This window comes from Eubalaena glacialis, chromosome 10, assembly GCF_028564815.1.
Source record: "Eubalaena glacialis isolate mEubGla1 chromosome 10, mEubGla1.1.hap2.+ XY, whole genome shotgun sequence".
NCBI classification, from domain to species: domain Eukaryota; kingdom Metazoa; phylum Chordata; class Mammalia; order Artiodactyla; family Balaenidae; genus Eubalaena; species Eubalaena glacialis.
In genome coordinates, this window is record NC_083725.1 from 57,308,442 (window position 1) to 57,596,799 (window position 288,358).

General features: G+C 38.5%; 2 protein-coding genes, 2 long non-coding RNA genes and 1 other non-coding gene across 12 annotated transcripts; 3 read left to right on the forward strand and 2 right to left on the reverse strand.

Moving 5' to 3' along the window:
* The first annotated feature begins 29,270 nt into the window (after nt 1-29,270).
* On the forward strand, nt 29,271-29,343 carry TRNAA-UGC (transfer RNA alanine (anticodon UGC)). Its single transcript has one exon. It is a non-coding gene; the product is annotated as a tRNA-Ala (tRNA).
* Nucleotides 29,344-55,329: 25,986 nt separating this feature from the next.
* Nucleotides 55,330-113,478, reverse strand: LOC133099235 (uncharacterized). Of its 3 annotated transcripts, XR_009702309.1 has the most exons (5): nt 113,357-113,478; nt 111,039-111,138; nt 110,268-110,379; nt 107,155-107,288; nt 106,951-107,042 (listed from the first exon to the last, which is right to left on the reverse strand). It is a non-coding gene; the product is annotated as an uncharacterized LOC133099235 (long non-coding RNA). The 3 variants fall into 3 exon arrangements; XR_009702308.1 differs by lacking the exons at nt 106,951-107,042; nt 107,155-107,288 and adding an exon at nt 55,330-55,499; XR_009702307.1 differs by lacking the exons at nt 106,951-107,042; nt 107,155-107,288 and adding an exon at nt 98,769-99,145.
* A 105-nt stretch (nt 113,479-113,583) lies between these two features.
* On the forward strand, nt 113,584-219,905 carry PICALM (phosphatidylinositol binding clathrin assembly protein). 6 transcript variants are annotated; one of them, XM_061204061.1, is made up of 21 exons: nt 113,584-114,034; nt 146,008-146,150; nt 149,512-149,587; nt 152,777-152,879; nt 168,153-168,246; nt 171,401-171,512; nt 173,094-173,200; nt 175,521-175,562; nt 178,880-178,965; nt 180,841-180,964; nt 181,237-181,373; nt 183,554-183,657; nt 189,037-189,186; nt 197,062-197,169; nt 198,727-198,858; nt 198,951-198,981; nt 199,162-199,261; nt 202,637-202,660; nt 204,046-204,105; nt 205,598-205,702; nt 217,195-217,291. In XM_061204061.1, the coding sequence occupies exons 1-21, from the start codon at nt 113,905-113,907 to the stop codon at nt 217,285-217,287; spliced, it is 2,061 nt and encodes a 686-aa protein (XP_061060044.1). In that variant the 5' UTR covers nt 113,584-113,904; the 3' UTR covers nt 217,288-217,291. The 6 variants fall into 6 exon arrangements, with proteins under 6 accessions (XP_061060044.1, XP_061060043.1, XP_061060039.1 ...); XM_061204060.1 differs by lacking the exons at nt 189,037-189,186; nt 217,195-217,291 and adding an exon at nt 218,560-219,905; XM_061204056.1 differs by lacking the exon at nt 189,037-189,186.
* On the forward strand, nt 115,322-137,945 carry LOC133100126 (uncharacterized). The gene is made up of 3 exons (XR_009702392.1): nt 115,322-115,569; nt 137,427-137,554; nt 137,790-137,945. It is a non-coding gene; the product is annotated as an uncharacterized LOC133100126 (long non-coding RNA).
* Nucleotides 219,906-240,111: 20,206 nt separating the features above from the next.
* CCDC83 (coiled-coil domain containing 83) lies at nt 240,112-281,699 on the reverse strand. The gene is made up of 10 exons (XM_061202764.1): nt 281,605-281,699; nt 275,468-275,552; nt 269,189-269,351; nt 265,644-265,811; nt 257,422-257,513; nt 254,204-254,272; nt 248,704-248,825; nt 245,135-245,214; nt 244,259-244,461; nt 240,112-240,273 (listed from the first exon to the last, which is right to left on the reverse strand). The coding sequence occupies exons 1-10, from the start codon at nt 281,697-281,699 to the stop codon at nt 240,112-240,114; spliced, it is 1,239 nt and encodes a 412-aa protein (XP_061058747.1).
* Nucleotides 281,700-288,358: the final 6,659 nt, after the last annotated feature.

Consider the following 288,358-nt stretch of genomic DNA (forward strand, 5'->3'; position numbering starts at 1 on the left):
GGTGATAGCTAAAGGGTACAGGGTTTTTTTCGAGGTGATAAACGTGTTCTAAAATTGATTGTGTTGATGGCTGCACAACTCTGTGAATATACTAAAAACCATTCAATTGTACATTCTAAGTGGGTGAATTGTATGGTATATGAATTATATCTCAATAAAACTCTTGCAGAAAATTTTTTAAAAATCATTGAACTGTATGTTAATAATGGGTGAATTTTATGAAATATATATATAAGATACTTCAATAAAGCCATTTTTTTTAAAAAAAGCAAAGCACAAACTGGTTGTTTTTTTTTTTTGTATACATCAGTATTTTTGTAAAATAACAAAGGCTGCAAGAGGCTGGAAGTCGGTAGAGATATAACAGAAAGACACCAGATTTGGAAACTGAAGGCCTAGTTTTATTCCTCATCCTACCATTTCTAACCATGTGACCCTGGACACACCATGGAAATTCTCTGAGTCTTACTTCTTCCATTTGTGCAATAGGGATATTAATTCCTACCTCACATGGTTATTCTGAGGCATAAATGTTAAATAGAGTCATTTTTTTGCTTTTTTGATTTGCTTAAGCATGAGGTTAACAAACATGGCAATAAAAAGTGAGACAACATATGTAAAAGGGATTTGGAAGCGAAATCGTCCATAAAAGGAAACGATAGTCTGGATCCTGATTCTATACTTGTAGCTTAGGAGACAGCATCAGCATAGCCTCAGCCTCAGAAACATAGGACCCTCCCTTTGTCTATGTGCCCTGGATAATACTTTATAACTGGCTGTGTGGAAATTAAAATAAGCTTCCCATGTTCTGAAAATGTACGCTGGCTGTAAAGGTAATTTGGGGGCGACACAATGGAGCTCAGGTGTGTCAATGCCAAGTTACCATAGCAATAGTCCCATTCCTGAGCCTGCCCCCAGATGACATGAGGAGCCCAGTGAAGACCGGAACGAAGCCATTCTGCATGAAATTATTTTCTCCGTATGCGGCTGGGGAGGACATTCACACTTCCCTCACAAATAATGTTTGAAGGGAGAAGGCCTCTGAATTTTTACAAAACAACCTTTTCTCCTTTCTTCAGAATCAGAATCAAAATCCAGTAAATTCCTCACAATGCCTGGCATGTGGTAAGTACTCAATATGTAGTTGTGTAGTGAATGAATGATCAGAATTTACCTAGAAGTCCAAGGTTGGAATAGAATAGCATAGTTTATTGGTAAGAAGAGACTAATAAATTGACCACCAGGAATTTCAGAAAGGAGATCTAAATTCATACTCCATATAATTGGGTGTCTGTTCCAAGCCACACAGCATTTTCACATCTGGATATGCCCCCATTTATTAAGCTGCTTCAGCCTGTAGCAAATTCCCCTCAAATACCATGCTTATTATTCGGAAGGGACACAGTGTTACACCACCAGTGTTATTCAACCTGTTAACAGTGCACACATTTTCCAACGCTGTGTGGGAACAGTATGTGAACATGGCTGGGTAATGGATCTGCTGTCGTCCACCCTTCCAAGCTCTGCCTCCTGTTCTTGATAGAGAAGGGAGCCTGACCAGGCCTGCATCTGGGTAAATCGTTTCCTCCTCATAATGGGCAGAGGCAAACATCCTTAGTGCCAGTAGGGCTGTTTTTGAAATCATTCTTGTGGGACTGGAAAACCTTCTTCAACTCCAGGAACCAGGCTTACAGTCCCACCATGAAGTCAAGCTTTGAAAGGGGCTCAGAGCTCACAATAAACTTCATATCCACTCCCTCCTCACCTCAGTTTTCTTACATTTTTGGCACAAAACGTGGGCCCCTTCTCTCCTGGAAGACGTTTCCTCCTTGTGATCTCCTCAGCCACTCTACAAAACCCTTTACGTCAAAGGGAAAGAGCAGAGAGGTATTGTCATCTTCACCAGACTTGCAGAGAATTGCCTCAACCCAGCAATCACAGCACCTACTAACAGCTGAGCCGTGGCAATTTGCCAACATTCCCTCAGTCGACCCCCATAACAGTCCTGAGGGGCAAGTAGTTTTTTTCTTCCAGTTTTATTGAGATATACTTGACATCCAGCACTGTATAAGTTTAAGGTGTACAACACAATGATTTGACTTACATACATCATGGAATGACGACCACAATAAGTTTAGTGAGAAGCCCTCATCTCATAGAGATACAAAACGAAGGAAAAGGAAAAAAAATTTTTTCCCTTGTGATGAGAACACTTAGGATTCACTCTCTGAACAACTTTCAGATATAACATAGAGCAGTGTTAGTTATATTAATCATGTTGTACATTACATCCCCAGTACTTATTTATAACTGAAAGTTTGTACCTTTGGATCACCTTCCTCCAATTCCCCCTCCCTCCTCCTCTCTCCTCTGGTAAACAACAATCTGATTTCTTTTTTCTATGAGTTTGATTGTTTGTTTGTTTGGAAGACAAGTAATTTTGATTCCCATTTTACTTTCCAGGAAGTCGAGGCTTGGAGAGGTCTTATAATTAGTCAGTGGCTGGCCCATTATTTAAACCTGGGTCTGACTGAGTATGCTACATACTGAAACAGCTAAAAACAACAGAAGTAGCAGTAAGCCTGTGCCAATACCATTATGCACTAGAGATTTGGGGGAGAGCAGGGGAAAAAGAACCAGGATCTAACAATACCCTAATAACACTTAGACCTTACTAATACTAATTTTAGACCTTAATCATGGTAGCATATGTGCTGTGGTTGGTGGCAGTGGGAAAGAACTGAGCAGGAAATACCAGGACCAGATTCTGGCTAATCAGGAAGATTAACTCATAGCAGATGTTGCCTTGCCTCTAATGCTCTTTCCTCCTCTCCCCTTCCATCCTTCTAGACCCATCTTCTCTGTGAAAGCTTTCCTGACCAGCCCCATGGCCCCCAGCATTAATCCTTTACTCCATGTTCCCTTTCTACTTTGTTGTATATCAGTTATAGCCTTTTCTTATCACATTTTATTTTAGTATTTTGTTTATCTTTCTTCCCTACCCGGCAGGAGCACCTTGAGGCCAGCACCTGTGTCTTAGTCATCTTTGTACCCAGAGCCTTGAACAGTTCCTGGTAAATAAAAAGTCGCAAGTCACTACTGCTACTCAGTAAATCATGACCTCCTAGTCTTAGTTTTCCAATTTTGAACCAGTGTCCTCACTTACCCCACATCCTGCGTTGGACGGGACTTTTGAGGATTCTAGTTTAGGACATTTGTCAGGGATTATATTTTTTATTGGCTGCCCAGCATCTGAGCCCCCTTCCCATGTCTGGGGGAATTGCCACTGGATGAAACATGGGTCTCATGGGAGGCACAGTGTGTCTTCCCCTTATGGAAGTTGGAAAAGAGGCCAGACATTTGCCCTCCCAGATCCCTGGCAGCTGGGGTGCAAGCATATCACCTAAGTTTGGCCCTGCTGATACTCAGGCGGAGAACTTGAATTTGAAGCAAATGACCCAATAAACAGGGACAGTTTAGAATTTGTGCTGGTGGCAGCACTGGTGTCCACTGCTCAGTGGGATTGGCAGCAGCATCTTGACTGAGATGTTTCTGTGATGTGGTCTTTCTGTCTCCTGAGATGGTCTCCTTTGGTTCATGTCTGTTTTTGAAGCTTGAATCTGTAGTCTTCCTACCAATTCTGTGATCTCCCTGATATCTCTCAAACTCCTTTTCTGATTAAAATAGCCAGCTTTCCTAGCTTCCCCTGCACGAGGGCCAAGCATGCTCTTCATGCAGTGAGTCACAGGTATTCTCCGTAAGGAGACTTCGGGGTGTAGATGTGAAGGCTCTATGTGCTATGCACAAGTAGTAAGTGGGGGAGATGCAGGTGGTCCCAGGCAGTCTGGCTCAGGTTTTAACAACATCATACTGCTTCCCAAACGTAAAGTATTATTAATAAATATATTCCTAATGATACTATTTTTTTTTTTTTTGGCTGTACCATGCATCTTGCGGGATCTTTGTTCCCTGATCAGGGATTAAACCTGGTCACTGGCAGTGAAAGCACCAAGTCCTAACCACTGGACCACCAGGGAATTCCCTCCTACTGATAATTATAGTACGTATCAGAGAATGTAATATTGAGCCTAGAATAGAGGGAGCCCATTGTCCTAATCAATGACTAATAGATCTTTATTGAGTATTTGTGAATGAATGTTTAAAAATTCAATACAAGTTACTCATTCAGTGTTATCAGGGGGAAAGAGCCTCTGTCTGGAAATCAAGAAATTTGGATTGTAGTCTGGGTTCTGTCACTAGTTTGGGGACATCAAGGAAGCCATTTAGTCTCACTGAGCTTCATCTTTCTTATCTTAAAATCTTGTTTTACTACCTACTCCACCTGCCTACAGGTACAGCTGTTGTGAGGATGAAATGTGATAATGGATGTGGAAAGCTAAAAGCACAGCAGACTGAGGGTTTGCTGTATCTCTGCCTTGGGTTTGCCTCAGGGAGTTACTTGTTGGCCTTTGGCTTCCCAGGATCCAGGACCACCTACGGTGGGCTCACCAGCTGTTATCAGTCAGGGCTCTCGGTTGCAAATACCAGAAGCCAACTCTGGCTATTTTATTTTTAAATTATTTATTTATTTATTTATTTAGGCTGCGCCAGGTCTTAGTTGCAACATGCAAGCGGGATCTAGTTCCCCGACCAGGGATTGAACCTGGGCCCCCTGCATAGCATGCGAGAAGTCTTACGCACTGGACCACCAAGTCCAACTCTGACTATTTTAATCAGAAAAGGAGCTTGCTTTCTTACCTGCCTCCTTCACTAGATTGTGGACATCTCTGCAGCAGAGGCTATAACTTTTATTTCTGTATTTCTCATGCCTAGCTTAGTGCCCATCTCAAAAAATGTAAAATTATTTTTAAAATAAGTGAATGAAAACAAACATTTGAAGTAGAGGTATTACCTCTATTTTTCAGTTAAGGAAGCAGACTCAAAAGTTTAACTGACTCCATTCAAGGTCATACAATTAATACATGGCAGATTACCATGTATTACCCCCATAATTAATACATGGCAGATTACCCCCATAATGGGGGTGTGCCTCATTCAATCAGTTGAAGTCCTGACTAGAACTAGAACATAAAACTGACCTCTCCCAGGCAAGAGGGAATTCTGCCAGCAGATGGCTTTTGGACTTGAACTGCAACATTTGTTCTTCCCTGGGTCTCCATCCTGCTGGCCTACCCTGCAGAGTTTGGACTTGCCAGCCTCCATAGTTACATGAGCCAGTTCCTTAAAATAAATCTCTCTCTCTCTGTCTTTCTCCTTCTCTGTCTCTGTTTTTCTCTCCCCTATTGGTTCTGTTTCTCTGGAGAACCCTAACTAATACAAATATTTTCAGTATTTCTTACAGAATCTTTTAGACAACAGTGAAACAGAACTTCATGGTGTTTTCTGACAGAGAGTTAACATATTCTGCTTCTTGTAAAAAAAAAAAAGAAGTAAAACTCAAGCAGTATGTTTTCCCTGGTCCTGGGGCTCCAGTAATAAGATTGAGAGCCTCTGTGGAGAGAAGGGGTTTGCAAAGGACATAGAAGATAGAGTTCCAGAGAATGAGGAAACTGTGGTTTATTGCTAACAGACCATGCTTGGTTCCAGAAAAGACAGGGTAGGAAAACATTCACTCCCTCCAATAATCAAGAAGCCAAGAAAGAGATAATGCTTTTCTTGGCCTCCTGGATAACTTCAGATCAGGATCTTAATTGAAAAGTAGAACTATTTTCTTTATCTGGCGTTGCCATGGACTAGTTGTGTGACCTTCAGCGAGATACTACCCTTCTCTGAGCCTTCATTTTCTCATTGTTAAAATGAGACAGTTGAATTAGACAGTCTCTGGGGTCTCTTTCAGTCACGCCAGTCTACATCACCTTAAACTCTAAGTTTTGTGAAGGTGGGCCTCCTCTTGTTTACCTCTGGTACCTAGAACCTAGCATAGGGCCGACATAGCATAGGCCCCTAGCACACAAAAGTGGACCCTATAAATACTAGCACTGAATGAATAAATGAGGATTTAAAAAACTATCTAGGTAACTTTTGAAGGGGAGGGAAGAGAAATCAAGGAATTTTATCCCATGGAGTCATATAAAAGATGTTTTTGACAAACTTGAAATCTTTCTTGTAATCAAAAAGCCGTCTCCTGAGATTTGTTTCATACATTCAGAACACTAGATAGTGGGGTACAAAGTTATTTAAACCAGCTCTGTATCCCTGAGGGTCTCACCCTTTTGTTGGATGACAGGAAATGTATAACAAAGACACTAAATGACAACAGAAGGGATTGTCTGCAGAGCCCGGTTAGTGGTACTTCTATTCTAAGGTCTCACAGGTTCCAAGGTTCATGGATAAATCTGAGAGGGCAAGTACCAACTGAGCAACCTCACGTGGTCCCAACTCTTCCACTCCATCTTCCTGACTCTCTCTCTCCATCCGAAGCCGACCAAAAAGAGCAGCAGTTGGGCCCTCATCTGCTGTCCTGTATACCCACTGGAGCGGCAGGCAGATCAAAAAACAAACCACCCCCTTCCCTTGTCTCCTGCCCCAGATTCTGTAGTCGTCAGACTTTTGCCCATTGCAAGCCGAGAATCGCTCTGTATCAGCCAGCTCCCTGAAAGTCAGCTGACCAATGGGTTTCTATCTTCCTTTTAAAACAGCCTAGAAAAGTCTTGAGTTGATGGAGTGTCCTTTGGAGTCATGGCTCAGAAAAACCTCTATATGTCATCCTATCTGATTTTATAAAGACCTTCAGCTTTTAGACCAGACGAGCTGCCTCCTTGCTCTTAAATAAAGTGAATGGGGCTCTGGACCCAGAGACAGGCAGGCCTGCCTTCTAGTTCCAGCTGCATTACTTAGGGACAGCGGACACATCACTTCTCCTTTCTGAACCTTAATCATCTCCTCTGTAAAGGGAGGAGTGTAACAACAGCGTGCACACACACACACACACACACACACACACACACAACTTCACCCCTCACCTGCACCACAGGGTTATTCTGAGAATTCAGTGAGATCAGATATGTGATGGGTCTCTGCACCATGCAAATGTAAGTTCTCTGTTATCAGATTTCAGCTTTGATGAGTCATTTCAGGCATCAGTTCTTGATGTAGGTGTCCTTCATTTAACCCCACCACCAACTATTTCTCCTTCTTTTTCTTTTTTTGTTTCCTGAAGAAATTACAAAGTCAGTCCTATGCATATTCCTGATGGGGTCTACTCCTAAACCTTTCCTAACTTCTTTCTGGCTCCATCCTCCCTTCCCAGTGGAGTCTACCAGCTCTTACTCCCTCGCTCTGTCAGGAATTATTCAGGAAGGTTCCTCTCAGCCCACACTGTCACCATGCACACCTGCATACTTAATGTTTGATCTAGTTGTTGTCACGTGTAGAAACCCAAATACTGGTGGACTAAGAGTCAAGCGTCCTGTGTTCCAGAATTACCACTGTTTTTGATTACCTAGGGAGCTTTGGACCATTCAGTTCGATAAACATCTATTCAGGTCTGGGCAGGGGGTGGGGTAGGAATGTTGCCTGCTGTGCACAAGATTTTGTAGGTCACACAGATAAGTAAACGTCCAACTATGAAGGACGTTCTGTACAGTCGCACACATACCAAATAATATGGGTACATAGAGGAAGAATAATTTAATCGACCTTTGAAGGTTACAGAGGCACCAAAGAGGAGGTAACATCTGAAGGATGATTAAGATTTTACAAGGTCAATAGGGAGGCCAGGTAGAAGGAAGAACATTAAGACATGAACAAAAATAGTGTGATAAAGAAATGAGAAGCGTTTGGTGCCACCAGAGCACAGAATGTGAGGCAGGGAGGGCGGGAGATGAGGCTAGGGGAAGTTGGGCTGAGGTTGTGTGGGACCTGGAAAGCCAGGCTTAGACATTTGGACTTTTTAAGCCCTCTAGACTTAAGGTACCCATTGTACAAATCAATTTATCCCCTGTATGCCTAGAATGATACTAGCTTTGTACCATCCTAGAGAGAACGGAGAAAAGAGTCACTCCAGTAATTTTCTGTAGGGCTTGACTCTCCCAGTTGAGAAAGGCTGTGATGCAATGGTAAGCTACCCAACATTTATAGAAAGCAAGTGACATCCTCATGTATCATTACTTTGGTGACAACGAGAAGAACGTTTTAGTAGAGGCAAAGGCTAAGAGATTGAACCAAAACTCTATTGTAATAATTCAGGTGGGCGATGACCAGGGCTCAGGACATTGTCAATAGAAATGGAGGAAAGGGACATTCCAGAGACGTTTGGGAGGCAGAATGGTTGGAATACTTCAGTGCTATCTTTCCCGGCTCCCCAGCTATATCTGGAGTCGCTGACTCCCTCCAGCTGCAAGCTGAAGCCTTCCTGAAAAGGGTAAGAAGTGCATCAGCCACAGCCCACCATGGGGTTGGGGTGTGCTGACACTAATCTGGGCTTTATCGTGCTCCTGGTGACCTCTGCATACCGCGATAGCCTCTCGGTTATGACTCTTCATACCCCATCACCTTCCTGGGCATGTTGGTCCAGTCCTCACAACTAACCTTCAGCCTAATTCTCCTCCCCAACCCCATATTTTCAGCTGAGACAGAAGCCCTGCGCTGAACTCCAGACTTGCTTGGCTGGGATCCTGACACTCTGCTTCCCTATCCCAGCCCATTCTTCCAAGGGGCTGGGTCCACTCTCTGTGCCCCACCCGGGCCCCAGTAATCCTGCAGCAGAGTTCGTATTGCCAGCTTCAGTGTTGCTTGATCACAGCTTCCTCCTGCTGTCCGACAGGCCTGTGTGGCTGGGGTCCCATCATGCCTCACACTTCAACCCACCCGAGTTCAGACATCACCAAACCTCCTCTGGGGCCCGTTCTCTCATTTGTAACATGAAGGGGTTATGCTAGGTGACTTCTTGGGTTGTTCCCTTCCAACACTAACATCCTGTCTTTCTAAATAGGCCAACTGTAAAAGAAGTCTGCATTGGCACAGAACAATTGAGGCTGGAAGCGAGTGAGTCAGACTCAGCAGAAATGTCAAGCTAGCTGTGAAGCCAAGAGATTAGAGTGCAGCACGCCACTGGGCAGACAGAGCTGGAGGTTCCAACCACAGATTAGCCTGCCCAGACAGCTGTGTGGACGAGATGACTGATGCCACACCCAGCTTATTAGTCACGTTCATGTTCAAGGGATTAACAGCATCATTTTGTGTGCCCCCCGCACCACCCCACCCTGGCAAAGGACCATGTTCATTTATGACCTAAAGCAATTTAGTATGGTGATTGTCATTCTACCTTTTCTAATGGTTAGCGCTGGGGATTTCAGATTCAATATTATCCTACCAGTATTTCGCCCATTTCCTTAGAATAACCATCCAGTGAGTAGTCCCTGAGCATCTAGCTTTACTCTCAAGACTTCCTAAGTTCTTCCCAGATGCTCCTCAGGATGTGTGAAAGAAAGAATGCAGGTCTTTGGAGGCCTAGGTTTGAATTCCACAGCTACTTACTAGTCATGGGATTCTGGAAAAGTTACTTAATCTCTCTGAGCTTTGGAAGTAGGATAATAATAACCTGCTTTGCAAAGTTGTAGCCCAGATTGAAAGTGCCTGGTACACAGAAGGTACTCAATAAAGGAGTTCTCCCTCACACCAACCCTTGAAGTCTCTTTGCCCTCAGGATTGCCTGGATTTTTTCTCTCTCTGTCTCTACGACTGGAGCCTACAAGGCTGGTCCACACAAATTTCTGCTCCAATCCAGATCTACAGCATGCTGAGTCAGCACTGGCACCTCCTGGCGTAGGGGCGCTTTTTTTTTTTTCCTGGTTGGGGCTGAGCAATCATAGGCCAAGAAAAATCTAGCTCAGAAGATGAGATCATAGCTGAAGGCTCTAAGAGCTCCATTGTCTCAGCTTCAGGGTCTATTACGTTGAAGATGTAAATGCCAGTGTTGGGATTCAGGGCAGGGCCAGTGGGGAGAGCCCAAGAGACAGTGCTAAAGTGGTGAGAGGGTAAAGGAAGGATGTCTCCAAGCTGCTAAGCACAGGAATCAGCTGAGGGACACACATCTTTGGCTAGCTAAGGGCTAACATTCTTGGTTCTTCTTTCAAGGGGAATCTAGTATCAGGGACCAGTATAGACATGGGCTGTTTGAGCCATAGAGATCATTCTACCTTCTTTTATGCAGATAGAGAAACTGAGGCCTGGAGGAAGGAAAAGACTTGCCCAAATCCATGTAGAGAGAAAGGGCCAGAACTGCTCCTAAACCCATGTCTCTAGATTTTATGTCCATAACTGTGAAAAAATAGTGATTATTAGAATTCAACACATTGTGGACACTCAATAGATTTGATTGTTGAATAACAAGTATAGGGAATGTTTGCTAACAGGATTTCTAGGCAGGAGAGATTTCTAAGCATTTACTAATATTTTTTGAATCCCAGAAGGTAAGGAAGGGCCAGATTGTGAAGGGTATTGAATGCCATGCTTGAGAGTATGAATTCTATTTTGCAGGCAACATGAAGCCATCAAAGATTTCAAAGTAGAGGACTGACATGATCATTCCAATGATTTGAGAGAGATCATTCTGGTTGCAGAGGGGAGGATGGATTGGAAGGTGTCAGGTTTGATGCATGAGGATATAGGGGGCTTTTAGAGTAGCCCTGGCAAGAGATGATTGATGGAGATTTAAGGAAGGGCAGTGGTGGACTTCGGTGGCTCCGCGCTTCCACTGCAGGGGGCACGGCTTCTACCCCTAGTCAGGCAAGTTCCACATTCTGCGCAGTGTGGCAAAAAATAAAATAAAATAAAATAAAAAAGAAGGGCAGTGGCAGGAGGACAGAGAGGAAGCAGGAGAGCCAAAGACCATGTCTTCAGTGCAGCCAGTGGGGCCTGTGGTCAGTGGAAAGAAAGGTGGGTCTGGAAGGGGCAGAAGGCTGGGCCCTACGTAGCCAAAGCACAACTTCTCAAGACCCTAGTCTACTGCTCAGGGTCCCAGGCTTCACTCATGGCAGGGCAGCTATTTGATGGCCATGGCACTGGGTAGGCCACAGGCTGCTAACAATCACAGTAGCCACTGAAATTCTGACTGTGTAATAAACCAGGACGCCTACTTCCCCAGCAAAGTACAGCAAAGATGGTTGGTTGTGTCACACATAAAGTCCTGTTTTCTACCTAGAGGTTTTCAGTTAAGGGTAAACATTTTTAAAGATTAAGCCTTCTAGTTTCTATACCTTGTCTGGATAATTAACATCTCCTGGTAAAAAGGTAAGTTCCATCCACTGCTAGCTATGGAGGTCATGTATTATAATAGTTAATAACACAGAATTTGGGGTCAGGTGGTCCCGGGTTTGAGTACAGTCTGGTACTCTCTACCTGTGTAATCTTGAGCATGTTATTAAATCTCTTTAAGTTTCCTCAACCATAAAATGGGGACAGTAGTAGTTCTTTTGTGAGGGTTGTTGTCCTAATGATATAAGATAAAGCATTTTAAGTGCTCAGAGCAAGTGCTCAAGCAGGGTCAGCTATTGTTAATTTTAATATCCCTACGGATTATTTTGTAGCTTGGTGTATTGAAAAGAAAGATCACTTTCCTAAGCATAAAACATCTGTGTTCAACATTTTTAAAGCCTCTTATTTGAATATTGTGTTTTAACCAAATTTTAAAGATTCACGGATGAATGGTGGAACAGGAGAACATTGGATACATATCTGTGTGCAGATGTTATGAATGTGCAATAAGAGCTTTTGTTCTACTTTCCAAAAATTTTGTGATCAAAAGTGATTTTGCTATTGATTTGCTGGATGACTTCAAGGAAGTCCATTTAACATTTTCAGCTTTGTTTGTTCCACTGCAGGATAAGTGGGCATGGTTTCTAAAGGCTTTACCAACTCTAAAATAAATACACGAATTCATTTTACACTCTAATTACATATTACTTGCATGGCTATAACAGTAAGTCAAACCCCAACTATTTCTAAAGAAGCTCTAGAATTCTTCATGATTACTAAGGATCAGTGCCAAGAATCTGATTATCATCCAATATGTGATGTGTGCCCTCATTTATCGAATGGTTTGACAGTGTACAGCTGACTTGGAACATCTGGAGGAATGGTCATAGCTGAGAAACAGAAAACTGGAACTGGAGGTTGAGTCCCCTTGCACTTGCTGTTCCTTGGGGGAAAGCTTTTTTTTTTTTTTTTTTTTTTAACTTTCTTGTCTGTTCATTTGTACTGTCAAAGTTTCTCTCTGAGAGTGGCTTTTGGTGATAAGTTAATCAGTTCGGCAAAGTACTGGGAGTAGGTTAGTAAAAATCATCTTTATGAGCAAACTTTTCAGGTCCAGCTCCAGCTCAGCCCCGAGCCCTTTCCCCACTACTTTGTTTTGGCACATTCTAATACAACCAGACTGATCTTGGCTATTTCCTTAGATCCTGTGTGTTTACCACTCAATGTTTTACTAATGCTGCTCTCAACCTGGAAACACTTCTCTCCTTTTCTTTGAATTCTTCCTCCACTCTGACTGCCAACATTTATATGTCCAAATTCTCCCCATTCTTTGAAGCTTAGTGTGAAGTTCACCTCTCCCACAAAGTGTGGGTAATCTTTCTCCTTGGGTGCAGTGAATATCCCCTTCAGCTGAGCTCCCAGAACACTTCTGGTATGTATCTCTCAGGTGATCCTCGGCAGGCAGAATAGTCTAGTGGTTAGGCACACGGGATCTGCAGTCACACCACTTGAGTTCAAATTACTATTGGCTCCTTAGCTGTGAACTTGGGCAAGGTATAAACCTCTCCTTGCCTCAGGTTTCTCATCCGTAAAATGGAGCTGATAGCAGTACCTACCTCATAAGGTTTTTGTTAGGTTTAAATGAGCCTGTAGATGTAAAGCATTTAGAATAGCTCCTTGCCTTATTGAGTGTTTAATAAATGCTAGCTATCATTACTTCTCTCCTTCTACCTTATTTTACAAATAAAATATTCCTGTCTCATGCTTCCGCCTAGACTCTACACTCGTTGAGAACACACCGATTTGTGCCTGTTCATTTTTTTGGTAGCTCATTTTTGTGCCTAGAACTTAGCACACAGAAGTAGTTATCTGACAGGTTTTAGAAAACTTAGGCCAAGTCCTTCTTCCCTTTTTATCCCTAATATTTACAAGATGACTTTAACCATGAAATAAGAAATTCCATGAATTTAAAAAGTTTATTGTAATTAAATGTCAAATTGGACATTAGACTAAACAGTCTATAGTCAGTTACATGGTAGTACATGTGGCAAGGACAGGGCTTTTTTTTTTAATAGATCTTTATTGGAGTATAATTGCTTCACAATAGCATTTTAGTTTCTGTTGCACAACAAAGTGAATCAGCCATATGTGTACATATAACCCCATATCCCCTCCCTCTTGAGCCTCCCTCCCATCCTCCCTATCCCACCGCTCTAGGTCACCGCAAAGCACCGAGCCGATCTCCCTGTGCTATGCTGCTTTTTAACGAACATTACATGTGGTGTACAGCTATTTGACCCAGGGTTCCCGACACCTAGTCCTGGCCCCATTCCGCTACTCCCAATACCAGATTCTATTACCTTTGCTTCCCATGGCTGTGGGACAAAGCTCAGTCATAGTCAAGATTTCAGGTCAAAGTCAGATCTATTTCTGAGATATTTTCCACAGATATTTCTCACATCTTTGCAGAGACACTTCTTGGTCTGTGTTTATGGATTTGTGCCAACCAGCAGTTTACCCAACACTGTGATTCATTTCTTTGTTTTCTATACACTGTTTGACTTTTCTCATATTTGGATTTAGCTGAGGACTCTCAACATAAGCTTTACATGGCTAGTCAGTCCAACTTTTTAATATTTTTGGATCTTAATACAAAAAAAAAAATTCAGACCCAAGGCCAGGATTTTTCTAATAATAAACCAGGGACTACTCATTTTCTTTTTAGGGAGCATTAACTTCAATTTAGTTCTCTTCTGTGAAACTTCACAGCATTAATGCTAAAACATAATTCAGGTCAAGTATAATATCAGCTCCTGGGGTGTCATTAATAGTTCCTAGTTCATGAATAAGAGCCTTACAAAGTAGCACAGGCCCACAGAAATGGGCCTGGAGAAATTAGGCCAAGCAGGGCTCAAAGAAATTAAGGTATAATATGCTGCCTTTTCCCTGCTCTCAGGAGCAGCATTTCTTTTCTCACAACTAACCTTAGACACAGGCAAAGTAGGCACTGGCCTGTAGCATAGAGGGGTGCTGAAGGTCTCAGAAGGCGGTCCTCCAACCCGCCTTTAATGCTTGGCATTCCTACCTCCAGAGTGGCATTCCATTGGCAGAAGTTTGCTCTAGAGACTTCTGTCCATCCCTTCACTAATTCATTCATTCATCAAATGTTAATTAGTGCTACTATGTGCAGGAACAGGGGAGAGAAAAATGAGCAGGATGCAAAGCTTTTAGATTAGTGGGAAGACCAAAATAGCGAGATGGTTAAAACTCTGTGTGTTTGACACGTGTCATGAGAAAACTTTACCTGTGGGGCTGCCAGAGAGGTAGGAAGTGACCCCAGAGAATGGAATGTCACAGAAAACCATGAGTGGAAGAATGATGAAGTCATGCACCTTAGGACAAGTTAGGGGAGGGAAGAAAATGTTGAGTACAGATACCTCTGTCAAGATGAATGCTTTAAGCTGGCTAGTAGTTACCAACAAAGAGGAATGAACAGTAGACTTCTAGTTTCCCAATGTAAAGTCATCTTAAAGCTGGGCAGAACTTGACTCACAAGTTAAGACTTGATAGGGAAGTGAGTGAGAACAGAGACTGGGAACCTGTGCTACTGACCAGGAGGGGCTGAAGTGAGCTCTTGGTGTTGGAGGAACAACTTAGGGCACTGAGGCCAGAGGTTGAGGTCCCCTGAGACATGTGCTGAAAGAGAAGATCAGAAAGCGCCAAGCAGACTTGGCCTATTTGGTAATTTGGGTGAAAGTAGGCACTGGCTTAGTTTTGTACAGTGAAGTGACAGAGGGAAGCCATAAGTTAAATCAGAATTAATGTGGTTTATGTAGTTAAAACAGGCAAAACATGTGTTTGGCTTCAGGACTGGGAAGACTGTTGAATCCTCGAATTCTAATCACGGCACCATAACCCCAAACAGCATGTGTTCTTCTGTCTACTTAGAGCACATCTGCGGCCTCTTCTTTGCCCTTCAAGGCTTGTCACCGGTGTCCCTTCCTTCCCTGGTGGCTCAGACTGTTGAGTGTCCCTGCTTCAAGCTCCCAGAGCAATTAACACATCCCTCCCATTGGATTAGTGCTCACCACACTGGATTGTCCCTGTCTGTTTACTTTTTTTTTTTTTTTAAAGGGAACGCTATTTATTTATTTTATTTTATTTTTGGCTGTGTTGGATCTTTGTTTCTGTGTGAGGGCTTTCTCTAGTTGCGGCGAGCAGGGGCCACTCTTCATCGCGGTGCGCGGGCCTCTCACTATCGCGGCCTCTCTTGTTGCGGAGCACAGGCTCCAGACGCGCAGGCTCAGTAGTTGTGGCTCACGGGCCTAGTCTCTCCGCGGCATGTGGGATCCTCCCAGACCAGGGCCCGAACCCGCGTCCTCCGCATTGGCAGGCAGACTCTCAACCACTGCGCCACCAGGGAAGCCCTCTGTCTGTTTACTTTTCTGTCTCCCCCCTCTGCTAGGCTGCGAGCTCTCTGAGGGCAGAGGTTGCCTTCCAGCTCCATAGCCTCAGGAAGTAGCCAGATTAGAACATAGTAGCTGCCAATACATATCTGTGGATGGTGGATGGTTCTGTGGTTCTCTGGATGGATGGATGGATGGATTGAAAAAGTGGATGAATGATTGGCCCAAATCATCAAGGATTTGTATTCTTCTTGGGAATATAGACCTCAGGGTATGGATGTTCAGAAAAATGCTGAACATATTTTAATGCTGTGGCAAATCATATGTAAAATACAGGTGCCTCGGTCCAATTCAAACCTAGTTGCAATTTTGTGTGCTTTATTTTCCTGTTCATATGAGCACTGTAATCTTAAGTCAAGGTCTGCTTATTAGGCAGGTTTCAAAGATGTGCAAGGAGGAGCAATCTCATCAAAAAAGCTTGAACCAGGAGCCAGGAGGTCCAGCCTCTCTTCCTGATTCCCCACCGACTTCCTGATTATGTAACCCAGATGGGCTTCTTATCTGCACGTGCTTCCAGTCTCTAGGCTCCAGGCTTTCCCCTTTGCTCTCCCTCCTACACCCAGTTATCTTTCCTGAAAACAAATTAATCATCTTGTAAAAACCCCTTGTTGCCTCCAGAGCAAAGTCTCAACTCTTTAGCAGTCGAGCAAGTTTTCCCAAGATCTCTCAAGGCTGATGGTCTTTTATCACGTCCTTATATCCAGTTATTCCATGGTTCCCGTTGCTCTAAACAAGCTCTTTTGTGCCTCTGTGTTTTTTCCATACTTGTCTCTGATATCAGCAACGACCTTCCACTCTCGCTTCACCTGGTGAGTTCCTATTTGTTCATCTTTTAAGACTCAACCAGTGGAGCACAAGAGTTGCTTCCTTAGCAAGGCCTCTTCTAGCTCCAGACAACATCAACAGCTTCTCCCATAGCATTTGCACTTGTTTATCTCCGACCACTTATAATCCTGATAGAAATGATTTGCTTACTCATCCATCTCAGTTGCAAAACTGAGTTCCTCTAGGTCAGGGGCCATGACTCTTATATCTCTCCCTTAGTTGCTAGCACTTAGGAGGTTCTCCGATATATGCTGTCTGAAAAAAATCAAATGAGTTATATTGCATTTTACATGTACTGTCTCCCTAACTGTGGCTGTTATTCACCTCTCCTCCATCTCCCCAAGAAACCTAATAATTAAAGAATAGTCTACTGTAGGACTTCCCTGGTGGCGCAGTGGTTAAGAATCCGCCTGCCAATGCAGGGGACATGGGTTCGAGCCCTGGTCCAGGAAGATCCCACATGCTGTGGAGCAATTAAGCCTGTGCGCCACAACTACTGAGCCCATGTGCCACAACTACTGAAGCCGGCACGCCTAGAGCCCGTGCTCCGCAACAAGAGAAGCCACTGCAATGAGAAGCCCATGCACCGCAACGAAGAGTAGCCCCCGCTTGCCACAACTAGAGAAAGCCTGTGCACAGCAACGAAGACCCAATGCAGCCAAAAATAAATAAATAAATATATCAATAAATTTTTTTAAAAAGTTTTAAATTAAAAAAAAAAGGAATAGTCTGCTGTGCATTGATCAGGCAGCAGGCACTATGCTTTACCTTTTACACAGGATAACTTCATTTAGTCCTTATCTCCACCCTGCAAAGGAGGCATTACTATTACTGTACATATAAAGAAACTGAGGCCCCAAAAGGTGAGGTATCTTTCCCGAGTCATGGTTAGTAAGTGGTAGAGCTAGGATTGAAACTGAAGGCTCTCAGATTTCAAAGCCCATGGCCTTTCCACAACATCACCTGCTTCCTCAAAGGCCTGTACCTGGTAAGTTGTCACTTGGTTGTTTAATTGCTCTGAACTGCATTGAATAGAACTGCAAGAGTCAGGCTCACTCCAACTTGCATCTGGAGCCTGGCTACCGCCACAGCTCATACATGAAACCCTAGACGGTCACATCTAAATGCTGGCTCATGTGGAGACAAAGCCCAGATCCTCTCCCCGGCAGGAAGCTGTGTCTGCTAGCACATGGAACCAGCCCTCCCTCTCCTGGGATCAGATGGCGCCCCGAGCACAGAGGCCCTCTCACAGTTCATGGGTTTGTCCCTGATGTCCAGCCCAGAAACTGTCTGCTCCCTGGCTCCCTGGAGAATGGAAGTTATTCGCTTCTGCAATGTTTTTCTGGTCACTAAGCCCTCAATGTGAAAGGTCTCTTGGATGGAAGTAAACAGGCCAAGTTTACCCAACCCAGCAAGGCGTCAGCCCCCTGAGCCACATTCCATTAGGGGCCCACAGAACAGCTGCGGCTTCTTCCCCTCAGCATGATACCTGCCCTCAAAGATGGAGGGCTTCCAGCCCCACTGCGCAGCTGACATGAAGCAGAAATCCACTGCAGAGATCCCTCCAGGCTGGAGACTCTGTGCAGAAGCCTCAGAAGTTTCCCCTGCTCCCTCCACTTCCCACTACGCCTGCTAAGCCTTCAGCTTAGGGGGCGAAGAGAGGCTCACAAGAGGTTGTGTTCCCTAGTCTTTAAAATATCCCAAAGGATATAGGAGACAGCCAGAGGGGAGAAGAGTATTTACATGCTTGTGAATACCTATTACATGCCAGCCATTTTACATACATCATCTCATTTAATCATCGCTGTAATTCTTTTCCCCATTTTAAAGATGTGCAAACTGAAACTCTCTCTAAGCACAACAGCGTATTTCCTTTTATTGGTAAAAGGGATATTGTGAGACCTTTGACCTTGGGCCTGAGAATCCATGATTGGAGCTCAGCATGGGGGTGAGATGGGACACGGCCGCACAGGTAGGACCCTTGTGTTAGTCACGTCTGCACATTGTCTGAGACTCTGTGATATCTTGCCCAGGGTGTCCCTGGCTGGAATCAGGAATTCTATCTGGACTGGGAAGAGGAACCCATTTGTCCAGTACTGGGAAGAGGAAGCAATTTGAGTTTTACAAAAAGAAGCTTGAACTAGGAGTTTGAATACATTTTCTTGAGTCTCAGCTTTTATTACTTAACATATGTGAGCTCTTGCCTTGGTTTTCTCATCTGTAAAGTGCGAATGAAAAGAACAGATTTCCTATCTTAGGATTTTTGTGAGGACTACATGAAATATTGAATGTGGGGTGTGGGGAAGGCCCACAGAGAGCTGGCCTACACATAAGTGAGCCATGTTCTTGTCTGCTGTCCCTTCTATGAAGCTCCATCCATGACCGAACAACATCCATTCTCTAGATAAATTTTTCTCCTACCCCACCCACCCCTCAAGCTAAATGAAGAGCAGTTTGGTGTAGAGGAGGAAACATAGACAAAGAATTGGATGACTTGGGTTTGAGTCCTGATTTTATTAATTACTGGCTGTGAGATAATCAAGCAAATCACCAAGCTGCAATTTCCTTACCTGTTGAATGGGGATGATATTAGTACTTACCTTCTGGAGTTGTCATGAAGACTCTATGAGATTGTTAGAGATCTCGGTAATTAAAATGGGAAAAAGAAGCTTAGGTTACTTTCCTTATCAAAACTATGTTCCTTGGAGCCACAGTATTATGATGGTTTTCGCGCTCTTGTACACTGGATGTCTTAAGCTGAGTGCAGATTAGGGGATCCTTTCTAATTACAGGAAGGTACTTCTTTCCTTCAACACTGTGATCTGACCTGTGACAAATCTGTACTACACACTATGTAAATGGCTAACAAGTCAATTACAAACCAACTGAATATACATATCTTAGTGCTGGTGCTGAAACCTCTTCAGAATAGTCATCATGATCTCAAAATTTGTTTCAAAATTTGCAAGCATCAAGTGTCAATCAAAACTGAAGATGAAACACTAAAAAAAGAAAGACTATGAGAGAATGAATGCACCAATGTTTTGTCAATTATTTTTTTTAAAATTGAAGTACAGTTGATTTACAATATTGTGTTAGTTTCAGGTATATAGGGAAGCGATTCAGTTATATATATATATTTTTCTCAGATTATTTTCCGTTATAAGTTATTACAAGATATCAATACTTTGTCAATTCTAATGTGCCATACAAATGCAAGCTATTCATCCAACAAAGTTTTTTGACCATCTGCTATGGGCCAGGTATGTGCCAGGTGGTGAGGGTACAAAGATAATAAGACATAATCTCCATTAAGCTCACAGTCTGAGTAAGAGACAGATATGTAAACAGGTAATTACAACACAGTGTGGTAAGTGCCATGACAGGGGAGGAGCAGAATGCTTGAAGCACGGGAGGGGGGGGGCACTGTATTAGTTATCTATTGCTACAAAACAAGTTCCCCTAAAACTTAGCAGCTTAAAGCAAGCATTTATTATCTCATCTATATACTGAGAGTCAGGAACCTGGGAATGGCTAAGCTGGCTGGTCTGGCTCAAGGTCTTTCATGGGGTCAAGCTGTTGGCCAGGGCTGTTGTCTCTGAAAACTCATTTGGGGCTGGAGAATCCACTTCTAAGCTCACTCATTTGGCTGTTGGCAGGAAGTTTCAGTTCCCTGCCATGTAGGCCTCTCCATGGATCTGCTCAAGACATGACTTTCCCTAAAGCAAGTCATACGAGAGAGAGCCTGTGTGAGAGAGAGCACCCAATATTATATCCTAACCCTGGAAGTGCCATGCTATCACTTCTGCCATTTTCTGTTGGTCACAAAGACTAACCATGGTACAACGCAGGAGGGGAATACACAAGGGTGGGATGTGCACAGGTGGGGATTGTTGGGATCCATCTTGGATGCTTGATACCACAGGCACTCAGCATACTGGAAGAGAAGAGGAACCAAGAAAATTTTCCGAAGCTTAAGCTCAGGTGCATTTCTACTGCTTCTTGTAGTTTCTGCTGGATGCTGGACTATTAAGAGGGAACTTTCTTTTCTATTCAGATTATTCTGCTAATAAATGGAAATGACATTGTAGAAGATATAAAGCAAGCTTAGAGCTATCAAGAAGTGGTAATGACATTGCTAGTGGGGGCATCTTTCAGCTTGGTCTCCAGGGCTGCTGCACCCTGATGAAGTCAGGCTCCACAGGCCCTGGTATGGCCTTTCAAGGCCATAGCCTACCCAGAACTGACCACTAATAACTACTACCTGCCATGCACTATTAACAGTGCACCTCACATTGTACTTCAAGCATGTGTTTACATGTCTGACATCCCTCTAGAGTGCCCTGAGCAGGCAGGGAAAATGTCTGCCTGGTACATGGCTGTGTTCAACATCTAGCATGGTGCCTGGCACTACGTCTAACTGTTTGACAAAAGAATTAATGGAAACTGAATGAATACACTGTAAGTGTCATATGGTCCATGCAGGTAAGTAATAATCACAACATTTAAGGAGCTATGCTAGATGTTTCCTGAGTGTCCGGCCCTATGCTACATGCTTTACATATATTATTTCATTTAATACTCATAACAACCCTATGGTAGGTATTACTATTCCCACTTAACAGATGAGGAAACTAAGGTCACACAATTAGGAAACGGCAGATCCTGAATGTGACTCCAAGTCCGTTGGACTCCAAAGCCTGTGCAAATATTCATATCACATCTAGTGGCAGATCTTCTCAAACAAAAGAACAAAAATAAAAATTGCAGATCTGAAGGACTTTGGGTGATTAGCAAACCAGATAAAAGAAAATTAGACAGACTAAAGGAATAATTGATCAGTATCTAAAACCAGGTTCTCACCTTCACACAACACACGCACACCCACACCCACACACCACACCCCTTATTTTTCCAGGAAAGCCCAGCTTATGTCTCACCTCTTCGAGGAAGTCTTCTTAACTCACAGTGATACTTGCCTCCCTTAAACTCCTGGGACATTTGTGATAGTGCTTTCAGCTGATACGTACCATATGTAGTCTTGATTTGCAGTTTATCCATTTTATAACTCAGGTCCATGGCTTCCTTCTCTATACAGTGAGGGAGCTGGACTTCTTCTCAAACACCCTATCTGGCTTGCACACTGTTGGAGGCATTTCCTGACTCCCCAATGGCACAGTCGCCTCCTTGCAGGGAGGACTAGGTGGTAGCCTGTGGTTGGCCCTCACTGATAGCAGAGCTTTTACCTGACTGTGCTGAAAGAGCCTGCTTTCTACCATTTCCTGACTACCCTTAAGCTCCTAGGGACCTCTTACATCTAGCACAGGGCCTGGAGCATGGTAAGCTCTCTATAAATATTTCCTGGATATATACATGAATGAGTGAATAAATGAAGTGGTGGTGATGATTATAACCTTAATGAAAACCTCCTATCACTGGCATTACTAAATGGACATTACTTGTTTTGTGCTTTGACCTTCCCCAGGTGGCGTCTCCTTCAGGCCCTTCTCCTCATCCCAAGGCTTTTTGCCTGGAGAACCAGGATGGAACATTTGGAATTAGAGTGGACAGAGCTATAGTCACGTAGGCAATCTTTGACTCGGCTTGTTCTAGACTGCCTGCCAACTCATCACCCTTCTCTTTGGACTTCTTACCCCATCCCTTATTGCAAGATACTTTCATAACATGAGGCAATGCCCCTGTCTACAGCTTTGTTTGCACTGGTTACATATGTGATTGGCTTCCTCTCAGATGCTATCACCCATCTGTGGCAGATGTGGAGGGGGTTATTACTTCATCTTGGCGGTAGCTTTTCCCCTGGATCCCACGGTCAAATGGGAGCTCCCTAGAAATCCTCCTATAGCAGCTGCCCTCACACAAGGACACGGGATCACAGGAGCCCTCCTACTCATCTCCATGGATGCCTCTGATAGGACCTTTCCTTGTTTAACCTTTTCTCTATAGTCTGCCTTACTATTGGAAGGAATCCAGTGCAGCGTTAAAGAGCGTGGGTTTTGCAGTTACAGCTGGATTTTTATGCTGGTCCTGCTTCTTCTCATCAGCTATGCGTCTTGGGCAAGTTACTTCAATTTCTTGAGCCCTAACTTTCTCATATGTAAACTAGGAGTAATAGTATCTACTTCATAGGGTTGCTGTGAGGATGGAGTTAATGCTGCAAAGTGTTTAGAACAGAACCTGCAATAAGATGCCCTGTCTCTATGGTAACTATCATAATTAGCAATTATTTCCTGTGTCCACTGCTCGACACTGAGGCTGGAGTGGGTAGTGAGAGGCTGCAGGTGAGTTTGCATCACGACCATCCACATTTTGATGGAAGGAGAAGGAAATTCAGATTTACTGAATGCCGGCCCGAGAGCTTTACTTCCCTGTATTTATTTCATGTTTAGAAGGACCCCCCAACTGACAGGTGAATCTCAGTAGGTTAAAGAACTTTCTTGATGTCGCACAGCCTGGACGGGGAGCAGGTCTTCCTGACACATGTCCTTACCCTCTTCCCTAGCAGAATCTTCTAGGGCCCACTGGAACATTTCCATTTTCTCCTTCTCAGTGATGAATCCGTGCATTTACCTTGACATCCTTTTTCACACTTAAAACTAAAACTGCTGTGCATGTGCAGTTCTTACCTCTCTCCCACTTCCTTTACTGGCCCCAAGCTGTTCTGCGGGTCCTGCTCCAACTTCTCTTTTCCACTCAGCCCACGTCAGTCTGGTTTCCTGGCAAACTCTTTCCTGTTTCTCTGGGTCTATCACCCTCCTCCTTTCTGTACCCAGAAATTTCATTTCCACGGCCTCAGCTTACCCTGTGCCTGGGACTGTTTGAGCTAGCCTCAACAGGATGGGTATCAGTAGCTCAGACCAGGCTGGCTCCGCTGCATGCAGAGGGAGGCAGGGGGCCGGGGGCATAGCTGGGAGGGTGGGGATGCAGAAGGAGACCAAGCTGGGGGTACAGAAGGCCAGTGGGGAACCAGGGGGGCTGATAGAGAGTCAAGAAAACAGTTACCCTGTTAGGTGAGGGCAGACAGTATGCCTGTGGATACTGCTGAGGCAATCGAGAAATTAGGAGTGCTCTGTCAGGGCTCTTGGCAGTTCTCAGGGGGAGCAGAGTCTGTGAGGCCCAGGACTTGTGGGGAGTTAGGGTAAGGCAAGCTGAATGCTAGGTTTTAAGTGGGTATCGTATCAGGAGCTCAGTTCCAACAGGATCCAAAAATGAAGTGGGATTGGGGATTTATGGGCAGGCCCAGTTCAAACAGTTTATTTGAGATAATAAACCATCAGACTGTCCTGAAAATTCTATTATTTTGGCATCCAGATTGGATGTCCCAGGCTGCCTCTCCTACTCAGAAGTTGCACCAAAAATTCTTTGGCAGGTCCTGGGTTCTGATTTTTAGTTCTGAAAATGCAATCATTATACCTAATCCGTATTCCATGAACTAAAATATTTGGAAGAATGGTTATATGCTACCATTGCACTCCATTTTTCTGACTTCCTAGAATAAATCCTTTTGCCTACCATGTTATTTCCTTTTTTCAAATTAAAAATGTTTTAACTATACAAGCAAGTAATCATAAATGAAGGAATATATTCTTTGCAAAAAATTTAAAGAAATAAACAAGCTAACAAGTAAAAGGTAAAAAAAACTTACACACCCTCACTCAACCCCACTTCCTTCTGTAAATTATCCTCCTACTTAGTAAGTACTGTAAATAAGTTCCTGTTCTAAGTTTTTCCAGGCACTTAGGAAGATGCAGGAGCATACAGGGTTACAGGTTGGGGGAAAAGGAAACTCCCCAACAGAGAGTATTTTATCACTGACTTTGTTTATTTTCACTGTTCATGGTGATAATAAAAAGCAGATTTTACTATTATTTATCATTGTTTTCAAGTTATTGTTTAAAATTATTGTTTCATGTTATCCTCGGTTGACGCGTCCACTTACTGCCTACACCCAGGTCAGAGAGCTCCTCCTGCTTTTCCTCCCTGTGGTATGCCGCTGAACATACATCCAGTATAACATGCTTGTATTTTTTAATGGGATAATCTGTACATATTGCATATTGTAATCTGCTTTCTCTCCCTCACCTCCATTTAACAATGTCTTTGAGATCTTTCTGTGCCAGCATATACAATCAGTATAATTCTATAACCTTTTTATTCACAGCTACATAGTATTCCACACTATGGCTGTACCATTGTCCTATTAATAGATATTAGGCCATCCAATTTTGTGTCACTGTAAATGCCCCGATAGCTCAAAATTGGAAGCAATTTAATATCTAATGTCCTTTCATGTCATCTAATATCCACTTTATGATAATAATATTCATTTATTTAGCGCTTAGTCTGTACAGTCATCCCCCCTTATCTGCAGTTTCAGTTATCCTTGGTCAACCATGGTTTGTAATATTAAATGGAAAATTCCAGAAATAAGCAATTCATTTGCTTTAAATTGTGCGCTGTTCTGAGTAGCGTGATGATATCTCGAACCGTCCCACCCGGGAGGTGAATCATCCTTTTGTCTGATGTATCCTGCCCCTTAGTCACTTAGTAGCTGTCTAGGTTATCGGATTGCTGCAGTATCACAGTGCTTGTGTTCAAGTCACCCTCATCTTGCTTAACAATGGCTTCAAAGCTCAAGGACGGTGATGCTGGCAATCCGGATATGCCAAAGAGAAGCCATAAAATGCTTCCTTAATGTGAAAAGATAAAAGTTCTTGACTTATTAAGGAAAGAAAACAATGGCACGCTGAGGTTGCTAAGATATACAGTAAGAATGAATCTCCTAGCCATGAAATTGTGAAGAAGGAAAAAGAAATGCGTGCTAGTTTCGCTGTTGAACCTCAAACTGCAAAAGTTATGGCCACAGTGCGAGAAAGTGCTTATTAGTTTAGATGAAAAGGGCATTACATTTGTACAAAAAAAGTATTTTGAAAGAGAGAGACCACATTCACATAACTTTTATCTTAGAACAGCAGACCCTTGAATGACACTGGTTTGAACTGTGCAGATCCACTTATACGTGGATTTTTTTCCCAATAAATACACACTACAGTATTCCACAATCCGTGGATGGTTGAATCTGGTATGCAGAACCACAGATTCGGAGGGCCGACTGTAAAGTTATATGCGGATTTTCGACTACAGTGGGGATCAGCACCTCTAATCCCCACGTTTTTCAAGAGTCAACTCTCTGTTGTAACAATTGCTCTATTTTATTATTACTTATTGTTGCTAAACTCTTACTGTGCCTAATTTATAAATTAAACTTTATCATAGGTATGAATGAATAGGAAAAAGCATAGTATATATAGAGTTCAGTACTATCAAAGTTTTCAGGTAGCCATTGGGTGTTTTGGAATGTATCCCCCAGCAATAAAGTGTGACTACTGTACCAGGGTCTGTTTTAAGCACTTTGCACATTGTAATTTGTTCAATTCTTAAAAAACAAAATGAATCAAAACAACAACAAAACTCTGTGAAATAGGTACTATGTATTATCACCCCTATTTCACTGTTGAGGCACCTAATCTCACCCGAAGTCCCATGACTAAGAGTGGCTGAGCTGAGCTGGGATTCGACCCCCAGGACTCTGACTCCAGGATCTGCACTCTTGACCTCATTGTCTGTGTGAGCCTCTCACGCATTTGTACAAGTTTTTCTCCAGATTAGATAGCTGGAAATGGAAATTTTTGATATACACTTCCAAGTGGCTCTCTAAAAAATGGTTGTACTAATTGACATTCCCACAGAGTCTGAGAGTACGATTTCCCCTGAAACCTTGCTATTGCTGGATTTAATCAGGTTTCCTCATTTTTGACAGTCTGAAGGGGAAATAGAAAATGTCTTTTTTGGCTCTCTCCCTTGAATGCTAGTTTGGCTAGCATGGTACATAATTCTAGGCTCAAAAGTATTTAATTCCAAATTTTGAAGTTATTGCTTCATTGTTGCCCAGCATTCAGTTACCTTTCGGAAGTCTGGAAGCCAATCTCATTTTTGTTCCTTTTAGGAAACCTGTTTTTCTTCTCTGAATTCTTTTTCTCTTTGTTTTCTTCTTTGTTCTCTTGGCTCTGAAAAGTTACCTTGCCTGACACTTGGCAGGCCCTAAGAAGTCTTGAGCCTTTCTTTGAGTTGGGGAAATTTTCTTTTCTTTTTTTGTTGTAGATCTCTTCCCCACCGAATCTCAGTTCTCTCTTGATACTTCTTTTGAATGAATGGACGCATTTGTGAATCAATCCTTTGTGTCTCTATGTTACTCAACTTGGGCTGCCATAACAAAATACCATAGACTGGGTGGCTTAAACAACAGAAATTTATTTTCTTACAGTTTTGAAGGCTAAGATGAAGGTGCTGACCAATTCAGTTTCTGGTGAGGGCTCTCTTCCTGGCTTGCAGACAGCTGCCTTCTCACTGTGTCCTCACACGATGGAGAGATAGCTCTAGTGTCTCTTCCTCTTCTTATAAGGGCACCAGCTCAATCAAATTAGGGTTCTACCCTTCTCCCCTCATTTAGCTTTTATTATCTCCTCACAGGCCCTATCCCCATATACCTTGAGGTTAGGGGTTCAACATGTGAATCTGGGAGGAAGGGGACACAATTCAGTCCATGGCAGTCTCTTGATTTTTCTCTCAAAATTTCCATTCTTGACCTTCTTTGTATACTCAGGGAGATATACCCCCACTTAGCTTCTGGAAAGTATCCCCAGTTTTTGCCATATACATCCTATTATTTATTCTATCCATTGTTTTACTTAGTTTTACTATCATTTTTTAAAATTTCCATTTTGTTTGCTTGTTGTTTTTCCTTTATCCTAGCAGTTGTTTGTTTCCTTTTCACAGCAGCCTCCTGCAATATCCCCATGTGTCTTTCTAAGGATGATATTATTTAGAATTTTTACAACTTTTTTTCCTGTTCTTTTATCTGTCTTTTCTCTGGGGTCGGTTTTCAGTTTGTTCATCTTTCTGTTGTTATTGTTAGTCCTTTTCTTTAGAGCTGTTGAATTTCCTCAAGAACTGGTGATACGTGGTTTTCCATTCATATCTATGTTTAAAGGAGAGGTTAATTAGTAGGTATCTTGTTTAAGTTTCTCCTTCGGTTCTTTTTTTTTTAAAATACATTTATTTATTTATTTATTTATGGCTGCGTTGGGTCTTTGTTGCTGCGTGCAGGCTTTCCCTAGTTGCGGTGAGCAGGGGTTACTCTTCATTGCAATGCGTGGGCTTCTCATTGTGGTGGCTTCTCTTGTTGCAGAGCACAGGCTCTAGGCACGCGGGTTTCAGTAGTTGTGGCACACGGGCTCAGTAGTTGTGGCTCATGGGCTCTAGAGCACAGGCTCAGTAGTTGTGGCACATGGGCTTAATTGCTCCGCGGCATGTGGGATCTTCCCAGACCAGGGCTTGAACCTGTGTCCCCTGCATTGGCAGGCAGATTCTTAACCCCTGCACCACCAGGGAAATCCCTCTCCTTCGCTTTTGAGCTGTTTCCTCTACAGGCTCCGCTGACCACTAGAGGGTTAGTTAGGACTCTGTAAGTAGGACATTTTGACTACAGTCTTCCATGTAAGGTGCTTGGAGCAGGCAGGCAGGCAGGCCTGGGGATCATCCCCCTCCCACTTCATCCATCCCCAGATGACAAAATAAGGAGGCATTTACTTCAATGAAGCCACAGTTGACAAACTGGACAGGAACAATTTTTCTTTTTCTTCTTTCTGTGTCTGTGGAAGGTGGTTGAGGTTACTTTCAGCCGTGCTTTTCTCACAGGCCTTTATACCCCAGCAGGTGCCCTCCTGGGACAGGTGATTTCCTTTCTTAGGGTGAAGCTCTGTGTTTTATCTGGGGTTAACCAACCCCACCCCCACCCCCACCTGCAGCTGCCTGAAGTGGAGAAAAGGAGGAGAGAGGTTTGTTGCTCAGAGAGCCGTTTAAAGATTAACAACCCTGATGATTGCTTCACAATCCCCTCTCATTCTTTCTATCTCCTTCCTCGGAGCTTGGAGATCCTCTGCTTCAAATTGTCTCTCGAGAGTGTTTTGGAGTGTGTTAATACTCTGCTCTGGGACTTCCCTGGTGGCGCAGTCGTTAAGAATCCGCCTGCCAATGCAGGGGACACGGGTTCGAGCCCTGCTCCGGGAAGATCCCACATGCCACGGAGAAACTAAGCCCGTGCGCCACAACTACTGAGCCCACGTGCTGCAACTTCTGAAGCCCGTGTACCTAGAGCCCATGCTCCGCAACAACAGAAGCCACCGCAATGAGAAGCCCATGCACCGCAACGAAGAGTGGCCCCTGCTCACCATAACTAGAGAAAGCCCATGCACAGCAACGAAGACCCAACGCAGCCAAAAATAATTAATAATTAATTAATTAATTAAAAAATACTCTGCTCTGGGTTCTCTATCAGTCTGACCCCCCCATGCTGTCTATCCAGATTTTTCGCATTTTTTGCCTCCTCTCTTGTTTGCTACTACTGGTCGGGACTTACTGATTATTCTGTCTTTCAAGGGATTTGGGGTGAGAGAGCTGGTGTATGTTTATGCTTAGTTCTCCATCTTGTTTGCTTCCCCCGTTACTTATTATGTGTCCTCTTGATAATGAAATTTCTGACAATAAAGCATGCTGTTGGAATACAGCTTCTTTGTTAATTAAAATAATTTCATTTAATGAAAAGCACTAGACACTTGCATATATTGTTGCTTTGAAGCCTCACAACAATCCTGTGATGTAGGCAGCAAAATCCACATTTGGGGGAATTCCCTGGCGGTCCAGTGGTTAGGACTCTGCACTTGCACTGCCGAGGGCCCAGGTTCAATCCCTGGTCGGGGAACTAAGATCCCACAAGCCGTGTGGCGTGGCAAAAAAATAAAAACATCCACATTTGGTCAATGAGCAAGCTGAAACTCTGGAAGGTTAATTGAATTATCGAGGTCACACAATTAATAAGAAATAGGCCTAAAGTCTGACTCCAAAGCCCTCTTTATGCTGCTATACACTGTTTAAATGTTACATTTGTTTCTGTTCTATTTATTTTTCTCTAGCTTTCAGAATGTTTATCTTTACTTCTCCCACTAATATATAAGTTAGGCCCTGGCTATAGTTTCTTATTTCTATTGTGAGATACCCGACATAATGTTCTACAAGCAGCAGTCAGTTTAAACTTTGTAAGCCAGCTAGGTAAAGCAGTTTATTACAATTGTGTTATTATCCTGCACATAATTACATATTAGAGTGGGGCAAATGCTTTATTTGAGGTCTTTAAATGTTTCATTATGTCCACTAACTTAACGATTGGATTGCAAATCAAAATTAAAGCTGGAGGAAAGGTCAAAGTTCACCTTCTGGCTAGAGTTGTTATGGCGTCTGTCTGAGCAATAAGTCTGCCTCAACAGAAGGGAGAACAAGAGGAAATACCTATTGATCTCTAATATTAGCGCCAATCATTTTCTCCCTATTTCTTCAATATTGCAATATGTTGAGATGAATAGAATTGTGATTCTTTCATATATTCCACTATATTCACTGTCATGTTGTTTGCTTGAAGCCTGTCTCAGGAAGAGACAACTTTCTGAAGGAGACAGAATCATGTCTTGATGTTCCTAAGGAAGGGGTAACCTGAGCTTATTTGTTCTAATCCCATTTGGTTCATTCATACATTCATTCAACAAATATTCATTAAGCAGCTATAACATTGGTTGCATAATAAAACCACCCAGGGAACTTTTCTAAAATACCATGACCAGTTTTCACTGCTAGACCAATGGAGCCCAGGCCCATGTATTTTTAAAGCTCCTCAAGCAATTATGATGCATATGAGGGCTGAAAAACCTCTGAACTATGATATATTACAAACTTAGCTAGCCACTGTGGGTACAAATAAAAAATAATAATTGCTAATATTTACTGAGTATGTACTATACATCAGGCACTGTTCTATGTGTCTTATATGTATTAACCCATTTAATGATCTCAACAACCCTAGAAGGTAGATATTACTCCCATTTATAGATGAGGAAACTGAGGCACAGGGAAGATCAGTAACTTGCCCAAGGTTATATACATTTAGGAAGTGGTAGAGTCTGGTCCTGGATCCAGGCTCACTGTGCTGTGGCCTACCAATAGTATCAGAGTCTAGTAAATAATGAAAAGATAGGAGTTACATATCACGGAAGGCTTCCTGTAGGAGGTGGTAGCTCAATTAAGTAGAAGAAACATGGGACCCAGCAAGGAAAAGTTGTGGGGGAGAGCTTCTAAGTTTCTTACCTCCCCACCTCCCAGGAGTTCCTTCCTTCCTCTTCCCCACACTGAAAACAATGGAATGTCCACAGTCATCCTTAACACGCCTAACATTTCAACTGGGAAGACTGAAGTCATGCACAATTACTCATGCAATTTTTCCTCCTGACAATAGGTCCTTCTGTGGGCTTCTCATTCAAATATATAAAGCTCCACTCTGTTGTTTTTAAAAAGCCTTTGTTGTAGGAACAATTCACAAACGTGTCCAACAGCCATTGGTTCCCCACCCCCTTCTCCTGTCCCCTCACCTGACTGAGTTGCTAGAAAACAATTCCCTAGCTTGTCAGGGACCTGTGCCCGATTGCCCACTCTGCCCCAAATGGAAGCTAACCCTGCCTCTCACACTGCTTCTAACCACGTCTAAGTTTAAGTTTGAGGTTAACCTCAGGGAGCATTTGGCCACACCTGCCGCCCCCTCTGCCTGGCCTCAGGGCCAGGAACAGACTTTCTGTTGAGGAAAGGGTAATGCTCTCATGCTGCTAATTAACCGTGGGAGGAGAGGAAACCCTTTCCAGACACCAAAAATACCAAGGAAGAACTTTATAAAAAGCACCTTTTGTACCAGCAGCCCCATCATTCAGCCCAGCCTAGGCTGGGACTAGAGGGAAAAAATAAACCCTTCGGCAGCCCTCAGGGTCACTACTTCCCAAGTGGCCACCTCAGGAGGCCATGCCCTGAGTGTCTGCTGAGGACATGGTCTCAGGAACATGGTGGGGAGTCAGGCTGCCTTCCCACTGCCAGCTTAGGCAAACCACAGGAAGCTGCCTGAAGCTTGTGATTCAGGCGTGTTTATGGGTGACTTGTGAGTCTTTGTTAGAATAGCCACAGGCCTGTTTGGTAATTTAAAAGGAAAGGAGGGCAGGTCTGTTGAGGCGTGAGGCGGAGCTGCAGGAGATTGCCTCAGAGTCTGGGTAATCTCACTGCAGCAGGTCCCTTTCCTACCCTGTGCTTATCAGACTCAGGGCTGATCCTCACTTTGAGGATAGGCCTGCCTCTGAGGACATCACTGTAGGCCTGCCCAGTTCCCTTAGGCTTGGCTGCTATAGGCCTGAGTAGAGTCTGCAGTGTCTGGGAGACTTGGGATCCAGCGGGGTGCTATGGGGGCAAGGTATGAGTTGCTAGGAAAATTGGATTTGGCCGCAGGCTGGGAATCGGAGGCTTTCTCAAGCAGGAAGGCTGTAGGGCCATTTGGCTGGGACCTTAAGCTCAAGAGGCTTCAGAATTTGGCTGATGATCAGTGTACAGGAATGAGGTGAAAGCCGAGGGTGGCCCCAAAGATGGAGAACCTCAGAATCAAAGCTGCCAGAGCCACATTGAGGTTCTTGGAGAGCCTGTTTACATGGTCTGCTTTACTTTACAGGGGCGAGGACAGATTCCCAAGCCGCTAAATTGCCCAAACCGGGAAGTCGGGGTACTAGAATTTCATACCAGGCAAGTTTCCCAGTCTCTCACTCCAACAACATTTTTGCCTCTGGGCAGACAAGGGGAAAATTCCTCCATTATAATATCACATGTACAGGATCCTTGGCAGCTCTGTGTGTGGTGGCACATCTTTCTTTTCTTCCCTTCCTGTTGATATAAGATCTCCTTTATAGATTCCTCAAGTGTCAGAGCTGAAAAGATTTTAGAAGCCATGTGGATCAATTCTTTTATTTGACAGAAAAGGAAACAGAGAACTGGAGAGAAATGATAGGCACAAAGGCACACAGCTAGTTAACGATCACTAGGATTGAAATCAGGTCTTCTGCCGTCCAGTCCAGGGCTTTTTCCATAATACCACACCCTTTATAACAAGTAACATTTGTATATTAGGGGTTCCTGACTACTCCATGTTCTATTTCCCATTTTACTCACCTCCATGCATAAGGCCTTAAACTGTACCTTGTATATGATAAAATGACTTTTTGAAGAGTTTCCACTACTCGGTATTTTGATGGAACAAACAAAAAAACCAAAAACAAAAAAAACTAGGTTAGGAAGAAGTTATCACAATAGACGTTTCCAGTTTGAAATGCAGATGGACCAAGGTGGAATAGCAAATTCCCAGATTCTAAGGCTTTGCTGCTCAAAGTCGTCTATGGACCAGTAGCATGAGCATCATCTGGGAGTCCTGCCCCAGTCCTGCCTTTTCAGAAGATCCCTAGATGACCTGAATAAATACTAGAGTTTGGGTAGTCCTACTTGAGGGTAACACTAAAAAAATGTCCTCTCCTCCTTTTCCTACCCAAATGCTTAACCTTCTCCTACCTCCCTCTTGCTCCTCCACCCACCCCATCCTCACTCCTAAATGTTGCTATGTTAATCTTCTGCCTCATCTTAACTTTAAAGCCACAGCAGGGGTGGTGGGGGGTAGGGGGTAGGGGGGTGGAGGAATGCTATATTTTAAAGGGGGGCTCAAAATGGAAACTTTTAGAAAAATAAAAGAGCCAATTTGAAAGAACTTTTGCAGCTCTAATGCCATGTTGTTAATGTAGAAGTATAAACATCTACTATGTTTATGTTGGCTCACTTGTAAAATCATCATCTTTGGTTATATTTAGGAAATTGATGGCTTGGAAAGTACACTGAAAGACTCTGAGAACAAAAATAATTTCCCCTTAACTCTCTCAAAAATAAGAAAATCTCTTAAAAAAAAATCCCAATAACATCTTTTCTCTACTTTGTTATCCCCATCTACCATCATGTGTTTCTTCCTCTTAACTTTTTCTCTCTCTCATCATTCCTAGTTCAATTTCCTCATTTTATTTACATTTTTTAAAATAGGATTTCTCTTATTACTTATTTCTTATAGAAAAATTAGGAAATAAAGAAGCAAAAGAAAACACAAGAATCCCACTGATGTAGAAACACCTACAAACCTTTTATATAAAATTATCTCAAACCTTTTTGTGAATGTACTTGTTCACAAAAAAGGGATAATACAGAACACAATAATTAGTATATACTTCCTTTTAAATGGAACTACAAATTAACTTCTTTACACCTGTGCATATAAAAATGAATGGCATCATTTTTATTAAATTCTGCCATATGATCGTACCATAATTGATTTAATCATACTTCAGTTGCTAGATATTTACATAGTTCAAAATTTTCACTATTAAAAACAGTAATGCAGACCAGAAGGCAGACAGCAGAAGCAAGAAGAACTACAATCCTGCAGCCTGTGGAACAAAACCACATTCATAGAAAGATAGACAAGATGAAAAGGCAGAGGGCTATGTACCAGATGAAGGAACAAGATAAAACCCCAGAAAAACAACTAAATGAAGTGGAGATAGGCAACCTTCCAGAAAAAGAATTCAGAATAATGATACTGAAGATGATCCAGGACCTTGGAAAAAGAATGGAGGCAAAGATCGAGAAGATGCAAGAAAAGGTTAACAAAGACCTAGAAGAATTAAAGAACAAACAAAAAGAGATGAACAATACAATAATTGAAATGAAAAATACACTAGAAGGGATAAATAGCAGAATAACTGAGGCAGAAGAACGGATAAGTGACCTGGAAGACAGAATGGTGGAATTCACTGCTGTGGAACAGAATAAAGAAAAAAGAAAGAAAAGAAATGAAGACAGCCTAAGAGACCTCTGGGACAACATTAAACGCAACAACATTCGCATTATAGGGGTCCCAGAAGGAGAAGAGAGAGAGAAAGGACCAGAGAAAATATTTGAAGAGATTATAGTCGAAAACTTCCCTAACATGGGAAAGGAAACAGCCACCCAAGTCCAGGAAGCACAGAGAGTCCCAGGCAGGATAAACCCAAGGAGAAACACGCCGAGACACATAGCAATCAAATTGGCAAAAATTAAAGACAAAGGAAAATTACTGAAAGCAGCAAGGAAAAAATGACAAATAACATACAAGGGAACTCCCATAAGGTTAACAGCTGATTTCTCAGCAGAAATTCTACAAGCCAGAAGGGAGTGGCATGATATAGTTAAAGTGATGAAAGGGAAAAACCTACAACCAAGATTACTCTACCCAGGAAGGATCTCATTCAGATTCGATGGAGAAATCAAAAGCTTTACAGACAAGCAAAAGCTAAGAGAATTCAGCAACACCAAACCAGCTCTACAACAAATGCTAAAGGAACTTCTCTAAGTGGGAAACACAAGAGAAGAAAAGTACCTACAAAAACAAACCCAAAACAATTAAGAAAATGGTAAGAGGAACATACATATCGATAATTACCTTAAACGTGAAAGGATTAAATGTTCCAACCAAAAGACACAGGCTTGCTGAATGGATACAAAAACAAGATCCATATATATGCTGTCTACAAGAGACCCACTTCAGACCTAGGGACACATACATACTGAAAGTGAGGGGATGGAAAAAGATATTCCTTGCCAATGGAAATCAAAAGAAAGCTGGAGTAGCAATACTCATGTCAGATAAAATAGACTTTAAAATAAAGACTGTTACAAGAGACAAGGAAGGACACTACATAATGATCAAGGGGTCAATCCAAGAAGAAGATATAACAATTATAAATATATATGCACCCAACAGGGGAGCACCTCAGTACATAAGGCAACTGCTAACAGCTATAAAAGAGGAAATCAACAGTGACACAATAATAGTGAGGGACTTTAACACCTCACTTACACCAATGGACAGATCATCCAAACAGAAAATTAATAAGGAAACACAAGCTTTAAATGACACAATAGACTAGATAGATTTAATTGGTATTTATAGGACATTCCATCCAAAAACAGCAGATTACACTTTCTTCTCAAGTGCACACAGAACATCCGCCAGGATAGAACACATCTTGGGTCACAAATCAAGCCTCAGTAAATTTAAGAAAATTGAAATCATATCAAGCATCTTTTCTGACCACAACGCTATGAGATTAGAAATGAATTACAGGGAGAAAAATGTAAAAAACACAAACACACGGAGGCTAAAAAATACGTTACTAAATAACCAAGAGATCACTGAAGAAATCAAAGAGGAAATCAAAAAATACTTACAGACAAATGACGATGAAAACACGACGATCCAAAACCTATCGGATGTGGCAAAAGCAGTTCTAAGAGGGAAGTTTATAGCTATACAAACCTACCTCAAGAAACAAGAAAAATCTCAAATAAACAATCTAACCTTACACCTAAAGGAACTAGAGAAAGAAGAACAAACAAAACCCAAAATTAGCAGAAGGAAAGAAATCATAAAGATCAGAGCAGAAATAAATGAAATAGAAACAAAGAAAACAATAGCAAAGATCAATAAAACTAAAAGCTGGTTCTTTGAGAAGATAAACAAAATTGATAAACCTTAGCCAGACTCATCAAGAAAAAGAGGGAGAGGACTCAAATCAATAAAATTAGAAATGAAAAAGGAGGAGTTACAACAGACACCACACAAATACAAAGCATCCTAAGAGACTACTACAGGCAACTCTATGCCAATAAAATGGACAACCTGGAAGAAATGGACAAATTCTTAGAAAGGTATAACCTTCCAAGACTGAACGAGGAAGAAATAGAAAATATGAACAGACCAATCACAAGGAATGAAATTGAAACTGTGATTAAAAATCTTCCAACAAACAAAAGCCCAGGACCAGATGGCTTCTCAGGCAAATTCTATCAAACATTTAGAGAGGAGCTAACACCCATCCTTCTCAAGCTCTTCCAAAAAATTGCAGAGGAAGGAACACTCCCAAACTCATTCTATGAGGCCACCATCACCGTGATACCAAAACCAGACAAAGATACTACAAAAAAAAAGAAAATTACAGACCAATATCACTGATGAATATAGATGCAAAAATCCTCAACAAAATACTAGCAAACAGAATCCAACAGCACATTAAAAGGATCATACACCATGATCAAGTGGGATTTATCCCAGGGATGTAAGGATTCTTCAATATACACAAATCAATCAATGTGATACACCATATTAACAAACTGAAGAATAAAAACCATATGATCATCTCAATAGATGCAGAAAAAGATTTTGACAAAATTCAACACCCATTTATGATAAAAACTCTCCAGAAAGTGGGCATAGAGGGAACCTACCTCAACATAATAAAGGCCATATATGACAAACCCAGAGCAAACATCATTCTCAATGGTGAAAAACTGAAACCATTTCCTCTAAGATCAGGAACAAGACAAGGATGTCCACTCTCATCACTATTATTCAACATAGTTTTGGAAGTCCTAGCCATGGCAATCAGAGAAGAAAAAGAAATAAAAGGAATACAAATTGGAAAAGAAGTAAAACTGTCACTGTTTACAGATGACATGATACTATACATAGAGAATCCTAAAGATGCCACCAGAAAACTACTAGAGCTAATCAATGAATTTGGTAAAGTTGCAGGATACAAAATTAATGCACAGAAATCTCTTGCATACCTATAAACTAATGATGAAAAATCTGAAAGAGAAATTAAGGAAACACTCCCATTTACCATTGCAACAAAAAGAATAAAATACTTAGGAATAAACCTACCTAGGGAGACAAAAGAACTGTTTGCAGAAAACTATAAGACACTGATGAAAGAAATTAAAGATGATACCAACAGATGGAGAGATATACCATGTTCTTGGATTGGAAGAATCAACATTGTGAAAATGACGATCCTACCTAAAGCAATCTACAGATTCAATGCAATCCCTATCAAATTACCAATGGCATTTTTTACGGAACTAGAACAAAAAATCTTAAAATTTGTATGGAGACACAAAAGACCCCGAATAGCCAAAGCAGTCTTGAGGGAAAAAAACGGAGCTGGAGGAATCAGGCTCCCTGACTTCAGACTATACTACAAACCTACATTAATCAAGACAATATGGTACTGACACAAAAACAGAAACATAGATCAATGGAACAAGATAGAAAGCCCAGAGATAAACCAAGCACCTATGGTCAACTAATCTATGACAAAGGAGGCAAGGATATACAATGGAGAAAAGACAGAAAAGACAGTCTCTTCAATAAGTGGTGCTGGGAAAACTGGACAGCTACATGTTAAAGAATGAAATTAGAACCCTCCCTAACATCACACAGAAAAATAAACTCAAAATGGATTAGAGACCTAAATGTAAGACCGGATACTATAAACCTCTTAGAGGAAAACATAGGAAGAACACACTTTGACATAAATCACAGCAAGATCTTTTTTAATCCACCTCCTAGAGTAATGGAAATAAAACCAAAAATAAACAAATGGGACCTAATGAAACTTAAAAGATTTTGCACAGCAAAGGAAACCATAAACAAGATGAAAAGACAGCCCTCAAAATGGGAGAAAATATTTGCAAAAGAATCAACGGACAAAGGATTAATCTCCAAAATATATAAACAACTCCTGCAGCTCAATATTAAAGAAACAAACAACCCAATCCAAAAATGAGCAGAAGACCTAAATAGACATTTCTCCAAAGAAGACATGCAGACGGCCAAGAAGCACATGAAAAGCTGCTCAACATTACTAATTATTAGAGAAATGCAAATCAAAATTACAATGAGGTATCACCTCACACCAATTAGAATGGGCATCATCAGAAAATCTACAAACAACAAATGCTGGAGAGGGTGTGGAGAAAAGGGAACCCTCTTGCACTGTTGGTGGGAATGTAAATTGATACAGCCACTATGGAGAACAGTATGGAGGTTCCTTAAAAAACTATCAATAGAATTACCATATGACCCAGCAATCCCACTACTGGGCATATACCTGGAGAAAATCATAATTCAAAAAGACATATGCACCCCAATGTTCATTGCAGCACTATTTACAATAGCCAGGACATGGAAGCAACCTAAATGCCCATCGACAGATGAATGGATAAAGAAGTTGTGGTATATATATACAATGGAATATTACTCAGCCATGAAAAGGAACGAAATTGGGTTATTTGTTGAGACGTGGATGGATCTAGAGACTGTCATACAGAGTGAAGTAAGTCAGAAAGAGAAAAACAAATATTGTATATTAACGCATATATGTGGAACCTAGAAAAATTTTACAGATTAACCAGTTTGCAGGACAGAAATTGAGATGTAGAGAACAAACATATGGACACTAAGGGGGGAAAGCGGCAGTGGGTGGGGGGTGGGGGGGTGGGGGGATGAATTGGGAGATTGGAATTGACATGTATACACTGATGTGTATAAAATGGATGACTAATAACCTGCTGTATAAATAAAATAAAATTCAAAAATAAACAGTACTGTACATGCTTAATGATTTTCTTACCTTAAAATCTTTGATTATGTACACATGAATGCATTATTACACTTGTGAAAAAATTTAAATACAGATAACACTAAATTTTTTGACCATCATTCTCAGCCCTGGTTCGCTTCCCACCTTCCGAGAGGTAACAACTGTTACCAGTTTTGTGTGTATTCTCCCAGACCATGTTCTATGCATTTAATGCATATATATGTAGCCATAGGAAACAATTTACTGTTTTAGGTTGTTGATTTTTTGGTGGTTATTTTTTTTATACCAGTGCTATGATACAATATCGATCATTCTTCGAATTGCCTTTCTCACTAAACAATCAGTCTTGGAGTGCTTTCTGTATTGATACTTATAGAACTACTTCATTCATTTTGGCTGCTGCATTGTATTCTTTGTTATGAATATACCATGGTTTATTTAGCCTGTGTTGTTATTAATTGACTTTTAGGCTGTTTCCACTTTTTCTCTCTCACAAAAGACATGCTTATAGATGCTTCTTTATGTACCTGTATGAGTGTATCTCTAGAGTAGATTCAGAGAAATGGCATCACTTGATCTTAAGATCACCTACTTCCTTCTATGTGTGAATGAGAGGAAAAACTCTTTTGAGGATCCTGGAGGAGAAAAAGTTTAGTTCTTAAAAGTCCAAAAAATGATTCCCCCCCCCCAACACCAGCTTTGTTCTAGTATTATCTTGAGGTTTCTAGATAGGGGGGATGGGTAAAAATGAACAAGTAAAAGGACATACCAGGATTGAGGGGAAAGATAACAGGCAGATTTGGCTGAGTTCAGGATGCTGCCTTCTCTCTCTCTCTCTTTTTTTTTTTTAACATCTTTATTGGAGTATAGTTCCTTTACAATGTTGTGTTAGTTTCTGCTGTATAACAAAGTGAATCAGCTCTATGCATACGTATGTCCCCTTATCCCCTTCCTCTTGCGCCTCCCTCCCACACTCCCTATCCCACCCCTCTAGGTGGTCACAAAGCACCGAGCTAGTCTCCCTGTGCTATGCAGCTGCTTCCGACTAGCTATCTATTTTACATTTGGTAGTGTATATATGTCCATGCCACTCTCTAACTTCGTCCCAGCTTACCCTTCCCCCTCCCCATGTCCTCAAGTCCATTCTCTACGTCTGTGTCTTTATTCCTGTCCTGCCCCTACGTTCTTCAGAACCTTTTTTTTTTTAGATTCCATATATATGTGTTAGCATACGGTATTTGTTTTTCTCTTTCGGACTTACTTCATTCTGTATGACAGACTCTAGGTCCATCCACCTCACTACAAATAACTTAATTTCGTTTCTTTTTATGGCGAGTAATATTCCATTGTATATATGTGCCACATCTTCTTTATCCATTCATCTGTCGATGGACACTTAGGTTGCTTCCATGTCCTGGCTATTGTAAATAGTGCTGCAATGAACATTGTGGTACATGACTCTTTTTGAATTATGGTTTTCTCAGGGTATATGCCCAGTAGTGGGATTGCTGGATCATATGGTAATTCTATTTGTAGTTTTTTAAGGAACCTCCATACCATTCTCCATAGTGGCTGTATCAATTTACATTCCCACCAACAGTGCAAGAGGGTTCCCTTTTCTCCACACCCTCTCCAGCATTTATTGTTTGTATATTTTTGATGATGACCATTCTGACCGGTGTGAGGTGATACCTCATTGTAATTTTGATTTGCATTTCTCTAATGATTAGTGATGTTGAGCATCCTTTCATGTGTTTGTTGGCAATCTGTGTATCTACTTTGGAGAAATGTCTATTTAGATCTTCTGCCCATTTTTGGATTGGGTTGTTTGTTTTTTGATATTGAGCTGCATGAGCTCCTTTTATATTTTGGAGCTTAATCTTTGTCAGTTGCTTCATTCGCAAATATTTTCTCCCATTCTGAGGGTTGTCTTTTCATCTTTTTCATGGTTTCCTTTGCTGTGCAAAAGCTTTTAAGTTTCATTAGGTCTCATTTGTTTATTTTTGTTTTTATTTCCATTTCTCTAGGAGGTGGGTCAAAAAGGATCTTGCTGTGATTTATGTCATAGAGTGTTCTGCCTATGTTTTCCTCTAAGAGTTTTATAGTGTCTGGCCTTACATTTAGGTCTTTAATCCATTTTGAGTTTATTTTTGTGTATGGTGTTAGGGAGTGTTCTAATTTCACTTTTTACATGTAGCTGTCCAGTTTTCCCAGCACCACTTATTGAAGGGCTGACTTTTCTCCATTGTATACTCTTGCTTCCTTTATCAAAGATAAGGCTGGGGCTTCCCTGGTGGCACAGTGGTTGAGAATCTGCCTGCTAATGCAGGGGACATGGGTTCGAGCCCTGGTCTGGGAAGATCCCACATGCCGCGGAGCAACTAGGCCCGTGAGCCACAACTACTGAGCCTGCGCGTCTGGAGCCTGTGCTCCGCAACAAGAGAGGCCACGATAGTGAGAGGCCCGTGCACCGTGATGAAGAGTGGCCCCCGCTTGCTGCAACTAGAGAACACCCTCGCACAGAAACAAAGACCCAACACAGCCAAAAATAAATAAATTAATTAATTAATTAAAAAAAAAAAGATAAGGTGACCATATGTGCGTGCGTTTATATTTGGGCTTGCTATCCTGTTCCATTGAGCTATATTTCTGTTTTTGTGCCAGTACCATACTGTCTTGATTACTGTAGCTTTGTAGTATAGTCTGAAGTCAGGGAACCTGATTCCTCCAGCTCTGTTTTTCTTTCTGAAGATTGCTTTGGCTATTCGGGGTTTTTTGTGTTTCCATACAAATTGTGAAATTTTTTGTTCTAGTTCTGTGAAAAATGCCATTGGTAGTTTGATAGGGATTGCATTGAATCTGTAGATTGTTTTAGGTAGGATGGTCATTTTCACAATGTTGATTCTTCCAATCCAGGAACATGGTATAGCTCTCCATCTGTTTGTATCATCTTTAATTTCTTTCATCAGTGTCTTATAGCTTTCTGCATACAGGTCTTCTGTCTCCTTAGATAGATTTATTCCTAGGTATTTTATTCTTTTTGTTGCAATGGTAAATGGGAGTATTTCCTTAATTTCTCCTTCAGATTTTTCATCATTACTGTATAGGAATGCAAGAGATTTCCGTGCTTTAACTGTGTATGCTGCCACTTTACCAAATTCACTGATTGGCTCTAGTAGTTTTCTGGTGGCACCTTTAGGATTCTCTATGTATAGTATCATGTCATCTACAAACAGTGACAGTTTTATTTCTTCTTTTCCAATTTAGATTCATTTTATTTCTTTTTCTTCTCTGATTGCTGTGGCTAAAACTTCCAACACTATGTTGAATAATGGTGAGCGTGTGCAACCTTGTCTTGTTCCTGATCTTAGAGGAAATGGTTTCAGTTTTTCACCATTAAGAATGATGTTGGCTGTGGGTGTGTCTTATATGGCCTTTTTATGTTGAGGTAGGTTCCCTCTATGCCTACTTTCTGGAGAGTTTTTATCATAAATCTGTGTTGAATTTTGTCAAAAGCTTTTTCTGCATCTATTGAGATTATCACATGGTTTGTATACTTCAATTTGTTAATATTGTGTATCACATTGATTGATTTGCGTATATTGAAGAATCCTTGCATTCCGGGGATAAATGCCACTGGATTATGGTTTATGATCCTTTTAATGTGTTTTTGGATTCTGTTTGCTAGCATTTTGTTGAGAATTTTTGCATCCATGTTCATCAGTGATATTGGCCTGTAGTTTTCTTTTTTTTGTGACATCTTTGTCTGGTTTTGGTATCAGGGTGATGGTGGCCTTGTAGAATGAGTTTGGGTGTGTTCCTCCCTCTGCTATATTTTGGAAGAGTTTGAGAAGGATGGGTGTTAGCTCTTCTCTAAATGTTTGATAGAATTTGCCTGTGAAGCCATCTGGTGCTGGGTTTTTGTTTGTTGGAAGATTTTTAATCACAGTTTCGATTTCAGTGCTTGTGATTTGCCTGTTTGTATTTTCTATTTCTTCCTGGTTCAGTCTCAGAAGGTTGTGTTTTTCTAAGAATTTGTCCATTTCTTCCAGGTTGCCCATTTTATTGGCATATAGTTGTTTGTAGTAATCTCTAATGATCCTTTGTATTTCTGCAGTGTCAGTTGTTACTTCTCTTTTTTCATTTCTAATTCTATTGATTTGAGTCTTCTCCCTTTTTTTCTTGATGAGTCTGGCTAATGGCTTATCAATTTTGTTTATCTTCTCAAAGAACCAGCTTTTAGTTTTATTGATCTTTGCTATTGTTTCTTTCATTTCTTTTTCATTTATTTCTGCTCTGATCTTTATGATTTCTTTCCTTCTGCTAACTTTGGGGGTCTTTTTGTTCTTCTTTCTCTAATTGCTTTAGGTGTAAGGTTAGGTTGTTTATTTGAGATGTTTCTTGTTTCTTGAGGTAGGATTGTATTGCTATAAACTTCCCTCTTAGAACTGCTTTTGCTGCATCCCATAGGATTTGGGTCATCATGTTTTCATTGTCATTTGTTTCTAGGTATTTTTTGATTTCTTATTTGATTTATTCAGTGATCTCTCGGTTATTTAGTAGTGTGTTGTTTAGCCTCCATGTGTTTGTATTTTTTACAGTTTTTTTCCTGTAATTGATATCTAGTCTCATAGCGTTGTGGTTGGAAAAGATACTGATACAATTTCAATTTTCTTAAATTTACCAAGGCTTGATTTGTGACCCAAGATATGGTCTATCCAGGAGAGTGTTCCATGAGCACTTGAGAAGAAAGTGTATTCTGTTGTTTTTGGATGGAATGTCCTATAAATATCAATTAAGTCCCTGTTGTTTAATGTGTCATTTAAAGCTTGTGTTTCCTTATGCAATAGTTCCACAAAAATGTAGACTACATTTATATGCACATTAAAGGAAAGTGTTTATAGAGTCACTGCAAAACTGGTATTAATAATATGGATATATTCATCTATGTATCTATAATTTTAAAATAAAAAATAAACTGAAAAAAATTTAAAAAATAACGCTTGTGTTTCCTTATTTATTTTCATTTTGGATGATCTCTCCATTGGTGAAAGTGGGGTGTTAAAGCCCCCTACTATTATTGTGTTACTGTCGATTTCCCCTTTTATGGCTGTTAGCATTTGCCTTATGCATTGAGGTGCTCCTATGTTGAGTGCATAAATATTTACCATTGTTATATCTTCTTCTTGGTTTGATCCCTGGATCATTATGTAGTGTTCTTCTTTGCCTCTTGCAATAGTCTTTATTTTTAAGTCTATTTTGTCTGATATGAGAATTGGTACTCCAGCCTTCTTTTGATTTCCATTTGCATGGAATATCTTTTTCCATCCCCTCACTTTCACTCTGCATGTGTCCCTAGGTCTGAAGTGGGTCTCTTGTAGACAGCATATACACGGGTCTTGTTTTTGTATCCCTTCATCCAGTCTATGTCTTTTGGTGGGAGCATTTAATCCATTTACATTTAAGGTCATTATCGAGATATGTATGTTCCTATTACCATTTTTTTAATTGTTTTGGGGTTTGTTATTGTAGGCCTTTTCCTTCTGTTGTGTTTCCTGCCTAGAGAAATTCCTTTAGCATTTGTCGTAAAGCTGGTTTGGTGGTGCTGAATTCTCTTAGCTTTTGCTTGTCTGTAAAGGTCTTAATTTTTCCATCTAATCTGAATTAGATCCTTGCTGGGTAGAGTAATCTTGGTTGTAGGTTTTTCCCTTTCATCATTTTAAATATGTCCTGCCACTCCCTTCTGGCTTGCAGAGTTTCTGCTGAAAGATCAGCTGTTAACCTTATGGTGATTCCTTTGTATGTTATTTGTTGCTTTTCCCTTGCTGCTTTTAATATTTTTTCTTTGTATTTGATTTTTTAAAATTAATTAATTAATTTTTATTTTTGGCTATGTTGGGTCTTCGTTGCTGTGCGTGGTCTTTCTCTAGTTGTGGCAAGCGGGGTCTACTCTTCATTGCGGTGCGCAGGCTTCTCATTGTGGCGGCTTCTCTTGTTGTGGAACATGGGCTCTAGGCACGCAGGCTTCAGTAGTTGTGATACGCAGGCTCGGTAGTTGTGGCTCAGAGGCTCTACAGTGCAGGCTCAGTAGTTGTGGCACACGGGCTTAGTTGCTCCGCGGCATGTGGGATCTTCCCAAGCCAGGGCTCGAACCCGTGTCTCCTGCATTGGCAGGTGGCTTCTTAACCACTGTGCCACCCAGGAAGCCCTGTATTTAATTTTTGATAGTTTGATTAATATGTGTCTCGGCGTGTTTCTCTTTGGGTTTATCCTGTATGGGATTCTCTGTGCTTTCTGGACTTGATTGACTATTTCCTTTCTCATGTTAGGGAAGTTTGTGACTATAATCTCTTCAAATATTTTCTCAGACCCTTTCTTTTTCTCTTCTCCTTCTGGGACCCCTATAATTCGAATGTTGGTGCGTTTTATGTTGTCCCAGAGGTCTCTGAGACTGTCCTCAATTCTTTTCATTCTTTTTTCTTTATTCTGTTCCCTGGCAGTTATTTCCACCATTTAATCTTCCAGCTCACTTATCCGTTCTTCTGCCTCAGTTATTCTGCTATTGATTACTTCTAGAATATTTTCATTTTCAATTATTGTGTTGTTCATCACCGTTTGTTTGCTCTTTAGTTCTTCTAGATCCTTGTTAAATGTTTCTTGTATTTTCTCCATTCTGTTTCCGAGATTTTGGATCATCTTTACTGTCATTACTCTGAATTCTTTTTCAGGTAGGTTGTATATTTCATCTTCATTTATTTGGTCTTGTAGGTTTTTACCTTGCTCCTTTGTCTGTACTATATTTTTTTGTTGTTTCATTTTTTTTTGATGGGTGGGGCTGTATTCCTGTCTTACTGGTTGTTTGGCCTGAGGTGACCACCACTGGAGTTTGCAGGCAGTTGGATAGAGCCGGGTCTTGGTGCTGAGATGAGGACCTCTGGGAGGCCTCACTCCAATTAATATTCCCTGGGGTCTGAGGTTCTCTGTTAGTCCAGCAGTTTGGACTCAGAGCTCCCACCACAGGAGCCTGGGTCCAACCTCTGGCCTGGGAACCAAGATCCTGCAAGCTGCATGGCACGGCAGAAAAAAAAAAAAAAAAAGGAGCAGCACAATATCAAAGAATAAAAAACAAAATAAAATTAGAAAGATAGGCTTCCCTGGTGGTGCAGTGGTTGAGAATCCGCCGGCCAATGCAGGGGACACGGGTTCGAGCCCTGGTTTGGGAAGATCCCACATGCCGTGGAGCACCTGGGCCCGTGAGCCACAACTACTGAGCCTGCGCGTCTGGAGCCTGTGCTCCGCAACAAGAGAGGCTGCGATAGTGAGAGGCCCGCGCACCGCGATGAAGAGTGGCCCCCACTTGCCGCAACTAGAGAAAGCCCTCGCACAGAAACAGACTCAACACAGCCAAAATAAATAAATAAATAAATAAATTTTATTAAGAAAAAAAAAAATTAGAGAGATAAAAAATATGTCAGGAAAAATAAAAATATAATTGAAACAACTGCAATAAGGTAAAATAAAACCACAACAGAAAAAAGAAATAAAAAGGAGGGGGGGACAATCCAAAAGGAGAGAACAATAACAAAGTATAAAGAATAAAATAAAATTAGAAAAATAAAAGATTTATTAGGAAAACTAAAAATATAAATGAATCAACAACAATGAATCAACAAGGTAAAACAGAACCCCAATCTAAAAAAACAAAAGAAGAAGAAAAAAAAACTCCTTCCCCTCCTTGTCTATGGGGGCAGAGTTTAGGCAGGGGTGGAACTTAGGCAGGGGCAGGGTTTGGGGTGGGGCGGGACCTAGGCTCAGGACCAACACAGCAGGAAAAGAGCTTGGGGGCGGGGCCTAGGTGGGGCGACGTTCAAGCGTGGGGCGGGACCTCTGCTTAGGACCTGTGAGGAAGGGGAGAGGCAGCACGTGGAAAGGGGGGCCTCTGGAGTGTGGAGGTCCGGAGTTTGGAGGTAAGGCCCTGGGTGAGGGTGTGTGGGTGGGGTTTAGTCCCAGCGCATTGGAGGGGGTCTCAGAGGGGGTCTCCGAGTGTAGAGGTAGGGCCCTGGCTGGGGATGTAGGGGCGGGGCTTGGGCTCTGTGCGTCAGGAGGGAGGCTCCGAGGGCAGAGGATTAGGTCCGGGAGCCCAACAGGCTCCCTGGTGCTTAAGTGGACAGGGAAAGCGCTTCCCTTCCGTTCCTCCACTCCCCCGCCACCATCTCCCCCAGGGTGTCCCCCCCTCCCCACTGGACCCCTAACCGTGGGTGGGTCCCGCTGGGTGTAGAACTCCTCTCCTCCCCCAGCGCCCCCTCAGGGGTGCCGGTCCCAGAGGTTTGGTCTTTACTTTTGCTCCCCCTTCCCCCCCTCCCACTCCCTCAGGACCCGCGCGGCTGGAGGGGGCCTCGGTGGGCAGAGGATCAGGCCCAGGATCTCAGCAGGCTCCTGGGGGCCCAAAGGAGCAGGGGAAACCTGGCCACGCTCCCTTTTGGTCCTCTGTCCTCCCAGTGGTCCCCCAATTTCCCCCTTCGGGGGAGGGATCCCCTCCCCTCCCCCAGCCGCCCCTCAGGGGCACCAGTCCCGTTCCGCTTCCACTTCTCCTCCCGCTTCACTCCCCCCACGCCCCACGTCCTACCCTGTCGCTGGGGGTTCCTCCCGCCCCCATAGGTGTCCGTGGTCCCCCACCGGTGCCTGGTAGGTGCTCTAGTTGTGCAGGGGCGCGAATTCCACATCCTCCTAGTACGCCATCTTGACTCCGCCCTTTCCAAAATCTGCCTTCTCTCTTATGGGAGGGAAGAATGCTCCCACTCAAGCCCAGTGAATCCAACTGTCAACCCAACTTTTGGTGGGTACACATGGGGTACAGAGCACAAAACTCGATGCTATAAGGATTATGGTAGATGACATGGTTTCTGCCTTGATGAGGGAGAACACACATCCATTCATGGGGAAACGCAGAAACACTTTCAAGCCATACATTGTACCACCTAGTGCAACTTGGTGTCAGGCAAACTGAGCACAGCCAGGATTACTGCTGAGTGAATATTAAATCTTCTTGGCCTTTCACCGGGTTTACTGCCCTAGGTTTTTACCTGGTCTCCTCACCCATAATCTCTCCCTTTCAGGTTATCCAGATGACTGCTGATAAAATAATCTCAGAAAACCACTCTTTTGGTATTTGGGATCTTGCTCATTCCCTACTTCTCTTATTCTGCCTGTTAAACTTCCCTTCATTCTTCAAGATTCAGCTCAATAACTTTATGGTGGGAATCATTTGCAATACATAAGTGTATCAAATTAACATGCAGTATACCTTAAGCTTAAACAATGTTATATGTCAATTACATCTCAAGAGTTGGAAAAAAAACTCAGCTCAAAATTTATTTACTCAACATGTATTACTTAACATGTATTGAGCACATACTATGTTCCAATCACCTCTTCTAAAACTTTCTTTGACTCTAGGTTCTGTGAGTTACTGCCTCCCTGCTTCTTCTCTTGTAATAGATCCTACTTTATTGTGATTACTTAGTTATTTTTCTGGCCTAACTCTACCCCAGACTGTAAGTTCTTTAAGTAGAGGGCCTCTCTCTTACCCATCTCTGTACCCCCAGCACACAATATGATGCTGGTTATATGACTGATCCTTAATCAATGTTTGCTCCACACGAAGCATGGATAAATGAGCTTCTCAGAAATGTGTACACTGGTTTTCAATGTCCTTTGGGGATTTGGAAGCCAAATCTTGCTCAGAGAGAGAAGCAGCTAAATTAGGTGGCAAGAGCAAAAATAGTCTTTGATGTGACATGTCCTAGATCCTGAAAGTAAGAAAGGGAGGACCTGGTACTTGCCCCAGTCTAGGTCTTCTCATTCTGTGTTTCAAACACACAGCCTATATTTCTCTTCACAATATAAGGTGTGCTAAAAAATTATTTGTTCAAAAAAATAATGGAAAGCTTTTTAAAAGACCCCAGCTTTCCCTAAGGAGGAACTGCACGTTTTTAAAGCTCAAATCTAATGTTGCCCCGTTGCCTAAAGCCCTTTGATCACTTCCCAGTGCTCTTAGGATAAAGTTCAAATTTTTTAACTTGACTTGCAAGGCTCCACATGGCCTGGGGCCGCCTACCTCACCAGCATTCTTACACATCATTCTTCCTGGAGCTCTTTACACTTCAGCCCCACAAGTCATTTCTTTGTTCCTCAAGGGCTCCAAGCTTCCTCATCAATGATGCTCCTTACACCCAGAGCACCCTCTGGTGCAACCCACCCACCCGCCTCCCACCTTGCCCACGTCATCTGGTTAATTGCCACTCATCTCTCAGGTCTCAGTGTAGCTGTCATTGCCAAGGAAGGCCTTCCCTTGGCCACTCAGGAGGCTAGCTTACCCTATTCTCCACCTGCAAAGCACTCTGTGTTTTTCCTTTATAGCACTTAGGATTATTGTAACTTGATCATTAAGTGTGTAATTATTGAATGTTTGTTTTTCACTCCTCACCTCCTAACTCCGGACTATAAGGTCCATGGGGACGGGCTCTGCATCTGCTCTGCTCACTACTTTATCAAAGGGGCTTTACCTACATCATTTCATTTAGTTTCAAATCCTGTCAGGTAGACATCCTCATCCCTTATTTGAGAGAGGAGAAGCCTCAGAGAGATGTATGGTAGAGCCAAGATTTGACCACAGTTCCATCTGCATTATTAAAAGCCTAAAAGGGTTAGAAGTTCATTTTTTTGGGATTTGAATTCTCAGGATCTAAACTGGAGTCCCAGTTCTACCTCTTTATAGGCTTATCATTCTGGGAGATTCTTCTCGTGTAGAATAGAGATAATATTACTTACCTTATGTACCTCCTAATTTTCTTAGAGGATCAAATGAAATAATATACATGACATCCCTGGTAGATCATAATCCCCTCTGCAAACATAAGTGAAACAGGTAGCATTTTTCGTCAGGCTTGAGTCTGTAATGGTTGCTGCTTGTCCGGTCTGCCCACTCTGGGCATCAGTTTCTTGGATAAAATTGTCAGGCTGGAGACACTGAATCCATCTGTCCTTGTATACTGTCTAGAGGAGGCTGTTAGATTGGACTTATACTGACAACAAAAAGATTAATTTAGAATGATACCATCCATCTTACAAAACAAGAATTATACATTTAGCTTTTACATACATATAAAGACAATAAATAATATGCAGTGTGTTTCTAGTATTTAACCTCTAGTCCTTGATCACCCAGATGAAATGGTTAGGTAAGTGTAGTTAATGATTAGCATTAATGGTTAAGAGCCTAGACTTTGGAGTCAGAGAAATTTGGATTCAATTCTCTCAGCTCTACATTTACCAACAAGGAGGGCTTGGGCAAGTTACTTAACTTCTCTAAGCTTCACTTCTTCATCTTTAAAATGTACCTACCCCTCAGATTGTTGTAAGGACTGAAACAAACAATGTAAGTAAGTGCCTGGAACTTAGGAAACAGTCTGTCAATGTGGAGAGTCATTATTACCATACCAGTCTGCTTTCTTTCCTGGCTTGCTGATCCCTATACACCTATTTGTCCCATGCTTCTTCCATTCCAATTGGAATGACGACTTTCAGGTGTCAGAGTCTTAAATACTAATGCCAAGAACCCTCTCAATCTGCAACCAGTCTAAGTGAAGCCAAACTTGTATGAAGGTGAGAGCTTTCCTCCCGTGCACTCTGCACAATAAGTCCTACCACTTTCTTGTATTTCTGGGGAAGATTCTTTATTTGTGCAGAGCAGCAAGTTCCTGTAACCATATTTGAACAACTGCATGTCTCTGCTCAACTCCTTTTGAGTGGCACAGTAAGGATGGGAGGATCTCATTCTCTCTGGCTTTGCACAGTAAAAAGATGTACAATTTGGAGCCACAGTGAAAAGGGGGTTTACTGTTCAGTCATTTCACGGCTTCTACCACATAGGATCTATAAGGTGATATGATTCATAATTAATTTAAAAAAGAGAGACACTGTAATTTTGAAGTAGGAGTCAGAAATTCTAGCGATAGCATTGTATTCTGGTTTGTCTGTGTGTTTCTCACTTAAAATACACTTATTGAGAACTTACGGTGTTTTCTTCTCTGGGGGAGGAATACAAAGATGAATAAGTTATCTCTTCCTCATAGGAACTAAATCCTCTGTAGGAGATGGAAAAGGACACAAACAATGGAAGGGAATAAACAAGTAGGGGAGGAAGGACGTCCTGAGACCCTCTATTCTGAATGGGGATTTATATGTACGGGGTGGTAGGTTAAGGGAATAAAAAGGTCATGGGCGCTGGAGTGGGCCTGAATCCTGGCATTTGTATTAAATTACCCTGAGTGAGCCATTTGCCCTCTCTGAACCAGTTTTCTCATGTGAAAAAGGAGAATAATGCTTACCGCAGAAGATCGTTGTAAGGATTAACTGAGATAAAGTACATCATGTGCGAAGTGCGATGCTAGGCTAATTATAGATAATAAATATTAGCCATTATAAATATCATTATGATTAATACACCAATACATAGATACTATCTGAAAATCTTGTCAGCATATAGGGCCAGTGGAAGGGGCTTAAATGAAAGAGATCTTAACGCCCATCCCAGCAGCACGGTGGACGTGGAACATCTTCTCAGATATGCAAATGTGAAGTCCTTGCTGCTAAATATTTTCCACTCTTCTGACACAGGTAATGACATCCTGTGGTCACTCCCCTCCCCTAGTGAACTATTAGATGGTGGTTTCACACACACCCCACCTAAGATGGTGGATTATCTGATGGTAACAGAGAAACAGGAAGATCAGTGGTTTCAATTGAGCAAAGAGACTGTGTTTTACAGTAAATAACTCTTCCATTTCTATCAGTTCCTTGACCAAACACTTAAGTGACGTGGAATGATAAGGAAGCCAAGACACAGCTTTGAAAAAGCTGAAAGTCTCCTTGATGTTAGAAGCACATTCTGTTGTCCATAGCATGCTGAATAAGATGATGGCTGAAGACAACTTCATGGACAGGATAATTGCCCTAGCACACAGCCAGATGGAGGAGGGGAGCCTGGTAGCGTACCTCTAAGTGCAGCTGCACCTTCCTGCATGAAGCTGCTGTTCTGCACTAGGGTCTCTCATTCGGTTTGACCAAGTTAGGAAAGAGATGCAGATTTGACGAAAACAGAAACTGCATTGAAACTAACTCAGCTCATTTATTATAAAACACTTTGATATATGGGAAACGGGGTTTCTAGGAGGAGAAAATGAGACAATCTGAGATATAATAGTTATTATTCTTAAGAAATACCACTATGGTCTTTCTTCTGTTTCTAAAAGCAGTATTCTCGTAAGGAAATTGTACCACCTAAGGGTTTAATTGGCATTAATTTGGTTGTACCTATGTTCATCATGATGATACTCATTAACAGTGGGTACCATTTTTGAGCTTCCAGCTTAGGTCATGGGGACCCCTGGGATTCAGTGAGAACTCTGTGACCCTTGGAGAGCTGCTTATCCTCAGACTTGAGGCTGTAAGCCCCATAAGGGTGGAGGCCTTTTCTGTCTTCTTCAGGACTGTGTCCTACTCAGAGCCAACACGTGATGGCTGCTCAATCAATACTTGTTGAAGTATTTAACTCAACATGCATACACTGACAACAACCCTGAAAGTGCAATATTATTAGCTCTAGTTGGTGAATAATAAAGTTGACCTGCTTGTTTCAAAGCTATCTACAGAGCTATGCATGTGATGAGGTGTTGCAGGGGTGGGAGAAGTTTGCTGTACAGTCACATGATCTCTGAGCTTAATATGGGAGAATCAAGGAGAGTAATATTGTTTATGTGAAGATTCTTTTCATATTTCCAGAGAGTGGGAGAGAGTAGCTCTGTTGGCCATTTGACTAGAGAAGGAGCTTGAAACCACGTGTATGGATAAAGGTGGAATCAAGTGGTGATATATTGTCTGGAGAAGAGAATGCTTGGGGACATTATACCCAGGCTCATGTAGCCCAGAGCCAACTCAGAGCAGAAGAAACTGTCTTGACCTGTGTAGGCTCAGAGGGCAGAATGCAGTGTGAGTTTTAGGGAAACCGACTTTGGTTCAACACAGGGAAGAGCATTGTAACTTCTTCTGCTGTTTAGAAATAGAATAGATCACCTTAGAGGCAAGAAATCCCCTGCTTGGATTGTGTCCAAGGAGTGACCACGTGATGACTTGACAGGGATTCTGTAAAAGACATTTGAACCTTGGCTCAGGGCTGAAGGGCATTGGAATATCTCCTTTATGTCTCCTAGAATCTATGATTCTATAATCCTGTATTTGAAATTTGTAAACATGGTATCTAGAAATGAATATACTTAAAAGGAAACTGAGTAATAGGTTAGGTCAGATTCCATTAGCTTATAAGGTCCCCTAGGGCAGGATATCTGTCTCTGTGATACAGCATTGTGCTCCCAGCACCCATTACTGTGCTGGCACATAGTACACCTTTATTAACACACATTAAGTAAATCAGTTGGAATCCTGAGTACACTGGGGAAACTATCATGCTCTGAGCACTGATTTCCCAGGAAGTTAGGGAATGAAAATGGAACCAGATCTACTTTCCTGTTCCCCTTTTCTACGTAGATTATAAGTTTGGTCTAGAGGGAAACGTTTTCTCTTTAAATGTTGGACTCCCGTAGAGTCCTTTTCTTGGATGAAGTGCCTCAGTGTGTGTATTTTCTGTTGCCTTCACTAGCGCAGAAGCTATTTTGAGTAGAACACGCAGAAACCCACTTGTGGAATGCTGGAATGTGAAGACTGGCAGGGGCCTGTGAGATGCCCTGCTCTGTCTGCCGTTGAGAATAGGCAGGAGCAAGACATAAATTAACAGGCAGAAAACCATAATCCAACATGGGGAGTCACCCACAGAGGGAGACAATGATTGTGTCTAGCACTGTGTCTGGCACCTATTAGGGTCTCAATCCAGCAAAGTGAATGAATGAACAAATAGAGCCTTGTGATGTCCAGGGCAGTGCTGGACTTGGGACCAGGAAGCCTGGATTCTCCTCTGGATCTGTCTGTCACTGACTACCTGTGTGACACTTGCACATTCCTTATCCTCTCTAGCTGTCATCTGGGGTTACCTGGCATTCAAACAACTGTCCCATTTGAGATTACCAGTTGTAGAGGCAGGAGACCACGCTTGTCTCGGCTAGTTGGTAGCAGTGGAAATGGAGAGAAGTGGATGGATTTGAGGGCCATTTTAAAGGAGTAAGTAGGGTGGCATGTGTAATTTGATGTGGGATGTGAAGGAGGGGAAGTGGTCAAGGATGACACCTAGATTTCTGACTTAGGCATCTGGGTGGACGGCAGCAATGTTTGCAGAGAGAGGAACTTGCCAGCAGGAGTGGGTTTGAGAGGAAGATGACGAACCACACCTTGTGCTCTCAGAAGCCACACACTCAGAGAGATCCTGGCCCTTTGGCTCTTCCCCTGCCTCCCTGACTGAGATGAGGCCTTTGTGTGAGGGGGCGGGCAGACCGAGTAGCTGCAAATGTGACAGGGCCCCCGGTTATGCCTCCTGGTGCTGCAATGCTTCAGGGGCTAGTGTAACTCAGCCTCAAATCTTTACATCCATCTTTTCTCTTATTGCTAAGGCAGCTCCGGAAGGCAAGTTGGAGAGCTGGGACCCACAAACCTAAAATTATAAAGAAAAAGTAAAGAACCAGGGGAAGCTTCAAGACTAGAAGCTGGTTTCCTGCCAGCGTTTTTCTTTGTTTAATGCACTTGCCCACACTCTCCCTGGTTTCCAAAGACCAACTGCAGGCGGGACTCCTGCAGCCTGTGTCAGCACCTCCAGGCCTTGGTGCTGAATAAATGAAGCTAGAAGAAGGAAGAAAATGGAGCTCTCTGAGGGCTGGGGGTGGCGGGGAGCAGCTAGCTGAGTGGCAGAGGGGATGGCAGGATAAGGATCGATGCATAATGGAGAGAAGAGAGCTCCCCACAGGCACTGAGCTGCAACTGATCTCAGCCTCGTTTAAGTCCTGCAGGCCTGGGTGCAGTGAGCTGACCCCAGCAAAGCCCTGCAGGAGTCCAGAGAATAACCGGCATCCCATGGAGTCCTCTGAATATGGCTGTGGAGAGAGGACCCAAGCTTTACACAGTAGAAAGAGACATGAAAGGGACAAAGGTGGAAAAACAAATGTGAAAATAGAAATTATGGCTGTCCCTTTTATTTATTTATTTATTTATTTATTTGGCTGTGTTGGGTCTTCGTTTCTGTGCAAGGGCTTTCTCTAGTTGCGGCGAGCGGGGGCCACTCTTCATCGCGGTGCGCGGGCCTCTCACTATCGCGGCCTCTCTTGTTGCGGAGCACAGGCTCCAGATGCGCAGGCTCAGTAGTTGTGGCTCACGGGCTCAGTTGCTCCGCGGCATGTGGGATCTTCCCGGACCAGGGCTCGAACCCGTGTCCCCTGCATTGGCAGGCAGATTCTCAACCACTGCGCCACCAGGGAAGCCCCGGCTGTCCCTTTTAAAAAGAATGTTTTATTGTTTTTGTTTCTAATTACAAACACAATATATGCTCATGAAAATTTAAGAAATGTAGAGAAGTAAAACAAAGACTCAGCTGTAATCCCACTAACCACTCCTGCCGTTTGATGAATATTTACTGACTGCTGACTAGCTGAGGCACAATTTAAGGCCCACAACAACCCTGAGACTTAGGTAGGGTTGTTATTCCCTTTTAATCAATGAAAGAAGGAGCTGAGATCAGAGAGGTTGAGATTTGCCTGAAGACACACAGCTGGCAAGTGATGGAGCCTGGATTTGAACCTGGTTCTATATACCAGTTTTCTCACAATACTCTGTCTTGATCCATGGGTATACCCGAGGTGATGCCACTTCATCAAATAATCCCGATTTTCCGATGGGAAATACTCCAAAGCAAAAAGATAACACATGAAGATGTTTCCAAAATGTGTCTTATCTTTCCAGTCATGTCACACTTTGTGTAATTCTGTAAACTCATCCATTGCAAAGGTGGTGTTTTAATTCTTTGCCCCTTCTGACGACCAGAACAGAAGGCAGCTTTCCTCCCATCACTTGGCCTGAGGCTTCCTTCTGCTTCTGCCCAAGGCAGGCTGCAGTTAGCACTCATTGCTTAACCTCTTCCTCCTGCAAGTCACTCTTTGAAGCAGAATATTTTGTTTAGCCCATTTTGACACCATGGACATTCTGTGACCCTAAATATCAACCAATCACTTTTTTTAAATGAACAAACATGTTTAACAACCTTACCCCTTTTCTAAGCTTTACCATCTCCCATCACATCTCTGATTCAGCCCCTTCCTTGAATCCCCCATCTGACCCTCACTTCATCCTGACATTAGACTGAGTTTCTTCTGTACAGACTACATGATGCTCTTTTAAAAGTTGAAAACTGAATGCTTTACTCTTTATAGAAATGACTTAAGTGTGAATGTCAGAATATCCCTAGCATCAAAATGACCTCAACCAAACATCATATACCCAGTCCCCAATCCTGACTACCCAGCCTTGTCCCCAGCAAGTCACTTACTGATGGCTTTAGACACTTGCTGTGTATCCTCCCCTGTGAACTAACTGGCCCTGACTCTTCCTGATAACTCTCCAGTGGCTCTTAATCTGGAGTTGTCATTTAGAGCAGGAACTTTGGAACCAAGCTGTCTCAATCCTACCTTTACCACTCCCTGTGTGACCTTGGGCAAGTTATTTAACTTCCCTGTGCCTCAGTTTCCTTGTTTGTTAAATGGAGAAAATAATATCTATTTTATAAGGTTGTTGTGAGAACAAATATTTGTAACGCTAATGCTTGCAAAGGTCTTAGAACATGACCTGGCATGTTGGAAGCATGCAGTAAAAGTTAGCTATTAAGACAAATGGACTTGTCTGTCCATCTTGTCACCTTTACGACCAGTAGTCAAGCTATATTTCTTAAAAATAATTTTGAATTTTAGTGGCTTTCCTGTTTTATTTATTGGAATTGTTGGGTAATTTGTTTTAATAGCACACACAGTAGTTTATCTACAGTTACAGTTAGTAGTTTATCTACAGTGAATAGACTTTCGTCAGCTGGCCTAGAAAACCAAATAACCACTCTAACACTATGTGTATATATACACATCTGTTTATCTATCTATCTACATGTATATATACACACACATTTGCAGTGGATTTTTGGACAGCAGTTTTTATGTAATATATCCAGTTTATTGTATAAACTAATTTTTCTTCTATTTGTTTTTCATTTCCAAAGGTTGACTGATAAAGCATTGTCAAGACTCAGCATGGTCTTGAATATACCCAGGATTTTGTATTTTATTCCCTGTGTGATGAGGAGCTGCCCATGGCTTTGGAGGAGGAGAGCGGCATAGGCTTCAGAGGAGGAGGTTAGGAAGCAATGCAGAGGCTGGCCTGACTAGGGGATCTTGGAGTTTGGGAGATCAGTTAAGAGGCTGTTAGAATGACTCAGACAAGAGGGGGATACATGAGAGAATAATTTGGGGATAGAATTAGGAAGGCTTGGGAATGAAGTGGTGAGACAAGTGGAGGAGATAATTCTAAAAGTTTTTATTTTGGGTGAATGGGAGGATGGTAAAGAAAGGCAGCCTTCTCTATTGTTTTCTAAATACAGAAGGGATTCAAAATTTTCAAGGAGAGGAAGAGATAGGCTGTGAAAAGTCAGAATATAATGCAAGCCTCTTCCTTAACTCAAAAAAACAAAACAAAACAAAACCTAGGGACTTCCCTGGTGGTCCAGTGGTTAAGAATCCGCCTTCCAATGCAGGGGCCCCGGGTTCGATCCCTGGTCGGGGAACTAAGATCCCACAAGCCACGGGACAACAAGGCCCGCATGCCGCGACTACAGAGCCCACGCACCACAACCACTGAGCCTGTGCTTATGGAGCCTGCGTGCCACAACTAGAGAGAAGCCCACGCCGCAATGAAAGATCATGCCACAACTAAGACCCAACGCCGCCAAAAATAAATAAATAAATAAATTAATTAATTAAATATTTAAAAAAATCTATGTGTACCTAGAAAATTTGACATCTGAACCTAAAACGAAACAAGAAAAAAGGGGGGGACATATAGGGTTGATAATGATTTTCACTGATGATCCACTTGACAATGATAATCAAGCACATTAAATGTTACATTCCAAGGAGGGTGGAGCAGATGCTAAGTCTGTGACATAGCATAGTCTTTCATCTCTGCAGATGTGGAAGTTTTCCTCTCCCAACAGAACAGCCAGAAACCTGTTTGGAAAGACCCAAACAAGGCCACAAGCACCCAACTACATCCTTTCCAAGATGTTAATACTTTTCACTTTCATCCAAGATTCCCAAAGTCTGTGTGTTCGGTGGACAAAGAACGAGACAGAGGGGATGCCCTGGTCTGAGCCCACATGGGCAGCCAACCATGCAGAAGGGAGTGGCTGCAGCCTCCAGGCCAGAAAAAGTGTCTCCACAAAACCACATTCTCTTCCCACCTCCCTCCGAAACACACCAGCTGGTATAGGGAGAGTTTCTGAAAATGAGAATGAAGCTTTCTTATATTGTGTCTGTGGGTTCTGTTACCATATTTTCTAAGTCAGAACTCCAGGTGCATGACAGATACAGTTGTACTAATGGCAACCAAGGGACAGGATATTTTAAAGATACTCTGAAAAAAATCTAGAGTACGTGTTTGCCCTGGTAAAAATACATCATTTAAAAAACTGATTCCACAGGTATTTATTTGGCACCTAGTAGGTGCCAGGCACTGGTGGTAGAGGGGTGAACAAAATAGACAACATGTTACATAATGGGAATGGGCACCCCACTGGGCAGTGTGTTGAGGTTTAGGATCTGGACCATTAAGTTAAAGATATGATCCAAAAAGAACACAGTTGGGTAGGTAATTACATTGCAGATCTTTAACTTCTATTTGAATCCCCAAAGTTCAAAAGGACCAATTCTAACCCTGCCTGACTAATCAGGGATATAGTCTCTAACCCCCAGTGGGAAATTATCCCTGAGCTCCCCTGCTGAAAAACCTTGGATCATTCTATCAGGCACTATAATTATATATATATATATATATATATATATATATATATATATATATCTGTGTTATCAGCCTTTGTAGACTTTTTCAAAGCAGGCTGCTTTTGCTTATCTCTCCAGATCCCTCTTCTGACACCACCCTATTCCCCTCCCTTCTCCTTTCCAATTCACCTCATCCAACGTTCTTTCCATGCCAAACTTTTTGTGAGTCTCCCTATGTGCACAGGCTCTTTCCAGCTCATGCCTTTGTGTACACAGTTCCCTCTGATAGAACACCCTTTCCGTTCTTTGACTTTGACTCTTTTTGGGAAGAGTCAGCTCGGAAATTACTTCCTCAGTTAAGCCCTCCTAGACCTCTCTATTTATTGAGTGGTCATGCCCCCTGACCCTTAACAGAGATAAGTATATTTCTGTTAGCTCACTTATCAGCCTGCCTTTTTTTTTTTTTTTCACTGTTTGTTTATGGGTCTACAAGGCCTGGGCAGAGTCCTCATTTTATCTAACTAGCTCTCTGGAGACCTTTGCCTCTCTGCACCTTTGCCTGGAAGAGAATGTCAGTGAAAGTGTGTTGAATAATTTACTTGCCTCCTAAACTGCCCTCCCATCTCCAAAAAAACAAAACAAAACAGGAACAAAGGAAGCAAAACAAAACATGTGTCCTTGCTAGAAATATCCCCCAGTGCTCACTCCTTGGTTTAAAGGCATTGAGACTTTCATTAGAACCTAATTGATATATAGTGGACAGAGCACTGGATGAAGAATCTGGAGACCTATATTCTAGCTCCAACTCACCCTGCAATTAGTTCTGTGACCTTGGCCAATTATATAATCTCTCTAGGTCTAAGTTTCTTCATTTCTAAGGTAGAAGTTGAACTCAGAAGAGTATATAGGTTTTTTTCCCTCCAGTGATAATCGAGTCCAATGGTCAATGAGAGTGACCTCCCAAAGAGCTTTGTTGAAGATTATGAAGCTCAGGTCAGGAAAGACACTCAGCTGGAAAGAATACATTGACAGTTTCTGCCCATTTAGCACAGAAGTGGGAGGCGGGGCACATCTGCCTCTCATTTGGTGATGTTGAACTGGATAGGTCTTTGAGTTCCTGTTAGCTCCAACACTCCACATTTCATGATCATGCATGGTTATACGTAAAGTCAGTTCCATTTTGCTTGTATGAGGCATATGTCAATTATTTGCCGCATGCTATGTACTTGAGGATTGTGAGATAAAAAGAATGAATAATGCATGGTCGGGCTTCCCTGGTGACTCAGTGGTTAAGAATCCACCTGCCAATGCAGGGGACATGGGTTTGATCCCTGGTCCAGGAAGATCCTACATGCCGCGGAGCAACTAAGCCCGTGCGCCACAACAATTGAGCCTGTGCTCTAGAGCCCGCGAACCACAACTACTGAGCCCAGGTGCCACAACTACTGAAGCCCATGTGCCTAGAGTCCATGCTCCACAACGAAAAGCCACCGCAATGAGAAGCCCGTGCACCGCAATGAAGAGTAGCCCCCGCTCACCACAACTAGAGAAAGCCCACGCACAGCAATGAAGACCCAACACAGCCAAAAATAAATAAATAAAATAAATTTGAAAAAAAAAATAATAATGCATGGTCTTTGCCTGTAAGGGATTCTGGGTGATTAGCGGAGGGAGATGATAAGTACTATCTCCATTTAGCAGATAATAGGAACTGAAGCTCCACCAATGAGTAGAGGAAGTGGGTCTCAGACTAAATTGATTCTAAGGGCTTTACCCTTTTCCACTCTACCTCTCCACTGGTTGTTTAGAAGAGAAAGGGAAAGGAGATACTGAACTGAAAGCTTGAGTGTTTTCCACGCTGGTTGCCTCACAGTAGAGGCCCAGGATAAACAGTGGACAGTGTTAGAAACCTGGGGGGAGGGGTAGAAAAGGGAACAGAAGAGTCCAGAAGACAAATTTCACCTAATGTATGAGGGTTGGTCTTGACTTCCATACAGGAAAGTTTCATCAGGCCCCAGTGACAGGCAAGCATGTGTCCTCCTGTCACAGGTGCCTCAATTCTAAGATTCTGTCCCCTTGACAATGGTGGGGTTAGACAGAGGCATTGACCCTTCTAGGAGGAAACAGTGCAGGATAAAGATTTAAATCAAATCACATTAATAACACATCAGGCCTTAACTTTGCGTGAAGGTGTCCACCAAACACCACCTGAGGGCATGGCCCTGTGAGCTTGTGAGGTTTAGAGGAGGACTTTTCAAGTAGTAAGTTTTTCTAAGTAGTGAAAATTTCTAAGAGCAGATGGCTAGTTTCTGGGCCTATCACACAGATGTATCTTGATGGAGGTGAAGGGGTGGCCATAAATCCACAGTGTGGTCTCTGGACTCCACACATTTGGATCCTTTTTTTTTTTCAGATTCTTAATGGTGACCATGCCATGACAAAATGGTTTGTGTCACTAGACTCATACAAGACAAACAGACTTGAAGAAAGGAAGTTATTGATTTATAATGAATTTTCACATTACATGCAATGCACATACTACACACACAGACATCAGACGCTCCACTGAAGTTAGCTAGTGAGGACATCCCTTTCATGATACTGACAGACCTGGGAAACCAACCAATATTCAGAAGGTCACTAAAGGAAAACACAAAGTTGGGGAAAATAAGATTCAATGAGCTAAATGTGATATACTGATTTTTGGCTACAGTAACTTTAATGTAAAATATAGAATGTTGGAACTAGAAGGGACCAAGTTCACCTTAGGCAACTCTCATTTCACAAAAGGGGAAATTGAGGCCCAGAAAAGGGAACTGAATTTCCTAAACCCACAGAATTCATTCGTTTTCTCTTTCATCCTACGAATATTTATAGAGGGCCAACCAGGAGTGAAGCCTCATTCTAAGCAAAGTGGAGGCTTTCATAAGCTCAAAAGTCTAGCATGGGAGATGGATGTGAACAGAACCAATTCTCATACAGTATGATTAGTGCTCTAAGACAAGGATTGACAAAGATTTTCTGTTAAGGGCTGAATAGTAAATATTTTAAGCTCTGAGGGCCATATAGTCTCTGTTGCAACTACCAAGCTCCATTGCTGTAGCACAAAAGCAGCCATAAACAAAATGCAAATGATAAAAGTGGCTGCCATAAAACTTCATTGCCGTTGAAATTTAAATTTAACATTGTAGTCACATGGCATGAAATATTCTTCTTCTTTTGATTCTTTTCAACCATTAAAAAACGTAATAACTATTCTTAACTCATGAGCTTACAAAAACAGGCAGCAGGCTGGATTTAGCCTATAGGCAGCCGTTTGCTGACCCTAATCTTAGATGAACAGAGGTTTCAGATGATTTTTTTTCACCATCCATGAAGGGTATGATCTAGTTGTTGATCCGATTCTTTTACCAAGAACAAAAGGGGAAAAAAAAGATATGCTTGTCAGTGTCACTGTGATAAGGCAGGGCCACAGAGGGGGTGACTTCACAAAGAACAGTACAAGATTGGTTAAGAGGGCGGAAAGCCCTTAGTTCATCCCCACCTCATCTCTATTTCCAGTTAAACTCCAAATCCCTCTATAATCTTGAGCCAACTTTAATTTATTACTTTTCACATTTCAGAGACTCTCAATTTTGTGCAATTTAAAATGTAGATTTCTCTGCAGAAAAACTGGCCCTTCCTTTCTAAAGTTTCCACGTAGCCATGTTTAGAAGGGAGTCAAATGGCTGTATGGGACTCAGACCCTCTAGGGTTTAGATAATTTTTTGACAGCATTAGGGTGCCCTGTGGGCAGCCTTAGGGGAGACTGACAACCTTCTCCTAATAGATATGAGCACACGGGCAGTGTCATTCATCTTCGTATGCCTAGCCCTTCAGAGCAGAGTTTGGTATTGCAGAGTCACTAGGCTTTGTCATGGCCAGTTGACCTGATGAAAAGGCATGTGCTCTTTCCCCTTATAGGAGAATTCCCTGGGTCTCAGCTTCCTCACCTGTACAATGGACATAACAATATCATCTACATCACAGGTTTTATGAGGTCACATGTATGATAGCACTCTGTAAACCATCAAACACTATATGAATAATCTTATAAACTTCCACCACTTCCTTCCATTCTTACCATCCCTACACTCAACAAGCCCACTTTATCTTTCTGGGCCTCATTTTCCTTATCTCAAAAGCCAGGAGGGCGAATTCAGTAGTTCTTAGTTCCCTTCCATTTCTGCCACTTTGGCCCTGTGCCTTGTTAGGAAAGGAATTTTTCACTATACGGGAAGCAGTTTTGCATTATGATTGAAGGTAGAGGGCAGGAACAAAGAGGCCAGATATGGGAAAATGACCAAAAAAAAAAAAAAAGAAGACTAGAAGGGAACCTTGGCCTTAGACAGGGAGGCCTTAGACCAAGGGCCTTCCTCATTTGGTGTTCAGGACAAAATGCTTCCTTAAAAAGCAAAAAGGTCATGTTCTTTGGCATAGTCTAGATTTGCTTTACACGTGGAAAGCTGAGTTTGAGAATCTCAACCTTTCTTTTCTCTCCTTCTCAGAATCAATCAAGGCTTGGAAACGTTGATGAGGTTATCCATCCAGCAATTTTTAACGAGAGGCTCACTGCCTAGATACTTCAATGTGGAATACACATGGCTATGTCATGCTTTTTTTTTTTTTAAACCTCTTCTGGAAGTGATGGCTTCCACAAAGCTGACTAAGTCAAGTCAGGGTCTTACACAGATTTTTTCCCACTTTTCTATTATTTCCACTTTCAAAAAGAAGTTGTGTGTAAGTCCATTGACCAGGTAGGTGAAATGCTATCGTCCTCTCTGAAGAAACTGACTTTGTTTTTATGGAGCCAGTGTGGGATGGGGGTGGGCACAGGGCTGGCTGGCAAACAAGAGGCAGGTGAGGCAAGTGAGGAGATTAGAGAAACCTGTTTCTCTCCCTCCTCCACATGCCTGGCTTGAGATGTTTGAGGAGGGACAATGGGGATCCAAATCCAGGACCTATCCTGTGGCTCTAAGGGTTCTTTTCTACAAAGGAGAACGGGTCTTGGTAGGGCTGTCTGGTGTCTAAGAGATGCGTCTAGGCATCTAACAATGGGCAAATTCGAAGCCCTGTGAATTCTCTTGGACCTACATATTATCAGCCCACAGAGATAAACTAATTTACAAAAGAATGTACAGTAGATCACAGTTTCCCACAACTACAGGGGCCTAAGAAACACTTTTCAAGAGATCCATATCTTCAGTACATGGTATCAGAAACTAGGAAAATCCCAACCAAATATCTTGCATTAGACTGAATTTTCTCTGAAATGAACAACTATGGTCCTTTGGATATACCCAAGCTTTCCCATCCCCCTTGTGCATATATTCAAATTATTCTCTCTACTTTAAAAACCCTTCCCTAGCAAACATTCTTCCTATTGTTAGGGGAACCACTGACCGAAACTGCCCACCCTGGCCAGACACCATAGTAACCACTTGCGTGAGTTATCTTACAACAGGAGGTCCTGGTAAGGAACGCGGAACTAACAAGCTACCAACAACCAGAAGAATTTGGGAAAGGTCAAAAGGAGAGAGGAGACACCCGTCCATATGTCCTACCAACCTCCCAGAATCCACCTTGGCTGAGCGATGCACGCGCCACCAGGAAGCACCCTGAGTCAGAGTGATTGGCCAGAGACAACCCAGAAACTAACCCCATCACCATAAAACCTGAGACTGCAAGCCACGTGGCAAAGCAGTTCTCCTGGGTTCCCTTACCCTGCTGCTCTCCGCCCGGGAGCCCCTTCCCAATAAAGTCTCTTGCTTTGTCAGCACGTGTGTCTCCTCGGACAATTCATTTCCGAGTGTTAGACAAGAGCCCACTCTCGGGCCCTGGAAGGGGTCCCCCTTCCTGCAACACTATCACGGACCATTGCTGGTCCAAATCCAACCACAGTTCAAGTCCCATTTCAAGTACTGACTTCTTTATAAAGATTTCATTCATTTATCAGGATCTTGTTATAGTTACTTTTTCATGAGTTTATGTTTTGCCTCTCCAATGACAGTATATGTTTCTTAAGGTCTCAAACTAATCTTTATACTTCCTCACATTCAAAATGATTCCTGGTTCAGGTCCTTCAACAAAGTAGGCATTCCAAAAAAAAAAAAAATCTGTGTTGGGAGGAATGTAAATTGGTGCAGCCACTATGGAAAACAGTATGGAGGTTCCTCAAGAAACTAAAAATAGAGTTGCCTGCCATATGATCCAGCAATCCCACTGCTGGGCATATATCTGGACAAAACTATAATTCAAAAAGATACACGCACCCTTATGCTCATAGCAGCACTATTCACGATAGCCAAGACATGGAAACAATCTAAATGTCCATCAACGGATGAATGGATAAAGAAGATGTGGTATATATGCACAATGGAATACTACTCAGCCATAAAAAAAATGAAATAATGTCATTTGCAGCAACATGGATGGACCTAGAGATTATCATACTAAGTGAAGTAATTCAGAAAGAGAAAGGCAAATACTATATATCACTTATATGTGGAATCTAAAATATGACACAAATGAACTTATCTATGAAACAGAAACAGACTCACAGACATAGAGAACAGCCCTGTGGTTGCTGAGGTGGGGAGAGGGGGTGGGGGAGGGATGGAGTGGGAGTTTGGGATTAGCAGATGCAAACTATTATATAAGAATGGATAAACAGGGAATTCCCTGGCAGTCCAGTGGTTAGGACTCCACACTCTCACTGCCAAGGGCCTGGGTTCAATCCCTGGTGGGGGGAACCAAGATCCCACAAGCCGGGCGGTATGGAAAAATGTAGATCATACGTATGTATGTACATGTGTGTTTACAGAGAAAGAAAGAAGAAAAAAGAAAGAATGGATAAAAGAGGTCCTACTATATAGCATAGGGAACTATATTCAATATCCTGTGACAAACCATAATGGAAAAGAAAAAAAAAAATCTGTTGATCATTTGTTTAACCAGACACAATATCCAAGATCCTCATCTATAAATGGAATGTTTGCGCTATTTAGAAGTCTGAACCACAAAGAAATTGTTAACAAAGATTTCAGTTCAAAACAAACAACAAAATTCTAGAAGATTTCCTGAGTTCAACATATTCAAACTAAGTTTTGCACCTTCTACATATTTATCCAGGCAGTTGAATAATTTGAATTCAAGTTCTGAGTAAAAAGCCCAAGACATGGCAAGATTTTCAATCATCAAGAAAGATTCAATTACGTTCAGTGTGTGCTTTCCAAAGGAGGAACACAAACTAATATTTTGAAGATTCTCAACAAGAGGGATAGAACTACAATGATTTCCTTTTTTTAATTTTAATTTTATTTTTTAATATTTATTTATTTATTTATTTGGCTCCGCCAGGTCTTAGTTGCGACATGGAGGATCTTCGTTGCGGCATGCGAGATCTAGTTCCCTGAACAGGGATGGAACCCAGGCCCCCTGCATTGAGAGCGTGGAATCTTAACCACTGGACCACCAGGGAAGTCCCTACAATGATTTCTTTAATAAATATTACTTATACATAAAATGAAGCCACCACGTGCCTCCCCCTCATCCTGTTTCATGAACTCTGTGCTATAATTCTTTATCTCCCCAAATAATTAAGAGGGAGATGTGAAATATGAGATAGCATATGCTATGAACTGAATGCTTGTGTCTTCTCCAAATTCATATGTTGAAATCCTAACCCCCCAATGTGATGATATTAGGAAGTAGGGCCTTTAGGAGGTGATTAGGTCATGAGGGTGGAGCCCTCATAATGGGACTTGTAAGAAGAGGCCAAGAACTTGCTAGTCTTTCTTCTGCCATCTGCAAATCAGGAAGTGGGTTCTCACCGGACACTGGATCTGCTGGCGCCTTGATCTTGGACTTCTCCACCTCCAAAACAGTGAGAAATAAATTTCTGTTGTTTAAGCCACCCAGTCTATGGTATTCTATAATAGCAGCCTGAATGTACTAAGGCAGAATGTTTGTACCTACTATGGCTGTGATGCTTTATAGCCACAGTTTCAATCTGATCAGCAACCCTGTGAGGCAGGTGTCATATACACTTGTCTTACAGATGACAAAACTGAGGCTGAGAGGGGTTAAGTAACCGCTCCAAGGTCACGGAGCTGAAAGTGGACCTAGATCAAAACCTAGGTCTCATTGGTTTCAAAATTTATACTTTTTTCACTGTACAATGCTGCCTTCTTGCAGTGTTTTCACAGCTATCCAAATAGATGAGAAAAATGAGTTGATGTTTACACATTTTTTTAAGTGGAAACGCCGTTTGCTGTAATGAAACAAAACAGGTGATAGAAGATGTGGCTCCCATTCCGCCATGAGCCACCAAGCTGTATGACCTCAGCCAAGTCACTCCATCTCAAAATCATAAAATCAGACTGTGAATGCTGAAAAATGTATCTTGAAGATCTTATCTCCACCCAATCTCCTCCTTTTGCAGACAAGGAATTTGAGACCCAGATGAAGCCACCTGCCAACAGTCACAGAAGGGCAGAATTCAGGCTTATCAAACCCATCAAGGGCTCATTGCACTGGGTTGTGTCTCTCCTCTCTGGACCTTGGTCTCCTCATAAAACAAACCTCCAAGACCAAGTGCGTTGTCTTAGCCAGTGTGAGATGTTATAAGGCTATAGACTTACAACAAACTTTTATTTCTCACAGTTCTGGTGGCTAGAAGTCCAAGATCAAGGCCCTGGCAGATCTGACGTCCGGGGAGGACATTCTTCCTGGTTTGCAGATGGTTATTTTTCTCCTGGTATCCTCACACAGCTGAGAGAGAGAGAAAAATCATCTTTCTTGGGACTTCCCTGGTGGTGCAGTGGTCAAGACTTTGCGCTCCCAATGCAGGGGGCCCAGGTTCGATGCCTGGTCAGGGAACTAGATCCCACATGCATGCCGCAATGAAGAAGCCCACCTGCCGCAACTAAGACCCAGAGCAACTAACTAACTAAATAAATAAATAATTTTTTTTAAAAAAAGATCATCTTTCTTGTGTTTCTTCTTATAAGAGCACTAATCCCATTCATGAGGGCTCCACTCTCATGACCTAATTACCTCCCAAAGGCCCCACCTCCTAATACCATCACATTGCGGGTTAGGATTTCAATATATGAATTTTGTGGGGACACAAACATTCAGTTCATAACATATGTGGTTCACTTATATTGTGGTATGCAAATATAAAGAATTTTATTATGATCTTTCAGTGCATTAACTAAAAAAATGAGAGGTCTCAGAGGTCCTATGAGAGAAAGAACATACATCCTCTGAGCCTACATGTATGTGGTATGTGTGTGGGGGGTGTGTGTGTGAGAGAGAGAGAGACAGAGACAGACACACAGAGACAGAGACACACACAGAGAGAGACAGAGAGACAGAGAGAGCACAAGAGACACAGAGAGAGAGAGAAGAGGAGGGAAAATGTGTTGTAGAGAGAAATCTGTCCTTAGGGCTGCCTCAGATCCCAATAATATACCTGAGTGAGTTTCTATTCCTTATAACAAAAACAAAAGAAAGTAACTAGAAAAAAGAGAAATATATCTTTTTCTAAATTAATTCTTTCCTTGGGAACTCCTTGGTTGGTCCAGTGGTTAGGGCTCCACGCTTTCAAATAACTCTTTCCAGAGCATCAAATTATACTCTGGTATAGTGTATATAAATAGAAACACCGAAATGCTAGTATCCTGAAAAAAGTTATATAATGCGCACCAAAAAAAAAAAAAAAGAGAGCATTTACTCCCTGGTGCTCTCCTCAGACTTTCAATCTCATTTCTCCACTAAAATAACTATTATTAACGTAAAAAGGCTAAAATCTGCCAGCATGTGGGGTTTGGCTCCATGAAGCAATGGTGGAACAGCCCTCCTTTCCTTTCTACTGCCTTTGGCACCTGTGTGATTCCTGTAGGTGTATTTTTTGGCCTAGATCATCACGGAACTGTTTTGTTTAGGAACTGATGGGCTTTTATTGAAACACCTCTCTGCTTAGAGGGAGAAGACTTACCTATGTCACCTTAGAAGTTAATCTATTATGCCACAGTGGAGTGCCGCTAGAAGTGTTTGAATAGTATTTCCCAAAAGGTTGTCCTTGGAACCTTAGGCCTGTGTGATGCTATGTGACAAAAGGTTCCAAGGTCGAATAAGTTTGGGAAACACTGCCTTTTGTATTGCCTCTCATAGAGTCATTGATGCACGTGTCTTTTCTGCTGGCTTCTCCTCTGTACAAGATTTCTAAATTTGAAGTGCCTCAGGGCTTGGCTGTGAGCCTTAACTCCTCTCTGAGCTCTCCCTAGGTGATCTCATCCAGTTCTAGGACTTTAAATGCCATCTGTATGCTAATGATTTCCCAATTTATATCTCAAACCTTCCTCCTAAGCTCCAGACTCACAGATATGTAAGACCTGTCTACTTGATAGCACCTCTTACATGTGTAATAGGTATCTTAAACTTACCTTGAGTAAAACAATCTCTTTATTTCCTTCATGCCTTTAAGCCTTTGCTTCTCTAGTCTTTTCCAGCTCAGTCAATATTACCAACATGTAATTATTTGCTCAAGCCCCAAAGCTGGAAGTTATTACCGTCTTCCTCTGGTCCCTCTGGTCCCTCTGGTCCCTATTACCCATGTTAACCCATCAGGAAGCCTTGTTGTCTCTACTCAAAAGTGTGCTGAAGCCATCCACAATCTCTCTATCTGCACTGACAACGCCGTCATCATCTCAAGAGCCTGCAAGAGCCTCCTAACTGGTTTCCGCTTGTAACCTTGTCCTCTAGATTCTATTCTCTACCCAACAGCCAAGGAGAGGTTGTTTGTTTCTTTGTTTGTTGGTTTGTTTGTTTTTCCAAATTGTAAATTAGATTGAACCAAGGCTTAAAACACTTCAAACTGCTTTCCATTGCACAACAATCAAACCTTACTTCTTACCGTGCTCTCTAAGATCATACCTCATCACCTGCAGTTTCTCAGCTACAGCCACAGAGGCTCTTTTCTCTTCCTCCAACATGCTAGGTTTGTCCTTCCTTTGTCCTGCTAGGTCTGTGGACTCACTGTTCCCTCTGCCTGCCAGGTTCCCCACTTCCAGTCCTTCCCTATAACATCACCCGTTGAGGTCTTCACAGTCCTCGGCTGTGAAGATTATTCGAAATCTTATTTGTTTGTTTGTTCACTCTTCTTGGTGAACTCCACCTAGAAAGTGAATTCTATGAAGGCAAGGCAAAGATCTTACCTGTCCTATTCACTCTTCCCCAAGGTTTTCTCAGTACCTAGAGCAGTGCCTGGCACATAATAGGTGCTCAGTAAATAGTTGTTGACTGCATGATGAGTTGAGAAATTATGCAGTAGAGAAAACTGCAAAACTTAATTTAACCCAACATTCCTCAAAAGTATTTGACCACAGAACCCTACTTGCCATTGTAGAGAATATTCATTATCCCAGGGATCATTTCCTAGAATACACTTTGCTTTATGCTGGTTTAATATCAGTATTGAGAAGAGGTAATGTTTGAGACTCAGTGGATCTTCAATTTCAAAACTTGAAAATCTCTTGTAAGCAGGCATTTTGACTGGTCTTTGGGAGTCCAGGCTATTTTTATTAGGAGAATGCTAATTTAAAAAGTAAGCTATTGGGTATTCTTTCTTTGAGATGTGGATTCAAAAAATCAGAATAGCAGCTCAAGATTGCAGGGCTCAGGGGCTGATGAAGTGTTGGAGGTGAGAGAGGAGTCCAGACAGGATATGGCAAAATTAAGGGATGTGGTTGACTAAGGGCAAACGAGATTGAGGCCCACTGAAGCTTTCCCACTTCTAATGGAATTTTTAGAAACAGAAACCTGCAGTTGGAAATTTGGCTATTTTTACCCTGTGTATGTTTTCTGTAATTATTTCTTTTCTGTTTTCCCTCATGTTTAGTAAAGCTGTTCTTGAAAATACCAGCCTGTCTCAGTTATGCCAAGGGAAACAATTTTGTCCACATTGAAAATTTTAAAGGTGGACCCACACAGCCTTGGATGAGGCATGAACAGGTGATGTGGTGACACAGAGAATCAGGAAAAGAGACCCAAAGTAAAGATGAAAGTCAAGCCACAGAGTCAGGGGGAGTTTTTCATCCCCTTCCAACCTGTAAACACTCTTTCAAGAGTCCGATTTGGTTCAGCTCTGATGTGTTTAAACTTTGGAGGGTTTTGTGCTAAGTCCTAATTAGACAAGGCTAATTCTGTACAAAGTCACACACATACAATATTAAACTATAAAAGACAGTTTGATAAAGGAATTGTCTAGTTGCATGAAAAACCTTAGATGAAATTAGATGAGGAGAACCTGAGAAAGTCCTCAGTGACTTGAAGTGTACACAAAGAATATATGAGAAGTTTTGTGAACGTATCAGAGGGCTGTAGGTTTGGACCTCAGTATTTCTCAATCCATGGGTGCACTAATATTGGCAGCTGGATTTTGTCTTCGGGGTAGGCTCTTGCTTTATTCTTGGAGAGACCAATTGGGAGCATTTTTAGTCATAAAGATGACTAAAAAACCCAAGAGAATAACCCTGTTGTAAAGGCTTAAGATTAGAGGAGCTGGATATTGTATTGAGTAAGATAAAGGGCTGGTTTTGTGGCAGATAGGTTGTGAATGTGAAGGGATACTTATGTTATTTGTGATTTTTCTTTATAGGTAGGTCTTAGGGAGTGTATCAGGTAGGGTTCTCCAGAAAAACAGAACCAATGGGGTGTGTGTGTGTGTGTGTGTGTGTGTGTGTGTACATTCTACAGAGCCAGTGTCCTAGTTTGCGTCTTAAGGCTGGAAGCTGCTATAGAACCAGGAAGAGCTGACGTTCCCATTCTAAGGCCATCAGACAGGAAAAGGCAGGGGAGGGCTAGCCTTGTGTTCTGTTTAGGTTTTCAACTGATTGGGTGGGACCCACCTGGGACCCACCCACATTATAGAAAGCAACCTGCCTTACTCATAAGATTTAAATGTTAATATCATCCAAAAACACCCTCACAGAAACACTCAGAATAATATTTGACCAAATATCTGGGCACCCTGTGGTCCAGTCAATTTGACACATAAAATTAACCATCACAGGAAGTGAGAGATGTGCATAATAGTATTTCCATCTAGGATGATGAGCTGGGCCCAGAAACATGGTAGCAGATTGGACAGAACGAAGGAGAGAATCAGACCCTGTAACATAGTCAATGGATTCCATGACAATGACACTTGAGATTCAGTTTAAGTTTTTCTTTTCTATGCTGTATTCCCATGTATTACCTTCAAGACTTAGTGTTATGGGTGGAATTGTGTCCCCCACAAACTATAAAGAAAACTATAAAAAACTAAAACTATAAAGAAAAAGATATGTTGCAGTCCTAACATCTAGTACCTCAGAAGGTCACCTTATTTGGAGATAGGGTCTTCACAGAGGAAATCAAGTTAAAATGAGATCATTAGGATGGACCCTAATCCAATACGATAGGTGTCCTTATAAGAGGGGCAGTTTGGACACAACTAGGCATAAAGCATAAACAACGCTGAGACACAGGAAGAATAGGACCATCTACAATTCAAGGAGAAAGGTCTCCAAACAGATTCTTCCCTCATAGTTCTCAGAAGAAACAACACTGTCAACACCTCGATTTCAGATTTCTAGCTTCCAGAACTTTTAGACAATAAATTTTTATTGTGTAAGCCACTCCGTTTGTGGTACTTTGTTATGGCAGCCCTAGGAAATGAATATACTCAGTAAAATCTACCACACATCATAGCCTATGTTAACTACACTTGGAAGAATGAAGGATAGATTTGATGTACATCTAAAGAATGAAGGCCCAGGGATTGGGGGAGCAGCAGCATGGAGAAGAGGTCATGAGATTACAGAGGCAATTGGGGAAGAAGCCTGGAGCTATGAGCAGTGGTCCAGGGAGAGTCTCAAAGAGGGACTGAGGATGATAGTACTTTAAATAATCTAAATATAGGTAGATATCATTATGACTGTTGACAATATCATCACCAAAAAAATGTACTGGCTCCCTACTGTAAAAACTACTGATACAACTAGTGCATAGTAATCATTCCTGTGCTTGATCAGCTGAGAAGCATTAATGGAGTTTATATTAACTTTTAAAATGTTAAAAATTAAAAGGTTTGTATTAACATTGGCAATGTCGAAAAGTAAATGGTATATATTAACTTTGACAATGTTAAAAATTAAAGGGATAATCTTTACATCTTCATCAACAATTAAGGCACAAACATCTTGATAGAGGCTGTATCGGAGCCCAAATGACTACAGACAGCATCATGCCTTGCAAATACATCTCTTTGTCTCAATGCCACTATGTGAACATGTTAGCACATTGTTTCCTGAGGTACACCTTCCACTGAAATATTGCCCTAGATATAGATAAGGAGCGCCATAAGGCCATAGGGAAGGAAGGAAAGAATGAAGGAAGGAAGAAGGAAGGAAGGGAGGGAGGGAGGGAGCATGGAAAGAAGGAAGGGAAGAAAGGAGGGGGGACATAGGACCTTTTTAAATCACAGAGCCAAGTTCCAATCCATTTGAAATAACCAGGTTTGGTTTCAGATAATACGGGATATTCCTAAAGTAGATCTTTGGAATATGTGACTAACACTGTGGTTAAATTATTAATATGGGATAAAGATGTTATTTAATAGTAATCTGCAAAAACTAATGCTTCTTTACTGTCTTCAATTCATGGTTTACTTCTAAAATCTTTGAATCAACATCTAATTTCAGAAAATAGAATGAAGATTCCTTGGAGGTCTAGGAACTAGGTAGAAGGGAAAGAAATCCGATGACAGTATCTTGATATTTTTAATACTGAGTAGTACTAATATGATAACAAAGCTACTCCTTTAGTCTAAGGATTTCCATTTTAAAGGCTTGCTGTTATTCATTTTCCTTGCTCCTTGTTGATTATAATTTTTAGGGCTATGTGCGTGACTTGAATCCTATTAAATACCAAATGATTTCTCACATATCTAAGTTAGGAATCTGTCTCCGTTAATAGACAGAAATTACTCTCCCCCAGAAGAATGATACAGTAACAATGTCCAGGCAGTCAAAATGAATGTCATTGTCCTTCTTCCTTATTGATGAATAACTACTGATGATTCTATCCCAGGTCCAGCTAGGAAAGACAACGATAATGCACAACTAGCAATAGCTTTCCTGGGGCAGAGTTGGGGGAATGGATTGAATGTCCTTCTACCTTAGGGATCTGTTAATATATGCGCAAGGGAAGCACTTTGATGTGGTTTCTGAGGAAATGTCTGATAGACTTTTCCTGGTCTGGGATGGTCCATTTATAGGATATACTGTCTATGTCTCTAAACATTGTGTGAAACAGTCCGATGTCCACTGTACTCTGTGAAGTCATTTTTGTGAAGAAGGTCCTAAGTGAAATGACTGGCTGGGGCAATGACTTTGGGAAGGTCTGAACCAGTTCTGATGTAATGCCTCTTCCAGGAAAATCCCAAGACTTTTAGGGGTGGTGCTTGTTTGTGGTTCCATTGTAAAATATGACAGTCTTGGGTAGACTTAATACAAGCGGACATGATTACGCAGCCCTGTTCCACATCATTAGTGAGAGTAAATGCCTCCGCCAGAATTCTGCCAACGCTGTTTCTAGCCAGACATCCATTAGTAAACGTTGTAGTCTTAAAATATTGGATGGCTTCTGTGTCTGGCTTGTCTGCATAATGGAAACTAGGTCCAGATTTTTTAAATAATCAACATGCATAAGTATAGAAATGCTATTCTCCAAGAGAGGTAGTTAGAAATTTGGTGGGTTCAGGATAGAATTTTGGTAAAGATCTGTTTCATTTCTTGTTTTTTTGTTTGTTTGTTTTTGCTTTTTTAGTTTAAAATGTTCTTAATTGAAAATATAAAAATATTTCTTGTTTTGTGATAATGCCAATTAAGGAGATAACTCCCTAGATCTAACTCAGCCATGCTCAGTATTGACACTTTGCTTTCTTCACAGACATCAGCATAAATTGAAACATCTCTCTTCAACCTGAGTGGCTGATCATTCTAAGTGGGTATTTCTAACAAATTGAGAGGACTTAGTTAAAATGCACATTATAAATAAATGTAACATTTTACAAATTCTTAAAAATAGCTTTTAGTTAGTAAATACTTCACATGCCACCCTGTGCTCTCTCTTTTGATCCTTGATGGCCCTATGAGGTGGAAATGGAAGGCAATAAATATCTGCCTTCCACAAGTGAGAAAACAAGCTCAGAGAGATTAAAAACTTGGCCAAAGTCACAAGTAAATTAGGCTGCTTTCAAGATCAGTCTGAAGGTCTGTGATAGTATTTTCTTAGTATTCCTTGTTGAAAGAGGAGAAACTGCCAGTTAGGTGGAAGGCTTCCAAACCCTGTAACTTGCACACAAGTCCTTTGATCTCATCTGGCTTTGGGCTCCCCAGGCTTTTGAGAACCCTGCAGTGACAGCTGCCTCTGTAACTTGTCTAGAATGAAAGGTATTTAACCTTAAAAGATTACTTTCCACGTGTAAGTAGTAAGAAATCACAAAGTCTTATCAGAAAGCCAGTGTGATAAGAAGTTTTTGAGGCTATTTCACAAACCAGTAGTACTTGACATGGTTACAAAAATAAACCATCTTGCCCTCTCAGTTGAGGAACAACAAATAAATAAGAATGGTAAATGCAGAGACTGGCTTACAAGCAGTGACATACTTGGTAGGCATTTGTAAATAATACCATATTGAACTTGCTGAGTCTCCCTCCCTCAAGAACTCTGTGGACCTCCACATGTTCTTTTTTGCAGTCCTCACAACATTCCCACTGAGAGCTGCCTAGACAGGAATTATCATCCCATTTTAACCTATGGAAAAGCTGAGGGTTCAGAGATCAGTGGGCTGATCCAAGGTCATGTAGTGAGTAGTCAGGAGAAACTAACCCCAGGGCTAATTTCTTCTTGATGATTTGATTGTCACAAGTAAGTGACTTGCTTGAGGTAATCAAAGAAAAATATTTGAAGAATGAGGATATTTATGGCACACTAATTAAATAAGCAGATGACAAGGACGGAGTCCTGGTTCTAGCCCTACCCCTGAGTAGTTAAGAGATTTGGACAAGTTACTTAACCAGACTGGGCCTCAGTATCCTACTTGGAGAAATGAAACAGTTGAACTAGATCAGGGATTTTCAAACTTTCTTCTTTTTTAAGGAAAGTCTTAATGTTTTAAACATTTATTCAAAGTACATTGTAACGTTATAAATTTAATTAATAAAAGCTGAGCTGCATACAATCCCACCTCCTGCTTGACTCTCCCCACCTCCTACCAGATTCCCTGGACACAGTCTAAAAACCACAGTATTAGGTAATCTGAAAGTTCCTTCCTGTTCTAAATTCAATGGTTTTATCACTGGAAGCAACTAGCTTTCTAATCTGCTAGCTGTTCGTGTCCTATATAGCATCTTGTGGCACAAAAGACCTCCAGACTAGGGGTCAGAGAAGCTGTGTGTGGATCCCTGTTCCACCAACCAATTATCTATGTCACCTTAATCAAATTACTTCACCTCTCTAAGTCTGTGTTTCCTCATCTATAAAATGAAGATAGTAACCCTTCTAAGGTAAGAGTGCTTTGTAAACTGTAAAAGTTTGAATAAATATAAAATGTCATTAGTATTAGCTTCTGTGCACAACACCCTTCCATGGAGAGATGGCTTTATCCTCTGAATGATATGGAGTACCAACATGGATTGAGCTTCTCTTAGGCAAGGTTGCCAAAGAAGAGAGGTGGGATCTACCATATTTGGGCTTCATCTTCTCTGTGAGGGAAAGCCAAGTCAGTAGTGAGGGTGTGAGCTAACAGCATAGCAAATAATTAAACCAAGAAGGCACCACTGTTAAGAATAAAGGGAGGAATTGTCCCTACAATCTGACCTTGATAATAATGATCCAGCTATATTTCCCCCTCCACACAGAGCCACGACCAATAATAATGAGTGTCATTCATTGAGCGCTTACCACGTGCTAGGCACTGTTTTAACATGAGTTCTCTCATTCAAATTTCACAAGAACCCTCTGCAATGAGGTTAGCCTTCTTTTATATGAAGAAGTGGCCTATAAAATAGGGTATTATTCCTGATTTGCAGCTTAGAAAGGCTAAGTAATTGGCTCAGGTTCATAAAATTGGCAAGTGGAAGAGCCTGAACTCTGAATTCAAACCTCTGAACCGCTCAGCTCTGCATCTCCTGGTTGGAAGAAATGATTTTCCTCACTCAGCATGAGGGCCAAAAGCCTCCATTCCTCTTGATCTTTGCAGTGCCTTAGTCAACTCCATCTTTCCATTTTTATTATATTTTTTTATTTCTACCGCCATTCAAAAGTGCTTCACTCATCTTCATAAAACTCAGAGGTGGAAAGTGCCTGTTAGTCATTGATGTTCCCCCCTAGTCTCCCCCTTGCCCTCTGCAGCGTCTTTTCTGCTCGGGAGTTGGAAAACGGAGCCACAGCTCTTCCCGTGGGGAGTTAGTCCCATAACTAATTCACCTCTGTCAGGAGGATTTTCCTCTTACACTTATCCTCCTCTTCAATTTTGCATTTTACCCAATTCTTTCTCTCTGTGGGCTGCACACTTCAGCTCTTCAGATCACATGGCCTAAGCCTGCCCAGGCTCTCAGCAGTGATTTCGCTGAGCTGCCTCTTCCCCTCATGCTATGGCCAGAGTAGCTTTCTTATTAGCACCTGGAAGATACTTTCCCCAGCGGACAGAGGTAGAGGTGAGCTGCCGAAGGGATGCTGGAGGAACAGGGGTGAGCACGAGGCTTGAAACCTATTTGGTCAGCAAACCTTGAACCCAGTTCAGCTTGGACATTTCACTTAGGTGGCCACATACCCTGGCATCAGAAGCGTTTACTGTCCAGAAATCACAGTGATAAATGGAAGGAAGACAGTGTGGTGCAGTGGAAAGCACATCAACTTTGGGATTTGAAAAATCTAGTTTAAGTCATTGCTCTACTTTTTACATAGCTATGTGGCTTTGGCAAGTCATTTAACTCCCTGATCTTCAGGTTACTCATTTGTAATATGGGGAAATAATACCTACCTAAGTTGTTCCTGTAAGGATTACAGGCCATGGCCTGGCACATAATAGGCATTCAATGAATGAGAGCCTTATTTTTCAAAGCCCTAATTCTAAATCACTTGCCCTAATCTCTTCCTCAGAACTGTGTATTCATTTTGGAGTCTCTAGGCAGCTGCCTCTACCTCTTATTCTTCCATTTTCACTGTGCTGCAAACCAGCCTAGAGCATTCTCATATTCTGGTTTCACTTCCAACATTAGCAGTTCCATCCAGTTCACCACTGCCTAGAAAGCAGAACTCAGAAATTAGCTATCAGATCCAAGTCAACATTAACTTTGCTTTTCAGTTTTTACTTTGATGTGAACCTCACCACTGACATGCTGAAATGGATAAAGATACTATTTGCCATCTTTGTTTTAAGCTCTACCTGTATGTTGACAATTTCTCATTTGTATCACATTCCATGTGAACGAGTATTGGCAATAGTATCTTTTTTTTTTTTTTAAAGAGATAAATGGGGATTCTTGCTTTTCTTTCTTTTTTTTTTTTAGTATTTATTATTTATTTATTTATTTTGGCTGCTCCGGGCCTTAGCTGCGGCATGCCGGATCTTCACTGCGGCATTCAGTAATCTTTAGTTGCGGTATGTGGACTCAGTTGCGGCATGCATGCATGATCTAGTTCCCCGACTAGGGATCGAACCCTGGCCCCCTGCATTGGGAGCATGGAGTCTTACCACTGGACCACCAAGGAAGTCCCTGGCAATAGTATCTTAACCTGCAAACAGAACCCAACTTGAACAAAATATTTCATTAAAACATTCTTTTTAAATGAATGCATGTGACCATTCTCAGCCAAGAGAAAACTACCTCTCTCTTAGGCAACTGAAATCTATGCACTTAACAAATATTTATTGAGAGACTACGATGTACAAAAGACCTGGTAGGTGCTGGGATACACTGGTTGATATGGCAGACATGGGGGTCATTGAAACAAATCCCCCTTCTCATGGAGCTTACATTATAGTGAGAAACCCACAATAAACAAGTAAACTCATAAATAAAAATATTAATTTGAGAAAATTATGATTATAATGAAGAAAACAAAACAAAGTCATATAATAGTGACTAGGGAGGCTATTTTATTTGTTTATATATTTATTTTTCCTTAATTTAAAAAATCAAAGTAATAGATGAATATAGCTTTAAAAAAATCAAATCCCAAAATAAATCTAATGAATAGGGAGAGGAGAGGTGAGGAGGCTTCTCTGTGGAGGTGATCCCTGAGCTGAGACCTGAATTATGAGGAGACAGCTATAAAAAGGTCCAGGAAAAGCATATCAGGCATAGAGAACAGTAACCCAAAGGCACTGAGTGCAACGGAGCTTGGTGTACAGGTTCATGGGACAGAAGAAAAAGACAATTTAGTTGGGGTGAATTGAAGAAAAGGGTGAGAGGTAGGAGGTGAGACCGTAGAGGTAGGCAGAGGCCAGATCATGTAGGATCTTATAGGGTAGATCTATTGGCTATGTTTTAGTTATAGTGAAAGGCCATGGACAGGGTTGAATTAAACAAGGGAGCGATATGGACCGATTTGTGTTTTTTAAAGATGATTCTATTTTCTGGCTAGAGAATGGAGTATAGAGGAGCAACAGTGAAAACAGGAGGCTTTTATGGCAGTCCAGATGAGTGATGGTGGTGGCTTAGAGTAGGATCATAAGAGTAATAATGGTGAAATTCAGGATTTATTTCAGAAGAATTTGTTCAGAATTTCCAGAATGTGTTGGTGAATTAGATTTGGGGAGTGAGGTAAAGCAGGAACTAGAATGAGTCCTAGGTTTGGACTTGAATTCCTGGGTGTATGGTGGTGCCACTTACCGAGATAGGAAAGATTGCATGTAGAACACCTTGTGGGGATTTGGTTTGATTTGGATATGTTAAGTACGATAGACCTATGAGACAGTCATATGGAGATGTCTAAGAGACCAACTTGCTTGGCTATTACAGGATGCTTCTGTTCTCCCCTCTCACAATGCACAACCAATTGGTTGGCTAGGTTAGACATCTGCAAGAAAAACAGGTGGACACTATGCCAGTCCCTGGTGCCTTTGTAATATAACTGTAATTTTTCCTAAGAGTTGATTCAGTGACTCAGAAGACCATGGTGGGTATTCCTTGGACACCTATACTACATTCTAAGATGTGACTGAATAGTCATGGTTGGTAAAGAAAGTAGTTTCCCAGAACAGAGTTATATTTGGCAAAAACAAAAACAAAAAACCATTTCCAACTATATTTTCCACTTGGCATGTAGATAGTATATGACATGGTACAGAGATATAATACAATCTAGTTGGGAAATGTTTCTTAGACATACTAATGAGAAAAGGCTTTATTTTTATTCCCCTTCAGATTCTGGTTCATAGATTTATAGCTCTTAGAATTGGGAGGATCTCAAAGAACAATGGGTTTAACCCCTTATCTCAGGCACGCAAAGCATCAAGGCAGCAAATGCCTAGACAAATCACACCACTTTTTGTAGTAGTTTTCTGCATTTGAGAACTGGGCCTTTTCTTTGACATCCCTACTTTACACATTCAGGTCTTAAAAACCTATTTTCAGCTAAAAAATTAAGTGTAAATGAAATAAATTCAATATAGACAAAATAATAAAATTATTTATATTCACTAGGATGCTTCCTTATATGCAAACTGTGCTTTGAAAGTGAAAACCACAACACCCTGCCCTAGTGTTTAAACATCTCCCCTGGGATATTACTTTGCTTTTCTAACACAAAGTTCTTAGATTAATTTCTGATCTATATCAACTATATAAGAAGGGTGGGAATTAACAGGGTTTTTGATGTTGCTTTATAGCCAGGCCCTTTCAGCTTATCAGGCTCTTTTATAATGGCTTTCTCACTTTCAGACTCATTCCTATAACTGTCCTCTTACTGGTTAATGGGTCTGTTACCTTTTTGGAAGCTCCCCTGAGCTAAGTTCATTACCATACTGTAGTCTCCCCTAAGCTATAAATCCCACCTGCATACTAGTCTATTTCCAAGACCACCTCCCCTAATTGTAAAGCAGAGATATTATGACACGTTGAAACAGAGAAACCAAGGAAGTAGAATTTTTTGAAAGCCAAGGAAGCAGCCACATCCATAACAAAACTGAGAAATAATCACCATTGTCTGCATTCAGACCAATACCACAAACCCAAAGGGGGGCGGTGCTATTTCAATAACAACTTGCTGACATATTCCACCCTTTCTCGTCATGGGCTACCTGTCCCATTTCTGCACCAAAGGCCTGAAGGTTTTGCTTGCTGGGCCTTTCAGCGTAACATTAGAGCTTGCGTTCTGCACAAAAACTAGCTCAACTCAGCTTGTGTTCTCTGAAAAAGTTAGCTCAACTCAGGTCTTGCATTTTTATAAAATAATCTGATTCTTATAACTAGGATTGCTTATCAAGAGACTTTGGAGAATTTCCTTTCTCAGCATCATTAATGCAGATCAAAGATCGGAGCTACAGACTGTGCATTACTTTTGCTTCGTTCCTTCAGTCAAGATTTATGGTTGCAGCCATCGGAAAAGAATGTTCTCCTTATAGTTTAAATTGCCAACTTCAGAGAAACAATAAACCAGTTCCCCTCAAGTATCATAACCTAGTTATTCTTTCCTCTCCTTCCTCAAACAGAAGGGGCTCTCTACTTCCCGACAAAATAACAACTACCTGAACAGTAATATAGAAATCAACTATCATCTTAGATCTACTTTATGACCATCTATTCCCTTTTGTCTTCCCCTGGAACTTCTACATGATTCTTTTTAACAATTTTACATTTCAGTTGGATAATTTTAAGGTGTATTTAACTTCTTGACTTACTGTGTATATTCAATAATCTCTTGAAAAGCTAAAGTGTGCTTACTGGAATTCTATTTCCTTCTTTTCCTCCTCTCTTTTTTCCTTTTCTGAGATGCAAGACTTGGCAATGTGCAGAAGAAAATACAGACTGATTGGGCATAGCCTTTGGAGCAAGGTAGACCTGGCTTTGTATTCCTGGTCTGGTTATTCAACTTTTCTGTTGGTCTAGTTATTCAACCTTTCAAAATTTGATTCCCGAAAATGGTAACACTCTCTATCTTATGGAATGCTGTGGAGACCAAAAGAGACGTGGAAAGCCTTGAGCCCAGTGCCTGACAGATTGATTATACAAGTAGAGTTTGTATATTCCAAGTTCCCATGGGGTCTGGGAGTTGGATACCAGTTAACAGAAACTACTGTTTCCCAAATTTCCCTGATAATAAAAATTTCTTACAGTATTGGTTAAAATTACAATTTTCTTGGTCTCATCCCAGACCTAATGAATCAGAAACTCCAAGGCTTGGGAGCTAAGGAATTGTATTTTTAATAAATATTCCTTTATAATTCATATCATTAGAAAAGTTATGGAAACACTGATATAGACTATCAGTATCTGTTATGTTCTGTAAATATAAGCAAGATCAAAATAAAATAACTATTTTACAATATTGTAAATCAACTATACTTCAATAAATAAACAATAAAAAATAAAAGTACACCTGAAACTAACACAATATTGGAAATCAACTGTACTTCAATAAATAAATATATACATACATAAATACACAAATTTTAAAAATAGCCACTTTAATAATTGATTTTGTAATGTGTGAAGCTTCATTATGCTCATAATTAAATTACACAGTTGAATATTTTTTTAAACCTTGCTTTTACTTTTTAAAAAATTAATTAATTAATTAATTAATTAATTATTTTTATTTTTGGCTGCGTTGGTTCTTCTTTGCTGCGTGCCGGCTTTTTCTAGTTGCAGCCAGCGAGGGCTACTGTTCATTGTGGTACGCGGGCTACTCATTGCGGTGGCTTCTCTTGCTGCGGAGCACGGGCTCTAGGTGCACAGGCTTCAGTAGTTGTGGCACGCAGGCTCAGTAGTTGTGGCTCGTGGGCTCTAGAGTGCAGGCTCAGTAGTTGTGGCGCATGGGCTTAGTTGCTCCGCGGCATGTGGGATCTTCCCGGACCAGGGATCAAACCTGAGTCCTCTGCACTGGCAGGCGGATTCTTAACCACTGCACCACCAGCGGAGTCCCCACAATTGAATATTTTAACTGTAATTTACACCAAATATTTAAACTTTTAGTCCATCTGTCTTTTTCTCTGTAAGTTCCACAAAACATTCAAACTTCATCGTCATTAGTGACTAAAAATTAAACGCTCTTGGCTTTAACTGATTTAGTATCGGCAGAATAAGAGCCAAGAATAGTGTAAAGCATTTGGTAACGTACAACACTACATAAATGTTGATTATAATAATTATTAACTTATAATTATAATAATAAAGATCTATACCTACAAGACTTGACTTGTGAGTTAACCAGCTAGCTGCATTTTAATGTGCTTTTAAGAAGTCTCTCTAAGCTTTGTAGAGACAAAGCTTAAAACATTATGCATAAAAACAGCAGAAACATCCCTTCTTGCCTGAACCCAAATTACTTTTTATTCTTTCTTTCTTTCGAGGGGCCTCTAGCTAAACGTACATTTTAGGTTATGTTTTGCAACGCATTGAGATACTTTTGTAGTTTTAAGTGTTTGGCATCCAGGTAAACACTTCTGTATTTCATTCAAAGATAGCACTTTGAATGTGGATGGTGATTATTCTCTCTTTGTGTTGTATGTGGCAGGCGGACCCAGAGGAGTGAGAAAATGAGGAGGAAAGGGTGAGAGAAGAGTTGGATAGATCCATGTAACGGCAGCAGCTCTTTCCAAATAAATGACTATTGAACAAGGAGCATTCACTGAGCTCCTCCTAGGAGCCAGCTACTGTCCTAACTGCCTGAACACAGCTACTAACTGCCCTTTTGGTTCCCTGGTCTCAGTTTTGCCTCCGAGCCCTGTGATCAGCCAGAGGCAAGGTAATTTTTGGGGACTGGTGGATACTTTTCTGTTAAAAGGAGCCAGGCTGTTCTCAGCTGTCCTAGGAGGCAGCTACCACACAGTGTTTGATGCTGTATTTCAGAACTGCCTGTAAGTCTTCTATTTTATGACTACGCCTATCTCAGATCAATGTAACACACAAGAAAAGCTGATGGTTTATCCTGCTCTGATCCACTGGAGTTAGTTTGAGAGGAGCATGCTTTAGGGCTGTTCAACCAGACATTAGACACTATCTAGAACCTAGATTATACCATCACGTATTTGTTTATAAGTTGCTTTCACATTGTTTTTTGGTAGTCTCCTACTAAAATAATCTTTTTTCTTTAACTAGTTCCCTTCTACATTTTTTTTTTTTTTTGTATAACATAGAGCCTAGGATAACACTATACATGTGGAAAGTACTCAAATGTCAGTTGGAATGAATAAATTAGTTGCACTGTAGTGTCTTGTTGGTGACCATTTCTCTGCATTTGACATTCAATAAGTGATACTGATAAAAATTTCTATAACTTTAAAAAATTTGACATGTAGTGCTTTTAGAAAGTCCTAAACTATCAGCCATATGAAAGTCTAAAGATGGTCACTAACAATGATCAATTACAGTCCAAATGCATTGGATTAGAGTATTTTTTTTCATTCCAGAAAAATTAGAAAGTACTCAAATACATAAGAGTTTGAAATAAAGGATTTCTGTTACTTGTGTGTACTGTATATTCTATGTACCTGTCATGCATTTTATATTTTCTTTGGAATTATTCTTTCTTTTTTCATTGTTTACATTTTGATATGTAGTATTCCAAACCTGCTTTTATGCATCTATACATTTTTTTCCATAAAAATATGAGTGTACACATATTCTATTGTAATCGCATATTCTATTGTATAAGCATAATATCTCTTTTTATAAAGATGTTCATTTTTGACTGAAGAGATAATGGCTGATGGGGGCAAGAGGTAGACATGGGGGGCAATGTCTACAGGGAGACATCTGATAAGAAACTTGGAATTATTCTTCAGTTTCATAAATAAGATGTCTCTGTTTTCCACTTCGATTAAAATCAATTTAAATGCATTCTAGGGTATAGATCCTATCCTTCACATCATTGCTCCTCAGACTTTGCAGAAGCTTGTTTAATTGTCTGAGAAACTTGTTTAAAAAAATGTAGAAAACTCCCAGCCTAACCCTCAGAGATTCTGATTTAATAGCTACCCAGTCATTTGTCAGTTTTGACTAACTGGCATTTAACTCCACTTCCCATTTTCTTCCTAATTTCTTTTTAGTGGAATCTCCCTTTGTGTAGTCTTCAGAAAAGTCCCCTGGGCCTGGGCTGCAGGCCCCATCATTTGGAGGCTCTTTTTCAGAACTTTCAGTCTAGAGCAGTGAGGCAATGACAACATTAGAACTGGGGATAGTCACAGCGTCAGCATGCAGACCACATCGTTCCTGCCTTATGATTTTTGTTGTGACTTCTCTAAAGCTTCCTTGGTTCCAATCTCTGGTCAATTCTGTGAACCCCTGATACCCTTCCCATCAGCTCCTTCTTTGCCTAAGGTAGCCCGAGTTGGCTTCTGCTGCTTGCAGAACTATAGGGAGCTATAACCAATATAAATGATTAATGCTAGTGGAGTCTAGGAACTTAGGTTTTAGCAAGTTCTCCAAGTGATTCTGATGCAGGTGGATCCTCAAACTACATTTTGAGAAATACTATTCTGTGTCGTATTTCACATAGCTTCTGATGTCATGGTATTCATGAGGAAGGCACTCAATAAATGCTTGCTAGATGAATGAATGGACAATAGATGGATAGATGATGGATTCCTTGTAAGGGGCCTGACCTCAGGTCTACTAATGCTAGGCTTTTGCCAAATAAATGTAGGGATATTGATGTTGTTTCCTAATGTTTTCTTGTTTAGGTATATGTGCTGATTTTACTTTACTGTAGTTGAAAACCACAATGCAGTTTAGAAAAGACACAATAGGTAGGAATTGGAAGAAAGAATTCATGTTAGCATCTTACCAGTAATGAAGAAATGAGATTTTATAGGTGTGGCCATAGGTTTTTGTTTGGCTTTTTGTTTTTCTTTGTGGATGATGGCATAGGTCTTTGAAATCTTGTACATTTCTTCAGTATTTTACATACTAAAGAAAAATAATAAACCCATGAAAACAGCTGATTAAAGTCTCCTTTTCTTGCTTAAGTAGGTCGAAAAGTAGGCCAGTAGTTAATGGAATTTTTCATGACTTTGACCTTGATGGCATCTTCTCCAAAAGTTGAGCAAAGGCCATGCTATCATTAGTTTTCTTTGTAGGACTTTTTCATTTGTGATTTCCTCAGTGTTCTAAGAAGTCCTTATAAATATTAGTGAACGATCGTCATAAGAATTTTCTTTCCTTTAAGGATAGAGCCCTCTTTATTACTCATAGGTCCTTAAGAAATGGGGATAAGTACCTGTGCACCCCAAAGACTGAGGCTTAGTTGACATTAATTTATCTTTGGATCATTTTGGCCATAGTTCCCCACTACGAATTTCTCAAGCTTTTTGATTTGAGAAGTAGTGTGTGAGGTGGTGGGACAGACACTGGCTTCAGAACTTGGCTACAGAGTTTGAAACCTGGTTTTGCAACAATCTAACTGCAATTATGGATTTACTTGTCTTGGCTTTTCTCACCACTTGGACAGGGATTGTGTTTTATTTGCCTACTTATTCTTACCACCTGGCATATAGTTTGTACTCAGCTAATGTTTACTTAATGAAGCTTGAATGAATTCCTAATCTTGGGCAGCTCACAGTCTTTCTGGATTTCAGATTTGTCATTTGTAAAGTAGACCAGTTGTTCTCTAGCATTATTTCCAGGTCTGACATTCTGCGATGATATGATCTGTGTATTCTGAAGCCAACTTCCCTAAGCAAGCTCTCTTGTTTGGGGCATTGAGAAATGGTATTGCATTACTTGCTTTGTTATAAGTGGCTTCTTCATCTCTGAGTCATTCTTACTGAAAACAGTTTCAAAGAGCCTGCAGAATTGCTGTGTATTTAGTGTAGAACAGCTTGGAGAACTGACCATTCAATATTTACTTTTATAGTTTCAGGCAGAGCTCTCGGCTCCATGGGGACTGCTGAGATATTTCACGTAGCTTCTTAAAGACATCTTCTGTCTCGAGGAGTTTGGTACTTATCTGGTTAAATTGATTTGGCTGTATTTCAGCAAATTTGTTGGTCAGCTAGTAAGAGTTCAGATGCCAGGGCATCTATCTGTCCATAACATACTACAGTTTTTCTTTACCGCTTTAAAGTAGACAGAGTTTGCATGAACCAGCTTCAACCATCTCAACTAAGAGCAAAACGGTTTCTGTCCTTTTTACATGCTGATCTTCTGAATACATTTATTTAAAATTTTTTTTCTGCAGCTGAATAGAAGTTTGACCTATCAATCTAGTCCAAGTCACCATTTATGATAAAGAGGCTGAAGAGGATAAGGGATTTGTTCTCGAAAGAGGTAACTGAAGGATTCAGACTCGCTCTTAATTTTCAAAAACAGATTTTCAGGAAAAGAAATGTCAAGGTAGATCCGAAGGTATAGGCAGAAAAGCCTGCAGTAAGAGAATGCTTAACTTTTATAATTTACAAAGCACTAGCACATACATATCATTGGATCTTCACAACAGACTTCTGAGCAAGCAGTGCAGGTGTTACTAACCCCAATTTAAAGATGAGGAAAGTGACACTAGGCAAGGTCAAGCGGCATGCACAAGGCCATGAAGTGTGAGAGTCTGGCCCGGGGCTCAAGTCTTCTGACCTTGAACCCAGTCCTCTTCGTATTACACTACACTGCTGACTAAAGACAGACACATGACAAATAAGTGTGTCAACATATCTTAGAGACATGAGTCGGTAGTGGGTAGAGGACTCACACATATTCTGGTGCCTGAGGATATGATTTGGCAATTGTGTGCATTTCCCCAACGTCATGGTAAATTGCCATTGCTCACAGACTGAATCATGCACATTGTTACCATTGGGGGAACATCTGAGCATACTTTTCCATGTGTTATTTTAACAACATCCATTTGCTAATAAGAAGACAAAATTATCTTATTAGATCATAAGGAAACCTGCCTTTTCGTTTTGTCAGACTTCTTCTGTTCCTGCTGGTTAAAAATCTTTTGGTATTTCTTGTTAGAATTTTCTTGGCCAAAATGTTTAATGTACACTTAGATAAGTTTTCTTTTGTGTTAAAGTCTAATTTTTTTATTTCATTTTCTTTTCTCCTCCCATCCTCTACTCTTATCTACCTCCCTAATAATTATTCACTATTCAAAACGTAAAATATCTTTTCAAGGATAAAAAAATTTAAAAGAAATGAATTTATAACCTTACAACATGGGACTCAGTATATAATAATAGATTGAAAGATTTTAGAGATTAGATTATAAAAATGAGGGAACATTTGAAAAGAAAAGCTAAGCTTTTAGGAGAAACAAGTGTGTGGTTCTTTTCAATGTTATACATAAACCAGGTTGAAGTTTGAGGTTAAAAGTCACATTTGGCTGGTTTACCTTTCTTAGTACTTTAGGAAAAGGTTCTAAGGCTTAGTACTCTAGGAAATGGTTCTAATTTTAAAGGTGTAAAATTAATGAACTGTGTAAAGAGCAGGGAAATCATTTAAACTAATTTTATAGAACAAAACCCAGAATATTTAATTAAGTCATCTTGGGAGAATATAAGCATATTATTTGAAAAATTGCTACTGTATTCATAAGCTAGGGTTAATTGACAAATTGAATCTTCTTGAAGTTGTTTAGCTGTCTTCAGCTTCTATGGGCCAGATGGAAATAGCATAATCATTCGGGGTGGGGAATAGAAAAAGAAAATGATCGTGGAGATAAGGTCAAATCCTTCTCTTTGCTTTGCCCAAGAGAGAAAAATATATGCGGACTCTGTAATAGATCCTTCTGTCTCTTAGGATTAGGTACAGATGAGAAAGACAGAAAGCAGCAAGTAACAGTGTCTTAAATGAGATGTAAATTCATTTCTCTCTTACATAAATGAAGTCTGGAAGTAAGCAGTCCGGGGTTGGTAAAGCAGATCTACGATCATCAAAGAGATAGATTCTTTTACCCTCTTGCTCTGCCACCTACAGCGCGTGGCTTCTACCTGATGATCCAGAATCGTTGCTGGAGCTCTAGCCATCACAATTTGTTTTCAGTCCAAATGAAGAAGATAGAGATGAAGAAGAAGGCTGCACGATTTCCCTTTAAGGAGTCTCCCGGGAAATTGCAAAGGACAGTTCTACTAACATCTCACTGATTAGAATTTAGTTATATAGATATATCTAACTGCAAAAGAAACTTTTTTTTTTTTCTTTGAGTGGCTATAAACCCAGCTTAACTCAAGTTTCCATCACCGAGCAAGGATGAAGGAGTGGATATTTGGGATTACGTCTGACACAAGTCTTTTTTTTTTTTTATCACCATTTTGGTTAGCCACTCACTTGGGCTTATGCTGCTTGAGTCTGCTTGAAATCTCATTTTCCCAGTTTGGACTAAAGTGTAAATAAATAGCTGCTGCTTCTGGTCCAGTAGAAGGACTGGAGGTGGTTCATTTTTTTCCTCCTACAAATTGCTAGGAAATGCCTTTTAGGATGTTGTTCAGTACTAGATGCAGGTTGCTCCTTGTGGAACTCCAGAAGAACTGAAACTCAGAATAAAACTCTATAGAATCATCACTGTATCCCTAAATATACGAACTTAAATTTAAATGTTATTTAAAATGGCAGGCAGACAAATAACAATATCCCAAGCTGGTATGAACCTGTGTGTACCATGAGATTTTTCTGAGAAAAAGATAGCCACATGCAGTTCAAATCTAAATAAGGAAAACATCTCTCTAAACATCCTGTAATTTGTTTTCTAGCAAGGATCATGAGAATAATAGTGGAAAGAAAAGAATTTGAATGTTCCTAGTCTTCACTTCAAAAAGATTCATGGCAGAGTCAAGGCCTATATGCCCTGGGTAAAACATGTCAAAACAAGAACTAAGGGTATAGAAATGACTGAACTTAAAAAATCATTATTTAATCATATAAAATTTTGTTACATGAAGCAGAGGTAGTACTGCATTTAGCTCAATGAATCTATTTTAGACTCTCAAGTCACAAAATATTATGTTTGTTAATTTCCCTAGCCTGTTCTTGGCTCCAGATTAATCATTATTGGTTTGCTAACCCAATATATATATATATATACACACATACATAATTGAAGTATAGTTGATTTACAATGTACACCAGTTTCTGGTGTACAACAAAGTGATTCAGTTATACATATACATATATATGCTTTTTCATATTCTTTTCCATTATAGGTTATTAGAAGATATTGAATTTAGTTCCCTGTGCTATACAGTAGGACCTTGTTTTTTTTTAATATATAGTAGTTTGTATCTGCTAATCCCAAATTCCTAATTTGTCCCTCTCACCCCCAACCCCTGCTTTTTCTCTTTGGTAACCAGAAATTTGTTTTCCGTGTCCTTGAGTCTGTTTCTGGTTTGTAAATAAGTTCATTTGTATCATCTTTTAGATTCCACATATAAGTGACATCATATGACATTTGTCTTTCTCTAGTTTGACAAACATATATTGCATGTCAACTGTGTTCCTGGCACTGTGCTAAGAGCTGAATAAAACAATCTCTGCCCTCAAGGAGCTCAAAGTTTGGTGATGACAAGTTACTTACAATTTTCATCCTTAAGAATAATAGTAACATTGTACCCTGTGAACTTGGAATCTGGGATTAAGAGACATGGTTGATTCACCAAGAACAAAGTGAAAAAAATACAGGCTGAAGACTCAGAAAACATCTATTTGAAGCTCAGCCCAGTCACTTACTACCTGTGCCCTTGAGCAGATTAGTTAACTAGTCTTACTTTTAGTTTCTTCCTCTGAAAATTGAGAATAATGCCTACCTCTCGAGAGTGTTCTGAGGCTCAAATGATATAATGTAAATGCTGTGCTTGGCACACAGAAGGCACTCAAAAACTAGTTGTAATTATTATAATTATTATTAATGATTGTGTTATTTCCAAGAATGAATTGGTTTAAAACATAGAATAATCATATATAATAATAATAATATATCATGTAATTACTAATATATTGTATTAATCATTATATAATATTATATTAATATATAATTACATATATATAACTTGCTATAATCCATGTACTGTTCTCAACACTTTACTCAATGAGACAGGTGTTTTTAAGCATGGCAACTGTCCTTCAAGGTAGTTATTGTTATTAGCACCCCCATTCTACAGATGAGAAAACTGAGATGTAGAAAGGTTAAGTGACTTGCCCAAAGTTACAAAACTAAGTAGCAAAGTTGGGATGTGAACCTAAGCACTATGTCTCCAGAGTCTGTGTGCTCTCACTATTATACTGTATCACTACAAATAACTTAATTCATTAATCCATGAATCATATAAGGGACTAGAACGAACTTTCTAACTTTCAATGATTGACTTTTGGAGCAGTAGTGCAACCAACTCTGCTCCCTGGGCAAGGTGGCCCTGCCTTAGACCATGTGTTTTAGAAGGCCCCACTTATCATAAAAAGACACACAAAATTTATTAAATAGCACATGGGCACCTCTGGCACTTGAGTTCTGTGCTCAGTATTGGCACAGTATGTCCTTAAACATTCACTTTCATGCTTAACAGCATTCAGGCCCCAGGGTAATGCTTCTTTATGTTCCTTCTCCTACGTCCTTGAGTGAAAAGGCAACTGCGTCTAAATGCTATGAAGTCCTTTGGATTATATCGCCACCAAACTTGGAGATGTACATCAGCAATTTGGGTATTAGATAGTAGAAACACCTAGGAAGAATAAAAGACTACCTTTTCAGATCCCTCCTCTCAGATAGTGTGAGCGCAAGAGATTTTTCATAGCGTGGTATCACTTTCTAGCGTATCAAGCATCCATTTTCTTGCTTTTCTTCACGTTTTAATTTGTGTTTCCAGACGTACTTGTGAATTAGCATATTATATGCAGTAATTGAACATGATGGCTGAGGGACATTTTGCAACATAAAACAATTCATATTACTCTTACATGTGTGTATATGTAGGCTAACATAACATACATGAAGCGGTGATATCAGTTCCTCACATTGGCCACTGGATGGTCAATGTGAGAATCAAGAATACTTTTATTTTAATTAAAATATTTAAATAATGCAAATAAACTTTCAAAAATTTTTTCTGTAATTTTGATTTAAAATTTTGATATTCGATAACTACAATTTATTTTTCCCTTTTCAATTTTTAGGGAGAGAATTTTGAATTCTCTAGAAAAAAAGTTTTTTTTATACCCTGAGAAAACCATAATTCAAAAAGAGTCACAGTGTTCATTGCAGCACTATTTACAATAGCCAGGACATGGAAGCAACCTAAGTGTCCATCGACAAATGAATGGATAAAGAAGATGTGGCACATATATACAATGGAATATTACTCAACCATAAAAAGAAACGAAATTGATTTTTTTGTTGTGAGGTGGATGGACCTAGAGTCTGTCATACAAAGTGAAGTAAGTCAGAAAGAGAAAAACAAATACCATAAGCTAACACACATATATGGAATCTAAAAAAAAAGAAAAATGGTTCTGAAGAACCTAGGGGCAGAATAGAGATAAAGACACAGATGTAGAGAATGGACTTGAGGACACAGGGAGGGGGAAGGGTAAGGTGGGACAAAGTGAGAGAGTGGCATGGACATATAAACACTACCAAATGTAAAATAGATAGCTAGTGGGAAGCAGCCACATAGCACAGGGAGATCAGCTCAGTGCTTTGTGACCACCTAGAGGGGTGGGATAGGGAGGGTGGGAGGGAGATGTAAGAGGGAGGAGATATGGGGATATATGTATACGAATAGCTGATTTACTTTGTTATACAGCAGAAACTAACACACCACTGTAAAGCAATTATACTCCAATATAGATGTTAAAAAAAATAACATATAAAATATTGCAATTATTTCCAGTTTTATTGAGATACAATTTGCATATAATATTGTGTAAGTTTAAGGTGTACAACATAATAATTTGATACAGTCATCTCTGGATTGGTTCCAGGACCCCCTTGGATACCAAAATCCATGGATGCTCAAGTCCCCTATATAAAATGGTGTAGTATTTGCATATAACCTATGAACATCTTCCATATACTTTAAATCATCTGTGGCTTACATATAATACCTAATACAATATAAATGCTATGTAAATAGTTGCCTGTATGGAGCAAATTAAAGTTTTTCTATTTGAAACTTTCTGGAACTTTTTTTTTCTCAAATATTTTTGATCTATGGTTAGTTGAATCCATGGATGCATAACCCGCTGATACAGAGGGCTAACTGTATGTATATATTGCAAAATGATTACTGCAATAAGCTTAGTTAACATCCATTAAATCACAGTTACAATTTTTTTCCCCTTGTGGTGAAAACTTTTAAAATCTACTCTCTTAGCAACTTTCAAATATACAAGACAGTATTTTTAACTATAGCTGTCATGTTGTACTTTATATCCCCAGAACTTATTTATCTTATAACTGAAATTTTGCACTTTTTGACCACCTTAATCCAAAAATAATTGTAATTTTTCAGGTTTTTTTGTTTACTTTACATTTTTTTGATGGACAATATATTCAAAATTTGGACAGTTTGAATACAATTACATTTTGTTTTTCAGTCTTTTAGAGCATTAAGAGTGAGTACAAGTTCAGGCCAAGATAGAAATAGAAAAATGTAAATGTGAAATTCAGAAAAGAAAAGAGAAAATATGTCAAGGTAGAAGTATAGGGTGTTCTTTTTCTCTAAAAGTTTGAGAACTTGATATGTAACTTTTAAACATGTAGACATATGATATGCGGGCCTCTATGTACTGTCTGGTCCCACCTGCGCATATGTTAGGGGTGTGCCTTTTGGGCAGAGTCCATACACAGCAAGCTCATTTTGGCCTAACTGGTATTTTGGCCTGTCTAAAATAATATAGTTAAATCAGTAGCCTCACAAGTAGAGTCACAAATTAAGAAACTGGGAAAGCGAATTAACAGCAAAAAATTTAGCACATTTCTGAAATATGAATAACTTAAAGAGGATTACATAAGGGATTTAGGTGTTTTAAGTACTATACAGTTTTCTTGGGGAAAATAGTCCATGTGGAAAATCTCTATACTATGTTCTGAAATAAAGAATGATTTCTGAGGGCTTCCCTGGTGGCGCAGTGGTTGAGAATCTGGCTGCCAATGCAGGGGACACGGGTTCGAGCCCTGGTCTGGGAGGATCCCACATGCCGCGGAGCAACTGGGCCCGTGGGCCACAATTACTGAGCCTGCACGTCTGGAGCCTGTGCTCCGCACAAGAGAGGCCGCGATGGTGAGAGGCCCACGCACCGCGATGAAGAGTGGCCCTCGCTTGCCACAGCTAGAGAAAGCCCTCGCACAGAAACGAAGACCCAACACAGTCAAAAATTAATTAATTAATTAATTAATTAAAAAGTATTAAAAAAAAAAAAGAATGATTTCTGAGACAAAATGATCTTCATGGAGGAAAAGCATGATAAGTGGGTTTTTCTTGAAGAAGTGTTCCTATTAATTTGGTCAATCAATAAATGGGTAATGATGATCATGTAATGTGCCCCAACATAGTTGGCCAACATGGAGGGTTTAAAATTTAATTGAAGGGGTAAATGATGTATACTTGGAAAAATTAGAGACTAGATACTAAGAACTGTGAACAGTGAGGTCCAAACAAGTATTATGGAGGACCAAAGTAGAGAAAGATTGGTGTGATCTTGAATCATCCAGCAGGGAGGATTTCACAGAGGGGCACTGGAGTGAGACCAATAATATAATCCCTGGAATGGAGTTAGGGCCTTATAGGTCCAGGGAAATCACATGGAGCTGTAAACAATATTTTCAAACAAACAAAATGCTTTCCCTCTGTCTCCTTCCTCTTCCATAGCAATGCTATAAAGGCTCCTAGTGTTATCTAGCTGTTTTTTTTTTATCGATGAGGGAACTGTGATGTGTGTGTGTGTGAATGTCATTAATAGCGCTCTTTTCCTCTACCTGATTGTGGAATCAGCTGAGAGACAGATATAGGATTCAGATAAGTGAAGATTAAAATAGCAGTTTTATTAGTGGTGAAAAGCTAAATGGGAAGATATGGCTTTGATACGGGACCAAATATCTTCCAATCTGATATACATTTCACCCCCAAATTGGGTAGACTTACTCATCTAGACATGGGTCCACTGGAGACACCAGGCCTCCCTAAGCAGGCCCAGGCCCCTTACCATTTAGCAGAGACAGACCAGACACAAGGCCTCTGCAGGCAGGCAGATCCAAACAGGTGAAGGCTACGCACAGGACTAGAGTGTGTAGGGTGCAAAATTCAAGGAGGCCCGCATTCTCAGGCTCATGACCATGTCTGTCTCATGACCCTGAGTGTGAGCGCCTTCTTAAATTTTGTGCCCCAGATGCCTCCCTGGCATCATACCATCCTGGCCCTAGCCAGCATGTCCACTTCTTTTTCCTGAACTCACCAGTTAGGTAAATCCCTCCTCTTGCCCTAGGGAGAGTGACTGTGGAGGAAAAGAGAGGCCGGGGGGGTTACTCTAGTGGAGGTATCCGCACATGGAAAAAGGCTAGGGGAAAGGAGTTTCCCTTAAAAGAGATCATAGAGGGACTTCCCTGGTGGTCCAGTGGTTAAGACTCCGTGATTACCCTGCAGGGGGCACGGGTTCGATCCCTGGTTGGGGAACTAAGATCCCACATGCTGCGCGGCATGGCCAAAAAAAAAAAGAAAGGGAGATCATAGAAGTAAAGCTTTTTGCCAAGGCCATACAACCAGTGGTGGCTAGAACCCAGGATTCTTGTTCCTCTTCATAAAAACAAAAAGATGATATGATGCAGCTTTGAGAATTAAACCCATTCATTCACTAGAGCACTCAATTAACCAGGTCTTCTGTTATTACTATTATGATTACTGTTATTATCATTTTGCTTTCATGACTCTTTTAGGTGACTTAAGCAAATTATATATTAAATTATATGTACACTCATATAGCATGTAGTAGGTTGAATGGTGGCCCCCCCCAGAGATATGTCCACATTCTCTAACATATGCATGTGACCTTATTTGAAAAAAAGGTCTTTGCAGATGCAATTATATCAAGGATCCGGATATGAGATCATCCTTGATTATCTGCATAGGCTCTAAATCCAAGTGCCCTTGTAAGAGCCACACAAAGGGGAGACACACAGAGAAGAGGAGAAAGCCATGTGAAAGTGGAGGCAGAATGAAGTTAACGCAGCCACAAGCCAAGGAACACATGGAACCACCAGAAGCGGGAAGAGGCAAGGAAGTGTTCTCCCCTAGAGGCCTAGGAAGGAGTGCAGCCTTGCCAACACCTTGGTTTTGGACTTCTGGCCTCCAGAACTGTGAGAGAATAAATTTGTGTTGTTTTAAGCCACCAAACGTGTAGTAATTTATTACAGTCACCCTAGGAAACTAATACATAGGGCAGAGATATGTTTTTAAAGCCCTGTATTAGTTATCATTATCCCAAAACTTAGTGGCTTAAAACACTACCTCACACAGTTTCTGCGGATCAGGAATTTGGAAACGGCTTGGCTGGGTGATTCTGGCTCAGGGTCTCTCCTGGGGTTGCAATCAAGATGCTGGTCAGGGCTTCTGAAGACTTGGCTGTGGTGCAAGAGGATCTGCTTCCAAGATGGCCCACTCACAAGGCTGGCAAGTCCATGCAGGCTGGGGGCGGGAGGCCTGTGTTCTTTGCCACGTGCACCTCTCCGTTAGACTGAGTGTTCTCAGAACACGGTGATGGACTTCTGACAGAGTGAGTGAGCCAAGAGAGAGCAAAGTGAAGGCTGCTCATAGATCAAGTGAAGGCTTCATCATAGTTTTTATGATCAAGCCTGAAAAGACACACGCCATCATTTCCTCAATGTTCCCACACAGGCCATTCCTGTTCATTGTGAGAGGGGACCATACAGGGACATGAATACCAGGAGGTGAGGATCACTGAAGTCCATCATAGAGGCTGGCTAGCACAGGTCCCAAATTTTTCAGGGTATTTAGGGAACCAGAATATTTCCTATATAGCCACTTGAACCATCTATATTTGAAGCCATAATGATAAACTATACAAAATACTCTTTGGAGTGATGAACTTGAGTTATTACAAGTTATTTAAATATTCAGTTCAGTTCACTTTCCTACTTTAGGTTGAACCATATGAAATTTGTGATTTTTGTGGGTAAATAATTATCCAATATCAGCAATTTCATGTTTTCAACCCACTACTTATAAAGGTAGGACTATGAACTAAGATACCTTAGATCAATGTTTAAGCAGTTATAAATATAAAAACACTTTTCTTTCAAACAATTATTTAACCATCAGTTTAAATGAACTAGAATAAACTGTTCTTCAAACACTCTGGTTATTTGAAATGTTACTATAGAATTGATGCCCCCATAAAGTTTTCAGTCCATGAGTCTAAGGGTCTGTGAGGGCATTGTATCAGAGTGACTTCATAAAAAGTAATTTAACATCTCTGGGACCAATTTTCCTCATCCATAAATGAAAGAATTTGACTAGATGACATCTAGGCTGACTTTCTGTGCAGAAATGTTAAATAAGTCTTTATATGCTATGCTTGAGCCACTACCAGTTCCTTTCTCAAACTCACAGTAAGACAAATTGCATATTTAATAGGGTTGTAGGAAAGTCTTTAATATGTTTATTCATTAATATGTAATATTAGTAGTTAAACTCAAGATCCCTAATTTTTTCAGAAGTCCAGAGAGTCCTCCCTCCTCCTTTGTTCTCTAGAAAGCATAGACTGCCCTTCAGTAAATCAATTTTCTTAATTTGACTTGCTATATTTGACAACATTTTTTGGGTTCACATATTTTCTCTTGTGCCAAGTGCTGCATTTTTCATTTCCCACAGAATCAGGACAAACTGTACATCCCCTGCTGTGTCCAGGGCAGATCTGGCTAAATGTCAACTATGTTAATTGGTATAGAGAAAACAGCAGCCCTATTTTTATCTGATTAAAAATCCCCACAAACATTCTCTGCTAAAGTAAAGCTATGTCAGTACGAAGTGATTTAGTTACAATGTCAAGTTTGGCAGATGTATCCCTCCTGTCTTCATTTTACTGTAGCAGGCAGAATGCTGCTGTTTCCTGGAAGCTTTCAGTATCTAAAATTTTAATCCTACTTTTGGAGGCTCAGAACTTGGTACTCAAAACTTTCTGTGGCCTGCCAATTGGAATAACATATCTTCTCTTTACAGTGATATTTTTAAACAAAAAATTTATAGGACAATCTATAGATCATAAGTTAAAAGGCAGTTTAAAATATTTTATTATACTTTTTAAAAGTCTCCACGTTAAAAATTGCTCCAGGATGAGAAGATTATGTAATATAATTGCTTCAGTTAATTGGGGTGTGGGAGGTGTGGGTGTAAAAGAATAAAAGGTAATGAACTTTGATAAATTTATATGAGCAACAACAAAGTACCAGAGAAAATTTAATTTTATTGGACGGTGGCTATATCTTCAGTGCTCCTTCAAAATTGTATGCTGCCTCTTTAATGTTGGGATTCCCCAGGACTCTGTCTCACTTCTGGGAGCTCACTCCTAGGTAGACTTCATATACTCCATGATTTCACCAACTGCAGTACTTGTACCCTCATATCGTTCGGGCCTGTATCTCCAGCTTATTGAAAGCCACATTACTATCCCTTGGTATACTTTGGGTGTCTCATGAGCACTTCAAAATCCCTTCTTCTGGTTTCTGGTCCCAAATATAAGGAGCTTAGAAGTCAGCACTCTGTCATAACAACAGGTAAAAAGCTGGACAAACTGAAAAATGAACTCTTCATACATCTGTCAGAGAAGTGAGGTCACAGAGCAAACTGCCCCTAAAATTGGAGAGACACACAGGTGAACACAGTGAATCACAATTTGCTGGAGCAGAAACCCACAAGCAGAAACCTCCACAGGAACCAGTACCAGGGTAGGGAAACCTAAACTATAATTGACAAATTGCTGGTGGCTCAACACATCTTTCTCAATGGTGAAAAACTGAAATCATTTCCTCTAAGATCAGGAACAAGACAAGGTTGTCCACTCTCACCACTATTATTCAACATACTTTTGGAATTGTTAGCCACAGCAATCAGAGAAGAAAAAGAAATAAAAGGAATCCAAATCAGAAAAGAAGAAGTAAAGCTGTCACTGTTTGCAGATGACATGATACTATACATAGAGAATCCTAAAGATGCTACCAGAAAACTACTAGAGCGAATCAATGAATTTGGTAGAGTAGCAGGATACACAATGCACAGAAATCTCTTGCATTCCTATACACTAATGATGAAAAATCTGAAAGAGAAATTAAGGAAACACTCCCATTTACCATTGCAACAAAAAGAATAAAATACTTAGGAATAAACCTACCTAAGGAGACAAAAGAACTGTATGCAGAAAACTATAAGACACTGATGAAAAAAATTAAAGATGATACAAACAGATGGAGAGATATACCATGTTCTTGGATTGGAAGAATCAACATTGTGAAAATGACTCTACTACCCAGAGCAATCTACAGATTCAATGCAATCCCTATCAAACTACCAGTGGCATTTTTCACAGAACTAGAACAAAAAATTTCACAATTTGTATGGAAACACAAAAGACCCTGAAGAGCAAAAGCAATCTTGAGAAAGAAAAATGGAGATGGAGGAATCAGGCTCCCTGACTTCCGACTATACTACAAAGTTACAGTGATCAAGACAGTATGATACTGGCACAAAAACAGAAATATAGATCATTGGAACAGGATAGAAAGCCCAGAGGTAAACCCACGCATCTATGGTCACCTTATTTTTGATAAAGGAGGCAAGAATATATAATGGAGAAAAGACAGCCTCTTCAATAAGTGGTGCTGGGAAAACTCCGACAGCTACGTGTAAAAGAATGAAATTATAACACTCCCTAACACCATACACAAAAATAAACTCAAAATGGATTAAAGACCTAAATGTAAGGCCAGACACTATAAAACTCTTAGAGGAAAACATAGGCAGAACACTCTATGACATAAATCACAGCAAGATCCTTTTTGACCCACCTCCTAGAGGAATGGAAAAAAAACCCAAAAATAAACAAATAGGACTTAATGAAACTTAAAAGCTTTTGCACAGCAAAGGAAACCATAAACAAGACGAAAAGACAACCCCAGAATGGGAGAAAATATTTGCAATGAAGCAACTGACAAAGGATTAATCTCCAAAATTTACAAGCAGCTCATGCAGCTCAATATCAAAAAAACAAACAACCCAATCCAAAAATGGGTAGAAGACCTAAATAGACATTTCTCCAAAGAAGGTATACAGATTGCCAACAAACACATGAAAGGATGTTCAACATCACTAATCATTAGAGAAATGCAAATCAAAACCACAATGAGGTATCACCTCACACCAGTCAGAACGGGCATCATCAGAAAATCTACAAAAAGCAAATGCTGGACAGGGTGTGGAGAAAAGGGAATACTCTTGCACTGTTGGTGGGGATGTAAAGTGATACAGCCACTATGGAGAACATATGGAGGTTCCTTAAAAAACTACAAATAGAACTACCATACGACCCAGCGATCCCACTATTGGGCATACGCTGAGAAAACCATAATTCAAAAAGAGTCATGTACCACAGTGTTCATTGCAGCTCTATTTACAATAGCCAGGACATGGAAGCAACCTAAGTGTCCATCGAAAGATGAATGGATAAAGAAGATGTGGCACATATGTACAATGGAATATTACTCAGCCATAAAAAGAAACAAAATTGAGTTATTTGTAGTGAGGTGAATGGACCTAGAGTCTGTCATACAGAGTGAAGTAAGTCAGAAAGAGAAAAACAAATACCATATGCTAACACATATATATGGAATCTAAAAAAAAAAAAATTGGTTCTGAAGAACCTAAGGGCAGGAGAGGAATAAAGATGTAGACGTAGAGAATGGACTTGAGGACATGGGGTGGGGGGAAGGGTAAGCTGGGATGAAGTGAGAGAGTGGCATGGACATATATACACTACCAAATGTAAAATAGATAGCTAGTGGGAAGCAGCCACATAGCACAGGGAGATCAGCTCGGTGCTTTGTGACCACCTAGAGGGGTGAAATAGGGAGGGTGGGAGGGAGATGTAAGAGGGAGGAGATATGGGGATATGTGTATACGTATAGCTGATTCACTTTGTTATAAAGCAGAAACTAACACACCATTGTAAAGCAATTATACTCTAATAAAGATGTTAACAAAAAATGCTGGTGTCTCAGCTTGGACAAGTCTGAGAGTTAAAATCCCCAGGGGAACTCAGGAATAAGGGGCCCCCCATTTCTGTGCGTTTTACTTCCAGGAGCTCCTCCAGGCCCTCACAGCGAATACCAGAGAAAATTCCCCTGGTGTTTCCAGCAGAGGGAGGAGAAAAGGAACCATTTTGAAATATACCAGAGCATTCTGTTATTCTTAATAAGGTCTATCTTCAGGAGAAACTAGCAGAGTCTAACCTGCTTGGTTTTATCAGAGCCTTACCTACCTGGGGCAAGGGAAATACACAACTCCAGCCCCCTCTGGCCATCCTGTCCTACCTAAGGGGGGGAAAAACTGAGAAGCACTGGTAAAGTTCACAGTGCATGGGCACAGGCTTACCAAAAGACTGAGACCCCAAATCATAGGACTAGAGCATGCTTTTCCTCCCCTGACACCTTAACACCACACCACAAAAGGCCTATTCACTGGAGTTTCTTTCACTCAGTACCTCACATCCGGATTTCAACAAGATATTACAAGGAATACAAAAAGGTAAAAACACAATTTGAAGAGACTGAACAAGCATCAGACTAGAGTCAGATATGGCAGGGATGCTGGAATTATCAGACTGGGGACTATGATTAAACAACTATGATTAAAATGTTAAGGGATCTAATGGAAAAAGTAGATGACATTCAAGAACAGATGGATAATGTAGGCAGAGAGATGGAAACACTACGAAAGAATAAAAAAGAAATGCTAGAGATCAAAAACACTGTAAGAGAAATGAAGAATGCTTTTGATGGGCTCATCAGTAGACTGGAAATGGCTGAGGAAAGCCCATGACTGGATTCTGAGCTTGAGGATATACTAATAGAAACTTGCAAAACTGAAAAGCAAAGAGAGAAAAGACTGAAAGAATAAAACAGAATATCCAACAACTGTGGGACAACTACAAAAGGTATAACATGTGTAACAGGGATACCAGAAGGAAAAGAAAGAGCTAAAGGAACAGAAGCATTATTTGAAGCAATAATGACTGAGAATGTCCCCAAATTATTGTCAGACATGAAACTACAGATCCAGGAAGCTCAGAGAACACCAAGCAGGATATATGCCAAATAAAAAACAATAAAACAAAACAAAAGCTACATCATGCCATATCATATCCAAACTTCAGAAAATCAAAGATAGAAAAAAAATTTTTGAAAGAAGCCAGGGGAAAAAACACCTTATCTATAGAGGAGCAAAGATAAGAATTACATCTGACTTCTCAGAAACCACGTGAGCAAGAAGAGAGTGGAGTAAAATGTTTAACGTGTGGAGATTAAAAAAAAAACAACTATCTAATGAAGGAAGACAAGAAAAGGAATTAAAAGATATACAGACTGGGAAGGAAGAAATAAAAATATTTTTGTTTGCAGATGACACAATTGTCTATATAGAAAATCTGAAAGAATCAACAAAAGAAAAAACCTTCTGGACCTAATAAGTGATTATAGTAAGTCTGCAGAATACAAGGCCAATAAACAAAAGTCAGCTACTTTCCTACATTCCAGCAACAGAGAAGCAGAATTTGATATTGAAAACACATTATCATTTACATCAGAAAAGTGAAATACTTAGGTACAGATCTAACAAAATATGTATAATGTTGATATGAGAAAACCACAAAACTGTAGTGAAAGATATTTTTTAAAAAACCTAAATAAATAGATAGTCCACGTTCATAAATAGGAAGACTCAGTATTGTCAAGATTTCAGTTTTTCCTAACTTGATCTACAGATTCATTGCAATCCCAATCCAAATCCCAGCAAGTTATTTTGTGGACAATGACAAACTGATTCTAAAGTTTATATGGAGAAGTAAAAAACCCAGAAAGTCAACTCAGTATAGAAGGAGAAGAACAAAGATGGAGAACTGACACTACCCAACTTCAAGACTTACTATAACACTACAGTCATCAAGACAGTGTGGTATTGGCTAAAGAATAGTCAGATAGATCAATGGAACAGAATGGTGAGCCCAGAAATACAGCCACATAAACATAGTTAACTGATCTTTGACAAAGGCACAAAAGCAATACAATGGAGCAAAACTAGTCTTCTGTATAAATGGTACTGGAATACATCCACATGCAAAAACAAGAAGACCTAGACACAGACCTTACACCCACCACAAAAATTAACTCAAAATGAATCATAGCCCTGAATGTAAAATGCAAAACTATAAAACTCGTAGGAGATAACATAGGAGGAAACCTAGATAACCTTGGGTATGGCAATGACTTTTTAGATACAACACCAAAGGCATCATCCACGAAAGAAAAAAAATTGATAAGCTGGAATTAATTAAATAAAAAACTTGTGCTCTGCAAAAGACAATGTCAAGAGAAAGAAGTCAAGCCACAGGTTGGGAGAAAATATTTGCAAAAGACACATCTGATTAAAGGGCTTATGCAAAGTATACAAAAAACTTTAAAAACTGAACAATAAGAAATCAAACAACCCACTTAAAAAATGGGCAAAACACCGGAACAGGTACATCATCAAAGAAGATACACAGATAGCAAGTAAGCATATGAAAAGATGTTAAACATCATATGTCATTAGGGAATTACAAATTAAAACAACAAAGAGATACCTCTATACACCTATTATAATGGCCAAAGTTCGGAACAATGAAAACACTAAATGCTGGTGAGGATGTGGAGTAACAGGAACTCTCATTCATTGCTGGTGGGAATGGTACAGCCACTCTGGAAGACAGTTTGGCAGTTTCTTACAAAACTAACCATACTAATACCATACAATCCAGCAATTGTGCTCCTTGGTATTTACCCAAATGAATTGAAAACTTATGTCTATACAAAATACAAAAACCAGTATACAGATGTTTATAGAGCTTTATTTATAATTACCAAAACTTGGAAACAACCAAGCTGTCCTTCAGTAGGTGAATGGAAAAATACCCTGTGGTACATCTAGACCATGGGATATTACTCAGCACCAAAAAAGGGGAGCTATCAAGCCATGAAAAGACATAGAGGAACCTTAAATGCATATCACTAAGTGAAAGAAGAAAATCTGAAAAGGCTACATACTGTATGATGCCAACTATATGGCATTCTGGAAAAGGCAAAACTACAGTAAAAAGATCAGTGGTTGACAGAGGTTGGGGGCGGGGAGGAAGGGATAAAAAGGGACAGCACAAAAATGTTTAGTGCAGAAACTACTCTTTATGATACTACAGCGGTGGATACTTGTTATTATACAGTTGTCCAAACCTATAGAATGTACACCACCAAGAGTGAACACTAAAGTAAACTTCAGACCTGGGATAATAATGATGTGTCAGTGTAGGTTCATCGGTTGTAACAAATGTACCACTGTGGATGTCGATAGTGGGGGAGTTTGTGCATGTGTGGGGACAGGGGTGTATGGGGACTGTCTGTACTCTCTACTCCGTTGTGTTGTGAGCCTAAAACTGCTCTTAAAATATCAATTTTATTAGTTAAAAAATAAATTATATCCAAACTGAATGCATCATTCTCTCCCTGTCATCTTCCCAACTTCCTCTCCCTCTAGGTTCCTCCTTTTCAGTAACTGGACATGATGTATCCAGATGAACCCCATCAAAAACCTAGGAATCAACCTTTACTTTGTGTCTTCCCTTGCATATTTCATGCAATCTCTTTATCAAGTTCTATGCATTTTCCCTCATATTTCTAGAATCTATCCCCTTCTTCCCCTCTCTAATGCCACTGCTACAATGCCCTCTACCCACCAACCAGTTTTCCCTTGATCTACCCTTGGGCTAAGTGTTATGAACAAGTACAACTATTTTTAAAAGCTTTTTGTTTTCTAATCTATCAGACTTCTGTAAATCAGGCCCAGTGCAGACCATAAAATGCAAAGCTTAGCTGTTCAGAACTTTCTTGATAACTTTTCTCATAACAAGGCTCTAATTAAATTAAAAACCAAAGCATTATACAGGTAGAGAATGAGGAAAGAGATGGAATAATGGTTTATGGCTTTGGGACATCTTTTAATGTATTAATCGAACTAAGAAAATGAAAGGGACACAAAGGTCCGTTAGACCTCCATCCCATTCCTGTACTTAGAATATTTCAATGCATTCCCTTTGCCTTCAGGACAATATCCAGATTCCTAAACACAGCATACAAGGTTCTTCATGACCTGCCTACTGTCTTCATTCCAGCTTCATCTGCCCCTTTCTGCATTCACCCACTTGTTCAGGCCAAAATTTAGAAGTCATCCTTGTATAATCTCTTTCCCTTGAGTCACTGTCCTCAGATTCTCTCCCCACCATTTGAGCCACCAGCAAATTCTGTTGATTCTACATTAAAAATATACCTAAATCTATCTACTGTTCATTTCCATGCCTTCCACTCTAATCCAAGTCACTGTCACTGACTGCTCTTCTTGTCTAAAGCAATTCCTTCCTACTGTCCCTGCTTCTATCTTGCTCTAAATTCCGTTCTCCACACAGCAAGAATGTACATAAAATATATATATTTTGAGATCCATCTGATGACTTCTCATCTCACTTAGAATAAAATCCAAATTCCTGCCAAAGTTCTCTGCATTAGTTTCCTATTGCTACTGTAACAAAATTACCACAAACTCAGTGACTTGCATAATAGAAATGTATTCTGTTGTCTTATTTTAGACCTGTAACCTCCAGAATTCACTTCAAGGTGACAAAAGGGCTGGTTCCTTATAGAGGCTTGAGAGACAACCCATTCCTTGTTTCTTCCAGCTTCTAAAGGTGACTGGCATTCCTTGGCTTGTGGTCACATCACTCCAATTTCTGTTTCTGTTGTCACATAGCCTTCTTCTCCCTCTGACCTCCTCCTTCCCTCTGTAAGGACCCTTTACATCAGGCCCACACAGATAATAAAGAATAATCTCCCCATCCTCAACTTAATCTTATCTGCTACATCCTTTTTACCATGTAAGATAACAAATTCACAGGTTCTGGGAATTAGGACATGGACACCTCTGTGGGGCATATGATTTAGTCTGCCACATTCCATACAAAGATCATGAGAAAAATTTTTCGTCATAAAAACATGGATTTGTTAAAGTTGCTAATAAGGGGAAGCATCACAGTAATAGAGTCTCAATAACGTCTCAAAAGGGGGTGGTAAGGGGAAGATATTTATAGGATTAACCATAGGGTGCCTTTGTGGTGGATATTAGTAGCCTAGGCAGGAATTGGTTAGAATTTGTAAAGTAACTGAATTACTAAAACCTATGAATCTGTGCAGAGTTACAGTTAAATCAGTTTATTTGTGGTCTTATATTGTTACAAATGGGCCTAAATAAGCTGGTGTTAAAACAATAAGAGCTTAAATAGTTTTTATTACATATCATGGAATGGTACAGTGGATCATTTCAGTTTTTGCTTCATTTCATTTTGCAAATCATTAGTTTTTGCTTCATTTCTCAGTGCCCCTTCTTTTGGTCAATCTGCAACCTAAGCCGAAAGAAAGACTATTATTTTTCTGGGGAGGTGATCAATCCAGATCTGCACTGCTATTTAGTAAGTTGCAATTACGTATTGAATTTTTCATGGTAGTCATACTGACCTCTATAAGTATCAGGCTTTCTTGTTCTTTTTGTTGGATGATCATTTGTAAATCATCTAGTGTTAGCAGTGGCTGTGCAGCAGCATTTAAGACTCTGAAGATCATATACCTGGTAACTGCTATGCAGACAGACACTAAAACAAAAATTATTAAGAGTCTGAAAGGCATTTGAAAGCCATATTCTTAGATTTTGAAAACTGAACAATGAAAGCATGTGACAATCTATTTGGACTTTCCTTATGTAATCAAGTTTCTTTTTCCCTTTAATTTGGGTAGGGTTTATTCAACCTTACTAGTGTATGAGGAATACAGGTCTTGGGGATACAATGAGTAAAGGACGCAGATGTCCATTAGCTATCTAGGACCTTAATCCTGAAGTGGCGGAAGACAATAGCTGAGAAGATAAAGATGCAAACCCAAGGGGATACAGATACAAAGAAGAACATGGCAACAAATGGGGTCTTGTTCCAGCTGACTTGGTTGGAAACAGTCTACTTCATGCAGTCCTTAGTTGTTCCAAGGACCTAGGGCTGTCTCTTCTCATGGGACATCTACCTCTAGATGTTACCTAGATTCCTCAACATGCCTTATAAAGCCCTTCATAATCTAGTCATATCTCTGGGATCATTTCCTAAATATTTTTCTCTTCTTCACTCTCTCTTTGGTGGCCACACTGTCCTTACTGTTCCACAAACAAGTTAATCTTGTTCCTGTCTGAGAGACATTGTACTCATTGTTCCCTTTATGCAAAATGATCTCCCCAATATTTGCACCGCTGACTCCCACAATCCACTCAAGTCACATGTCACCTTAGAAAGGCTTTCCCTTGTCATCATCCAATTTAAAGTCCTCTCGATTCTTTTACCTTGCTTAACTTTTCTTCATAGCACTCTTCTCTCCCTGCATCTGTTTCATATTTATTTGTTATATGCCCCACTTGAATATACACACCATTCAAGAAGGCAGAAAACTTTTCTATTTTGTTCACTGATGTGTTTTCAGGACCTAGAACACTATTCAGCATATGTAGGTGCTCAATAACTACTCGCTGATTGACTGAATAAATAAAAACCTCACATACACTATGTTTCAGCCACATATAACAATTTGCAGTCCCCAAATGGCTCCTTCTTTTGCAGATGTGGTTTTCCTCTGCCTGCAATAACTTCTCCTTGATTCCTTCACAATTCCTAATCATCCTTCAAGAGTCTGTTTATGTGTCACTGTCCCTGATAAACCTTCGTTGATCCCATCAGGAAGAACTAGGTGTCATCTCTCTTTGTTCTAATAGTACTCTAGGCATACCTCTATCATATTACTTAATACAGTTGACCCTTGAACAAGGCAAGAGTTACCCCCCATTTCCCACCCCACTGTCAAGCTGAAAATCCATGTATAACTTTACAGTCCGACCTCTGCATCTGCAGATTCAACCACCAGGGATCATGTAGCAGTATAGTACGTATTTATTGAAAAAAATCTAAGTACAAGTGGACCTGTGCAGTTGAAATCCATTGTTGTTCAAGGGTCAATTGTACATTGCATTAACATTTTGTCTAATCTATGTCTGTATCCTGAGACTCCAGTAGAGGGCTTTGCCCATAGTAAATTCTGAGCAAATGTTTGTTGAATGATTTTATTCATTGAGTGACAACTGTGTGTCAAGCACTGTACTAGTTTTTTATACACATTATTTTATTTTTTTAAATTTTTATTGGGGTATAGTTGATTTACAATGTTGTTTTAGTTTCAGGTGTACAGCACAGTGAATCAGTTATACATATACATATATCCACTCTTTTGTAGATTCTTTTCCCATATAGGCCATTACAGAGTATTGAGTAGAGTTCCCTGTGCTATACAGTAGGTCCTTATTAGTTATCTATTTTATGTATAGTAGTGTGTATGTGTCAATCCCAATCTTCCAATCTATCCCTCCCCTACTCCTTACCCCCAGTAACCATAAGTTTATTTTCTACATCTGTAACTCTATTTCCATTTTGTAGATAAGTTCATTTGTACATATATACAATGGAATATTACTCAGCCATAATAAAGGATGAAATAAGGCCATTAGCAACAACATGTATGGACCTAGAGATTGTCATACTGAGTGAAGTAAGACAAAGACAAATATCATATGATATCGCTTACACATGGAATCTAAAAAAAGGCTACAAATGTATATTATCTTAATCCTGACAAGAAATCTGTAAGATATATGCTACTACTCCTGTTTTACATACGACGAAACTGAATAACTTGCCCAGAGTTTTGAACCTAAGTGTGTCTGACTCCAAACTGGTATTTCTCCCATTGCCTCAAATGAATGAATAAATCTCCTTAATTTTAGTGATACTTACTGGTCAAAATTTAATATCCTAATTTTACCATTAACATTGAAACTCTGATCTTTTAGTTCAGTGTTGCATGCTCTAATACATTTTTACTTGATTCAGCCTCTTTATATTACAGAGAAGAATGGACCCCAGGTACCTTAATAGCACAGGTATCCTATTTTTAATCTGCTTCATAATTAAAGAGTTTTTGATGATGATTCAGGGTCAAGGTTTGGTTAGTCTTTCCTTTTAAGAGAAGGATTATATTTAAGAGCTAGTCCACATGTCATCTTTCAAGAGGTATAAAAGGCCCAAATACATTGAAAGTCATATTGAAATTATAGAATTAATATACCTGGAAGAGAGGAAAATGTGGCAGGAATGAGTTAAAGATAGTAAGACAGTCTCACATATGTGAGAGAACCTGGTGGTCACCCTGATTTCTGTCTTTTCTGCATGCTAGGTGAAGCAGTGTGTACTAAAATTTTAATAAAGTTTTTAGAAGTACATAAGATAGTATCACGAGAATCTCACGCAGTGAGAGCCCAAGCTCTAAAGTCAGACAGACCTGAGATCTAATCCTTGCTCCCCTACCTAATAGCTGAGCAAATTTAAGCAAGTTGCTTAACTTTTCCTAAGCCTCAATTTCTTCATCAGTAAAATGGAGAGAAAAGAAGGGTATTAGGTAGGGTAGCTAATTACTACTATAACACACAGCATTAAAATTTTAGAGGCATAATTTAATAAAACAAGTAAAATCCAATACAGGTGTACCTGGTCATGCAGTTCTCTGGGACAGGATTCCTTCAAGGACTAATTTGGGGCCCCATGCTTCTTCTATTTTGCAGTTTTGACTTCCTCTAGATTCTTTGAAATCTTCATTCAGCTGGTAGGTAGGGAAAGAAAGAATATGGCGCATGTGTAGGAGGTTTTAGAGGTTTTGTGGGCCAAAACTTAAATGGCTTTCATTGTTTCTGTCCACAGTCCATTGTGTATTGTCAGTCACATGACCCCAACTAATTACAAGAGAGGCTGGGAAACATAGTATGTGTGCTCAGGAGAAAAGGAAACAGACTTTGGGGAATTCAGAGGTGCCTCTGCCACTTCAGGTCATGAGGTGGTCTTAGGGTTTAACTGAGATAATGCATGTAACGTGCTTAGCATAGGGTAAGTAATCAACACAGTTACATGTAATTATTATTATCACAAGGGTGTATGCTGAGAGTCTGAATAAGGAAGTGAAGTCCTTGCTTGGAGGTTCTACCAAGAGAACTCAGCTACATTCAAAGAGAAGTCCTTACCTAACTGATTTGGAAGCATCAGGAAACATAAACATTGAAAGGTGAGGGATGAAGGGGTTGCCAAGGTATTCATGTCAGCTTAGCTAACAGAATGTCAAAAGTTTATACCCTAATGTCTAAGAAGAGTGGGAATAGGGAACTGGTAGACTCTTTGGATTTGGGAATGGGCTTAACTGAAATAATAAAGGGTAAATATTCTGATCAATCCCCTCTTCCATATTCTTTTTCTCCCTCACTTTCTTACCTTAAAGTTACAGACATCATAAAGATTCTTCGGGTGCAGCATATTTTCTTCTCCCCACTTATTTTTCTCCTCTGTTGCCATTTAAAATAGTGTAAGAACTCTGCGAAGAGAGACCATGTTTGCCTCACACATTATTATATCTTAGCACCTAGCAATGCCTATCACAGGGTATGCAGGCAAGAAGTATTTGTTGAATGAATTTAATATATATGGTAGTTGCTTCAAGTCTTGCCTAAAGAATCTAGATAAAGTAATGGAAAGACGATGAGTTTTTAAATCTTGCTTCCATCACTTGAGTATTTGTGGGATTCTGGGACTTCTAAGACTTAATTTTTTTTTTTTAAGCAATAGAGAAAAATTATACAAGCATTTAACCTCTAAGACTTTTTTCTTCCCTGTATTGAGTGGCACAATACTTTTTAGAGTTATAGAAATGAGAACTAAATGCAAAAATTCATGTAGTGTTCCTAGTACATAGAAAGCATTCAAAAAACGGTTGTTCCCTCCCCTGTACCTCACACCTCTCTACAATATACTTTCTAATTTAGGGGACCCTAACAATTAATTGACACTAATTGTTTACATATTTAGAAACCTCTAAAATATACCCTTGAAAAAAAGTACAGTTGTATTTCTAACAGAAGCTAGTTTATTTATAAGGTGAACATGTCTACAGTTATTTGAATAATGGTGGTTTGTAAGAATCTCTTTGGTAAAAGTAATGGTGAAATACCTTCCTAGAATGTCATTCATAGTAGTGCAAAAAATACATGTTGCCTTCTGTGTGTTTAGGAATAACTTTTACATTTTCCCTAAAGATGAAATATTTAGCTACTGATTTAGCTCCTGTTGACCTCAGCAGGGGTCTACCAATGCAGAGGCTCAGGCCACCCGGTAACTTATTAAGTGGAACCCACAGAAGAATAGTAAGGATGTCTTAAGAATTGGGTAACTCCACGGCCCAATGGACACAGGGCAGCAAACTGGGCACCAAACTGCAGATGGATTGCAGATGCACTGAAGGAAGTCATTACAGTTTTGAGAAATTTGGGGCTGGCTTGACAAAGATGAAGCCTGCTGGTTTAAGCACTTTATGTTCTTGGCAAAAGCATGGTGTTGCAAATTTTCACCAGCCATAGTGAAAGAAAAGGGGGGAAAGGGAATGGGAGGAGACCATAAAATTCATGATGATACATAAAATGTTAACCATTAGCTTTGCATCTTTTGAGAGTCACCAGATTGAAGCACAGTATTTTGGACTTGGCTGGCAGATGGTGTACACAGACTTTCTGAGTATGTTAGCATTTCATTTGAAACTAGCAAGATTACATAGGACTATCATGGTAATTTAACATTCATGGAGATTTAAAAATTTATCCTTAAACTTGTGTTGAAAGTGGGGCATTTTAACATTTTAAAAGACTTTGTGAAATAGATCTGGATCTCATAGAACAGATTTACAGGATATAATAATTCCTCTAAAATGCCCACAAGACAGTTTCAAGGGTCTTCTTTCCCTGAAAATCTGGCTTGTGCAAGAGAAAAAGAGGCCAAAGAGAACAAAGACTAAACCAGGGGAGATGGCAGGTAGTGATGTCTGGATTCTCTGAATGGGACTTCTCCACTTACTACCCTCTCACTTCCTTCTATGGTCTGGACCTTTAATCACCACAGCAGTCAGCCTTGTAGGGTCAGCTAATCTCTGTTGACATCATCGTACTACTTCCCTTTTCAAATTCCAGTGAAGCTATGTGTTTCCTGTCCTATTTGACACCCTAGAGAAAACATACTGGCCCATTAGTATCCAAATTTAGACTGGCAGCAATGTGTCAAGTTTTCAGGGAAGAGATAAACAAAAACAGGTGACATTTCCAAGCTTCTCAAGAAAAGGGGGAAAACCCCCCAAGCCTTCTGGGGTAAGTAAGCAGGGAGAGCTTCAATACCCACTGTAGGGAGAGGCCTGCTGACAGCCTCCGAAAATGGGCCGACGGAAGCCTTTTCCTTTTCATTAAAGCCAGGAGGATGGTTTTGGGGGCCTCCCTAAACACATTCTTGATTCTGCTAGGAAAGCCCAAGCAGCTCTGACACCCGCTTGCTCAGGGGGAGCTGTGAAGGTAGCTGCACCTCCTCTTCGGCAAGCCGTTGGTTTCAACCACACACACTAGGACACCCTTGACGAGAGAAAGGGGACAAGCCATACGTCCCTCGCCCCGCCCCCCTCGCCCCCCCTCCCCCTCGCCCCCCCTCCCCCTCGCCCCCCCTCCCCCTCGCCCCCCTCCCCCCCCCCCGTGACCCCAGCGAGCCCAGCCTCGGGCGACCTGTTGGCAGGGAGCATCACGTGACGCGGCGGGCCGCGCACTGCCCCCGCAGGGGAGCCTCCTGTTGCGCCCGCCTGGCGGGTTTCATCACGTAACGCGCGGGCGCCGCCCCGCTCTTCCCTCGCCGAGCGAGGGAGGGCCTGCGTCGAAGAGGAAACAGAAGGGAAAAGGGGCGGGAGACGGAGAAGAAGGGGCGGTGCCCGAGTCACGTGACCCGGGCAGCCCGGAAAGCTCCGAGGAGGAGCCTGGCGCCGCCATTTTCCTGCAGCTGCCTGTCCCTTTTGCCCTGACCGGCTTCAGCTGACCAGGGAAGGGGTGGGCTGAACTGAGGCGGGGGCAGGGGAGTGCCCGATATCGTGCCTGACCCCGCGGGTGACAAGAGCCGGTTCTTTCCGGGCTGGGTGGCAGCGCGCGGCCCTGAGCCCCGCCCCAGGCCGGCAGGCGGAGAAGGAGCCGGTGGGGTAGGGGGGGGTGGGGGTCCTCCGGCGCTTGGGGGTCCCAGTCCCCGCCGGCTGCCGAGCGGGAGGGGTGGCGGAGGAGCCGCAGAGATGTCCGGCCAGAGCTTGACGGACCGAATCACCGCCGCCCAACACAGTGTCACTGGCTCCGCCGTGTCCAAGACAGTATGCAAGGCCACGACCCACGAGATCATGGGGCCCAAGAAAAAGCACCTGGACTGTGAGTGAAGCCGACCGCGGCCCCCGCGACCCGCGTCCTTCTCCCCATCTCTTTTCTTCCCCGCTTCAGCTGCCTCTTCCCTCCCTGCGTCTTCTCCGGCGCGGCGGGTCCTGTGCTCATCCGAGCTGTGTTCTTTTTGCTTCCATCACACCTGCCTTCACGGCTTCCGTTCCCTGTCTAAAAATCCCTGACAAGCCACTCCCCTCCGGGTTCCTAGGGGACCCTGGCTTCTCTGCCCGGTGCTCCGCGATACACATCACAGCCGGCCAACTTGCCTCTCCACCTAGCCCCTCACCTCCTGGCCTCCTCTGTCTGCTGCAGCCTTTTGCTCTTTCTTCCCACCCGTCCCGTGCTGCCTCGCCGCCCTCTCCTGAGCGGCGAAAGCATGGTGTTGCAAATTTTCACCAGCCATAGTGAAAAGTCCCCGCTTGCTCCCGGCCTCACCGCCCTATTGTTTCCCCACTAGCCTTCTTCGGGTTTCCGTAAACGCCCGGTTCCGTGGGCCCGGATCCCTGTTTCTCCGCAACCCTGAGGGCCGCCTCCCTTGAAGTGATTCCCACTTCCTTTGCTCCACTAGCCTCTTCTGTCCCTTCCTTTCCCGGTTTTCTCGTCCACCTTTCCTCCCCCACCCACCCCCCCCCCGCCCTTGGGTTACCTTTCTTTGCCCCTGTAGCTTCACTTAAGTTCCTTCGTCTCATTGTAAATATCATACTCAATATCCGACTTTTTTCCCCTGACTACTTTCTTCGTCGGCGTCAAAGTAAAGGGATTCCGTTGGTGTGGGGAAAGCTTTGTGGAACGTCGGGATTTTTAATCACCTCTGGTGGGGTTTAATCATTGTATTTTCATGCTTTTGACTGGCATAATTTGCGAATGTCAGTCACCCCCCCCCCCTTTTTTTTTTTTTTCTAATGGGGATATGGAAAAGGGTTTGCTGATTTTGGTATCAGTTCTTAGAGCTGTTAAGCCTGGCGGTTTGAATTCAGAAGCTTGAGTGAAGCGTAGACTATTGGAATTCAAAATAGATTAATAATCAAATCTACAAATAACATACGTCCTTTAAAAAACTGGTGAAAAGATATTTGGTGATGCTTGAGTTTGGACTCCGTTTTAATTTATGTTGGTTATCTTTTGAGGAACTAGCTTTTCTTACACGCATGATATTACACCATTCACTAACTTAGCTACAATTACTAGAGCTAACTCCTCCCAACTTTTTCCAAACCTGGAAGCCACCTGTAATATCCTCCTTTTTTATTCCACTCCTTTACCTCAAGGTACAAAGATCAGTGGATTACTCAAGCTTTGACTCAATGGAGCTTTGACCTGAAACTTTTCAGGGAAACATAGGGAAAAAGGCATTGTAATAGATAAGTTCCTTTTTTAAATGGCTACTGGACACATAAACCTGACTGACTTCATCCTACCTGAAAGTTACTTTGCTTTACTGTTTGAAGCAAGAGTGAGCATGTCCTGAAAGGGAATTCACTGACGGGAGTCCTGTTTTGAGTTCTCGTTTGGACCTTGGCCGTAAGGTTTGCGCTTTTTAAAAAAATGTACAAAATGTGAATTCTTCCAAGATACTTCGCTCATGAAGTACTGTTAGAACAAGTTACTGCTACAGACAAACCCATTATTCATTGTGACTTATTCCTTCCTTGTGGAAAAGTTTAAAAAAGCATCATTATTGCTTGGTTCGTCTTTTGATGTGTGGTTCATGGAGGCTGCTTCTTAACTATCCTTGACTGTTTTAAAGAATTCAGAATATATTTAAATGGTGACACATTTATAAATGGAAAAATTTTTTAAATACATTATGAAGCCGTAAGTGCCTTTTTGATTGTCTGATATTTGGAGTAGACATTTCTACTGTTTACTTCTCTTCAAATGACTACTTGGCTTGCTCTACCCAATCTATGGTTTGCCCTAAAACTTTTAATTCTTTTGTTAGGTTGGTTTTGTTGTTTGTTTTTGGTGTTGAAGAAACTACTTGTGACTTTGTAAACTGTTATCCTCATCTCTCCCTTCAAAATGATAAATTAAAACACAAATAGATACCGCTTTTAAAAGTCTTTTTAAAGGTTCTTGTCTTATTTCAAATGTTGCAGTTCTAACACGTTGTGGAAAAGGTCAGCAAATAGGCTAGGTAAATTTAGGAGAGTGAGACTTGGCTTGTGGTTTTATGTTAGCCTTTTCTCTTGTAATGGAAGCTGCTGCAAATAAGAACTGGGATTAAGTTTGGTATGGATAATCTCTCATTTGTAGTCTTTTTCTCTACCACTGCTGTGTTTATAAATTCCCACTTCTTTAGAACGTGAATATTCCTGGTAATGTTTGATTTTTTAAAAAAATCTGTATGAATAAGGAGCCACTACTCTATGAGGTTTTTAAAATACAGTAACACTATTTTCCTTATATTGTTTTTTAAAACACCCTTATAACCAGTTCCACTAATGAAATAAATTTAAGTCTGACCAATGAGTGGTTTTTGTGAAGACCTTCTTCCCCCACACACTTTAACATACTTTGAGGAAATTGAAAAGGCTTTCACAAACAGTTCTGGGTTTTGACATCATGGACTTTTAAGTCTTTAATGTAGATACAATTTTTCGTCTTTTAGGAATTGTTCTTTCTAGTGAAGGCTTAGTTCTGTTGTGCCATTTAATATACTGAGAAACTGTTGCCTAATTAGTTGACCCTAATGAAAATGATTTCATTTTTTAAATATTAGTATTTAACAAAAATATGCTTAAGACTGTTTTTTCCTATAAGCCTTTAGAGTGTGGAGGTGGTTTCTGTGTACTTCGCCAAGGTCTGTCTATATTAGGAAATGATTATTGTAATCCATGAATTATGGCTTAATTCATACTACATTGTATACTTGTTTAAGAAAGAGCTTTTGCTTTGCTTACAGGGGTCAGTAGATAATAATGTTAAGTAGTGTCCCTAGTGTGAAAAGAGTTGTCAAACCTGAAACATATTTTTAAAAATAAACATGGTTTGCATTTAACTTCAGGCCTCTAATGGCCATAATCAAGATAGAAGAATAGCAGCCTTGTATTTGAAGGACTTCAGTTTCCCAGGCACTTATTAACCATTATCTGATTTAATCCTTTCTCATAGCTATGGGAGAGACAAGTCATATGCATAGAAGGTCATCTCTAACTAAATTTAAAGAGGGTATAGAATACTTAAAACATTATTGGTTGAAGTACAGACAGAACAGAGTTTTAAAATTTATAAATTCTTAAAGTAAAAACATTCTTACCTGATTTCACAACCTTTACTCTTGTTTTTTTGACAAGAACACTTTTTTCTATACTTGTTTACTTTCCTTGGGCATTTATGTTGGGGCATGTTTCACTGAGATGAAATATTATGTTAATGGCTCTAATGGTTTCACTTTTTTATCCATATTTTTTCCAGTTAATTTCAAGGGACACTTCATTCCAGCCACCATCTGCCTTACATTCTGTACAACAAAATCAAGATCATGTTCTTATTAAGTATCCGTTATAAGCATATCTCTAAGGTAGATACAGTGTGGGTATTTGTGTGTTGTGTACTGGCTCTAGACTCTGCTTAATTTTAATTGTGGAAACATTTTTTTTAAAGTAAGAATTTGTGAATGTTTTGAATATGTAGAGGGTGGAATTTGTATTTGGGTTCGTGTTTTGTATAACCATTGAAAATACATATAAAATATTGACATGCACCCAAAATAATTATCTTTCTAAGCAAATTATTGATTTTTAATGTCTTAGTTAATGATATCCAATGGGTGCTTAGTTTGCATATTGTCAAGAATAAATCTGGTAACTGGGATCTGATTTGCAAGAAGGTACCTGTGAGGAAGATAGTAAGTAGAAGATCTGCCCCTAGATGGCGCTTGTTTAGAAATAAGGTAACTGGGGCTTTCCAAATGGACAATTATTTCGTAGTTCTGTTTGGGCTTACTGTTCTTTCCCATAAGAATTAATCGTATGATTTATATTTTCATTTTCATTTTTAGACCTATTCTGTCCCTTACTACTTTAATAGTTCTGAAATACAAAAAAAATGGTAATTGAGTCATCAAAGTGGTAATAGTAAGATTTGACTACTTATGTCAAATGCAGGAGGTATATAGTAGAACTCCACAAATGTAAGTTTTTCCTCCTTGACATATTTAGTTATGTTTATGAATAGTATGTATTTTAAAAGAGAAACCCTGAAGAGAATTTTACCTATAGCCATTTCGGTAGCTGCCTTATTTGTAACTAGCAAATTAATTCTAAAATATCTTTGTAAAGTAATTAGGCTTCACTGGTGGACTTGTTACTTTAAGAAATACTGTTTAGACTTTAGTCATCTATTTTTTATCCTTGTAGCAGTGCTTTTTATGTTTATATATTTTATATATCTGAATAATTTTTAAAGATGTCTTAGAATTTAATTTCAACTGAAAAGTAAGAAGTGAAACTTCATTATGAAGTGACTTGCTTTTTTTCTCTCATTTGAGTTGTAAAGCACTTGTATGATATTTAATTAGATTTTTTTTTAACTTTTTTAAGCTCTTCCACTTTACTTTTTAAATTTAAAAAAAATTTATTTATTTATTATTTATTTATTTATTTTTGGCTGTGTTGGGTCTTCGTTGCTGTGCGTGGACTTTTCTCTAGTTGCAGTGAGCGGGCGCTACTCTTCGTTGCGGTGTGTGGGCTTCTCTTTGTGGTGGCTTCTCTTGTTGAGGAGCACGGGCTCTAGGCATGCGGGATTCAGTAGTTGCGGCACCCGGGCTTAGTAGTTGTGGCTTGCGGGCTCTAGAGCGCAGGCTCAGTAGTTGTGGTGCACGGGCTTAGTTGCTCCACGGCATGTGGGATCTTCCTGGACCAGGGCTCGAACCCGTGTCCCCTGCATTGGCAGGTGGATTCTTAACCACTGCGCCACCAGGGAAGTCCCTATTTTTTATTTTTTTTGGCCGTGCCGCACAGCTTGCGGGATCTTAGTTTCCTGATCAGGGATTGAACCCGTGCCCCCTTTAGTGGAAGCGTGGAGTCCTAACCACTGGACCGCCAGGGAATTCCCTAGATGTTTTAAAAATACATTGTTTAATTTATTTTAATTAATCAGAATTGCTTTAATTTAAATTATGTGAAAGTTCACCAATTTGTTTAAAATAATTGATTTTAATTAGTCATCAGAATTGCTTTAATTTGAATAAAATAGTTTATTTTGACTCTGATTATCATTTAGAATATTTAATGTGAAAGTTCACCCTAATACATAGAAAGTCTCTTCTGTTTTCTTCAGTTTCAAAGTGCTTAGTTCCGTGATTTTGCCCTTAAAGTCAAAGAAGCAAGTAAAATAAACTTAAAGACTTCTTGGCAAGAGGTTAGAGCCTTACCAAGAAGAAGTAGGGTTAGATTTTCAAAGTAAAGGCTTAATATTTGCTTTTCCTGTTCTTTTGGTGGCTGAAGTGGCATTTCCGTTACTTTGTGTTCTGTCTCAGTATGTTCCCAGTTAAATGGCTTTATATATTTCTCTAGAGAATTGAAATTTTTGGATTTGATCTTCCAGAATTTTGTATATTCACTGTGTATATGGTTCTTTTCATGGAGAATTGTTTGTAGGCAGTTACAATTTACTAATGATATTCCTTTAAAAGGGAATTTTAATGAACTTAAACCTTTGTATTAAAAATTATGTTCAGAATTGTAATTTGCCAGGTTATCAGAATATTAAGGATTTCTCAAGTTACATTAGAATATAGTGGCAATACTCACAGCTAGACGTGTTTTTTGTGTTTATGCCTAGGTTGTGTTTATATTTATTTAACAAATGTTTATTTATGCTTACTTTGTGCTGGGCACTCACATTACTGAACACTTTGCATTTATAAACTTGTTTATTCCTTTCAACAACTTTGTGAGAGATTTTATTATTTTTTTTAAATTTATTTATTTATTTTTGGCTGCGTTGGGTCTTCGTTGCTGCACGCATACTTTCTCTAGTTGCAGCGAGCGGGGGCTGTTCTTCGTTGCAGTACGTGGGCTTCTCATTGCAGTGGCTTCTCTTGTTGCAGAGCACGGGCTCTAGGCGCGCGGGCTTCAGTAGTTGTGGCATGTGGGCTCAGTCGTTGCTGCTCGCGAGCTCTAGAGTGCAGGCTCAGTAGTAGTTGCTCTGCGGCATGTGGAATCTTCCTGGACCAGGGCTCGAACCTGTGTCGCCTACATTGGCAGGCAGATTCTTAACCACTGTGCCACCAGCGAAGTCCAAGAGATTTTATTATTATCACCATTTTACTGAAGAGGAAACTAAGGCACTGAGTTTAGTAATTTGCCCAAGGTCACATTGCCAGGAAGAGGAGAACTGGGATTTGAACCCAGGTAGTCTAGCATCAGGTCTGGCTTTCACCTTAGTTTAACTTTTAATGTAATGCTTTTCTATTCTAGAGAATGAATAGACCATGTTTATCTATTCATGGCTGTTTCTTAAAGTGTGATCCTGGGATTCCTGGGAGTCCCCAAGACCCTTTCAGCGTATTTGTGAAATCGAAACTATATTCATATGCTGAGACATTATTTTCCTTTTCCATTTTCATTCTTCCACTATTGTACAGTGGAGTTTTCCAGAGGCTATGTGATACTGCAACAAATTGAATGTAGTAGCAGATATGAAAATCTAACTGTTTTCTATTAAGCCAGATAGTAAAAGAGTTCTGGAAAAAATGTGAAACAATGCCACTGTTCTAAATTTTGGTTTTGGAAAATACAGTTATTTTTTATGATTAATGCTAACATATGATGAATTTTATTATTTTAAAATGAATTAATATTTAAGAATTTCTCAGTTTTAATTTCTAACACGGTAAATACCAATAGAGAAAAACCACATAAGCAAAAGCTCTTTGGGGTCTTCAATTTTTAAGATTGTAAAGGTTCTGAGAGTAAAAAAATGCAACTCTAAGGAAGGGTGTATAGAAGAGGGGAGAAAAGAATACTCAGAGAGAAACTAGATGTAAGTGGTTCTTTAAATTCTCAGAGTAATTTTGATTTGATTTGATGTGTAACAGTGGCCCAATCATTGTAGGACTGATCAAGAGATGTGACGTGGTCTTTTGATTATGTCATACTGTTGAGTAGATTGGAAAGAATGTGCTGTGTGACTTGGAAAGGAGACTGCTGGGGGGCAAAAAGAGTCTCTAACAGTAATAATGTAATTTTTCCTAAAAGGCCTTGATAGAGTCCATCATTAATTGAGACTCTTGATCTGTTTTTCCTCACTTGTTTTGTTTTGTTTTAAATATATCTAAGCTATTTCTTTTCAGCCAAGCAGGTTAGGTACCAGTTGAGCCAAAATAAGTTCTTGACCCTCAAACTATTAGCCAGCCTTTGCAAATCCCATTCCTTGGACACAAAATATCTTCACCTCTCTGTCAGTACAGATGCATCCTTCCTTTTAAACCTTCTTTAAACTAACTTGCTTTTGTTAACATTCACATTTAAAGTAACCTCTTTCATAAAGACGTTACTGAACAACTCCCCCTGGTTCTGTCAGTCCAACATTATTATCACCATTTAAAGTTTACATATATATATCTTTTTTTTTTTTTTTTTTGGTTAAACTGTACTTAGTATTATGCTTTTATATATATATTGGGTTCATGGGTGTTTTCTCTGTGAATAGGAACTGTTCTTTTTTGTACTATTCTATGTCTCTTCTCAGAGTACCTAATCAGTGACCCTTTGGGTGCCCAGTAAGTACTGAATGATTACACATAATCTCCCGCCACAGCTCAGGCTATTCCATGAACAACGTATGGACACACCGTAGAGATCTATTCCAGTAGATATTTTAATAATGTTTTTATGGCCATTATCTTAGTTGCAGTGAATGGTAATCACCTGGTTACAAAATTATATATGAAGTCATTCAGTAGCATTGATAAAAAAGATTATAACAAATTGCTATGTTTCATGGCACCCATGAGGCATTGAGGTTTAGTTTTGTTTAGATATTATGTGGTTTTTCCAAAGTATTGTTATAGCAAAGAAAAAAAGTTTCTTGGTTACAGCAACTCAGTTTGAAAACTATATTCAAATGCATGTTTTTGAGGATATGGTCTTAAAAGTAGAAATTAATTTTAAGAATTAAACAGGGGACCAGAATTAGATTTGAAATGTTTATCAGAGCTGCTTCCTTGTACAACTCTAGGAGGTGCTGATCACATTATAGTCTATGTGCAGGGTGCCTCCAGTATATAACTGTATGGCAGCCTCACTTCAGATATAAGGAAGGATAAAGTACACTTAATAGATAATGTCAAAATGCAAAAGAAAAGAAATGAGTGTTTCAGAGTTAAGCCTTGTGAGGTATGAAGCAAAGGTTGGAGTAGTAGTAGTGATGGCCTAAAGTACACGTAATAGAAAACGTCAAGATGCAAAAGAAAAGAAATGACCGTTTTAGAACGAAGCCTTGTAGGGTAAGCAAAGGTTGGAGTGGTAAGTAGTGATGGCCATGATAGTAAGACCACTAAATCCAGATCATCAGTTCATTCCAGGGGCTGGTAGGAGTTGCTGCAAGTCTTCTCTGAATGCTTGGAATTCCAGCAGTGATTACTGAAACGGTGCTGGTATTTATAGTCGTAAACTTAGTACTTGAAAGCTTGCTAGGGGCCCTGATTTTACTCAAGGGACATTTCTTTCAAGTAGTGGTTGAGGAAGCTAGATATGCTTTCCAAACTTCTTCCCTCACTAAAGATTGCAGGTATACTTTACAAGTGACTTTCATAGCGTATACTCAGTTGCTGTATTTTAATGTACATGTTTCTGCTGATTATAGATCTCCTCATGTGATTTATAAGCTCTGAGAACAAGGGTCATGGTGTATGTGTGTGTATGTATGTTAAAATTTTTATGTGCTGGTAATAGAGTTAGTTATCCTGTGGAAGCTTGAGAAGTACAAATGTAACATTTTAAGTACATCTAATATGCAAAAATCTTATCGTAATTCAAGTATATACCAAAAAGTAAATAGGGTGGTATTCACACCGGAGAGGATTTGCAGACCTTTTTGGTGTATTAGAAACAATTGTTTGCAGAAATTTATTATCATGCATGGTATTGACTGATTTGAGATATTGTCATTTAATCCAAAGCTAATGTGAAAAGGGGGATTGTGAGGCAAAGTGATTTTTTTAATGCAATCTTTAAACTGAGATGTAGTTCACATGACATAAAATATATTCACAGTGTTGTGTGCAACCATCTCCAGTATCTAATTCCAGAACGTTTCCCCCCACCCCAAAAAGAAACCACCTATCTGTTAGCAGTCACTCCCCCATCTCTCCACCCTCATTCCCTGGCAACCAGTAATCTACTTTGTCTATGGATTTTCCTATTCTGGACATTTCATATGAGTAGAATCATACAATACATGGCCTTTCATGCCTGGCTTTTTTCACTTAGCATAATGTTTTCAAGGTTTATTTATGTTGTAGCATGTAACAATATTTCATTCTATTTATAACCTAATAATATTCCCTTGTATGGATATACCACATTTTGCTCATTCATCCATTGATGGACACTTGGGTTGTTTATCTCTTTAAATCCAGGAAGAATAGTATTGCTATGAACATCTGTATAGAAGTGTTTGTGTTAACATGTGTTTTCAGTTCTCTTGGGTATGTACCAAGGAGAAGAATTTCTGGGTCATATGGTGGTTATATGTTAACTTTTTGAGGAATTACCAGACTGTTTTCCACAGGAGCTGCACCATTTTACGTTCCCAACAACAATGTATAAAGGTTTCAGTTTCTCCATATTCTTGCTAACACTTGTTATTTTCAGGGTATTTAAAAAATTTTTTTTTCATCGTAGTCATCCTAGTTAAATATGTATATATAGTATATATCATGATTTTGGTTTGCATTTCCCTAATGACTAATGATGTTAAACATCTTGTTAATGATGTTGAGCTTATTGACCATTTGTATATCTTTGAAAAAATGTCTGTTCAGATCCTTTGCCCATTTTAAATTTGGTTCTTTATTATTTGGAATGCTGGAAGAGTTCTTTACATATTCTGGATACTAGATCCTTATATGACTTGAAAGTATTTTTTCCCATCCTGTGTCTTGTCTTTCCACTTTTTTGATAGTGTTCCCCCTGCCCTTTTTTTTTTTTTAATATTTCAGCTTACTTTTTTTTTTTTTTAAACTTTGGGTTTATTTATTTTATTTATTTATTTATTTATGGCTGTGTTGGGTCTTCGTTTCTGTGCGAGGGCTTTCTCTAGTTGCGGCGAGCGGGGGCCACTCTTCATCACGGTGCGTGGGCCTCTCACTATCGCGGCCTCTCTTGTTGCGGAGCACAGGCTCCAGACGCGCAGGCTCAGTAATTGTGGCTCAAGGGCCCAGCTGCTCCGCGGCATGTGGGATCTTCCCAGACCAGGGCTCGAACCCGTGTCCCCTGCATTGGCAGGCAGATTCTCAACCACTGTGCCACCAGGGAAGCCCCCCCGCCCTTTTAAAAATCAAAGTATAGTTGATTTACAATATTAGTTCCACGTATACAATATAGTGAGTCATAATTTTTTTAATAAATGATAGTGTCCTTTGATGCACAAAAGTCTTTAATTTTGAAGTTCAGTTTGTCTATATTTTCTTTGACTATTTGTGCTTTTGGTATAATATCTTAAGAAACCATTGGCTAATCCAAGGTTACTCAGATTTACACCTCACCTACTCCGAAGAGTTTTAGCTCTTTTAGGTTTGATCAACTTTGAGTTAAATTTTATGTATGGTGTGTGGACACAAGGTGACGTTAAGGAAAATGAAGGATATTTGAGTTTTTCCCCTTCTTTTGAGGTTTACATGGGGTACAACTCTGCTACCTCTGTGTAATGTGGAAATAGAGATTAGTGAGGGAGAAAAAATTTTCCTTGATGGCATTCTCCAGTACTGGTAATAGTTCATTGACTATGGAAAATTCGAGTCAAACATTTTTCAACTGGATGGACTAATTAATCCAACAAACTTTTTTTTTTTAAAGTTCTCGGGATAGTTTAAATGTGTGAAGAGATAACACATAGTTGCATGAGTATCAATAAGCAGTTATTTTTGTCTACACAGAATGGTGTGTATGTTTCCATAGTATCTTGTACTTCTCCATAATGACTTGTACTTCTTTTTTTTATTGGAGTAAAATTGCTTTACAATGTTGTATTAGTTTTTGCTGTACAATGAAGTGAATCAACTATATGTATACCTATATACCCCCTCTTGGACCTCCCTCCCACCCCCCCATCCCACCCATCTAGGTCATTACAGAGCATGGAGCTGAGCTCCCTGTGCTATACAGCAGGTTCCCACTAGCTAGCTATTTTACACTTGGTAGTGTATTTATGTCAAACCTAATCTCCCAATTTGTCCCACCCTCCACTTCCCACCCTGTGTCCACGTGTCTGTTCTCTACGTCTACGTCTCTATTTCTGCCCTACAAATAGGTTCATCTGTACTGTTTTTCTAGATTCCACATACATACGTTAATATACGATGTTTGTTTTTCTCCTTCTGGCTTACTTCACTCTGTATGACAGACTCTAGGTCCATCTACATCTCTACAAATGACCCAGTTTCGTTCCTTTTTATGGCTGAGTAATATTTCATTGTATATATGTACCACATCTTCTTTATCCCTTCATCTGTCGTTGGACATTTAGGTTGTTTCCATGTCCTGGCTATTGTAAATAGTGCTGCAGTGGGCATTGGGGTACGTATAGCTTCTATAATTATAAGTGTTTACAGAAAACCCTTGTGTGTCCTCTTTACTGTGCTAAATAGAGCATATAGCAAGTATGTAATAAAAAGATGCTGAAAGAATGAAGGAGGGATGAAATTTTCATGAGGGGTTTCTAATGTGTTATCAAAGAACGTTTTAGGATTTTTTCCATAAAGGAAGAGAAAGATTACTGTAGGGGTAATTAATGCCTTTGCTGTAAGTAGTAGTTGTTTGTTTAAACTTCTTTCTGTTTCCATGATGAAGTAAATTTTTATTCGTTATTGGTTGAAAATGTGAGGAGTTATGGAAGTTAAGAAGTAAATTTCCAGAGTTAGATTATATACAATTAGGGTAGTTTGACACACTTAAAATATTTTTTATTCCAGGACCTACTTAATATTGGTATATTTGATTTCAAATGTTTCTTCTGTTTTTGTTTTCTTTTTTCCCCTGTTATTATGAGTATTATTTGCTAATGTATGGTTGTTGTAAGTGAATTACAGGCAGTCTTTGATTTTAGACTTTGTGTTATCTGTGATAGTTCACACCTGAGAGCAGAACGCTATAGGCCTTATTTGCTAAATGCTTGTGTTTTTTGTTATAAGATATTGGCAAAACTTTTAAAGTGCAAAGAAAGATAGAAATGAAGTATATGTCTTTAATAGGCTATGATGAATGAACTGGATGTTGACCTTGATTGGCTTCTTCCTACTACCTACTTCACCTATGCCCTTTTTGTCCTGGTCTTAGGGCTCTGTGGGGAATTGCCTGTGGAAATCCAAATTAATTTTTTTTGAATGTGTAGTATAGATAAATCTTAATTCATTTGTGTACCTACAGACTCAAGAGTTTATTATTTTGTGTGACTTTATATTTCTTGGAGAAGGCCTGAGTGGAAAAAAGAGAATTATAAGAGCAAATCTTTTTTTAAAATTTCACGTTATTTTAGTAAAATTATCTAGGAAACTGTATTAAAATCTTTTGCTTGTTCTATGAGCAAGAATATGGGGTGAAAGTTCTGAGATTGAGTTCTGTTGAATTGAACAGTGCTGGCAAAAACCCTGGTTAGAAGCATTAAATGGGGTGCTAAGGAAAAGTGATCAAGGTCTAGAAAGTAATGTAAAAATGAATGGCACTTAATCGTTACTCTAAAAGGAACATGAGGTCTGATGTTGAAAATGTAAACAAATAATTGTAATAATTGAGATAAATGCATAATATTATTTACATAAAGTATCAAAGTAGGGGCTGGAGTAATTTTGAAGGAGTTAATGACAGCTTCGTAGAGGAGGTAACAAGAATTTTAAGGATGAACAGTGATTTGCCAGATGCACAAAGGGATTTCTCCTAAATAGATTAGCACATTTAGGGACACAGAGGCAAGAAAGCGTTTTGATGTGTTTGGGGAAAACTTTAAGTAGTGCTGTATGGTGGAATGTAAAGTGTTAATGAGAGTAAGAGGGAGATGAGGTTGGAGAGAGAGCCCTTAAATGTCTTGTAAGGACAGGAGTTATCTTAAATATTTATTTATTTATTTATTTATGGCTGTGTTGGGTCTTCGTTTCTATGCGAGGGCTTTCTCTAGTTGCGGCGAGCGGGGGCCACTCTTCATCACGGTGCGTGGGCCTCTCACTATCGCGGCCTCTCTTGTTGCGGAGCACAGGCTCCAGACGCGCAGGCTCAGTAATTGTGGCTCAAGGGCCCAGCTGCTCCGCGGCATGTGGGATCTTCCCAGACCAGGGCTCGAACCCGTGTCCCCTGCATTGGCAGGCAGCTTCTCAACCACTGCGCCACCAGGGAAGCCCCAGGAGTTATCTTGATAGACTGGTCTCTTCTCCCCAGATCCTGATTTTAGGATCCCCTTTGCTTCCATTTATTAGCTGCTTTCCTAGCTTTAGATGCCAGTGTTACGGAACTGGAGAAGTACGCTTTCCTTTTTCCTGGTAATTTGTGGTAGGGTTATTGAAAGGGAAGGAAGATAGGAATCTACAATCCTGTTACCATTTGTGCAGGGGGCTAGATGAACTTTGGCACCTGAAGTTGTACTTCTGAATGTTGTTATACGTGGTGGTTTGGCTCACTGCATAAATAAAATCAGGTACACTGATCTCATGGCTTTTGTGGGCTTGGGTGCAAGTGAAGTTTTTTTGAGTTCCAAATTTATGAATGAACTTAAACACAAACTATCTTATCATCTGATGATGGACAGCATGAAGAGGAAAAGTTTGGTAAGGTTCTTGGGGGCATGTTTGATTTATGTGGTTTAACAATTGCTATCAATTTATCTACAAAGGATACATTAATTATTAGTTTCTTTAGGTTTTTAAAGCCTGATTTCTACCAAACAAGACTTTATTAGTCTAGTGGAAATTAATATACTCATTAGCAATTGCATATTGAGTGTCTATTATATAAACAAGTTACCGTGTTGAGATTTTTGAGAAATCTAAAAGTGAAATTGCTGATCATGTCCTCAGTCTAGTAAGGAAGATGACATATACAGATAGTTGTATTACCAGGCAGTGTGAGATAAGCTCAGATCAGATGTCATTGAAAATTAGAGGAGAGAGAGAGATAACTGCTTTCGATAAGGGGGAGAAATGGACCTTAAATGATAATTAGGGAGGAGCAGTAGGCATTTCAGGTGGAGGAAAGAGCATTGAGCAAACATTTGTGGGTAGGAAAGCTGGAACTGTGCTTGGGGAACAAAGGAATCTGTTTAACTGGAGATGGTAAATGGGGTGCTTTGAGGCCAGAGGAAGGACAGGTTAGGCATAAGGAGAGATATAGTTGGAGCAATTGTCTGAGGTGAGATTGTGGAGGGAGTATGGATTTTAATCATATGACCTTTAGATATATCTCATCTCCTGGTAGCTTTTGGCTGCTGTAGGTAAAGTTGAAGCATAGTTAGAGCTGATTTTCAAAGTTGCACTCTGTTTTCTGCTGCCAGTGTTAAAATAGGGAAGGCAAGAAGTTTTGCTGATATTGAAGCTGAGAATGAGATTTTATATCTCATATTAACTTGGTTATAGACTGTATTAATAGTGGCAATATCTAAGGTTTTGGGGATTTCTGAGTCTATAGATTGCACAGGAATGAATTATTGAAGAAGTCTTCTAAACAGTAATAATATATTCCTAATTTTGATCTGAAGATAGAGATTTTATTAAAGTTTAAGGAAACTTTCAGTCTTCAGTGTTGCACAAAATCTGATCAAATCAGTTTTTTTTTAAGGACACAACCTGCATGGTGGGGATAATAGCTCAGATTTAAAGAATCCTTTCTGTCTTAAGCACTTGACATGCATTAACACAGTTAATCTTTATTAAAAAACCTATTGAATATGTAGTCTTATTAGCTCTATTATACAGATACATAAAGGAAACATTACTAATAAAAGGAAATAGAGAATAAATTTAGCACTTAAATGGCAATGAAGAACCTTGAGTGGAAGTCAGGCAATCTGGGGAATCTCTTAGCTCACAGAGAACTTTTAGGGAATGGGATATAGTTAGGAGAAAGCCTTTCTTTGAGAAATATAATTTCTGTAAATATGTAAGATTACATTTGGAAACAGCAACTTCTTATACTTCTTATGCTTTTAGAGGAATAAGCCCTGAACTGGAATGTGGTGTGCTGGCCCCAGCTCCATATGACCTTAGGAAAATTCCTTACTCACTTAAATTGCTTATTTTCTTTTTTTTTTTTTTTAATTTTATTTATTTATTTATGGCTGTGTTGGGTCTTCGTTTCTGTGCGAGGGCTTTCTCTCGTTGCGGCAAGCGGGGGCCACTCTTCATCGCGGTGCGCGGGCCTCTCACGATCGTGGCCTCTCTTGTTGAGGACACAGGCTCCAGATGCGCAGGCTCAGTAATTGTGGCTCACGGGCCCAGTTGCTCCGCAGCATGTGGGATCTTCCCAGACCAGGGCTCGAACCCGTGTGCCCTGCATTGGCAGGCAGATTCTCAACCACTGCGCCACCAGGGAAGCCCGCTTATTTTCTAAATTGCCTCCCTTGCTCTGCTATTCTGTGATGCTATATTTGTGCCCCTTTAGCTTTTTTGTTCTTGGCTTGGCGCTTTGGAAACTAAGATTAAGCATGGTTTCTTTATGAGCTTTTGCTTCATTCTCCATTAATTAGAGTAGCTCACCTACCAATATATCATCTTTCCTTGAAAAACAATTTTAACTTACATATTTTACTGTCATTGGGAGGGAGGGGTAGCATTGTTTTCTGTGACTTTGTTTTAGGAGAAAATGGCCAACAAAAATGTGAATTTTCTTCTATCTTATTAAAAATATGTGAATTACGTAAAATATTAAAATACTTGATAATAAGATACTTCCTATTAGCCTTTCCAACCATGTTTCAAATGCTTTCTTTTCTGAATTTTTCACTTCAGTCAGCCAGGTGGACCACAGGATGTTTATCTTCCTTTCATGTTTGCCCCCTTGGGGCACGTATGTTTGAGTTGGATGCTCTTATTTGGTGAGGGAGAACAGGACCCTTCTCCCCTCTTCCCCCTTCCCTGGTTGGTCAGATGAGCCATATCTGTCAAGCCTTCAGTAGCAGTTGTAATCAAATTGCTCCTCTATCCCTCAGCAGAGGCATTTTCTTTTTTCAGTTTTCTTTTTTTTTTTTTTAAACTCTCAGAGCATCCTGAGCATGTTTATTTCTCCTGAAAACAGGGACTCTGCTTTGTCTTGGTATCCCCAATACCTAGAATATAATGAATGCCTGGTGCATAATAATATCTTAGTAAATATTTAATAAATCTTTGATGAAGATAATGGACTTAATGTACTGGGCTGGTGAATGAACTATTTAGTCAACAGTTTTTTGTTTTATTTTTTAAATGTGAATTTCCTGGACAGAATCTTTATTGCAAATATTCAGATATGATCTTGGTCTTTAGCTAGTTGGTTCACCTGATAAGTTCATAGTGTTCATGCTAGGATTATGAATTTGATACCTGAAAAGCGGTGATGGTGGTGGTCCCTTAACTATTGCCACAGACTAAATGATCTACACTGGCGATTGTCTTGCTTTTATTGGCTGTTGGTTATAATGGGAGATCAGTTGAGGGTATATAATGGAGCATCACTAATCCATCCCCTTGTGTTCATTTGCACAGTAATTTAAAATTACTTGGTTAAGTGATGAACTTGTGAATTAATGCCTCACACCTTATTTTTATCCCTTATTTTAATTTCATAGAACCATAGAAATTAAGCGTTATTTTTGTTTCAAAGATTATTTATTTGTTGGGGAGACTGTTTCTTGAAGTATGTGTATACTATGGATATATATTGTGGATGGGGGTTGCATATGTCTACTTATTAATGCTGGAACTTGTAACAGACCAACACCACATCCGTTTTTCCGAGTATAGCTGCCTACTCTTTTTTGGCCTGCAGCCTTTTGTGTACTTAGGACCACCACTAAGAGAAGATCAGGGAATTCCCTGGTGGTCCAGTGGTTAGGACTCCACGCTCTCACTGGCGAGGGCCCGGGTTCAGTCAGGGAACTAAAATCCCACAAGCCGTGCAGCGCAGCCAAAAAAAAAAAAAAGTTTTACTTGCAGGTACATGTATGTGTAGTTAGTTTTGAGTTAACTTGTCAAATACAGTGTGAGCTATCTGTCTTTTTGGCAGTCTTTTTACCTTTTGTGACTTTAAGTAAGCAATTTATTGATATCATTTAGAATAATCTTTAGTTGTATACAATATGAATTACACCTAGGAAACTTGTTTTAATATTTGTTGGTATCTTTTTTAACTGCTAAGTTTGTCTATCTTCAGGTAGCATTTTTGGGGAGGGAGGGGCAAGATTTTGGAAATGTGTAGCATTTATATTAGGTGACTAGAAAACAAAACATCTCACTAATTGCAGTTACTAGCTTTATTTCAGATGAGATGTTGTGGGGAAATGGGTCTGGTTTTGATTTATAAGGCCTGTGTGAAGATTTATTGGTATAAATACAAAATTGAATGGATTGCTCTACAGTGAATTTGTTTTTAAGAACTGCATATCCAAGAGGGTTACAGGATAGCTGCATTTGATCTCTTGGTATGAAACTCAAGGAGGAGAGATCTGGTTTGTTCTTTACATGATCACGTTGTCTTCAGTTTTCAGATCTGGAAGGTATAACCACATTATCCTTATTCCCATTTGTACATTTCTTTTTAGAAGTAACACCAGCTTTTCAATGACTGAGAAGTTAAGGTTTAGCAGGCAGTATTTCCTTTTTTATTTTTCTTTTCTCAGCATTAACTTTTGTAACTTTTCACAGAACTATGTAATTGCGTATTAGTTATCAGGTTTGGAATTTGTGTTAGGTATTAATTCAGTATGAGATTTTAGACATGGTATGGTATAAACCCTCCTTTATTTTTGTTCTTCATATTCTTGCACAATGTTTTGAATTGGCGACCTAGAGTGGACCAAGGCATTATTTGCAGGTGATTTCTGTAGCACATCCCAGAAATACTGCATAAACATAGCTGAGTGGCAGTAAACAACAACCATAAGTACTGACTTAAAAATCAGTTACAGAAGAAGAAATTAGATACAGAGTTGCAACTGGCAGCTAAGTTAGAAAGTTATTGATATTTATAAAGCAGCTGAAGAGGCTGAGACACTCCTTGTTTAACTGCTGGGAGAAAACCGTTTCTTCCGATCCGGAGCTGGAAACGTTTTTTTTTTTTCTTTTATTGATCTTGAGGGTTCTTTTTTTTTTGGCTGTGTTGGGTCTTCGTTTCTGTGCGAGGGTTTCCTTTAGTTGCAGCAAGTGGGGGCCACTCTTCACCGCGGTGCGCGGGCCTCTCACTATCGCAGCCTCTCTTGTTGCGGAGCACAGGCTCCAGACGCGCAGGCTCAGTAGTTGTGGCTCACGGGCCTAGTTGCTCCGCGGCATGTGGGATCTTCCCAGACCAGGGCTCGAACCCGTGTCCCCTGCATTAGCAGGCAGATTCTCAACCGCTGCGCCACCAGGGAAGCCCTGGAAACCTTTCTAAGACAAGCTTAAGCTGCTTCCTATCTTTGGGCTTGTAGACTTAACCTAGAAGTGCCTTTTCTTTGACTTTCTTCATCAGAGTTAGGTTTTCCTGACTTAGCCAGTGACCAACCAGAAGGTATGGTAGTTTTTGAGGCCCTTTTTAACATAGTTTACCTCTTCTCCTATTACTTAGAATTGGGAATGATTACATCTCTGGCAGATGACTGGAAAACTGCCTTATGTGTTCCTCTCATGTAAAATCATGTAAGCCCTACTCACCTAAAATCTGGTGAGTTGACTTTGTTTTGTAACATTCTTGGCTTTTTAAACCTTGCTTATAAATTAAGGCTTGCAGTTTCTGAGTCACTTGGAGATGGGGATGCCAAAACTCTTTAAACCCATTCCTTGTGAACTTCAGTTGAATGATATGGTTCCTTCCTTATACCCTGTCAGCTTCAGTTTATTGTAGTCAGAATGAAAACGAGGATGCTAATGAGCAGAATATACTATACTAGATAAGATGTGGCTACTGTCTGTGCTAGTAATTAGTTTTGTGAGGGCTAAAAAGAAATGTGTGAATTTTAGAATAATTAGAGAAGGTGAAGACAAGACTCAAACCATGTGAAATGAAGAGAGAGAGAATTGAGAGGAAAATATGTATAGATCTTCATCCATTCCTCTAGGAAAATACTGTTTTAAAGACTCTAATTCCAGCACAGCTACTAGTTTGTGTTACTTTAGGTAGGCAAGGTAAACAAGTATTTAAATCTTTACAATGGAAATAAAGCATCCCTTGCCTTGTCACAAGGCTATTGTAATACAAAATCAAAAGACTAAGGATGTGAAAGAACTTTGTTATAAAGTATGAAGAAATCCCTGAGTATAAAGATTTTGCCCCTCTTACGATCCAGTGCAAGTAACTGGTTAACGCTTCTCAGTGGAAGAAGTTGGGCTTTATAAACATTCTAAAGAAGGTTTTGCAGATGTTCTTGAGTTTGAAGTGGTTTCATAGTACTGTATTGGAAAAGTGATGGAGGAATAGTCTACTAAAATGAGGGAAAACTCACCAGTAAAATATGATACTAAGTAAAACGAATGATATCTAATATTTAATCGTGCTTTAAAGCTTGTAAGGTACTCTAAATATGTTGTCTTACAGTATATTTTGTTGTGAAAATTAATTACTGCTATCCCTGTTTTTAAAATGGCAAAATTGAAACTGAGTGGCTAATTAACATGCTTGAAGTCATAATGGTAAAATAGTGAATCTAGAATTTGGTTCTGGATCCTTTGGTTATTCTGATGTCACTTCATCCTGTTACAGTACAGTCCTAGCACATGGAAGTGGATTCAGCCATGCATGGGAGTGTTGGAAGGAGAGCCTAGAGCAGAATTTTAGTGATTGGTGGAATTAGCGTCCCCATCAATGTTCGATGCATTTTGGAAATGAATAGCACTTAGGATAGACTGTCAAATAAGTGGAGTCAGAGAAGAGCTCTAATAGGGAGAAATGAACTTTAAAGGAATAGAAAGAACTAAAAACAGATGTGCCTTCTCCTCACTGGCCAATCCCAGTCATTCTGGAAGGTATCCAATATAGCAGGGGTCCCCAGTCCTGCTAGACCAGGATTCCTGGCCTAGCAGGACCCAGGCCGCACAACAGGAGGTGAGCGGTGGACGAGCAAGCGAAGCTTCATCTGCCGCTCCCCGTCACTCGCATTACCGCCTGAACCATCCCCCCACCTTCGGTGGGAAAAATTGTCTTTAGGCAAGGATCATACCCTAAAAATAGTAGTCTTCAAAGTAGTAGCATTTTAGTTGGGTAGAAGGCTACTTGGGGAGCCTCTGTCACTGTAGCAAAAGGGAAATTGGTGAAAGGGTGGTATTGTAAATTGAAGGGAGAAAGGTGGTTAAATTTTCCCTGCTACTGTCTGGACCATTTAAGATTTGTATTACCTTACCATAACAAACCAAGTGAAAGATACATTCTTTCAAATTTGAGGAACTCTTCAGATATCCACCCATAGACAGATGTGGATTTTGAAAATATATGTGATATTACCTATCTACCTAAATACAGATACTTGCATGAAAGAATCAACTGTTTTTATTCTTAGTCTTTTATTATTAGTGTTATTGAAGTTGGTACATAAAAGCAGAACTAAATTAAAACCCACTGTAAGTGCTATGTACAATATATGTTGTGTCAAATTAATTGTTTCCAAATTCTCTAGCAGCAGAGATCTGTTTATCAAAATGTCTTGTATTGAGAAATACTTAAAGCCTATATTTAGGGGAAATAAATCCGTAACTAACTGTGTAGAATAAGTTGTGATCCTGTCAACTTTTAATAGAAGAGCTAATCGGTTGATGATTTTTACACAACTCAAACAACTTTGTTTTGGAATTTAAATAAATGTACCAAATTCCTTCCCTATTCTCCTGCATAGTTCTGAAAAAGTGTTGTTTTCAGATCAACAAACAATTTTTAATGGCCAAAGCTTGGATTTTTAGATTCAAACTGGTGTTTTTTTCTTTAATGTTATTGCGTAATTTACATGGAATTTTTAAGTTAAAAAAAGTAATATCTTCAATTTTGACATCTTATAAAGCAGATTTTTATCTCGGAAGATATTATGCCTTTCAAGAAAGTCATTTGTCATGAAATTTTCAGCTTTTTTTTTTTTATGCTGAGAAATAGGCAAACATGGGTTATAGTGAATTTTATAAGAACAGTTGTATGGTTACGAAATGTGTGAGAATGGAGATCTTTTGTCTGAAATACTCCGAGTGATTATTTTTTCCTGTAGAAACTTAAAGGCTCAAGTTTAAACTTACTAGGAAAAATACTTTGGCTTTAGTTTATTGGGATTTGTTAATAATATATTAATTGCTCACATTTTCCACTTAGCATTATTTGAAAACTTAAAGCCATGTAGGTGGGTTATTGTTTGGTGCTTACTATTTTTGGTTATATCTGTCATTACTGTTTACATCAGTTTGAAAAAAGGTTTTTCAGAAATGGCATTCACTTTGTTACCCACTGGCTTTGAGGGGTCTCTTGATGCCTGCTTCATGAACTGTAGTAGACGGCTGGTACCATTTTGACTCACTGAAGATGAACGTATTGCTTTGATTTAATTGTGAAGTGTGTGAATAAATGAGATTCCCACTGTCTCTACTTAACTACGTAAAACTAGGGGCTTTGCAGAATCAACAAGATTGCTGTTCAGCCTGACTTTGGTTTGGTAAGGGTGAAGCACACATAGGTGACGTAGAATGACTGGGATGCCTCCGTACTTCCCTACTATGTGGAAGATGGTAATTAATCATGGTGGTCAGTTCCATAGGCCTCCAAGCCACTGGTGACACCCTACCATTGTTGCTGTTAATTTTTAGAAGTCTCTTTATGCAAGACTCCTGATTATCATATATAAATAGCAACCTCCCCCGAGCACCTGCCCCATTCTTCTTAAGGGCTAACAAATCCTTAGCACTTCTCACCATCTGACATGTTTTTGTTCATTTGTTTATTGATTGTCTCTCCCACTAGTATATAAGCTTCATGATGGCAGGCACTTTGTCCACTATTGTATATTTCTAACTCGTAAGACTATTTGGCATATTATAGCATGCAGTGAGTATTGTAGAGGATATGGGATTTCTGTTTGTTCGTACTGAAGTTTGCAAAGTTGTGGGAAGATGGAATATAAAGATTCTATTGTTCTAATTGCACTGGGGACATGAAATTTGTGTTTTCTGGGTGAGTAGACTTTGGCACAGAGGCTAACTTCAATTTGTTATTCCCTCTGTCTAGGCAGATTTAAATTCTTAAGAGAAGCCATTAAAATTCTTTTGGATTCCTACTTTTTAGACATGGGGTTGGCTGTTACTGAATAACATTAACCTAGCTATGGGGAGGACTTTTTGCCTCGTATTCTCTCTTCTTCCCTCTGGATCTTAGAGTGGAGAAATGGACTTTTGTTTCACCTATAACTCTACAAGCATTTATACCATCATATCAACACATGTACAAGGAACCATGCCACACGTTGTGGAAGATAAAAGGAAACAAAAGATTCCTGAATTTATTTTAAAAAAGCAAAGAATGAATCTTGATCACTTAAAACAAAAATGGTGGGACAGTCAGGTTACAGTTAAGATTATGTTCCTGTTTTTTAAGCAAAAGGTATTTTTGGACATAGAGGTGAAAATTTCTAGTATTTCCAATTCCCCAGAGAAGAAACTTGAGAATCATTTGCATAGAGGTTTTTGTTGGGGATGAGAGGACAAAATAGAATGGTATAGTCCTCAGAGAAAGAAAAATGCAAATATACTCGGAGTAGATGGTGATTGTCTATTAATTCCTTAGCTACATGTAGACTTTTATTAGGTCACTTATAACTAGAGTGACATATGATTTATATTCCAAACTGGGTCACTTTCAAGAGTGAAAGTATATGCTATCTGAAGTATATGCTATCTGAATGGAACACTGGGACAACAGCTGTAAACCAGGACTGTTCCAGGAAAATCAGGACACTGATCACCCCTTACTAATAACATACTTTTCTACAGACTTAGTCCCAGTTCTTTGAACCTCTCCACATGATTTTTTTCCTCCTTTAGACAACTCTGATCTGCACTCATAGAGTCTCTCAAGCTTTGGTTCCTTTTTCCTGGTCTCAGTGGAATGAAAGAATTCTTTCCATATTTTCTGCAGCCCTGGACTGTTCTGGTTTACAGCATTGGTGGAGGTAAGTACAGAACTTGTAATGTATTGCTAGTTGACCTTTTATTTTGCTTAGGAAATCAAGTTTTGTGTGTTTCTGATCCAGTGTTCGATTGTTTTTGAGAATCCTGGTTATATCTCCTTAACTGGGCTGATGAACTAACTGTTATTAAGTTCCTAGAATGTAGTACAAAGAGAATTTGTAATTTTGGCATTTACTCTTAAATTACTCAATCCGTATTTTGTTTTCTTTTCTCCAGGTGGGATTGTAATTCTGAAACTTCAGATCTTCAAAGAAGGGAAGGAGAACGCCTTGTGCTTATACCATAGACATGTGATTTTTTTTTTTTTTAAGTTGGAACACTGTAATGTTTTTATTTTCTTTAAATAAATTTAAATAAAATTTTTTATTCTTATATTAAGTGATGTGTTTGTATTCTATTAAGTAACTTTTTATTGTTACCTTACATTATCTGGTAAATTAAACATTAACACAGAAGTAATAGTTACCTCTGAGGTAGTGCTTACCAAAATGTGATTCTCCTCACCTCTAAGATCTTATTTGGGATCTGGGTTGGGACTAAACTTGTCTAGGTTTGGAAATTACCTGGAATCCTAAGCAGTCTCAAAATTAAGAGGTCTGTTTATAGGTAAGCTTGAACCCATGTCTGTTCTTGCCAGTCCTATTGTTTCTCTGTACAGTCTCCCATCTAGTGGTAGGAATGCAGAATACACCACAACACCATGGATAAAGCTTTAGGTTTTCAGACTTTTTCATATTAAGAATGCTTTTACATAGTAGGCTAAAACATTTTGATGGTGGGGGGCGGGGAACGACCATTTCACTTGAAAAAGAAGGTAGTGGCAGTGAATTCTGAGAGTATTCCAGGAGTATATGTTTCTCTGTGTAGCGCTTTCATGACTTAAACTTTCTTCTGCTCTTGTTGTAAGACTTTTATGTGTGACAGATTGTTTGGTAAAGAGGCAGATGCATAAATAATAATAGATAATTTTAAGAGACAGGTTGAGCTGATTTGAAGAAGATGCTTGGTGTGTGATTAAAATTTTACGGCAACTACGTGATGATTGCATTAACTAAAACAATTTATTTTGAACTTTTAAAATTAAAGTATGGACAACTCAGCAAACTTGGCTTATGTTAATCTGGCTTATGTTAAGCTAAATTTCAGTGAAATATTAATGTAGAGTACCTTAGGGTTGGCTTTGTTTACCTAGTTCCATCTGAATTCTTTCTTCTCTTAGGAATTCTCTTTCTAGTTCTACTTCTTTCTTCTGCTACAGATGTAAAGGTCAATCCTTTCTCTTCTATTGGTTTTTAAAGTGTTCTGAAGGCACCGAACACTTCCTAAATCTGTTGTTTTTAATTCCTCTTTCTAAAAAAATTGATTTCTTTTGGTGGCCTCCATAAGCACCTGAAATTAGCACTGACGGAGGTGTTTTCAGGTTAATATCTTCTTCAAAAACACTTTGTTTAAAAAAAACAGAAAACCAGGTAATGAGAGAATTTGTGAAGATTTATAGCAGCTTTTCTGTTGAATAGTTTCTAAGGGGGAAAAAAACCTCTCCTTTTACACGGTGATTAAAAAAACAAAATAGTTAAAGAAAAACTTACTACTCAATAACCAGGTTAAAAATAACTATACTATCATACTATTAATATAACTATACTAATACATGATTATCAAATTGTAGAGTTATCTTTACATTTCTTAGTTTTCACATGTGAATCCTTAGTCCATTCATTTTGCAGAAAACACGGTGACAGAAATAGCATATCTAGTTGTGCTAACAGATTGATTTTTCCTACAGCTGCAACTTGTTTTTTTTAGTAAGATGGGAGTTTGCCTTACTTTCTTTATGGGTTCTGGAGATTCCTCAAGACTCACCTACCATGGTGAGAGATTGAGCTTGTATTCAAAATATTGGCTTACCTCTGCAAGAGTGGCTGCCGAATTTCCAGCTGTTACACCATGCAACTCTTGTACCACCTCTTCCTCACATCCTTGAGGAAATAAAGGAACATGTCAGTGCTGTCCTTTCAACCATTGATCATAGTATGCTCCAAAGGGTCTGGAATGAATTACAGTACAGGATTGGTGTTTGCTGTGTGACATGAGAGGTGCTTACTGAAATTTGTGAAATTATGGAAATAACAGTGATATAGTTCTGTTACATACTGGTTTTAACTACACGTTCATATGTAACTTAATTGCTGAGTAATTTTGAAAGTGTTCAATTCTTTTTGCATCATCCCATATTTGGGCAAATACACTATATAGCAGAAAATATAGTATATCTATGATCTTAAAAAACGGAATCTTACTCTGCATTGTTCTTTAACGTTTTTTTTAAAAATCTATTTATTTATTTATTTATTTTTGGCTGCGTTGGGTCTTTGTTACTGTGCACGGGCTTTCTCTAGTTGTGGCAAGTTGGGGCTACTCTTTGTTGCAGTGCGTGGGCTTCTCCTTGCGGTGGCTTCTCTTGTTGCAGAGCACAGGCTCTAGGCACGGGGTCGTCAGTAGTTGTGGCATGCGGGCTTAGTTGATCTGTGGCATGTGGGATCTTCCTGGGCCAGGGCTCGAACCCGTGTCCCCTGCATTGGCAGGCGGATTCTTAACCACTGTGCCACCAGGGAAGTCCCTTTAACGTGGTTTTGATATAATATACTGTGAGCGTTTTCCCCACTCAGCTTTTCTTGCCATGTATTTGTTGGACTCATAGTATTTCACTGTCAGACTGCTGCCATTTAATGAACTATTGCTCCATTATTGGACGTGTCCACTCACTTTGTGACTTAGGTATCCTAGCGTCATAGTACTTTTATCAAAGCCTTTTAGATACCTTTGTCACTTCTTTTTAGTACTTTGAATGCTCCTTTCTCTCCTCTTTTCAAATTAATTCAATCCTTATTACTTGTACTGAGCATTCTATATTTTATGAGTCTTTCCCTAGTTTTAATTTTAACATCCAACTAAAATGTTGGTTAGATTTATTTCTTAAGGTATAAATCAGTCTGTGAAGACTGTATTTTTGGGTGAATTCTAATGGAAGTTATGTGAAGTGTAACATGTTTCTCACAGAGGATCCCACAAACTTTAAAGATAAAATTGTAACAGTTACATCTTAATTTGGACCGTGTTTTGTGACCCCTTACACAAAAAATTGAATGGAGTAAGATATAAGACTGTTCATTTTGTTTCCCAGACATCTTTTGGCTGAGGTCTGATTTCAGCTTGCATGTTTTCTAAATACTTTCAAACTTCTGCGAAGTGAAAAAAATTGTGCCAATACTTTATAGCAAAAGTTCAGAAACTGTTTTCTTTATCCTCTAGTTACTGGATATTTGGTGAATATTTTTTCTTTTTATTTGTACTCCTACCCAGGAAAAATTTCAGAGATCTGATCAGTGAAGGAACATTTGATGAACCACTTAATTTGCCTTCCAAACTGAGAGTGTCTCCAGTTTTCTGGATGGTTGACGAAATCAGTCTTATGTTACTAAAATCAATTATGAAAGCAGTTGCAAAAAGAGTGTCTTTCGAAGTGATTTTGAAAGAGACAGTGATATGTGGCTAAATGATTATATATATATATATAAATTTTTTTATTTTAAAGACGAGTTTTAGGCAATCTCATTTATTACAAAATCTACTTGGGTGTCAGCATAGTTTTGATATAGCCTAGAGAGTGCCTGTTTAGATGGAAACTTGAGACCTCTACATTCTGCTAATGGTGCATGCCACTGGCTGGGTTGCCTGACTTGCTGTGGAAGTCAGCCCCAAGTCCTGTACGTTTCTAAAGTTGGTGAACTTTGCCTGGGAAGGTCTATACAGACGTGTGGCCCGTTCTACGAATATGGCTGTAAGATTAATGAAACCATCTGGTAACTAGTTACTTCTGAATTTTTGTACTTTGCTGAACATTTTCCCTTGAATACAAAATTTTTTTTTTTGCATTTCACTACTTTTCTTTCTGTTTTTTGTTTTTAGTTAGCTAGAAATTTAAAACTTGCATTAAATTGGCTGGTTGGGTATTCACTTCATATATGTTTTCAAGCACCCTTATCTTTTACAAAAATTTAATTCTATTAGTAAATCTGTTATATTTAGTAGTGAGCTCCTGTGACCTTACCTATGGGTAAGCACTTAACCTGTGTTAATACAATTAACATTTATTTTATCTACCCCAGCCCTTGTTTGTTGGAGAGGCATATTAAATAATAAAAGTGAGAACTTTTTTTAATATAGTAGGGATTGGTTCCTTCTGCTGTCTCTGTATGGAAAAATGCTCTTCCTTTCCATAGTGGGCCTATTTTCTCCCTGCCCGTAAATACTAGAAATCCTCATGAATTCTCACCTACCTAAAGCAGAGAACCTATATGCCATATAGTAGTTATTTTTTTGAGTGTAGGGTTTAGGATTTGTTACTAATGTAATATTAAAGAAGGTTTTGCAGTTTTTAATATTCTTAAGGTAAATAGCTAAAAGAAAATATGAGTTTCTACTTTGGAAGCCTTTTGATTGGTAAAGGAAGTTTAATACCAAGTTTGTGCTTTTTAAGAAATGTAATCTGGATTGAGAATGAGAAAAGCAGTAGCTATCAAGATTCCCATGATATGCTTGACTTTTGTTTGAAACAATTTGCTTTTGGTTAGTCAGAGGTGGGGAAAACATTTTCCTTCCTGAGTTGTTGGAGCTCAGACTTAAAAGCATTTTCAGGTTACTACTATAGTAGAAACATTGTTCAGAGGAAAAATTACACCTGGAGAAAATGACTGGTTGAGTTAAAGTACTATGGGGAAGTGTGTTCTGCAGAGTTTGTATAACCCGTGCAGTATTTTTTCTCCCAGTAATGTTTGTATATCTTTGGTTTTGCTTTTGGTCTACTCTGAATTCATACATGAACTCTTATCTCATTTTTCCTGTTATATGTGAAGTGTTACATTTTAGCTTCTGGAGTTTTCCTTCAGTTTTTATGTGGTCATTTCTAAAGCATACTATATAGTTCTCATAGCATTACGATAAACCATTATTTGTTAGATCCCCTTTAACTTGAAATTGAAAATTTTCACATGCGATGGGCTCAGGTTTGTTTTTCAACTTTTTGGGAACAGCAGGTTGTGCAAAGAGTTGTGGATCGTTGGTTTAGTCTACGTAAAAAATACCATTTTGGATGGTCCTGTTACGACTGTCCTTGTGCATACTAAAATAAGTGTATTTATTCAAAAAGTATGGGTGACCACTGTATGCGTTGCACTATTCTAGGCCTTTGGGGATACAGCAGAGAACATAATAGAGCCCTACCTACATGGAACTTACACTTTAATTGGGAGAGAAAGACATTAAACAAATTAAAATGAGTTAGGTGATGATAAGTGCTTTGGAGAGAAATAAAGCAGAGTAAGAGGGTATAGTGAGGGTATGGAGGTCGAGGAGTGCCCTTAAGGCTTTATTACTTTTTATAAATATTTAGAGATGTTCTTCTGATGGATGACATTTGAGCAAAGATCTGTAGGAATAAAGCCAGGGAGTAAGAGAAGTGTGGATATCTGGGAGAAGAGTATTCTAGGCAGAAGAAACAGAAGTACTGAGCTCCTGAGGTAAGGGTACTTGGCTTGTGGGAGGCATTGCAAAGGAGACATTAGTGTAACTGAAGCAAAGCGCTGCAGAGAGGAGAGCTGATCACAAAGGGAATATAGCATAGATAGAATATATATATTCTAATATATAAAATACTGTAGTTGTTGAAACTGAAATCTATACTTTTGGCTTCATTTAGGATCAGGCTCTATCTGACTAATCTAGCAGTTTACTTACCTCCCTGATTAAGAGTATGGAAATTACTAACAAAAGTGTTTGCAGGTTCCTTTTAAAATCTCTCATTCTAGAAGAAGAGAATGATGTGGAAGTAAATAATGAAAATGTAGAATTATGTACCAGCTTTAGTGTCTGTTTGGCTGGTACCTTAGTCTGTGGAGGAGAAGATTTCACAAAGGAAAAGACGTCATTTATTTTGAAGAATGAGCAAGAATGGAAGGATTTGGTTGTGTAACAGCAAGGTACATTACGGAACACTGGAAGGTGGTTCTGTGTTGGAAGCTAAGGTTCAAGAAGGAGGATATGGACAAAGATGAAATGTATGCCAATCCTGTAAGCAGTTGGGACATCATTGAGGTTAGGCAGTGACAGTCAGTGTTGTGTTACAGGTCATTTTATGGCCAGTTTAGAGAATGTTTGGAAGTGTGGCGTGGGTAAGACCCCAAATTAGGTATCGTTAGAAGTGAAGAGACCAGTCCAGCATTTTCTCAGTGGGGACAGTTTTGGGTGGGGTAATTTTTAATTGTGGAGTGTTAATTGTGCATTGCATGACAGTCTCCCTCATCCTTGACATTAAATGCCAGTAAAACTCCTCAGCCTGATAATCACTCTCCCCAGTTTCTGAATGCTTCCGGAAGTGGTGACCTCTAGTTAAGGAAAAATAGGATCTGAACTCTGGCTTTGGCAGTGATAACGGGATGGAGAGGAGAAGGTGGGATTGCTAGAGGTTTAAGAGACTTGGTTACTGATTGGCTCTAGGGAGTGTTTATAAACACACACACACAGGTAGGAGCACCTTTGGGCAAGTATTGTGACAAGAAATTTTGTGACATTCAATTTTGGAAACTAAAATAAGATTCTGAGGAGTAAAATGACTATTGATGTCATTGTGAGAAAGTATTATATTTAAGAACTGAATAGCTTATCAAGATAGTTTCTAGAAGGATATAGAAAAATATAGATATATAAGGATAAGTCCATGGGAAAAAAGGAAGCTAGAAATATAACTTCTTATAAAGTTCAGAACTTGACCACTGTGCTTGAAGTTTTAAAGGATTCAGAATGAGCAAGACAAGGATAGGTCTTGCCCCCAGTAAATTATATTTTGAGAGAGACAGAAAATTTATCTTCGGGAATAAGGCAAGTACAATATATTCAGTGCCATAGGACAGGTATAAAGTACTATTCAAGAAGTTTCAGAGAAGGCAGAGGTCAAATTATAAAATACCAGAAGTAAAATATCAGAAGCTGAGCCATACAAACCAAGTTGAATGTACTATTTAATTTTTGTTGCAGGTAGTCTCAGTTGTGAAAACTGTGTGTCATTCTCCTGTTCCACGGGCATTCTGTTTGACTCTTTTGTTCTTTGTTCTTCAGGCATTGTGGGCCAGGGTAACTGCTTATCTAAAATGCATCTGCTTATCTAAAATGCATTTGCTTATCAAATGTTACTTTGTATAGTAATTAGACCTTTTAGAACAAACATTTTTGAAAGATTATAAGCAGATAAATGATCATAGTTACATTGATGTTTCTTACTAGCAATCACGGCCAAGTTAGGTCGCTTGAATTCATATTTAATCATTAGGTACTCAAGGTTAAAAGTGGACAAAACTGCTGATGAGTCACAGATAACTAATTTTTTCCCCTTTATGGTAGTTATAACTGAGGTATTTATACACTTTGTTTTATGCATACTTTAAAAGTAAAACAACTCATTTCTTGGTCTTCCTCTTTATTAAGTCTCTAAATTGGACCATATTTTGTATTTTCTTCATTGAATTTGCCAGTAATATCTCTGAATCAGATTGGAGGTGAAACTCTGAGGTATATTAACTTCTTTTTTCAGTTTTGGTGCGAAAACAATTGTATATTAGATGATTTTATGGTAATGCTTTCCAATTATTTATATTTTAAAATATAAAATTAGAACTTACATTGTTTTAACTGTTCAGAGTAATAATAGAGTAGAATTCCTGGATCATTTCTTTGGAAATTTATTGCATTGAGAAACTTTCAGTTCATTTTCAGTTTTGTTTGTCAGTGTTAGCTAGTTGATATCAAGTGAAAACTGAGCTAACTCAGTAGAACTGAAGGGAGAAAAGAATGAGAATTATTTTATATAAACAAACTGAGAATCGTATCCACTCACAGACCACATATCTGCTCTTTCTATTAGTGCAAACACAGAATTCTAGGGGGGGATATTAATGAAGGTGTTTGAACTTCAGCTTGTTTATGCTTCCATATGTATGAATTTTTAAACTGTTTTTTTAAATGTAGGGATGAATAATATTAGTATTGTAACTCTGAAGGTTTATGAGTAGTAAGAGAACTGAAAGTGTTACTCAAGGCCTTGAAATGGTTCCTTTTGAGACAAATAAAATACTTCAGGGTGAAAGGAGTTTGATTTACTTTCTGGTATTATTGATCAATTGTGTGATATTAATCAATGCCCTGTTTACTTCTCAGGTAGAAGTACTGTCTCAATTGTTCTCTTGAGAGATTCTTAACAACTTCTGCAAACTATCCATTGTTGCTCCACTCTTTTTAGATCTTTACCCTATTAGTATGCAGATCTAGCATTAAAAATAAATGAAAGCCAGAGTAAATTAATCTTTTTTTTTTTTTATTGCAGACTTAATTCAGTGCACAAATGAGATGAATGTGAACATCCCGCAGTTGGCAGACAGTTTATTTGAAAGAACTACTAACAGTAGTTGGGTGGTGGTCTTCAAATCTCTCATTACAACTCATCATTTGATGGTGTATGGAAATGAGGTAAGTAGTATTTTTGGTTAACAAGTATACTGGGGAATTGACTGATTCAGCTTGTTTCTCTCACTGACACTTCAGAAATGGCGATAGCAACTGAATAATATAGGTAAAAAGGGCAAGGTGCTTATACAGAAATATAACTGTAGACCCTACACTTTGAGGAAAGATGGCCTTTAAGTCAGAAAGCAGAAAATGGGTCAGAGCACAGGGCACTTTCAGTAATGGGATCAAGAAGCAAAGATTAATGCCTAGAAATGGGTTCTGTAAGCATCACTGATTTTTGCAGGCCTTTGTGTATAGATTGTATGTTCGTCTATTTTCATTTGCTTTTTTATCATAGCCCAATCAGATTTCTGTCTGATCTGATGTAGTTGTCTATAGGCGCTCTTTGCCTAGTTCAAGGCTGTGATATTAAGGACTAAGATGGCATTTTGCTGAGGAAACTGATTGAAGAATGCCTTCTTCAGCAGAGAGTTGTGTCTGAAGCCTTTGTTTCCCAAAAAAGGGTAACAAATAAGATGCATAAGCTTTTGCAATTTAATGTTTAGAGAGAATCATCTTGTTTTCCATGATAGCTAATTTTTGAGTTCTTACCTTAGGTGATTTTCCCAGCCTAGTATACTTGTAAAATTGTGTCAAAAGGAATATTTTAAATTGTGTTAAAAGAAAATTGAATGGAACTAGATAAATCTAGTACCTTGGTATGTGCCTTAGAAAAATGCAGACCACTGGTTGCTGGGAGATAGCTCCCACAGAGATGGGGAGGGACTTTATTCATTGGTATCAGATTTATAAACATGACTTTCTGACATCCATCACTTTACTCATTATTTTGGGTTTTTCAGTCATGAGACTCTGCTGTTATCTTTAACAGATACCAAAGAGAACATCATTAGAGTTCAGAATTAAAGCAGAAATTTACCCATAACTCTTACATTGCAACAGATCTGTTTGCATGTTTTGGTGTTCCTTTCTGGTCCTGTCCAAAGTATTTTTTATAGCTATAATCATAATTTATATAAAATATTATATTTAACCTTTTTTATATATCACACCATAGGAAGCATCTCCATGTTCTATGTTCTTTCTGTTTATCATCATTAATGACTACATAATTGATCATATAGTCCATCATTTTCTTAATTCTGCTCTTTCCTGGAAACTTAGTTTTCTGATGATTCACTGTTACAGTACCACATTGAATGATTTTATTTGTAGTTCTTAAGTTTTAAAAATTAGTTCCAGAAGCGTTACCTGAAATATGATTACTTAGGTAACAGACGTGACCATTTTTAGGACATATGTTACTCAGTTGCTTTCTCATTCATTATAAGCAGTATATAGAGTCAATAGAAAAATTTGGATATACTAGCCTCCGTGTAACTCGAAGCATTTTGATCTTAACTAGGATATTAGTTTCTATTTTTATCAGGAATGTGTTTGTCTAAGATCATGATCATTTATTCAGAAGAATTTCAGGCTTGTATGTATTTTTTACCTTTTTAAAAAATATATATAGTTTATTCTTTAAAAAGAAAAAGCCACAAATATAACCAACTACAGTGCTGGTTAAAGAGGCACACTATCAGTGGTGACTTTCAGAGGTAAATAAGGTGATAATACCAGAAGCAAAAACTTTATAAAGGCAAAAAAACCAGAAAGTTGACTGTCATTCCTTACAGTTGACTGACAGAAAGAGAAAGGTAGCATTTCAGTAGTGGTTTTCAGATAAACTCTAGTTTCCCTTCAGCAGCTAAGAGAAATCCAATGCTCTGCTCTTTTTTTGGTGCTAGTTTGTACAACCCTCAGGTTTTTGCATTGGCAGGTGTTATTAGTCTGTGAGAGAGTATGCATAGGATTTCACTATGCTATGGTGTTTCAAATTACATAGAACAGTGGTTCTCAAATAGGGCAAGGGCGGAGAGTGATTTTCATCCCCAAGGGACATTGCTCATAACTGGAGGGGATGCTGCTGGCATGTAGTAGGTAGAGGCTACTGGCGTGCTAAACATCTTATAATGCACAGGACAGGCCCCCACAAAAAAGAATGATCAGAACTTATAAAAAATCATAGAGTGTAATATTTTCTTAGGATATTTTAACACCTTTTTGAAACAGGTTGTTTTAGGATAAATGATGAAACAGGAGTCTTCGATTTACAAATTGTTTTTCAAAATCCTGGTTTGTTTGGTGTGATCTCTGATGAACAAGATTGAGTCAGAGAAGTGATGGTGTACATAAAATTGATAATAACCCTCTGCATACATTTACAAAAAAGTAATCCTTTTAAAGGAAATCGAAAGGAGTTTCTTTAGCTATTTTAGAGGTAGTATGTAAAGGGAAGCTAAGGTAGTGTTCTGTGGTAAGCACTTTGGAGAGGGTTTTGACAGTATTTTGAGAAAATGAACTTTCATACACATACTGACCCAACAATTCAACCCTAAGTATATATCATGAGAAACTCTTGTATGTTTGCAGGTGGGAGACCAGTACAAAGATGTCAATGAAACATTGTTAATAATAGTGAAATCGCAAAGAATTTAAATATCCATATAGAAATGGATACATAATGATATAGTAGTTCATTTAAATGCTCAAACATTGTTTAAAATGAATGAACTAGATGTACATATATTAAATGGATAATACTTGGGAAGAAGTTGTTAAAAATCACATTGGAAAAGAATAAGTACAGTATGGTATTTCTGTAAATTTAAAATAGAAAGCAAAATTAGGCACAGTTTATAGATACTTATATATGTAGTAAAATTGTAAAAACATTTGTGGGAATGATGTAAACCTACTTCAGAAAAGTCATTGCCTCTGAAGAGGGAGGGAGGGAAGGGAATGGTTTTGAAGGCGTGTGTCTTCAGTGGTCTGTAATTTGATTTTGTAAGGGGTCTGAAGTGATTATGGTAATGTGTTTAATCTGGACAGTGGGTAAGAGGATGTCTGTAATATTATACTCCAGTATGATTACAGATATTTTGTTTTTTAAAAAAAAAGTCATAAAAATTTTTGAGTCACCAGGTATCTGTGTAAAATAAAGGCACCATCTGAGTATGATTAACTGTAGCCATAATATGCTATAGTAAAGCCAAAAATTACTGCTTCTAGTTTAAAAGTGCCTGTTTCCTTTTATTTTAACTTTAATACCATAGCTGTGGGCATTAGACTTTAATAAATTCCTGCATGCTAGTGAAAAATATATTTTACGTTTTTAGGAGGATTGAGGATGATAAATTTAAACTAGATAAGATTAATGGAATGTGTTAACCACCACTTTCTCCCCTAATTCTCAAATTAGAGTTTCTTAGATGGCAGTACTATTTGACATAATTTGTTTTTTTTTTTTTTCCCCCAGCGTTTTATTCAGTATTTGGCTTCAAGAAACACGTTGTTTAACTTAAGCAATTTTTTGGATAAAAGTGGATTGCAAGGTAAAAACAACTTATTCATTATAGAAAATCAAGAGTGACCCCATTTGAGGATTACTGCAGAGTTGAACTCTTTCCTTTAGAACATGTGCTATGGAGGAATCTCATGTTTTAGTGAGGGTTGTAGCGAAGGAAAAACTGTATTTTCATGTGAAGATAAAGATGGACTTCACTACTTGACACCCAGAGCTTTTTGAAAAGTAGCATAAGGTAGCAGTTTGAGAGCATGGGTTCTGGAACTGGACTGCCTGCATTCAAATCCCATCTCTAACACTTACCAACTGCATAAACTTGAGCAAGTTACTTCACCTCTCTGCATCTGTTAAATCAGGAATAATGATAGCACCCACCCTGTAGGATTATCATGAGGCTTAACCTAGTTATACATGTAAAGTGCCTAGAATGATGCCTGGCAAATAGGAAACACTATGTAAGTATCTGCTTTCATTGTTGTTGTTCTTATTATTTTATGCTTTATTCCAAGAAATGTGATTGGGAATATCATACATTTTAGTAGCAAAGGTAAGCATAATGTGTTATTCAGATGAATTGTTCATTGATACTTACCTGTTATTTATTTTACTTTTAATTCAGTAACTTGAAATTGCTGTAATCTGGTATTCTCACCCTCCATGTACATTCTGTCTTAATGGGATCTGTTATACTTAGTTCCAGAACTAGGCTGTTAGCATTATAGAATGTTAACTCTAGGAAGAGCCTCATAAAGGACATACTAAGACCGTACTAAGACATACTAAAGGAATACTCAGCAATAAGGTTCAACTGGGAAGTATCTTTAGAGATCTGTGAGATGTGTGCTGCGCTTTGAAAGATGGGTGAGAACATGGAGTTGGCTTAAGCAAAGGTACACAGATGGACGTGGATGTGAAAGAGAAAGAGCATGGGGTGTTTAAGATTTATAGAGCAAATGAATGTGAATAGAACGTAGGATGAGGTATTAGAGAACATGTAGTGACAGATAGCCCTCAGGAAGCTGTTTGGGGCCAAAACCATGCACAAAAGATTTTGATATAGTTGGGATTTTGTAATGCAGCGAGAAACCATCAAACTTTTTTGAGTTGAGGGAGGTGGAGAGAGGGAGTGTGTGTTATAAAGAAAGCACCATAGCACAGTGCAGGTTGGATTCGAGTGAATAAAGTCTTAAAGACCTTGAGACTGCTCTGGTCATTATTTTGGTCATCTAGTAGAGAGTTAATGAGGGCCTGAATTGTGGCTTTTGTGGCAATAAAAAGCAATGGAATTTAGTGACTAACTGTGTTTGTGTTTAGGAACTGTCCAGTTCAATACTTGTTTACTTTTGGCAGATGGAAGTATTAATTAGAATGAATTGAATACCCGGTCTTCCAGAGATTCTGGAAGGTCAGTAATCTATACATAGGACCAAGTGTTACAAGGTTGATTTTACTTTAATGGGAGATATAATGCCTTAAATAGTTAAGGGAAAAAAAAATGAAGCAGTGGAATCCCTTTTTCAAATAAAATCTTAAATAGAAGCTAGATATATATAACAGATGAAACTGGAGCTGCTATGTTTTCCGGAACATGGAAAAAACTCTGCCTGCTCATCTTTTTGTTTCTACTTTCCCCCTTATTCAGTTCATTTGAACTATAAGAGTCTGTGGAAAGCAATATGCAAACCACTACTCTAGAGCAGAAAATATGCATATGTCCAAGTGGGTTTTTTGTGTCTTATTAGCTACTGATTTTCTACTTTCTTAAGATGGAAATTAAGCACTTCTAGTGATAAGGTTTTAAGGCTTTCATTCCTTTTATGTAGAGAACAGTTTTTAGGCCTTTTATTTAAAGCTCATATTCTAAAGAGATTATAAAGGTAAGACTGAAATGGTAATTAAAAGTATATAATTCAGTGGTGTTTTTGTAGTTTTGATTGCTGATGTATTTTGTTGGGTGGAGTCTGGTATATTTTCTTAAATATATACTGGGTGTATATAATATAAACTTACAGTCTGGTGAGTGAGATAGACACTGTGTACATGTAATAGCTTTGAGCTGTACTTGGAGTAAGAATAATATGGGAGCACAAAGAGTTCAGGGAAAGTTTCAGAGATTGAGCCTTGAAGGATAAGAGAGATTTCTCCCATTAGCAAGGATGGAGTAGAGTGGATTAGAGGGAACAACATTAACTAAAGAGCTGAAGAATGTGAGTATGTAACACCTTATAAAATGCACTAGTAGCTATGAGAATATCTGAGGGCAGTGATTTTTCTTTTTCTATTTACTGATTTTTCTCCAGTGGCAAATTAGTAGCCACTCAAGAAATATTTGCTGAATAAATGAATTGGTGATTACGTTAAATCCAGTCACTTTACTTTACTTTCTTTCTTTCTTTTTTTTTTTTTTGCTTGTTTTGGTATTATCTTTTTAAAGTAGCAGAGACCATCAACAACTAAAGTTGAATGTGTTAGATGAAGATGAACTAAAATAGAATGGACCTGCTTTTACAATGAGAAGCAAAAATTTATAGACCTCACTGAGCCAGGCAATAGCTAAAACACAAGTTTTTTTTTTTTTAAATAATATTGATTAGATTTTATGGTGCTGAAGTTTTCAAATCTCATGATTGTGATGAAACGAAATCTTAGAATGATTTAGGTATTCATTTTGAAAGTTTAGTTGAAAACATTCATATAATTGTTTTTTGTTAGGCCTTAAACTTGCATATTGCCATTTCTTTCATTGTACTATGCAGTAATTTCCTCTGCTACTTATAAGGTTGGCACACATAAGTTATAGTTGTTCTAAATCATATGCAGCTAAAGATTGGTAAGTATGAAAATTATTAAATTGATTAATGATTTAAGGAGTGGGGTTGTGGTTCCATAGGATGTTAAATTTGAGTTATGAGGTTATCAGGTAGTATAAGAAAACAGGCTTTTCAGTTCCTGATAAATAAAAGATAGGAATGTTGGTCAGAAGTAAAACAGAATTATTTTAGTGAAATTCTAAGGGGGAAGATTTTTCTAAGCCACATATGACATAACTGACTTCAAAAATGTTAAGTATTAGAGATTTTAATGTCACTTAATTTACATCACTAAATTGAAGGTGGGATAACAAGACAATATGGCCATTGGATGAAATGAGTTGGTTTTCTAAGCTAATTGGGATTTTAATAATTTATGAAACCCTTTTCTGTTTCTTTTCTTACAGGATATGATATGTCTACCTTTATTAGGCGGTATAGTAGATATCTAAATGAAAAAGCAGTTTCATACAGACAAGTTGCATTTGATTTCACAAAAGTGAAAAGAGGGTGAGTTAAGCTTGCTTTTTTTTTTTTGACATCTGATGGATTTGCATATTTTAAAATATAAGTCGTAGGCATTATTGATTATGAATTATGGAATTTCAGGCCAGTTTTAAAAGGTGAACTTCATTTTTCTCTGAAGAAGTATATCAGATACTTTTTGTACTAGGATTTTCAAAGTTCATTTGAATTTTATAACAGCTTTATTGAGACAGTTCACACAACATAAAATTCACCCTTTTGAAGTGTACAATTAGTGGTTTTTAGTATATTTACAAAGTTGTGCAGCATCACTGCTATCTAATCCCAAAACATTTCATTGCTTCCCATTTTCCTCTTCCTCTAGACCCTGGCAACGGCAAATCTACTTTATATCTCTATGGATTTGTCTGTTCTGAACATTTCATATAAGTGGAATCATACGATATGTGGCCTTTTGTGTATGACTTCTTTCATTCAGCATAGTGTGTTCAAGTTGTAACATCTTTGTTGTAGCATCCATCAGTACTTCATTCCTTTTTATGCCCAAATAATATTCTGTCATATAGAGACACCATATATATATACATACCACATCTTTATCCATTCATCTGTCCTTGATGGACACTTAGGTTGCTTCCATGTCTTAGCTATTGTACATAGTGCTGCTGTGAACATTGGGGTTCATGTATCTTTTTGAATTAGAGTTTTCTCTGAATATATGCCCAGGATAAGATTGCTGGATCATATAGTAACTCTATTTTTCGTTTTTTAAGGAACCTCCATACTATTCCCCATAGTGGCTGCTCCAGTTTACATTCCCACCAGCAGTGTAGGAGGGTTCCTTTTTCTCCATACCCTCTCCAGCATTTATTGTTTGTAGACTTTAATGATGGCCATTTTAACTGGTGTGAGGTGATACCTCATTGTAGTTTTGATTTGCATTTCTCTAATAATTAGTGATATTGAGCATCTTTTCATGTGCCTGTTGGCCATCTGTATGTCTTCTTTGGAGAAATGTCTATTTAGGTCTTTTGCCCTTTTTTTTTTAATTTTTTTTTTTTATTATGCCCATTTTTGGATTTTTAAAAAAATTTAATTAATTAATTTATTTTTGGCTACGTTGGGTCTTCGTTGCTGCACAAGGGCTTTCTCTAGTTGTGGCGAGCGGGGGCTACTCTTCATTGTGGTGTGTGGGCTTCTCATTGAGGTGGCTTCTCTTGTTGTGGAGCACGGGCTCTAGGCACACGGGCTTCAATAGTTGCAGCATGCTGGCTCAGTAGTTGCCGCACGCGGGCCCTAGAGCATGCAGGCTTCTGTAGTTGCTGTGCGTGGGCTCAGTAGTTGTGGTGTGTGGGCTCTAGGGCGTGCAGGCTCAGTAGTTGTGGTGCGTGGGCTTAGTTGCTCCGCATGTGGGATCCTCCCGGGACCAGGGGACAAATCCGTGTCCCATGCATTGGCAGGCAGGTTTTAACCACTGCGCCACCAGGGAAGTCCCGATTGAGTTTTCTTTTTTTGATATTAAGTTGTATGAACTGTTTGTGTACTTTGGAAATTAATCCATTGTTGGTAGCATTGTTTGCAAATCATTTCTTCCAGTCCATAGGTTGTCTTTTTGCGTTGTTTATGGTTTCCTTTTCTGTGCAAAAGCTTTTAAATTTAATTAGGTCCATTTGTTTATTTTTGTTCTTATCTCCGTTACTCTAGGAGATGGATCCAAAAAAATATTGCTACAATTTATGTCAAAGAGTGTTCTGCCTGAGTTTTCTTCTAGGAGTTTTTATAGTATCTGGTCTTACATTTAGGTGCTTAATCCATTTTGAGTTTATTTTTGTATATGGTGTTAGAGAATATTCTAATTTCTTTCTTTCCATGTAGCTGTCCAGTTTTCCCAGCATCACTTACTGAAGAGACTGTCTTTTCTCCGTTGTATCTTCTTGCATCCTTTGTCATAGATTAATTGACCATAAGTGCATGGGTTTATTTCTGGGCTTTCTGTCCTGTTCCATTGATCTATATGTCTGTTTTTGTGCTGGCATCATACTGTTTTGATTACTGTAGCTTTGTTTTATAGTCTGAAGTCAGGGAGCATGATTCCTCCAGCTCCATTCTTCTTTCTCAAAATTGTTTTGGCTATTTGGGATCTTTTGTGTTGCCATGCAAATTTAAAAATTTTTTGTTCTAATTCTGTGAAAAATGCCATTGGTAATTTGATAGGGATGGCACTGAATCCACAGATTGCTTTGGTTAGTAAGGTCATTTTAAGAATATTGATTCTTGGGCTTCCCTGGTGGCGCAGTGGTTGAGAATCTGCCTGCTAATGCAGGGGACACGGGTTCGAGCCCTGGTCTGGGAAGATCCCACATGCCATGGAGCAACTAAGCCCGTGCACCACAACTACTGAGCCTGCTAATGCAGGGGACACGGGTTCGAGCCCTGGTCTGGGAAGATCCCACATGCCGCGGAGCAACTAAGCCTGTGCGCCACAACTACTGAGCCTGCACTCTAGAGCCCGCGAGCCACAACTACTGAAGCCCATGCGCTTAGAGCCCGTGCTCTGCAACAAGAGAGGCCGCGATACTGAGAGGCCCACGCACCGCAATGAAGAGTGGCCCACGCTTGCCGCAACTAGAGGAAGCTCCTCGCACAGAAACGAAGACCCAACACAGCCAAAAAAAAATGGATAAATAAATAAATAATAATTTTAAAGAAAGGTGCTAATAATTAAAAAAAAAAAAATGAATATTGATTCTTCCAATCCAAGAATCAATCAGTCAATCAGTATATCTTTACATCTGTTTGCATCATCTTCAGTTTCTTTCATCAGTGTCTTATAGTTTTTGGAGTACAGGTCTTTTGCCTCCTTAGGTAGCAAACTGTTTTTCAAAGTAGTTGAACCATTTTACATTCCCACCAGCAACGTATACAGGTTCCAATTTCTCCACATTCTTGTCATTGCTTGTTATTTTCTGTCTTTGATTATAGCCGTCCTAGTGGGTGTGAAGTGGTGTATCATGTTTGGTTTGCATTTTCCTGATGGTTAATAATGTTGAGTGTCTTTTTATGTGCTTATTGGCCATTTGTATATCTTCTTTGGAAAAATGTCTGTTCAAGTCCTTTGTTTGTTTTTTAATCGGGTTGTCCTTTTACTGTTGAATTGCAAGAGTTTTTTAATATATTCTGGACATCAGTTCCTTATCATATATATAATTTGCAAATATTTTCTCACCTCCCGTGGCTTGTCTTCACTTTCTTAATGGTATCCTTTGAAAAACGTAAGTTTTTAATTTTGATGGATTCCAATTTATTTATTTATTTATTTATTTTTCTTTGGTTGCTTGTACTTTTGGCATCATGTGTAAGAAAACATTGCTTAATCCAAGATATGCTCCTACGTTTTTTCTGTTTTGTAGTTTTAGCTCTTACATTTAGGTTTTGATCCATTTGAATTAATTTTTGTATATGGTATGAGGTATGGGTGTAAATTCATTCTTTTGTATGTGGATATTCTGTTATCCCAGCACCATTTGTTGAAGTCTTTTCTTTTCCCATTGAATGGTCTTGATGCAAATGGATTGATCATAAATGTAAAGGCTTATTTCTGGACTCTCAATTCTATTCTGTTGATCTATGTCTGTCCTCATGCCAGTACCACATTTGTCTTGAAGAATGTTGCTTGGTAGTAAGCTTTGAAATTGAGAAGTGTGAGTTCTCTGGCTCTCTTCTTAATTTTCAAGATTGTTTTGGCTATTATGTATCTCTTGCATTTTCGTATGAATTTTAGGATTAGCTTATCAGTTTCTGCAGAAATGGTAGCTGGATTTTGATAAAGATTGCATTTAATCTGTAGATCAAATTGGGAAGTGTTAAGTGTCTTAACACATTGTTTCTAATCCATAAATACAGGATGTCTTTCTGTTTATCTTGTGTAATTTCTTTCATTGCTATTTTGTATTTAAGGTTCTTTTTAATCTTGAATGCAGAGGTTGAATTTATTTCTTGCTATGCCCTATAAATCACAGTCTTTTTGTCATAAGGACTAATCTCATGAATGATAGAATCGGTGCTTCTATACCTGATAAAAAGTCTGGTGTACAGGCTTTTTTTAGGATATATGATGAGTCCTCAGGAAAGAAGACATTCTTAAGGGGCATCGATGACCCTTGTAACTATGGAGGCCTGCCCTGAGGGGAATCTGGCTTCTGCGGAAGTACTCTGAGTTTCTGAATTTCCCTGCTCTTTACAGACCCCAAAGATCTACGCAATTAATATGTTCTTTTAAATTGTTCTCTTGACATGCTAAATTACTAGACTGAAATGAAAAATTTAATACAAATGTAAAGTAACCTCTCAGTTATTCAAGAAGTTTTAAAGCTGAATTTAAATGTTTCTGTGTCACTGTTTCAAATTAATCGGAAGGTGATGAGTTTGGAACCTACCAAAACTGAATTCCACAGATTTTTGTTTCATATATTTAGGTACTTTGTAGGTGATTATGATAGAGGAGATCATATTAGAAGTCTGATTCTTAACCCTCAGTATTCTGTTCAGTAAACCACTTTCCAGCTGGGTTTATATTAATACTTTCCTGTAAAGCGTGTTCAGTTAAAACTGATCAAGATATTTGTAGATTACATTATATATATATATATATATATATATATATATATTTAAAATATTTATTTGGTTGCGCTGTATCTTAGTTGCTGCTCGTGGGTTCCTTAGTTGCGGCTTGCTGGCTCCTTAGTTGTGGCACGCAGTCTCCTTTGTTGTGGCATGTGAACTGTTAGTTGCGACATGCATGTGGGATCTAGTTCCCTGACCAGGGATCGAACCTGGGCCCCCAGCTTTGGGAGCGTGGAGTCTTTAACCACTGTGCCACCAGGAAAGTCGCAGATTAATATATATTTAAAATTGTAATTTTTTTTCTAATCTGAAGGGCCAGTTTCGCGATTGAGGAGTGTTGCTGCATTTTTATATTTAATAGAGCAAACTTTTATTATTTGGATGAGAACAGCCCTTGATTATGTACAATGTAATTAGTACTGATGTAAAGGAAATTACTCTTATTTAATGCTAAGGAAAAGGAAAGTGAATCAAAGAGGACCTGTGACTGAATGGAATCAAGAATAGCACAACTTGTGTATGTATCTGGGTGTATAAAATACCCAGATACATACACACACACATATATATCAGTATAAATAAGAAAGAAAAATATAGAACATAAGAGTATAAGTTGAAGGTGTGAAATTTATTATATGATGGCAAAAACCTCAGTAGACTGTTTCAGTTTTCGAGAGGGTTTGTGTAGTAAATAGTAAAGTTTTATTTACTAGGGTAACACATTTTTATGTTTACAAAAGTAATAAACTATTACAAAAATTCAGGCAACATAGCATTCTGACTTAAAGAAACAATATTTTGGTGTATCTAATCAGTTTTCTGTGTGTAAATACATGTATGAGGGGACACAGAAAATTACATAATCACATTATTTGAAGACTGCTTCCCTCCCCTAATATATATTTTAGGTATTTTCAATGTCTGTACACATAGATCCATCTCATCCTTTTTTTTTTTTTTTTAATTATTTATTTTGGCTGCGTTGGGTCTTCATTGCTGCACACGGGCTTTCTCTAGTTGCGGCGAGCGGGGGCTACTCTTCGTTGCAGTGCGCGGGCTTCTCACCGCGGTGGCTTCTCTTGTTGAGGAGCACGAGCTCTAGGCCGCATGGGCTTCAGTAGTTGTGGCTTGTGGGCTCTAGAGCACAGGCTCAGTAGTTGTGGCGTACAGGCTTAGTTGCTCTGTGGCATGTGGGATTTTCCCGAACCGGGGCTCGAACCCGTGTCCCCTGCATTGGCAGGTGGATTCTTAACCACTGTGCCACCAGGGAAATCCCCATCTCATTCTTCTGAATGGCTTTAGAATGTTCTGGATGTACATTTGATTTATTCTCATTTTTTTTATCTTACAAAAGTAACACATTGACCATTCTTTTACGTATGGTTGCATTTTTTTAATGTAAGTAACATATTTATTTAATTATGTTAGATGTATATACAAGTATTATTGTTTTAGAGAATAAGGGGGAATAACAAACTGGATTTGGGCTTACTCCCTAGGAATGGACATACGGAATAAGGAACCTTTACACAGTATCAAAATGTATGGCAGGGCTTTCAACAAGAAAACTGTGGCAGAAGGATTAATCAGCATAGTAGTTCTATGATTTACCAAAGGCCCACTCCTCATCTTGACACCTTGTATGTGGATGCTGCTGTGGCCCTCATAGGGAGCCATTAGCTTTGGGCTTTGTTATAAATTAGCTTCCAGGGATCTGATCAGAGATTCCTGGAGAAGATCCACTCTTCTGCCTAAAGAGGGCCAAACCATATGACTGGGCAGTTTTTTTTGTTTGTTTGTTTTTGTTTTTTTTTAATTGGAATATAGTCGTTTTACAATGTTGTGTTAGTTTCTACTCTACAGCGGGGTGGAGTTTCCTGTGCTATACAGCAGGTTCTTATTAGTTATCTATTTTATACATATTAGTGTATATATGTCAATCCCAATCTCCCAATTCATCCCACCCTCCCCCACCCCCAGCTGCTTTCCTCCCTTGGTGTCCATACGTTTGTTCTCTACTTCTGTATCTCTATTTCTGCCTTGCAAACCGGTTCATCTGTACCATTTTTCTAGATTCCACATACGTGCGTTAACATACGATATTTGTTTTTCTCTTTCTGACTTACTTCACTCTGTATGACAGTCTCTAGGTCCTTCCACGTCTCTACAAATGATCCAATTTCGTTCCTTTTTATGGCCGAGTAATATTCCATTGTATATATATACCACATCTTCTTTATCCATTCGTCTGTTGATGGACATTTAGGTTGCTTCCATGACCTGGCTATTGTAAATAGTGCTACAATGAACACTGTGGTACATGACTCTTTTTGAATTATGGTTTTCTCTGGGTATATGCTCAGTAGTAGGATTGCTGGGTCGTATGGTAGTTCTATTTTTAGTTTTTTAAGGAACCTCCATACTGTTCTCCATAGTGGCTGTATCAATTTACATTCCCACCAACAGTGCAAGAGGGTTCCCTTTTCTCCACACCCTCTCTAGCATTTACTGTTTGTAGATTTTCTGATGATGCCCATTCTATAACCAGTGTGAGGTGATGCCTCGTTGTAGTTTTGATTTGCATTTCCCTAATAATTAGTGATGTTGAGCAGCTTTTCATGTGCCTCTTGGCCATCTGTATGTCTTCTTTGGAGAAATATCTGGTTTGATCTCCTGCACATTTTTTGATTGGGTTGTTTGTTTTTCTGACATAGAGCTGCATGAGCTGTTTGTATATTTTGGAGATTAATCCCTTGTCGGTTGCTTTATTTGCAAACATATTTATCCCATTCTCTTGGTTGTCTTTCTGTTTTGTTTATGGTTTCCTTTGTTGTGAAAAAGCTTTTAAGTATTGTCGATTTTTGTTGTTATTTTTGTTACTAAAGGAGGTGGATTAAAAAAGATATTGCTGCAATTTATGTCAGAGAGTGTTCTGCATATGTTTTACTCTAAGAGTTTTATAGTATCCGAATCCTTTCATCCCTGGGATAAATCCCACTTGATCATGGTTTATGATCCTTTTAATGTATTGTTGGATTCTGTTTGCTAGTATTTTGCTGAGGGTTTTTGCTTCTATATTCATCAGTGATATTGGTCTGTAATTTTCCTTTTTTGTAGTATCTTTCTCTGGTTTTGGTATCAGGGTGATGGTGGCCTCATAGAATGAGTTTGGGAGGTTTCCTTCCTCTGCAATTTTTTGGAAGAGTTTGAGAAGGATGGGTGTTAGCTCTTCTCTAAATGTTTGAAAGAATTCACCTGTGAAGCCGTCTGGTCCTGGACTTTTGTTTGTTGGAAGATTTTTAATCACAGTTTCAATTTCATTACTTGTGATTGGTCTGTTCATATTTTCTGTTTCTTCCTGGTTCAGTCTTAGAAGGTTATACCTTTCTAAGAATTTGTCCATTTCTTCCAGGTTGTCCATTTTATTGGCATAGAGTTGCTTATAGTAGTCTCTTAGGATGCTTTGTATTTCTGCGGTGTCTGTTTTAACTCCTCGTTCATTTCTAATTTTATTGATTTGAGTCCTCTCCCTCTTTTTCTTGATGGGTCTGGCTAAAGGTTTATCAATTTTGTTTATCTTCTCAAAAAACCAGCTTTTAGTTTTATTGATCTTTGCTATTGTTTTCTTTGTTTCTATTTCATTTATTTCTCCTCTGATCTTTATGATTTCTTTCCTTCTACTAACTTTGGGTTTTGTTTGTTCTTTCTCTAGTTCCTTTAGGTGTAAGGTTAGATTGTTTATTCGATAGTTCTCTTGTTTCTTGAGGTAGGATTGTATTGCTATAAACTTCCCTCTTAGAACTGCTTTTGCTGCATCCCATAGGTTTTGGATCGTCGTCTGTTCATTGTCATTTGTCTCTAGGTATTTTTTAATTTCCTCTTTGATTTCTTCAGTGATCTCTTGGTTATTTAGTAATGTATTGTTTAGCCTCCATTTGTTTGTGTTTTTTATGGTTTTTTTTCCTGTAATTTATTTCTAATCTCATAGTGTTGTGGTCAGAAAAGATGCTTGATATGATTTCAATTTTCTTAAATTTACTGAGGCTTGTTTTGTGACCCAAGATGTGATCTGTCCTGGAGAATGTTCTGTGTGCCCTTGAGAAGAAAGTGTAATCTGCTGTTTTCGGATGGACTGTCCTATAAATATCAGTTAAATCTATGTGGTCTATTGTGGCATTGAAAGCTTGTGTTTCCTTATTAATTTTCTGTCTGGATGATTTGTCCATTGGTGTAAGTTGAGGTGTTAAAATCCCCCGCTATTATTGTGTTACTGTCGATTTCCTCTTTTATAGCTGTTAGCATTTGCCTTATGTAGTGAGGTGCTTCTTTGTTGGGTGCATGTATATTTATAATTGTTATATCTTCTTCTTGGATTGATCCCTTGATCATTATGTAGTGTCCTTCCTTGTCTCTTGTAATGTTTTTTATTTTAAAGTCTATTTTATCTGATATGAGTATAGCTACTCCAGCTTTCTTTTGATTTCCATTTGCATGGAATATCTTTTTCCATCCCCTCAGTTTCAGTGTGTATGTGTCCCTAGGTCTGAAGTGGGACTCTTGTAGACAGCATATATATGGGTCTTGTTTTTGTATCCATTCAGCCAGTCTGTGTCTTTTGGTTGGAGCATTTAATCCATTCACATTTAAGGTAAGTATCGATATATATGTTCCTATTACCATTTTCTTAATTGTTTTGGGTTTGTTTTTGTAGGTCGTTTTCTTCTCTTGTGTTTCCCACTTAGAGACGTTCCTTTAGCATTTGTTGTAGAGCTGGTTTGGTGGTGCTGAATTCTCTTAGCTTTTGCTTGTTTGTAAAGCTTTTGATTTCTCCGTCGAATCTGAATGAGATCCTTCCTGGGTAGAGTATTCTTGGTTGTAGGTTCTTCCCTTCCATCACTTTAAATATGTCGTGCCACCCCCTTCTGGCTTGCAGAGTTTCTGCTGAGAAATCAGCTGTTAACCTTATGGGAGTTCCCTTGTATGTTGTCATTTTTCCCTTGTTGCTTTAATAATTTTTCTTTGTCTTTAATTTTGTCGGTTTGATTATCATGTGTCTCGGCGTGTTTCTGCTTGGGTTTATCCTGCCTGGAACTCTCTGTGCTTCCTGGACTTGGGCCTATTTCCTTTCCCATGTTAGGGACGTTTTTGACCAAAATCTCTTCAAATATTTTCTTGGGTCCTTTCTCTCTCTCTTCTTCTGGGACTCCTATAATGTGAATGTTGGTGTGTTTAATGTTGTCCCAGTGGTCTCTTAGGCTGTCTTCATTTCTTTTCATTCTTTTTTCTTTATTCTGTTCTGCAGCAGTGAATTCCACCATTCTGTCTCCCAGGTCACGTATCCTTTCTTCTGCCTCAGTTATTCTGCTGTTGATTCCTTCTAGTGTGTTTTTCATTTCAGTTATTTTATTGTTCATCTCTGTTTGTTCTTTAATTCGTCTAGGTTTTTGTTCTTTAATTCTTTTAGATCTTTGTTGAACATTTCTTGCATCTTCTCGATGTTTGACTCCATTCTTTTTCCGAGGTCCTGAATCATCTTCAGTATCATTATTCAGAATTCATTTCCTGGAAGGTTGCCTATCTCCACTTCATTTAGTTGTTTTTCTGGGGTTTTATCTTGTTCCTTCATCTGGGACATAGTCCTCCGCCTTTTCATTTTGTCTGTCTTTCTGTGATTGTGGTTTTCATTCTGCAGGCTGCAGGATTGTAATTCTTCTTCTGTCTGTCCTCTCTCTGGTTGCATTAAGTAAAGTTTCCTGTAGAATGAATTCTTAGAATTGACGAGTCAAACGTTATAGACATTTACCATTTTATTAGAAAATACTAAATTCCCCTGGATAAAAGTGGTACCAGATTATTGAGTTAATTACAGTTATAAATACCTCTTCCTCTGTTTTCTTCCATCATCATGAAAATGTATCTCATTAGATGTTCATTTTATGTTGGTTGATCAACTAATTTTTAAATGGTGATATTGAGCCTCTTTCTCTCTTTTTAAAAATGCCATTCATGCTTTGTTAATTGCCTTTCAATGTCCTTTGCCCACTTCTCTGTTGGGCTTTTACAGTTCTTTTCTGTTGTCTTAAGACTAACTGGCTGTTTAGTCAGATAAATTTAGGTTTGATTTCTAGCTTCACTCCAGTTAGATGAAAGATTTTAGTAGGATACTTCAGCCAGCTTGTTAAGTTTTAAAAAATAATTTTATTTTGAAATAATTTCACTTCCTGAAATGCTGCAAGGATAATACAGATAACTCCTATACACTTTACTCAGATTTACTGGCTTTTAACATTTTGTCACATTTGTTTAATCATTCTTTGTGTATGTGTGTTTGTATACTTCTTTTTTTGATCCATTTGAAAGTGGATTACATACCTCATTCCTTTTTACATTGTATAGTTTTTAATACTTCAGTGTCTATTTCCTAAGAACAAGTATCTTTTTTTTAACATATCCATCAGTTTGCTAACTATTTCCACATCATGCCACACAAATTTATGTTATTTGTACAGGACAGTGGGTTACATGGAGAAGACTGCTTGAGGCTGAAGGGTTAGGCATTAATGTGTTGGCATACATATAATCCATTTGTACCATAGTAGTCTGCTGTGGCACAATTGGGAAGCCTTGACTTAAGCTCCACGTTATTTCATCTGTAAATATTTTTTCATCTGTAGAATGGTGATTTTAATAGCACTTATCTATTAGGATTGTTATGAGGATTAAATGATATATTTTATGTTATGCTTATAGCACATGGCAAACTAACAAATAAGCTTTTGGTTTTATTGGGAAAGTAAACTGTCACAGGTTACAAATACTGCTCCTGGTTTTTTTTTTAGCAGTATTGAAACTTAAAAAAAAATCTTATATGATAAAAATTGTTATCTTTATTTTTATGGCTGTTGTCTTTTAAGCAAACTTGGAGCGGGGTTTTCTACCCCAAAGTGATCAACTAGCTATTTATGTTTTCACTGGATATTTTTATGGATCCAGTATTTTATATTTAAATCTTTGATTCATTTAGAATATATCTTGGTATTTAGAAATTGAGGTGGAGATTAACTGTAATTTTTAATAGAAATACAGGATATTTAAAATCAAAATGACTCATTACCCTTGTATGGTTAAATGACTTTTCACTTAAATATACTTCTTTTATCTAGCCCCTTATTCATTATTCTGGCAAATTCTTAGTCATTCTTCAAGAATTCACTCAAACATCATGTTTTTGAGGAAGCCTTATTTCTGTTAGATTCTATATGAGATTGTCCGTCCATGAAGACAATATACTCTTACTCAGATTCATATCTTCAGGACTTTCCACAGTATCTAAACATAGTAGATATGTAATAGTTTTTGAAAAGGTGACTAGGTGTTTCTAAATAGTACATTAAACGGTTCTATGAAAAATGGATCCAATAAATTGCCTGTAGATTTATCTTTTTAGTTCGTTGTGTTAAAGATTGGTCCCTTCATTTTCTATTTGTTTAACATTCCATTTTTTGATAGTGTTAACTTACCATGTTGAATTATCTTGAATTCTAAATTAGTACGGTTCAAAGTAACAAGACATTGTTACATAACAAGCAAAAGAAAGAATAATAGAGGTATTGTCTGTGAGTAAGGATATGGATGATCGTCCTTTAATTCGTTGCTCTTATATTTGGGAAGCAAGTATCTGAATTTAATTAGAATCTATTTAAGAAGTAATAAAAACTTGCATTCTACATGGAGTATGAATTGTCATGCATTTGGTCTGAATCATATTTAAGCATTTGGTTTTGTGAATTGAGTTTTTTGAAGTCTGATGTAAGCATGTGATAACTTAGGATTTTTCTTAATTGAAAAATTTAAAGTTCTCTGGGATGAAATGATGTGTAGGCTAGTGAGAGAGGGAAGAATAAAAAAACATCCCCACAGTTTCTGGCCTAAGTCACTGGGGAGATGTTACCTTTTACTGGGAAGGTTTTTGGGAGCAGGGTAGAGTAGTGTATAGTGGTTAAAAATTAAGGATTTAGTATTTGAAATATTAGTTTTTAGATGCCTGTGATTTTTATAAGTTAAGGTTTCAATTAGGCAATTCAACAATACTAACTAGGAACTTTGAGATTTCTAGTCTGGGAATATAAACATATCAATGGCAGTTTGGTAATTTCTGCCTTGGGAATGACAGTATCCTAGGGAATAAATAGAGAATGAGAGGAGAGGGCCTAAAAACATCTTGAGATACACAGCATTTATTTTAGAGAATGAGTAGAGGATGAGGAGTCAATGAAAGAGACTAAAAAAGTGATAGTGAGGTAGGAAGAAAACAAGGAGTGAGGGATATAGGGGATGCTAAGACAGAGTATTACAAGAATGAGAGAAACTTTTGAATGATGCTGAGAAGTCTAGTCAGGTAATGTTAGACAAGTACCCATTGGAGAGGCAACATGAAGAGGCAAGGGTGGATCTCATACTGGAGTGAATTGAATAATGAATGAAAAGCAAGGAAGTGGCAACTCTTTTAAGAAGTATGCTTGACTATGCAATAGAAGTGGTAGCTGAATGGGAATATGGGGTTAGTGCAAGTGTGTGTGTGTTTGTGTTTAAAGTGTGGTAATCTTTAAAGTGTGGTAGACTTCGCTTGCATGTTCATGGGAATGATCTAGTGTAAAAGAGATTAATGATCTGCACTGTCCAGTATGGTAGCTGTTTGCCACGTGTGGCTGTTTAAATTAACCTGAAATAAAATTAAAAATTCATTTCCTCAGTTGCATCAACCACATTTCAGGTGCTCAGTAGCCACGTGTGGTTAGTGGCTACCATACTGAACGGTGTAGGTGTAGGACATTTCTACCATTGCAGATAGTTCTATTGGACACTGCTGTGTTAGAGAGAAAGAGGATAACCAAAGATTGTGACAGAGTGGGATCCAAAGGACCTGTGTGAGTGATATTTACATTTGATAGAAAGAAATAGACTTCCTCCATTGTAATAGGAGCAGATCAGATAAATGTAGTTTTGGTGGCAAGATAATCAGACAATCTCTTTTTGTCATTTTCTATTTCTGAGTGAAATATTTTGAGAGTTATGAGCTGAGAGTTTGTGTGTTGGATGTGGGGGAGGGGTGGAGAAGGACAGGTGGGAGAAGGTGGTTTGAAAGTACTCAGGGGAGGGATTCACTAGAGAGGCTAAGAGGACTGCTGGCAATGCTGACTCCCCATTTGAGGCTGATGATCAAGAATTTGTAGTTTTACCAGTTTACTCAGTTTTCCTTACTAGCACTCAGCTGCATGTGTACAGGCATGGAGAAGATAAATGTGTGTTCACCCAGGATTGTGAATTTGCCAGGTGACTGCAGGGAATGAGAGGTGTAAGAGAGGGTATTAGCAAGGGAGTGATTATAGTAATGATCTGTGGAATTATAAGCTAGATTAAAGAAGGAAAAATGAAAAGGGATCAATGAGGGTAGTGGTGGGGTTGATGCATTGAAGTTTATGATAAAGTCAAATAGTTTTTGCCATGGGACACTTGACCAAGGCAACTGGAAAGTTAAAAGGTTATTGTCAGGATAAGGTGTCTGAATTTTGTCTTTTTCTTAAGGTGGGGGTAAGGGAGTAGGAGTGGGAGTAGGGATAATGTTGTTTCTTGTGGGGATGGGCAGTTAAGGTCAGGATCTGACTATAGGAATAGGGGTTGTGGTTAAGGGATTTTGCGATCAAGATGTTGGATTGGTTGTGCATGTTAAGATGTTGAAGTTAACTGAGAAAAACTGAGCCAGTATTCAAGTCTTCTGTGATGGAGGGGAAGTGACCAGGAGGTCAAAAATTACTTCAGCAAGGAGAGGGAGGAAGAACTAAAAGGGGACTAACGGTGACTGATAAAACGAGAGTGTGATGTGTATGAGAATAAAGAAAAGGTTACAAAGAGGGAGTGGTGTTCTTATCCCCAAACTCCAGTCAATGTAGTTTAATACCTGAAAGGATATAGGTGTCCGCGGGTTAACACATCTTATGTGGGAGAGTTGTTGGACTAAAGCTGGTCAATAGCTGCCTATGTAAGGCAGTCCAGTGTTTGTTCTTTAAACTCTTGTTTTGTCCTGCAAAGCACTGTTTTTGCTTTTCATAGCTTAATTGTTTTTCTGGTATCTGGAGTTGTGGTTGAAGGGGTAGCTTAGGGTAGAACAGCTGTTTATAAGTATGGATCATTTGTAAATTAGGGAAAGCCTATATATTTTTTGAAAGGGTCTTGTTCCTCTGCCAAAAGGTTATGAAAAGCACTGTTTTGGAGTCTCATACACCTGGGTTTACATACTGACCCTAAAATGAATTCGTTTTCTGAACTTAGATAGTCAGTCATAACCTCCCTGAACCTAAAATTTCATTGTCTATAAAATGGGACAAGGCTGTCCACAGGATTTTTGTGAGGATTTGAAAAACATACATGTCTCATGCTTTACATCTTCTTTTTAGTTATAAACGAGCACCTTGATATTGGACATAACGGTGTTTCCTGTTTTTGTTTTTTCTATATGATTTCTATTGATACTTGAGGTTTCAGGTTCAATAATGACTTAAAAACGTGCGATGTTTTGTAGCACCTTGTTCTCTGTTTACATACAGAACCAGATGGGAGTTCAAAATGTAGATTTAATAACAAACTCAATTGTTTTTTGTTTTTTTTTTTAAACAGGGCTGATGGAGTTATGAGAACAATGAACACAGAAAAACTCCTAAAAACTGTACCAATTATTCAAAATCAAATGGATGCCCTTCTTGATTTTAATGTAAGTTGATTGCATAAATGCTTTTATAATTTGAGATTTTAAAAATTATATCATTTTAATTGGTCAGAGTTTTTATTCTCAAGTTATCGTAGACTAATTTTTTCACACTAATATCCTATTTGCCTAAGGATTTTCTATAAATGTGGTCCCAAATCAGATTACTTTCCATTTTTATAATTGTTTTAGATTTACTCTGATTTCTTTGGTGGTGCTTCTCTAACCCCCAAATTATAGGGTATACAAGCTAAAGAAAGTGATGGAGAGATGAAGAGATTGGTGTGAAAATCTACTTCCTTTTGATAATGGTTTTTAGATATTAAAAATGTATAAAGATTTTCTTTATGATGAGCTAACTTAATATTTCAATTTTTGTCTGCATTGTAGATCTCAAAGCATGACAGTTATTGAGAAATAAAGGGAAGTTCAAATATGCTTGTAACAACATGTTATATAGCTATTGCCCAAGGACGTTGTGTTCCCTGGGATTTTTGTTTTAATGACTGTTACTTGAACCAAGTTGCCAGCTTTGTCATTTGTTTGTAATATGTTAGGTGTTAGCATTTACAAGTCTTTTCTTTTTTGGTGCATCTAGCTTAAAGACATTGTATTTTAGAGCTTGTAAGTGCAAGTTAGTGATTGGAACTGTGACAGTTTTATGCTGAAATTGATTTTCCTTTAATGATGTGCTATTAGTTGGTAGTCTTTAAGCTTCTGGAGGGCAGGGACCAGGTCTTCTTTTTCCCTGCTGTGTCCCCATTGTCGGTAGTGTGTGGCACATAGATAGTGTTCAGTAAACATTCAATAAATGAATCCTGAAGGTGCTTTATAGACTAGAACAGGTTCTCAAACTAGTATTTTTTTATAGGCTTGTGAACTGAGAACATTTTTAAATGGTTGCAAATAATAAAAAGAATATTTTTACATTTTTAAATAGTTGCAAATAATAAAAAAAAAAGAATATTTTTAACAGGTGAAAAGTATATGAAGTTTATTTTTCAGTGTCCACAATAGTGTTTTTAGAACAGGCTCATTGGTTACATGTTGTCTGTGGCTGCTTTTTTTGATGTAATAACGGGGCTGAGTAGTTGTGACAGAGACCATATGGCCTGCAAGTCTAAAATACTCACGATCAGGCCCTTTACAAAAAAGTTTGCTGGCCCCTAGTCTAGATGACAGGGAATTAATGTAACTACTGAGCTTTATTTTGGTTTTTATAGAGAAAGGGTCCAACCATGAATTTTTTTTTTCACTTAATTTATTGTGGGTACCTTTATAAAATTGCATATTCTTTTCAGTGTCTATTATACTGCATTGTGTGTAACAACTTATCTGATCCTCCTGTTGATAAGTATTTAGGGTATTTTGGTTTTTTAATTCAGAAAATAAATGGAGAAAAAAAACAGAAGAGGGAGGGACACTACATACTCTGTGTGTGTTAGATAATAGTGTATCTACACATTTATAAACCTATTTCTATAGGGTTAATGCCTAGAAAAAGAATTTGGTGGTTCAAGGACATAAACATTTAAATGTTTTTTTTTTTAAGGAATACTAACTTTATTTATTTATTTTTTAATTTATTTTGGCTGCGTTGGGTCTTCATTGTTGCGCGGGGGCTTTCTGTAGTTGGGGCGAGCCAGGGCTACTCTTCGTCATGGTGCGTGGGCTTCTCATTGCGGTGGCTTCTCTTGTTGCGGAGCACTGTCTCTAGGTGTGTGTGCTTCAGTAGTTGCCGAGTGTGGCCTCAGTAGTTGCAGCTCACAGGTTCAGTAGTTGTGGTGCCCGGGCTCAGTAGTTGTGGCTCATGGGCTGTAGAACACAGGCTCAGTAGTTGTGGCGCATGGGCTGTAGAACACAGGCTCAGTAGTTGTGGCGCATGGGCTTAGTTGCTCTGCGGCATGTGGGATCTTCCCGGACCAGGGATCAAACCCGTGTCCCCTGCATTGGCAGGTGGATTCTTAACCACTGCGCCACCAGGGAAGTCCCAACATTTAAATTTTTAAGAAATTTAAATTTTAAATATTGCCAACTTAACACTCCAAAAGGGTTGAGCCAGTCACTTGTCAATAGGTGCCTGTTTTTCTTCATCCTTATCTGTATAGAATAATATCTTGGTTTTGATTATCTTGATACCTACTAGTCTGGTGCTCAAGAAAGGATAGTTCAGTAATTTAATTTGATTATTTTAATTTACTTGATCAGTGAAGTTGAACTTCTTTTCACATGTTATTAGCTATATGTATTTTTTATTTTGTGAATTGTCTTATAGAATTCTCTCTATAATGGAAGTCAACCTTGTCAGATATTCTGCAAATATTTACCAGTTGGTTGCTTACCGTTCAGCTTTGTGCTTATATTTTTCTATACCTAACAAGGTAACTATCATGTACTTAGATATCTAAAAAGGAATTTAAGATAAATTTGGTTTATCCTTTTGATTCTTTCTTTAAGATAAAACTAAAGGTATTTCTTGTATTTCTTGGTAAACAAATAAGTGCTTTTTTTGTTAAAACATAATTCACTAATAATAATAAATATTGATCATTTATTTGTAAAGTACTGCATCAGGCTCTTTACACTCAATATATCATTTAATTCTCCCAGTAACCGTGTGAGGTAGAAATATTATTATAACCATTTTGAAGGTGAGCTTGTTTGTAATATTGGGAAAAGTTATATTTTTTTAAAAAAAAAGTATATTCTGCCTAGCTTAACTCGGTGCCTTGGTGATTGTAGTAGCCATTTAATAAATATTTTTTGATTTAAAAATATTCAGTAAATTCTTCATGTCTCAGAGTGAACTTCTACCTAGAAATGGGCTTTATTTTGCAATTAGAAGTATTTAATATTGAAATGAACTTAAAAGACTTTTGAGATGTAGCCTAAGAATTTCAAGAGTTAAAGGGTACTTTTGTTCTCAGTGACTTATTTCTGAACTAAATTGAATGTTGTAGGATTTGTGTTTGTAGCTTTTAAATAAATCTGAACTCTTTGATCAAGATTTTTGCACTATATGGCTATAACTCTGATTGCTAGAGATCAATGTCTTCCTCTCATACACCTAAATGTTTGAATTCATTGTATTTTAATTTGAAGGAAGTAATTGTCATTTTAAAACAAAACATTAGCTAATCTTCCTTTTTTTTTTTTCCAGGTTAATAGCAATGAACTTACAAATGGGGTAATAAATGCTGCCTTCATGCTCCTGTTCAAAGATGCCATTAGACTGTTTGCAGCATACAATGAAGGAATTATTAACCTGTTGGGTAAATATTTCTATAGTTTAATAACATTTTATTTCTTATCTTGTGTCATATAGTAAATAATATTGTCTAAGTTGTTACTTAAAGCTGCCTAAAAATCCACTGAGATATAGTCATTCATTGTAACAATTTGGAGAAAAGAGTTTTATATCTGACTACACATGCTAAGTGATTAAATACTTATACAACTAGAATGTTCAGCTAGATGAATTTTGTATTTTTTAGATATATCTTTTTTTCTATCAGTTTTATTATTTTTAGAAATACAAAAATTTCATAAAAATTAAGTTAGAATTTTCTGTCTCAGGAAAATCATTTCCTCACAATTTACTCCAAAATGAACTTTAACTGTAAAATTGGTATTTTTTTCTAAACTTAATTTTCAGATTGCTAATTATTTTAAAATAATTAAACACGCATTTTTAAGGATGCTTTTTACTTTTGAGGCATTTTAGGAATGTGATGCTTTACTGTGTATTCAGTATATATGGAATGCAGTTAATTTTGCCTAGAGATGCTAATTTTTTTTAATGGGATTTGGTTGGAGTAGACAATTAACAGTCTGCAAAGTGTGCCAAAGTATCAAGTGTCAGATGTCAAATATTCCAATGTAATTGTTCTCCCTTTTCAGTACTTTTTTTTTTAGAATTTATTTAAATTTGTTTTTCATAGGCTGGCTTAACACAGACTCATTCAGGGATGCTTTAATCTATGGAGATAGGGAAATAGGGTTTTTTTTTTTTTAACAAGTGAAAAATGGAAAGTTTTCTTTTCTACAAAGTTTTGGAAGGCATAGTCTCCCACCCTGTGATTGGTGTAAATTAAGCTCTTTACTGCTGTTTATATATTAAGTTAAATTGGCTTTCCAAGTGACATTTGGACATGGAAAAGTTGCCATCTTTCTTTCTTTTTTTTTTTTTAAATTAATTTATTTATTTTTGGCTACGTTGGGTGTTCGTTGCTGCGCGCGGGCTTTCTCTAGTTGCGGTGAGCAGGGGCTACTCTTTGTTGTGGTGCGCAGGCTTCTCGTTGCAGCGGCTTCTCTTGTTGAGGAGCATGAGCTCTAGGAGCGTGGGCTTCAGTAGTTGTGGCACACGGGCTCAGTAGTTGTGGCTCACGGGCTTAGTTGCTCCGTGGCATGTGGGATTTTCCCGGACCAGGGATCGAACCCATGTCTCCTGCATTGGCAGGCGGATTCTTAACCACTGCGCCACCAGGGAAGGCCCCATCTTTCTTTATCATTAGCAAGAATATTTGGAAATAGATGTTAGCACTGTTTTAAATGGAGTCAAATGTGATCTGTATTAACATGCAAGTATATATTTAGGGAATTGTGAGGGAAGAAATATTGTAGAACATACTAGTAATATGAGTAAAGTCATAATTTCTTAATTTTTAATATAACAGCATCTCTATTTTAATTTGCTTTAAATATCTAAGCTTATTTAACACTATTTTTTCTGTAGGGTGAATGTGTTCTCTGAGACATCAATATAATCTCTTTGGAGCTGTTTTAAATCTTTTTCCTTTTTGAGTGTTATATTTTGAAGTGAATAAAAGTATATTTACATCTACTTTTGGCAGAAAAATATTTCGATATGAAAAAGAACCAGTGCAAAGAAGGTCTTGACATCTATAAGAAGTTCCTGACTAGGATGACAAGAATCTCAGAGTTTCTCAAAGTTGCAGAGGTAAACTGTCTTTAAATGACTGTATCTCTTAAGTTGCTTTTTTTGTCTTTAAGTGTGCATTTCAAAGAAATCAGTCTATATCCAAGTGAAAGAAGTGTCTTAAGTATAGTAAGGTATATATTCAATTATATCACTATGCTATATTGAATTCTGTGCTATGGTATGAATATGATATAATATTGAATAAAAAATATCCTGTATATTTAATTCAGTATTGAATACTGAAAGGTAATCTATTTCTAAATTGTTTATTTCTCTATGAAATCAGGTAGGTGGCAGTGACTTTTATGTTTGGAATTGGCCATGTATTGTAGAAGATTTATTCTATTCAATATGGTAGAGAATATTCTATGTTAGTGCAAGTCTCTTTTCTCCAGCGAGAGTTGCAGCTGGACCCACATGGTTCAAAATGTTTTGTTCCCTTCAGAAGTGAATATAGTGCATTTATTGTTTGTCATTGATTATGAAAACCATGTAGGTTTTCATGTAGGTTATAGAATAGTCTAATTTTATAAAATCTGTTTAAAAAATAATTTTCTGAGACTGTCACAGAAGGTAGTTGTGGTAATGCTTGTGGGCATTAATTATCTTGCTTGCACAGAGGCAGCACTTAAAGTGTTTTTGTTTGTTTTCCCTTTCTCTGCCCTCTATGCATTAGCACCAGAGGTGTCTTGCTAGGATAATTCTAGAAGATGAATAGACCATATAACTGATGAATAACATCCAAGTAGTTAATCTGAAACTAGCAAGTTGGTGATTCTAGCTCTATTACCATAGTGATGTTTTATTCTGTAGCAGATGGAATAGGATAGAAGAGAATGATGAGACCTTTGAAGAAAATAGCTTTGTGGTGTTAATCAGCTATTTTATGAAGTGTACTGAAATTTATTTTGGATTTAAAGTATCTCTCAAGGAGAAATCAATGTTTTTTCCCCCATTTCTTTAGGGTCAGTCACATACTAAAACCAGAAAAAGGTAGTGTTTATGCTATGATTCTAGTAAATTCTTTAAATAAAGTTTTAATTTGTTGGCTTTTCCCTTTGGCTTCTTTTGTTCTTTTATGAGGTGGTCTTTGGGCTAGCAATTTCATTATGAGACCTTAGTTCTTGGAGTAAAGACACAAATAACTGGGACTTCCCTGGTGGCGCAATGGTTAAGAATATGCCTGCCAATGCAGGGGACACAGGTTTGATCCCTGGTCCGGGAAGATCCCACATGCTGCAGAGCAGCTAAGCCCGTGTGCCACAACTACAGAGCCTGCGCTCTAGAGCCCGCGAGCCACAACTACTGGGCCTGCGTGCCTAGAGCCCATGCTCCGCAGCAAGAGAAGCCCTGCAATGAGAAGCCCGCGCACCGCAACAAAGGGTAGACCCCGCTGCCCGCAACTAGAGAAAGCCCACACGCAGCAACGAAGACACAGCGCAACCAAAAATAAAAATAAATAAAGTTAAAATGATACTTAAAAAAAAAAAAGACGCAAGTAACCTTTTCAAATGTGTTTGAAGAGGACAAATATATCAATTAGTGATTAGCTCTTAAGATCTTAGTATGAATTATTTTATCAAATTTTCTACTGGTATCATTCTGGGACTGGCCCTTGAGAGGTTGAGAAAAGGAAGAGAGAATGATTAGAAAATGAAATATAGTCATATAGTCATGGGAGGGAAAAGAATTTTTAAATTTGGGTGTTGGAATAAATAGGAATGGTTTTTATCTTTTTTGTTAGAAATTACCTAGTACCTGAACATCATGAAAGTGTATGGAGATTGCTTTGTGGGGACAGTTATATCCTGGTTAAATATCACTTGGTATTTGTATAAAACCTGACCTGCTTGAGTGAACATAGGTTTTAAAAATTGTTATCTGTGGTGATTGCCAGGGAAAGCATACTATATGGAGAGAGAGTCATTGTCATTAGGTTTGTTCCTTAACTTCTTCTTATGCCCCAGGGGACTTGTTCATGGTCAGCCTTTCTCATTCTTGGTGTAATGTTTTTGTCATAGAAGTGATGGATTTTTCAGATTGTGACAAGGTAGTTTATATAGGTGCTTAGAAGATGTGGAGATGGTAACTTAGTAGCCTTGTTGAATTTCCAACTCTTGTTCCCCTCCTGTTAGAACTTTTAGAGCCATCAGACAACATCTGAGTCCTTGGAAGTACTGAATGATATCTGTGGGGATTAAATATTCTTCTAATTTTAAAGAATTCTTTCTAAAATATTGCTCATAGTACTAGTCATAAATGTCATTTTCTAAATTTTACTTATAAAACACCCTATTGTAATTTTATCTATTAAATACAATGCTGCTTCTTCTTACAGCAAGTTGGAATTGACAGAGGTGATATACCAGACCTTTCACAGGTAAGTATTGTTATAATACCAATCACTGTCTGCTATATTCTGCTAGGTGTGAAGGGTACAAAGATGAATAATATGCAGCCCCTGCTGTCAAGGAGATCAGTGTAATTTTTCTTGACAAATTTTAACATTTTGATATATTGCTGACAATTGTTCTAACATTATTACCGTATAAAATCTACTCATCTCTTATATTGGTGGAGCTAGCCACTACTCTACTATTCCTTTAGTTTATTCTCTTTAATCTCTCTTTGTTTCTCATCATTATCATTATCAAAAAGAAAAAAGAAAGAACGAACTGAACTTAGAGAATGGTATTTTAAAAACAAAATTTTCAGTATACTATTGGTAGAGAATTATCTTATACAGGATTTATTTTTCCTGTTTTAAACCTTCCACTTTGGCTCTTTGACTCAGGTAAATATATTAAATTGGGATAAACCTCAAAACATGATGCTGGGTTAAGAGAGCAGGCTTTGTCTAAGTTTGAGTCCTGGCTGTTCCACTAGCTGGCCCTGTGATTTGGGGAAGTTACTCTCTATGCTTCAGTCTCATCTCTAAAATGCAGATACTACAATACCCATCTCATTAGGTAGTTGGGAGGATTAAATGAGTTAATACCTAAAAAACATTTAGAGCATTAAGTACTCAATGTTAGCTATTATAATATTATTTTTATCATCATTATCTTCTAAAAATTTCTGGGAAGGAAACTTTAAACCTGAAGTTCTGGCCTTTTCTGGTGTTTGTTGACTGAGTATTAAGAATGAAGGTACCTGGCATAAACTATCCTTATGTATCAAGGTTCTTACTGTTTTTCTCTGTACTCACTTGTTCTGATTCATCCCTTTGATCACCAGGCTAAGAGTATGCACTAGATCTAGTTATGGATTGTATGTAAGTAAAAAATTTCTGCATATGCCCACATGAGATAATTGACGTCATTAAGATTAAGCACATTACTGTAGGCTAAATGTGAGAAGAGGCATTGTTTGAACAATATGTAGTATAAGCTGATTTGGCAGTTTCAGGTACGCCATTACCCCATTTGTCATGTGAGCTTCACCTATCTTTGTTTAAAAAGCATCAGCCTCAGGCCAGACTGTTATCATGTGTCTGTACTTTAATATTCATGGTATTGTGATTGGGTAGGGTTGGCCAGCCTCTGACCCTCCGTCCCTCCCTCTTCATTGATGATCTCTGAATGATTCAGAAAATTTTCAAGTGAATTAAAACAAAGCTTTTTATACTTTAGGGAAGATGGTAGTTAAACACAAGAGAGGAAATTTGAGATTATTTATTCTTTTTTTGTTTGTTATAAATTGCTCTTTTTAGGATGTGAAGCATCACATTTCCTTCACTCTTTGTAATGTGGGTTTGACTTTTAAAGAATAGCCAGATACATTTAGAAGGGATTTGGGAAATAGTTTATTAATTATCATAACTAGGTAGTTTAATATTTGTAAGCACAGCTTAAACCCTTCAGAAAAAAATAAAGTACAGTTTAAATGACCACAGTTTTAATTTAGGATTCTGTAGCATAGTAGTTAGTATCTAGGCTTTCAGATCGGACAAACCTTGCACACTATGTTAGCTCCTGCTATGTATCAGATATGTGATCTGGGGCAAGTTGCTTAATTTTCAGTTTCAGGTTGTTTATTTGTAAAATGGATATGTAGTGTCTTTCTCATAGAGTCAGTGATTACATACAATGTAGGTTGCACAGTGCCTGTGCTGTTACAGGAGCTTTTAAAATGTTAACCGCTATTGTTAACATTCTCATCATCATCTCCGACAATAGCTCTTGGGACAGTAGTTGGCCTGCTGATTTGTTGGGGTTGAGGGAGTGCACATGTGTTCTCAGATCAACGAAGAAGTCAGTGTTTTCTACCATATCTTTCTTGTGCTAAGGTCTTGATATGTAGAGAGAAAATACAGGATGAAGGAAATTGTTCAGGTCATAATTGGCAGAGAAGTTGGCTAGTATTGTCTCTTCCAACTGCTTTTGGATGCCTGTAATTGAGAAACTCTATCTGAAATCCTAAAGAATATTTGATGTAAGTGAATGCCACTGATGTATTTGCTTCACTTAAAAATAGTGAACAATTCCTTTTCAGGTCACAGAAAAGATTTCCTTTTGAAAGTAATTAACTGTTCATATTAAGTTGAGATTTGACGTGTAGACTGAGGGTTTAAAGCTAGTCTTCAAAAAAAATTGAGGTAAATATCTATTTGAATGAGGATTGATAACCATTAACACTTGTGTAATCAACACCCCATTCAAGATATAAATCAGTTCCACCACCCCAATCCTCCTGTCCCCCTCCAGTCACTCCCTAATCCGCTCCACACAAATCACTATTTTGAATTCTAATAGAATAATTTGTATCAGATTTTGAATTTAATATAAATGGAATCATGCAACTATTTTCATATCTGGCTTCTTTTGCTCATCATAATGTTTTGAGATCTGTCCATATTGTTGAATATACCATTGATTAATTCTTTTTAATTGCTGAATAGTATTCCATCATGTGAATTTACCACAATTTTGTTTATCTATTTTCTAAATTGGAAAATTTGGAAATTTTTGGATTATTTGCAGTTTTTTAACTATCATAAATAAAGCTGCTTAAAACATTCTTGAACAAGTCTTGCGGAGATAACGTTTGTCTCTCTCTTGAATAAATAGCTAGGAATAGAATTGGGTAATTAAGGTAGTTGTATATTTAACTTTATTTTTTTTAAAAACCCATAGCTTTTTTCAAGGGTGGATGTACTCCCACCAGCATTGTATGACAGTTGCATTTGTTCTGTATCTTCATCAACATTTGATATTACTAGTCTATCTAACTTTAACCATTCTAAGTGGGTAAGAAGTTATATCTCACAGTGATTTCAATTTGTGTTTCCTTGATGTTAGTCTTCAGTTTCATTTGTCAATAACTATTCAGAAATAGTGTTTGGACATTTTCAATTACTCAGTGAGTAGTTATTAAGTCCCAGGACCATGCTCAACAGTATGTCTGTTTTTTAGGGTTGTGTTTCTATTTAAAATTTAAGTTAAATATAGAAAATTCTAAGATTCTCTTAGTGTTTCATGTTCACATAGTCTTAGTTTTTATATCTTTATGTTTGTTAATACTCCTTACCAGGTCATGCTTATGTAATAAAAATAATAGTGTCATTCTTAGGTGGCTGAAACTACACTGTTAATTAGATCATGAAGAATATACCTATGTATTTTTATTGCTCTCCTGTGTTAGACGATACTTGATTTATTTTGACAAAGGAAAGTCTTAATATTTGTACAATTTTAGGCCCCCAGCAGTCTTCTTGATGCTTTGGAGCAACATTTAGCTTCCTTGGAAGGAAAGAAAATCAAAGATTCTACAGCTGCAAGCAGGTACATTATTCTTTGTGGGGCAAAGAACAGTAGTGATGTTTCTGAGAAAGTAGATGAGTCTAGCTGCAAGTTCCAAGTTATTGAACTTCTCTTTGTCTTGATTTAACCATTTGTAAGTTGGTTTAATAATAGTATCAACCTCAGAGAGTTGCTGTTAAGGATTAACACGTAAGTTTTTGGGATAGTTCCTAATTTTCAGTAAATGTCAGCATCTGTTAAGATGATGGCAGTGAAAACTGCGTGGTTTAGAATGGTGTTCACAGTGTCAGTATTTCTCTTAAAGATGAAATGCATAGGTTCATATGGTGTATTATAATTACAAGATGCCTTTTTTACAGATTTGACTAACCCTCACAATAGCCCTGTGAAGTATGCAGTAGTAATTCTGGGACTCAATCCTAGGATGTCTGACATAAGATTTCATCATCTTTCTCTAATGCCAGTTCATGGGGTTGATTGTGGACATACTTTAGTCATTCTATTAGACTTTTAGCTGATTTCCAAGACCAAGACCAGCAAATTGAAAGTAATACAGATCATCGCTTATTGACCTTGTAATGTGATTTTTGTCTTGGTTAGTAACTTGAGTAATTCTCATGTTTTCTTATGAAGATTTCCTTTTAGCAGGATGAAGAAAAAATTTGTATGAAGTATAATGAGAACTCTCCTTCTTTTTGATTGTTTCGGAACTTTTTTTTTTAGCAACAAAATTTAAGTAATTTGTAAAGGAAAATGTCATTACTGGATTTTAATGCTTTTTAATTGCAGATTTGTTCTTTGAATTTTCTAGCAGGTTTTTAGAAGTATAAGCCAAGTTATGAGGCCCGATTATTTGGGAAAGTAATGAAAAATATAGCCAGGTAGCTCAGGTACACCGATATACCTCATATGTTTTTTAACATAAAATTTTCTGGGTTTCTTGTATTTCTTCACAACAGTATTACTCTTCCTTTGTCTTCTGAGTTATATCTTTATATTGGCTCATTTATAAAATTGATTTTACATAAAATTTAGTTTTTCCACTTGCGTGCTTAGAGTAGAAATTAATGGTGTTTGGTGTGTGAGAAAAGGAAAATTAATAGCAGTCACTGAGGAGTAGTTTCCTGTTAGAATTCTTTACCACACATGTTTATTTTGCCTAGAATTAACATTTGGGAATTAAATGTTGGGGTTTATGATCTGGATAAGGTTTTGATATAAGGGAAGTGAGGTGGTTTGCTGTGAATCCACCAGTAAGGGATGATGCATTGTGCATATATAATATGTTTGAAAAGAATATTCTAGCTTGGCAAAAGGGTAGCAGACAGAAAGGGGGTGCCAGATGGACCAGTGACTGGAATGAAACTGATCTTCCTTTGAGAGAACCTGTGGGTCCTCTGGGAATGACATCTTTGGGTGTTATTATAAGGGAAACATACCTAGACATACATTATTTATTGCTGGTACTTATGTTTTAGTATTCTGTAGTAGTACTGCCAAACCCAGGCTGTAAATTAGCAGAAGATCATTTCCTATGAGAAATTCAATACTTTTTACCTGTCAGGGTTTTCCTAGAAGTATGTGAGCTCTTCTCTAATTGCATTGGTTCCCTACCTTGGGGCTTGGAAGAGGCAACGTCCCTCACCTTTACTGTGAACCCTTTCCAAAGTCTAACACTTACTTTAAAAAAATAAATGAATGTATGTGTAGATCAACTAATTTCTAATAATCCTCTGGGTCAGTGGGTAGAATATTTCATCTGAAGTACAGGTTTTGACTCCATACGTTTAGTTCATAATTATGGTGCCTCTCTATGGCTAGCTTGCTAGACCATTTCATAACCAGTGAAATAAATGTTTGGCAAAAAACCAAATTACCTTTGTCTGATTATCCTAGGGCGACAACACTTTCCAACGCAGTCTCTTCCCTGGCAAGCACTGGCCTGTCTCTTACCAAAGTGGATGAAAGGGAAAAGCAGGCAGCATTAGAGGAAGAACAGGCTCGTTTAAAAGCTTTAAAGGTAGGTGTGTGCATTCTCTTTATTTGGAAAAACAAGTATAGGAGTTTATAAAGTAATTGGGACTTCTGTACAGACTAACAGTATTTAATAAATATTTGTACAAATGGGGTGAAATTCAGTAGTCTAATTTTTCATCCTGACATTGAATGACTGGCAAAACAGGGAATACCTTTCTGCTATCAAAACAAAATTAGAAAATGCTTTTTTTTTTCAGAGGCCATACAAACAAATCTGGTTTCTGGATTCCTTATGGTAGTTCCCTTTCTCAACAGGAGCAGCGCCTAAAAGAACTTGCAAAGAAACCTCATACCTCTTTAACAACTGCAGCCTCTCCTGTGTCCACCTCAGCAGGAGGTATAATGACTGCACCAGCCATTGACATATTTTCTACCCCTAGTTCTTCTAACAGGTAGGTGGAGTGGTTAATGATTACCTTTGAATACTTAGGCTTAAAGACTTCTAACAGAAATTTTGCAGAGTTTTTCAGGTTTAGTTTGATACATGATTTTGTAATCATAAATCCACACAAAGGAGGTAGTGATAAATGGTGGTAGTGGTATAATAGCTAAATATAAAGTGATAGACTTTATATTTCGAATGTTTAAGAAATGGGATATGGCTAAATGATAGACTTATACCAATTGGAAAGGTGGTGGGTTAGTTCTGGGCAACCGTTTCATTGTAAAAAAAATTAACTATAGTTAAACACATTTGTGAAGTGTCTAATGGTTCAAGACCCTGTGTATAACTCTTAGATATGTATGTATGATATGTATTTCAGGATATCCTTTCACTGGATGTTAAATGTTTTTCATTTCTAGTCCCTGGTGTTAAACTCAGTAATCTGGAACACAATAAGAGTTTAGTTGCCAGATTTCTGTGGTATTGAAGCCTACCAGCCCAACTTCAAGCTACTTAACAATAGGAATATTATATTTCCAGGCAAATTAGAATAACTGGATTTTTCTAAATTCCTCCTATGTTTTACCTCAGAGTGGTTTAGAGAAGTTTGAAATTCAGATTCTGGTTTGAATCCTGGTTCATTTATTTCTTAATCTTTTTTTTTTTTTTTTAAAACCTCAGTTTCCAAGCAAGGTAACGTATGGTATAGGTCAGTGGTTCTCAGTCTTTACCTAACATTAGAATCACCTGGAGGGTTTATTAAACCACAGATTTCTGAGCCCCGCCTGTAGGGTAAGGCCCAAGAATTTTCATTTCTGCCAGGGTCACAGGATCACTAGTATAGGGTTTAACACAGTGCTTAGTGCATGGTAAATGCTACATAGAGAGTGATAGGGTGTTTTGTTTGCTTGTTTTTCTTTGATTTTGTTGTTGTTGCTGTTTATTTTATTAACTCATCCTTAAACGGTCTTCCCTTCCACCTACCGACTCCCTTCACAGCTCAGTGTAACTTTTACTAACTCAGCTGCTACCTGCTCCCTAAAGTCTTAGTAGATGTTGAATTTAGCTATGTGTTTCTCTTTCAGCTTTATCTTTTTGTTTGTTTTGATTTTTGTATAATACTTCCTTAGTCCCCAATAACACTGAACCCATTAAGTGTCAAGTTTTTCACTTAGGGACCTTAAAAAGAAGCCTGTCTTAGCTGGGTAGCGGGATGGGGGTAAATGGAAAAGAATGTTGACGGTTTGAGGATGAAACAAATTATTAGATAAAGAACTCATCTTTTTATTTCACTTAATACCCTCAACATTTTCACCTTTTTAATAGTAATTGAGGACAAACCTACAGCCTATTACAGAATGCTTATTGCATATTCTGTATTTTTCCCCAAAGCACTAAATGCATTTGTATTTTGATTTATCTACTTATAAAACTATGTTTTACATCTGAAAGATATGTCTTCAAAACTTTTGTTTTTGAATAAGTGTAAGTTAAAAATAATCTATGCTGAGATGCACATAATGCCTCAATTCATGGAAACTGGGATCTTTTTTTGTGTTGTTCCTTAATCACATAACACGAAATATATTATGTAAGTAGTACTCCCCTGGAGTTGTGTAATGGGGTGGCTTTGTTGTAAATTTATATCATATATGCATGTATAATTTTTTCCATGTATTGTTGATACGTTGTTTGATATTTGAAGCAATAAAGGTAAGGTTAACAGGTATTTTACTTTGTAGGGGTATTGGTGTTGCAAATGTAATTGAAGTTCTTTGAAGATTAAGAGTAAGAAAACAAATTTCTTTTAAAAAAATAAATTGCCACGATGTTTCATATTTTAAAATTATGTTGTTTAGGTTCTAGGTTCTTTTCAATAAAGAAATTAGTTTTTTTCTGGGGAGGTCATTGATTCTTTCCAGAAGGGCTATTATTATTTGAATCCTATGTAAACTTCAGATATGGTACTTGAATAATTTTCCAGGCTTCCTTAGAAATATGCTGTTACATGAGGGGTATGCAACTGTTATCTTGCTGCACCTGTTCTCCCTTTGGAGATTTATATTATTGGGACTTTTTTTTCACTTTTCTTTTTAATGTTTTTATTTACTGGGGTGGATGAGGGGAGTGGCTAATGTAGCAAAGTTTATCTAATAAATAAAGCATCTTTTCAAAATATCTTCCTAGCACATCAAAGCTACCAAATGATCTGCTTGATTTGCAACAGCCAACTTTTCACCCATCTGTACTTCCTATGTCAGCTGCTTCTCAGGTAGCAAGTACATGGGGAGGTAAGCATTAATGAACCTACTTTGTATGTTGTATAGGCATCTCCCTTCCCCATTTTGTGGGGTTTACTTGCCTTACACTTGATACATGAGTACTTGAAAAATATTAATATGACAGTGAAGTTGTTTTGCCCCTTGAAGACATTTCCATTCATTTATAAATGCAATTTTGGAATGTATGTCCAATTAAATTATGAAATGAAGTTTAATGAAGATGAAAAAGGACCAAATGTATGTTTAATTGTGAAATCATTCTTTCAATGTTGAATTTCTGTTCTATTACCGGAAAATGTGTAATGGTTATCTTACCTTTGGTATAGAAAAAAAATTTACTTGCAGAGGGGAAAACTCATCTAATAAAGTTCTAATAAAATTCCGATGGTGTTATCAGGCAGTGCACTATCTTCTCTGCAGGAATGTCATGACAAACTTTATGCTACTTATATTTAAAATGTTGATTTAATTCAGACCTGTAAGATTTTGGTATTCAAAGAATTTTTCCCCTAGTACCAACAGGAAAGTTTGCTGACCTTGAGTAGTTCTTTGATCTTAAGGTGACCATATTATGATCATGACCTGGCATCTTTGAAGGAATGAGCCTAGTCCATGTCAATTTTTAAGCAGTTTTGCTTAGACATTTAGTATGTTTTCAAATCATTTCCTTTGTTTGGTTTTGGTACTTCTGTTTGTATTTATGTAAGTATCAATATTATTTTATAAACACTGAAAAATTATTTGGGAGGGAAAGATACTCTGAGAAAGGACACTGTCTAGAGAACCGTTAGAGAATGGCAAGCTACCTTAAAATTTATGTTGGCTCACATGTAAAATCTGAATTGATTGGCTTACTTCTCATAGCAGGATTCATTGTTCTAGTGAGTTTTTATGGTGTATTAGACGTTTTCATCTTTATTTTAATGATTTGAGTTAATAACTTTTTGGGGTTTTTTTTTTTTTTTTTTTTTTAACATCTTTATTGAAGTATAATTGCTTTACAATGGTGTGTTACTTTCTGCTTTATAACTAAGTGAATCAGTTATACATATACATATGTTCCCATATCTCTTCCCTCTTGCATCTCCCTCCCTCCCACCCTCCCTATCCCACTGGGGTTTTTTAATAGTTATTTCTTAAGACTATATTTTATATAATAGAATGTAAACTATGTGAAGGGAGGAGCTCTAAAATATTTTGTTGAGTGATATATCCCTGATGCCTAGAACACTTACTGATATATAACATGTACTTTGTAAATGTTTGTTGAATGAGTAGACATTTTCTTTTTGCGGGGGCAGGTTATTTCTGGTTCAAGACAGGGCAGGGAACAGGAATAGTGAAACACTAAAATACTAGATTTTTAGACTAATTTTGTGAGCCATAACTTGATTTTTAAAACGAATTGATTTTGAAAGCTAGTTTAATTTAGCTAAATCTTAAGATCTGGGAGTAATTTCTAAAAATGATAAGCTAGTTTAAAGTCAGTAAATATTTTAGAATTATTTATCTGAATGATCTGTAGATAGCAAATTAAGGTTAAGAAAGCAGTTTCTTAATATCCTAACGGTCATTACAATTTTAGGATTTTTAATCTGCCAAAATTTACATGCTTATTTCCTGCTTATTGTGAATTGCTTTAGGAAACGTTAGTAGGATTAACATGACCGTTTAAGCAGTTTTAGCTTGCTCACCTTTTAAAAAAACAAACCAGTTTTTCTAAAATTAAGGCTGAAAAGTTGTGTTTTTAGGTAGATGAAAAATTTTACAGAAGGCTTAATGAGAACTAATATAACATTTCAATGAAACTGAACTGTGAAACTGTTTTGTCTGGATACCATGTACAATTAATTCTAACAATGACAATTTAAAGTTTCTGCTTGGAATTATTGAGCTCGTAGATGAAGGCAGATAGACTGTTGTTACTGTGGGAGAATAATTTTAAGTAATTTCAGCCTGTAAAAATTGTTTTATATTCTGTTAGAAGAAATATTCCATGGCAATTTGTGTGTGAATACAGTGTGGGAGTACATTTAATCATGATTTCCTTTTCTATTTTAGGTTATTTTGGTTTGTGTACTATTTTCATCAAAATTTCCCGCATATTTTAACATTAGGCTTGCTGTGTACAAGTGACACTGTTAAACTGTTTAAAAAAAAAGAAGTATTATCAAGTAAAGTTGGGAGCAGAGGCAGTAGCAACTGACTACTATTCTTCCAAAAGCTTACAATTATATACGAGGAAAGGACAGTGATCTTATATAAACCCCTCAATTTAAGAAGAATGAAATCTTGTCTTATATTTCATATAAAGATATTTGGCTTCTGAGTTGGTGATAATTTCAAAGTTTTGACTTCTGCATAATTGGATAGTGGAAGAGTATTTTAAGCCAAGAACTTTGAATACTTCCTAATTTTAGTCATTGTATTGTTCATACCCATGACATTCAGATTAAGACTTTTTACTTTATTTTTAAAATTAAAGTTACTAAGATAAATAAATAAATCTTTTATATAAAAAGCTTTGATCATAACAGTAAATTCTAAAAGGCATTTTTTTTATGTTAACCATTTACCTGAACGTTTGAAATATGTAGCATTTTACATCATGCTTTTATAGTATGTGACAAAACAAAGGTATGCTTTTTTTTTTTTTTTGATAATTCTAAAATCTTTTTCTGTGTTTCCTTGCTCTCATTTGCTAAAAATGGATGTTAACAACAGATTTGGTATTTAATTTAAGTTCTTATCATAAGCACCACAGAAACGATGTGTATTCCCAATCACAGCTAGGTTAGTGATATAGAGTTAAGAGGAGGTAAAGTTCGTATGTTTATGTGAGAGGCATTTTAAGGTTCCACCTAAAAATGAACATTGAAGAGAGAGAACACAAGCTCTCCTGTTTCTCTCATTGCATTATTAGTGAGCCTTTGATTTTTCAAGAAATGGTCTGGAATCTAAACAAGCACTTGGTGTTGAATACTAATATCTTGAGATATCAGTTTTCATCACCATGAAAACTTTGAGTTACAGCAAATCTAAAAATATACAGTATTACCAGGTTAAGTACACTGTTGTATATTTTAAGCAAGATTTCAAAATTTAATTCAGGCAAAAAAGAATGACCCATTCTGAAGTTGAATTTGTTTTACTCTCAGCTGGCATGAGACACACAACACTATGAAAACACTCAATTTTCTGTGAATAAATGTAGATATCAAATATTTACCTCAAGACTGTAATATGACTGGTATTATTTTTGTTTTAATTTTTTGGATTATTTTTCTATGACTCTAATGTAACATAAAATTAAACTTTCAAGTGAATAATGATAAAAATAATGGAAAAAAGTATTTATTGAAAGTATAAGGAATTTTAGAGTTGCCAGTCTGATAAGTACAGTTTAAGTTGGATTAGCTGGGACATTATTACTATTTTTTTTTATCTTTAATGAATTTGAATTAATCATTTATGGTATAGTAGACTAACATCATTTAAAATGATGATGATGATTTAAAAATCATCATCTAATCTAAATGATGTTAATCTGCTACCCATAGTAGTAGTGTTTTGTCAAGGTAGATTAAGAGCTGGTTTTTCTTATTGTCTGACTGATCTAAATATACAGATTCACTTATGCATTTCTGCATATTCTTCTTTAGGATGTTTCATATAATAGGAAATGATTGATATTAAGCGCTTAGGTAAAAAGTGTCAATCAATTGATATTAAGCGCTTAGGTAAAAAGTGTCAATCAATAGAATAGCAGATAACTAGTAACTTTTTCCAAACATGTCTTTTCTCATGAACCTAATAGATCTGTTGTAGAAATGTGTGTACTCTTTTTGAATGACTTCTCTCATGACTTCTTTTGCATGGAAAACCAGAGAGAAGTTTTGTGTTACTTGTCCAACAAAGTATGATGTACTTTAAAAACTCCATGCCTCTATCAAATATTTAAAAGTAGTACTTTCAACCAAACTGGTCAACTCTAAACTTAACGCAACTCCTTTCTTATACAAGAAGGAGTTAGAGCGGTCATCATTACATTTTTATTTTAGTACAAAAAAATGAATCTTATTTTTGTCTATTTTCTGCTTTTTATTTCTGAATTTTTTTTTTCTGATTCTTTTCCCCCATTGTTCCATTTATTGAGAAGTGGAGAGGTGGGAAAGATGTTTAACATGATTATTTGAGTTAGAATAGTACATCAGTGAGTTTTGATATGTTTGTAGGACTTCATACAATGACCTCAATATTATCTTGATATTTTTCTTTTTAAAGTTGCAGTTGCATGATTTGTAGAACACTAGCTTTGAATTTATTGACTTTAAGGATAAAGTGTGCCCATATTGTTTTGCAGAAGCTGATCCTTAGGCCATTGCTTCCTTATTGTTTTATCATACAGTCTTAGAGTAAAATACAGTGCTTAATACTGTATTCTTAAGTAAGGACCAGAAACTAGACTAGAAGAGGCAAGAACAGGCGCTGGTTGGAAGTACAGGAGTATCTTTTCATTTTTAATTGTGTTATAAGAGAAAAAATTATGACACTGTATTTTCGCTGCTCTTTATTTTTTCTTCTCCCCATTTACTTAAGGTATGATGAATGGCTTTCAATCATTACAGTGACAGTTATCTTGAATGAGGTGTAGTTATAGTAAATATGTGATTCTAAATTTGATAATAAAGTACATATTTGGTACCATTCTAGTAGGGAACAGTACTTCCGTTATTCCTTCCAAATCATTTAGGCTTTAAAACTCATAGCTAGGCCTTCAAAGCTAATCCCAGTCTACTGGGATGGCCAGTCTTTTGTCTCTGTTCTTAATTTTTCTAAAATTCCTTTCCCATCATTAGACCTTTTCTTCGTCTTTATTATTTTGTTTCCTACATCTGAACCCATACAAGAGTTTATATTCACATGTTAGAAACCCCTAATTCCCTTTGGTTTTTGAAATACTGCCTATTCCACATTTGAATTAATTATTTATATCAATTATGTGAGTAAACGTAGCTATGGCACCGGAACTGATACACTCCCACCTTGGGTGGGGAACACGGTTCAGGGTAGATGGCTCTTTTATAGAAACATTTTTGTTCTTACATATCTTCTTTTTTAACTACATGACTGTTGGCTTTCTGATGTAAAGCAGATCTGGCCTTCGTATGCTACTGTTGTTATGGACACATAAGTATTTTTTTCTGAGGGTTCATTTTAAAATATGTTAAATGCATTTCTTCTATCTTGGTGATTAGATTTGATCATTTGCATTTAGATTAATAATAATATAGCTACTACTTTTCACTTTGCATCTTTTGACTGATTACAATACTAATTAATTTACTTCCTTTCTTCATTTTGCTATAATGCACTTGGACTGCACAGATCCTTTCTCTGCTACTGTAGATGCTGTTGATGATGCCATTCCAAGCTTAAATCCTTTCCTCACAAAAAGTAGTGGTGATGTTCACCCTCCCATTTCTTCAGATGTATCCACTTTTACTACTAGGACACCTACTCATGAAATGTTTGTTGGTAAAGTACCATTTAACCTTTCTTTCCAATTAATGTTTATACTGCCTAAGTATTTTTTTTAACGTATCCATTATTTTTAAAGCACTGCAATAATTACTTTGTATTTTAATAACAAATTTTAAAGTAAACTAAATAACAATAGTGTAGTGAGATTTTTTACGCCAGTATCCCTAATTTTATTTAATGCAGGTTTTTAGGAAGGAAAATATCCTTTGAAATTGGACTTTGTTTTGTTCTCTATCATACTGTAGCATCACATGCTACATCCTGTTTATTAGTTCAGAGAGGTGGTTATTAGGAGAGTTGATTGAAGGAGTAACATCTCTTAAACTTAGTTACGTGTTTATGTGTGCTTATATTTTTCCCTCTCTGCTTGAGAAAGAGGGTGATTATCACTCTTAGTAGCTTTCTGAATCTTTCTTTTTTTTCCCTTTTTAATTTCAAATAATAGTACAACTTTATATCGTCTAAAACCCACTATACCCTCTGTCCAATCTTAAGGGTCTCATTTCATTGTTAGCCTGGAGGTAGATGAAAAGTAGAAAATGAAAAGCAACTTGACTGAATAGCCTTAATTGTGGTATAAAAATCTGTAAAAAGGCAAAATTTCATACCAAAGTTGTACAAGGAAGAATAAGTTTTTAAGTACATACTAAACTGAAATAAATGTTTTTGAATCCTGCTAAAAAGATGCTAAACCCCCTTAAAAGATGATGAAAACTGCTTTTATTCAATTCAAAGAAACAACGTAAGGTGACACAAATTTAAATCTTTGATTAAAGCAGCATGCAGAAAGTCATCTGTGTACCCTAGGTAGATCATGTGGCCATATTCTGTTAGATATATCTGAGAGAGGGGAGGATGGAAGGTGACTAGAAAGCAGTAGTTGGAGATCTGAGAAAGTTTCAAGGCAGGTGCTCCAGTTATACAACTAGTCTAATAGTTCTAAAGTGTAATATTTGGTTGCAATAATTCCTTTATTATATTGTAATACATTTAAAAATTATATAAAAAGTAATTGAAAGTAAATTATACATTTTGTTGCTCTAGAAATTTGTCAAATGGAGTGCCTTTTTGCTTGGTAATAAGGGGTAACTAGAGTTATCTTTGGAGTGTTCTGTTGGGGTGGTGGTTTTTTAGGTTTATCTTTTCTTCATATTTACTGAATATGAATAGTCTGTATATTGTAAATATGGCTGTTTGTATTTTTTTAAGTCAGTTGCCTTAATTTGGGGATATGAAACAGATACGTCTTTGCTTTGGGACTATATATTTAGATCTTTTAGGTCAGAGCAGTGCATGGGCTTCAGGATGTCATATCTGTATCCCCTGAAGGGGGACAGAATGGAGGGCAGTAACCTTAAGTGCTGAAGGTTGTAGCTATTTCACATATAAACAAAAACAGAGTAAAAATATATAAAAGTCATGTGAGAGAGTTAATTATTATTTTGACTTTTCAAGGAAAGCCTGTAATAAGAGGAATATACTAGAAATGTCATATTCCTAATGTTTTTTAAGTTTAAGGCCTATGATTTGGGGCAAGAGGAAGACCAGAAAGCAAAGCAGATTAGTAAAGTTGATGGCTATATACTCCAAGGTCAGTCAGTCCATTTGAAAATTAAAATCATAGAATTGGTGATTTAGTGTTTGCAAAAACCTGCAGAAAATGTTTGGTCCAGCTCTCAACTCTCATAGTGGTAACAGAACATTATTACCATTTTATGGATGCATCACCTGAGTCCTGGAAAAGTTAATCAAGATAACCCAGCTAGTGGGAGCAAAGCCTAAAGCAGGAGACAGCAGCTTTGCTCTGCAGTGCTCTTTCCCTTATGGAAGTGCAGACTTTCATTTAAACCCTTATCTTCCTCTTTCTGAGGGCAAATAATACAAATGAAAGTATGAAGTATATTTTAAAAAAAAATCACATCTGCCAAGTTTTGTCATTAGAGAAAAATAATTTGTTAAATACTTTTTTTTTTTTAATGAAAATGAGTGCAGAAGGGGAAATTAAAAACCACTGATGTCAAACCATTAGGCATTAGTCTAGAATAAGGGTCAGCAAACTTTTTCTTAAAAGGTCAGATTGTAAATATTTTTGGCTTGTGAGCCACACAATCTCTTTCGCAGCTGCTCAACTTTGACATTATAGCATGAGAGCAGCCGTAGACAAGACATAAACACATGAGCCTGGCTGTGTTCCAGTAAAACTTTATTTACAAAGACAAGCAGCTGTAGTTTGTTGATGCGTGTCCTAGAATAGGCTTTTTAATAAGTCTTTCAGTGCAAGTTGAAAGTTCCTGAGGAGTTGTGTAATAAAAATTCCAATACTTTCTTACTCAGAGTAGTAAGAGCATGAGAGGACCACCCAAGGTGTGCCATTCCTGGCACTGCATCATCTAATTAGCCACTAACCACATGTCATCATTTAAAGGTTAATTAAAATTAAATGTTAAATAAAATTAAAATTTTACTTCCTCACTTGTACTAGCCACATTTCCGTTCTTCAGTGGCACATGTGCCTAGTGGCTACCATAATGTATCATATGCATATATCTACAAATTGTGCGGATTTACAAAACATTTCTGTTATTAGGAAGCTCTGTTGGATAGTGCTCTAGAACAGTGGTCAGGAAACTTTTGGTGTAAGGAACCAGATAGTAAATACTTTAGGCTTTATAGGATGCATAAAATCTTTGAGTCGTCATCTTTTCTTTTTTCTTTCTTTTTTTTTTTTTTTTTTAAAACAACCCTTTCAAAAGGTAAAAACCATTTTTAGCTCACATGGACATATAAAAATAGGCCCCAGGCTGTAGTTTGCCAACCCCTGCTCTATAGGATTAAGAACGACCAAGAACAATCAGTTAGGTATGTAGATACCTTCCAACCCTTCCAGGGGAGGACCTTGATTTGATGATATGATTCTCAGTGTACTTGATAGCTTGTCCTCATTAAAGCTATAAGAATACTGAAACTTGTAAGTCAAGGGGAGTGGGTTGTGGTTCCAGCTATACCATGTTTGTGACCTTGTCTAGGCCTGCTTCCTCATCTGCAAAAGAAGACATTAGAAGACATGTTGGTATTGACTAAAAAGCCAACTGGTTCGTATTTCTTTATCTAAAGAAATACAGTATTGGTTATTTTAAAAAATTTGCTGTGAATATTATTTATATATATTTTAAATATAGTACTTATAATGGAGGCTTAAGTGCTTTTTTTTAGTAAGTTGTAATTTGAAGAACACCAAGGGCTTGGACTCCTCTGTTTTTTCTTTTGTTTGTTTTTGTTTGTTTCTGTTTGTTTTTAATTACTCCATTCCACTCTTAACTGTTCCTCCTCACTTTCTCACTTTTCTCTTTTTTTCTTTTTTTCCTGTCCTTTCTTTTCCCCCCTTATATGCCTTGTCAGATTCTTTTTGTGGTACTCAAGCTTATCGTAATACTACCCTTATGTGCCATGAGCCTTCTACTGTAGCTGGTTTATTTGGAGGTAGGTAACAATAATCTCTAAAATTTATCAGTTTATTTATGCAAGAGGGGTTTCTTTTTGTTGTTTTCCTTAAAATGAGTTGGTAAGAAAAAAAATACTTGGTTTTGAAGAACAGGTAGTTGCTTAATTTTGTTTTCCTTGATTAAACACATGATTGTTTTATGAATGGATGCCTGTCATCTTCCTGCTTTTATTCATTCTCAAAACTTTCAAATTTTCAGAAGAGTTTATAACATTTTACTATTACAAGCTTATGGAATTTAAAGCTCTGTGTATAGATCTTAGTTGATAGAATGGCAGATAATTTTGATTTGAACAGTTGTGGCACAGGTGAAGGGAGATTATACTGGAAAGAAGCATGCTTTTCCAGCGCTATGCAAAGGCCATAGAAATGGGAAGTAGTTTCCAGGAAGGTGTAACCAATTTGATCTGTATCTTTCCAAATATATTCTGTCTAGGCCAGTGCAGTAGCAATAAGACCTCAAAATCCAGCTGAATTTTTTTGTGTATAGGAGTTGTTACCTTAGTTAAGTTGGCATTAAAAAGTAGGTTTGACACAGCTGAAGAACTGAGGTTCTTGACTGGCAGTAAGAATTAGACATGGTTAAAAGTCTTTAAAAATGGAATTGTTGAGGGCATTTAACGGAAAGAAAATGTTTGGAATACGGTGAACTTGGGTGTGAATTCCAGTTACACTCCTTTACCTGTGTGACTTTAAGCAGGTGTTTAACTTTTCTAAGACTATGAAAATTGGGATAATAATGTCTTGCAGGATTATTATGAGGTGTACATATATGCCTGTATAACATCTAGCACAATGCCTGACACAGAATTATCATTAAAACTACTTGTATTGAGAACTATCTTGTGGGGACTTCCCAGGTGGTCCAGTGGTTAAGACTCCGCGCTTCCACTGCAGGGGCAAGGGTTCAGTCCCTGATCGGGGAACTAAAATCCCGCATGCCGCAGGGCGAGGCCAAAAAAAAAAACAATTATCTTGTGTAGGCAGATCATTTCATACTTGGAGTATACTTCTTACCTAAATTATTTAATCATCAGATATAATCTTGAAAACTCATTGTTTTTGTATTGCTTATAGATTTTTAAATTGCCAAGGGCTATTTATTTTTTAGCCCAGTATTTGCTATTTCAAAGCTCAAGAAGTTCATAAAACTTGAAGAGTCCTGATAAATAGATATAATTCTTATAGCTATAATAATAAAAACTAATTTTCCTACCTACTAATTTATATAAGATGAAATACTCAGGATAAACCAAAAACCCTTAATAGATTCTGGAATCAAAGAAATTGGGGTTTAAGTCTTGATTCTGCCACTTACTAATTATTTTACCTTGGATAAGTTGTTTAATCTCTTAGTTTCCTCATCTGTAAAATGAGGATAATAATAACTGTCTCATAGTGTTATGGTGTGGTTTAAATAATAACCTATCTATAAAGCCCTTGCATAATGTTTAATAAATAGTAGCAGTAATTTTCTCAAAAAAGTATGAGGCCTATTTATTACAGAACTACCACCAAAATCTATTAAACAACCCAGCCGATTTTTCTCAAAGGTGTTTGGATTGCCTTTCTGTCCCAAAAGCTTTTTCATCTTGTACCTCTCAGTCACCTTACTATTGTCCTCTCAAGATTTGCCCTGTAGTACAGTGGTTTCTAAATGTTAATCTGTGAACTGGAGCTGTTCAGTGACAGCGTTTTCATTGGGCTTTGTGAAATGAAAGAGTTAGGCAGTTCAATGTAGTGATTATTTCATAAAATTAACCTTAAGTTTAATAGCCTATTCATCTTTTTTGGGGGGGGGTCCCTAAATCTGCTCTTTTGAAATGGTGATATTAGTTCTGTAACTTTGCTTTAAGTAACTTTTTTTAATATATAAATTTATTTATTTATTTATTTATGGCTGCGTTGGGTCTTCGTTGCTGTGCGCAGGCTTCTCATTGCGATGGCTTCTCCTGCTGCAGAGCACAGTCTCCAGGCACGCGGGCTCCAGAGCGCAGGCTCAGTAGCTGTGGCGCATGGGCTCAGCTGCTCCGCGGCATGTGGGATCCTCCCGGGCCAGGGATTGAACCCGTGTCCCCTGCACTGGCAGGCAGATTCCCAACCACTGCGCCACCAGGGAAGCCCCTTAAGTAACTTTTAACAATTAAAGGTTGACAATCTAATCAGCTATTATAATTTATTAAGAATTTCCCTTTTAGTTTATTCCTCTGCTATATAGAAGCTTTTAAAATTTGAGGTACTAGCTCTGGATTACTTTATATCTTTTCAAATCTTTTATACTTTTAGGCAGTAATATAATTTCACAGATTGGTGCCCCTAGGAACCTCAGGAGATGGCTCCTCTCTTTACAGAAAGTAATGAAGTTGTTTTTGTGTTATTATAAAGGATAGGCTCATCTCTGATATCAGTCAAATTCTAGAAAGAATTTGGGACAAGATAGCAAGGGAAAAGAGAAATTGGTATGCTGTCTTACTTTATAAATTATTGTTCCCTGTGTTTTCTAAAGTTTAATGATATCATAGCTCAGATATTACTTCCAAGATGATTTAAAGAACGCTATGTGGGGTGGTTTAGCATGGGCATATAATTAAGCATGATAGATTTTTGTCTTTCTTGAGTAGATACATCTGTTCTTTTTGTAAGGAGTTACCAGAAGAACCATCAAGCCCATGGTATATTTCTTAAACAGTTCGTACATTTCAAAGAGCTGTTAAATCAGTATATCTATAGAATTCTAGGAACCTTTTGATGAATGGTCAGATTTATTTACTAAATTACTTTATGTTTTGATAGTGCTTGTATTCTCATTGTATGACCAGTGTCTTTTGAGTTAAGAGTATTTTAAGGGTTAAATAATTATGGAATAAGATCAAACTTGTACATTTAAAAAATTCATACTATGATGTAAAATGCTACTTTTAAAGTAGTATCATTGATGTATACCAGCTTGTGTGGGTCATTGTTAATAATAAGTCATTGCTTTCTGGCTTCTCTGGCTTTGAGGACCTTCTTGAACTTCTCACCAAATCTTGTCCTACTTTTTGTTTTTCTTTAAGATCAGTCCTTTTAGTACAGCATTATTGTACTTCTTTATATCCTGGTGGTATACATTAAGAGTTCAAAGTGAGATTCTTACAGACTGAAAGTCCTTTAGCAGAAAGTTGGGGCAGGAAGAGAGAGAGAGTCTATGTTTAGGGCTCAAAAGTTTAACTTCTCTTTAATGATATAGTTGTTAATCTTCTAATACCAGACTTTTTTTATTTTTAACATTCTGGCTTTATAGAATTTAGAAATGGAAGAGAATTCAGGAGCCATTTATTACAGCCTTCCACAAAGCAAAAGAATTCCTTCTTTGTGATCCTTGCTAGGCTGTTCTCTACTTGGATATATACTCAGTGATTGAAAGCTCCCCAAGTCATGTGACAGCCCTAATGGTTTTAGATGATTTTAATTCTTCTTGTCAGCCTCTGGAAATTCAGTGCCTCACCTCACAAAATATAACCTCACACAATTGAAAATCTTAACGTTTGCCTCAGCATTGTCTGGTTTCAGCAACATGAGCTGGGTGTCTGTTGGCTTATTGCCACTACCATCAGTGTAACATGGACAGGAAAGAATAAATTTTCTGGTGTTTCAGAGCAGTTAGGTAAATTAGTATATTTGATTATACATGTCAGCTCCACTTTTGGAAGTAGTTAAGTTGAAGTTAGAGGGTGGTTGGGCGTTGAAAATAGTCTGTTTTTTGTTTTTTTAATATTCAAAAAAACATCTGGACACGGGGGGGGTCATAAGGATTAGTGGGTTATAACTTTCAGAACCCTGTCACTTCTCAAATTAACTTAAACCATATAGCTTTTGATTAACCACTGAAGGAAGGGAAAAAGGAAGGAAGGAGAGAGAAATATGGAAGGTGAGTAGGTAGACGGAGAAAGACTCTTGGGGGATACTAAGTAGACTCATATTTTTTTAAAGCACCACAGAATACTTATTTAATTCCCAAATGATCCCTTAAATTAAATTTGGCTTCATGCAAAATCCTAGAATTTTAGATGTGTTTGGTTTTTTAACATCAGCTTACAAATTTAAGGTAAAAAATAAGCAAAAAATGTTATTTCTGTAATGAAACAAACTAGTAGTTCAACTTCACTTGCTCTTTTGTTAGTTTTCTTAGTCAGTGGGATGATTTTGTTTTGGAAAATGTAATCACAAGAGATGTGGTAGTCTAGGAAGCATTTTGCTTGAAGGGTTGGCTTTGTTTTTTGTTGTGGGAATTTACTGCTTTTTCCATTCTATTGTCATCATTATTAAAGAGCTGTAGATGTAGAGTTATTAAAGAATTGAGCTTTTTCCATTTTGGTTTTTCTTAGGATTCGCTCCTTCTCCAGTTGCACAGCCACATCCTTCAGCTGGCCTTAATGTTGACTTTGAATCTGTGTTTGGAAATAAATCTACCAACGTTATTGTAGATTCTGGGGGTAAGAAAAAATTGCTTTATTAACATTACTATAATGTTCTAGTTTAGAGTCTGTGTAAGGACAGATAATGGTCCTTTTAACATGTGTAAATAGATGAAATTGGGGTAGCCAAAGAAGTGGTCCCTCTTCCCCCAGCCGCTAGAAGAAAGCTTCAAGGGACTGTTAGCCTTTACTCTTTTCTTAGTGGCAATTTTGAATCTGGGTAGATTTTGTTTCTCCCAGAGCTATTAAATAAGAGAGAAAAAAAGAGATTTTACTCAGATTAGACTGCTAGATTGCTAGTGACTGTGTGTAGAATGCTGTACCTTTTACTCTAATTTTTACCTTTACTGAAATGAAATTGGCTTTTTTGAAAACTAGGAAAATGTGACCTGTGGTACCTTGACTCGTTGAGGTAGTCTGTGTAATGAACAGCTAGAATAATTAAATATCAGAGTTGTGGGTTCACGGGCTTTTTATTGTTTTATAGTATGCTTGTTTAGTCATCTTAAGAGAACTTTATAAATCTGTAGAGCCAAGTTTCTATTTAACATCTTGGTAATTTGAAGTTTTGTAAAGATTGAGTTCCTATAAAGTTGGCACCAAATTATATTCTTAATCATGGGGTGGTAAGTGTAGTAATTAAACTCAAGCCATTTAAAGAAATACATTGAGGTGTTGTTAATTTTATAATATACAATTAGTTTTCATAAGTATACATACAAAAGTAAGAAGCAAACTTATAAAGAATGTGTATGGACTAGGAATTTATTTTTTCCTGTGCACTAGTAGGTTTATAATTATATTTTTTGATGCATTTGACTTTTTCCTCTTGAGTTTATCTTGCTGGGAAAAAGGATAAAGGAAATAGAAACCAATTGTTCATATTTTATAAACCCCCATTTTTGGTGACTTTCTTTTTCATATTCTCTAGTATTCCTGGGTTGTGCCGTTCAGTCCTTTGGTGGTTTGGTTGATTGGATTTGTTTTACCTTCTACCGTTTGGTAGAGAACCTTAAGGGATTTTATTTTATTTATTTTATTTTATTTTATTTTTTTATTTTTAAGCAGTGTTCTACTTTACTAGATGGTTTTATGCAGTTTGAGTGTAGTTTAGCTATTTCTTATGTATAATTTAGGCTAGTTGTTTTTAGACAGGAAAAGAGATAACCTAGTGGTTCATTTTCACTTGCTTCTAATATACTGTTTTACATATCCCTTACATTCTCCACTTTGAAGAGTATAAAAAGGTCTATAAAATATTATTTCTTAAAAGGAACTTTTTTTTCAAAGTTACAGAGATATATTTTTTACCTGTATTGCTTCAGGTGTAAGTGAGTCTTCACAAAATTTTGTCAGCTGAGGGGAAGGATTAATTCCATTCCCTTCTCTTTCACAGAGAAGGGATTTGAAATGGTGGATTTCTCCTTTTTCCACTTAAGAGCATTTATTAGTGCCCATTTTCCTGGAGGACTTCTCCAGTAAACAAACAAGGAGAAAAGGCAGAGACCTCCTTTAGAAAGCTGTAGCACCATAAAGTTCCTTACAAATCCTATTTCGTCTGTTTGTAACTTTAAGGCTTTGATGAACTAGGTGGACTTCTCAAACCAACAGTGGCCTCTCAGAACCAGAGTCTTCCTGTTGCCAAACTCCCACCTAACAAGTTAGTATCTGATGACTTGGATTCATCCTTAGCCAACCTTGTTGGCAGTAAGTATTTTTTGGATTCTTTAATCTTTAAAATAAGTTGTTTTATAAAAATTAGTCTAGTTTTTAAATGCTTTCTTTTTCTCCTGTCCTAGATCTTGGCATTGGAAATGGAACCACTAAGAAGTGAGTGTTTTATTTGTATTCTTTCCCTATGTGCCATTTAGAGGTTGATTAGGCTTTCCTCTCAAGAAAGTATGTGTAGAGATGTCATCTGCATCTTAAATGCTCTGTTCAATCTAAATGTATAGTAAAGAAACTTCATAATTACACACACTTAATATTCTCACTCATATTTATTTAAAGTGATGTAAATTGGAGTCAGCCAGGTGAAAAGAAGCTAACTGGAGGGTCTAACTGGCAACCAAAGGTTGCACCAACAACTGCTTGGAATGCTGCAACAATGGTGAGTTGGAAAAGCTCATTATATACTAACATGAATGATTTAGGTAAATGTGTAACATGAAAATGTTTTTAAAATAGTGATAAGGCATAAGTGGAAAGATTGTTACCAAGTTTTAGAAATATAAGTAATTTGTATTTCTTTTAAAGGAAGCTTGGTTGACTATGTTTGCCAGGTACATTTTAGTAGCTAACATTTATTTAAAGGTTACTTTGTGTCAGGCATCATTCTAACAAATAATATGTGGTTTTGTTTTATATAATCCTCAAATTAACCTTACACGGTAGTAACTGTTGTTATCCCAATTTTACAGATGAGGAAATGAAAACACAGGGTTATTAAGTAATACGCCCAGATCACAGAGATTGGGCGGGTTTTTAGAACCCAGGCAGCCTTACCTCAGAGCATATTCTCTTAATCACTATTCTCTACTGCTGGTTTCAAATCTATTATTCATTTATCTACAATAAATAAATAACCTTAACACTGAACCAATTGCTAGATTCACACACATACACGTATTTCCCCCAACAGTGGCTCAGTGTTCACCAATGCAGGGCTTCCCAACCCCTGGGGCCACAGACCAGTATGGGTCCGCTGCCTGTTAGGAACCCGGCCGCACAGCAGGAGGTGAGTGGCGGGCAAGCGAGCGGAGTTTCATCTGCCACTCCCCATCGCTGGCATTACCGCCTGAGCCATTCTCTCCCTGCTCCTCCACCTGAGGAAAAATTGTGTTCCCTGAAACCCGTCCCTGGTGCCAAAAAGGTTGGGGACCACTGCACTGATGGTGCAGTGTTCACTAATTCAGTGTTCTGGTGACTTTAAGACTATAAGTGCAGCAAATAAGGAGAATCAACTATATAAATTATATGACAGTATTAACAAAAGCCAAGCAAGTATAGTTTTAACTGAGTATGCCTATACACATACACATCTCACATAGATTATAATCTTAAATCCCAAAACAAAAAAACTCATTCTAGTGGATTATATATTTTTTTATTTTACGAAAGAGAAAACGAGTGCCAGAGGTGTTAAGTGACTTGCCTGAGGGCTCCCCGCTAATGGGTGCCTGAATTGAGAGACTCTTGCCCTATCCAACTGGCCCCAGAGCCAGAGCTTCTTGCAGTACACGACACTGTTCCCTACTTCTGCATCTTCTGGTCATCGTCATGTCAGAGCTGAAACAAGGCGCAGCCCCACCTTGTTTGACCTCAGCTGAGAATGAATGCATCCGGTGACAAATTTTTCACCACTTTGCGCACATATATGAATGACTTCAAAAGCACCACAAGTATTGATTTTGAGATTACAAATAAATTTCAGTGCATAGCAAATTTGCAAATACAGAATCCATGATAATGAAAATTAATTGTATATGATAATTAATGAGTTAGCATCTAGTACTGAAGAAGTTCTAATGGTTTTAATTACTATAAGGTATGGTCGTCCCAGAGTAGTTTTGTGGCTGTACCCCTATCCTTGGTCAGCTGCTGTTTTACCAATCCAGTAAGTCTCCCTGGGTCAGAGAAAACCAATTTCTTTTTGTAGAAAAATTTGAAACATGCTTTCTTGCAACAGTGTGCTAATAAGCAGCATTTGATTACACAAGCCACACATTGTATCCTTTCTGTTGTTGTTAGAGACCCCCATTATCCTTTTTTTTTTAAATTTTTTATTTTTTTTGTTGGAGTATAGTTGCTTTACAATGTTGTGTTAGTTTCTGCCGTACAGCAAAGTGAATCAGCCACATGTATATTGCCCACTTTTTTTTAATATACCTTCAGGGGCATTAGTTCTTTTTTTAAAAATTTTTTTTCATTTTATTTATTTTTTACATCATTATTGGGTTATAATTGCTTTACAATGTTGTGTTAGTTTCTGCTGTACAACAAAGTGAATCAACTATATGTATACCTATATCCCCTCGCTCTTGAGTCTCCCTCCCACCCTCCCCATCCCACCCCTCTAGGTCGTTACAAAGCACAGAGCTGATCTCCCCACATTATCCTTGTTATAACTACTTTTTGTTATTAAGTCTCTTCCAGAGCACTGTGCTGTTTCACTGTTTCCTTGGGTTAATTGTATGTTAAAATTAATAAGGCTGAGCTAAAAATAGTGTGCTGTTAAAGTTTTACATGACATTAAAGAGTTTTATTAGTTTCAGTCTTCATTAATGGAAAACAGTATTGAAATTTAGCCACCTTTTTAAATCAGTACTTTTTCTCTGGTAGTGGTCACTACCGTCACCAATAATAAAACCTTGCATTTAAATAGTTCACATTTTTACACACACACACACACACTATCCTGAGTCTGTAAATAGTGCACTCTTGGGGGAGTTTGAGCAGCTATTGTCCCAACTGTAAGGATAAAGTTATGCAATTTTTTTTTTCCCTCAAGTGCAAAGCAACTAGAAAGCAGATTTAAATTGAATTCCATCCCTTCTGACTCGGAATCCAGTGTTTTTCCCACTCTAACACACCTCTCTGACTAGGGATGGCAGGAGGTTAGGTTAGTAGATTTTATAGCCTCAGGAGTGAATTATACATTGATAATATATGAGGAATGATATAAATCCAAATGATATAAAAATACAATGAATATTTTCTTATTTTGTATTAAATTAGTATTAATCTATATGAAGTATTAGAAGTTTGCGAATAGCACTTGACTTAAGATTGACTATTAGCATGTAATAGGCATCTAACCATCTAGAATTTGTTGATAAGAAGCAATATCTATGGTGCTGTGTTGTATATGGTAAGGTACATCATCTCTTAAGGATTTTGTTAAAACATTTGTATGTATGTATTTTATAGAGGTTCTTTTTAATGACTAACATTTAGGGCTGGTGATGTGATTCACTACTTAGATAAACTGCTGCTTTTGACATTTCTTTACATTTCTAACCTTTTTATTAATCCTTAAACACTGTCAAGGTTTTTAAATTTTTAAAAATTTTAAACATTCATTGATGTTTTATTAAAATATATAATGATGTTACACTACCAACTCTTTTCATTACTGCTTGCTTTTTTTCTGTGGTAGACATTATACAATGCAACCCTGTTTATGGGATGCACTGAATTTTGCACTGTTGATGCTACTGATAGATTTTATGTTTTAATGACGCTTGTAATCGATAAACTATTATGTAAGTAAGGTGATGATGCCAAAGACTAAATTTCCCTTGTCAACCTTGATAGTGTTTTAGTATAGATGTTCTTTCATTAGATACTGGAAATACAAGGGATTTTAGGTAGTTAATGAATGTTCATGTGAACTAAAATGCTCTCTATGTATTTTCTGTTGTGTAAGTACTTGTTCTAATCCAGTGTTATTGCATTATGTAATTGTTCTCCCTGGGAAAAACAGAATGGCATGCATTTTCCACAATACGTAAGTGACCAAAAACTAGCCTTTTTGCAATAAATTGGCATGCTGTTAACCAATGCTGTAGCAGAATCTCATAACCTTCTAGCTATTACTTGTTTTCACATTCAGATTTTCAATGTGCCAAAAATTCTTCCTAGCATCTACTGATTTTGTGGGTTTGTTGCAGAATTGATGCTGATGGTGGCATGGGAAATACAAATTTTTTTTCTTGCTTAATATTCTGCCATTTGCTGCCAGATGGCTGGGTGTCTGTGTCTGTATCTGTGCTGCCACTATGCACTTGATGACTTCTGAATGAAGGGAAATGTTGATTGTGGTAATGTTGAAAATAACAATTGCATGAAATCTTACAGGCTTCTGCTGAACTTGGCAGTTTGTCTACTGCTCTCGCAGCTCTTGGTTTTTAAGTAGGGAGAGACCAATAAGTCCTACATGCTCACCCAAATACTAAACTTTTAACTGTTCACTTTAGTTATGCTTCATTTAACTTCTCCATGTGTATGTTCAAATTGCCATATAATTTGTTATTTTTTCATGTTTTAACAGTGTTATTGGTCTTTCACCTGTATTCAGCTTCAGTTTTTATTATAAGATAACACACACAGGGAATGTTGTTAAGACAGCAGATATATCTAAAATGATTCTGTGCTGAGATTGTATATTTTGAGTTAAAGTGGGAGGCGGAAGGGACCTTAAACATCTTAGTGGTAGATGGCTCTTTTAGGACTTAAAGCACAAACAGACTTAAAAATGTATTGCTCTTCCGAATTGGTGCTTTGCAGAAGATAGTTTAAATAATTTACGGAATAAATTAGAAGGAATACTAGTATACATACTCTACGTAGGAACTTGTGCTTCTTAGAAGTAGTCATACTCCATAGTGGTTTGAAATCTTTGGAGTTATTTGAAAAGAGTGAATGAGGTCCTTAGAAACTAATTTTTTGGAAGATCAGATTGTTCATTGATTTGGGATCTTTACATTTTTTTTTGCTCAGAAAATGAAGTACCTAGGAAAACATTCAGTAATGCTACTTTTCTAAGCAAACATTTTTTATGTTGGTGATAGACTTTAAATTTTAGAACTTTGAATATTTTTAAAAATCTGAATATTTTTAAAGCTTGTAAAAGCACATTGAAATCTTAGATCACTGTTGTATCTAACTTTAAATGGTATTTTTTCTTTCTGATAATTCTGCTTTTCCGCTGATTTCAAGACACTTTTTTTCATTGAGCTTTAATTGACACAATTATTAGCGAACACAAATGTCATATTTAATCACAGCTGTCTTAGCAATTCTTTTTAGTGGAACTACAGCTATTAATTCCTTGAACTCGGTTGACATACATGAATTATACTTCCTTGTTTATTCTTTCTTTCATCATGTCAGGCACCCCCTGTAATGGCCTATCCTGCTACTACACCAACAGGCATGATAGGATATGGAATCGTAAGTATTTTTCCCAACACAGCTTTTTGAAAATAGGTTGACTCACATTTAACATGCATTTATTTCCCAATTTAACTGAAAAAAGAACTTAGTGCCACATATATCCTTAATGCCTAACACAGAACCTGGCACCATAGCATAGGTTTCATAAGTATTTCTAGAATAGTCATTATACAACAAATACTGTTTATTAATGTTCACTGTATTTACTTGGCTTATTTTTCCTCTCATAAGTTTGCTAGGCATTTTATACTTCATTATGAACTCATTTAAACATTAATGTTAACTCCAAGTCTTTGTTACTCTGACCTTACATTAATACCAGTGAGGTCTTATAACCTGAATACCACTCTAGGGGAAGGGGGGAATTAATATTTCTTGAATTGTGTAGGGGGTAAATTTAGTTTAGTAAAGGCTGCAGAAATTTTCCTATGACATGATTGGTATAGTACAGAAACAGTCCTTAAACCTTTAAGCTGCCCACAACCCACATTCTAGACTGCCCTTACTCTCCCAACTCTCTTAATACATAGACTCACATAAATAAGAATGAAGGTAGTGGCTTCAGCCCACCACACACTTGGCGGAACTGTTGCTGGTGGGAGGCAGCACTGCATCCGTTGGTATTGCTACTGTGGCTGCTTCTGCTACTTCATTTATTATACATCTGTAGCTCTTTTCCTGCATATGAAGATGTTTCACAGCTTTTGGATTAGTAGTCATTACATAAAAAAGGTGTCTGCACAAAAAACTCAAAATGAATCTCTCACTACAAATAGGAGTCATCCTAAAAGGTTAAATAGAACTTGCAGAAAGATAAGGTTTTAGAATATAGCATTTTAACCAAAATAATATGGTCAGTGTGTACTCTATTTTGTCACTTACGTTAATTTTATACCATGGAGTGGTAATTTTTAAAGAGATGGTTGGTTGAGATTTATTTTCAATTATTTAAGAATGAACTAACCTCTTTGTGTGTAATTTAAGCCTCTTGGTTTTCCCTGAAAATGTCTGAAATAAAATGAAAGAACCATTGGGAGTAAACTTCTTCAAACAATCAACTATTTTCCCTTGTGCTTATTTGCATAATGGCGTAAGAACTTGATTTGATATACAAAGGCAGTTTGCTTTGAAATGTCTTAGCCATTTTGTAGTTTCAAGTTTCCCATGTCTAAAGCTGGCAAATTTGGAAATTTTTTTGGTCTAAATTATTTTGTCTGTTTATCACAGTTTGAATTTTGCAACTCATATAGAAAAAGTTGAGCTTTTTTTGCAAACTTTAAAAGATGAGCACATTAAAGACTTTCCGTATAAAAAAAATACTCTTAAAAATTTGTAGCTGTCAGTCTTATTTGCATTTACAGGTATTTTCCCTTTGAGTTAATGCAAAAGTACTAGTACTGTTCATCCCTGTCATCCTTCTTGTTTACTTACGCATAATAAGGAAAATGTGAGTTAACATCCTTTAACTTGACATTTTTTGTTTTTTTAGCCTCCTCAAATGGGCAGTGTACCTGTAATGACACAACCAACCTTAATATACAGCCAGCCTGTCATGAGACCACCAAACCCTTTTGGCCCTGTATCAGGAGCACAGGTACTAATTAACATGCTACACGTAACTGTTTTAATGTGCTTGATGTGGAAGAAATATAATAGCAAAAAATCCTTTTATACAACTTGAGAAGCAGGTTATTAGCATTTTTTCCCCTTCATTGTGGATGTTATTTTCTTCGCGTATCTTTCTCATCTAAGAGTTTTTAGGAATATTGATTATTTGGAAAGAAAGGATAAGCAGATTACAAATATTAAAGATGGAAAATTCTTGATAACTTACAGTTGGTGGGTTCAGAGGATGGTTTTTCTGAGGTTAAGGAACCTTTTTTCTGATAATGATTCTGACATGCTCTCCTTTGTGGGCCTTAGAAACCTTGAACTCAGAACTCAGTGCCTTGGCTTGAATGGTGCTACAATAAAGGTGTTGCCTTTGAGATGTTTGTGAAACTTGACAAGTCTTCAAAAGTTGTGAATGCTGTTTTTTCATTAGATAACTTCCTGCTGCTAAAGATCATATTTAAAAGCAAACCCCCCAAAAGGGCACAAAAGCTTGAAATGCCATGCTGACCTAATGTCTTCACAGGAAAGACTTTCCTCTTCAAATGTTTCTAAGGCCTTCTTCCAGTTCAAGAAAATTCACCTAAATATTCACTTTCTTTTTCATCTCATTGTTAGCATCAGGGGAATCTGTTTTTATCTGAAAAAAGCTTCTCCTCATTTTGGTTAGGAGAGGAGATATGAAGTTTCTCTGTTATTTACTTCTCTGGCGGCATACTATGGAATGAGATCCTTGTAAAGTGATAGGACAGCTTGTCCTTCTGTATCTGTGGCTGTGCCCATATCGTTTAACAGTTAGAAATAATGACATGTGATTGTTAAAGTACACCTTTCTTGGCTTCTGATGCCAACTGATTGGTTACTTTATGTGTTTAATGCTATTTGAAAACATTCATGGGAGCGTTTGGTAATGGACTTATTCCTTTTCCACTTGAATGGATATAAGTATTACACTTGCCAGTGCATACACTGTTACATTGCCAAAATTATTTGTATTGATCCAGTTGAAGCTTCTGTCTCAAAAACAGAATGTATTGTTACCTTAAGCTTGGATGCTGCCTGACAGTTTCCAAGCACTTTCACATACGTTATCTCATCTTATTCTCGAAATAATCTTTAAGGTAGATGGGCCTAGGATCACTATTGTCATCATCCTTTATCTTTATAGATAAAGGAAGTTGAGACTTGGAAAGGTTCTTTAACTAAGTGGTGAAATGCAACTTAGCTCCCAGAATCCTTGATTCCTGGTCGAGTGCTCATTTGTGCCACACTGCCTCTCTACTAGTGCAACTCAGCCCCTGTGGCCACTACAGTAGTACTGTCTTCCTTTTGTCAGCAACGAAGCACTCTGCTAATTCCTTGGGTTTCCTGTTGGATTATAAACTATATTTATGTATTTGGGATATAACTACTGTAGTTGTCAAGAGCATCCTATACAATTTTGGATAATACTTTTAACCTTGAAACATTTTATATGAAGTTTTTTTTTTTAATATAGTAAAAATAAAAATCTTAGTAAAAAATCTACCTTTAAAAAAATTGCTGGCCCCCTGGCATGTGTTCTTAACACAGATTTTATATCCTGTTTCCTTTTGAAATCCATGTAACTTTCACTGAAACATCAAAAATAGTGCAAGAATTTCCAGGTTCTTTAAATGAAAGAGTGATAGAACTGCCTTTTTCTAATTATACCAGAACAGAAGAGAATGAGAACATTAAGGTAATAAGTTTCTAGTTGAGAAATCAAATTTGAAGTGAGTACTTAATTTTAAATATTACTGATTGAGAAAAGCCTGTGAAGGAAGGAAATTGATAACTAGGAAAAGAAAATCAGGTGGCAGTAAAGTGGCTCAAAGAGGCTTTGGTCTTCTCCTTATGCAGTTATTTGAATCAGTTGAAAGTCAGAATCTTAAATTTTATAATGTTACTTTTAATTCCTTTTCCCCCTTTGTTTTCCATATGTCTTGTCACAAAGTCCCACTAATTGTTCCTCTGCTATTATTAGCTCCACCCTTCTTGCAGTCTATATCCTTTGCCCAGATTGGAACTTTTCTTGCCTTTCTAATTTAATCCATTTTGTAGGTACTGGAGTAAACTTTTATAGGCAGCATTTGTATCATCTCATCTCCATATTCAGAAATCTGAGGAGACAAATCTAATATAACTGAAATGTAAGGCTTTCCTTCTGTCATAAAAACTACCTCACAGAATCTCCCTCTTTGTAAGAATAATAATGAATAAACAGAATATTCAGCTTCTTCAATTCCCATGCCTTTGTAACTCTTGATAAGTATCCAGTATTCTGCTGCTGTTTGTGTTTTCCAGAAGTCCTTTGTCTGTCATAAAGTGCATTTACTCTTTACTCATTCTTAGTCATGTCTTGTCCCTTTTCAGTTCTTCTGAGATCTGAAGTTCTTTTCCTTATTCTGCATTATTTTTCTTTATAGAACTTACCACTACTTGACATCTGTCCGTCAGTCTGTCCATTTGTCCGTTCATCCATCCATCCATCTGATCTAGCAAGAGGCTCCTATATTAGATTGTAACCCTCATAGAGGCAGGCTTATATGTGGCTTGTTTACTTCTGTGTTCATGGTTCCTAAAACAGTGCCTGATTCATAATAGTTTTTGACCATTATTTGTCAAACAAGTGAATTTGGTTGAAAACTTACCTTTACCATTTCATAACTTACTCTGCTTCTCATCGGTATATCTTTTTACTTACTTATAACCATTGTAATAATTTATAGCAGTGTTCAAAATTGGTTTAATTTCATGGCTAATAGACCATAAGTTAAAATGTTAGATGACTGTCACCTGAAGAATAAAGACACCTTTAATTTCATGATTGAATATTTTTAATCATTTAAAAATTAAACTATTTATCTTTGAAGTAGGAAAGATTTTCTCATGCTTTAGTATTTTAATGATTCTTAGCCAGTCCCTTGCATTAACTTTGTCCATCCAGTGGTAGTAGTAACCAAAATAATTTTTCTTAATGAATTGCCTTTTAATTGTTCTCTCATTGTTTTGCTCTTTTTTCAATAAAAATTCCTTGAGGCAGAGACGTCTCTTTGTACATTGTAAAGTAAATGATAGTTTAAATATAAGTCAGATGCCATTAAAATAGAATCTTATAATCAAATCCCAGTTCTCCAGCTCTTTCCTATTCCTTGAAGTATTTCTTTTGGGAGCCATTACTTACCAAAGGCATAACTTGTAGCTCCTGGTCTCTTGCCTACTTACCATTGAACCAAGTTAATATTCTTGAGAGTACCTCAACCCTCCCACATATATTTATCATATTACCATTAGTGAGGTATTTCAAACAATGTGTTGTGTGTTCTAAATTGTATCTAGATTACTCTTAGTGCTGTGTTAGTGCCTGCTAGCGAGAAAGTAGCTAATACCTTCCACGTGGCTGTTAGCTCAGACTTTTTGTTCTTTAGGAAATGGTCTTCAGTATAACTTTAATCTAATAGACTACACTGTAGTGTTGAAATTATGCCTTCCTATACGCCTATACACTTATTCTGTTCCCATTTTTTGTGCTGGCTCATTCTGTATTTTTTAAGATATTTTAACACAACTATTAGGTGCTTAAAGATGGGTATTATATTCTTGTGTTTCATGCCTAACGTTGTAGCTTTTTTGTTTTTTTTTTTTTTAATGTTTTACATGAGTGCATCTTTCTAGATGTTTGACTACATGGAAAACACTAGATACCTATGGTTAGTGCTTTTTTTTTCTCTTCTGTGCTTCCTCACACTATTTGATTGCGTGTTACCAGTTACTGATGTGTTGATTAACTTGGGGAGAGTGGGGACTCTTAACGCCCTCTCGCTCATGCTTTGTATAAATCTTACTGGTACTTACTGGTATATAAATTGAAATGTCCATTGCTGGTCAATATTTTATAAACTCATTCTGCATTGCATTATGCAGCTATTATGTTACTAAGCATGAAGACAGTTAACCTAGTTAGTTTCACTTTTTTTAAGTTACTGTGACATGAACTAACATTCTCTTAATGAATGTTTATAAGACAGTTTAGATGTTGAAGGTTTTTGAGGGGGAGGGTTGTGTTTATTATGTTCTTATCACTTATTTATATGAGAAACTCAAACTCATCCCTTATCTGTTTTTCCAAAGGCAATATGAAAACCATAGTAGAGTGTTAGTGTGTTACATTTGGGGATTTAATTTTTAAATAGAGTACAGTGTTACATTTGGGGGTTTAATTTTTAAAATAAGCATATTAAAAGTTTTATTGTTTTCTTGATTGGTATTGGGGGGCTTTGAGGGTTTTTTTTAACGGAGGATGTGGCTAAAGATGTAAAATGGCTGCTGGGTTTTGTTTGTATCGGCCAAATTTAGTAAGTATGACATCAGTTAAGTGTCTGAAAGGACACAAGGGCTAGTTGTGAGTGCTTTTTACCGATCTCAATGGGGGCACTGTTGGCTTTGGATATTGGAATAATTCAAGTCTTACCAAAAAAAAAAAAAAAGCCTTTTTAATGACTTTCCTGTGTATAAGAACTAATAGCTCTCTTTGCTTTTAGGCTTAGTTTAGTTTCTTTTGTTTGTTTTTTGTTTTTTTTACTTTCTTGGTATGTTAACTGTGGGTGTTGGCAGTGCCTCTCTGTCAGCTGATCTGCCCAGCTGCATTTCTGTGAAGGCCTTTTGCCTTGTCAGCAGTGTGTTGTGCTCATTCGTCCTTGCTTAGTAGAAGATCCCATGAGGGGATTTGCTTTGGGAATTGGGATTTAGGACCATAGGTGAGAATGTTTCTGCAGTCCCCTGGGCATACCCAAATCAGTCAAAACAAAAATTGGAGGAGTCCCGTCTGCTTACCATTATTGTTAATAAGACAAGATGTACGACCAGGCCTTTTCACTGGATTTTTGCTGAGAACATTTTTTCTAAAAGGTGGAAATCTAATTCTTGTTTTAAACAAAACTTAGAACATGTTCATAAAATCTTGGGTGACTGTGAAGTTCTACAAAATCTTCATGATGAACATCAGTGATTGTGTACAGCACTGTGAATATAGAAAGCACACAGGTGTATTGACTGTCTAACATTTACTAGAGAAGTCCTTTTTAAAAAATTATTTCTCTACTCTTAAACTTTTTTCTGTACATTAAAATATAGCATGAATTCTAGCTGAGTTGAGATTGAGATAGCAGATTTTAGAGAGAAAGCAAAGCACCAGCCTTGGAATCAGCAGATCTGCTTTCGAGTCTGTTATTAGTGTCCTGGGGCTGCTGTAACAAAGTGTACCACAAACTCGATTTCTTAAAACAACAGGAATTTAATCTCTCACAGTTCTGGAGACTTAAAGTCCGAAAACAAGGTGTCAGTAGGGCCATGCTGCTTCTGAATTCTCTAGAGGAGGATCCTTCCTTGCCGCTTCCAGCTTTTGGTAGCCCCAGTCATTCCTTGACTTAGAGCTGCAGCACTTCAGTCTCTGCCTCTTTCACATGGCGTCCTCCTTGTGTCTCTGTCTTCACATGGCATTTCCTTCTTTTTACAAAGAAATCAGTCATTGGACTAGGGCCCACCCTAATGACCTCGTCGTAACTTGATTACAACTGCAGAGACCCTATTTCCAAATAAGGTCACATTCATAAATACATTCATGGGGGTCAGGACTTCAACATATCTTTTTAGGGGATACAGTTCAACAGACTCTCAGCTCGACTCCTCACTAACCAGGTGTTTCAGAGAAAGTTGTCTATGTAACTTCGATGAGCCTCAGTTTCTTTATCTATAGAATGGTGATTTTTACCTTGTGTACTTTATAAGTTTGTTGAACAGTCCAAATGAAAATATTTGTAATTGACTTAGGAATGTGGATGTTTATGTTTTTTTATTGATGATTATAAGGAACCTTTTTTGTCTTTAGAAGAAAATGTTACAAGGTTGCCCTATTTTCAGAAATTGTTTCTATTCCATGAAGCGTCCCTATTCCCAACTTCTGATTTATAATAATACAGTTTATATTTCTTCCCATGTGTTACAAATTATCTTTATGGTAAATATAGTAATTCATAGTTCATTATTTTGAAACCTTAATCATGACTCACTATTATCTGATGACATCAGATAAACTCACAGAGAGCCACAGGCTAGGGTGGTCACTGGGGTGTGGGGATGGGGCAGGCTGGTTGAGCACGGTCTGCATTAGGGCCTGAATCATCCACGTGAGGTGTAGACGCTGGACATTGTTCACAGGAACCCGACACACCGCTCTTGAGGACTCTATCAGCAGCACCTGAATTGGCTCAGCATTTGTGGAGGTGGTGTTACCCTAAAGTACCAAGCTTTATTTTATAATAATTAAAATCTTTATTTGGTCCAATTTAATACAGTTTATAAGTCTCTTTTTGTGGGGAGGGGCAGACCTCTTTTGAAAATGTCTAAGTCTAAGGAACTCTGTCTTAGACGTTTTTAGTGGAAGCCCAATAGATCAATCAGGTAAAAGCAGGTAGCCTCAAGCTCATAGATGGAACACAGTTTGGAAATTTTTTTTAACCAAACAAAAGTGCCATATTTTCAATAAACAGCAAATAAGTGGTGCATTGTAGGCACATGTAATTATTATTTTGTCTCCTTATGTACCAGTTGACATAAACCTTACAGCTTTTCATTTTCTTTGGTTTTCAAGGGGTAAGAGTCTAATATGAATGAGCAGTGAACATTTTATTCAAATAAGCTGAGCCAGTTTTCATGATTTCCATCCATCAAATGGAACTTTAAACAGACTTCTCTTACCCTTGCAAATAATTCTGATATACAGAAATGTTGTTTATTTTTGGCTTAGGTCAGTTAATAGTATTTCCTCCCATGAGTTTAGGAAATCTTTTGATCTATTTCCCTCTCTCCAATTTGGTCTTCTTTAACTCTTTGTCGGTTTAGGTTGCCATAATTCTAAGGAGATGACTTAGATGCCATTTTGGAATAATGTCACTCCTATGTTAATAGTTTTAAGTTATGTGGACTCTAGCAGCAGAGAGGTTTAGAAACAACATACATTCAAAGAGAAATCCTCTTAGGTCACTGTCTGGTGCCCCTAAGACAAGATGAAGTAGTGCTTTGAAGGTGACAGGAGTAAGGTTGGCGTAACTTTGTGATGTTATTGATGGGCAGAAGCCCAAGATGGGTTGTGTTAAGCATAAACCCAAGAAGCAGTTATCAAAAGACACTAGACTCAATGTACAGGACAGGCCCTCTGCCTTATGCAGTAGAGAAAGAAGTCCTCTCTTTTAGCCATACTTCACAGAGGCAGCTGAGAATAGCATTATCTTTAGTATAAAATTTTGAAATGCAGCACTATATGTTTATATCCCTATGCATCTGGATTCAGTGGTCTGGCCGTGGTCTAACATTATTCAAAAACAACATACCTTTCTGTGCTCAGTTTTATATCTGACATCTCTGTGAAATCATATTAAGTAGAGCTGAGGTTTCTAAAATGTTTCCATTGCACAGCAATATCAGGAAAATACTCTTTAAGCATGTACCCTCAGTGTATTTATATTTATATATCCCTACAACAATATGTTATGTACATTAAATAACATGTAAAAATAGACATTTTAAAAGGGTAAAAATTAATAGGGAAGTTCTAATACTTCTATTATCCCACTTTGGTGACCATTTTTATACAGAGCTTGTTTTATCACCAAAAAACATTTTAATTTAGCATGTTATAGAATGCATGCTTATAATATGTGTAAGTCACTGCTAGTTGCTGAACAGGAGACAGGGAGAATATGTTTCTTACATCTGAGGAGCCTAAAGGTGAGTATAAAATGGAAGCACAAGTGACTGGTTGATGGTAAAATAAGGACTCTTATAAGAGCAACACAGAGAAGACAGAGTGGGTCCTATTATGTAAGACTAGATGAGCATTTGATTGTAGGTGGTAAGGAAGGTTGAACTAATATTTGAGTGACTAACATATGCCAGGGTGCTTTTTGTATATTTTAATCCTCAAGACAGCCATTAACGGGGATGTGGGTATTGGGTCTTGATATTCTTAACCTCATTTTACAAAAGAGCCAGGATTAGATTCCTTTCCATCTTTCCATAATACTGTGCTCTCTCATCCCAGGCAAAGGAAATATACCCATTTTTTCCTAAGATGTTAACTTTGCTTCTTCAACAAAGACAAAATGAGTTTCCAGCATTGCTATTTGCTATCCAGGCTTTTGGATTCAAATTCAAATGTAAAGATGTGGCAAAGGTGCTTCTTCTCTAAGAATTTTAAGCACAGCCAAGTTTGTCCTTAAATACCCAGTCTTTTACTCTCCCGTAAGCTTTCAATTGCACTAGGTTCACTTTCTGAGACTGATGCTATTTTCCTGTTCTAACATGAAATTTTCTTTCTTTGGTGTTGAATGGGAGTAGAATGAAGGAGTAACCATTTTTATTTTATGATCTTTTAGTGTACTGATAGAATTCTTTTTTAAAAATTCCTTTATTCTCCATGTGTTTGCTTTTTTATAAAGTTAACTTATGATTTCTGTACTCTCATCTTTACTATACTAAACACACACTACAGCCAAAAAAAATCTTTGCTCTGGAGATAAAAACAAAGATTTTTGGTAACATTAGATTTTTTTTTTTTTCTATTTCAACATTTTTTTTTTTTAAGGTTGATTAGAGTGGCGGGAGGGGGTGAAGGAATGTCAACTGAGAGTTGCCATCATCAATTACTTGTACATTTTAGTATTTTTATTTATATGCGACTCTTTCACTGCTTCTCAGTATTTCATTTTCCTATAAAATGAGAAGACTTTAAGTATGTCTGTAAGACTAGTGAGACTGACTGCTTTGTTTAAATGGCATATTTAGTTTGAGATAGGTCGATTTAATTTGAACAAACTGATAGCTGTACTAATTTTTAAGCTCTGTGGGAATTTTGGTATAGATAATGTTACTTGAAATAAATGAGTGAAAGTCTTTTTCTTTTGTTTGGTGTGTGTGTGTGTGTGTGTGTTGGCATATTTGTAGTACAATTTTACTGAAATGGTCAGGTACAATTTGTCTTATGCTGGCTTGTAAAATATGGTGATTTTGTAATTAATGATGGTCATTGGATTTTTTATTTTTTTTAATTCCTTATCCTCCAGTACGTAGCAACCCTACGTGTTCTTTAATCTACTCCCAAGAATTACAAGTAAAGGAGGGTTGACGTGACTTTCTCAGGCTCTTTAAATCCTGCTGCTTCTCACCTACCAGGATCCTGTTGCTTCTTTGTGTACTTTGTTCTTCCTTCTTTCCTTGAGCATTAACTGGGCCATTGCAGTATATTTCCTTTCCTTCTGCTTCCTTATTTACTCGCTGAGCTGACTACCTTCTCACCAGTACATGATGTGCCTATGCTTCGGTACAGGTGCCAGGAAGGGGTGGGACCAGCTGGTGAAGGGCTGCTCCATGGCTCAGTCCTTGGCACTCTCTGCAGTCAGCCAATCCAGTCTGGGCCAAGGTTTCATCTGCTTGAAATGGGTGTTGATGATATGAAACTTACTGCAGGGATATTAAGTCTTGTTTTCTCATGTTTTAATTTAGCTACATGTTTTTTATAGGTAGAAGACATATGTATGTGTTTATTTTGCCAATTTTAACAGAATAGTAGAAGTATTAGTTAGAAACTAGCACTTTTTCCCTCAAGGAAAATTGATCCTCTTCAACATTGTTTTTAAGCCTCCAGGACTTTTCTCCAGCAGTACGCTCACATACGGAAAAGAACAGAATTATGGTGTTCCCTTTGACCATATTCTTCAGGGGCATTTTCCTCTGAGACTGTCGGGTCTTCAGACTGCTGCCCTCATGAAAATTTGATTTAAGAAGATGTTTTAGTGTGGGGCTCTCATGGGAGACTCTTGATTTTGGATGCTTATCTATCTGCAGTAAGCAGGGGGGTTTTGTTGTTGTTTTTTAACTTCAAATGAAAAAAACCTGTTTTGGAGAAAAACCCAGTTAATCTTAAACTCCCTCCAGCTCAGGGATCACTTTACTTAAAATCATTTCGCTTCTGAATGGTCATCCTGGTTGGTCTGAAAGGTGAGGAGGAAGTGTCTTTCTAATTAAGTTGCACCTTATTCTGTCTCTGCACGGATGATACTTGAATCTCCAAACCCAGACCTGCTGTCCTGTCCTCCCATCTGTAGCTGCTTGTGTAATTCCATCAACTTTTCCATTGTCTCTTCCCATTGTCTTTGAACATTTATTTCTGAGAACAAGGTGTGGATTAAGAAAATGACTCAACCACTAATATAACTGAAGATGATTTCTAAACCTGTAAATGAATCTTGGCATCCAAAACAACAAATTGCATATATGTGGGGTGTAATATTTGTTGGAAACTCATTGGCTCTTCATTCTCTATAGTGCTTTTCTTAAGAAAATAAAAAGGTAGAAATGAGATCACTTTGACCCAGCAAAGACAGATTTTGAGCCTTGAAATCCTTTATAGGAATTCAAATGTTGAGGTATGAATTGAAACTATTTCTACTTAGTCTTAACTTTGATTTAATGCTCAGTTGAACATTCCTGTGCTTGCATGCCTCTGCAATCTGATGCAGGAGGAGTAGGAAAAAATTAAAAGTTTGTTCCAAACTAAAATGGCTCATATTTGGTTTAAAATACTCTTAAAGTAGGCTCGGTGAAGGAGATACATATATGAAGTGAACATCTTGGTACTTTAGGGATACTAAAGATATGTTATGGAGTTCAACAGTCTACTTGCCTTACTGTATATTCAAATTAAACAACAGGAGCAAATTCCAAGAAAAAAGTGAATGTATTCTAACAGGAAGCTGAACCAAAGATCTTAAGTATTCCATATATTCAGGGCAGTATGCGGGTAGTTGGACCAGATAACCTCTAAGCTCCTTCTACCTCCCAGAGTATAAGCATCAGCTGTGGCATGTCCAGATAAACAGGCAGGAGACAACTCCATGTCAAAAAAGTGTGAACACTGAGAACAGGACTTTCCACCTCTTATGAGGAAGGAAGGAAAGGGTATTGCAGCTAGATGTGTTGGGTGTGGACTGAGGTCAGGTTTGACACACCGTTTGACAGACAGCCTGGACACAGGAAGCCGTCTTCTGTGGCTCACAATTAGGCTGTGGTTCCCGTCTTCCCCTCTCCCACACACACATACAATAAAAGTCTTAACCATGGGTCAGCTTATTTCGACCTTTTCGGGTAAAAGACTTTATTCCTTTGGAATTCAGAAACAAGAATTTGTTTTCTGAAAAACACATGCCATTGGATACCCTTTAACTTGACGTGTGACTGAAACTTTTGTTTTAATAATTCCACCTTCTGCAAGGGCTGCCATTATATTTATTAAAGATGACAAAACAAAAACCACTTCTTCTTTCATTACATTTCCTGCTTTCATGTTCTGTCATTCTGAGATCTTTTTTTCTCCCCTCTCTCTGTCTTCTTTTCCCCCAGCTGTCGGCAGCATCCAGCCCCTCCAGTCCCAGTCCTCACAGAGCTTCAGGAAAGGACCCTTTTGCAGAGCTCTCTTTGGAGGATTTCTTATAAATCACTTTAGGTATTGCTGCTTGTTGGGGGAGATGGGGACTTAAATATCAATACTTTTAAAAATTACCAAACATTAAGCACTATTTACTCTTCTCCTTTGTTTCTTTAAAGGACTCTAGGTTCCCTCTCTTCCTCCTCCTCCTCTGTTCTTTAGGTGAAGAATAGATCAAGACAGGGCATAAGGACAAAGAACTTTTGGAAAATATCTTTAACATTATTAGAAGATGTGAAATCAAAGGACCGTCTCACATATGTACATATAAGCATCCACTGTGCACAACAGATGGATGAGCTCAAACACCACCCGTTAAAAACTGGGTGTTTTATTCAGTCTTAAAAGATTTATAGAGAACAACACAATTTTACGGACTGGATTCAAGCTTTATTAGGAGCATCTTGGATTCAATGGCCAGGATTCATTGTGAAGAATTCATTTTAACAATTTCTATAAAGGGTTATATTTTTATGTGTGCCTTTTTATTTTAAAATAGTAGTATTTTCCAAGAAATCAGCTTATATATTTTTTTAAATTAAAGGCAAGTGAATACTTAGTGCCCTTTTTGATAGAAAGATTCTGCTTTTGATCCACACTGCCTCTTTTCCTGGAAGACAATGTCATTTGTTCTTCTTGATGCCGTAGCCCCCAGTGTAGATACACCTTCTGGATCTTTGAGAGTTTGTACTCTTCTGATTTGACAACAGTTTATTAGCACATCTATTTCAGTAATGTCTTTGGATGAGCAGTTTAAAGGATAAAGATATCATGAGTGAAGAAATATCTGAGTGACTAGTTGACACCCTATTGAAAAGTATTCTTTTGTAGATCTTTCAGATTTTGATTTATATTAGAAAAGAAATTTTTAGTAAACATAATATTACTGTTCCCTTAATTATCTCTGATTTTATTATAATATTTCAAATTTTGCTTGTTGCCTAAATGAGATTTTTATGTGGAATATTTGTGTTGATGGAGAGATTTTCTGAACTTGTCATGGAAAAATCACTCATTCATCTTCTTTCTTCCCATATCCCTTGGTTTTTAGTAATTAGAAAGATACTTGGAAGTTCCTGTAATTATGCTTCAAATACTGAGTTCTGGCTCATGATAAGCTGATAATACTAAATAACTTCGTTTTGTAATCAGGGTTTGTGATAAGCATGCCATGAACACTTTCAGGCAAGTTGAATAGTAAGAGGCACAAAGCATTTTTACTTATGAGAAGATATCCTACAATGCAGTGAATTAACTTACACTCTTTTTTTCCCCCCCAGATACAATTTATGTAACTAGATGGAAGAGAATGGAATTATTTCAAAAAGACAAGTGCTCAAGCAGCAAATACTTACTTCCAGCAAAATCCAAACTGCTGTCTCTTAAACTCTCATTAGAATGCTACAGTAACCCAATGAAGGCCCATGAAGGAAATTGGGACTAGTCTATAGGAGAACGTATCAATACAGTTTATAAAGCCAAGAATTGCCATGAATTCAGACTGTCTTTTTGGTGACTAATTCTTCAGTTCTTTCATCTCCTATTAATACCCATAATCAGTAACCTACCAAGAAAAGCCCTTATTTGGAAAGAGTGAAATTTGTATTTGGAAAAGCTGCCTGGAGAGAAGAGCTGTGTCCTTTACTGTAATGCAACAGGACTCTTTTGGGGGGATCAAATCATAATTCTTAATTATGCAGTATCTTTCTTTTCTCCAGTCCTCACAGATACAGAAACAGTAATTAAAATTAACTTTTCTTTTAAAAAATTATATATTCAGTTTGCAGTAGACATTCCTTAAGTATTTGTATTTATTTATGATTATCAATTTACGTAACATTAATATTGTATCAGACCTCCTTATGAAAATGAGTATGGATGTACACAGTATGTTTGATTTTTATCCATAAGAATGAATCTGATTCAGAATGCTTTTCAGCTGACATACAGAGCACTAAATATTTTAAGGCAAGTCCATAGGTCTGAATCGCTTAAGAATTCTCAGTTTCTATGGGATTTAGGGAAGCATTATAAATGCATTAATCCTTATAGTCAATTCTGTGCCTAGGATTTTGCAAGGGAACAGTTCACAGAACTGGGAAAAGCACTACATTTTAAATTCAGCATTAGTGCATTGGGAAGGAACTTTACTGCTTTGTGCTTGGCATGTCATTATTTTCCATTTGACATTAGGGCCTTTCCAAAATGAATGTGAGGAATTGCTTTCACTTCAAGACTTTCCTTCTTTTCAGTAAAACTCTAGGAGGTGTTAATGGGGGGGAGGGGAGGGGACAAAATCCTTGAACCTTTTATTTGGCTCATGCCATGTTATGATCATGTACCTTTTAAATAAGGGGAAATAGTATCTTTAAAGTTAATGTCTAGCCAAGAGTTTAGTTAACGAAGAATTAAGCTGCACTGTTGATCGGTGCTTTGTGTAAATACATCTTAACATTTGGGTTGAGAGGGGCCTTAAGAAGGACAGTTTGTTGTAGGAAAGCAATTCTGTACATGAGTTAAGCATACTTGTTGCATTGTCTCTGCAGATTCTATTTTTGTTTACAATATTAAAATGTATGTTAGCAAAAATGGGTGGATTTTCAAATAAAATGCAGCTTCCACAAAACTTTTGTTATGGTATTCTGGTCTGAGGCACATTTACTTTTTTCCTCTTTTCTTTATCATTGGTATTATTATTTTTTGCTAATAAAAGTATACCCAAGTGATTATATTTGATGATTTAATAAAATGTAAAATTTATTTCTCTTTTAACTTAACTTCCACAAAGCTTGATCTTGGTACTTTTGTTACCTTCTAGACACTGATAAACTGAACTACTTATTAAAACTGTTCATTTTTGTCTTTTGATCAGATGCCTTCGGTCAGGTAAGTTTAAGGGAGAAAATGCTTTGAATTTGACATATTGATGCATGTGATTATGTCTGCCAAAGAAACCTCTGACTGTATCGTGTTTCATGTTGAATAGTAAGTAGGATTCAGAGTACATGATAGAGGGACTAAAAGCTTTGCATTGATAAATGTCTGCATACTATTTGCCATGGTTGGAAAAAATAGTCTTTAACCAATATACCTTGTTAATTTTACCACTTTTTAAGTTTCACTGTTATTAAACAATTTTCATACAGACTGGAAAATGTACTTTTGTAAGTTAACTTCCTTAACATCATCACAGATTTTGATTTGTCTCTCCTGGTGGTGTTTGAGTGGATGTTATATTTGAGGTCTATGGCTTGTTCCTTTTATACTACTTTTTTTTTTTTTCCAACATATTCAAGTTTGTGAAATCCTTCATAAACATTTCCATCTTATTGTTCAAACTTTTGGGCTTGTTGGATTAGTATTATCCACATTTTACCCATTTTACAGATTGGAATAAGGAACTTGCTCAGGTTGACAAGCTAACAGACATTGGAGTCAGGTCTTTGTTTCATGGTCCATTGTTCTGTCTGTGCATAAACTGAAAAAGGGAATTATTTCCCTCTGTGGTCTAGCCTGATGACCACTCTCTATTCTCAGATGGTCTTCTCCTATGAAGCATACTTCCCACCTCCTGCTCTGATGCCCAGACATCATTGACAGGGAAAAACACAAAACACATGAGCATGTTAACTTTAATCAAAATGTAACAAGTGAAGTAAGTCAGCTGTTGAATACATAAAAAAATACATAACTAAATCAGGTTATAAACCTGTGTATGCCCCCACCATCTTACTACCCAGCTAACAAGTTGGTAGTGGCTGCAGAAAGAGATTAAGATTGTTAGCAGAGGGCAGCTAACCCATCCCAGATCATTTCCAAAATTTTTTCTTTTAACATCTCATTATTATTGTTCATTATATTTTTAAGATACACTTTTCTTAACCATTGACTGTGAGAGTCCATATTTAGGAAGAGGCCTTATGTTAGAGCAGGAATCTTTTACTTCTCCACGAGCCAACAAAACATTACCCCTGGAAAGCAGGCCTTTATGGGATAAGTTTCTCCTTGAACTAAAGTAATTCCAAGGCTCTTCTCCTGTTTATTGTCACTGATAAACATGTTTCCAAATTCTTGAGAATTCAGAGGACTGATGTAAATGCTTATTCTCCAGCACTCCATGGAGAAAAACAGAATCTCTCTATTCAGGGGAAGGTGGCTCCTGTGTGTTCAGCAGTGGCTAGCTCACAGTATATGGAAAGGCCACAGCATTCAGCCAGGTGAACTTAATCTATCTTATCCTCGAGAAAAGATGGCTCCACAGCTTCCATCAGTGGCCTTTGCATCTAGCTTAGATCTTTGTTCTGTCACATTTGCTACCTTCCGTGGGTCTGACTACACCTAGAATTCTGCAGTCTGAATGGGGAGGCTGCAGTATCATCTTCCATGCAGTCTCTCTCAGAAAACCTCAAGCTGATTCCTTGCTTTTACTAAGAAGTGGCATTCTATTTAGTGTGTCACCAATCAGAAATGTTTTCTAAGTCTCTAGCTAGTATTTTAGTCTAATTTTGCTATAAGCACTTAGGAAATGTCCCCTTTGTTACTGATGTAGCATGCAGGTGTAGTTTTTATGCTGTATGAAACTACCCACATTGTCAAAAGTTAAGGTCTTTCTGTGGTGGTACTGTTGGGGCAGGTGTGACCATTCTGAGGCAGAGTAGGTTGAACTGGTTTTAGGCATACACCTGGAAGGAGAGAAAAGCAAGGAGAAAGCTTTATGGAAACTTCACTTCCTAATAAGTTCTCATTCCAAAGAGCTTTTCCTTTATATGCTACAAAAGCTAATTCCAAAGTTGGTTTTGAAATAAAAGTCTCCGTGTGGGAATCACCTGGGGAGCTAAACCTCAACCTGTCTGAGCCTTCTGCAGTCAGGCGCCTGCCCGTCTGCCTTGATCCTGGGCACTTGGCAGCTGTCCTGTACTCTTGATAAATAAGCACTGGGTTATTGTGACCTTGGCTTGGAGTGTAGGCAAAGAAATATCAGAAGAGAAGTAAGCGGCCCCCTCTCTCCTTCACGAACCTGGACTCCAGGGTCTGCACTGATGTGCAGAACTTGCAGTTGATTTGCTTGACATTTCAAGAACACTTCAAATGGAAGTATCAAGCACACTGCACTGGCACTGCTATCTAGTTCAGTGGCGTCCTAAAAGGCAGTGAAATCTGCGTTTCTCTCATCATTTTTGTCCTGAAGTAGGGTAGCAACTGAAAAGCTCTTCACTTCTGTGTGATTACTCATTGATGGCAGATGTCATGTACCTGGAGGAGGCAGAGGCACTGCTGTAGGAGAGGAACGACTCAGGGAGAGATCCCAAGGAGCCCAGCCAGCAGTCTTCAGAGGCAGGTGCAGGAATGGCCGCGCCAGTGTTTGCTGCTCAGAACAGCTATTGCTAGGAGCTGACCTTTTGACAACTATATTGAAATGTAGAATTTGGAATTCATGGTGGACAGAATTTGCACCACTATGGGTCCAAAGTACAAATCAAGGAATGACAGTTTGCTTCATCTGATAAAGGTACGATAAACTGGTGTCATATTGACGTAAAAGGAAGACGAACGAAATAGCATGATGTGAAATGATAGAAAATACATATAGTCTCTGTCCCTAGTTCCTGGCACAGAGCTCCTAAAACCCCTATTATTTCCTAAGCAATAGGCGAGCACTGAGAGCATCTTTTGTTCTAATAGTTGGTCTTTGACCCTAGTTCCTGACGCAAAGTTTATAAATCCCTTGGAATTTCCTGGGTGATAGGAGTGTTTTTTGTTCTAATGGAGCAACTCTTGATAGGTTCCTGGATAGCTTCAGGATGGGGGCCGGTCAGAAAGACCAAGAGATGATTAGAAGCTTGGAACTTTGAGCCGCAACCTCATTCTCCAGGAGGAGGGAGGGGGCTAGAGACTGAGTTAATGATCAGTTGTGCCCTTGTGAGTGAAGCCTCCATAAAAATGCTAATATTAAGGAGTTTAGAGAGCTTCCAGGTTGTGAACATATCCATGTGCCAGGAGGGTGGTGCACCCCAACTGCATGGGGACAGAAGCTCCTGCATTTGGGACTCTTCCAGACTTTGCCCTATGTGTCTCTTCATCTGGCTGTCCATCTGTATCCTTTATCATATCCTTTATTATACAGTAAACTGGTAAAGTTTAAGTGTTTTCCTGAATTCTGTGAGCCATTCTAGCAAATTATCAAAACCAAGAAGGGGGTTGGTCACAGGAGCCCTGATTTATAGCTGATCAGTCAGGAGTACAGGTGACAACCTGGACTTGTAATTGGCCTCTGAAGTCGGGTGGGGGGAGGCAATCTTGTGGGACTGAGCCTGTAACCTATGGGGTTTGTGCTAAAATTGGTGTGGAAAACCCACACATCTGATGTATATTGTAAGTGTGAGTAAAGGAGAAACACAAGTGTTTTTCTCATACAAATAATAAACCTAATAGGTGTTTCTGTGATTGAGATGGCATTTCAAAAGAGTATTTATATAAGCCAGTTTTACTAGCATCATATATCTATTTGGGGAAGGGGGATGGAATTCCCTCCAACATAAATTCCAAGTGAGTTAAGTATAAATGTAAAGAACTATAAAGATGAAGGAAAATACAGGTGACTATCTCAGTCAAATAGAAAAAGGGGAAGGATATGATTAAAAAAACAGTTCACCAAAGATGAAATACTAATGACCAATGAAAAGAGTTTAGTAGTAACTGAAAAATTCAAATGAAAACAACAGTGCTTTCCAAGTGTAAGGCTGTTCTGAGTGTTTTTGGACAGATTGTTCATTTAATCAAGTCTGTGAAGGAGGCACCTTTGTTATACCTATTTTATAGATAAGGGTACAGGTCTAGCAGCTGGGGTAAGTCACTTACTGTGTGATCCTTAACAACTAAGTGGTTGAGCTGCAGTCCTGAGCCCTTATGGTCTGGCTCCAGGTCTGCCATAACCACTGTGCTGTATACTGTTATGGAGAATGCCATTTTGCCTGTCAAACGGCATCTGTACACAGAGTTTGATTGCTCTTCTAAAGCTGAAGTGAGTATATATAAACCTGTACACCCCCTTTTTTTTTTTTTTTTTGGTGATACGTTGTCAGAAGACTTGAGAGTTCTTACCCTTCACCCAGCAATTATACTTTTAGAAAATTTACCCAGGTAAATAACCTGGGTGTTGGGTTTTAGCTAGGGGACTTCAATTGTTGTATAGCACATAAGTTTAAAAATAGGAATTGTTCATATCAGAGACTAAGAAGTCAGATTAATGGAATGCATTCCTCCCTGAAGCCACCCCCGCCCCATCCCTGCAACACAAAGCAACTTGAGTCTCATGGATTAGTTTACGTCAGCAGATAGTAGACAATTAGAGACTCAGATCTTTACTGTTATCATTCCAGATTAGAAGCCAGTGTACACTACCCCAAGCTCTGCCAGTTCCCAAGCCAACCAAAGGTAAGAGATGTTTTCAACCCTCAGGGAAGGGTTGGTCTGCTGACAATGAGGTGGAGGAAAGGAGTCTCCACTGAAGACAGGAGGAATACTGGTCTGAAGTGCTTAGGAGAACAAGATTCCTTACTGGTTACCCAGTAGAGAAGAGGGGCTCCCACTCATCGGCCGGAGTTCTACTTTCATATGAAATTTAGAAGGTAAGTGGAACTCCCCAGGAAACTTGTCCTGTGTTATGGGAAACTACAGGACCCACAGGAATTTTTAGTTTCACAATTAACAAGCAGCTTCTCAGGCATAGATTCTCAATCACAAGCCTTACCATACATGTTTCACGAAGTTTCCACACTTGACAATTTTCTCCTCAATTTGTAGCTTCCAGAGAAGGGTGGGGATTATCCATCACATGCTGGATTCATCTGTCTGGTTGGCTCCAGCCCCTCCCCTTCAATCCTGCACTTTAACTGCTGGAATCCTTCAGTGTGCTTGTGTGGCTCAATGCTCATCAAGTATTCAAGGTCTACAACAATTTCAGCTTTTCTCATACCTCCATTCTAGGTACTTCTGCTCAGGCATTTTCTCTTCACTGAATAGAACTCGAGTTTTCTGCCCCTTTGCATCTATATGTTTAACCTATTTTCACTGTACAAATCCTATCACTCCTGGGAGGGAAAACTAGCAACTCATCATTTTTAGGGGCACTGTAAATTAGTCCTTTCAGAAAGCCATAAAAATATTTGTATCCTTTGCCCTGTTATCCCATTTCTGGAAATCTAAAGAAATTAACCCAAAGTATGGAAAATACTTTATGTGGAAGAATACGTCACAGTGATCAAGATTACCAAAGGAACAACTGTGTGGAGTAAGGGTAAGTTCAGTGATGAGTCCCAGAGAATATTTCCATTAAAGGGTAGTAAAGAATTAATGGGGGCTTCCCTGGTGGCGCAGTGGTTGAGAATCTGCCTGCCAATGCAGGGGACACGGGTTCAAGCCCTGGTCTGGGAAGATCCCACATGCCGCGGAGCAACTAGGCCCGTGAGCCACAATTACTGAGCCTGCGCGTCTGGAGCCTGTGCTCTGCAATGGGAGAGGCCACGACAGTGAAAGGCCCGCGCACCGCGACGAAGAGTGGCCCCCGCTCGCCGCAACTGGAGAAAGCCCTCGCACAGAAACGAAGACCCAACACAGCCATAAATAGATAAATAAATAATTTTTTTTAAAAAAGAATTAATGGGGACCAGGAAAGAACAGTCAACTAGAGAATAACCAATAAAGAGATGTCAAGGACATAGTTGAAGTCAGGAATAGTAAACTCAAGTGAAATAAAGCCTCAAACCTGCCCATTGGACTGAGCAGGTAGGAATTTAAACCCTACCCCTAGCTATACCCAGGCATTGCAGGGACAGAAGACACATTACATGGAATCGAGGAGGTGGGAAGAATGTAGAGGTATCAAAGAAGCTTGGTTATGAACTAAAAAAGGTAAAGGACAATAAGCAGAGGGCATGCAGGCCAAGGAAGAGTTTTCTTTAAGATGAAAGTAAATTTACTTTGTTCATCCACTTGACACTTTGAGAGCCTTCTATGAGCCAGTAGTTTTAGGTGAGAGAAACAAACAAGGGTTTTGTGGACTGTGACAGGGCACGAAGCTCAGCACACGAGTCTCCTGCCGGCTCTCGGGAGAGGGGTGCTATTTATTCAGTTTGGGAGAGGAGGGAAAGTATTTCTGACCCTGATGCCAACAGCTTGGGTGGCTATCAAAGCAGGATCACAAGGGATGTAGGGGAGCAGTGCTAATCTGCACAGCCTCCACCTGGCCACCCTCACCCTCTGCTGCCACTGCTTCCTGCCCATCATTTGAATAAACCTGTTTCTACAGGAAAAAAAAAAAAAAGTTTTGCTTTTATGTAGTGTATTTTCTTGTGAGAATAGTCAATGGACAAATATTTCGTGACGCAATGAGTACTATGAAGAAAAGGGTGAAGGGATAGACGGATGTGATCAGAGTATGGCGCTACTTTCTATAAGTTATCAAGGAAGACCTCTGATGACCTTTGAGCAAAGACAAATGAAGTGAGGAAGCAAGATGGTAAGATGTGACTGGCTGCCCTCTCCACATAACACAAGGCAGAGGAAAGACCAAAGATCCTAAAGGAGACTATGCTTGGCTTCTCTGAGCAGCATCAAGGATACCAGGAAGGCTTGAGCTGAGTGGGTGAGAGGGAGCTTGGTGGGATCAGAGGTCAGAGAGGTGGCAGTGGGCCAGGGATTTCTAGGTCATGCTGAGGTTTGGATTTCATTCTGAGCTGGGATGCCACTGCAGACGTTGAGCAGAGGATTCTTTAAGAACGTTTGTTGGCAAAAAGGTCACTGTGGCTGCTGTACTGAGAGACAAAAGAAGGAAATGGCAAATCAGAAGACAATTGTAATAGTCCTTAAGTATGAGCAAAACTTAAGCCCTGTGAGGAGTAGCTCTAAAAGCTGACCAAAGATAAGACACAAACAGTAGAAGGAGCATTTACTGAAGGTTGACCAAGGTGACAGGAGACTTCTGAACTCCCCTCGTCCCACAGGCACACTGAATGTACAGCTACACGTAGAGCAATTACCTCTATAGGAAATCTAGTCATAGCTGAGCAACCCTTACACATCAAGTGAATGAGAACACAAATACCCGCATCAAAACAGGGAGGTAAGGCTGAGACACACTTTCACCATAAACTCCACCCCAGCACAGCATCAAACAATTGGGAGGGAATGTCTAATTCCAGCTTTTCCCTGAGGAGTGAAGGGTTTGGATCCCACATTTAGCACCTCAACTTTTAAGACTCCCACACAAGGGATGGGCCCCCAAAACACCAACAAGGCTTGCATTTATGAGACCCACAGCACTGGCTATTTATGAGATGGCCTCACTGGTGCATTCTATCAAACATATAACGAATTAATAGCAACACTTCTCAAACTCTTCCAAAAAATAAAAGAGGAGAGAATACTTCCAAACTGTTTTTTTGAGGCCATCTTTATCCTGATAATAAAACTGGACAAGGTCACTACAAGAAAAGTAGAAGCCAATATGCCTGATGAACATAGATGTAAAACTTCAACGGAATATTAGCTAATCAAATTTAAACAACTGTGGATCATGTAGTACTGTAGTATATATTGACTGAAAAAAATATACATATAAATGTTTTCCAGTGGTCAACTGTACTTAGGAATATATTTAACCAAGAAGGTCAAAGGCCTATACACTGAAAACTATAAGACACTGATGAAAGAAATTGAAGAAGACATAAATGGAAAGCTGTTCTGTGCTCATGCATTAGAAGAATTAATATTGTTAAAATGTCCACACTACCCAAAGCACTCTACAGATTCCATGCTAGCTAGCCCTATCCAATAGCATTTTTCACAGAAATAGAAAAAACAGTCCTAAAATTTGTATGGAATCACAAAAGACGCTGAATAGTCAAAGCGATCTTGAGAAAGAGCAACAAAGCTGGAGGTATCATGCTTCCTGATTTCAAACTACATTACAAAGCTATAGTCATCAAAACAGTATGGTATTAGCATGAAAACAGACACAGAGATCAGTGGAACAGAATATATAGAGCCCAGAAACAAACCCTGGCATATATGGTCAATTTTCAATAAAGGAGCGGAAAATATACAATGGGAAAAGGATAGTCTCTTCAATACTTGATGTGAGGAAAACTGGATTGCCACATGCAAAAGAATAAAAGTGGACCCCTATCTTACACCATATACAAAAATCAACTCAATTAAAGGCTTAAATGTAAGATCTGAGGCTGGAAAACCTCTAGAAGAAAACATAGGGGGTAAGCTCCTCACCATTGGTCTTGGCAATTATTTTTTGGATTTGACACCAAAAGCAAAGGTAACAAAAGCAAAAATAAAAAAGTGGGATTACATCAACTAAAAAGCTTTTGTGCAGCAAAGGAAACTAAACTCAACAAAAAGAAAAGGCAGCTTAATGAACAAGAGACGATATTTGCAAATGATACATCTGATAAGGGGTTAATATCCAAAATATATAAAGAATTCATAAACTCAACATCAAAAAAAAAAAAAAACCAGTTTAAAAATGGGCAGAAGACCTGAATAATTATTTTTCCAAAGAAGAAATACAGATGGCCAACAGGTACATGAAAAGGTACTCAGCATCACTAATCATCAGAGAAATGAAACTCAAAACCACAATGAGATATCACCTCACACCTGTGAGGCTATTATCAACAAGACAAGAGATGACAAATACTGGTGAGGATTTGGAGAGAAGAAACCCTAGTGCACTGTTGATTGGAATATAAGCTAGTACAGCCACTATGGAAAACAGTATGGAAGTTCCTCAAGAAGTTAAAAATAGAACATGATCCAGCAATCCTACTTCTGGGTGTACATCCAAAGGAAACAGCACCATTATCTCAAAGAGACAACTGTACTCTCATGGTCACTGTAGCATTATTCACTACAGCCAAGGTATGGAAACAACCTAAATGTCTGTTAACAGATGAACTGATAAAAAAAATTGTGATAAGTATACACACACGATGAAATATTCCATCTTTAAAAAGAAGGAAATCCTGTCATTTATGACAAAATAGATGAAACTGTAGGGCATTATGCTAAGTGAAATAAGCCAGAAAAAGCAAAATAATTACTGTATGCTATCACTTATATGTGGAATTTAAAAAAAAATAAAAATAACAGAAACAAAGTAGAAAATTGGTTTCCAGGGGCTGGAGGGTGGGGGAAATAGGGAGAGGTTAGTAAAAGGGTACAAAGTTTTAGTTATAAAAAGAATAAGGTCTGAGGATCTAATGAATAGCATGGTAACTATAGTTGATAACACTGTATTGTGTAATTGAAATTTACTAAGAGAGTAGAATTTAAATGTTCTCACCCTGCCCCCCACCAAAGGTAAGAATGTGAGGTAATGGATGTGTTAATTAACTTTATGGCAGGAATACTTTCACAATGTATACGCGTATCAAATCATCACATTATACACTGTAAATACCTTAACATTTTATTTGTCAATTATATCTCAGTAAAGCTGAAAAAAAGAATGTACTAACAGCATTAATTACTTAGAGTAGAAGGAGTTAAGGAAGTTTAAAAAAAGAGAGAGGAGATAGGCTGAAAAATCAGTGGGAGGAAGGGGAAAGCTGAGTGGTCCGGAGTGGAGGTGAGATGGGCTGGGAGGTGGAAGAAAGGCAAATGGAGAGCCTGGAATACAGGTGTATACGGAGGACAATGTGCAGAAAATGCCCTTTTTTTGAAGAGCATTCTCTTTCCCTTCTGAAAGCATTTCCATCATTGAGGAAAGCACCTGCTGCTTGATGAGAAAATGCAGCATAGCTGTAACAGAGTGGACTCTGCGGCCTTGCTATGGGTTTAAACCCTAGTTTGGGCAAGTTACATACTCTCCCTGTGCCTCACTTTCATCTCTAAAATGGTATAATAGTGCCTACCTCATAGGGCCAATGTAGTCAATGAATTAATAAATGGAAGCATTTTAAAACAGCCTGGCACATGATAGAAGTTCAATACATAGTTACTATTCTTACTGGAATGCAGAATAGCTTGTGGTTAAGAGCCTAGATTCTGGAGACAAAACACCTGTGTTCAAATCCTGACTGTCTCTTACTAGCTGGGAGACTTTGGGAAAGTTACTAAATTTCCCTCTGCCCATTTCTTTATCTGTGAAATGAGAATGATTAGAGACCCTACCTCATAGGATTATAAGAAGGATCAACTAGGTTAATGTAAGTAAAGTGCGTTTAATAAGTGCATTTAAGTGTTTGCCATTATTAGTATTACTAAAGAACCTTTGAAAATATCAGTCTTTGGATTTATCCAACCTGCTCTGTTTGCATAGTTGATGCCAGCGCAGTGCTGGTGGAGGTTCCATGAGCTGCTTCCAAAGCAGAACCCCGAGCCCCTGACTCCACATGACCTCAAGCAGGAGTCCTGGGTGCTGAGGCAGCTTCAGCAATACTGTAGTTTGGTGTGACAGAACACTGTTTTGAAAACAGCAAGCCCGACAAATCTAAGTATACTTAGGTCGGCAGTTTTAGATACCCTCAGATAAAAACAGAATACTTTCTAAAGTAGTTTGAGCCCTTTTTAAAATTTATAACAGAGAATAGATACTTACCGCAAAGACTTATTTAGTGTCCTGGAGACTACATTTTACTATTGAAAACATTGACTTCAGTGAGATTAATATTCATGTCAGTCTCTGTTTTAGGATTAGGTTTGGCTGTGTGTAACAGAAAGTTCACACTAACAATGATTCAAACAAGACAGAAGTTTATTTTCTCTCGTGAAAGTCTGAGTGGGCACGGCAGCTTTGCAAGGTTGTTAGGTGTCCACTTTTAGGTGTTGGGAGTCTTGCTGTTCCACGGGCCTTAAGGTGTTCCTCTCGTCACACAGTCCACTGTGGCTGAGCAGCAGAACTACATTCCAAGCAGCAGGATGAAAGAAGGGGGGAGAAGCGGAGGGAAAGGGATGACCCAGAAATTGTGCACAACTTTTATTCACCTTCCATTGGCCAGAACTTTGTCACGTGGCTGCAAGGGAAGCTGGGAAACAGAGACTTTAATTGGGGTGACCATATTCTCAACAACTAAATGAATGTATTATTATTGAAACGGGGAGAATAGATTTGAAGGAAAACTAGCAGCCGCTATCGTAGTCATACATTTTTTATTAAGAGAATTGCTAATTTCTTGAAACTTTTCTGCTCAATGACTTCAAAACCCTACCATGTCACATACTGTAACTTGAGATCTGAGATATCCTAAAAATGAATTACAGTTTATAATTTTAGAATTTAAATATTTCAAAGGAATTAAATGCAAAAAAAGTTAAAAGCTTATAAAAGGAAAAATAAGCAAATCCAAACTGTTAGTATTCAGCAAATGTTACGAGCATGTTGGAAATGTGTACCTTCTCACTAGATTTTAGGCCCTGCTGTATCCCAAGTTGACATTTTTACATAAATGGCACAAAAGCCACAGAAGACACTTTTTAAGTGGCTAGGAGAAAATGACCCATGCAAAATGAAATGTAGCAGTCAAAGAACATCAAAGATCTGAAGTTAATTGCACACTTGCACCAGAACCTCAAGTGAGGCCAGAGCCCACCATCCCTCTGATTTGGTGTCTGAGGGCTTTAAAGATAAAAATGCTTCGCTGGCCTCTGTTAGTCAGGCAGAGGGGAATCCAACAGAGTTAATTTTCATTCCTCTTAGGAGGAGGGAAATGTTGCAAGGCCTAGCATATTTTTATAGCTGAGACTATACAAAAAGATGGCCCTAACCCAAGAAGGCGAGAGGTCAGTGAGTTGAGCAAAGGATTTGAGGAAGGAAATGCTGACAAAACCTTTTACTAAGAATCTTTGAGGGTATCTGCATCTGCAGTCCTTTCAAACTCTTCTGCTGGCTGGAAATCTGAAAACATTTCCATGTGAAGAATCTTTTAAAAGTATCTTGATGTTTTTTAGCACTTACGTAGATCATAAGAACAGAATGACCTAAAACATAACCAACCTAAAGAGTCATGGTCAAAAAAGCAGCCTTTCTGGGAACTTGAGCCTCACAAAATCACAGGAATAGGAAATGGAAATACTTAATCAAGTTAAAGTCACTAATATTTAGAAAGCCTCCGCTGCTTGAGGGCACAGTTCCTTGTGTCTAGTGCAAAAGCCAGTTTTATTCCAAGAAAAGTACAGAGAACTGTTGTGTTGAGATCTAGTAAAACAAGCAAGGATCAAGCAGGCCTTTAACAAACAGCCCTTTATTGCCACAAAAATCCCCTTGGTCTCCCTGACCCTGAATCACTCCAGTGTCTGACTCTAGGATTCAGAAAGAAACAAAATTGTTACCACTGACCCACAGTGCGGAGTGCCCTTCCTTCACTGCACTCATAAGAATTTTGGAACTGGGTTTACTACTTGTGCCTACAGCCTGATGTAGATCTGCAGATCCAGGGCATGGCTTCTTAGAGTCCTCACACCAGTGGGTGGCTGAGCCCTCTCTCCAGCCACCCTGAAACCAATTCCCCCCTAGAAGTGAGTTCCTCTGCTGAGTTTCTGACTAACCTCTCTATCCAAAGCTATATTCCTTGTTCTCCAGTTGTTCTCCCTCAATATTGAGGAGTATCAAAGAAAAGGGGAGATTGTAATTGAGCAGGATCCTATGGTGCCTTCCCAGGACAGACCCTTCCTATGTTCTCCGCCTGCATCTTGTTTATAGAAAAACTTTAGCCTCCTAGGCCCTCCCAGAGTCCCAAAGAGCAAATTTAATCAGAGAAGTGAGAAAATGCAGAAAGGAAAACAAGCAAGACAATATAATAACAGTTTAGCCATTAAACAGTCCAGGACCTTTAGTTCCTTTTCAAGGGCTGTGGATAATATTCTGAGCCATGTCCTTGAGCTGTTCTGCAGATACTGAAACCCCCACCAGGTGGAGGAAGTTAACTGCATTTTGACCACAAGCACATAGACCCCAGACTGGTTGGAACCAGAAAGTTGATGAAGGTGATGGTAATTGGGTTCCAATTACCAGAAGGTAATTGGAACCCAATTACCTCACCACCAACCAATCAGAAGAATGTCCACAAGCTGATCACACACCTGCAACCCTCTCCCTCACCCTCTCTTTGAAAACCTTTCCCTGAAAGCCATCAGGGAATTTGGGTCTTTAGAGCATTAACAGCCCATACTCCTTGCTTGGCCCTGCAATAAATGCTGCACTTCTCTTCACCACAACCTAGTGTCAGTAGATTGCCTTTACTGCACACAGGTGAGCGGACCCAAATTTGGTTCAGTAACAACCCCAGGACAGAGTGAGCCCCTTGATACAAGCACGCAGGGCCCAGCTGCCATCAGAGCTTTTTCGGCGCCTCACAGCATGTGATGGATCAGACACGGGCACTCTCTGTGCACCTTTGAGTGAATGTACTGTAAAGACAAGCAGAAGTCTTAGGCCTTTCTCCCAGAGATTGCTGTTAAATGTCAATTATCATTTCAACTGCCATGTATTGCATATCTACTGTGTGCAGGTTACATGCAGTCTCTGTAATCCTTGAAACAATCCTGCAATACAGGAATTAGGTCCATGTAATACTGAGGAGAATAGGCTTGAAAGAGGTGAAGTGACTGCCCAAGATTCAAGGCAGCCAGCCTGATCCCAGAGTGTTTCCCCACACACTACCCAGTCTCTTTACACCTTCTTAATTTCTTCAAACCTGTCTCGTTCCTGGGCCACAGTAAGCACATTCCCAGCCTGATGCTAAAGCTGCCAACACCCTGTCCCCTCTTCCCCAGTCTTGAATGACAACATATAGAACTCACATGCTTGGTTTTTCTGAGAACTGAAACCAACATAAAATCCTCCAAAACTCATCTTAAATTTCTTTTCCAAACCTATCACTAAAGGTGTGAAAAATAAAGTATTCTGAGTTAAACACAACCACCGCACCACCTAGAATATCCTGTTCTGCCGTCTCCCACTTTCCTTTCTTCCTTCTCTGCTGTTAGTGTTCAAGAGTGAAAGCAGGTTACACCAAGGCTGAGAGGCTCCTTGACCCATCAGGCGCTTTTGCTGGACCGTGAGTATCTTGAGGAAAGGGGCAGTTTCATGTTGCCTCCCTCATGTCCTACACACAGTGCCTGGGTGCAAAGATTCATTTGATAAATGCTTTGTTGGATAAGTGACACTGATAGGAAGTTCACAGTGGTACAACTTTATTGAGATTTCCTTGTAATGTAGTCATCTAACAGAGCTACCACCCTAAGCTATTAAGAATCTAGGTTGTTAGGAAAATCCCGAAGATTTGTTTTAGAGATACTGCTATCTGCAAATTCTAAACACAAGGAATAATATGAACAGAAAAAAAGAACATTCTTCCCTTTTTCCAAAGGATGCCTTTTCCACTCTGACATCTTGGCAGCAAACAGGACTTTTAGTCATTTGATACTTTCTTCTGATCCAATTTCACATTGTGAAGGAGAAACTGCCATACCTAACAAATAAATGCTGGAATCCTACCATGTTATGCCTGGCTTGTTTTAATAATCTCATGGTCTGAACTTTCCAAATGTGAAAGTCAGTTTCTGCTGACCTACTGAAACCAATGAGCTGTCACATAGGCTATATTTGTTGGTTATTGGGAGCTCTTTGGTTTGTCCCAGTGGAAAGTCAGTAAGTTTTTTTTTTTTCCTACCCAAGAAAAGTAAAGATCTTATCTATAAAAAGTTTACCTTTCTTTCTTGAAAGGAAAATTGGCCAGTTCACTCCATATTTTTACTAACTTTTCCAAGGACATTTCTGTTTCTGTTGACCTTTGAAAGATTGTCCTAACAAAGTATTCTGCCTTCCTGTCAGGAAACACTCTTGCTGCTGTTCACACTGTCACTTCATGGAGTAGATTGGAATATGGTTATTTGGGGGGACTTTTTTTTTTGGCTGCGCCATGCGTCTTACAGGATCTTATTTCCCCAACCAGGGATCAAACCTGTGCCCCCTGCAGTGGAAGCACGGAGTCCTAATCACTGGACAGCTAGGGAATTCCCTGGGTGTGTGTTGGGGGGGCTTTTTTTTTTTTTTTAATCTTAAAATATAGCAGTCAAGTACCCAATCTTAAGTGTCCTGCTTGATGAATGTTTGCAAAGTGAACACATCCATGTTAACTGCCACTCATCAAAATTACCAGAAAACTCTTTCATGTACCGTCCTCATCATTCCCCTCCACAAAAGTAATCACTCTTCTGACTTCTGTCATCAAGATTAGCACACTCCTCCTGTTTTTGAACATTGTGTAAATGGAATCATACCGTATGTGTTCTTTTGTGTCTGCCTTCCTTCACTCAATATTATGTCTATAAGATTGATCTACATTGCTGCATATGGAAATAGTTTATTCTTTCATTACTGTATAGTATTCCATTGCATTAATATAGCACAATTTACTTACATATTCTACTGCTGATAGTCTACTACTGTTTCAAGTTTTGGCCTATTTTCAGTAAAGCTGCTAGGAACATTCTTACCCATGTCTTCAGGTAAACATAACCACTTGTTTCTGTTCCATATTAAGCCAAGAGTGAAATTGCTGGAGCATGACATACATATACACATATATGTATACATGTATACATATATACATATATATGTTCAGCTTTAATAATTACTGCCAAACATATTCCAAAGTGTTTGTGCCAATTAATACTCCCATCAGCAACTATGAGAGGAGTTCAAATCACTCTGTATCCTTGTCAATATTTACTATTTTCAACTTTTAAATTTTAGCCATTCTAGTGGGTGTATAGTATATCGTGGTTTTAATTTGCTTTTCCCTCATCACTAATAGTGTTGATATCCTTTTTAGGCTTACTAGTCATTTGGATATATTCTTCTGTGAAGTGCCTCTTCAAGTCTTTTTTTCTACTGATTTGTACAAGTTCTTTATATATTTTGGATACGATTTTTTTTGTTATATATATGTATAGTAAATAAATTCTCCCAATATGTATGTGGCTTGCCTTCTGACTCTCTTAATGGTGTCTTTTAATGAAAAGAGATATTAATTTTAATAAAAAGCAATTTATCAATCTTTTTATGATTGGTTATTTTTATGACTTTTATTTTTCCCAGGGAGGTGGTTGATACAGGGAGCAGTAGGCTTGATGGAGCCATGTGGAACACTACTAACTAAATCCACATTTACCCATGTACCAGATGTAGCTTAAAATTTCAGGCATAGGCTTTGAGGAACTATTGGATGTGCACAGGGGAGCATGAAGATATTCTTATATTTTCTACTAAAAGCTTTATTCTTTTACCTTCCATATTTAGGTCTCTGATTCACTTTGAGTTGATTTTTGTGTAGGGTATGAGGTAAGAGTCAACGTTCATTTTTTCCCATACAGATATACAATTGCCTCAGCATCATTTATTATTAAAAAAGACCATGCCCCCCACTGAATTATAGGGGCATCTTTGCAGAAGTCAAGAGACTGTAAATGTGTGACTTTGTTTCTGGACTCTATTCTGTTCCACCGGACTGATTCTTCATCTTTGGGCCTGTAGTGCACTGTCTTAATTACTGAAATATTATATTAAGTCTTGCAATTTGGTAGTGTTAAGGTCTCCAATTTGTGGTTTTACTTCAAGATTGTTTTGGCTATCCTAGGTCTTCTGCCTAGGTTATAAATTTCCGTAATAATGTTACAAAAAACTTGTTAACGTCTACAAGAAAATGCTGGAATTTTGATTTGGATTGCACTGAATCTATAGATCAAGTTGGGAAGAACAGACATCTTAACTATTTTGAATCTTCCACTTCATGATAATGGTGTATCTCTCTGTTTATTCCATTTATTTAAGTTTTCTTTAATTTCTCTCAACAATGTTTTGAAGTCTTCAGCATAGAAGTTTTGGTTATATTTCATTGCATGAATTCCTTGATATTTGATGCTATTGATTCTATTATATTTTATTTTTCCCAATTGTTTGTCACTAGCATAAAGAAATATATTGGATCTTTATTGACCTTGTACTCTGTGACCTTGCTAAATTCACTTGTAAATTCTAGTAGTTTGTAGATTACTTTGGATTATCTACATACAAAACCTTGACATCTCTAAGACAATTTGCTTCTTTCTTCTAATCTCTATGCTTTTAATTTCTTTTTCTTGCCTGGTTAGAACACTCCAGTTCTAGTCAACACTGTTGAATAGAAGTGTGATGGTGAATATATGTCTTCTTCCTGACCTCAATGGGAAAATGTTTAATATTTCACTATTAAGTACAATTTTAGCTACAGGGCTTTTTTTTGGAAAGAAAAAAAGAAAAAAAAAGATACTCCTTCTTTGCTGAGAGCTTTATCATATTATTATGAATTTTTTATCACACTATTAAATTTTATCAAATGCTGCGTCTAATGAGATGATCATATGAGTTACCACCTATGTTCTGTTCATTTTACCCTTGATTTTTTAAATTTTGAGATAACTTTAGAGTCACATGCAGTTGTACAAAAATAATACAGACAGATCACATGTACTCTTTATCCAGTTTCCCTAAAAATAAGCATTTTTTCCAAAATTATAGTACAATGTCACAACCAGGGTATTGATATTGATATAATCCATTGATCTCATTCATGTTTCCACTCTGATTACTGAATATTAAACCAACCTTGCATTCTTTATTCATGAAATATTATATATTATAATATTGCTAGATTCAGTAAGCTAATATTTTGTGAATGATTTTGCATCTATCTTCATGAGAAATACTGGCCTTTACTTTTCTTTTCCTGTAATGATGTTGCCAGGTTTTGGTATTAGAATAATATTGACCTCATAGAATAATTTGGAAGTGTTTCTTTTTTCTCTATTCTCTGAAAGAGTTTGTGTATATTTGGTATTTGTATCTTTTTGAAATGTTTGGAAAAATTCACCAGTGAAGCAAGCCAGCTGGCTTTTTAAATTTTTTAAATGCAGATTGGATTTTTAAAAACAGATCTAGGCCTAATTCAGAATTTTTATTTCCTCCTGTTTTGTAGAAATATTTTTCAAGAAATGTTTCCATTTCATCTAAATTGTCAAATTTATGGGGAAAGTTTTTTTTCTGCTTAATTTCCTTTTTTCCTTTTAATAATGTCTGTAATTCTGTAATTATGTCTCTTTTTCATTTATTTCCTCTCTTTTTTGATTAGTCTTACTATGGGTTGTCAATTTTAATTAACCCTTCAAGGAACCAGCTTTTGACTTTGTTGATTTTCTCTTTTATATGTCAACTTTCTATTTAATTAATTTCTGCTCTTTATTTCCTTTCTTCTACTTTCTTCGGGTTTATTTTTGCTGCTTTTTTTAGATTCCTGAGATGAAAGCTTAGATGATTGAATTTTCAAACTTTCTTCTTTTTAATACATGAAAGGTTATAAATTTCCCTTTAAACATCACTTTAGCTGGTTCCCACAAGTTTTGATGTCATATTTTTCATTATAATTCAGAGTATTTTTTCCTTGTGATTTCTCCTTTCACACATAGGCTTTTCAGAAGTATCTTGCTTACTTGAAAATTACAGCTTTGTTGTTGTTTTTAGTTATTTTCTACCGTGGTCAGAGAACCGTTCCATGCATTTCAACTTTTTGAATATTTGTTGTCACTTTATGGCCCAGGATACAGTCTATTTTTGTAAATATTTTATGTACACTTGAAAAGTATGTGTAATCTACAGTTGTTTAACTTTTCATATCCTTAATGATTGGTTTTGTTTTTTTTTTTTGATCAGTTATTGAGAGAGGTGTGGTAAGACCTTCAAGTCTGATGGTGAATTTGTTTCTGCCTTTTTTCTTTTTTTATTGTGGTAAAATATACATAAGGTTTACCATATTGCTTTTTAGTTTGGTAAATTTTATCTTATATATTTTGAGATTATATTATTATTTAGAATTGTTATATCATCCTGATGAATTAATCTGCTTATTATTGTGACATATATTTCTTCATTTTCTCTTTATTTTCTTAACACTTCTTACCTTAATGTCTACTTTGTCTAATAGTTTGGTCACACCACCTTCCTTCTGGTTAATGTTTGCATGGTGTATTTACTTTCAATCTATCTGTGGCCTTATATTTAAAAGGTGTTTCAAAAAAAAGAAAAAAAGGCGTTTCTTGTAAAAAGCTTTATAAGTAGAACTAGCTTTAAAATGGAAAGCTGATGTCAAATTCAGGCACAGTCAGAGTGTCCTTGGCTTGTGGTACCAATAAGCGGGAAGGAGTAATGACCTTGGATAGAGACTCAGCAGTTTAGACTTGATATAGCTGATGGGAGATGGACCTCCCTATTGATGGAATATTTTTATAAAAGAAATTACCACCCTCAAATTTGTTTCTAAAATGTTTGATTTTCATTATAGTGTTAGGTTAAAGAAGAGTAGACTTGAATTGTGGACTGGCTATTTATCATTCAGCACCCTCAGAGGTAAAGATGTGTAGTCAGTGCTATGCAAACCTCTAACTCTTCTCAGAAAATTCCTAATTGAACTATTTCATATTGGCATCCTAGATTGATCAGTAAATTTTTAAGTGGTAAGCAACCTCAGAGACCATCTTGGCCCACTGTCATGCTCCTGTATACTTGAATATGGAAATATAAAGTGTACTTTCATTTTTGTCACTCAGGCCACGCAAGTAAATGAATAGCTGAATACTCAGATCTTTGATTTTAAATGTAATTATGACCTTTAGAAATAACAACTGCTTTAAAAATGGACCGAAGAGTAAATAAAATGGGCGACTGATATACCTCAGTTCCCAAAGGAAATGTATAAGAAGTTGTTTTTACTTTGCAGATTTCAGTCTTAGAGAAAAGACTTCATCATTTTATATGTGATGTGGCTTTCCGGGCTCCTGACATCTTCATAGAATTTGACTGGAGTCTCCTTCTCTTGGAAATGGATGGGCATTTTCTTGCTCTCCACAGTCATGAGCTTCACTTCCAGGGGACCCAAGTTTACATAATCCTGTGGTGAACAGACATAGAGGAGAATAGGAGAGGTTATTCAGCAAGTTACCAGCCTTCATAGATCAGGTTTTATTTACTATAGTTGGCCTCTCTATGACAGATTTCATTGCCCTCCTAATTGTCTGAATGCTGTATAACATGTGAAATATGAGAGCTACTGTAAATAAAAACCACTCAGTAAAGTTATATACCCAGTGGGGGCATGGTAGGCAAATCTCCCAAAGAGCAGGCAGCAAGGCTTGCAGGCTTGTCTTTTGGGGGCTTGAGCCGGGGAGGGAACATCAACTACAGTGGGGAGATAATATTCTCTGCAAGCTCTTTAATTGGTAAAAGGAAGTAGGAAGTATTGGCTGCATTTATATAGCCCTCTGCTGGCCAGGATATAACCACAGCAGAGTTTTCTATATTATTCAAGAACAAAATGAATGATCTGCAAACATTTGACGATAAATATCTTAATATTGAGCAAATCTACATGGGTTTTACACATTTCACAGGATCTACTGTAGATATAAAACTTACCACATTCTGTCAAACTGAATATAGTTTCAGATATCAACAAACAGAATTAGAAGTCTAATTTATATGAAATCCCACAGCTAACCCCAAACTGAGTTGAAACAGCTCCAGCCCTACCCAATGTGCCTTCCTCTTGGAAGCCTCTCCAAGCTGTAACTCCTTATTTTGGATTCCTTCAACACTTCAACAAACCTTTCCTGAGGTCCCACTATGTGCCAGGCTGTGTACCAAGTGCTGGGGCAAAAGACTGGTCAGGGAGACAGATACAGGCAGTACATTCCTCCTGTACAGTAATCAGTGATTTTCTTATCGGTTTTCTACTAGCATGTACACTGTTTAGGGTAGGGCCTGCCACATAGGCATCTTTGAGACTTCATTTCTTCCTGTTCTCCCCTTTAAATTCTCCAGCATCTAACAAGTACCTGGCATGTTGTGAGGGTCTCAATAAATATTTATTAGAATTTAGGAGAATCAAAGAATGAAAAAGGAAGGCAATGTTTTATTAATATTTCTCAAAAATTCATACAACTGTATCTAGCTTTTAAAATACATAATTATAGAGCTACAATAAATGCGAGATAGGAGAAAAGTAAATTGATGGAAGTCTACCATATATTTCAGAACCATCTGGAGCAGGAGTCTGAAGTAATATACTCTATTAGTCTGCTTGAACTGCCATAGCAAAATACCACAGGCTGAGTGGCTGAAACAACAGAACTTTATTTCTCACAGTTCTGGAGGCTGGGAAGTCCAAGATTAGGATGCCAGCATGATTGGGTTCTGGTGAGAGCCTCTTCCTGGCTGGCAGATGGCTGCCTTCTCACAGTGTTCTCACAAGGCAAAGCCTCTTCTTACAAGGTCACAGTCCTATCAGATTAGGGCCCACCTTCATGACCTCATATAACCTTAATTAACTCCTAATGCCCGTATCTCCAGATACAGTCATATTGTGTGTTAGGGCTTCGACATATGAATTTAGGGGAGGGGCGGGGACAAAATTCAGTCTGTAGCACATACAATACCGTTTCCACCACATCAAAAACTTCCGTGGAAAGTAAGGTCTTAGAAGAGAATGTAGGCAGAACATTCTCTGACATAAATCATACCAGTGTTTCCTTAGGTCAGTCGCCTACGGCAATAGAAATCAAAGTGAAAATAAACAAATGGGACTTAAACTTACAAGCTTCTGCACAGCAAAGGAAACCATAAACAAAAGGAAAAAACCTACAGAATGGGAGAAAATATTTGCAAATGACACAACCAACAAGGGCTTAATTTCCAAAATGTACAAACAGCTCATACAACTCGACAACAAAAAAACAAACAACCCAATCAAAAAATGGGCCTAAAGAGACATTTCTTCAAAGAAGAAATACAGATGGCCAATAGGCACATGAAAAGATGCTCAACATCGCTAATTATTAGAGAAATGCAAATCAAAACTGCAATGGGTTACCACCTCACGCTGGTCAGAGTGGCCATCATTAAAATGTCTACAAATAACAAATGCCGGGGAGGGTGTGGAGAAAAGGGAACCCTCCTGCACGATTGGTGGGAATGTAAGTTGGTGCAGCCACTATGGAAAACAGTATGGAGGTTCCTCAGAAAACTAAAAATAGAATTACCATATGATCCAGCAATCCCACTCCTGGGCATATACCCAGACAAAACTATAATTCAAAAAGATACATGCACCCCTATGTTCATAGCAGCACTATTCACAATAGCCAAGACATAGAAGAAGCCTAAATGTCCATCAACAGATGAATGGATAAAGAAGATGTGGTACATATATACAATGGAATATTACTCAGCCATAAAAAAAAGAATGAAATAATGCCATTTGCAGCAACATGGATGCAACTACAGATTATCATACTAAGTAAAGTAAGTCAGAGAAAGCAAATACCATATGATATCACATGTGTGGAATCTAAAATATGACACAAATGAACCTATCTATGAAACAGAAAATCAGGGACATAGAGAATAGACTGGTGGTTTGCCAAGGGGGAGAGGGGGTGGGCGAAGGGAGGAGTGGGAGTTTGGGGTTAGCAGATGCAAACTGGTATACATAGAATGGATAAACAACAAGGTCCTACTGTATAGCAAAGGGAACTATATTCAATATCCTGTGATAAACCATAATGGAAAAAAATATGAAGAAGAATGTATATATATATATATACATGTGTAACTGAGTCACTTTGCTGTACAGCAGTAATTAACACAACATTGTAAGTCAACTTAAAAAAGAAATTTAAGTTCAACGGATAAAAGCAAAAAAAAAAAAGTAAGGTTTTTCATTCAACCAAATGGTATGCAATTTTGGAATTTTATAGACAGTTGTCCACTAGCGTGAGGTTATTGTAACATACAAGGCGTCATGATTCCAAGATTCTCATGGAGGTGTTTGAGTGTTATAGAGACTAGAGCTTTAGTCTTCAAATTATCACTTGATGGTAGCAGGACTGAGCTGTACTTACTTAAAATGGTTTTTTGTTGATTTATTCAGTTTCTTTTGCTTTCTTAATCACTCTTTCTCCTACCAGACTTTAAGTTCTAGGAGAACTTTCAAGGTTATTGGTAGTACCAAGAGGGAAAACAGCAAGGGGTGGATGTGAAAGTGACTGGAATGTACCAAAAGGTTTTAAAATTAAAAGGCTTGCTAATCTAGGTTTCACCTAATGGTGTATGTGACTGTTTGTACTTTCCAAAGATGGTCATGCTAATATACATCCTATCCCACATGCTTTTCTTACAATGTGATGCTGACTTTCCTCTTTCAAGATGCAGGAGCTACATTGTTTCCCTTTGGGTGGAACTTTGTAGCTACATCAACAAATAGAATATGATGGAAGTGTTGGTGTAAGATTTCCAAGGCTAAGTCATATGAAACATTTGGTCTCTGGGACTGATTGCTTTGGAAGAAGCCAGATATTGTAACAAAGGGACAATAAAGGTGCCCTGTAAGGAGGCCCATGTGAAGAAGAACTGAGGCCCCCAGCTTAGCCAGCATCAACTTGCCAGCCATGTGAGTGAGCCACCTTGGAAGTGGATCTTCCTGCCCAAATCAAGCCTTCAGCCAAATATAACTGCACCTTCTAGAGAACCCAAGTGAGGACTGTCCACTGGAGACCTTCCCAAATTTCTAACCAACAGAAGCCCTGAAAGAGAATAAATGATTATTGTTATAAGCCACTAATTCTTGAGGCAATTTGTTATGTAGCACTAGATAACTTACATGGTATACTAGTAATGGATGTCTATAAATGAATATATGTAGTAAGTTGGGCAAGGGTAGGAGTGAAAATAGTATCTAGTGACAGACATGAATGGTTGGCAAATTTTACTAATAATTGCAAGTAGAATTTTTCAGCATCCATACTTTAGGTTAATTTTCTCCACTAACTAATAAAGCAACATCTTCTCTAGTAGTCAAGATGTTTTCTCATGAATCTTACCTTGAAATCCCGCTCATCCTCATACAGTAAGTATTTCATATCAGAGGCTCCAAACTCTATACTTGAACTCTCTTCTTCATCTATCTTCAGATGCTGGCCGTATCTGCTGCTCTCCTCATGACTAAGATGTAAAGCACTGCTCCCAAGTGATAAGCTCAACAAGTCTCTACTTTTTACTTCTGCAGGTTGCAGTTGTGACTTTTCTGGGATGAGTGCAAAGAAATTAATTATGTACAATTTTTGAACAGATTAAAAATAAAAATACAATACATACTTTGTCACATTTTTTTTTTCAGTTTTAGTTTTTTTTGAATTGAAATATGGTTGCTTTACAATGTTGTGTTAGTTTCTGGTGTACAGCAAAGTGATTCAGATATATATATATATACACTCCTTTGTCACATTTTAAATTTGAAAGACCTTTGAGAATCTCCTGGAGGAGATAAATTTGAGAATTAGAAATGTAGAATCTAGGTATTAAAGTGAGAGTGAGTCCTATTATTAGAAACCACATCTAAGTTGTGTTTCCTTCTGTTAGCTAATAAGTTATAATAATCACATGGGGACCTGTGAGTGTGTTGGTATTTTGGTTGGTTGGCTAAATTGGAGCACAAACCATGCCAGTGTAGACATCATTCCATCCCTCTCTACCAGTGTCTATTTAATTCACTGTGACACATGGTGACTTTGATTTGAAAATAAGACTAGAGAAAGGAGATGGGTTAGGTAAGCTCTGCAAGAACAAGAGAAATATGGAGGAGCTGGCAGGTATCTATTCCCTGAATAGCTCTCTGATATAAGGTTCCTGTCCATAATAAGAAGCGCAATTAAGTGTTTGTCAACTTTTAAAAAATCACCATTACAATAAAATAATACCTATATATGTTTCTGGCAGCTCCAAAGGCATTTCTTCATGTGGCACTTCCTGTCCAACAGCTTGAGCAAGATATAGTCGCCTAAAAAACAAATAAGAAAAGTAGTCTGTCAGTCAACAAATATTGTACCACCTGCTCAGTAGTGTCTTATCTCTCTGTTGGGTGCTGGCAACACAGATGAAAGAGGGGCATCAGGCCCAGTGGGGTGGCAGACAGGCTTACAGTGTTTTATGGTGATGGTTTGTACCATGATGGGTAATTATGTGAGGAGCATAGTGTCAGGGGTGCCGTGGGGCAGAGACAAGCAGCACCGGATTTAGCCTTAGGGGGTAAGGAAAGGTTTCCAGGAGGAGGTGAAACCTGAGTTGAGTCTTGAAACACCAGGGGCTGTTTGCCAGGGAAGAGCTTGGGGTGAGGGGAGGGCATCCCATGATTAGGAAATAACAGACTTAAAGTCCCAGAAATGAGAGTGATCATGACACCGGTTACGTCACTGTTGCAGGGAATCCAGATGAGGAATGGGATGGGATTTGAGATAAAGAGAAAAAGAGAAAGACAGCAGTAGGAATCCAAGATGACACCTAGGTTCTGGCTCTGGCTGAGTGGCATGTTCCAGCTACAAGCCTGGTGAGTTTGCGTCTGCTGTTGCAACTCTCTGCGCTGCAGAAGCCAGTGGAATTTTCAGTCAGAAGACACGATACCTTGAAAGCTCCATACAGCATTGCCATGAAGTTTGCCTGAAGCTAGCATGAAGCAAGTGCCCCTTGCAGATGCGCCAGCCACACTTCATGCTTAGCAACTCAGCAACCAGAGTGAATCCCCTGGATTACAGGCTGTCAATTACTTAAAGACCACGAAGGAAGTGTTATCTCAGATGCTTAAAGCTCCAGCAAATAATGTAACTACATACACTATTTATATCTTAAAACCTTCTTAAGAGTTAACTTAGTGAAGCTCTGGTCTGCAGGTGGACAGGTCTGAGGCCACAGAGTTCTCTTCTTGCCTGGTTTTACTCTTTTGAATAACTAAGATCTTACTAAACGCCGTAACCTTCTGAAGTCCGGCTTCTCTCTTAATCATTAGTTTATTGTCACTTTTGTACCACCACAGGGCAGCAACACTTGTTATAGAAAATATTTTACAGAACGTTATCACATGAAACTAGCGTTAGATTTGAGGTACTGGTCCACCTAGCCTCAGCTCTGCAGCACGGGAGTCCCTGGGCAGTCACCTCTAGCTTATTCAACTCATCTAATGTATCAGACAAATACTATGATGTTCTGTGGGAGTCAGTAAGGGAAGAAGTTTGGGGAGCTCTGGATGGGAAATATAGTAACTCTATTAGCTAGAATACCCCATTCTTCATCCAAATAGGGAAGTTTTTATATGTTTACTGGGTACTGTTCATGTCTATTTCTCACCCTACCAGAATATACAGGACTAAATTCTCAACAAAGAGGTGGAAAGGGCAGTTACCATAAATTACACAGTATGTGTTAACATTTCTTTGACGTGAAAATGGATACAGGAAAAGCTCCTGAATTTTTCCTTCTGGATAAACATTGTAACAGATAATTGAGGGTTTACACATTTCTCTGTTTCTTTATTCGGGTCTTTCTAAGATGTCCTAAACACTTGTCTCAAGGACAATCTAGCAAGGACGCAGATGTTTAAAAAGTAGTCACTACTGTGATAAATGCTAGTTACAAAGGAAAAGTTCAGTGTGCCATGGAGGCATATACCGGGCACCTAACCCAGTTCTTATAAACGTTGCCCATGCTGTTTCTTTTCCCTCGGACAGTTTTGAATTCATCTCTCCCAACACTGAAGCAAGACTAAGCACTAAAGAAAACCAACCCACAAAGCATTGATGAACAATGTGGATTTTACTGAAGATGTCTGTGGGGAAGCTAGAGGATAGGTTTAAATTGCATACAATACAGCAAACAACTTAATGAAAATCGCCATTAAAAGTTTCTCATCTCCCTTTCCTGTCCTTGCCAAGCTCTCTCTGGCCAATGAAAAATTTCCCCTTTATTATAATGAGCACTTCACATCCACACCAGCAGCAAATCAGGTGCGCTAGACTGAGCTGACCAAAGCAGGAAGTGGGGTTGGCAGTTTCCAGGGTAGCTCTTTCCTAAGGGTTGCCTGGTTCGGAAGAGAGAAAAAGAACACAGCGGACAACAGGTGGAGCAGTGGTTAGAAGGCACAGCTGGCAGAGATTCGGCGTGATCACAAAGAAAGTGGTGGCAGCAGCAGGTGCTTCGGGGTAGAGGCGGGACGGGAGTGTGGAGCTGGAGACCTGATCATAGGGAGGGAGGCTGGCAGGCAAAAGAGAGCATTGCCTGCTGGGGGGACAGTGAGACCCCCACCCCCTAGGGACCCTCAAGGGCATCAGCTCAAGAGACTGGAAGTACAGGAGTCCAGTAATCAGCCAATTCATTCAGCCTGACTGCCTACCTCATTTACACTGGTACCTGTGGCTCCAGGGCAGCACACATAGACTGTGGAAGGGAGGCAGGTGGCCTCTTTCTCTGTCCTGCCCCACCCAGTGTTCAGCCTATAAAGTAATTGCACCATCTCCCAGTTTCTCCAATCTTGTATCCCGACACCCATCACTTAGCTCAGCAAACAAAAACCCCCCAACTTGTATCCACCCTTCTTGGAGCACATTAGGAAGTTTGCCAACAATAAATACTTTATTATGTCTCAAATAGTATTTTCTGCACGCCACACAAGCAATAGACCTACTCAGGTGGAAATGTTTTCCTGACCCTTCCACCATGTTGAACTTCTCCGCCCAGATGCAGTTGTTTCTCTCCCATCTTGCACATGTACACCTTACATTTGTGTGATTTAATTCCTCTATCTTCCTAAGCATGTTACTATTTAGGTTACTTCTTGTTTCTGATTGCTTGTCTAAATTATGAATGCCACTTTGGGTTTTAATACCACATTCCAGGGCTCTAATTTTCCATCAAGATTGGTATATTAAGACTTTTTTTTGTCAGGTAAGGAAAAGAGATAACCTAAACTACAAAGCCATATACATACTTGATTTCTCTCATGCAGGAATAAATGTGACTTGGAATGCCAGGCTATTTTCTCTGCCTAGAAAGTGGTTTGCCTCTTTCATTAACTATCCAAGGAAACCATTCTATAATCCACAAGGTAACCAGACGCTCGGAACATCTCCAGGAGCTCCCATCAAGTTGATCACTTCCTCCTCTGTGCTGGCTTCGAACCCCGTACCTCTTCCGCTGTATTGTTATGAATTTATTTTTATGCCCAATTCCCCTGCTGGCCCAGAGGCTTCTGAAGGACAGCAGTTGTGACATTCATGTTAAGTGTTTGCTACTATGACCACAGTGCATTGTTAGAAAAAGCAAGTCGAAGTCTGCACTGGACCAGTGGTCGGTTGTAATGATCTTATACCTTCCCCATGGCCATTTTGTGAGTTCCTTTCTTTTCAACTATTAAAGAATTGTCATCTTAAAAAAAAATAACAACTTTTTACAGATACAAGTGTTTAAAAAAAATACTTTCTAGATATGTAACGACTCTCACCTGGGTATTTTGAGATCCACAAGTCTGCAGTTGAACAGCTGATCAATAAGCACCAAATTTTCTCCTTCCAGCTCATGAATAGCATGTTCCAGTTCTTCCACTTCCTTCCTGTGATTTGCGATCTATTCTCAGGAAAAGAGAATGGGTGTTAGTACTTATGGACTTAGTTCTAGCTAGTCCTCTATAAAAAATTCAACTTTTAAAAGTGCATTTGTGGTACTTCCCTGGTGGTGCAGTGGTTAAGAATCCACCTGCCAATGCAGGAGACACGGGTTCGAGCCCTGGTCCAGGAATATCATCCCACATGCCGTGGAGCAACTAAGCCCGTGCGCCACAACTCCTGAGCCTGCGTGCCACAACTACTGAAGCCCACACACCTAGAGCCCGTGCTCTGCAACAAGAGAAGCCACCGCAATGAGAAGCCCACGCACCACAACGAAGAGTAGCCCCCGCTCACCGCAACTAGAGAAAGCCCGTGCAGCAACGAAGACCCAACAGCAGCCAAAAATGAATAAATTAATTAATTTTTTTTAAAAAGTGCATTTGCCTGAGGGGAAGATCTATCCTGTATTATTTATTACGGGGTTTGCTCTAAGAAGGAATGGGTGGGACTTTTTTCCTGGTCATTTGCAGAACTTGGTTGCATGATTAGGCAGTTATTACTGAATGGCAGGAGTAGTCCTTTCCTACTCTTCAGAAACATCACTGGATTTGTCTGAGCTGGAGGCAGAGATAAATAAGAAAATAAGACTAATTAATTTATCACTCTGGTGTTAGTAGCTAAATGAGGCTCTATCTAAGGTTAATTATAAACAACACAATGAAAGCTAATAACACTGGGAAAAAATCTTTATTATGGCATTTAAAAAAGAGAAGTACAGGCCTAGGAGCCCTTTCTATCAGCCTCTACAGGACAATTATATTCTCTCTTGAGTGTGCTGGAGTCATTCCGAAAAACATCAGAGAGATGAAATGTTCATTCATTCATTCATGTAATTGTACTGTATGCCTACTATGTGTCAAAAACTATAGTACACTTTGGGAACAAAGGATCAATAAGATACAATAACCTTCAAGGATCTCTTAGTTTAATGGGAAAGAGTGATAGCAACAGAAAATAGTGTGATAAAATCATAATGGAAGCCATCCAGGGACTGTGGGAGAGATAGAGGTTCACCCTATGTCTGCCAGGTGTGAGGGGGTAAGGGCGAGTTAATGGAAGAGATGACCTCTCTTCTGGATCTTGAAGGCCAAGTAGAGATTCTCTAGCAGACAAGAGAGGATATATTCTAGGCAGAAGGAGCCACATGGATAAAGGCACATGTGCCTTCTATCCACATTTTGGTGTGGATAGAAATAAAATGGGAATGGGGAGATGTAGAAGAACTGGACAAGTAGGGAAGCCAAGTAATGCTAAAGAGTCTGATTTCTATCTCGCAGGTGATGGAAGGTCCTTCATAGACATAGCAGGCTTAATTAACGTTTACTGAAGAAATGTGGCTAACTCAAACATGAGCAAAATTTGCTGGTTCTGTTGATAGAGTTCCCATCAATCTTTAAGAAATGTATTTTGATAACTTTTGTCTAAAGAAGGCTTGATTGTGGGAAGACTATATAGAAGAATGTGACTAGATAGAATCCCCACCTTCCCTCTCTGCCCCCCAAAACAGCATGAGCTGGATTGAGAGGTGCTCGTGCGGAGAAGTCAGGACAATAGAAGAATTAGAAATAAGACTATAAAATAGAAAGTGATCGGCTGGTGAGAATGATAAACTGGAAAAAGTAACGTGTCTCGAGGGAATGTGATGAAATAGAGGCACAGGGTAGGGGTTTCGATTCAGTATCTCTTGTTAGGAGTTGCCAAGAGCATAACTGAGATGAGTACTTAGAAAAAGATGACTAACATTTTTGATTTGTAGTTGAAATTATTGTATTTTGGAATCTGGAAGCACTCAGTATATTACCAGATGCATATCCCTTTCACATAAGTCATTTATTAAATGCTTGAATTCTTACTATGGGTAAGGCTCTGTCCTAGAGGTAGACGGATACAAAATCCAATAAAGTGTGGCTCCTTCCCTCAAAAGAGGGAACAAGTATACAAATCCAGTGAACGAATATACAAATAATTATAATATAAAACAGTACCAGTGTCATAGAAAAGGCTCAAATATTGCTGCTGGCTTAGAGATGGAAAGAAAAGCGTATATTATTTACCAGCCTTAAACAATTTCACAAAACCATTTAAGTCCATAATTCTACATTACAGAGCTAGGTGTTGGTGCTTTAGGATCTCATGTTTTTAAGAGATGATCAGCTTGATTACAAGCCTGAATGCCTTAAGGAAGAGTTTATAATTTTCAGATGTCAAAGGATGAGAAAAAAGTCATAGTTAGAGGTTGTAAAAGAAGGAATTAAGAATGTGTGACCTAAGGGTTTGGCATACTTGGGAGGCAGCACACACAATTCTTGGTCTCCTGCCAAACCTGGGAATGAGGGCCCGTTTGGGAAGTCCAATCTTTCAAGCTATGGCTATCCTGTGACATCACCTACCCCTGTAGAGTGCTAAGTAAGGTTCTCATCAATTGCTATCTCCCTCCCAGTCTTTTGAAATGTTAGGGAAATGAACACTAGTTCCTTTTTATAGCCATATAAATACCTTTAGTTTCTGGGGTAAGAAAGTATAAAGAAGGAAGTAGAAGACCTCTTTTCCTTCCCCGCCCCTGCTTCTCCCCAGACACCCAAGAAATGTACTTAAGAAATTGGGCAAGATAATTTAGTTAAAACTATTATAAGTCAGGGACCTAGGATCCTGAATAAAATGCATGCTCTTGAAATTTTCCCCTGCAAGATCCAAGTTAGCTTTATGCCTCCTCACGTTTGAAACTGATCGCTAACCTCTTTGAATCCCTTTGCCTAGTTTTTCCAGCTTTCCATTTGTTGTTAGTCCAGGTTATTTGGAAATTTGAATTTTCTTCATTTTCCTAATAAGCATGCTAAATAAAACCAGATAATAAAAGTCATGCAAAGGGACATCTCATTCTTCCCAGAGATGTAAGTTTTTGGTTATTGTTGAAAGATAGTTAAATGGAGAAATATTTGGGGGCGTTCCACTGTTAAAGATCCCTTGTTACTCATTCTAAGCCTTCCTCAAAGAAATTAATTGGCATACATTGTTCTATTTCCAGGCAATTTTCAATTCTTGTGATAGTACTTATAACCAAAACTGGTTTTAATTAATTTTATGAGTAAATTTAATAACAGCAAAAATGAATATTTATTGAAATAAAGAGAAATTAATTATATGATTTGTTCTTTATTAGTGAGCTCTTTTTGCTCATGATTCAATTAAACTTGACATTTTTTCTTTTATTTCCACTGAATTATGAGAATTAAAAAATAAAACAAAACAAAATGTAATTTGTGGCTTTAGTAGGAAGGACCAAGGCACAAAATGGCCTTTCTTTTCAGTCGAATATAAACTTTTGTAATTATTTTCTCTGAACCTAACATCTATGATATCTTATAAAATTTAAGGTTTGTATTGTTAAATTATTATCACTAGGATCATACTGTTATATTTAATAAAAGTATAAGAACCAAGTTTCTCCCTAATATTCTTTAACTACTGAGCTCACCTTGAGTTTTTTAAATTAATACTTATTTTTTAAAATTGAGGATTCATCTTGATTAGTTTTGGAGATAGTATGGATTCCTACTCACCATGACTTTATAAAGGCAATTTCAAGATAATTGTCAATATCATAGAAAGCATATTGATTTTTAAATTCTTTTGTTTCCTAGACTAACCAACTCTTTTCAGTCAAATGGGAGCAAGGAAAATGGAAAAGAAGCTGATGGTGACATTTTTACCTCGGGTGTGTGAGCAGATGGTAAAAAAAGAAATGAAGGAAAAGAATATCTAAGAAGAAATTTAATAAATTATGCTTCCGGTATGTTGAGTTTGAAGTGCCTTTGAGACATCTATGTGGAAATATTCGGTTATTGAATTGTATGAGCTGTTTGTATATCTTGGAAATTAAGCCCTTGTTGGTCACATCTTTTGCAAATATTTTCTCCCAGTCTGTAGGTTGTCTTTTCTTTTTGTTTGTGGTTTCCCTTGCTGTGCGAAAGCTTATACGTTTGATTAGATCTCATCTGTTCATTTTGGTTTTATTTCTAGTGCCTTGGGAGACTGACATAAGAAAACATTGCTGTGATTTATGTCAGAGAATGTTTTGCCTGTGTTCTCTTCTAGTTTTATGGTGTCTTGTCTTAATATTTAAGTCTTTAAGCCATTTCGAGTTTTGTGTGTGTGTGTATGGTGTGAGGGTGTGTTCTAACTTCATTGATTTACATGCAGCTGTCCAGCTTTCCCAACACCACTTGCTGAAGAAACTGTCTTTTCCCCATTGTACATTCTTGCCTCCTTTGTTGAAGATTAATTGTCCATAGGTGTGTAGGTTTATTTCTGGACTCTCTTTTCTGTTCCATTGATCCACAGGTCTGTTTTTGTGCCAATACCAGACTGTTTTGATTACTGTAGATTTGTAGTATTCTCTGAAGTCTGGGAGGGTTATGCCTCCTGCTTTGTTCTTTTTCCTCAGGATTGCTTTGGCAATTCTGGGTCTTTTATGGTTCCACATAAATTATAGGATTATTTGTTCTGGTTCTGTGAAAAATGTCAAGGGTAATTCGATAAGGATTGCATTAAGTCTGTAGATTGCTTTGGGTGGTATGGCCATTTTAACAATATTAATTCTTCCAATCTAAGAGCATGAGGTATCTTTCCATTTCTTTGAATCATCTTCAGTTTCCTGTATTAATGTTTTGTAGTTCTCAGCATATGTCTTTCACCTCCTTGATGAGGTTTATTCCTAAGTATTTTATTTTTATTTTTTGGTGCAATTTTAAAAGAGATTGTTTGTTTGCATTCCCTTTGTGATATTTCATTGTTAGTGTGAAGAAATACAACCCGTTTCTGTATGTTAATCTTGTATCCTGCTACCTTGCTGAATTCATTTGTCAGTTCTAGTAGTTTTTGTGTGCAGTCTTTAGGGTTTTCTATATATAGTATCATGTCATCTGCATATAATGACAACTTTACCTCTTCCCTACCAATTTGAATACCTAAAGAGGCAATTTAAAACAACAGAGAATGAAGTTAAAATGATCCTTAAACCTTGCTCCCATCACCCATGAGGAAGTAGGGTCCAGAGGAAGGCCAGATCAGTTTTAGGACATAAAGAAGCTTTGCACACTTGAGTATATTGTATGAATTGTAACACCAAAAATGATTTCTGGTTATTATTGAGATTATTTATGGTGTTCATTGAGTAACAACTTGTAATAGTATTAGGACTCCACTTGAATTTCATTTTACCTCAGTCAGTCACGGTTCGATGCTTTTCCCATGACTTCAGCTCATAAATAAAAGTCATTTCCAGTTCAAAAAAATGAGAAAGAAGAAATTGTTTTTGTTTCTAAAAATTCCACTTACCTCTTTTTTGAGCCAGTCATTCTCCCAGATCTCTCGATAGCTGCCCTTGTCAATGAACCTTATAGCATTCTAAAAAAAGAAAAAGAAAATTTTTTTTTTCTGTATTAAAGAAGAGCTGACACATAGATAGCATTTAACAGTTTTAGCAATGGGGATACACAATCAACTTATCTGATCATTTAAAATTATGTTTTGCAATTACTTTGGAAATATACCTAAAAACTTTTGGTGTAGTTGTTCTTTCTTTATTATCCTATTGTATTGTTTTTGCTGATTTACATTGCCTAGCACAGGTGATTGAGAGAACTGGACAATGGTTGTCCATTCAATTTGGCCTCTATTGTGACGGAATCTGACTGCCGTGGTGAAATCAGTCATTAATTGATCTGCTCCACAATTAAGATGGTTAAACTGCAGTGATCAAACTTTCTTCAAGTTTACGGTCACAGACATAATTCAACATATAGCAAAGGCATGAATAGATTATATAACTACCTTTTTAATTTGAAAGATTTCTGCATGTCAATAATAACAATATACATACTTACAAACCTAATAGCCAATAGTTTCAGGGTAGCAGGCTGTAGCTAGATAGTCTCCTGGAGAAAGGCATTTTAGACAAAGCAAGCAGGAAAATCCTTATTTTATCAGTAGGATCTTAAAATGTAAATTCATATTCGGTTACTAAGATATTTACAGTTTCACCCAAAGGAACGTTATAATGGATGACAGATTCTAGTTATATGTGAGATACTTTTATATGGATACCATGCTACAAACACAGGAACTGAAGGACATAACCACAAGAAGAAAAATTAAGAAAAATATTCTGGTTCATAAACATGGATTGAAATAATTTAAAACTATGTTAAGGGTAAATTTGTGTAAGTCTTTAAAGTAGGAAGATGTGCAGTAAATTTCTTTTCTTTAAATCATGGTAATTGACCTAAGAGTGAACCTCCATTTCCTAAGAACCAGGAATTTTTATACTTCAGCTCCAACTGATAAGTCTAAAGTTTATTTGAACATAGAATTTTCTTTGGGGCTTCCCTGGTGGCACAGTGGTTAAGAATCCGCCTGCCAGCGCAGGGGACACGGGTTCAAGCCCTGGTCTGGGAAGATCCCACATGCCGCAGAGCAACTAAGCCCGTGTGCCACAACTACTGAGCCTGCGCTGTAGAGCCCACGTGCCACAACTACTGAGCCTGCGTGCCACAACTACTGAAGCCCGCGTGCCTAGAGCCCATGCTCCACAACGAGAGAAGCCACCGCAATGAGAAGCCCGCGCACTGCAATTAAGAGGGGCCCCCACTCGCCGCAACTAGAGAAAGCCCACGTGCAGCCGCAAAGACCCAACACAGCCAAAAATAAATAAACTTTAAAAAAAAAATTTTTTTTCTTTGAACAAAAGTAGGAAGTCACTCATAATTGAATTTAGTTGACTAATGGCTTAATTCACTAACAATAGAGTAGTGTTTTCAGCTTTGGCTACACATTAGAATCTCCTGGATATTTTGAAAAATCCAAAAGCCCAGGCAACATCCCAGGCCAATTACATGAGCATCTCTGTGGGTGGGACCCAGGACCCACCTGGGTCAAACAAATTTCTCAGGTGACTCCAATAAGCAGCCAAGGTTGCACAAAAGTAGTAGATTTTATAAGTTAACACATAAGATGGCTGGAGAAAATGAGGAAAATTCGTTCACGTGTGTGGGTGTTTGGCATTATGTGGAGAAAAGAAAATGTACATGTAATGATTAAGAGTAATGATCTGAAGAAGCTATCTTAAATCTCTATTCTGCCACATGCTCTGGGCAAGTTACAAAGTTTCTCTGTGCCTCTGTCTTTTTATTAACAAGTCTTCCCCTTACAGGATTGTTGAGAGACTTTAATGTAAAATATTAGGAACAGTATTGGGAACAGTCTTCATTATATATTGAATGTACATACTGAGAGCATATTTGATCTACATATGCATTTTTAATCATCTTAACTATGATCAGATTACTTAATTGTTGATTTCACCATTTAATCATATTCAGTAACAAAGGGGCTGAATTGCATGGGCAGACAAAACCATTGGTCAGTTCTCCACATCCTCTGTATTTGTGTTAATCAGTAAAATCATGCAGTAGAATAGTAACACTGAAAGAACAATTGAACCAACAGGGAAGCAACAAACAAGAGCAGCTGAAATTCAGTGAAGAACTTTAGAAAAGAGGGGACGTTTATGACTCTGAAGAAAGGATATTCCAGATAAAGAGACAATCCCAGCAGGGACCTCACTGTTTTAGGAGATAGTCTGGAGACAGGGGAAGGGCAGTGAAAAGGAAAGAAAGTCAGGCATTTGGGGCAAAACAAAGATTAGAAAACATGAATTGGAAATTACATCTCAAACATTTTTTTATATCCCCAATTTTTAAAGCTCCAGCAATGTAAAGTGTACTCTCTTAGGTTTGCATATGTAAGAAAGTACTTTTTAGACAAATTATATTTCATCCTATAATTCATCCAAAATCTAATTTAATAATTTGTTGTAGCCATTATTATTATACGTTAAAATAACTGAATATTAATTTACTGAGCTCTTGCTCTTATGAGGCACTATCAATCCTCATACTATTCGTTAAAGGTAAATATTATTATTGTCCCCTTTTTATAGATTAGGAAACTGAAGCCCAGAAAAGTCAAGTATAAATTCAGTTTATACACCCAGTAAGTGGTAGAACTGATTTAAACTAAACTGCCTAATTTCAAAACACAAGTTCCTGACCGTTATAATACACCATGAGAAAGAAATGTCGGCGGTGGGGGTGAGGGGGGAGCTTTGTTTTTTAAGGAAATTCAAATACAGACAGGAGAGGGCTTGGGGTGGGTGAAATAGGTGAAGGGGATTAAGAGGTACAAACCTCCAATTATAAAATAAATAAGCCATGGGATGTAATGTACAGCATAAGGAATATGGTCAATAATAACTTTGTATGGGGACAGATGGTTACGAGACTTATCATGGTGATCATTTCATAATGTATGCAAATGTCAAATCCCTAGGTAGTACACCTGAAACTAACATTTCGGTTAAAATTTTGAAATTCTGTGTGAGAAGAATTATATATCAACTACATTTCAGTTAAAATTTTGAAATTCTGTGTGAGAAGAATAAAAATCTACTATCAAAAAAAAAAAAGAAAAAAGAAAGAAAGAAAATTGAGATATACCTCTGTGGCCCATTCCTTCTTTTGGTTCAGTTGCAACAAAGTTTCTCTGATTATTCTCTTTCTGTCATCTTCCAGGGTGATTTTATACTGTTCTTTAAAAAGAAAATTAGAAACCTTAAGATCCTAGGTAAAACTATGAAGTTATAAATTTTATTTTCCATGATCCCCACCTCTCCTTTCTATGTACTTTTTCTTTTCTGTATTTTCAAGGTACATTCTTACTGAGGCATCTAGTACCTCCAATTAGAAGAAATGCTCCAATAATTTACTAACAAACACCTTAATGTGAATTCATTTATGATGATATCTCTCTCATGAATAGTCATAGTTTTAAAGGATTGTCTCTCCAAAGGGAGAATTTCTAACACTTTAGTACCTATGCAGCCGTCTACCTTTCATATCACACAACTTCTGATTCTACCACATAAATATGAAGAGATTTGATTACACACTTGAGTAGCATCCTGTACATCTATCTCCTTCTAACTAATTTCCCAATATTCTTGGCATGCGTTTCCTGGGGCAGGAAAGACAGAATAAGGAGAGAGAGTAGGAGAGGGGCTGTGAAAGTCAGTAGACCTGTTCTGAGTTGGGTTCAGAGCAAGAAGGGAGAACAGAGATGAAGAAGTGCAGGATTCTCTATCCTCTCCAGATTTTCTTACATCATAAATGTCAGAATTGAGAGAGCAAAGGATCGTAAAATTGGGGGCCTTGAAAGATGCTGAGAGATCATATAATCAACACTCCTGTTTAAGGAAAGCAAGATGTAGTGACATGAAGGCTGCTTTAGAGAGTGAGAGAAATAAAGCTGGATAAATGACTCTAGTTTGTTCATTCTTTTATTCAACAAATCATCATCAAGTTCTTTTGATGTGCATGACACTATTTAAGGCACTGGGAATATTGCCAAATAAGAGACAAAACTCCTGCCCTTATGACATGTACATCCTAGTGGGGAAGCGAATGAATAATATTTCAGGTGGTGAGGTGTGTGATGAAGAAAAACTAAAATTCTCTGTTTTAGATAGGGTGATCAGAGAAAGCTTTTTTGAGGAGGTAACATCTGAGCAAAGACTGAATACAGTGAGGTAGTCAGCAGTGTGCAACAGGAGGGCAGTGTACCCTCCAAATCTAAGAATCGCCAAAGTTAGTTGTGCTTTATGATAACATCTATGTTATGTGTCCCCATTAGATGTGTTTTATTTATAACATTTGAAGCATAATTACTTGGAAGTCAGAAAGTATCTTCCCATACAAATGATGTTGACAATTACGGTTGCTAGATTTCTGGACTGGTCCACAGAGACCCATTTAACTTATTCTATAATGAAACAGTAGTATTGTACTGAGAGTGTTGTGGAACATAGCTGCCATTTAGGACATTGTTTCAAAGGGAGAAATTTCTCCACAGACCAAGGCCACCAAAGCCAACTCTAAGAACTCTTGAGGATCTTAGGCTACAGGGAAGGAGATCTGCAGGTCTGATCTTTCCATAGTTTAGAGCCAATCTAAGGCTCTGGAAAGCAGGGCAGGGAGCTAGGCAGGAGTTATTCAGCCCTCCTTGTATTTTGTACTGGCATAACTGCTTCCCCTATTCAAGGAAAACTCTGAGCAGAGTGTAAAAACTTCTCTTCCATATCTTTCTATTACCGCAGTCCCTGGAACACAACAGATACTGAAAAATATTTTGAAGAAAATGAACTTTGGCCAACTGCAAGTCTTTGGCGGGCAGTGATCTGAGCCTTCAGCGCCAGGATAGAAGCAGCAAACAATGGCAACTTTGGTGAGGGAAAGGGAGAGTCAAAGGAGGGAAGGGGCGAGCTCTCCCAGGCTGTGGAGTGGCCAGAAAGAGGGCTGGGAACCATCAGTTTCTACCTCTAACAGAGCTGGAACAAGAGTGGTTGAGGTTTATAAACAAGAGTTCATTGGGTTTTGGGTCTAGTCTAACTTGACATCTGGAGAATAAGAAAATGGACATCTTCATTATTCCAACCTACACATATATATGTGTATATATATATGGATATGTATATATATGTGTATGTGTATGTATATGTAGGTATGTGTGTGTATATCTATCTATCTATATAGATAGATATAAAACCTGTATTTTTCTTAATCTCATTCAAAGTAATTGCTTGAATGTTTTAATCATTCCAATCTCATTTCTGATGGATTTTTTTTTTTTTCAATTCAGGATCTAGTCCACTAGACTAATGCTAGGTATTTATTTAAAATTTCTACCGCACAAAATACAACAATCAATCTAAAAGTTGCAATGCATCCGGAGTTGAGCTATAATGGATTTTACATTCTTAGCATCTGAAAAAAACATAAAAACTGGAGCTTGATAACATTATATATTAATTATTTGCTATAAATCATAAAAAATAGATTACCAAATATGCTCTGGGTAAAATTGTAGCTCTCCCTCATGTTAATACTGAAAAAGCGATAATAACATCCAACTCTGTTCCAAATTCCATATACAACTCTATGGACTGTTTTTCTTCTTAAAAGCAGAGTAGCTAGCACAAGGGAGGATGTGAAAATCTCACTGTTATCCTTTGAAATTCAGATGATGCTTCAGGAAGCAACTATTAACCACACATTTGTGAATACGGCCAAAGAAACTGGGAGTATGTAAAAGTCTCCTACCCAGAAAAGTTTGGAACACTGCAAATGGGAGCTTGGGAGATTATGACTTTGTGCCTGTAGACTCCTGGCTGCTCAGATGCCCGGTCTAATATGGTCACTTCTCAGAAGCTGACCACACTTCTCAGAGGCTGAAGCTTGCTTTGCATTGTTCTCTTTTCCTTGTTGTGTCTGGCTCTGCTTTGGCTCTGCTCCATGGCTTTTTGGGAGTCTGTTCACTCTTCACACACTTCCGGGTGTCACACAGCTTCACTGTGCCGGTGGCTTCCTTTGAGCCCCCTCTGGAGAAAACCAAGCAAGGGCAGGTGGCAACACTGGCCATGTAGCAGTTTCTTCAGGCAGAGTGCGTGTTAGAGAGCCCTCCCTACCTCGCTGCATCACAGAGCTGGGAGGACTATTTGAAGCGTAAGGGTTTGGGTCTGACACACACCTGTGTTCAAATCCCATTTCCACTGCTTACTGAATCTGTGAGTTTAGTTAAGGCAATTAACTTCTCCAGGCCTCTGTTTCCTCATCTTTAAACTGGGCACAATGGTATCCAACTCAAAGGAACTTGTAAGAGTTGGATGAGATAAGGTATAGAAAAGCAGGTGCTGGGACTGTGAGTTCTCTTGGAGATCTCTGAGGTACTCTCAGTTTACAGGCGAGGAAATTAGCATTCAAAGAGGTGGACATGAACCCAAGTCTTTTAACTCACTGGTAGTGCACAAAGAAACTTTTCAGGATCCCTGCCCCATGCACCTGGTCAAGGACAAAAGTAAAAACTCTCTGTGACTCTAATATCTGATGATTTGTAATAACCCCATACTTACTCTGTTCCTGGGCCTAATCTAAGGTTCCCTTTCCTTTTATTGAGAGAAAGAGCCTTGTCCTGGGTATATCAGTGACTGTGTTTTCTACACCCAATATCCCGACATCTCCTTCTAGCAGAAGTTCAGGGAAGCAGCTCCAGGTGCTTCCTCCCCATGCCCCCAGGGCTCAGGGTGGCTACTGAATAAGATAGGTTGGACAGCTGACCAAAGAATGGTTTGTGCTGGGGCCAACTGATGACCCATGAGGAGGCACGGACGAAGGTCTTTGGTCACCTTTGACTAGGTAGGTGATGACACCGGCTCTTTTCAGAATCTGGGCTGGAGAATACTGCAAGAAATGGTCTGTGGGAAGCAAGAAGAGAATGGGGACAGGCACAAAGAGCAAAGCAGAGGTGCCACAAGAGGGACAGTCACAGACCATGAGTGACAAATGTAGGGAGGAGCATCCCTAGAGCCACCACTGATCTGATGGCCTTCTGTTTCCATCTTCAGTCCTCCCATTCTTCAATACAAGTGTTACATCCAACAAACATGATCATGGGACATCAAGAAACCTTATTTTTCTCTCTTGCCTTTAAAATTCATACTGTGAGGCTAGTAGCTCTCTCTCAGTAAGATACATGGCAATTCTATGACTTTTCTGGTTCCTTTGTGATAATAAAATATCTTCCAATCAGAAATTAATATGTCTAGTCTTTAAAATAATCTAAATTTTAAGCTTCATTCAAAGTTATGGCTGTTCCCTTCCTAGCTTAAACCTACTACCATTTCCTCTGACTTGAACTTCTATGCCTTCTCCCTCAGGGCTGAAGGGGAGCCTGAAAGGTACAGGAAAGCACTCACTTGACTGATACTATCTCAAGCTGATGTCCCATTTTCTGGGTCTAGTTAGCATTTAAGAATGATTCTCCTCTCTTGGGGGTGGTTTTTGTAGGTTCTCCGGAGGACCGCCTCCCCCATTGCTACTTATATTTCACCTGCATGCCCTTGATACAGGGGGAATACTGCCCTTGGAGGTTGGCTAATGACTCTTCCTTTGGCCTCTGTGTCTCAGTTTCCTCCTCCCTCCCACATAGACAGGCTCCTCTTTCTCTTTGGGGGCACCATGGCCCCTCTCATCAGCCCTCAGGCAAGATTTAACATGACTGCCTACCAGCTCTCTTTCACAACTGGTCCACAGGAAACACTCCTTCTCGCTTTGCCACAACAAACTCTGGAAGTGCAGGCTGCTACAGGCTGAAAGTCTGTGACCGCCCCCGCCCCGTGCCCCACCCCAGATTCTTAGATTGAAACCTAATCCCCAATGTACTGGTGTTTGGGTGGTCATTAGGTCAGGAGGGTGGAACCCTCATGCATGGAATTAGTGCCCTTATGATAGAGACCCCAGAGAGCTGCCTCGCCCTTTCACTACATGAGGTTACAGCAAAAAGAAGGCATCTATGAACCAGGAAGCAAGCTCTCACGGGGCACCCAATCTGTCAGTGACTTGATCTTGACTTCCCAGCCTCCAGAACTGTGAGAAATAAATTTCTGTCATTTGTAAGACACCCAGTCTATGGTACTTTGTTATAGAGGCCTGAATGGACTAAGACACAGGCCCAGCCCAGGGCAGCAGCCGCCTACCTCTTCTTTGCTCTGATGTTAGAACAGTTTCCTAGTCAGCCACTTATCCCATAGATTTTTTTCAGGGATGAGTCATAAACTAGATCTCAATGTCCCCCCCCCCACCACCCCAAACTGCAGGGAACACGTGTTGAACATCTGAAGAATTTCCTTTAAAGACCTTCCGTCTTGATTTGAGATGAAGGAGGAATTACCCTTCACCTGCCCCTTTGGGGGACTGTGTACAACTTACAGCACACCAAGAGCTCTTTCCAAAAACTGTCCCCTTATTTCCAACAGTCTTTTCATGGCTTCCTCAACTTCTTTTATAGACTGGAATTCAGTGGTTGAAGGTGTGACACCAGTTTTCTGCCTCATCATATTGGCAGTCTGCCTGGCTATATCTCACTTTACTTTGAAATGTGGTATCCATTATATAGACAACCAGGTTTAAACTGAGACTAAAAAAGTTTTATTTTAATATCATGTTTCACTTACAATAAAGCCCCTTTCTACTAAAGTACTTGTTCCTTGCAATTAAAGCAGTCTAGCTAACACAAACTCCATGATCGTGGGTGTGGGAGGAGAATTCTAGAAAAGTCATGGAAGAAGGAGAGAGGTGAGAGGAAAAGAAGAGATGGTGGTAGTAAGACTTCAGATAAATTAATTTAGGAGTTCTACTCATATTCATTGTGCCCAGGTAGTGGCCCCCAAGGTGCTTTAATCATCCCCAGGCAGAATTGCTGCTGCATGGTTAGGAGAAGTGCCTAAAACTATTGGCAAATAAGGTAAGCCCATAACAGCCATTATCCCATGACACTTAAAACTGACTATACACCAAGGCTCAACAAGCAGCATATAAATGTTATTACCCCCACCCCAATGTTGGATACAATAGCATGAAATTTTCAGCTCAAAGAAATCATCCAAATTTCTAATCAGGATAACGGGTTAAGTTTATATGAGATCATTCTTCCTACTTAAAAACCATAAAATAAAAGAATGCTGGAAAAAGTATTTTAAACATACTAGAACAGTAACAATTTTTAAAGTGTGGTATTGTTGCACAAATACATAGATCCATGGAACAGAATAGAAAAGACAGAAAGAGATCCAAATACACGTGGGAAATGAAAGTGTGATAAAGTTAGCATTTTGGATCATAGGGTAAAAATGGCTTATTTAATAAGTGATGTTGGGACAACTGGAAAGCCATCTGGCAAAAAATAAGGTTGGTTTCCTATCTCACACCAAAAAATCAAATTAAATATAAAATGAGATTAAATATAAAATGAGATTAAATATAAAAATGAAGCCATAAAAAATTCTAGAAGAAAATATTAGAGAATGTACTTGTAATGTCAGAAATCATAAAATCAAAGTGATAAATTGGGCACTATAAAACTAAAATTTCCTCATACAAACACTGCATAAACAAAAGACTAATGACAAATGGGAAAAATATTTGCATCTTATATCACAGTTAAAGAGCTAATTTCCTTGAAATGTAAAGAGCTCCACAGCACGATAGAAAAATGGGCAAAGATGTGAACACAAAGGAAATTCATATGGTTCTTGAACTTATAAAAAGATATTCACTGTTGCTTATAGTAAGAGAAATGGAAATTAAAGCTACAGTGAGATACCATTTTCTACCTATAAGACTGGCAAAGAACAAAGAGGTGGATCACATCCCCTGTTGTTGAAGAAGTGGGAAAACAGACATCCTCACCACCACCAGCCAGAGTACACTTGGTACAACCTCTACACAGGGCCATGCCTATCAGTGTAAAAATGAACAGGCTGTTTGGGCCAGCCATTTCCCTTTAGAGAGACACATAAATGAAATTACATACATACAAGGGTATTCATCGCAGTAAAATGAGATTGTGTAAGGATAGTCACTGCAGTATTATTTGTAATAGTAAATGATGGGAAACAACCTAAATGCTTACGAGTAGGGGACTTTAAAAAACTATGGTACAACAAAACAAAGTAGCCATTGGGAGGATGAGGAAGTATTAATATGTACTCATCTATAAGGATGTCCATATTGTTACATGAAAGAGCAAGTGAAAAATTGCATCTGTGGCATGCTGCTTGTGACATATATGTATATACTGAAACATGCACGGACTCTTTCTGAAAGGTTACATAAGGAACTGGTAATAGTGTTTTTATCTAGAGAAAGGATCTCAGTGGCTGGGGGATTGACAGGGGTAGGAGGGTGTCACTCTTACTTTCTTCTTTTGGGGAGGAGAACCTTTTGAAAAATTGTAACTGTAAGTCCAGACTGATTTGGGGCCAAATTTACACTACCACTGTGGTACAGAGGCCCTGAGCTGAGAAACTTACATTAAAATTGGTCTAGAAGCAGACTGACTGGACAGAGCCTCAGAGGGGATAGTGGGAACGACCCCGAATGAATGCTCCTTCCACAAAACAGGGCACCCATTACCAGCTGGGCTCAGAACTGCCATCCACCCACAGTGTTCTTTCAGGCCAGATTTCTCCTGTTTGTTCTGCCCTAGGACTTTCTTGTCTCTGAGTCTCTGGTGCTCTTTTAAGCCACTATGCCTCAGTGACAGACAGCTGGCCTCATGGTTCCCAGATCTGATCCTGGTTAAGATTCATTATGCCTGATGCCATCTTGCTCCATACCCTCTTCACTTCCTGTCTCACGTTTGCTCTCCAGTTTCTTTCCCGACTGCAACTTAGCATTTACTTGGCCATTTTTCTCTAACGATTCTGGTTGTCCAGCCTGGGTGGGTTGCCTTAGCTTGCCTCAGGTGAATTCCTTCTCTAATATAACCCCTTCCCAGGACCCTCCCGCCTTGGTGGAATTGGCCCAGACCCAGGTGTGAGAGCATGCAGACACCACCCACTGAATGAAGCTTCTTTCTCAAAGTCGGTTGCAGGGTTTCTACACGCACATAGGCACACACTCGCATCCCTTTACTTCCCCTTCTCAGTTTCATAGGTGGTCCTGGGATAGTTTCTTTACTTCCTTCACCTAATCCTTAGGCTCATAGTGCTTTTGCTGACAGCTGAGAGTAACGGATGATTCAGGCGGTACCCGTTTCTTTCTTCCACCAAATGTCTGCCCTTGAAAGATTTTTTTATTGACTCTGAACCAGCTCTCTTGCAACTGACCTGACATTTTCTCAGCATTCTCTTTAACTCTGTTGATGTCATTCTGTAAGGAGGTAATGAGTTTAGCATGTTGTTCACTCCCTACATTCTTGTACTCCTCCCAATATTCTTTCTCACTGAGTTTCTCAAGAAATAGTTTCTCAGCGTTATTTATTTGGATGTGCATATCTGTTGAAAGAAAATCAAGACTGTGTGTCATTTCTATTGTCCTTGCAACCATTGTATGTTGCAATCTGTTTTTGTGAAGTTAAGGTCTGATATGAAAATATCAACTCATACATACTATTTTATATCTATAATTTAGGGAAATCTAAACTATTCAAACTATTGTTTATCCCTCATGATTCAAAATCTAAGTAAAATTAAACTTCCAATTATAAAGTAGTTGTGTGGTTTGGGGCTGTGATTGAGAGCTGTAACATGCAATCAACCTATATGCCTAGGGACCCACAAGTTTAAATTATGCCTGTGATAGCTTGATAAGTGTCCTGTTTTGTACAATATAGTATGTCGCATATACTTTTTATTAGTAAATTGTCATTTTTCTGGTCATTATGTGTCTGGGCAAAGTGATTTCAACTTAACATCCTTCCACAGTACTTGGTGACCATTTTTGTAGGTAAGTTGTTTGATTCCATCATTTAAAGTTCAATTGTTTGAGCTTCCCTTGTGTGAAATGATAGCATATGATAGTCATAATAACCTGCCTTCCCCTAACCCCACACAGTAAGACTTCAGAGTGAAAGATAAGTTCCCCAGTTAAGTATGTACAAATATGGAGCCGTCTCAACCATATAAACTTTCAGTTTGCCCTGGTGTACTTACTACACATGATATTCTACTCAATCTTTAGGCAGAGTATCATGCTGCTAAATATTCTGGAAAAGGCAGCATTACAAAAAGCCAGGTCCAATGAACTGAATGACTATTTGGCTCACTACCATGCACCATCTTGTTTGAGAGCCCCTGAGGGCAAGACCAAATCTTATTCATCTCTGTCAACCCAGCACTTAGCACAGAGTCTGGCAATTAGGTGGTGCTCAATAGACGTTTATGACTGAAGCATTCCATTCAGGCCAGAGAGATGTTCTTCAGTCCAAAGGTCCGGAAGGACTCCAGACATGTCTTTTTCCAAGACATGATAATAATATATTTTTAATATATATATTTTAATATATACTTAATATATTAAGAATATAAGATAATATATTTTAAGCTCCCTTAACAAATGGTACTTGTTGTTATCATTAAACAATTAAGAACACTGCACCCCAGTGATCAGCTGTCCTCCGATGTGGGCAGACTGCTTCTGTCTCAGCCCTGCACCATGTTCAGTCTTTGTGGGGAGGGTTGATGGATGTCACTGAAGCCTTTGAAAGAGAGGGGGGTGTAGTGGCTGTTGATCTACTTTCCCAGAACCCCTCTCTCCCTTCCCTTCTAGTAACACATGTCTCCTGTCCCTTGTCATATAAGTAGACCGATTACAGTCGCCCCTTCTCCCGGTTTTAGGGATTGATCCAGGGCTGAGCAGGTGCCCCAAGCTAGGCAAATGCTCGGAGTCCTTCCCTAGAAGTATCTTCACTGGTGGAAAACATGTCTCTTTTGTCTCCACTTTGAGGTTATAAGGATGTAAGTTCAGAGGTGTCTCTGGTCAGAATTCCAGCCTCACGGGGAGAACATTCTCAGAAAAAGGAGCCAACTTTCAGCGGGAAGGCAGAGAGAGAAGACGGGTAAGAGGAGCAGCGGGTGGAGGGGGAGGAGGTGGGGGAAAAAGAGGGAGGGTGATGAAGGGGGAGAGAGGGGGAGCAAGAGAGGGAAATTAAAAAAAAAATGCTGAGACCTGACAGCATGTGAGGCTCTGGGTCCAGGTCAGTAGCACCCTGCCTTTTCTGTTTGGTTACATGAAAAAATTAACATCTTCTTTATGCTTGGACTGGTTTGGATTGGATTTTTATCCTTGCAACTGAAAGAGTCCTAACTAAACATTGGGAGAAGGGAGTTTTGTCAGCACTTCTCAAACTTCACTGTGCACAGGACTCCCCTAGGATCCCGTCCAAATGCAGGTTCTGATTCAGCAGGTCCGGATGGGGCTCTGAGGTTCTGCACTATCACAGGCGGCCAGCTGAAGCTCCAGCTGATGCTCCACGAACCAAACTGAGTTGAAAGTGACGGACTACCTGGTACAAAATGTCACTGCCTCAGAGATCCTTTGTAGACACATCTGTTCTCTCTTTCCCTCTCTTCCTCAGCATCTGTGGGCTTCTTTCTTCCTTGGACCACTGCACATGCCCAGCCCTCCTGTTCTTAGTCACCCAGCACGTCCCCAGTCTTGTATGACACACATACCCCAGCACTCAGCCCAAACCACAGACAGGCACACCTTAACTAACCAGGCCCATTCCCTTTGAAGGCAGTTTAGTGAGCACATCTAAGTATCTGCTTTGGTCTCACACCCATGTCCAGGGTGTGACTTCTTAAAGCATTCCTTCCGAACATACGCAGAACTCTCCTAGACAGGAGCCCTACCAGGAAATACATCTACCACCTCATGACATCACTGTTGCCCACACAGGGACTTGGCAGGAGGAGGCTTATGGGAAAGTTTTAGAGACCCCCTAAAAATGAAATTTGCTGATTGACCTTTGGTGTTGGTAACTATTTCTTTCAAAATAACAAATATCTACAAATGGAATGCCTGCTCTGCGCCAAGCGCTTGGGTAAGGAGGCTCTCTAAAATGCTTGGGGAACCTCAAGAAAATCTAGTCCCTTTTTTCGCCTCTCAGATTCTAATACTGCTTCCTGAGAGCACTCAAGTCTCTCCCTTGTTATCCAGCCTCCTAGCTGAGATGGTATTTATAGAGGTTCTGGCAAAAGTTTTAGAAATCTGAGCAGCAAGTTTATGATGAAGGGATAGGATTTTTTTTTTTTTTTTAATGCACGTGTCAAAACTGTGTGTGACTTACCCTCAGAACCCTGGTACTTCCTGAGCCCATGACAAGACTATGTCCTGGGTCCTTCATCTTCTGTACCAGCATCATTTCTATCCATGTCCTACAAACTTCCCCTTTTCCAATTCTAATCCCTCTTTCCCCATCTAAAGAGGGGGCTTAGCTCCCTTAGAGATATTGGGGGTGGGGAGGAAGCCTCATGGTTACACTCACCTTACCATTCCCAAGTCTTAACTAGGGCTGAAGCCTGTGAAGACACGAAACAAGAGAATTTCTCAAAAAAAAAAAAAAACAGATCCCCATTGCAGGGAGTTCAGGGTGGTACCTAACAGGATACTGTCTGGTGTTAAGGGTCAGAGGGGTTTCTTCTGTCTTTGTTTTTGATCACTGCCCTTACTCCTCCTCCTCACTTGGCTTCAGTGTCTCTGCCCACTTTATTTCCCTCTCTCGTCCACTTATATGTGTTTGTGGTTGTGGTGATGATGTCATTTGAAATGTGTTCACAGCCTTTTGAACATATTAGGAGACAAAAGCATTAATACATTCAAGAAATAACTTGATACAGCTTTATGATAATTTTCTAAGTTTCTAAATCACCTTTCAAGTTTTGTTCCTGGTCTCTTACAAACTTCCATTTTTCCTTCATTGCTTTTTCAACTTCCTCTCTTGTTACAACTGCTAATCCCTCTGAGTTCTCTTCACTCAGTTCCTTTAGTAGGTTCCTTATGTGCCAAATCTGTTCATCCTTTAAGCGTTTATTCTGTCATGAATATCAACAGTTGTTAATTACATCTGCTGAAGTATTTCCATTGATTTCCCTCAAATAGAGTTACACATTGAGGTTTGCAAAATGAGAGATATTTAATGAAATAAGTTATTCAATAACATCTCTAAAGAACATATGGAATATGGAAGACTCAAAATTAAACCCATCAATACAGTAATCACTGAAGAGAAAGTTACATATTAAAACCTGCGTTATTAATCTGCCAGTCTATCACACTATCATAGGATCGGTGAACATTAAAATTAGATTTCAGAGGTCAGTTTCTTCAACTCCCACAAACACCTTTCTTTTCTAGGAAGCATCGTTCATTTAGTTAATATTTATGGGGCATCTACCATATGCCAGGTAGTCTTCTAGACACTAGGGATATATATGACCCTAATTCTCTTGTTCTGGGGTGATGGTTACTATTTCAATACTCCACACCTGAAGTATGGACTGTGTTCCTTTTGTGAATATCCCACCTATGTTTCCAAGTTTCTTATTTAATCAACTTAGAGTTTATTCTTGCCCTTGCTAGCTTATTATGTATATGTAGAGATATTTTACTGTGTATGAACTTAATACCTTTTCCTTGTAATTTTCTTAGCCTCCCTTTAAGTTTTAATCCTCACTTCCCTGGTGTCTCTCCTTCAATTTCTTAAACCTAATAAAATGCATATACTTAAAATATTCTAATACTTCTTTTAAAAATTATTTTTCCTATAATTTAACATTCTCTTTAGTATAGCTTTTTCAACATTATATTTTATTTCTGATATTCATGTCTTTTATCCTCTTAACCTACATGGATACTCTACTGTAAGAGTATTTTCTTTCCCAAATTTGATTCTCTGGGCCAGTGCTTCTCAGACTTCAATGTGTATACCCAACACTTGGGGACCTTGTTAAAATGCAGATTCTGGTTCAGTAAGTTTGGTATGAAGCCTGCAATTCTGCACTTCTGATAAGCTCCAGGTGATGCCAAGCCTGCTGGCCCACAACCCACAGTTCGGGTAGCAAACTTCTTTCAGGTAATCCAAATATCTGTGATTTATTGATAGTACTACGGCCTACTAAAACTCAATTCTTTAATACTTAATCCAACAAACTTTAAAGTTGAGGGCTGAAAATTTTGATTTCTAGTTTAATAAACTCCCTGGACAGGATTATGTAACCTTAGTGCTCTTTAAGTGATTCCACAGGCTGCGTGACATTATTGCCATTTCAGTGCATTAGAATTTTAATTTAAAACTTTGATAAGCTGAAAGAAAACAACAATTAACTTTATGATGATGCCCAGTATTGAGAAATATAGGCAAAAAAAAAAAAAAAAAAAAAAAGACTGGGACTGGACAGGCTTTGAGTGATTTAAAAAAATGGAAATAAAGATTAAAAAGATATGATATTCAAAATTCGGTGGTTTAACTTCTCTTATCTTTTGTTTGTAATATTCTAAAGTATCATAATTCTGTCTCTGAAGAATTTTTAGTACTGAAGGGTTCATAATATGATATATCTGAAAACTGAATCTCTTTCCTTCTGTGTAGAATCTTATTGGGCGTGATGTAAGCAGGAATGGTGGAGTAAGACTTCTGAAAATCCTCTCCTTCATAAAAGCAATGAGAAAAAATTGGCAAAAATTGTCAAAATCAACTTTTCAGAACTCTTGAAATTAAAGGCTTTGCAGTAACTTCCAGGGAGTGTTTATTCAAGAAAAATGGTTGAATCTTGGTAAGGACAGTGAGATTTATGGCATTTTAGCTTGCTCTAAAAACCAAAAGCCCCACAGTTAATGGTAAAAACCAGCAACTTAGCAGCCTGGGGTTGAGGGTCATGGAGAGAAGTGAGGGGAACAGAACTCTTCCAAAGCCCAGTTCCCAAATAACAGTCATTATTTGACCTATCTGGTAATTCCCTGGAAAATCCCACTGGGAAACCTTGTCTTTATTTGACCTGAGTCAGAGCTTACCCAATGTGTGACCAGCCTTTTCCCAGATTGATGTTGGTCAAAAACAATCAGAGGCAGATGTTTTTCAAAAACAATCAACAATTGTTGAACATTACAGCTCCCTGAGGCGGTAATAAAAGTTGAGGTAAACAACAGGTTGACAAAAATACTTTAAAAGAAAGCTGCAGATGAGATGTCCATAGAGAGCTTTGAAAGCTCTGACATATTCCTGGGAATCTAAAAGGCCACATGCATGTATAGGGCATATATATAAATTTAATAACATCTATATTAAACTTCCCAAATCCTGTATGAATTTCAGATAGAAAGGAAATGTGTCTGACAATAAGATTCACTATGTCTGAAAAATTATTTTGAGCTACATACCAAAATAAAATTTATTTAAATATATCCACCAATATGCTAAAAAATGACATTTATCTTACGAAGTGAAGTACATTTATTATTTGAGGTAAGAATAATTATCACATTATAAAATAGAAGAAAGGAAATTTAGTAATTAAGCTACAAAGAAAGGATTAATTTTGTTTTGTTATAAGGCCATCTCATGGCCTTTTTTTTTTAACTTTTTAAGACTCACAAGAACAAGAATAGAAGTTGCCAAAATAGGACACACAGTTCCCATCTACTATTCACCCAGCTTTCCCCAATGATAACATCTTATCTAATGATAGCACAGTATCAAAACCAGGAAATTGACATTGGTACAATGTTATTAACTGAACTAGAGACTTTATTTGGATTTCACCAGTTTTTACATGTTTTTTTTTTTTAGTGTATAGTTGTGATATTGTAATCTATAAAAATATATTTATTTGGTCATTCAGATGACTAAAACATATTTCTTAGCTATATTTGGTTTTCACCCATAGTTCCTGGTCCACAGTGCCCAAAACCCTTGGAATTTCTGCCATCACAATTGGGTTTATGTTAATGAAAGTGACTTTTGAATCCCACAGGTGGGGAGAGAGGGAAGGGGCCTGGTTGCCAGGAGAACCAACCAAGTCATTAGAGGGTTGGAACTTTCATTCCCTCCCCCTGATTTCCGGGGAAGGGAGAGGGACTTGAGGTTGAGTCAGCCGCTATTGGCCAATGATTCAGTCAATCATGATTATGTAATGAAGCCTCCATTAAAACCGGAAAAAGGAGCGTCTTTCGGTCCTTTTTGAGAGAGCTTCCATGTGCCACTGTGCTAGGCCCCAAGCTTCATAAGGACAGAAGCTCCTTTGTTCAGGACTTTGCTCTATGTATCTCTTCATCTGGCTGTTGATTTTGATTCATATCCTTTAATATCCTTTTTATGATAAATCAGTAATCTAGTGAGTAAATGGGTTTTCCTGAGTTCTGTGAGCCATTCTAGCAAATTAATTGAACCTGAGGAGGGGGTTGTGCGAGCCTCTGATTTATAGCCAGTTGGTCAGAAGCACAAATAACAACCTGGACTTGCAGCTGGCGTCTGAAGTGGAGGGTGGTCTTGTGGGACTGAGCCCTTTACCTGTGGAATCCGATTCTATCTCCTGGTAGGTAGTGGCAGAATTGAGCTGAACTCTCAGACACGCTGTTTGTGTCTGAGATTCGCTTGCTGGTGAGAGGAAGCCTCCACACATACAAGTTGGAATTGGGTCAGGAACCCTTTCAATAGCATTATGAATTCTGTCACATATACATATGAGAAGTACCACCATGAAGATGGCATTTGAAGCCATGATGTTAAATAAGATGATCCAGAGAGAGTTTAGAGTGAAAGAGAAGGATTGAGATCAGAACCTTGATAAATACCCTAATTAAAGGGTGGTTCTAGGAAAAAAACAATGAAAACCAAGAAGAAATGGTCAGAGAAGTAGAAGGAAATTTAAGAGTGATATCCTGGAACCCAAAGGAAAAAGAGTTTCAAGATGACAGGAGTGACTGCTGAAGGAGTGAGGGGTAAAGAAAGGACTACAAAGAGTCCATTGAACCTGGCTAACTGGTCATTAACTTTTGCTAGAGCGGTTGTAGGGGAATAGCAGGAGTGAAAGTATGTGTTGGGAAGTAAGGATGTGGACACACTGAACTATGAAATACCTAATGATGTAGTGGAGCAATGAATGCAAACAGAGAAAGAAAGATAATAAGTGAGGTGATCATCTAAACAGAACTAAACACATAGGAAGAGATGATGGGTAGGAAGGAAGAGGGGCATTTCCGATTTCGACATAACTGAAGAGAAAAATATATCTTGCTAATGAGTCACATTTAGCTTAGCAACTTAAATATCTGTGACCTCAAATTTTTTTCCTCCCACTGGTGTTTGTGTGAATCAACTCAACAAATATTTATTGAACATCTACTCATGCTGGGCCTTTCTGGAGAAACAAAGATAAGATTTGATTGCTGTTGCCTAAAGGGCTTTCAACTGAATAATGGAGAAATATTTTTACACAACATCCTAGCTCAGATGGGGGGAATGCAAAGGGGCTAGCCAAGAGAAGAGCATTTCGGGAAGAGGAAACAGCCTTTTTGTTGTAAAGGTACCATAGTAAGAAAAAGACTGGGTTTTCTAATATTTAAAAGAAGCAGGGGTAAGCAAAGGGTGGGGCGGCTGGAGACAAGATTGGAGAGGTGAGCAGAGGTCAGCTTTTGCAGGGCCTTGAAGACTTTAGGAAGGACTATGGATTTTACTTTCTGTGCAGTAGGAAGCCACTGCAGGGTTTTAAGCACTGAAAAGTTTACCGTATTCCAAGGTTAATTCTGGTTGCACTGTGGAAAATGTACTGGTTAGAGGAAGGATGGGTAAGAGATGATGGTGGCTTAAACTGTGGCAATAGCAGCATAAATGGAAAGAAATAGATACATACAGCTGAGCTAGAGTCTGCATTACCATGCTCCTCACTGCTGGGTCCACTAATGACTCCAAGAGCAGACTTAGACCTATCGCATTCTTGAGCTAATCCTCATGGAAACAAGAACTTTGTTTCTGGCTCCAGCTGATGGGTTATGGGAAAGTGATTCCTCAGTCCTGATCTGTTGTCCTTTCCACAACCAAATGGAAATCCCAAAGCTGGCCTGGGAGTTCCCATGCTGACCACTAGGGGATGTGCATTGGCCCCTTGATGGCGGCTCACTCTCATGTGCTCTGGAATCACATCATGTGGAACCTGCCTCCAAGTGCCTAAGCCAGACTTCCCCTTTCCACTCTCATCCACAGACTTCAGTTTCTTAGGTCCTATTGCAAGTGACTGATTCTTCAGAATCATGACAATGTCAGGGTCACAGTTATATCACCACCCGGGCTTGTCTTGCCCAATACATATTTGCTGAACAAATGAACAAATTCACCCTATAAGGAAGACAGGAATCCTCATTTTACAAGGGGGAAATTGAGGCTTACACCAGTTTGGCCAAAGTGACATCAGCAGTAAGTTGTACAGTCAGGATGCAAATTTAGGTCTCTGACCCAAATTCTGTTAAAATTTGTAGATATAGTCTTTTAGACAAAAGCCAAATAAAACAGGTGTGGAAATTTCAGGGTACATATAAAATAAATGTTTTAATAGAGGACACCCTCAGTATTTCCTCACTCATGAGACCCCTTAAGGGCTAAGTTGTATGCATTATCATTTACTGCTTCCCAACTTTGTTTCTGTTGGTCCTGACAGTCATATACAGCACCCCTTTGATAGTCGTTTTATTCTAATTTCATAAAAATAAATCACTTAAACAATAAATTAGTCATTTTAACAACCGAGATTGTACTTTTCAGATAATATTTACATATGCACACACTCTGAAAATCTAAAGGAAAACAGATACAGAAATTTAAAATAGAGAACCAATGTTTTATAGTTTGGTTAAATAAGAAATTAAAAGATAAATGTGGTTGCAGAGCTTTAAAATTTTCAACATAAGATTCAGTGTCCGCATAATCTAAATAACACAATTCAAGCTGACTTCCTTTGACATTATAATTAATATAATAAGAACAGCAGTATCCTCTTGTCTCCCATGTACAAAAATATTTAAATATAGTGTAAATTTATCAACTCCAAGCGCTAAAGAAGATAATTTCCTAGAGTTCATTTCGTCATAACTCACAATTTTTTAAAGCATTTGTGTAAATGTTTAATGACGAGATATTGGCTTTAAATTTTATACTCACTCTTTCATGATACTTTTGGTTCTTTTCTCTAATTTTCTTTATTTGAGCCATGAATCGTTCTACTGCATTTTCCTTTATTTGACAGCTGATAATAAAGACAAGCTGTATTACGATTATTTGCCTTAGGAAAAACTAATAGATAAAATTTAAAAATTAATCTAAATTAATTTGAATTGAAATAAAGTATTAAACATATTATAAAGACCCATTTAGGGATAAGAATCTTAAGTGATTTTGTGTTTCTGAGTATATTTTACTCACTAAAATATGTATTAGAGAGATAACTTCAAGTTTTAAAAAAATCCCCATTTGTATTTCATAGTTATAATTTTTATACTTTCTCATTATAAATAATTCAGCTTAAAGGGAAAGGGCATCCAGAAAACATGTTTTCTAGAATTCCAAAAACATTCATATAAAAATGACAAAACAAAGAATTTACAGGGGCAAGCACAGCTTCTTGAAACAGTAAGGTAAACCAGGCTGACCTACAGGTTCAAGTTCATTAGTATACCATCTCTTCTATAAATAGTAAAAGCTTCTTTCTTTTTTTTTTTCAAAGCTTCTTTCTTGACACAAATACATTTCTTTAACACCCAACAAGTATTTGTTGAATGTCTGTTAGGTATGAAAGAAAGAAAAGTACAGAAAGACTTTGGTATAGGCAATTGATAGCTGTTTGAAGTGTTAAGTGTATCTCTATTACCTAATAAACCTTTCAACTTTAAATCTGAGACCAAAATAAAGGAACACAAATAGCTCCATGTAAACCCCTTGCCTCAATTAAAAAAACAAAACAAAAATATAGCACTTCTGTGGTACAGTGAACAGAGGAGTGGTTAAAGAATGAGAAACTCTGGTTTTCGATCTTGTCCCTATCACTTCTTACCTACATGACCTCAGACAAGTCAATTCTCTGAACCTCAATTTCCAAGCCATCAAGGGAGAGATAACAATACCCAGCTTTATGTATTTTTATAAGGATTAAAATAAGAAATCATATGTGAATGTTTCTAGTATAGAGTAAGTGCTTAGCAAATTTCAGTTGAATTTGAATCTTACATCCTCAGTCCTTCCCCCAAAATATTTATATTCGTGATATTGTAAACTTAGTAGAGAGAAAAATAAGGCTCCTTCTTTCCAAATGAAGAAAAAAACAAAACATAAAAAAAAGTGAGCAAGTCCTTTAGTGGCAAAAAGCTCTGTTTGGATACTATGGAACTTGGGTTTTAGGCCTGGCTCTCCACCTAAGGACTCAACCATTCTAGGCCTTGGTTTATTCTTCTGTAACTAAGAGAATTAAAGGAGATGAACCCTGTGGTTCCTTCTTGGTTCCAAAATTCTGCAGTTGATCCGAGTTCCCTTTCACGCATCAGACACACACCGTAGGTCTAACGAGCGGCTGCTATGTGCCCAGCATTGTTTTGTTTTTGTTTTTTTTTTAACATCTTTATTGGAGTATAATTGCTTTACAATGGTGTGTTAGTTTCTGCTTTATAACAAAGTGAATCAGTTATACATATACATATGTCCCCATATCTCTTCCGTCTTGCATCTCCCTCCCTCCCACCCTCCCTATCCCACCGCTCTAGGTGGTCACAAAACACAGAGCTGATCTCCCTGTGCTATGCGGCTGCTTCCCACTAGCTATCTATTTTACGTTTGGTAGTGTATATTTGTCCATGCCACTCTCTCACTTTGACCAGCATTGTTTTAGGCAGTTTAGAGATAATGACAAACAAGATCTTCATGGCCCTTGCCCTCAAAGAGCTTATGTTTTACTAACCATTAAAGAAAAAAACACACGAAAATATTACTTACACACTGTGATAAATGCTGTGGGGGAAATGACCAGGTATGAGAAGGCTAGTAAATGGAATGGACCTCTAAAGATAGGGTGGTCTCCAACAATGGTAAGAAATAAGACTATAGGTAAGGATAAACCATCTTTTACTTCTTACCTGAATAAAGCTTAGATGTGTACAAATTTGAAGGAATGCCTTCTCTACCTCCCAGTTTTAAGGGGAAAAATAAAAATGTTATAAATGAAAATTATCTGAAAAGAGCCTATGCAAATGCATGCTAATTACTTACATAATTTCTGTAATTATAAATACGGTGATCCTAATTTTCTGCATGGGTTGGGGGAAGCAGATAAATGAATCACAAGTGTGTGGTCTCCACTGGTTGAAACTGAATCTTTGAACAGGCTGGTTCACAGACTGACTCCCTGGCTTCAGCCGAGAGCCTGCCTTGGTGATGGATGACTAAGTGTGCAAAGACTGGGCTGGAGACTACATCCAGTCTCAGGCCCAGCTACTGCAGGGGACACACTTATACTAAAAAATCATTTGTTGTTTATCCAAAATTCAAATTAAATTGGGCATCCTGTATTTTTATTTGCTAGGTCTGGCAATCCTACACTCAGGCCGCCACCCTTTCCCCTCTGAGAAGTTAGAAGCAAGCAGCCTACGGCTTTGTCTTGTGTTTCTTCGCAGGGAGCAGTTCAGAAAGGTCCGAGTGGCATCAGCAAGCCTGGGGGTGGGGTGGATTCTGAGAGGCCCTAAAGGTTTTGGCTGCTTCATCAGGCCCCCTCTGGAGCATATGGTAGTTGCAGGTGTAACTTCACCTAGCCTCCCCTTGGAATTCACTTCAGCCTCCTCAGGCCTCAGAGATGGATTTACCAGGAAACAGATGAAGCTGAGCCTCAGAGCTCCACACCATTAGCCACTGTGGGGATTCGAGGCTCTTTGTTCTCCATATAATTTTTCCTTTTCACATCTCCCTTATCTATTCAGTGCCCTAGTAACCCACACGTCACACTAAATGCTGACGCAAATGGGATGATAAACCAATGAGGTAATATACAATAAAGTGCTTTGAAAAGGGTGTCACACTGTTCTAAAGAACAGCGATATGAAATTAATAGTAATGCAATGTGTCACCTTGCCCCTTCCCTCCTTATTAAAATGTTAGTTGATGGAAGAAATGTTCACATATTGAGGTATGGGGAAGTCATCCTGGCTTATACATGATTTGGCTTGAATTTTATGCTAACTAGAACAGCCTGTGGCCTGTCAAACATGCATTGTACATCTGCTTTAACCATGACAGAAAAGAATGCATCTAAAAATCAAAATGGAGTAACCGCGGTTCAGGCATTCAAAACGGAGTTGGGTGGTCATGGTGGATGTGGTTTCACATACATTCCTGCATCACTGACAACCTGAATTTTCTGAACTGTATCAAACTCAAAGACACCACCAGACGTTTTCAAAACAGTATCTGCCAGCGGCTGCCAGCTGCAACCTTATGGTCTCAAGGTCTCCCCTTATAACTATGTGATGATTTTGGACCCCAACCAATCCTTGCTTAACAAGCACCCTTACTTCTTGCCAGCTCCAATCCTAATTCTTGACAAACAACGTGTAACTGTGGTTTTTTGCCTATATTAGCCTCCCCATTTCATAGTCAGTGGAACACAATTCAAGTGCTTCTTGAATCTGTGTCTCCTGGGCTATAGTCCTCAGTTTGGCTTGAATAAAACTCTTTTCTGTTTTTATTACAGGTTGTTTATTGAGTATTTGCGTCAACATAGTAATGTGTCAACTTCCTTCTTCCATGCAATTTCATTGAAAATTCTGAAAAGAAAACAAATTTGGATTCCAAAAAAGAATCTATAATTTTATCTACTTTTTAAACCCACAACTATATCCACACCTATTTCTATATCTATGTCCATACTCATTGTAGAAAACTGGGTTTGGGGGGAATAAGTATAAAGGAAAAAATAAAAACCACCATTACCTAGAGATGATCACTTCATAGATTTAGCATTATGTAATAAGATATTTTGAGAGAGGGAAAGACCATATTCACATAACTTTTAATACAGTATATTGTTATAATTGTTCTATTGTATTATTACTTATTATTGTTAATCTCTTGCTGTGCCTAATTTATAAATTAAACTTTATCATAGGTATACATGTAAAGGAAAAAACATAGTATATCAAGGGTTCGGTACTATCTGTGATTTCAGGCATCCACTGGGAGTCTTGGAGCGTAATCCCTGAGGGTAAGGGGTGGGGGACACTAAGAGGTGATCACTTTATAGGTTCAACATTGGCAGTCTCAGCTCTTCGCAAACAACCATATAGGTTCATGACTTTATTTTCTTGAGACAGATTTTTTTTAAAGTTAACTGTTTGGAATAGACTACCTACTGTGTGCCCTCAGCTCTTTGTCAGGAGCTGAGATTGTATAAGAGAAAATATAAGATGCTGCCAGGGGACCCTTGGATAATCCTTCCTCAGATGGTGGAGGGAGGTGTCCTGGTTATTTGTCATGTGACAAAAGTCCTGTCACCTCGGAACACACGGAATGAGTAAAGCGTCACCAGAAGAGCACAGTAAGGCCTAGGCTATTCCAGTCCATGAGATTATTTATTTAGTTTTAACAAAGGAAAGAGAACAAAAGCATGGGAATGTTCAACTTGTGTCTCTCACTAGATCATGAGAATTTTTAAACGTGTGCCTCTTTGTAGACCTCTGTTAAAGAGGAGAAAGACTGCCCTCTGGTTGACCCAGAAGACAGAGAAGGAGCTGTAATTGGATGTCATCACTGTGAGCCGTGGCAGCAGATTAGAGACCAGATTGTAATCACAGAGCTGGACTTTGTCCACCTCTGCTAAGACAAGATGAGCGAAGTTTTCAGTTATGCTGAGAAATGAGTGCAGGTACAATCTGGTCATCACTTAATTGTTATCTAGAAAATAAAGGGAACTTCGTTAAAAGTCCCTTCCCATGGATGTTTCTCTCTCAGTGTTCTGACCCTTTCACTCACTATCTTCTAAAAAGAACATATGAACAGATTTGGAGTCTTGCAAGAAGGAGATAGATTTTCCCTGAATGTTGTTAAAAACAATTCTCTTAAACAAAGGCCTAGTCACCAGCAGTGTGGACTCCTGACTTTCAACCTTGTTGCCCTCCAATAAATGGCTTTCCATTTCCAAAGCCCAAGGGTTCCACAGGGGTCTGCTTATCTGACCCTTGCCTAAACCCCCAGAGTCCGCTCTGCCCTCTCTCCCTCACTCTGCCATTTCTCACTTCCTAGACTGTGATAAGCTCTTCCTCACCCCAGCCTCTTTTCCATAAGTCTTCTGTCCATCACTCTATGTCTCCTTAACACCTGTTCCTCTTTCAGAGATTAGCTCAACATCGCTTCCTCAAACAAGCTTTTCCTGATCTATTTCAAGTCCTTCAGTTATACCATTACCCAGCACCCTACACTTTTCTTTCATAGAATCTTGTTTAGAGTTGTGTAATTTTTAAAAAAGACTGGACTAGGTATTTAATGTCCATCTCCCATGCTTCATTAGGGCAGGGACCATGTGGCCCTGTTCACTGTGTCCTACAGTGCCCAGCACTTGCCTTGTATTTGGTAAACACTCAAATACTTGTTCAATATGCATGAAGTACATTCTTATTTGAAAAAAGACTGACACTTATTCACTCACTCCCTAAGCGTTACACATTAAAACACCTACCCTGGGCCCAAAGTTGAGGTTCAAAAGCTCTCAAGGGGCTTCCTCTCCGATAGTTGGATAAAACATAAATACAGGATATGTATCACCCCTACTTTTGTCTCCCTCTCCTGGGACAGAGACATTAAGAAATATTCTTATTAAAAATAATTATCTCTAAATCACTTGGATTTGATCTACAGGCATTTGGGGATAATGCAAATTGGAATGTCTAGAAATAAAAAAATAAAGAAATGTCCTCTTTTACTCTTCTATAAATGTACACTAACCTATGCTGTATTTGAAGAGGTAAGCCTGCAAGCTTTTGTGTATATGTGGATGAGTGACCAATAATACAATGAAGGGAGGGAGGGAGCCAAAACCCATTTATGAATGCTGTTTCATAGCTACTGCTTGGCTTTATAGACAACGTGCAAAAACTTTAAAAAATATGCACATAGCACAAGAGTGCAATTATGCCTCCAATCCACCTCCAGTGCAGCTTCTTTGATACCTTTTGAGCACTTCATTTTCCATTGGAGTCATATGAGTCTTAGCAGCAATGATTGCCACTTATGTATGGGAACTTTGGGATTTCATAATCTAAGCTTACTGATAGTCGAGAAGTGCTTCACCGATAGGCAATTTGACTTCTTTTGGCGGTCCGTCTTGAATATCCTTTTTATTTGTTTTCGACGTATTTTCCATTGTGTTGCTTAGCTAGAAAGAAGAATACCTGTTTAAAAAAAGAGACATAGGAAGAATAAATAAATTCTTTGTCCCTCTACTTGTGTTTACGAGATAAAGCACTGCTGGGACTTAATTTAAAACTGGCTCTTCCATCCAGATTGCTTCCACGTCCCCAGAGCTAACATCTACCACAATGCTGGGACCTCATCAGTCAACTGGATTCTTGGGTCTGGTGAGTTCCATGCTTAGCCCAGGTGCAGCATTCCCCCACCCAAAACTGTCTGAGACTCACTCTCTTATATTATCCATCAACAACTGCTGCCCCTGTCAAGCTTCTTTAAGAGCAAGGGCTACACTTTTGCAATCATTTAATGTCTCCACAATGTTTGGTAGAGTGCACCACATGTAACAGCAGCTCGATATATGTCTTTTAGTTTTTAAAAAGTAAGACAAAACAAAAGCACAACTTTCTACGAGCACCAAGAGACTAGGCTCCAAAAGAATTAGAACCGGGATCCAAAAGAATTAGGTGTGGCCAGGATTGTTATAAAGAACAAATAAAAGGACACATTACAGTGTTTTTTAAATGGTTAAGAGGTTTACAAATGCAAAATAAGAAGAAGAATGATAACAATAATGTGTTACCATTAACAGTAACTGTTCATCAGCTATTAATTGCTTTTGTAACTAATAATAAAAACTATCAAAACTAATATTTTTTAAATGAGAAAATCAGGCCCAAGGTTCTTAGATTTTTATGGTGAGCAGAAATAACTTTGTGGATTTGGTAATGGATACTAATGCACATCTTTTAAGATCATAGTCTTCCTTGACAGATTTTTATCTTTTGATTTTTATTAATCTCAAGAAAATAAGTGCCTAACCTTCAATCAGTGTGTTAGTAGCTGGGTGTGGTAGAAAGAACATAACCTTTGTAATTATTTGTTAAAATGGCTGGAAACTCCATGAGGGTGGGGATGGTGTAATTCTTGTGCATTACTGTATTTCCCTACCTAGCACAGTAGATGCAGTCCTTGTCAAATGAATGAATGGACGGGTGGATGAATCAGGCAGACATATTTTAATCCTAGATCCACCATCTTTTACCTGTGTGACTTTGAGTAGGCTACTGAATCTTTTTGAGCTTCAGTTCCATCATTCCTAAAGTGAGAACAAAAATCTTATTCTAAACGCTGTAGTAAGGATTAAATAAGTTAATATTTAAAGCACCTAGCATAGTGTCTGACATATAGAAAGAGCTTAATAAGTATTCTGCCCCTTTAGTTATGGCTCTAGATTATGCTTCTTTAAATTTCAGGTAACTAAAGCAGAGGATGTCTGCCTGCTGCCAAGTATGATGAGAGATGTAAAAACTAATCCATGTGGCTTGCTACTGTCAGCCTTCATCATTGATTTGGATCACTGAATAGGCAATCTACATAGGTCATTCAGATCCAAAGTGGAGAAACTCTCTGAAATGAAAACATACTTTTCCCCTGCAGACATGCTGCTTACATAACCAGACCTCCAGCAAGGCTCAGTCTTTGTGGCTGAGACTTTTCTTTTCTAGCCAAGCATGTTCATCTCTGCATCCTAATAGATTCTAGTATTTATGCATGCAAATATACTACAGTACTTTTTAACTGAAAATCACAAAGGTGACACATCAAAAAGATTTAATATATTAAGACACGGTAATATATTAAGTGATATCTTCTCAGATATGAAAGTATTGAGAACAATTCTATAAGCTGCATACCAAAATGTTTCATTATACCATCACAGGTCACAGAAACTTATCAGCTAGGAAAAATATTTGCTTTCTTTTGTTTCAGATGCAGAATTGAATTTTTATATTATTTTCTATTTTAGAATTAGAATGTTTAACTTGACTGTTGCACAAAAACATAGCATGCTGTCAAGTGTTTCATTTTATAATAACAGTATTTAACAAAAACTTTTACTATAAAATATTTTATTTAAAAGCTAAAACAACATTAATTTCTAATTTTCTTTCTGAGTCATATGGAAGAGATCAAGAGTTACGGTTCCCCCCTATGGTACCCATCTGGTGCTGGAGGAAAAATGATCTCATCTTGCTCAATTACTTCAGTTACCTGGCTCTAATGTTTTCAACTCTCTGACCAATGTACAATCAGTTACCTAACTGAAACTCACGGCAAAGGATTTTAATAAAATATGAGTGAAAATGTAGATCCATTAAGCACAAATGATTTGTGCATAAACTATATTAAGATTCATTGTTTCATGCACTTTACAGAAAATTAGTAAGCCAATTGGATTGCCTGCTTAATAGCTGCCTTTTTGCAATGAGCTAATGACATTACCTCAAAATGTACTTTTGCATTAGATAATGTACTACAAACAACGGGGATTTTAATAAACACAATAACACACACTATATAGTGAGGGCAGGTGAGGAGGGTGGGTTTGAAGGACTCAGGTATCCAGCCTTTTCAGAGACTATTTCATAATCATTTTCTGTCAGAAAATGTTTCAAAAAATATTCCCCAAATGCTTCTCAGTGAAAAGTAAGAAGTCTGTTTAGTAAAAAGGGACATATAGTAGCCATCTTCTTCAAATGAGCTGTTATCCCATAATGCTTTACTTGACTTTGCAAAATTACCCAAAAAACAAGGAGTGTGTCCCTTCCTGCACAGTCTCAGGATCCTGGCTCAATACCTAGAAAGCTCCTAATGACTTTTTTCATGACTTTGTGGAGCCATGAATATCCAGAAGCCTCCTAATGACTCCTTTCAAATTTGGTGGAGGCTGGGAGGGATGGCAGTTCTGCCCTAATACCTTTCCAGGCGTTTGAAATGGATCCTGATGTTTGTTAGCTAATGTTTTATATAAATGTAGATTACAATGGAAGATGTTTACTTAATAGCATTAGTAATGACAAAAGTTCTGAACAAGATTCCATCAGGGGTTGACAGCATGATTTAGTTAAAAGGTCTCTATATGGGTGCCGGAAGTCTTAAAGTCTAGTCAAGGCTTTGCCATTAACAAGCTATAACATTATGTAAATCTAACAATGACAACAATAATAATGCAGTACTTCCAAGAGCCTTTGTTAAAGAGCAATCTAACTTAAAAGGCACACATCTAACTATCAAGGCACTCATCTTCAACAAAACATAACTCCTTAAATACTGAATAGTAACTACTTCAGCAACTCATATCTTTGGGAATTCAAACACAGATGTTGGCACATAGGTCAGCATCTCCCATCGGCACAAACTAGATGTTCAATAAATGTCTGATGTGAATGACTGACTGGCAAATAGTGCGTGCTTACTTTCTTTCCTAGTGGCCCTATTTATTTGCTCATAACGTTGTATATACCCTGAATTTGGAAAGTAAAATAACTTTTAAAATCAAATTCTCAATTCAGCTAGAACACATTTTCAATACAATTGAAAACATTTTAGAAATGCTCTCCAGCACATGTTAAAAAAAACAAAAACAAAAACCAAAAAAAACCTGAATGCATTTAAAGCCTCTTAGTAGTGATATCACCTAACAGTTAGTTTTACAAAATTTCAGACCCATCTCTTTTTGTATAGATTATGTATATATGGCCCCAAACAGCTTTAAAATGTAAGATAGAGCCAGTTTGGAGATATGTTAAATAACTCTACATTCAAATCAAGGTATTTAAAAATATCTAGATGGATGACATTTTCAACTTTCACTTGCACAACTGACAATGTGCATTACATTAGCATGTATTTTCTTTACCAATACAAATCCTTTGGTTAGTGGCACATTTTTGAACTACAGATCTCAAATTATATTGGATTCTTAGCTTAAAAATTGGTGTCTTTTGATCCAGAATTGCTAATAACAAATAGTTGGAAATGCAGTATATTATACTAACTTTTCTAGCAACCGGAACCACATTTTTTTCAACTCCTACTGTCCTTCAATTTTAGAAGTGTTAAAAAAGAAAAGAAACATAACTGTGAAGAGAATATTGTACGGATAATGGAAATACATGCAGTACTTTTACACTCTGATGGTGGAGGAAAACAAAAAGCCTTCTCTCCTTCAAAGAGCAGCGGTGAATAAAGACGACCAGCTGGGGCTGGGTCTTGGGGCTGGTGGAAAGGAAATCCAGGAGCAATTATTACACACACTGATAAACACCCAGTCTTATTATTTTCCTTCTCTGCCTTCACAGAAACCTTTTCTTCCCCCTCAGATGGGACATCTTCTCCCACCTCCCAACCGTTTCCTCAAGTCTCTCCGCCCAGCAGAGAATGATGGGGTAAGAAGGGGAATGAGGAAACAAAAAAGCCGCTATACAAATCTGGCAAATTAATAAAAGAAAGAAACCAAGTGTCCTGTTTAGAAGGATGCTGCCAGCAGCCAGGGCAAAAAACCGAAACAGCCTATGGATTGGATGGGTGAGGGTGAAAGGCCATCAAGCCCACACGGAGCACTTATAAGGTACCTGCAGTGGGAGGGGTTCTGTGCTGGTACGGAGAAGGGTTCGAGGGTTTGTGGGGTACTCATTCTAAAGGCATTCACCAGACTGGGAATTCAGTGAGAAGCGCACTAAGAAGATGAGTCTAGACCTAGCTCCTCCACCGGTGAGTTTTATAACCACGGACAGGTCTCTAACCCCCTCTGACCCTCAGTTTCTCGTCCATCTTTCCTACTTCCTGTCGGAGTTATTAATGAGGCTCTCATGCTTTGGGTAAATTGTCAAGTGATAAAGCCCCATACAAATGGAAGGCATTAGTTTACTGAGCATCTACTGTGTGCTAGAGACTGTGAGGGCAAACCTGAATCAAATTCAGATCTGAAAATCTAGAAAGGCAAATAAGCAATGTATCCACGGGTTCTATTGCAAGGCGGAAAAAGAGATGGGTTAATATTCCGATCAGATCAAAAGTTCTTCCTCCCTCTGTGTCTCCTGGGTGAAAAGGAGGGGTCGGCCTATGAGAATCCTTCTCAGCGGCTCCTAACCGCCCTGAACTTCGCCCGGCGTGGGACCCCAGAAGGTTGGGACCCCAAGACCATTTTGTGGCGGAGTAAGCAGCAGGGCCGGTGGGGTGGGGCAGAGATGCTCGTAAAGTCTTAAGTGTCAGACTGGAAGGAGTCGGGGCCGAGCGAGGAGGCTAGGCAGCCTTCTGACCTCCCCTCGACGGCTTCCAGGTGCGGATACACAGCAACGGGCCCGGAGGTAGCACTCGCGTCAGGCCGGCGGACCAGGCCCACTCACTCCACAGCCGTCGCCGCGGCGCCCTCCGTTTCCAAGGCGACTGGCGAGCTAGGCCCTCCCCCGCCCACCACCAAACAGCCGCGAGCGGCAGGCCAGGCGCGCCACCTGGTGGCAGCAAGGGGAACAATCAGGCCGAGGTCCCGCGCTGCCTCCCTAGCAGCGGGTACCGCGCCCTCCCACCTTCTTCCCGCGGGGCTGTCACCGCCGCAAGCCACCCAGCTGACTCCACAAGACGCGCTCGCCCACCTTGCCTCTCTCTAGAGGCAAACTGGGAAGTGGTGAGAAGTGTAGAGGCTTGACGTCCGGGCTCTGTGTTGTGACCGTAAGCGGCTCACTTGTTTCTTCCACTGTAAAATGAGACGTTAGGACTGGTCTGTGGTTTTCAAGCAGCGCGTAGCACCCTACGATGTTGGGATGTGTGCGCGTGACGGGATTCAGCGGGCCTTCGCCACCCTTACGCGCTCCTTCCACCAGGGCAGCTTTTCTCCTGTCTACTTTTGTTTTGTGTAAGAGTTCTTGCAACTCCAAACGGAAGTGCAAACTCCTGGACTAAATGCTTGTAAGGTAACTTACAGCTTTAAAAGTCCTTGAGCCGGCTTGTTTTCTTTCTCGTTTTACTTTTTTGCTTCTAAACCTTACGAAAACCAATATAGATTTTGTCTTTCCCTCTCTTTCCACTTTTGGCAGCTCTCTCCTAATTCAGGGGGAAAAAATATCACACACCTACAACCTCTAACGTTCCTCTTTTCCTCATCTGCGTTCGTTCTCATTCTCTGCCTCAAGACAATTTCTTACATCCTGAGAGCACTTAGTTGAGTCAATTATTCATCCTTTTGTCCCCAGAAGACAAAAATGAGGCGCTCTCTTGGGCCTCCATAAGTCTCCTGTTTGGCATTCTTGAATTTGATTTAAAAAAATACATTTTCATATGTTTTATGATTAATGCTGTTACATTAATACATATTAAGAACTTAAGGAAGGGAACTGAAGCAGTGAATAAAAATATTAATTACCTTTGGTTAAGGTAGTTTTTCTCATCAATGGAAAGTCATCCAAAACCTAGCCAGTTTGAGATCATTTATGTCTCCTACCTCATTCGAACCGCCCTTTATTCTATTAGTGTTATATATTTCTTTAGTGCCAATTATAACAACAGGTGGGGATATGGGGTAAAATTATTGAATAGAATTCGATGCAAGAGGGACAAAAAAAAGCTACCACACAAATTTTTTAAAGCATGGCGATTTTTTTATTGCTGTTCAATGGAAAAACAATTTTGTGATTCTTCAGTACTTTGAATTCATTCCCAAATCACTTTCTATAAATCTTAGGCCAGCGACTTTTGCTAGAGCCTGGGCCCATGGTCAAAAATGTACTTTTACCCTATCATTTATCTCCTGTGCAGTTTTTCTTATGGTGTTTG

Coding starts and splice junctions, on each gene's coding strand:
- CCDC83 (XM_061202764.1), bottom strand. CDS start 281,699: ATGGAAAATACGTCGAAAACAAATAAAAAGGATATTCAAGACGGACCG. Junction 257,514..265,643: donor GAATGCTGAGAAAATGTCAG/GTCAGTTGCAAG, acceptor TTCTTTTTAAAG/AACAGTATAAAATCACCCTG. Junction 240,274..244,258: donor AGGATGAGCGGGATTTCAAG/GTAAGATTCATG, acceptor TGTTCACCACAG/GATTATGTAAACTTGGGTCC.
- PICALM (XM_061204061.1), top strand. CDS start 113,905: ATGTCCGGCCAGAGCTTGACGGACCGAATCACCGCCGCCCAACACAGT. Junction 183,658..189,036: donor GGTAGCAAGTACATGGGGAG/GTAAGCATTAAT, acceptor TGGACTGCACAG/ATCCTTTCTCTGCTACTGTA. Junction 202,661..204,045: donor GCATGCATTTTCCACAATAC/GTAAGTGACCAA, acceptor TCATCATGTCAG/GCACCCCCTGTAATGGCCTA.